This window comes from Cyprinus carpio, chromosome A1, assembly GCF_018340385.1.
Source record: "Cyprinus carpio isolate SPL01 chromosome A1, ASM1834038v1, whole genome shotgun sequence".
In the NCBI taxonomy this organism is placed as follows: Eukaryota; Metazoa; Chordata; class Actinopteri; order Cypriniformes; family Cyprinidae; genus Cyprinus; species Cyprinus carpio.
Window position 1 is genome coordinate 34,417,396 of NC_056572.1, and position 220,000 is coordinate 34,637,395.

A 220,000-nucleotide genomic window follows, 5' to 3' on the forward strand; every position below is an offset into this window, starting at 1 on the left:
AAAAGAAACAGAGCACACTGGCAAAAAAAAAAAAAACAGCAAACTGAGCAACCAACTTAAAACATGATTTATTATATTTATTAGAAGTTATTTTAAATGCTGATGGTGAAACTAGTAGTCGAGTATGAAAAATTTCCACAAGTCTAATTTGGGGGCAAGTAATCGAAGAGATGGACAGTCTGACCTACACAATCACATATAAAGCCATGAGAGTAAACAAGATCGTTGGATTGACTTCCCCCCACCTAGGCAAAACCACAGACTGGAAATTCCTAAGGAGACCTGTTAACCCCTCTGGTCTTCACAGGACATATCCTTACTCCCTAGAATGGCACAGAGAATGCCTTCCAATGCATATACAGCGATGCAAACCAAAATGAAATCCCTCCAAAAAGACTTCTAAATGGATATACTCCATATCATTTATGTAACCTACACATTTGATTTTAATGTTTCTAATCACTTATTGTGTATGTCTTTTTTAAATAACTCTTGAATAGCTTATGGGGATCATATTCATGCTTAGTATGTGTGTGTTCGAATATTCTTGCTTGAAACGCTTCTGACCATCAGTTATTTTGTCAAATGTATCATATTCTTGTTATAGAATCATGTCCAAATTATACCCCTGCAAGAGCGGGAAACCCGACCCTCGTTGCTTGATAAGATAACATATGATTTATGAATGGGTGGACAAACAATGGCAACACACCGAGAAAAGACAATATCTAATTGGTCAAGACAACATTTGAGGTGTGGCCAAAAGGCCAGTTTAAATACTCAGGACACCATCAAATTTTGCTTTTTGGCTTTTAGCTTTGAGCTTAGCTTTTTGCTATCAGTCATGCCGCTTTTAGCCTGCTCCTAGCTTTAGCTTTAGCTTTTTAGTCATGCTTTGTCATCACTTTTAGCGCTTCTTTGAGCGCCGTTCCAGCGTGCTTCGCCTGCACGCCTGCTGCTACTTAGCCACGATGAGAAGAAACACCACCTAGTCTCACAAACTTACTTCTTTTTACTTTTCTTTTTTCCGTTTGAGAGTTTCGTGTTCTGAGTTGTTTTGTAACGCCGTGTTCTCCGAAGTCTGACCTCAGGCGTGCCCCCTCTGAAACTACAACCAGCCCACAACTCTGCATCTTCAGCCACCGCCCAACCACGCGGCTTCCCAAGACGCCACTTCAACGACTACTGAACTTCCAGCCAATCAGCAACTTCGGAAACCCCCCTTTCAGCGACAACCAAAAGGGAACCCCTGCTAAACAGGCAACGCAAGTAAACCTCCAGACTCTGATCTGTACTGGTGTTATCTAATATAATTTTAACCTCATTGAGGAACCCAGTGGGAGGGTTAATTAAGTGATTAATGGTTGTTCATGTCTATGCAATTTCACATATAGCTGTAAACTTGGGAATTTCACATTTTCATTCTCTTAAACTCATTTCTTTCCTAAACTTTCTATCCTCCTGCAACTTGTGTGAATGTGTGAGTGCGTGTGCTTATGTGTTAGATTAGTTTATATGTCTTAGATTTATCTAATAAAGCCTTATTTATATTGAAAAGAGAAGTATCTTGGTGTTTTGTGCTCACAAGTTAATGTCTTAAACTGCCGATCTTGTTACTGTGCTAATTAATAGTGTTTTCACTATAATTTCTGATATTAATATCCAGCTGCGAGATTTGATGTTAAACGGCTCGCTCAGTGAATCGCTGGGTCGCTTTCAGTGTGATCAGTCGAAACAGTGATTCTGTTCAAATTCCCCTTTAAAATCTTAAATGATTCCCTTTGAGCTAGGTAGGCCTGCAAACATACAATACTCCACCCCGTAAACTCAGAAAGCTTTGTTAGATCTTTGGTTCATTAATAATCACACTTGACCTCTTCACGGTCAGAAATGACAGACATAGGAAATGGATGAAAAATATGAAAAAAATGTAAAGCTCAGTGAATCTTTGGTGGTGTACAAACTACAAATCCCCACCGTCGAAAAAAAAAAGTTTTCAGCAAACAAGGGGTGACTCTCTAGAATATCAGAGTTACGAAAATAGACACACACACACATATATAAATAAATAACTTAATTAATATATATATATATATATATATATATTAGATATATATATATATATAGTATATATATATATATATATATACTGTATAACATATACACAGAAGTAAACTGGTAAGACTGCAACAGAGCAAATTTTGAAAATATATATGAAATAAAAACATTTACTGGAATTACATTAAATAAAATATCACTTAATTACAAAATGTTTGTATAAAAAGTGTTTTGTGAATCACTATCCATTCCTTATTTTGTTAGATTTTTTTAAACTTTCAAATACTGAGTAACAAAAAATGCTTTCTATGTGTTCCCTTTCGAACAAGATTTTAATGTTTGACTGTAATCATAATGTAAACCTGATACTTATCTAACCAAAAAATATCTAAACCTTGACAAAAGGTAGTTTTTTACACAATGTCTAGATATATATCTAAAATGCAAAACCTAAAAAAAACAATTAAGAAATTGTCTAAAAAAAACAACGGAAATCCAAAAGCCTTATCTATACAGGGTGATAATACAAGAGGTTACACAAATTACCATTACACAAGTTTTTTATTTTTTAATGCCTCCAGATGGCCAAATTCTCACAAAATTTTTTATTTATGTGAGATGTGTGAAGGTTAGGGGTTTGGTGGTTGTTTTAAGGGTTGGGTAAGAGGTCAAAAGTGTAGAGGGGTCAGCTTGTTTACTATAAGGGAACATGGTTTTCAATCTGTTTATATATTACATTGTTTTTTGATAAATGAAGCATTTTCTTGAAAAAATAAAGATTAGTTTTCTCCCTGCTGATGTATGATCCAGGAATAGCCTATTTAATGATATAGTATAGTTAATATTAGTGTTGAGGCATAAAAACATGTGTTTCACCCAAATTACAATGTGTGTGTTACGCCTTAAGAAGCAATTACATAAACTGAACTAACTACCCTTTACACAAAAGTTGTTACAGCAGCTAAAAGTCCAATGACCATAAAGATACTGAAAGATTATTAAACGTTTGTAAACATTTACAAATGATGAATAGTTTCCACTTTAGTAATTGGTTTCTGCAAAAACATTAACAAATTATTAATAAATGATTTGTTAAGATGTGTAAATAGAAGAAGTCTACACAACAAACATAGACCAAATATATGAACTTTACAGACTGTGATTATGAGTTAATTAATAAAATGATAACATGAATACTTCAGTGAATAGTAAAAAGAGTTAAAAATGACTGATTAAACTATTTTTTCACAACATTTGTAAATGTAAAAAAGAGCATTAGGTGATATGAACTGAAGTTTAATGACATTTAGTTTAGTATTGGACAAGTGAATACAGTAACAAATAAGCTGTATCATAATTTCTGTTAAATCATTATTTTCAACAACATTGTAGATTTTTTTTGGAAAACAAGTTTAATGACAATTTGTTAGGGATATGATCATAACAATTGAAGTTTAATGACTTTTGTAAACATTTTAATTTACATTAAATGCATGATCTGTTAATCATTAGTATAATGACATTGTTAAATGATTATAATGAAAGCATATAAAAAGGAATACCCCATCGTTGCCTGTATACTATTTATATATTTAATTATATTTATAGGTATATATTCAAAAATAAAAGCCTTCATAATTATTAAAACTAAAATGGCTAATGTGTGAATGGATTATGGGTATCATAATTATATAAATCATATAATATAATTATAATAATCAATCATCAGTAAAAGCCAGACAATTTTTTTTTCTGGTATTATATGTTTTACATATATGTATATATGTAAAATAAAGCTTAATAATTAATAAACTAAAATGGTTAAAGTGGGAAGAGGATAAGGGTATTAAAATTATAGAAATCATATAAGATTAATTATAATCAATCATTAATAAAAATCCAGATAATTATTTTTTTCTTTAAAAAGTTTAAAAATTCGTGAAAAATTCACCTGTCAAGCTAAACCAGCTTCATGATACACACAGGCCCCTGATGCACACTCCTGTGATGTTAACACACACCTATAAACACATCGAAATGAACAGTACTTGTTTGTCAGAGTAATAAAACATGACAGAATTTTAATGTTCTTTTCTCATATTTTTCTGAATTTGTTCTTTAGAAGTGATCAACTTTCACCAAAACGTCTGAAGAACAATCAAACATAAAGGTGAATTTGTTTATGTGGCTTAATTAAAATAAAATTCATTAACTTTGAATTATTCTGCAAAACAATAAATGAACATGCTGTGCATTTATATGGTGTATTCAGTTCATTGTATTTTTATTATAAGATATATAAACTGTATAAAAAGTCTTCTTGGGTTTTGTTGGGCTTCAAGTGATGATTTCATTATTGATCGTAAAGATGAAGCCTTTATAACCTGTCATACTTCCTGTTTTTAGCTCTCACACATTCAAGAACACACAAGATTGAGTAAAAGGCATAATTGTTTATTTTAAATAAAGGCATTTTTCATGGCATAATTATTTATTTTAATATACATTATTTATAATAATTATTTATTTTATATTACTAAATAAAAGCAAGACAAAAAAATCAACACAAGGATTCAAAAAATGAACAACAAAATGACTCTCAGACAACAAACTAAAAAGCACATGAAGTGAAGCAGGAAAAAAATCAGAGACATTTCAGTCTATCAGTAATAGATAAGATGCCAAAATATGAAACATTATTGTTTGTAATATAATGTATTAAATGATAATGTATCTTTATTTTTGTTTTGTCTTGTAAGTTCTCATGATTCCTATAAAAAATAAGTAATTGTCTCTATTTCTGATATACTCATCTGTAAAGCAGATTTTTCTGTATTTTCCACAGTGAATGTGATTCTGGATGCTGATACGGCTCATCCACGTCTCATCATGTCTGATGATGGGAAACAAGTGAAAGATGGAAACAGAGAAACAGAAAGAGTGAATGGAGGAAAAAGACAGATTTGATAAATGTCTTGGTGTTCTTGGGAAAGGATGGATCTCCTCAGGGTGTTTTTACTTTGGAGTGCAGGTGAAGGGACAAACTGAGTGGTATTTAGGAGTGACCAGAGAATCTGTGAACAGGACGGGGCCGTTCCGTCTGAGTCCTGAGAATGGATACTGGGACTGTGAGTCAGGAAAATGGGAAGTATCGAGCTTATGAGTCTTCATATGTCTCTCGTGCTCTGAGGTGTGAATCCTCAGAGGGTCGGTGTGTTTGTGGATTATGATGAAGGGGTCTCGTCTCCTTTATGACGTGGAGTCCATGTCTCATATCTACTCTTACACTAATCAGTCTTTTAATAAGAAACTCTATCCATTTGTTAGTTTGGGGTATTATAATACAAACCTCACTCCACTGATTATCTGTGATGAATTACTAATGGAGATCAGTGACTGAATTTACCTGATCCACTGAAATACACCAAAATACATTTAAAAAGTGTAACAGCAATAATATTAAATATTATTTGCAACTTCCAGTCAAAAATATGGCCACACAAGGGTGATTTTATGTTTTCTGTGATCTTAAAATGTTTTGATTTTAAGACTTTTTTTTTAAATGTCTGAAATTACCTTTTTTTTAAAATAATAAATAATGTCTATATATTACATATGAATTTCTGAATAATAAGGCAGACAGCCACCGTGCCCTTGGCTTTACTTTATGATGTATAATGTTTTGATCTGTAGATGATGAATGAAAAGCATCATGAAGAGCTCATCGTGCAGTTAACTGTTCCTCCTTCAACACTGTTTGCTGTCGGTTGATCAATGTTCTTAATTTTCATTTTATTATTATTAACTTGATTTCTCAATTGATTTTGTATTTCATTGAATTTCTGTGTCTTTCCAACCCAGTTTAAAATCTTCAGTTATTTTTATGTTTGAGCTTCTCTGAACAAAGTGCCAAGTGCCAAGCTCCTAAAAGGACTGATACATTTACCCGGTTTTGTGCACCTTGTGTTTTTGTTATTTGGACTTTTAGGTTACATTCTGCCCTGTTTTGTTCCTGTTTCCTGTTCTGTTTGTAGTCCTTTTGTAGTTTTTACTTATTGAGTAGTTAGTATTAGTAGAAATATTGTTTCTGTAAAAAATACTACTCTCCTTCTCCTCCGAGTGTTCACCATCATTAACAGGATTAAATAAGTGTCATAACAGTAGTCCACAACAGCTCAAGTTCTGTAGTCCAAGCCTTCTGAAGCTAATCAGTGATCATCATCCTTTCTGGACAGAGTTCACAAATCTCTGAGTGTAATGCTTGATGTGAATGCACCACTGTAACATCTTTCATTCAGCACCTGTATATAAAAAATATTTTATTATGTGCTCAGTATGTGAGGTCTCTACCTAAACAACAAATTAATACACACCATTTAATCATATAAAGGGGGAAATAGTTAATAAACGTGCAAGTACAAAAAGTGGCAGTTATTACTATGAAAAATATTACAGATTGCAAGGAGAATATTTAAATTAGCTCTGCTTAATTTCTCTAAATTCATTATTGAGCTCATTTATGATCATTTTTTTTAAAGCGTATAGAAACTATCACTGGGTAAAATTATAAACCATCAAAAAAATTATATATTATTTTTTCTCTTTATTTACACTCAAAAAGTGCAACTGCCTTGTCGTTACTCTAAAGCACATTTTATACTTGATCTGACTTAATTTATTTAATTTTCTGTCTTGTTATTGAGCTAAAGTAGATTATGGACTTAATTGGAAGTAAATCCAAGTTTTGTTGGTTTAATTTAAACTATTTGGTACACATCAAATCAATAATTTTGCGTTCTGTGAAAACCACAGGTTCTGACACACAGTTCCACAATATCGCTGAGTAATTATACAAATAAGCTTTAATTTACTGTTACTACAGTTGATACATATGTATTTGATGATTTTGACTAAGTTAACTGTTTAATGGGTGTGTTTTGTCACATGTACATACACCCGCGCATCTTTCATTGGACGGAGTGATCAAAGAAACATGGATCAGTGAAAAATGAAGAGCTTGATATTTTAAAAGCGCCTTTAGCCGCGAAACAGAACTGAAATCGTTACTCGCGCAACGGCTTTCTGTGCTCGCGCACGAGACCCCGCGCGTCGCATTGTCTTCTTCCGTTTAAATAGTCAAATATACACAAAATATGTCAATATATATGTCACAAAGCTTTAACATAACACAGTGACTTATGACTTAAGAGAATGTAAACTTTTGGGAGTAATTAGATTTGAGTCAGTATACTGGATCCATGAATTCAGTTTTAAAGTTAAAGCGCTATCCTGCTGTCCCTGTCATTAATCAAACAACAAAAGAAAAATACATCTGTTTAATTAATCACCGAAAGAGATTTCTAATTTAAACAAACTTGTTTAGATTCAGTAGTATTTCTCATTACTGTTAAGCTCATATGTATCTTTGTTCTGTTGTATTTACTGATCCTGACTCCTGCTGCTTGCTCGAAATGTTCATTTTTATTCGTTTGCTTGTATATGATTTTATTTTCCTTTAATCCAGATGATGATGATGTCATTGTCTTTTTTAGGAAAGATGTTTTTAATGACTTTTCCCAACAGTGTGGAGATGTAATCGAGTCACAGGACCACTGTAAGTGCTGCTTTTTCTTAAGGCCAGTTTATATCTGTACTTTATCAATTTATGTCTAAGAGATTTTCCATTTGAACAATAATATTACAGACCCCATCCCAGCCAATACCAAAGAAACACATACATGCTTGAGGTAAGGTTCTTTAATATAATTATCATGAAGTGCATGAGATGATTTAATGACAACTGTGCTGTTGTTATTTAAGGTATTGATTAAAAAAAAGAAACTTTTATCTTCTTCTTTTTTTGTTTCTATAGATGGACACAGAGACTTGAGACTTAGTTGTGAAAAAATAAAAAATCTGTGGTTTACTCACCCTCATGTCGTTCCAAACCCATAAGACTTTCACCGTGTCTGCACCGGAGCAGTGCAACTGTCGCACTCGACCTTCATGACCTTTCTGGATCCTCTAACTTTTGGTTACATGGACTGTCACTGGAAGCAAGGAAAGCTTTCAGGTTTCATTATGAAATATCTTAATTTGTGTTTTGAAGATAACCAATGTCTGATGGATTAGATCTAAAAGAGGGGAAGTAAATGACAATTATGACTGATGATTTCCTTGAAAAATTTAAGCTACAGATGATGTTTTTCTGGGAATTGATGTTTTAAAAAAGCACCAAATTCAGAATTGTTGTAAAAGGTATTGAAATCTGTAAGAAGTTTACAATGTTGACCTTGCAATCGAATGTATTTTTTTCAAATTTGTCCAAATGTGAGAAACTGTCCTTCTTTTCTTTTTCTTTTCTTTTCTAATGTTAATGCAAGTTCATCTGGAATGTGAGTGGCTTTTTTCAATGGCACATGGATGTAACATTTCTTGGATGAACGTTCTATTCTGGAATGTTATGCTTTTTCGTTTTAAAGCAGTTTTCACTAACTGTTGTAAATTCTTCCTCAAATTCCAAAAGTGAGATTGTCAATGAGTGTTGAAGATTTCAATGTGATGTAATGAACATTTAAATATGTTTGACTCTCAAGAGTGTAAATTCAGTAATTCAGTGACATTTAACAGTAAAATCACATTCTGAAGGTGAAGAAATTGCTTAATATGTACAATGTAGATTTGTATTTATCTGGATATTTGATTTAAAAATAGGTAAAAAATTTAAGTCAATCCAAATAAATTTATACTGATAATTTGATGTATAATCATGTAAAAAAATATATTTGGTTGAAAGTGAATTTTTAGTTCCAGTTGACTATAAAAAATTATTATTATAATATGATTTTGTCAAACATAATTTTTTTCAGTTGAGAAGTAAATTGATTACATGTAAGAAGTTGACGTAATTTAAGTTGATCCAATGACATTTTTTTCAGTATATATTTATGTATTTTTTAAACATTATCATTGCAATAATCATATAATAAGGTCCAAAAGTAAAAATGTCACATTTTGAGTTACCAACAATTTGAGCAAAACATTCACTTCTTTGAGTCATCATTTAAGTTCAGTGATTCAGAAATGTAAAACTAAGCCAGTAATAACTTATTTACAATCGTCTTATGAATGCTCATATCAGCAGAATTTATTCAGACACAATTATATAACAGATTTATTTTTTTTTAAATGTCAGTAAATTCTGTCAACTACCTGAATTTACAGACATCTGTATCTGTTTGTGCATGTGTGACAGAGTATGGTGTGCATTTCAGTTTAACCAGTTTTCCTGGAACAGAAAATTATTGTAGATGTGTGTATGAAATGTGTTTGGTAAGTGTTTGTGTAAGTATTCTGAAGCAGAACATTTGCATGTTAACACCATTCTGTGAGTTTCTGATTATAAAACGTTTTCTCTTTTCATATTTCTATTTTAGCATCTGTGTATAAAATGTTTTCTCTTTTCATATTTCTATTCATTCAGAGATGAAGTTTATTTGTTAGACTCTGGTGAATATTAGTTCAATTATGGATTTAATATCAGGTAATGATTTACTCCTTTTGAAGAGCTGTGTTTTAAAGAGATGAAGTGTGTGCTTATAAAAGAAAGTGGGAGGAAGATATAATAATTATGCAAGGAATACAGTAAGTTATTTTGAAATGACATGCTCACTACATTATACCACTTATTACACATCTACTCACCAAATAAATAAATCATCATGATATTGATCTTGATTTTTTAATCTTGTAGATACTGCACAGGCAGAACCATGTAGAAGACTATACGCTTTCAGGATTAGCGGTCAGATATATAATGATGATATAAATATAAATTTTCAGTCTTTATATATCAAAATTATTGGAACCCTAGGTGGACAGCCACAAGAAGCCTGTGGAAATAAATTACACACTGTTAATAATTTTGATCCTTTATTAAAAAAAAGAAAGAAATCTCTCTCCTATAATCCTGATGATTTTGGAGAACACCTGAGAAGATCAGAGACCATTCTTCATTCAGAATCACTCCAGACCCTTCAGATTCACAGCTTCATGTTGATACTCTCTCCTCTTCAGTTTTCTAGGGTTCAGGTCAGGGAACTGATGGCCATGAACCTTTGTTTTGTGCTCAGTGAACCCAGTTTGTGTTGATTTTGACGGTCCTTTTAGATCATTGTTCTGTTGGAAGATTCAACCACGGTCCATTATAAGACTTTCTGACCCCAAGACTCTGCTATTTTCTGCAATTATGCAGCTGTGATCCTTATAAGACTTCTTGGCCACCTCAAAACTATCTTCCTCATGTTGCATTAAGACAGTACAGAAACAGACAATATTCTGTAGCAGATTTGTAATGTTTCCTGTTGATTGGAACTCCTTAATTATTGTCCTAATTGTGGAAATGTTCAATGCTTTAGCTCTTTTCTTACATTTTTTTTACTTTGTATTTTGTGATATTTTCTTGATAATATTCTGTAGGAAGCTCAACAATCTGTTGCTGCACATCAGAACTATATTTCTTGATTGTTTTTTTTCTCATTGTGATGGATGATAAAGAGAATTGGCCTTGTGTTCCCTCATATTTATATTCCTGTGAAAGAGGCAAATTCATGGCTGGATATTTCCATATTCCTAGTCACCCTTGTGTGCTAACAAATGTGAATATGAATGACAATATAGATCTTCAGAGTTTTTACTCATAATAATTTCTAGGACTACAAATAATTGTAGCCAATGTGTATTAAAGAAAATTTTAATAAATATGAAATATTAATCATTTTCGTAATGTGGTTTTTGTGGGAAAGTAAGATTTTTGTTATTTAAATATATATATATATATATATATAAAATTTGCTTTTTTAAAAAGACCAAAAGGATAAACAATATTATTATTTATTTTCATAACCTTCTTTGATCATATTTTCTTAGGGTGCTAAAATAATTCCATGACTCTCTATCTCTCTCTTTCTATAAAACAGCTACTTTATGTACAACATAATAAATAACAATAATAATAAAAATGTTGCAAAACTGAGAACAACAGCTGATTGCAAGAATTTATGCAAGAATTCATAACAAAGTGATTTCTAGGCATTCCTTTTCTTGTATTTGACACTGATGTGTGCGGTTTACTTTGGTTGTTTTAAAAGTTTTCTCTTGTTCAGTAATTTATTTTTTGATTGCAGTCTTTTTTTCCGCTGCTATTGTTTTTCTTAGATTTGCTTCTCAGTTCCATACAATTTTAAGCTTTTCTTGGTTCATTCCAGGCAACCTCTGTCATGCTAATTCAGATTAGCACAGTTGGTTTTAAATTAATCTAGTTAATTTTAGTTCAGGACTCCATAGTACAGGAGTTAGTAATCTGTACTTAATCTGTTTCAGAAAGACATTTTTTAAACCATGATTAACTATTCTAGATTAAGCTGCTCCTGGAAACCGCCCCAATATATTTTAATCAACCTGGGGTGCGTTTCCCAAAACCATAGTAAGTAACAGGTTAGCAACTATGGTTTTGGGAAACGCACCCCTGGGCTGGGTTTCCCAATAACGATTGATCTTAGCGCCTAAGAGCGTTTTCTACGAGTAATTTTACGAACATTCGTTATTGTTTTACGTGCGTTTTCCTACTTAGGAGTCGCTATCCGTTTGTCAAGTGCTGAAATGTCACCTTATAGAATGGCTCGTAATTGTAGTACTACACGCTCGTTTATTGAAATGTTAACCTAATGCTGCATTCCAGACAGCTCGAATATAATATAATAGTTATAAGTATATTTGTAGAGACTTTATTTCCAGGCCTAAGATGGCTGTACGTCAGTAAGTCATTGACAGTTTTTAATTTTTTTTTAGTTTATCCCTATTTTTCCCAGTCTTTGAAGCATGTTTCCTACATTACTTATTTTATTATTTTTTTTGTTCAGTCATTTAATTTAGATGTGTATTTGTATTTTTTCTGCTCTTTTCATTAGCCCTTTTTCATTATTTCATTAATAAATTCAAACTTATCACATGAATAAAGCACTTGAATAAAGGTAAAGGTGTAATCTCCTGATTGTCCTGCAGGTGACTGCATAAATCTGTCTTCTTACGATGCACCTAGGGCTACGCACTTAGGTCTCCAGAGCACTTGTAGATCTACGATGATTTTCAAGTGCTACTTAAGTTACGATGCTTTTGGGAAACAGACCGTAATATTAAGATCAGTCGTACGATCGTTTTTACGAACTTCTTAGTCTTATGAAGCTTTTTGGAAACTCAGCCCTGTACTTACACAATGTGTTTAATTACTGTTTTGTTTTGTTTACTGTGGTTTAAAGGTTCAGTTCTTGGAGGAATCAGTCATCCTGATTTCATTTGTAGCTGTGCTCACTGTGATTGCTGGAATACTGATAGCTGCGTTTGCTCATAAAAACAGAGGTGAAATTCTGCTTTTATACATTTTAAGTAAAATAAATAAGGTTTTGTGATAGTCATGTTTTCTAGACGTTTTTGCATCTCCGCTGGTTTCCCTCAGGTGACTTTTATAGAGCTTTGTCAGGTTAGTGCCATATTTAATTTATGATGGTAATGAAAACAAGGCTATGAGGGATAGAATTGCGCTCAATGGATTGCACTGTTGTGTACGTGTAAAGATGCACAATTTTACCCATGTTAAGACAGCAAATTTAAACACATATCTCAATACACGTACATTCTGGCCCATGTTTGAAAGTGTCATTCTTTTTAAAGCAGATTTTCCTCAGGATTTACCCAGATATTAATCCTCGCTTTAGTTTATTAAATTATTTAATGTTACAATGTAAATTAAGACTTTTCTACCTGAGAAAGAACGTTAAACTAAACAAATAAATAGAGCATGACGAATCATGACATTAGACTGACATCAAAATATAAATGTGTTTTTTTTGTGTTCTTTTCTTATCCTTTTTCAGAATTTTCTTTAGAAGATGATCAGAAGATAACAAAAGGTGAATTTGTTTTATATGGATTTATTAAAATATTAATTTGTTGTTTTGGAATTATTCTGAAAAACAATTAATGAATCTGCCGTCCATTCATATATGACCCTGGACCACAAAAACTAAAGTGTCAATTTTTCGAAGTTGAGGTTTATACATCATATGAAAGCTGAATAAATAAGCTTTCCATTGATGTATGGTTTGTTATGATATGATAGAGATGTGGTTTTCAAATGAAAGTTTGCTATTGAATAGCAGACCCAGATCCCTAACTGATGACAAAGACTTGACAGAGAAGTCATCAGTGTCAGAGAGTTTTCTAGAGCCGCTTTTTCCATCATCGGGCCGAACTGTTCTCGTTGCTTAACTGGTCTGTTCTGTGCCTATCGGCCCAGGCAGCACGGATATGGTTTTGCTTTTGCTTTCAAACGCTTTCAGAGCTCGCAATACTAATGTGTGTCAGTTGTTGCCCTTGTTAACGCAAGTGTTTACATACATTAAGAGATGTAAATAGTGATTGTGTTTTGAATGGTCAGATATTTATTTTTACTATCTACCAATCTTTTTCTACTATTTACCAATCATGTTAAATATTTATAATACTGACCAAAACAACTTTGATTATGATTTGTGCAATAATCGAGGTGCACTAAAAAAAAAGCACAAACTGTTATTAAATCCATCTGTCCTCTCATTTTTCTCACCCGTCTGAGGATCACTTGTATCCAGGAGCACTGGTTCTGCTGACTGAGAATAAACGTCCACTTTATCAGCCACCATGAAGAAGGAGTAAAAGCCCACACGAACTGACCGATGATGGAGCTGCTGGCCTCCACTTGATTCTGAAGAGCATCCAGAAAAGCCTGATGGAGGAAGAGCAAGAGGACATGAAATAAAACCCACTGTCAGAATGAGGAACATTAAACTGCTCTGTCGCTGCAGTGGATTTCCTTCAGGTGGACTGCAGAGGGGCCAAGTATAAGATCAGTGCAGATTAGGGTCAGAAAACTAAAAACAATTTAAAAAAAAAAGATTATATGCATAATGTTATTGTAATATATGCAAATATTAGATTTTTTAATTACTAGCATTTTTTTTTTTAATTAAGTACATACTGTTGAATTCAGATGTGTATAACCAGCCTGGTCTCATTGTTAATACGTAGTTATTAATACGTAACTTTAAAAGACACAAAAACTGTTGAATTCAACGTTTTGAAAGGTGCTAAATCGTACAATACTGACGTAATTATGGCACCAAAACGTAAAAATGCTTACATTTTTACAGCGAATAAAACGTAAAAAATGTACGAATCTTTCATGTCATAAAAATATATGTATATTTTCCCTTTTTATCATTTTTTTGATAAATGTAAGATCCCTAAACCCCACCCCAAACCTAAACTACCCATTTTATACAGAATGTTAAAAGACTAAAACATAATGGACAGAATAAGAAATGAAATGGCAATTTTAGTAAAAATATAGCATTAAAACGATATTTTGAGCCACTAATCCTACACCTACCCCTAAACCTACCCATAACCATTTCTTAAAACTACATACTGTTATAAATAAATGAAAATCACTTCTGCGAAAATGTCAAAAGTGGTACCAAAAGTAGTTCAAATGATGATGAGTTCCAGTCGCAGTCCTCTCTGGCGGTAATAGTTTTTATAGGGTACAGAGCAGAATTTAATTTATTAATCGAATCATAACGAGCGCGGGCTTTGACTGTGACGGTCGCTGTTGCTGAGAATCAAGATGAAGATCGATTGATAAAGGGCTGAATTTGGATCTGTTCCTTGCAAACATATGGATTCTAAAGATATGGAGTACAGCAAACTAATATAATGGATGTGATTTGTAATTTTATGTTGTGCTTTGGTGTATCTTATGGTTGTATTGTCAGTCACTGCATAGGAGAAAGTCACACAGCAAAATATTACAAAATGGTTAAACAATTACAGAAATTTTATTCATTTTAAGGTTTCAGAGTGTAGTCTCGTTTAACATTGTGTAATCCCCGAAACGAGTTTGCAGCATGAACAGAAATGTCATTTCCTTTAAGTAAAGTAAACTGCTTTCAATAAATTCAACTAAAACATGTATTGATATGACAATTGAATACAGCAGATTTAAATCATTAAAGCCACGATTTTAATATTAATACATGGGAACTCATATACATTCACACTTTACGTTAGATGATTTACGTTTTTTAGCTGCTAATACGTAAGTATTTGTACGTTTTAGTGCTATAAATACGTCAATGTTGTACATTTTACTGTGTATCAAAACGTAAGTAAATGTAAATTTATACTTAATACTTCATTTTTTATACGTGTGGAATTTTAAATTTAATGTGCAAATTATTTAAATTATGTAAAAAATTTGTGCTTTAAATGCATATTTCAGTTGTCATTTTGTAGTTAAATTGTTATACATTATGTTTAATAGATTATATTTAATAATAAGAAATATTTATCAAGTGAACCTGCAGAGATTGTAAACTTTATTATATTTATTGAAAGGGTAAATTATGTAAGTCACAGTGGTTCAGCTGCTTTAATGAATAAGACTGTAAGCTCAAGATACGAGGGCAAAAATAAATGCCGCCGAATAGTTAAACTAAATGCAAAGCCAAGATTAAAGTGAGATGTGAACATGGATGTCAATTGCAGCATTATATTTAAATCTGCTTTAAAGTTGCATCAAAAGATTTATTTTCATGCATTGCAATACAACCAATCACACGCCTTTGTATCTGCAATGACTGCTATACCCACACAGAGGCACATGTGCACTAGAAAGTTCTGTAGATGGTTGATTATTTTTATGACTAAAAAGTCTGAAAACAGCTTTGGAATCACATTAGCAATAGAAAAGCTATTCTTCATCTTTTTCCCTTTCAATGCTATTGGTCTTGATAATTTAATTAAAGTGACGGTAATGGAACATGAGTAGTCTGAAAAAAGTATCATTAACAGCTGTTTAATCTGATTCTGATGCATGATTCTGTTCTTGAGCCCCTCACAGAGCCGTGATGCAGGAGTTGTGTGTGTTGATGGATGGTGAAGGTGTCTTTGCAGCATCTGTCTGCAGGTGGATCTCCACTGGTGCTGGATCTCCTCCTGCTGTGATCATCTTGTGCTGCAGTTTCCCCAGCGCATCGCTGCTGTTTGAGATGAGCTCTCGGATGAACATCTAACAGAGCAGGTGTGTGCCAGAAAACACTGACCGTTAGACTGAGCTACAGACTGATCAATATATTTATATAGATATTTCTGGGGTGGTTTTCTTGTTATAAATCAGGATCCAATCTGTAAAATGTCATATTTATTAGTGTAAAACTTCTCCAATAAGACGATTGACAATATTTAGCCATATCAAGCTGATTAAATATGTTGTACTTATTTGATTCGTTTTTGATTAAATAAATCTACAGGGTGGACAATATATTGAAGATACGTAATACATCTTGAATGCATCAAGATACTGATCAAACATGACAGCATTACATCTGTTTATGTTCATGTATCACCTCTTTCTCAGAATACAGTGATCTGGACACAATATCCAGCAGTTTATTCGTCTCTGCTTGGAACTCATGTTTGGAGTTAGCATCCTTATTTGAACACAGAAACAAGAGTTTAAACATACTTGCAATTTTAATACACTATAGTATATACTGTAACTTAAGTTTCTGAAACTGTACCATTCAAATGGTTTGAACTATAGAATATTTGTTGGTTACGTATGTAACCACGGTTCCCTGAATAGGGAACGAGATGCTGCGGTGACGTCACCGTATGGGAACATCTTTCGGTGTGACGAATGTCTGAAGCCCTATACCATCCCGCCAATTTTATTGGCCAAATAGCGCTTGGCACCGCCTTACGCATGCGTACGCATGGTATACCTGAGTGCCGCGCGCTATTTCGCTCAGATTTCATGAACTGAAGAAATGCTATCAAGGTACGGAACGGCCGGGACCGCAGCATCTCGTTCCCTATTCAGGGAACCGTGGTTACATACGTAACCGAGATGTTCCCTTTCATAGGTCACTTCGATGCTGCGGTGACGTCACCGTATGGGAACCCTATACCATAACGCCTGACGTACCTGATAGTTGGGATCCAAGGAAAGCATCTGCTCAAGCGGATAGAACCCGGGAGCCAGGAGCCATCCTCACATCCAGACTGTAAAACTTGACAAAAGTGCTCGGAGAGGACCATCCTGCCGCAGCACAGACATCATATATAGAAGATCCACTGAGAAATGATTTCGATGAAACCACTGCTCTCGTGGAATGAGCTCCAATTTCTAAGGGCGAAGCGAGTCCGCGCGCCTCATAGGCTAAAGATATAGTCTCCACCAACCAATGGGACATGCGCTGCTTTGTGACAGCACAGCCTCTATTTTGTGTCCTAACAGACAACAGCTGGTCGGACTCACGCCATGGAGCTGTTCGATCAACATAAGTCTTCAGCACTCTGACAGGGAAAAGACTCAGATCTCCTAGCCCCGCCTCAGCAGGGAGTAAAGCTTCCAAGACCACTTGGTTTTAGTGAAAGGGGTTCGAGGCGACCTTAGGGACATAATTAGGTCTCGGTTGCAGCAGTGCTTCCACAAACCCTGGTGAAAAGTCCATGCACGAGGGCCAAACAGAAGAGCCTGCAAATCCCCAACTCTCATGAGGGAGGATAAAGCCAACAAGAAGAACTGTCTTTAAAGTAGGATTTATTTATTTATTTATTTTTCAAGGGCTCAAACGGATGTTCTGATAGGCCTTGCAACACAATGAATAAATTCCATGAAGGAACTTGTGCAGGGCGGGAAAGGCCTTAGCCGTCGCAAACCCTGTATAAGCAACAGACCAGCGGATGATGGCCACTGAAGTACCATCTATATATACGTGGTTAGCTGAAATGGCTGCCACGTAAACTTCAAGAGAGGCTGGTGTTACTTCATCAGAAAAACAGTCTTGAAGAAACTCCAGTACTGAAGCCACGGGGCAGTAAACTGGATCTAAATTATGAATTCCACATCAGGCAGTAAACAGTTTCCATTCGAAAGCATAAAGCGTCTCGTAGAAACTGCCCTAGAATTCATTATAGTCTCGGTGGTTCAAACTGAAAAACCGGGACATATTAACTCACTCCGCTCAGAGGCCACGCCCACAGCTTCCATAGATCTGGCCTTGGGTGCCAAGTCATCCCTCGTGCTTGCGATAGTAAGTCCTGTCTGAGGGGAATCTCCACGGAGAGCCCGCTACAGATTGACCAGATCCGCAAACCATGGGTGTGTGGCTCCACACTGTCCATTTGGGGGTGCAAGCTACAGATTGCCTTGCTCCAGGCTCTGTTCGGAGAACAAATTCGTTCCGAAGTTCAAGTGCCCGGGGACATGAACCACTCGGATCGACAGAAATCTGTTCTGAGACCAAAGAAGAATTATCCTCGCCAGCCTGCACAGGGGGTGAGAGCGTAAATCTCCTTGCTGATTCAGATACGACACAACCGCCATGTTGTCTGACCTGAGTAGTACATGACGGCCGATCAGCAGATTCAAGAAATACTGGAGAGCTATAAAAACTGCCAGCAATTCCAACCTGTTTATATGCCAGCCAGCCGCGTTGTGTCGCCGTCCATGCTCCGTGAGCTGGGCGTCCTTGACAAACAGTTCCCCAACTGGTCAAAGACACGTCCGTCGTGCCAGTCTTGCGGGAAGCACGAATCCCCAGCTGAACTCCAGTTGAAGGAATTTAGCTGACATCCATGGTTTTATCGACATAACACACCTCCGTGTAACCGAAATCGTACAATGCGGAAAACAACGGGGTAAAATGTTTTTGGCTTTTCATCCACCACTGAAAATGGGCGCATGTGAAGCAAGCCCAGACGGATTACAGGGGATGCTGCTATCATAGACCTAAAAGTCTGAGGCACAAACTCACCGTCACTGCGCGACCTGCTATGAAATGGCGCAGGCATGACGTGAGAGACTGAACACGCGGGAGAGATAGTCTTGTTGTCATCGCGCAAGAGTCCAAGTCTATTTCCAGAAGGTTATCCGCTGAGAGGGAATTAAAAACACACTTCTGGAAATTTGTGCATAAGCCAGGCTGTTTAGGTGATTCAGCACAAGATCCCAATGGGAGTGTGCTTGAGTCTGCGATTGTGCTAACACCAGCCAATCATCCAGGTAATTCAATACGCGAACGCCCTGGAGCCACAATAGGGCCAGAACTGCGTCCATGAATTTCAAAAATACTCGATGAGCCAAGGCTAAGCCGAAGGGAAGAACACGGTATTGATACTCTTTGCCCTCTAAAGTGAATCTGAGGAACTTCCTGTGTCTCTTGATGATCTGAATATGAAAATATGCATCCTTCAGATCGATCGTGACAAACCAACTCTTTGGTTGAATCTGAGACAGAATAGACTTTACCGTTAACATCTTGATTTTTCTTTCCTCATCCTGAGTGCAAGATTCAAACAGCGTAAATTTCCATTTTATTTTTTTTTTTTTTTTTTAGACACAAAATAGCGGCTGTAAAACCTGACTCCATCTGAGAGGGGTGTACTTTATAGCCCCTATTCCCAGCAGAGACGCTCCTGCCGCAGCACCACGATTTCCTTTGGTCGCTGCATTTCGTTGTGTATAATCCTGAAGCGTATCCACGGCAGGATTAAATCCAACAAAATTAACATCAGGCCACGCCGCTAGCGTGCTTACGGCAGCTGTGTGGGCCGTCATAAACGGGCCGTCTTAATCAGCCTCTTGTGCCGTCCCTCAAACTCTGAAGGCTAGATTGTGCAGAGCGTCTGAGGGGGCGCTCAAGTGATAGCTCGATCCAATGATGCAATGATACAGTGGGTACTGTAGTGAGAGGGTTGGATGTGCATTAGCAGTCCAACAGCGCTCTCCAGTGGAGGGCACAGTCCCTGACGAACAGGAAGGGAAGTGCATGTGTCAAAGTCGCTGCGTTTCGTTGTGTATAATCCTGAAGCGTATCCACGGCAGGATTTAATCCAACAAGATAAACATTGGGCCCCGCTGCTAGCGAGAATGCGGCAGCTGTGTGAGCCGTCATAAACGGGCTATCTTTGTCAGCCTCTTGTGCCGTCCCTCAAACTCTGAAGGCTGGATTGTGCAGAGTGTCTGAGGGGGGCGCTCAAGTGATAGCGCAATCCAATGATGCTCGAGGTGCCTTTGCTGCGAGACAGTCAATGTTAGAGCATGGGGACTGCAGTGAGAGGGTTGGATGTGCATTAGCAGTCCAACAGCGCTCTCCGGTGGAGGGCACAGTCTCTGACGAACAGGAAGGGAAGCGCATGCGTCAAAGTCGCTGTGTTTTGTTGTGTATAATCCTGAAGCGTATCCACGGCAGGATTTAATCCAACAAGATAAACATTGGGCCCCGCTGCTAGCGAGAACGCGGCAACTGTGTGAGCCGTCATAAACAGGCTGTCTTTGTCAGCTTCTTGTGCCTGTCCCTCAAACTCTGAAGGCTGGATTGTGCAGAGTGTCTGAGGGGGCGCTCAAGTGATATCTCAATCCAATGATGCTCGAGGTGCCTTTGCTGCGAGACGGTCAATGTTAGAGCGTGGGGACTGCAGTGAGAGGGTTGGATGTGCATTAGCAGTCCAACAGCGCTCTCTAGTGGAGGGAACAGTCCCTGATGAACAGCAGAAGTATCAGGAACTGCTGTAAGGGGATTGAGGACGAGAGGCTTTTGCCGTCCAACTCAGGTTTTCTGTAATGTCGGCGAGATTAGCCAAGGTGGCGCTCGACCGTTAACATCCCCATCATAGAACGGTTCACTGCTCGGGCAGTATGTTTGGTAGCACTTAGCGCCAAATCTGTTGCCCCCCGCAGCTTTTTCACAGCCTCGGTTGTGATATCTTTGTCGTTAGAACCGCCATCAAGTGAAGTAAATTTGCCGAGATTAGACGCGACTCGACACGCCTTTGAGAGGGGGCGAGACTTTAGGCCGCGGCCGAGTTCGGCGCGATACGTTCGGCAAGAGAGTTCGTCCACCGGCGGCATCGCTGTATAACCGCGGTCCGCCATGTCAGCAATGATGGCGAAACCCGCGGCGTTCGTGACGCGCGCTGATTAAGGCTGCTTCCAGGACCCGCAAAACCTCTTGGTGGAGATCCGTGAAGAAGGGTAGCGGCTCACGGTGGGGGGGGGTAGTTTATCCACCACGCGGGTAACCACACTCAACAGCTCACTGAGGAAGGGGAGGCGCGTTTCTCCTGTCTGCTCGGAGGGAGAGAACCGCATGTGCCGACCAGAGTGTACTCTGAGTCCGAAGCCGCGGTGGACAAACATAGTTAGTAAAGCAAATCTGCTGATTTAACACACTCGAGTGGGGGAGAGCGAGCGAAGTGGAAAAAACTCCAGCGCATCACTGTCCTCATAATCCAAGCCGCACACATCACCCCAAACCACCGCCTCGTGCGGCGCCTCGGCGACCGCAGAAGCGTAACGGCGGGGGTTAGACGCGGGGAGACCTAGAGAAAATACACTTCCGAGCGCAGAACTGTAGCCGCAGGCTATCACAGAGAGAACATGTAGAGAGGCTGCTAAACGAACCTCTCATGAGTGCCTCCCCGTGATAAACCCGTTATACGGCTCTTACCTTACGTTGACTCATCGCGTCCGCGAAGAGGAGTTGAACACTGCTCGAAGAAAAAAACCGCTGAGAACGCGAGATGGTTTCCTTAGGGCACAGATGATTCGCTTTCCTGAAGGAAATGAAATCTGAGCGAAATAGTGCGCGGCACTCAGGTATACCATGCATACGCATGCGTAAGGCGGTGCCAAGCGCGATTTGGCCAATAAAATTGGCGGGATGGTATAGGGCTTCAGACATTCGTCACACCGAAAGGTGTTCCCATACGGTGACGTCACCGCAGCATCGAAGTGACCTATGAAAGGGAACTGGATCGTCACACCGAACAGGCGTACAGTGACTGAAAGGACCATGCGGTCACTGACTGATGACTTCAGCGTGCAGTTCGATACATGCCCTCTATAAAATGTTGTAATGCAATTTCTCAAGCGGCTTTTGGAGAAGAAAAAAAAAGTTTTTTTTGTGTTTCGTTTTATTTCATTTGATTAATTACATTATAATATTGGCAAAATATTTTATACAAAAACATAGATTCCTTAAACCCCTCCTCTGTTTATTCAGAAATTAACTAAAAAAAAATATTAAGCCTTTAAAAAATTTTCATTTGTTTATTTTTTTTATGTCTTGATTTGATCTGGTTCTGTTGTTAACCCTTCACTTCATTCCTGAAAAGTGACTTTGAATTTGTGCCATTTTGTTGTAATAATATTTTTTATTAAATCAAATACGAAAATGTGAATGCTCTACATACTAGACAAACAGATTTAACTTGTAGTAAATGACTTTATCTGCTCTGAATGAAAACTGACTGTGATCTTGGAGTTTTGTAGTAAAGAGCTATTTAAAATCTATTGGCTTCCTTCAAACTGATTGTAAAGATCTCAGCGCTCTGCAGAATCCAGTAATAATCCTACAGTTAAAGCCTGAGACACTCCTCACGAACAGAGACTGGTTTCAACCATAGACCGTAAAAAAATTTTTTTTGGTGTCATTTTCATTAACATTGAAAGATAAACATTAAAAAACCTAAAGAAAAAAGAAGAGCCTTATATGTGGCCTATAAACAATTGATATTATGGGGGAGGGGTCAAGCAACAAGCAAGCAACGCGCAAACTGCGCAAGAGTTTACGCCGGTGAACGTCAGTCAATTGAAAGAGAAAGTGAAAGTAAAAAAAAGTAACGGAGCTTTCTCTGCATTAACGGCGCATTTTCTCTGAGACAACGCGAGACGAAACTACTTCAACATATGCTGAAAACGGTATATAACTGTCTTAAATTATTCCTTTAATATTTCTCTTGTGGCCCATATAGTGAAAAACATGAGAAGAAAAGTAATTCGCGTTATACAGGTTGTTTTTGAAAATTGGTGCACGAAATAAAGCTGCTCATCATTTTCATTGATGACTGCAGTGTTAATTCTTTTAATTATAGGCCAATAATTAATTGTATAAATTAATAGACCTTTTAAAAACTCGTCATGTAAGAAAGAATGTAACAGGCCTACATAGGAAATACTAAATCCTCTTAATATTGCCAATTTGTCAATATTCGTCACATGATACGACTCATCTCAGCACGGGCAGGTTACATTGCCTTTTTTGTAGATGATTTTTATAAAAAAGAATAAATGGTGGCTGAATTTGCATGATATTTAGAGAGCTGAAGCTTACAGACGTTCTGTACTTTCAAGCAATTTAATTAGTTTTTTTAGCAACCCCTGAACTGTTAAGCCCCTCCTTAGCACCCCTAATAAAAAATCCTGGAGCTGCCACTGCTTTTAGCTGTTTTTAAAATCAATCTGCAAAACGGTGATTGTAGAATAGGCCCTCTATATTTTAGTTATGGAAATGACATATTTAGAGTTTTGATAAGGGATACGAACATATCCTGCTCCCACTGTCCTCTTTTTTGAAAACTAAAAATATGGTCACCCTAATGTAAAATGTAATTGTAAATGTAAATGTGCAAGTATTCAGAGCGAACGCATGAATGTTAACACATGAGTTAACTGTTTCTTATAATGTTTTATTTTCCTTTGTGTCCTTTAGAGATGAAGTTCATTTGTTTGACTTTGCTGATTATTAGTGGAATTACAGATTCAAGATCAGGTAATTATTCACACCCAATGAAAAGAGCTGAAGTGTGTGTTCATGTTCATTCATTGTCCAGCTGAACTATATTTATAATTATAGTTTAGTTTATAGTTTATGTGATAATGACCAGGTCACTGTACATTATGCCATTTATTACATTCTTACCAAATAAATGGATGTGAAATTTTGATCTCAGGTGAAATTATTTTATCAGCTTAAGTGTAGAAACCACAGAACAGAAACTGTAGGTTTCCTGGATAAATTGTCAGTTATTTATCATTATTCAGAAATATTAACCAGTTAGAATAAAGTTTACAAAGAGCCATTTATTAATGCTAATGGTAAAATGCACAAAAGCAGTGTTTTCAAGCAGAGATGATCGGACGCAGAGCTGTGTGGAGAAGGACAGTCACTGCTTTACATGTGAACACTGTAGACCTTGAAGGATGACAGTTCAGCTGACAGGAGGTTCACATTTAATTAGACCTGCTCTCTTTCTCTTGTAACAGAGCGGTATGAAGTCGTGGGATCTGCAGATACTGTTTTTGCTGTAGCTGGTGAAGCTGTGATTCTGCCCTGTTCAGTCAAACCCAACATCAGTGTTGTGGACATGAGAGTGGAGTGGTTTAGATCTGATCTGAAAGACACACTAGTGCATCTTTATGATGATCATGTAGACAAAAATACAGATCAGAGTCAGTCCTACAGAGGGAGAACAAAACTGATCCATCAAAGAACTACAGAGCGGAGATGCATCACTCAAACTCTCATCAGTCCGAGTCTCTGATGAAGGACTTTATAAATGTTTTATTCAGTCCAAATCCTGGTCTGATGATGTCATTGTTGATGTCAAAGTTGAAGGTGAGTAAAACCATTGAAAACTAAAGGCTGGAATACACTACTTCTAAAATCTGAACAGATTTTTAAAACCATACACTTAATGAATTTGTAAATAATCACAAAGTAAAGCTGGCCATCACACACTAAACGACTGAGGATCACACACTACCAGACTTTCAAGTTGCTCCGATAACAATTTCATGCTCTGTAAGTCAGAGGAAAAACTGGCCATCATACACTAAACGAATGAGAATTACTTGTTCTAAAATCGACTGAAAATATCAAACATGTTTGATCTCCGACTGAATGGAATCAAAGTCTGAAGCTAAAAATTTGGAGCCTGTGACCTTCATACACTACGCAACTCAAGTCAGTTCAAATCTGCAGACTGGCTCTGACTTTCATTAACTAGCGTCAACTTCTCCAGACTGTAAACTGGGGAAAAATCGGGAAAATGTTGTGTAGTGTATTCCAGCATTAACATACTCTATCTAACTTAAAAAAGCCAGAACAACAACAGAATGCTCTTCTTGTTGGTCTGTAGCTGTAGGACGTCCTCCAGTGATCACTGTAGATGGGTTTGATCATTCAGGAGGGCTTCATCTTCAGTGTGAATCTGAAGGCTGGTATCCTGAACCTGATCTTTAGTGGCTGGACAGTGAAGGAGTCAGTTTGAGTTCAGAAACTACAGAGACACACAGAAACACAGACGGATTCAGTGTGAAACACACCACTACTGTACATCACCGTGATGACAAGATTCACTGCATAGTTAAACTGAGACATCACATGCTGGAGGCACTGATTATCAGCTCAAGTAAGGACTGACACTTTTGTTACTGTAATTTTGTCATCATCTTGTGGTATTTTTGATGCAGTAAAAAAAAGATTTAATGATTATCAGCTCAGTCAATTACATTATGTAAAGCTAAAACATTTTACTGTCTATGTACCATTCAAAACCAAACATTATATATTTAATAATCATCTCGTCAGAATGCTTAATTGCTGTTATGTTTTTACAGGTAATATGTTTAATTCTTGGAGGACATCAGTCATCATGATTGTTGTGCTCAGTGTGATTGCTGGAATACTGATAGCTGTGTTTGCTCATAAAAACAGAGGGAAAATACCTGTTGTTTTCTTGTTATTTTATATATTTTATGTAAAATAAGTCAGAATGGGGATACTTTTCAAGGCAAGGCAAGTTTATTTATATAGTACATTTCATACACAATGGTAATTCAAAGTGCTTTTACATAAAAAACGATTAAAATAATCACAACAATAAAAGCAAAGTATTACAATTTTAAAATGATTAAAAATGTATTTAAAATTAATTAAAACATTTGAGAACAATAATAATAAAATGAGGATTGTAAGGGTGATTTTCTCTGCAGTGGTTCAGAGTGTAGGATTGCAGAATGACTAAAGAAACGTTAACAGCAAGATGGTGTAAAATTATCTATTTTCTTGTCTATTACCCCCACCACTGCCACGTATACCAACCACAGAAATAAGACCAGTTAGAACAGCTAAATATGTGGGAGAGCACTGATATTATGTGACTATATTGTATTGCAATAGTTAGCACTTTAATGTTAATGTTGAATTGAGACTAGTTAGCAGCAAGCACATCATTTATAATGGGAATGGTTTAATAACAGTATTTCATTATGGTTACCCTTGAACTGTTTACAAAAATAGATGAAGGATGGTAAAACAAAAGGAATGATGGTAAAAAAGCATGTGTGTAAAATGTTATCTGAGAGAGAGAGAGAGAGAGAGAGAGAGAGAGAGAGAGAGAGATAGATGGGGAGATATGGTGAGTGAGGGAGTGTGATTGAAAGAGAGAGAGAGAGAGAAAGAGTGCAGAGTCCCAAGAGGAGGGCTTTATCCCTTCTTTGACCATGGGACTGGAACATCTGCTGCAGCTGGTTTTAGAGGTGTTTCCAGCAGGGGCGTGTCTAGAGCATTTTTAAATGGGGTGGCCAGTCTGGGGCACTGGCTGAAAAGAGGGCCAGGGGGTGGGGGGTGGGGGGGCTGGGGGTTGGGGGTTATGGTTTGCGGCACGATTTATGTTAAAATACATCGTGTATACACTCACTAAACAAAGAGTGACAGTTTTTTAGTGGTAATAAACACTCTTTGCAAGCTTTCTAGTCTATGATCCATTTAAAATGTAGAACTTTGTTTTTCAGCCACACACACATTGCAAAGTTTCGGGAATGACATCTGCATATTTATGTGGGATTCACTCTCGAAGTAGCATTGATTGACACAATGATGACCAAAGCAATAGATGGGAGAAAATATGTGAAAATGGGCATTAAGACTATAACTTTAATTAACTATATTTAATTTATAGATCTTATACAGATTTAAACTGCTGTTTCTGTCAATGCTCCAGTGAAAAATACCACAAACCATACCATAAATAAATCCATGTAAGATTTTATATGGTCACATTATGTAATTATGTATATATAAATGTTTAATGTTTTTAAACCTTTATATATTACATCATTTTAACACCTAAATGTTTCAGAAGAGTATAGGGTACATGTGATATTTAAATCAGAAATCAAAGGATTGCTTTGTTGCGTTTATATGTATATTAAAAAAAAGTTATCGATTTCCTGAACCTGTTCTGCACGTTGTAGAGACGTCCAAGAAAATCCTTAGCCCGACGGTCAAATTTTGAACCTCATATCGACGTCCATGGGACGTCGTAGTTTGACGTCCAGATATGTACCGGATTTGCATGTCGAGTAGACGTCCAGATATGGTCCAGACCGACCGACGCAATTTAGACTTGATCTGCACGACGTATAGACGTCTCATGTTTGTTGGGTGGAGCACCCTCGCTAATTTTAGAAACACCCTCAGTGATTATTTCTGGAACCTTGTTAATACGCTTTTATTGCAAAACTATATACAAATACAATACAAATGCACTTAATAAAACAATTGAATAAATGCATATTTATAAGTTAAGCACTTAACTAAAATAAGTAGGCTATTAATAAAATAAATAACTAGTGAAGGCTGACTATAATCAGCTTGCTTCCATTTAATGAGATAAGCCTACTCCTCATCTGAATTAGAAAAAAAACGCTAGTCTTCAGTGATGCAAGAACGTTTGATTTTTAGAGTAATCTCTGACCAAAAGCAGAGCCAATTCATAAAAGAACAATGTATATTTAAAAGCACACATCCAGTTTTGTGTGAGTGAAGGAAATCCACTTGCGAGTGGAGATTCGTGCTCGCGCATTACATGGATCACATAACATTATGCGCTCTCGATATGTCAAATATCATGCTATAGAAACAGCCTAAAATTAAGTTTAAAGAGGAGAAGAAAGCGGCCGTAGGCAGCTACACATGCCAGGATCCGCCACTGCCAGATGCAGTTACAAATTTACTAAAAAACAAGTCTATCGCAAGACATCTGGTGGGGGGGGGGCTCATGGGGTGGCAATGTATATTTAATGGTGGGAGGGTGATGTATATTTAAAACATGTAGACACGCCTCTGAATTAAAGAGTCTTCTGTAGAACTGAACCGGATGTGTGGTTTGTTAAAGTGTGTTTTCGTCCAGTCACCCCAGCGTTGTCTTGAACTGAGGGTCTTCATGATGCTGCAGGGCCTGTCTCCTCTCATGCCAGTGTTTGCTGTCCAGACAAGATTGAGATTCTGGATAAAAGCAGTGCAATACCTGTCAGATAATTTGAGAAGGGTCTGGCTGCAGACTTGCACTTGCATTCTCAGACTTGCATTCTCAGACACTTGGCTTCCATTCGTGACATCCGTCTTTTTTATTTTGTTCTATTTATTGATTACTTTTTGTTTGAATCTCTCATCATTTTACAACAGTAGCCAGGTGGTGAAGACAAGAAAAAAGAAACAAAATTACGAAGTCACTTGCAATCGTCACTTGCACTCTCAGCTACCTGGGACGTCACTTGCAATAGACACAAATCGTATGTGTTGCCAATGGAGACAAGAAGCTGTGGTGATTAAACGATTAAAACTAATTTAGTACCGTAACGTACAGGGTCCTGCAAGAAAAAGACAAGACCCGCAAATCCGCGGCCACAGAACAGCAGAATGTGAACGCAATGCACAAAGTCTCTCGTTAAGCGTTTCATTTCCTCCCGTAGAAAATCATTATAAATAAAACACATAGCTTAATGGACAAAGACAAAGAAATAAAAGAGCTGTAGACAGTTATTCTATATGGAAAAACGCTTAACGCGAAACTTTGCATGTTGCATTATTCTGGGCTCACCTGCTTGCCTGTACATATTATTTATGTATATTTTAATAATGAAGAGGAGCATATTGAGTTTCTTCTCTTTATCTTCTTAGTCTGATATTATGCCACATTATGCCATGTTTTTTTGCCATGTTTTATACATTATTCATTATATTAATATATTGAATTTTATATTTGAATAGCATCTTAATACATTAAGCCATATTAAGCGTTCATATTCTGCTGTTTTGTGGCCGCGGATTTGCGGGTCTTGTTTTTTTTTTTCTTGCAGGACCCCTGTACGTGATGGTACTAAATTAGTTTTAATCGTTTAATCACCACAGCGTCTTGTCTCCATTGGCAACATGCACGGTTTCTGTTGATTGCAAGTGACGTCGCAGGTAGCTGAGAGTGCAAGTGGTGATTGCAAGTGACTTCGTAATTTAGATTCTTTTTTTCTTGTCTTCAATACCTGGCTGCTGTTGTAAAATGTTGAGAGATTCAAACAAAAAATAATAAATAAATAGAACAAAATATAAAATAAAGACTGCAAGTAATGTCACTAGCGGAAGTGCAAGTGTCTGAGAGTGCAAGTCTGAGAATGCAAGTCTGAGAGTGCAAGTGCAAGTCTGCAGCCAGACCCTTTTTGGAAAATTTTGATGTCTTGCATGGCTTCATTCCAATGCTACCACAGACCTCTAAAGCTGTGCTGGAGTTTTATACTTAGGGATTTTAATAACTGTAAGCTCAACAAGTCATTGAGTAATTTTGATCAATATGTTACTTGTAATACACAGGGTGGCCGCGGGTCCTTAAAAAGTCTTAAAATGTCTTAAATAAAGTTTTCCTAATAAAAGTCTTAAAAGTCTTAACATATCTTAAATTCCGATTAGATGGATCTTAAATATTTTCAGTCACAATTCCACAAAAACGTTCTCCTGTCTCTGACGGACTCGGTGACTGTTTAAAATCATTAGACAGGCAGATTTCCCCAGCTGTAGTTACTGCTACAGTTAGCTGACCAGCCTCCTAGCTAGTTTAATACACAACACAGAATTTTTGAGGGGGAAAAAATCATAAGGCTTCATTAAATTAATTAAATTAATAAATTAAGTTGTTTTTTTGCGTTCAAATAATTAGACATGCTAAAACAGAATTTGGTAACAATAAAACATTTCATAGGGCCCTAAACGTAATTTTTGTTAAACTTTTATTAAATTGATGTGAAAATGTATAAGTTTCATGGTTTTAATTAATTAGATTTGCTTTTTGATTAAAAAACTTTAACTATTAAAACAGAGTGGAGAAAAATTAAAACGGAAAAAAACAGAATTCAGACAAATTCAAATGGAAATAACGGAATTTGGAAAAAATTTAAACGGAATTTAGGAAAAATAAAATGGATTTTGTGGTAATTTCAACATTTACTATTACTATTATTATTACTTTTATTATTATTACTACTACCAGTATGATTCAGTACTGTTTTATATATATATAAATAAAGCACTATTTTAGTTTTTGTTCTGTATCCATTTTAAAAACTATTGGTTAATTAATCGGTATCGGCCAGTGTGGTCCAACCTAGCTATCGGTATCGGCAAAATCCGCTATTGGTCGACCTCTAATATGTACCGAACAATGACTAACGCGATCAAATAGAGGCACGCACTAATGCAGCAACCATGTCAGCAGTGTGAAAACTTTTAAAACTATCAGAGAAAGATGCAAAAATCATTACAAGCTCGAAACACCGACAGCGAGAGACTGTTTAGTGCTGCATCACATGTCTCCGATGAGAAGAAGAGGTGGCTGATGCTGGGGGTTAGGCTACTGTATGATGATTGAAATCGCAAAATTACCTCAAACGATTAGTAAATAAACTGCAGTATGTTATATTTTATAATGCATGCATGAATTGCATGTATTCTGATTTCCGACAGCGCTGCACGAGCTTGCGGCGCCAGGGTTCAAAGTCCAAAGTGCACGAGCTTGCGGCGCCAGGGTTCAAAGTCCAAAGTATGTCAGTAACGTTTTTGTGAAGGCATGTGACAATGTGATAAGCACAACAAAACATCTTCCCAAATTCGTAATGAGAATCATGTATAAATCTGCATGCTGTTGTCAACAAAAAGAAGCACTGAGATCTTCCTCAAGCACATCATGCACATAATTTATAATGGGAATGGTTTAATAACAGTATTTCATTATACTGTTACATATTTCATTTACTGTTACATACATACATATAACAGTATTTCACTGCTCCGGGTGCTCCTGTGTGTGTGTGTGTGTGTGTGTGTGTGTACTTTGGATGGGTTAAATGCAGAGCACGATTTCTGAGTATGGGTCACAATACTTGGCTGTATGCCACGTCACTTTCACTTTCACTGTTAATTTCATTATGGTTACATTTGAACTGGTTACAAAATAGATGAAGGATGGTAAAAACACAAACAGTTAAATGTACCCCGCATGTGTGTAAACTGTTATCTGAAAGAGAGAGAGAGAGAGAGAGTGCAGAGCCCCAAGAGGGCCTTATCTCTTCCTTGACCATGTGACTGACACATCTGGCACATCTGCTGCAGCTGGTTTAAGAGGTGTTTCCAGACACATCTGTAGAACTGAACCAGATGGGTGGTTTGGTAAAGTGTGTTTTCTGTCAGTCACCCCAGCGTTGTCTTCAATTGAGGGCTTTCTTGATGCCGCAGGCCCTGTTCCTCCTCTCATGCCAGTGTTTGCTGTCCAGACAAGATGGGGATCCTGGATAAAAGCTGTGCAATACCTGGCAAAAAATATTGATGTCTTGAATGGCTTCATCCTAACGCTGCACAGACATCTAAAGCTGTGCTGGAGTTTTATATTTGGGGATTTTAATAACTGTAAGCTCAACAAGTCATTGAGTAATTTTTTATCAATATGTAACCTGTAGCTAATACACAGAGTGGCCGTGGGCTCTTAAAAAGTCTTAAATTCTGATTTTTTTCGGTCACAATTCCATGAAATGTTCTCCAGTCTCTGACGGACTCAGTGACTGTTTACAATCATTAGACATTAGATTTTCCCCAGCCGTAGTTACTGCTACAGTTAGCTGACCAGCCTCCTAGCTAGTTTAAAATGGGTTAATGCAAGTTATTGAAAAATGGCTCAAGAATGACAAATAGCCTATTAGACAAAAAAATAACCAGTGAAGCATCGAAACGTGAGAATGATTCTTCTGATTTTACTACACTTACCGTAAACAGAGATTGATAATGGATGGAGTATTTCTGGTATCAAGGCTTGCGCTTCATGTAAGAGACTTTTATGGAGAAATCAAAACAAATGAGTATGAAATTAGTAAAAGAGCTGAATGGTACACATAAAGAAACTCACAGAAGAAACATACTGAGGTAAAATTCTGAATGTTGAGTTTTTTATTTATAACATGATGTAGTCAAGCAACATACCATGACAATGGAGCTATTTGCCGAATATTCTCACGATTGCAAATGTTACATTGATTTTACGTAAAATAAACAAGTAGTTAAGCAGTCACATAAATTAGGTTACTTTCATTTAAGACACAATATTGACTGTTTTGTTCCGTTTCACCAACTAAAATAGTTCCAAACAAAGATCACAGCAGAAGTATTGCGCAATCTTCAAGCATCCACAGCAGTGTTTTGTTACTGAATGATTCAGCGAACGGTTGAATGAATGACTCAATGACTTACCACCACCTGCTAGCGGAGTTTCCCCCCTACCATTTCTTATTTGTATATATCATGTTCTTGTTATGTGGGTTTGTTCATAAAAACATCAGAGGAGAGCACTGTGACTGTTGATCAGCTTTAATACCGCCGCTAGAACACACACACTCTCAGGATGCCAACAACTTCTACACATCCCCAACATAACACTTCCCTCTAGCGGGACCTTAATGTAACTAGCATCAATACTCACAGACTTGAGTTCTTTTAATTACCTATATGCAGCCACATATACTACATCCCCCTTTTTTAGGAAATTTAAAAGGAAATGCAGAAAGAAAACAATACTTACTCACCAACATATAATAAACAAGTTTTACCCCTCACTTAATTTACAGCTTGAGGCAACTGAAATAATAAACAGCACCTGGATATATGTTTGTTATATCTTTTAACCAAAACACTCAGAACATAAGCATAACTTTCTTTTCTTCTTAGTGCATTTCAAAATCGCTGAATCTACTTGGCCTTTTCACAAGCCTCCCACTCCTAGTACGATTTTCCTTGCTCAGTGTTTTCAAATACTGCAGTTTGATCTTGCACATTGTCTTTCTGCACAGTCCCTTCTGTATCATCTCCTCCAACTTCCTCGACAACACCTGTTAGGTCTTGGTCTTTGATTGTAAGCAAGTGTCTCCTGTTTCTTCTGTATGTCTGACCTGAATCTGTCACAATGTTGTAGGAACGAGGCTCCGGCCTTTGTTCTGTAACAACTGCTGGCTTCCAACCCTGTGATGTTTCCACCCTGACGACCGATCCCGGCTGAATCACAGACAGAGGTTTGGCATGTTGGTTGTAATAATGTGCTTGCCTCTGCTGTTGCTGAACCAACTTTTTCTGTACATCTTTAGGGTGCTTAGGTTTCAGAGCCACACTGGCTATTGGAAGAGTGCTCCGTAACACCCGGCCCATGAGCAATTCAGCTGGTGAGTACCCAAGACCCGTCACCGGAGTGTTTCTCAGTGATAGAAGTGCGAGATGTGGATCCATCTTAGCTTGCTCAGCTTTCTTTAGCGTTAGCTTGATGTTTTGATGGACCGCTCTGCCATCCCGTTAGACTGTGGGTAACCTGGGCTTGAATATTTCCAGTTTATGCCCCAGTTTTTTGCAAACTGACGCACCTCTGCACTAGCAAATGGCACATGATCGCTTATGATCTCCTTGGGAATGCCATGCCTAGGGAATATAGCTTTCAGTTTTCCAATTACTGTAGACTCAGCTTTGTCAGGAATCTGTTGAACTTCTGGGTATTTTGAAAAGTAATAAAAGTAATCAACAGTAAGGAGAAATGACCGACCTTTGAGCTCGAATATATCCCACACCCAGCTTGTACCAGGGAAGCTCTGGCAGCTCATGGGGTTTCAATGGTTCTCTTTTGGTTCTTTGGCATTAGCTGCTGGCATACTGTACATCTTTCAACCATGCTCTGGATCTCTGTAGACATGCCTGGCCAGTACAGATATCTGCTTGCATGTTCATTGGTGCGTTGTACTCCTTGATGAGCTGCATGCAGTCTCTCCAGTATTAATGGCCTCATTCCTCTTGGGATGATGAATTTGTCATTCGTCATTATTAATCCATCACAGATTCTTATTGTTTTCTTTGATGGGCCAGTAACTCCTCAGATCTCTGTCGAGCTGTTTCTTGTGAACAGGACATCCTTGCTGATGCACCTTCTCTTAGCTTTGAAGATATTTCATCTGCTTTTGTCTCTGACTTGAGTCTCTCAAGCAATTCAGTGCCCATGGCCTCAGTTGCTTCCATTGCATACACTACTCTTTCTTCACCATCCATGTTTTTCATCATGCAGTTTGCCTTCAGACAGAAATGCCCTGGACAAAGTGTCGGCTATCAGCATGTCCTTTCCTGGGGTGTAAATCACTTGTAGGGTTGTAACGCTGCAGCTGCAGAAGCATTCTTTGCAGACGGGCTGGAGCCTGACTCAGGGGCTTCATGAAAATTGCCTCCAGCGGCTTGTGATCAGAATGTACAATCACAGATGCTCCAAAAACATACTGATGGAATTTATGTGCAGCAAAAACCACCGCCAACAACTCCTTCTCGATCTGCGCATAATTGCGCTCAGCATCTGTCAGAGCTCTTGACGCATATGCGACTGGTCGTTCTTGTTTTAATAAACATGCACCAAGGTTATCTTTTGAAGCGTTAGCCTGAAGCACTATTTGCTGGTTTGGGTCAAAAACCTTAGCACAGGAGCCTCAGTAAGAGCCTTTTTTAAGCTGTCCAATGCTGCATCATGCTCAGGCATCCATAGCCACTCTGAATCTTTTCTTAGCAGCTGTCTTAATGGGGCAGTCAGAACTGCTTCATTTCTTATGTACTGTGACAAGTATTTTGTCATGCCCAGCACTCTCTGGAGGCCCTTTTTGTCTTCTGGAGCAGGCATATTGACAATTGCTTTTACCTTGTCACTGTCCGGTGAACACCCTCTTCACTTATGACATGACCCATGTATTTCACTTTTGTGACTTTGTACTGTATTTTGTCTGCGTTGAACTTGATGTTTCAGTTTCTTTGGCTCTGTCCATTACTTTTTTCAGAATTTCCGTGTGTTCTACCTCATCAGCTGCTGCGATTATCATATAATCAGCAATCACATGCACACATCAGTTATGTCACCAAAGGCTTCACTGTTCTTTTGCTGGAACACCTCACTGGTGGATTTAAGGCCAAATGGAAGACGTTTGAACCTGAAGCGTCCCCAAGGTGTGTTAAAAGTGCACAGCAATGATGAAACTTTGTCTAGCTTGATCTGCCAGTAACCATCTTTTTCATCCAAAATTGTGAATACCTTGTTTCCAGCCAGTTTGCTTTGTACATCCTCAGGTGTTGGTATGGAGTAGTGCTGGCGTCTAATTGCCCTGTTTAGTTCACGAGGATCCAGACATAGTCTAAGCGAGCCATTTTTCTTTTCAGTTACAACCAGACTGTTGACCCATTTTGTTGGCTCTATAACAGGGCACAATGACATCAGTCAGCACTAACTGATCCAGGGTTTCTTTTAGTCTGTCCATTATGGCCAGGGGAATCTTTCTACATCCATGAACCACACCGGAGGAACCTCTGGATCAAGGTATATGTGATGCTCACCTGGGAATTCTCCTAGCCCTTGGAACACCTCTGGATATTGTTTGACCAGCTCATCTTTTGTAGAAGGCACGGTTGCACTCACAGGCTCCATACGCTTAACCAGATTCAGATGTTCACAGGCGGCTCTGCCAAGTATTGGTGGTGTTGACAGCTCCGTAACAAAAAAACAACAGCCTTGATTCATTTTGTCCCTTGTGGCACTTCAGGAATACATAACCAGCCGGTCTGATCCTTGCGCCGCCATATGCCACTAACATGGTCTCTGTGGGCTTCAGCATGACGTTACCTGGTAGCTTTCTGATTTGTTCAAGCGACAGGACGTTTGCATCAGCACCGGTGTCTAGTTTGAATTCAATAGGGATCCCTCTGACAGTCATGGTTGTGTGCCACGATTCTTCATTTTTACTGATTGCATTTATCTGTGTGCATTGCAGGGTCCCCATAAACAAACTATCAACGGCTTGGAGTGTCTGGACAGACTTCATCTTGCACATTTTTGCATAATGGTTGGCTTTGCCACATGCTCTGCATTTAACCCCATATGCTGGACACGATCTTGGTGGGTGTGTCTGTCCACATCTGGTACATGATCTTGCTGTGCCACTGACTTTCTCTTTTTGTTGTGTAACGGTGAGGCTTTGAAAGTCTTATTTTTGTGTTTTGCTCCTTTGATCATGTCAAATGCACGCACTTCACTTTCCTTTTTTCGCTGATGCCATTATGTTTATTCTTTCCTTGGCAATCTCAGATGCTCTGCATATGTCTATGGCCTTTTGTAGAGTCAGATTTGGTTCTCTCAGCAAGTTTTTTCTGTCACATTTTTGTCTGTCACACTAAAGACAATTTTGTCTATTATCATATCGTCCTCTGACGGTCCAAATTCACAATTTTTGCTTTTTTATATGAGTTCTGTAACAAACTTGTCAAAATTTTATCTACAGTCACTTCTTCTGGTGCTTCTTTTGCTATGTCAAAAGTGTTATAAATATCTAGTGCCTCCTCACCTAATGAGTGTAGTGTGTAGTAGAACTGCCACTTGAACTGTCGCACTCTTTTTAGAGAGCTCAGCTGCCGTCATGTACAACACAAACCTCTGCTCCCATTTACGCCAATTTTCGCTCAAGTTGCCAATGTCATCGCTGAGGGTGGCTTGAAGTGCTCCATTTTGTCTGATGTGCGCCACTTCTGCCTTAAGTCTTGTCTCAACTTTATATATTTTCGCCCTTCTTGCCGATGTCTTGACTATAACGTTGACGACAGCCCGCACTTCTGACACCATATCATGTTCTTGTTATGTGGGTTTGTTCATAAAAACATCAGAGGAGAGCACTGTGACTGTTGATCAGCTTTAATACCGCCGCTAGAACACACACTCTCAGGATGCAACAACTTCTACACATCCACAACATAACACTGCCCTCTAGCGGGACCTTAATGTAACTAGCATCAATACTCACAGACTTGAGTTCTTTTAATTACCTATATGCAGCCACATATACTACAGTATATTCAAAATAACAATTAAAACAATAATCACACAACATTATTTATTGCTGTTGTAATTGGGCAATGTAAATTAATTTGTTTGATTAAAGCCGTAGTGTAAATTGTCAATTTTAAGAATTTGACATGAATGATGCATACATTTAATAAGGTTTAAAAATGGACCTTTATACAAGTAAATAACATCCTGAGGTTAATATCAAAAATATGCAGATAAATGTCAAAGCTAATAGAACACAGATAAAATGTTGCCTCAGAATAAAATGTTTACACCACTAGAAATCTTAGTCATGAGGTGCTTTTGTGGAGATATTTTGTATGGGATATTATCTGCTGATATGAAAGTTTGTTGTATATCGTAATAATAAATAGCATTTTTTGACAGCTATATATAATATATATATATATTACATTTAACAAATTAAATATTACATTATATGTACGTAAAATAATGTGTGATTTAACTGTAGCAGAATTAACATTAATCTGTTTGTCCAGCGAACATTCAGTAAAATTTCATATCAACTCTAAGAAAGGATATTTTCGTGGCCACAGAAAGTAACTTTCTTACAGTAACGCATTAGAGCCTTTAGCTATTAGGGATGTGACGATATCCGATGGCTGCATCCAAAAAACTTAGGCAGGTGACTTGCTGCCTTGCTGCCATATAAGGCAATGACTTTGCAGGCAGCGTTTTTGCACGAAGGCACCTCATGAAACTGATTTTGGACAGGCTTCTGAGGCAGAGTAATGGTTTAATGATCTACAGCAAAATATAGAGAGCTTTGGTGATAACTAAGTAGATATTTCATTACTGCAATATTAATTTCTCGCTAGGAATGACATCAAAAGTGGAAAATGTTGAACAAAAACGTACATTTACACACAAACTAACCACCGACCGCAACTTTCAGACACCATCTTTATTTTTTGGCTTGACTGTCACAGAATGGAACGCACAGGATTGTGGCATATAAAACAAGCAGCGAAGGATAGATCTACAGGTCCTTCTCAAAAAAATTAGCATATTGTGAAAAAGTTCATTATTTTCCATAATGTAATGATAAAAATTAAACTTTCATATATTTTAGATTCATTGCACACCAACTGAAATATTTCAGGTCTTTTATTGTTTAATACTGATGATTTTGGCATACAGCTCATGAAAACCCCAAAATTCCTATCTCCAAAAAATTAGCATATTTCATCCGACCAATAAAAGAAAAGTGTTTTTAATACAAAAAAAGTCAACCTTCAAATAATTATGTTCAGTTATGCACTCAATACTTGGTCGGGAATCCTTTTGCAGAAATGACTGCTTCAATGCGGCGTGGCATGGAGGCAATCAGCCTGTGGCACTGCTGAGGTGTTATGGAGGCCCAGGATGCTTCGATAGCGGCCTTAAGCTCATCCAGAGTGTTGGGTCTTGCGTCTCTCAACTTTCTCTTCACAATATCCCACAGATTCTCTATGGGGTTCAGGTCAGGAGAGTTGGCAGGCGAATTGAGCACAGTAATACCATGGTCAGTAAACCATTTACCAGTGGTTTTGGCACTGTGAGCAGGTGCCAGGTCGTGCTGAAAAACGAAATATTCATCTCCATAAAGCTTTTCAGCAGATGGAAGCATGAAGTGCTCCAAAATCTCCTGATAGCTAGCTGCATTCGACCCCTGCCCTTGATAAAACACAGTGGACCAACACCAGCAGCTGACATGGCACCCCAGACCATCACTGACTGTGGGTACTTGACACTGGACTTCAGGCAGTTTTTGGCATTTCCTTCTCCCCAGTCTTCCTCCAGACTCTGGCACCTTGATTTTCCGAATGACATGCAAAATTTGCTTTCATCCGAAAAAAGTTACTTTGGACCACTGAGCAACAGTCCAGTGCTGCTTCTCTGTAGCCCAGGTCAGGCGCTTCTGCCGCTGTTTCTGGTTCAAAAGCACACGCCTGTGCACGGTGGCTCTGGATGTTTTCTACTCCAGACTCAGCTCCACTGCTTCCGCAGGTCCCCCAAGGTCTGGAATCGGTCCTTCTCCACAATCTTCCTCAGGGTCCGGTCACCTCTTCTTCTCGTTGTGCAGCGTTTTTTGCCACACTTTTTCCTTCCCACAGACTTTCCACTGAGGTGCCTTGATACAGCACTCTGGGAACAGCCTATTCGTTCAGAATTTTCTTTCTGTGTCTTACCCTCTCGCTTGAGGGTGTCAATGATGGCCTTCTGGACAGCAGTCAGGTCGGCAGTCTTACCCATGATTGCGGTTTTGAGTAATGAACCAGGCTGTTTTTAAAAGCCTCAGGAATCTTTTGCAGGTGTTTAGAGTTAATTAGTTGATTCAGATGATTAGGTTAATAGCTCGTTTAGAGAACCTTTTCATGATATGCTAATTTTTTGAGATAGGAATTTTGGGTTTTCATGAGCTGTATGCCAAAATCATCAGTATTAAAACAATAAAAGACCTGAAATATTTCAGTTGGTGTGCAATGAATCTAAAATATATGAAAGTTTAATTTTTATCATTACATTATGGAAAATAATGAACTTTTTCACAATATGCTAATTTTTTGAGAAGGACCTGTATGCTACATATAAAAATCGGCCAGATGAAGGCATCTCAGGAGACAGGAACTGAAGCTAACATTGAATTCAGACGTGTCTTAATGCCTTCCTACCTTGGAATTTGTCCTCCGAAGGCAGCATTTTTCAGTTTTCAGATGCAGCCATGATGTGTCTCGTGAGATCTGACTGGTCTGGGAGAATGTGACAATATCTCGCAAAACAATTTGCAGTGTTTAAATTAGAGCTACACATTAATCCTTTAAAGATCGCGATCTCGATTCAAACAACAACGTAATCTTATTCCTGAATGACAATGATTCAGCTATGTCTATTACAACTGTTTCACATCGCGAGCGTCAGTGGAGCGTGAGAAGCACGTTTTGTCGCCGCCCATGTTAATGAATCATTCATGCTGCTGCTGATCCAGAAAGAGCAATACAACATCATTTCTGTGTTACAGACATTTAAATAACAGAAGTACGGGGATAAATGTTTATAGTTTGGTTATAAACACTTATTCTCTACAATAGCAATCAAAATGAAAGTGTTGTAACACTTGTATGTATTATAACACGTATCCTCTTCTGCCAGCAGGTGGCGACAACTGCCCGTTTAATATAATATAATATTCATTAAAATAGAAGTTTAGGTTTCATAAAGTACAAGCTGATTTTAAAATGCATCTACATTTTTTTTTGAATTTTGTATTTTTCAGTTGAATAAAATAATATTTTTCCCTATATATTTAATCACTGAGGATTTTTTTTTAAAAAAGTATAAAAATCTCGTCTCGTCTCGTTCTTGTGAACCCAGTTTTGTGTGTCGTCTCGCCTTGTGGGATAAGCAGGGGGTGTAGCAGCCATTTTAAAAGTGTGTGTGTGTGTGTGGGGGGGGGGGGGGGGGGGCAGCTGTATGGTGATGTGACCCAAAGCTGATGTTCATAATAATAAATTCTAAATAGAATACCAATTGGCATTTTACAGCACCCTAGTGGCAATTTTGGGAACATACCATGATAGCTTACAGGAACCTATTTTTGTGAAATCATACTCAAAATTTAAAAATACTGCAGGACTTTGAGACCAATGTGAGACCATCTATACTTTATATTTATGAAATAAAGATATTTTATGATATTTAAAATATTTCAGTTACACTACATTTGAACAATAACTTTTCTTACTTCTTAATAGTTGGACAAAACAAGTGTAAAATGAGTATACAGTTTAAATCTACAGTAATTTTATACAACATACATTTTATGAAAATATATCAATAAAACCTAAATCAGTGTATTTACAAGTTTTTAATATTTTCAAGATCGAAGTGAGATTTTTTATCAAAACTTCCAAACTGAATTTTTCAGCTTTCCTTGCAGGCCACAAATTGTTGAGCAATTTTTTTTTCTCTATAATTGATCAAGTTTTTCCTTGTGTAAATGACACAGAGCAACACTATTCAGCCTTGTTTGTGTCATGGTACTACGAAGCCATGTTTTTAGCCTTCTGAGACCACTGAAACTTCTCTCAGCTTCTGCTGAGGACACGGGAGTGACAAGAAGCAGTAGGACAAGTGTTTCCACCTGATCAAAAAGACTTCGGACTTCTGGACACATCCCCTGAAGGATGCTAGCTGCTTCACTGCTGGACTGCATATTATGCTTTGATCTGAACATTGCCAGTTGTGTGTTAAGGGATATTTTGTCCAGTTCTGGGTACATCTGTACAACATTATCGACCACCCTTGTTAAGAGGATGTTTTCCAGATTCCTTAGCATCAGCAACCCTTCCTGCTCAAAACGTTCTCTGAACTGCATATCCACAACATCAAGCACTTTGTAAAACTCCATTTTGTAATATTCAGATGGAGATGAATGCACATGTGCACAAGCCTGACCAGTTAGACGTTTAGGAGGATTACGAGTACGGGGCAGTGCAATGGGAGAGAGATCAGGGATTTGGCACTTTTCCGATGCTTTGGTGTAGACAATTTGAAACCTCTCTGAATTTCTTTTATTTGCAAAAGCATCCTTCACATAGGCAACAGCAGAAAGCATACCATTGATGGTCTGTGTTCGACTTTGGAGAGATGTGTTGAGATTCTCCAATTCTTCTATAGTCTCTAAGGCAAGCAGAAGACCAAGAACTACATTACCCTGCTGGAATCTGTCATGTAGTCCATTTGCCCTGTTAGCCGTGTCTGTGCTGCCAGCTGCCATATCACTGAGAGCAAGCATTACAGACTCATACTGCTTCAGCACAGCATGGATAGCACTGGAGCAAACTGTCCATCTTGTGGGACAAAGGGGCCTTATAGTTTGAAAGGACCCTTGAACAGATTTTGCAACTTCCTTGAACAAAGATTTAAAATTTACCTGACTGCCCAAACAAAAATACCTAACTCATGAACCCATTGTAAAGCACTGTGGATAACACGTGAGGCAGTACAAGCATGCTGTGTAATGAGATTTACACAGTGGGCACCACAGTGGATGTATGGGGCAAGAGGTTGTTCCTTTTTAATGATGGCCTGTGCTCCAGAATACCTGCCAGCCATATTTGCTGCACCATCATATGCCTGCCCTATGCATAATCCAGAAATGGGCAAATTTAAACAAACCAACACATCTTTCACCACCTTTGCAAGATTCTCTCCTGTACCCACAGATACCTCATAAAGGCCAATAAACTCTTCATGAATCATCAAATCATTATCTACACATCGGAGACAAATTGCTTCTTGCTCTTTGCCTGGAACATCTTGGGTTCCTTCCATCATTACAGAAAACTGCAACTGAGGGAGTGATCTTATATTTTCTGCGATACCGCTGATGATAGAACTGCTCAACAAACTAAGGAGCTCATTCTGAACTTGAGCAGAAGTGTAGTCCTTTCTACCTGACAACCACTTACTAAGACATAGATCTTCTGCCTTGTATTTCAGCACCTGATGAAGATTTCCCTCACTATCATCATGCCCTCTTAGGGCCAAGCCCTGCCTTGTCAACAGCTGCACAGCACCAATGTTTTTTAACAGATTTGCTCTCGCTTCCTCTTGTTGTGATGCCTGAACACTACACAGCTGTGCCTTAACTGATCAGTCTTCATATACATATGTTGTTACTGCTGTCTTGTGACAATCTGATTTTTCATGTGAACCGAATCTTTCAAGAGCTTTCTTCCAATTCTTGAAACCAGATGAAACAAATGCTGGTTCTGTATTTTTCGCAAGGGAAGATACTTGTGTTTTAAAAGCTTTACTACAATAAAAACACAAAACGCCTTCAACATTTGGATCGAAATGGAGCCATTTAAATTTGCTGTACCACTGTGTCTGAAATGAAAGGGTACGGTCTGACAGTGTCTGATTTATGATAAATTTGGGATCGGGGTGGTTTGGTTTTGTTGCCGAGAAATGTTGATCATGCAGTCTGTAGATTCTTCCCTGTTCATCAAATCAGTTCCCTCTTCTCTTTGGTTCTCACATGCTTCCTCACTTTTTCCCTCATCTCGCTCTCTCTCTTCCTCTTTTTCCCTCCCTTCCTGACACATGACTGACACTTCCTCCCAAACATCCTAAAAACAACAGATATAAATAGCATATAGGGGGCAGGGATCACTCATTTATTGACTCATTTACCATTTCCATAGTTAACCCTCTGAAGTCGATTAACGCGTATACACATTTTGGTGTATTTTCTCCTGATAACCCCGAAAAGAACTTAAATTACACTTTCAGTTTTGATCATACAGATAAGAGCAATACATCAATCGAATCTGTAAAGGGTCTACTTTTTTTGTATACAGACATAATAACAACAAAACTTTGTGCATAAAATAAAGATAACAAACAAGGAGTGCTGTCTGCAGCTTTTGTCTGCGCTGATCTTCATTTACAAACGCGTCATTAAAATGAACTGTAACTCAGTGAATACTCAACGAAGGAGAGACATGAGAGAGATATCTATAGAAAGACTGACATGTCTACTTTTAAACTAAACAAGTGCTGCCGAAAACAAATATTCTGTGATAAAGTAATCCAGATGTCCGTTTTTCATGTCTGCCTTCATTATCTTCTAATGCGACCACGCCCCCGCGCTGAACGCGCTTTTGAGATAATGTTTCACTGAAGCGAGCGGCTTTTGAATACGCCCACACAACAGAAGACAACACAGCGAGACTGTTCTTCAAGTTTTTTTTTTTTATTTACTGTTTGCTTCGCGATGAGAGGATATACGACATAATTCACCCCAAAAAGATGTGATGTGGTTGAGGATTTGAGATTTTGGATTTCCTCAGAAAAAAAGAATGCCAAGCACTTTATTCAGCAGAGATCATAAACATGAGTAAGTCTCTTTTTTTATTTATTTATTTACTTGTACTAGTTTTCACATAATGTGTAAACATTTTACTAGTTAGACTTTTTCCAAAGACTTCTTCCAAACTATAATTCCTGACTAAATGTATAATCAATTGAAATATTATGAAGTTTCAATAACCATATACACTACTATACCATTCAAAAGCTTGATGTAAATAATATAAATGTACCACATAAATGTAACCTGTAACAAATGTAACAAAGAATGCTGTTCTTTCAATGTATCCCCCCTAAAAAACCTGGAAAAAAAAAATATTCTCAACTCTTTTTCAACATTAATAATAATAATAATAATAATAATAATAATAATAATAATAATAATAACATAAATACGTTTTTTTGTAGAAAATAAGATTGTTAAAAGGATTTCTGAAGGATAGTGTGACTGGAGTAATGATGCAAAAATTCAGTTTGAAAGTCAGCTTTGATTTTTCCTAATAAACTGTTTAACTGCACTCACAAGTGAATATTAAATTATGTTGTGGGATAATTAAATATATTCTAAATAAATAAACCACAAACATAAAATTATATACATTTATTTTGTCCTCACATTCTTTCTTGTAACTCATCCCTCTCAGTGACACAGCTGACTGAATGGCTCATTATACAGCTCATTATGCAGGCCTTTGTCTTCTCAGGTGTGAATTCATGATAGTTGACGCCTACTCGCATATGACTTTTACCAACAAAAAGTGTCTTAGAAAATTTAAATCAATATATTGTTTTCTGTAAGTGAGTAAACAAGATGATTTTCACATCATTTAGAAAAAAAAAATTCTAGGCTACAAGCTCCAATTCTCAAAAGTCCCGGGAACCAATTTTCTGTATGTGTTTTATTGCCTTTATTCAAGTGATTTAACATTTTTAGTTTTTCACTAACCACGCATATAACATTTTTTTTTTCTCAAAAACACAATCATGTACATACATGCTGCTCACATATTATTATAGCCTTGTTTGTGCTGATTACAGTGAGATTAGACTTTAGCCATTTAGATATTTATAAGAAACTGAAAAAAGCACAAATGTCAGGGCATGACAAAACTTCTCCAGGCCCCAAAAATACCCTTAGACTCCAGGTGGTTAAAATGGGTTAATGCAAGTTTACAAAAAAATGGCTCGAGAATTTTGTTTGCCTATTTATAAGCCTGTTAGACAAAAAATAACCAGTGAAGCATCGAAACGTGAGAATGATTCTTCTGATTTTACTACATTCACCGTAAACAGTGATTGATAATGGATAACATTAGTGTATTTCTGGTATCAAGGTCGCGCTATTTAGGCTTGTGCTGCATGTAAGAGATTTTTTATGAAGAAATCAAATCAAATGAGTATGAAATGAGTAAAAGAGCTGAATGGTACACATAAAGAAACTCACAGAAGAAACATACTGAGGTAAAATTCTGAATGTTGAGTTTTTTCTTTATAACATTATGTAGTCAAGCAACATACCATGACAATGGAGCTATTTGCCGAATATTCTCACGATTGCAAATGTTACATTGATTTTTATGTAAAATAAACAAGTAGTTTTAAGCAGTCACATAATTAGGTTACTTACATTTAAGACACAATATTGACTGTTTTGTTCTGTTTCACCAACTAAAATAGTTCCAAACAAAGATCACAGCAGAAGTATTGTGCAATCTTCAAGCATCCACAGCGGTGTTTTGTTACTGAATGATCAGCGAATGGTTGTTGAATGAATGACTCAATGACTTACCGCCACCTGCTAGTGGAGTTTAAAATGTTTAAAAGTGTGTTTTTCTTTTCCCCCCACCATTTCTGATTTGTATATTCAAAATTGCAATTAAAACAACAATCACATAACATTATTTATTGCTGTTGTAATTGGGCAATGTAAATTAATTTGTTTGATTAAAGCCGTAATGTAAATTGTCAATTTTAAGAATTTGACATGAAATATAATGCATACATTTAATAAGGTTTAAAAATGGACCTTTATACAAGTAAGTAGCCTAACATCCTGAGATTAATATCAAAAATATGCAGATAAATGTCAAAGCTAATAGAACACAGATAAAATATTGCTTCAGAATAAATTGTTTACACCACCAGAAATCTCAGTCATGAGGTGCTTTTGTGGGGTTATTTTGTATAGGATATTATCTGCTGATATGAAATGTTTGTTGTATATCGTAATAATAAATAGCATTTTTTGACAGCTATATATATATATATATATATATATATATATATATATATTTTACATTTAACAAATTAAATATTACATTATACATACGTAAAATAATGTGTTTTTCCATCAGACGTTTGGTATTAAATTTCATATCAGGTGGTATTATAAAGGTCGTTAAAAGTCTTAAATTTAACTTGTTCCTACTTGTAGACACCCTGAATACAAGACTGAATAAGACAATTCACCTCTGTTATGACTCCATTTAGAGGGAGATGAAATCTATTGCTGGTGAAGAAAATTAGCTCAAAAGGGAAATGTATATAAATAATTGCAATTAATTATAATTAATTACAATTATTCACCTCAGCTGCCAGTAGTAACTGTAGCAGAATTAACATTACAGTTAACTAATCTGGTTGTCCAGTGAACATTCAGTATAATTTCATATCAACTCTAAGAAAGGATATTTTCGTCGCCACAGAAAGTAACTTTTTTACAGTAACGCATTAGAGCCTTTAGCTATTAGGGGTGTGACGAGATCCTATGTGTCTCGCGTGATCTGACTGGTCTGGAGAGAACGTGACGATATCCTCGCAAAACATTATGCATTTGCAGTGTTTACATTAGAGCTCCAAATTAATCCTTTAAAGATCGTGATCTCGATTCAAACACCAACATAATCTTATTCCTGAATGACAACGATTCAGCTGTGTCTACTATAACTGTTTCACATCGCGAGTGTTAGTGGAGTGTGAGAAGCACGTTTTGTCGCTGCCCATGTTAATGAATCATTCATGCTGCTGCTGATCCATGAAGAGCAACACAACATCATTATTTCTGTGTTACAGACATTTAAATAACAGAAGTACTGGGATAAATGTTTATAGTTTGGTTATAAACACTTATTCTCTACAATAGCGATCAAAATGAAAGTATTGTAACACTTGTAAGTAATGTAACGCTTATCCTCTTCCACCAGCAGGTGGCGACAACTGCCCGTTTAATATAATATAATATTCATTAAAATAGAAGTTTAGTTTCATAAAGTACAAGTTGATTTCAAAATGCACCTACTTTTTTTGCATTTTGTGTTTTTCAGTTGAATAAGATACTATTTTTCCGTATATATTTCATCATTGATGATTTCTTTTAAAAAGTCTAAAAATCTTGTCTCGTCTCATTCTCGTGAACCCAGTCTCATGTCTCGTCTCGTCTTGTGGGATAAGTGTCTCGTCACACCCCTAGTAGCTATAGATCGGATCAGTACAAGCGGTGACAGAGCCAGAAACTCATGTAATTTGTGCACAAAAGTTTTAACTAAACACTAACACATAACTAATCTAGACAAACAAGTCGTGGTCTTTGGGAAGTCGTGGCCTAGTGGTTAGAGAGTTTGACTCCTAACCCTAAGGTTGTGGGTTCAAGTCTCGGACAGCAATACCACGACTGAGGTGCCCTTGAGCAAGGCACCGAACCCCCAACTGTTCCCCGGGCGCCGCAGCATAAATGTCTGCCCACTGCTCCGGGTGTGTGTTCACGGTGTGTGTGTGTTCACTGCTGTGTGTGTGCAATTGGATGGGTTAAATGCAGAGCACGAATTCTGAGTATGGGTCACCATACTTGGATGTATGTCACGTCACTTTTTCACTTTCAAACGAAGATACCAATCACTCATTCATGGGGAGGTTGGAAGTGGAGGACTGAAACCATTAGAAAACCAGAGAGTGCAGTTATGGAAAATGAGTCAGCGCCTTTTTATAACGGGGTCTACAGCTTATCCTAAACCTCTGTTTCATTTAGTTAAATGTACGATACTTGCATTGGCTTGGCTTGGAACGAGCGTCTGGATCCAGTCTCGGATCAAAGTCTTGATGGTTTGGAGGTTCAGTGGTGTAGGAGTCATATCATGTTCTTCCAGGGTTAAAGAGTGATGAACTCCAAAAAGATGTTATTCTGACTCTGTTGTGGTGGGGAGAGTTTTCTCCCAGATGAAGGTGATGAAGAGCTAAGAGAGACATTGGCTGAGATCCAAGGATCGTTGGTGAATGTAAAGACAAGGCTGAAGCCTGGCGCAGACTTAAGGGTTACAGAAGTGTTCTAGCTGACATCCTCATCTTCTCGGAATCTAATAGAACTGCAGACTGAAGGCGGGTCACTGATGTGAGGCCTTTATCTTCTATCGAGGTCACACCTCTTGGGGGTCAAAAAGCCAATGGTGACTTGCACTTCTGAAGGGAATGTTTACGACTCTTTGTCTCTAGTATGGTGTTTTGCATATGAAACTCGATTGGGTGTTCAAGAGAAGAATCTTCAAGATTCTTATAATACTAATGTGTTGCATAGGTATCAACATATAATATACACAATTGTCTATGAATTAATGTAAAAAGTCATTTCATATAGCAGTATGTGTCTGTTTGAGAGAATTAAGAAGGAGGGAAGATTCTCTCTACATACTTTAAGGTCTTAAGTTTATCTGAGTCAGAGTCACAGAGTCTGGTGTTGGGCGAGGGGTTTGTGATTGTTTGTTAATCTAATGAATAATTGATTTGTTAAATCTAATGAACAATTGTCTGATTGGTCCAAATGCTACACTGGTTTTCTGATCATAACACAGTTTATTTGTTACCTCTGTATAAATCAGTGTAAAAGGAAAAAAAAGTCCAAGTTTGGACAGAGGACAGTTTATTGACTTTACAGGGGTGCTTTGATTGAACAGACTGGACTGTTTTTGAGGAAGACTCAAGCAATATTGACAGTGTGTGTGTATATTTCTTTCTGCACTGATTGTATTGTTCCTTCTTATAAGTCGTTTAGAGTATTCCCCAATAATAAGCCTTGGATTTCAAAAATAACAAAAGATCTTCTGCACAAAAAGAAAATAACTTTTCAGATGGGAGCATTGCATAAAAGAGAGATTAATAAGATGTTGATAGCAGAAATACAGAAGGATAGGTTCAAATTTAATGATAAGGTAGAAGAGCAGCTGAATGGAAAAAAATGTAAGATCAGAAGAGGCAGGGGCTCAAAACCTTGGCAGGTATTGAGAAGAAGGATACCAAAATAATCAGACTGGATGCTTTTAACTCCGATATAAATTTAGCGGATAAATTAAATGAGTATTATTTAAGGTTTGACAATCATGATTTTAGTGCAGAAATTAATTAAAACCAAGAACACTATCTAGTAATTGTGGAAATACTGAAGTTCATAAGGTTAAACGTCTTTTTCAAAATGTAGATGTCAAGAAGGGTAGGGGGCCTGATAACATAGAAGTAAGGTGTTAAGGTAAGGCAGTGATCACTTCTTGGTTATAGAAGTTTAAAAAACATTAAACAACATCGAAAGATCTTTGATGTCAGTAAGTTACGTCAGCCAGACATTGCAAAATCCTTTTTCATCAAAAACACTTACAGATAAAGAGGGCCAAGAGCAAGAGAATGTTGAAGATACATGGGGCAAGATCAAGGAGGTTTTCATAGAGACTGCTAAAGAAGTGATTGGCTACAGGAAAAGAAGAACAAGGCATGGATAACACCTAGTACTTAGAAAAAGATTAATGAAAGAAGAGTAGCCAAGGAAAAACGATTGAGTGCCAGATCACCCAGACTCATAGAGAAAGCTCAAGAAGAGTATAAGACCAAAGATAGAGAAGTAAAGAAGAGTGCCCGAATTGACAAGAGAACCTTTGTAGAGAAACTGGCATATGAAGCCGATAATGCTGCATTACAGGGAAAACTGAATACGGTTTACAAGATTACCAAGCAGCTTACTGGTCATAAAAGCAGCACCATACCAGTAAAGGACAAAAAAGGCAAGCTAATAGCAACAGAAAAAAGGACAGGCTGCCAGGTCGGTACAATACTTTGAAGAAGTACTAAAACCACCCGGAACCAGATGAGCCAGCCAATCCCATCCCAACCAATAATACTAAAGGAATAGACGTTCACCCTCCTACCAAAAGAAAGGTAGTGGATGCTATTAAGGCCATGAAATCTGGTAAAGCACCAGGGATTGATAGAGCTAATAGAGCTACTGAAGGTGGATATTTATATATCAGCCAACATGTTAACAGACCTTTTCCAAAAGATTTGGGACACTATCCCAACGGATTGGAGTAGAGGCCTCATATTCAAACTGCAGAAGAAAGGAGACCTCAGCAATTGTAACAACTGGAGGGGTATTACACTTCTTTCTATTCCCAGCAAGGTTTTCTGTAGGATCCTGTTGAAGAGGGTCGACAGAGCCATAGACCACAAATTGAGAGAAGAAGAAGCAGGTCTTCGAAGTGGGAGAGGTGCATAGACCAGATTTTTGCACTTCACAACATCATAGAGCAATGTTTGGAATGGAATGCACCCACTTTACATGAATTTCATAGACTTCACAAAAGCATTTGACAATGTCCACCGAGAGAGCATATAGAAGATAATAAGAGCGTATGGAATACCACCTAAGATGGTAAAACTTATTAAGAAGTTTGAGAAAAACTTTAAAAACTTAATTGAGAAGTTCTGTGAACACTTTGAGTGCTCCATTGTTCTCGATAATAAAATGACAGAATTCTTTGAAGTCAGATCTGGCTTGTGTTGTGTTTTTGTTCTCTCACCTCTTCTATTCCTGATCACCCTTGACTGGGTTATGTGTCAAACTTCTCTCACCTCTTCTATTCCTGATCACCCTTGACTGGGTTATGTGTTTGGAATGTCTTGACTTCGCCGATGATCTGGTGGTAATCTCAGCCACATACACTCACATTAAGGAAAAAAAACAAATAGGCTGAGCAGATATGCTAAACAAGTTGGCTTTCATATAAACAAACAGAAGACGCAGACTATGCGTATTAATTCTCTTGTTTCTGACCCAATTTAACATTAGCCGCATTTCCACTGTCGGGCCAGTGCGAGCCAGGGCTTAAAACGGGCCGGGCAGGGTTAATAGCCTCGGGCCAGTAGTAGCACCGAGGCCAGAATAGCGCAGCGTTTCCACCGTCGGGCCAGAAGCTCCGCTGCGCGTCACTAAAACCCGCCCTTTACACGCCTCTCGGGAACAACGTCGATCAACCCCATCATTTCACCAACAAAGAGAAGTTATCAGAAAACTAAGAAATAAATCACTGGAACATGCGCGATCACAAAACGAACAAGATAACAGCGGCCCTTTGTTTGCATGCTTTGTTAAATATTCAAATTCAAAAGCATCAATGTTTTACTATAGAATAAGTGATACATTGATCGTAATGAATCAATTTATCAGGACTCAAAATTAATCACACAGAAATAAATGTATTTCTATTTTATTTTTTTATTTTTAACGCTTATGAAAATAGCCTGCTTATTCAGTTGAGTCTGTTTCTGTTTATATTTGTAGCCACAGTAGCCTGTATACGTCACATTTAGAATGAATGATAATAGCTCTATTTTTATAAAAGCTCCCGAACAAAAATCATTATTATATTTTGATGACATGCTATGCGGAGCTAAACTCTCGAGATGAGACTTATGACAGATAAAATATGTTACTAAATAAATACACAATTGTGATAGAGAATAAGAAGCTGACGTCTGATTTCTCCAAGTGGTTGCATTTACCATGTTTATTGTTTAGCATGCATAGTCTTTTACATCGCTTATAAATATTTCTGCCTTTTATGATGACTGCGACTGGCACGCACTAGCACGCCCGCTTTAAGCCCGACAGTGGAAACGCAGCTATTGAGGGAGAGCCAGCCGAGGATGTGAAGGATTTCACTTATCTTGGTTGTTATTAGCACTGATAACAGAGCCCAAAAACATATCAAGGCTTTGAATAATTAAAGCAAGAGGAGTTTTTAGCAGACTCAGAAGCATCTGGAAGTCCAAACATCTAAGCCTCAAAACAAAGATCAAGCTCTATAACAGCAGTGTTAAATCAGTGCTTTTGTATGGCTCTGAATGTTGGAAAGTAGTGAAAGAATACATGACAAGATAGATGCCTTCCATAATAGTTTGCCTTAGAAAGATCTGTAACATATACTGGCCCAATACCATCTCCAATACCAATCTGTACATAAAGACAAGATCAAATAACATATCTCAGGAGATCAAGATACGTCGATTAAGATGGCTCGGTCATGTATTTAGGATGCCCTGTGAAAGGATACCTAAAGTGGCACTGCGTTGGACACCACCTGGCAAACGCATACGTGGTAGGCCAAGAATAAACATGGGGACGTACAGTGGAGACAGAGCTGGAAGAAATGGGGCTCTCATGGGGGGGAGCACAGTACAAAGCCCAGGACAGACCCAGATGGAGAGAGTTAGTTGCGGCCTTATGTCCCACGTGGGATGAAGAGGATTAAACTTAAACTAAGGTGTTAAGGACCTGCGCAGATCAATTATGTGGAATTTTTCATTATATTTTTTTTAGAGTCTCTTAAGTACAAAAAGTCCCCCAAAATATGGAAAAAAAATCTAACATAATCCCTGTGCCAAATGTAAAGTTACCAAGAATTTAAATGATTTTAAACCAGTTGCACTAACTTCATTAATTATGAAATGGTTTGAAAAAAATAGTAAAGGAATTGATTTTACAGAAGACAGAGACCAGCTTTAACTCATTACAGTTTATCCACAGAGAAGATAGAGGTGTGGAGGTTGCTATTCTTTATATTTTAAATCTGGTGAAACAAACATTTAGAAAAACCAAAAACATGTGCCAGGCTGTTGTTCATCAATTTTTTTCTTCTGCTTTTAACACCATAAAGCCACATTTGTTAATAGAGAAAATAATATCTCAGTTTAATATTGATTTAAATGTTGCTGGATGGATTTAGATTTTTTTAACAGAAAGGCCACAGTGTGTTAAAGTCCACAATGTATTTTCTAAGCAGTTGTTTTGTTCCATGGGCTCTCCTCAAGGTTGTTGTTGGTCACCCTTGTTATATATTTGTACATTTACATTTAATCATTTAGCAGACGCTTTTATCCAAAGCGACTTTGAGAACAATAGAAGCAATCCGATCAACAAGAGAACAACAACAGTATACATAAGTGCCATGACAAGTGCCATTAGTCGTTATTAGTCGTATGCCATTTTAGAGTTTAGAGCGATGTTCACGGAGAACATCGGACAGCCAGGGGGCAGATGGGGTGGTGCGTGCTGGTCTAGACGACAGTGGGCAAAAGTTGTCCAAGCAAGAGGTCAGAGTGGAGCAAAAAGTGTCCGTAGCACTGTTTGTGTCCAGAGCTGAAAACTGAGAGTGTGAAGGAAGTGAGGATGAAACCACAGAGGATAGGCGAGATGGAGAGTGTCAGCGTAGGTTACATCGAAAGGTGACCTGCGTTGGAGTGTGTGCCGCTTCAGGAGTAAGGTGCTTGGTTAGCAGTAATGAGGAAGTGGTCTGAGGTGTGCAGTGGAGCAACTAAAGAGTTGTCCATGGAGCAACAGCGTGTGTAGATGAGATCCAGTTGGTTGCCTGATTTGTGAGTCGCTGTAGTAGACACTCGCTTGAGATCAAATGAGGCGAGCAGTGTTGAAGTCAGCAGCCTGGGGTTTATATAGGTGGATGTTGAAGTCACCAAGCAGTACCAGAGGAGTACCATCTTCAGGATAGTTTGATAGCAGCACGTCCAACTCCTCCAAGAAGTTTCCCAATTGACCTGGGGGACGATAAATGACCACAAAGTGGACTTTAACAGGGGTGGGGTACAGTAACAGCATGTGATTCAAATGAACCGTTACCTGTAGGTGATGGTTGAAGATCAAATTTCCAATCTTTCGATATAAGGAGACCAGTACCTCCACCCCTCCCAGTCGAACGAGGGATGTGGTAACAAGTGTAACCAGTGGAGAGGGCTGCGGGAGTGGCAGTGTCCTCAGGTTTGATCCAAGTCTCAGTCAGTGCCATGAGGTTGAGACCAGAATGAGTAGCAATAGAAGAAATGAAGTCTCCTTTGTTAACAGCAGACTGGCAGTTCCAGAGACCAACTGGAATAGAGAGCATAGTAGTAGAGGTCAGAGGGACAGGCCTTCCTTCGACGTACATAGCATGCTCTCCGAGTGTTAGTAGTGATAGTAGAGATCTGAAAGCACATAGTGAGTACAAGTGACCGAAATAAGTATTTGAGGACAAGCTATACAAAAATTAAAGGGGAGAAAAGCAATACTCAAGTGCCCTGTCGGTGTCCTTGCTTGGGGGGAGTCGCGCAGGTAGAGTCGATGGTCTTTACACTCATCGGTCTTCACACAAGGAGGCTTCACACGAGGGCTGCCGCGGTGAAACCTACCTGTAAAAAAGGCCCCCTTTGTGGCTGCTAAGCATCAGACACTTTACTGTGACTCTCTCTCTTGTGGTTGGAAGATGCCTCGCTTCACCTGGACTCTTAGCCAATCACAAGTTGACTCAGGATCGCTGCACGCTGGTAGCATTCTGTCTGAGACTTTTGGCCAGTAGTGTACGCTAACTGCACGGGCTAACAACCCGCCTTGATTCAACTGCTTTATTCTGTGTGCGTCTTTACAAGTAAGAATCGGTATTTTGTTGTTCTTTTACTGTCATTGCTAAGGCTATATTGGTAGTGTTTTGTATGTTTAGTGTTGCTAAATGTAAGCTCAGGCTTTTCTGCCCAGTTGGGCCTCGTATCGTGATGCTTCTTTCTATCGATGTATAGGTTGCCACTTTGGCATTGTTCTTTGGTTACACATTGTAGAATACCATTTAAGCACCCTCTGCACATAGTTTGTAAGCTATCGCAATGATATTCACCTTCAATCCAGTTAATCGGTTATAGGGCACGCACCTCCCGCATGAACACTGGTTGTCACGTGACATCTCTCGGAGCGGCCTGGTGTAGTTATTTATGCAACCAGCAGAGGGAGCCATTGTATTGCGAATTGTTTTATCCTTTCTCATTGTTATAGTTGTAGCTGCTTAGACACAGCACAGCCGTTTTCATTCTTTAATGCCAGTTTCGGCCATGTTAAAATATCATTGCATTTTATTTCTGCTGTATTGTTAGAAATAGGGTACAGTTAATACAAAATAGAGATTTGTTGCATGATAATCAATTCATTTGCATTCAAATAATTGTTTGTTTTATTCCTTTATTTGTTTCAGAACCACACCCATCACTGTACATATTCAATCATGCAGTTGTAAATTCAATAAATACTGCCAATGAAGAAATCTTGCGTGATTCTGACCGATCACCCTCTGTGAGCTCTACCTAGCGATCCACAAACTATCTAAATCAAAGAAGCCAGTCCTTCCCCTGACACCGACTGTTCTGCTAACTAAAAACCATTTGTTGTGTTCTGTTTTATAGAGATGTTATCAGCCCATCGTGCTGGTAAGGAACTTTAATGCCATGTCGGAATTCAAATTCAGATACAAATTTAATTCCAAATTTAAATTCCAGTTACTTGGAAGTGTAGTCAGACTTTACACACAATGTCACATGTGTAATTTTCTATCAGTGCACTGTAAAACCCGACAAGAATACTTACTCAAACCTTTTTGTGTAAACAAATATCCCTTAAAAACCTGACAATTGGGTTTTACTACTCAAACCGTTTGCGGAAACCGATTGCCCTTAAACCATTTAATTTTTAAAACTAATAGTTGTGAGTACTCTGAACTTAATTCAGTTGAGTTCACTGAAAGAAGATATAATTGGCAATTAAATAATTACGTGATTTAACTGAGTGATAATTGTGAATTAGTGATGAACAGCTGCTGTTAACAAACAGAATTACTGAAGAAAAGAGAAACACAAGAACTACACTGACATTCAGACCACAGCCTTAGATTATAACTAAACTGAAAATAAAATACATTAAATCTCTCAAGATCTGATTAACAACCCACAAACAGCATCACACCAGCTCCACTTATTAATAACCAGACTGACTTTATTTCTGTCAGACGTCTACAGAAGATCTGACTTGTAGAATTAACTAACGGTTAGCAGATGTTGAATTATATGTTTTCAATTTAAAGTAACCATGTTAGAGATCATGTGTTGCTATAGTTGGGCCTCTTGACCCTTTGAATATTTCTGTCTTAGTTTTTTCTGTTTCTGGCTGTTTGTAACCATTTGTTGATAACTCAAAGACCCAGGAAAAATATCATCAGGTGTTTTACAACACCTCACCCTCTTAGAAGCTGCGTTTATCCAGAGCAACTTACAGTGCATTCAGGTTAGCTTTTTAATTTTATCTACACCATGTACCTAGATATTGGTTGTTATACTGTATATTGAATGATGATAATCATTGATTTAGTTAACTGTTTGGAGTCTAATCTCTGATGAAATAGGTGCTTGTTGCAATTGGTTGGATCGATCAGTATAAAAGTGATTCTCAAGAGCCAGTGCGGTTCTGTGAAATCAGTTAATATAAAGATTTTCCAAACAGTTTAGTTTTTTATGAGTGTCACTTAGTCCCACACAGACAATCATGAATCAGCATATGAACCTCAACAATAGGTGACCTAGACCATAAAAAAAAAAAAACAATGCCTTGCAGGCGAGCATGCTGGAGCCATGGATGACCGTTTTTGTACTACAATAGTACACAGCATGCATTGCAGCATGTTTTTTTTTTTTGTTTTCGTAACCATTTGTTGAGGTTCAGATGCTGATTAATTGCTGATGTGCCTGTGTGTGACTAATTGACACCATAGAAGACCAAACTGTTTGGAAAGTTCTTTATATTATTAACTGACTATGAAAGAACCACTGACTTTTTGAATGGATTTTCATTGTAATCAATTGAACTAACTATATAACGTCTATTTAGTCTAGATTTGCACTCTGAACAGCTCCATAATTTGATGATTATCACCACCATATGGCTGGATAAACAACCAATACCTGATCAGTATTTAACCTCTGGGTTTTTGAGTATATAACAAACATGTTTTAAAAAATCCACATCGTTAGTCAACAATGGTCCAAGGAAAAAATATTAAAAACATACTCTAAGACCGAAATCAAGGGTCATAATGGGAAAGCCCAACTAAATGCAAAACACTTGAATCTCTAACTATGGTGTACTTCTAAATGAAACAATAAAATCAACATCTAAACCTTAGTTATTCTCAATAAGAACTTCTGTAGACGTCTGACAGAAATAAAGTCAGTCTGGTTTGTACTAAAAGTGGAGCTGGTGATGCTGTTTGTTAACAGCAGCTGTTCATCACTAATGCTCAATCCCCAGCACTTAATAATCACTTGATTACATAATTGCAAAGTCTTTAAAACTTACATGGTTTAAGTAAAGGCAATCTGTTTACTCAAACGGTTTTTGAGTTTACTGTGACTTGTCAGGTTTTACAGTGTGTTTGTCAGTTTTAACCCACATTGGCAGCTGCTTTTAATTGAGCATTAGGTTTTTTTACTGTGATTTGACCACAACCAGGCAATTGATTAATCAGAACATTCCCTTCTTACAGATATATTGCAGAAAGATGTGTTGTTTTAAATTTTGTTGCATATTTCAAACTATAATTCTCTTCTCAAATTAAAATCAGTCTATTATCCCACCAGTATTTTTTTCCATTTGTCAATGTTTACATGTTGCGACGTACCTTTCCGGTCTCATCCTCTTTCCAGCTATTTTTCGCTGTACAAAACAGCTTGTTTTGGCGCATGATATTGCAAACTTTGTGTCTCACCATACACACCACATCCTTAATACATTATCTTAATTATTGAACACAGTTGGTTTGTAGTGCAATACAGTTTTTTTACCATATACTGCACTTTGTCTTGCTTCTTCTTCGCTATTTCCATACCAGGGCGAATGAACAGGAGAAGTCTCTCACAGTCATCTAAAGCGGCTTACATCTGTCTTTGAAAAATAAGATGGACTATGGATGGTTTTTTCTAGTTTTTGTTTTTTTTTTGAATGTACAAAAAAAAAAAAGTTCAAAAATTAGACATAAACAAGAAGCATGTAATCATCATCATTCACAATTTTAATACAAAAAGACAGAAAGTGAAGACACAACTGTATATTTAGAATACATTGTAATCTCTCTTAAATGATGACGACAACCCTAGAATTTTTTCTGCCTTTCTTGACTGGTGACTAAGCGTATAGGGATGTTACCGTTATGGAGACCCCCTGCTCAAACTCAGAGGCCCTAAGCAATTGCCTGCTCTGCCTATAGGTCGTCCTGGCCCTGTGTGAATGATAAACGGCACACTCTTTTGTGTCATTTTATTTTGTGGACAAACTAACAGTTTGTTTCAAGCATTCAGTTTAATAACATTAAGTTAAAGATAAAGCCTGTCCACAGCGAATCAGGATGCTGTTCAAAATCCTGCAGCACCACAGACAGAAACAGATAATTTTCCATAAAATCACATTATATTTTGTGCCCAATTATTGTTAATGTGTAGGCCTACATAATGACTTAATCCTGGCTGGAAGATTTGTGAATTGTGTATCTTTTAGCACGTTTGCCTGTCTGTATGCTTTATTATAAGCCATAGGATTCACACCTTTCTCTTTCTGTTTTGCTCTGTTTCACAACCTGTACCTCAAACTCAACGCAACTTTAGAGACCTGCTGTCTTGATCTGGCTGAAAAAATGTGGTAGCTGCGCTTCTTGTCTGGAGTGTTGACAAATTACATGTTTCCCTATTGAATGGTCTCTCCCGTTGTGTCAGTTGTTTGACGCTAGCGGAAACTCCTGAAGGTAAGATTGGCCGCCTGCTATAATAAGGCTGAGCTGCAGGAAGAAGCTCAGTCAGGCTGCTCGCCAGACCGTGGAAAGTAGCCCCAGCAGAAGATTAATAATCCATACACAATAATTACAAATCGTCTGCCATTTTCACACTAAATATTTTTTGCAAATAATAGAAGGCAATTAAAGGAAACGATAGATCCACTTGAGGGGTCCTGAAGTACAATAAAAATCACACATGGGTTCTAAAATATTCCAACAAGAAAAAAAGAAACCAAGTTCAAAGAAGTTAATATATTTACATCGAAATGATGGATGGCATATAAACTATGGAAGACTTGTAAATTGCTCATTTACAAATAAAAGCAGAGACTGTCATGTAACCATGTAAAGGCATTGATTCTGTCATAGTAGTGTATTTTACTGCTATGACAATGTGACTTCTTCTGCATTTCCAGAACCTGATGCTGTATCCTCCATGTTTTTGCGTCCTACAGCAAAGACATCTGCACGAAGTTTCCTGTACTGCGGCCTGACCCTGAACGAGAACGAGACGAGAGGAGCTGAGTAGACTTCAATGAGATTCAAATTAAACCGCTGAATTCATGAACCAGAATGAGTTTTGCTTAGATAAACAGAGGAGAAAAGAGGCTTTAGAGACTAGATTTGCACTTTCAGAAGCCAAATGTTTTACTTTCCTTTCATATACTGTCCCTCTGGAGACACTGAAAATGTTTTGGTACTGCTTTTATATCTAGGTGGCACTTACTATACTTACATTTAAATGAAATCATTTGATACAGGGCACTTATTGGTGCCTCATATGTTTTTTAAATTAGTTCTTATATTTTAACAAATTACCTGCATGTAATTTAACATCTGAACCTGTCCCTAACCCCCCTCACCTGTATCCCACCGCAATAGCGCAAAAGGTTTTACGATACAGCAGAGGTGGGACTTTCAAGTCAAAAGTCAAGGTCTTCCAAGTCATATCCCCCAGGTCCCCAACAACGAGTTAGGCTAGTTAATGAGATAATTAAGTGACTAATTAATGAGGATTGTGCAATAAGTTGATGCTCACCGGGCTGGTTATTGAAAATTAACGATGATAAGAAGATTTAAGTTTTAATTGGTTAAAATGATGCCACCATCATGGAGATCAGTGTTTGATTTAGATTTTAGTGCTCTTAGACTCCTGCTAGATTTGTATCTCTGTATGTGGTGTTTGTAGAGCAGAGAGTGTCCAGTGATATACAAATAAATGTCATAGTCCACAAATGAGCATGGGGTGGATTTAGATTGGAAATCATGTTTTTTTTTTCAGCACTTTTAGTGTTAAAACATACATTCCAGTGAAAATTATAACATGCATAAAAGGTACTGCTCTAATATTTACAGAGAACAAATTTTAAGTCTGTATAGCACATACAGATATTTGAACTCCACTGCTTTTAGACACACAGATATCAAGAACCAGCATATGAATCTCTACAATGGTGACAGACAACAAAGCTTCATGTTGCAATACATGAAAAACTCCCATAATGCACTGAAGTATGAATAATTATTTGTCACTACTGTTGAGGATCATATGATAAATGTTCATGGCTAAATGTCTAATTCTAAACAAGTTTTTTTTTCTGCTGAAGAAAAAAAAAAAAAAAAAAAAAAAAAAAAAAAAAAAAAAAAAAAAAAAAAAAAAAAACTAAAATTGAAGTATTATGGTGGGCCATTTGCATAATGAGTATCACTTTTTTTTTAAGAATCAAAAAATAAATTGAAATCAAGTTCAACAGTCATCAAAAGCATCAAGTTATCTGCTAGTTCCAAGATTGTTCAGCATTGCACAAATGTTTGCTATGAAAACAGTAATGCATTTGTTTAGAAACCAATTTATCTAAACTGTTAAAAGGCTCAAGTGCCCAACTGAAGGCAAATACTGACCACATTATATAACTGATTAATATACTGACCAGCCTGAGGGTGGCGCTCTAATGTTGACTGGCAGGCTCAACATACATAGAATATTATCTTTTATTGTGTTTTTATTGTGTTTTGGTATGTTACGAGTTGTGGGAAAATTCAGGAGAGGAAAACAAAGAGCGCTGCATTTCCATTTTTCACCACTGATTTATATTGGAATAACGAGAGGCACTGTTGAGCTCGGGAGGGAAGTGCCAAAATAAGAACAGGACCTCCATAAAGCAGGAATATTATTTAATATCCAGATTTCAGATGAAAATTTAGTAATGTCTGACCTCATTATTGAGGACACAGTAGATCAGGAAGATGAAGGTTCCCTGCTGGGAGCTCAAGACCAGGAAGAGGATCTCCAGCAGCATTACTGCCATTAGTGAAGAAACCCATGAATCCAGGAGCAACCGAGAACCACACACACTTGAGCCAGTGTTTTTAAATGCCCAGAAGAAATATCCTGCAGAGAAACAGAGAAGAAAGTGTGAATGTCTTTATTGACTATATGTTTTTGTTAAGAGTGGTAGAACTACAAAACATGCATGTACTTGGTTTGTTTCATCTGTGAAACTTCAGCGTTGAGATTTTTGAGAGTTGACGTACAGAGTTGATGACAATCCTTATGAAGAAATAATTATGTTTAACTGCAGAAAAAGAAGAAACTTAAATCTAGGATCTCTTTAGTATTTTGGTTTCACAGCCCAAGTGAAAAATGTCTTAACTAGAACTTACGGTTAGTATGACACCAAACAGGACCCAGAAAACTCCAGATAAAACCTTTATCCATTTTAATCCAGCAACTGTTCAGAAGAAAACACAATATAACCAACTGAATGAATTGATCCAAATACTATTTCATGTGCTGCCTGTGGTGGTTACTACTGGGAAAAACGGTGTAAAATAAACTGGCAAATGTATTTGTAATCTTCTGGGTGATTTGAAACTGTATAAAATGTATTTTATCAGAGAGCAGTGTTGTTCCAAAATATCCAAGCTGTCAGTCATAAACTAAAAAGTGTGTTTGACTTCCATGTGGCACTGCACAGACCGATCTGTGTCTGACATGAAGCAATTAATGCATGCCAGTTAGATATTTTGTGTGACTTGAGATGAAAAACATTTATTTTGCTATGTAAAAATGTCTATAATATCTGTGAAATTGACAAATATTGCATCTAATCTACTTCATCTGTGACAAAGAACGCAAACACAACATGAGCATCACTACGGGAAGCAGAATGTGTCCGACTTCACGTCTCTGTTACAGTTCCTCTGTAAACCCGACAAGTAACTTAACTCAAACGTTTTGAGATTAAACAGATATCCCTAAAAAACCTGACAAGTTAGGTGTTACTCAAACCGTTTTGATTGAGGAAACCGATTTGCCTTAAACCATTTAAGTTTAAAACTAACAGTTATGAGACCCTGAACTTAATTCAGTTGAGTTCAGAAAAAGAAGCTATACATTGCAATTGTAGTAATTAAGTGATTAACTAAATGATCATTGAGCATTAGTAATGACAGCTGCCTGTTTTAACAAACAGAATCACTGAAGAAAGAGAAACACAAAAGACTACACTGACTTCAGGCACAGCCTTAATATGAAAATCAACTGGAAATAAAATACATTAAATCTCTCAAGATCTGATTAAAACAACCCCACAAACAGCATCACCAGCTCCACTTATGAATAACCAGACTGACTTTATTTCTGTCAGACGCCTAACAGAAGATCTTACTGAGAATTACTCAAGGTTTAGATGGTTGATTTATTGTTTCATTTGAAGTAAAAAACCATGTTAGAAGATCAGTGTTGCGTTTAGTTTGGGCTCTTGACTCTTGATTTCTGGTTCAGTTTATTTTTTTCTCTGGTTGTTGTAGCCATATATTTTTGAAACATGTTTGTTGTAACTGAAAAACCCAGTGAAAATATTATAAGGTATTGTTTGTTACACTACATATTGGTGATGACAATCATCAATTATGGAATTGTTTAGAGTCCCAAATCTGAATAAATAGGTGTTGTATAATTGTTTTTATGATTACAATGACAATCATTCAAAGAACCAGTGGTTTTGTGATAATCAGTTAATAGAAAGGGTTTGCCAAACACTTTGTGCACATACATTTTTCTTTTATTGCAGCAATTAGTCACACACAGACATCAATAATCAGAATATGAATCTCAACCAATGGTGACGAAAAAAAAAAATGCTGCCCTTGCATGCCTGGGTACTTTTTTTTATGGTTCACCATTTTGTTGAGGGGTTCATATGCTGGATTATTGATTTCCTGTGTGTGACTAAATTGACATAAATAGAAAACCAAACTGTTTGGAAAGTCATTTATATTAACTGATTATTACAGAACCACTGAATCTTAAAATCACATTCACTACAAACAATGCAACTAATTACATTACACATATTTCATCAGAAATTGAACTCCAAACAGTTAAATAATTATGATTATCATCAATGTGTATGTAACAACAAACACCTAAGTACAGGTTAAGTAAAAAAAAATGTTATTCTGAGGCAGTTTTGTGTTACTTTGGATAAAGCAGCTTCTAAATGTGTGCATAATATATATATATATATATATAATATATTATATATATATATATATATATATATATATATATATATATATATATATATCGTAACACCTGATGTGTTTTTTGTTCTGGGGGCTTTTGTGTTACAACAAATATGTTTAAAAAACATATTGTTACAACAGCCAGAAAAAAACTAAGACAGAAATCAAGGGTCAAGAGCCCAACTAAAGCAAACACTGATCTCTAACATGATTACTTTAAATGAAACAATAAATCAACATCTAAACCTTAGTTAATATTCAATAAGATCTTCTGTAGACATTTGACAGAAATAAAATCAGTCTGGTTATTAATAAGTGGAACTGGTGATGCTGTTTGTGGGGTTGTTTAATCAGATCTTGAGAGATTTAATGTATTTTATTTGTTTATTTTTTCTAAGGGTGTTTCTGAAGTCAGTTGTAGTAGTTCTTGTGTTTCTCTTTTCTTCAGTGATTCTGTTTGTTAACAGCAGCTGTTCATCACTAATGCTCAATCAGCACTTAGTTAATCACTTAATTGCTTTAATTGCAAAGCTTTAAAACTTACATGGTTTAAATCAAGGCAATCTGTTTACTCAAATGGTTTGAGTTAAGTTACGCGTCGGGTTTTACAGTGTACAAGTGGCAAGTCTCGCTGATCAGTTACATCCAGCTGCAGCTGAAGTTGATCACACCTACTGTCTTTATATCATCTAATCAAATCCAGTTTTAAAAAAGCAACTCACTCTTCGCTGCCGTAGCCTTCAGGAACCAGACCGACAGACACACAGACCACAACCAGAGCAACCAGATATCCAATCACACACAGGAATCCACTGCTAAGCACCTCCCTCTTTTTGGAGCTGATCTGTGATAGGTTCTTCACACAGATGAAGAGCAGCACAGCTTCAATGAACATCCACACAAAGCCGGAGAGAAAGAGGAAGTGCAGAAGGCCTGATTCAAGCACAGCACACAACACCTAGAGACCATGAGAGACAGTTATGATGATTCTCAGTGAGGCTGTGCTGAGCTGTAGGGCTCCTTCATCATTCTCACCTGCAGAGGCCGTATGAGGCTCAGGAACTGCTGTGTGAGCAGAAACAGAAGGTGAGCCAACAGAAGACTGATGCAGATGTTGATTCGAGCCACATTATTCACTCCAGGACTCCACTGAAGGGCAAAGGTCAACAGGGCCAAACCGAAGAACACCAGCCCCACGATCACACACACACCAAATTCAACAGCTCCATCAGTGAGTCGCTCTGAGAAAACGTGAGAGAACATGAAGTGTCAAATCTGGTGCTGCTCTTCAGTGTTCACTAGAATGTTCTGTGTACCTCTGACTGGACGGCGGCTGGTTTTGCATGATGATAGCAGCGAATGTGGACAGATGATCACAGGGAACACACAGTGTAGCTGCTGGTGGTCTTTAAAACAGAACAACCATCTACAATCCACTCACTGATATTCCAGTACACACAGAACAGAGAACCGTTGGGATCAAACTCCTGCAAAAACAAGAAGAAAATATCAGAACAGTGAATATTAGATTTGTTTTCAGATGTTCATCAGTGCTCTGATAAAACAAAAGCACATTTCAGTCTCTCACTCTGATGTGTTTGAGGGTGAAGTTGACTGGTTTAGTTAGTTTAGTGTTGGTGGTTTTGGGAAGAGTAGCTGAGATTACAGTGGACATCATGGTTTTAATCGTGTCATTGGATGTGTTGAAGAAGTCTGGCTTCAGTAGATCTCCCATCGTGTTGTAGCTCATGAAAGCCACAGCAGCTGATTCTGTGTGACAGAAACAGACAAAGCAATACTATGTTAAAACAATCAAAAAAGTAATTAAATGTGGTTTAGCGGTGATGGAATGATTTCACTTTCTATGATTTTTTTTAATCACGCTGAAATATTTAGACATACTTTCATTGTTGTTCTTGGCGATCCCAATGAGATCAATGTCCACAGAAGAATTTGTCGTGTCGAGTCGAGGGATGTTCTCTAAGGTGACCTGAGGTCCAACCATGAAGACTTGACCCTCTGAATAAATGCAAACAAGCATATGCTATAGTAATTTATTTACAATATTTATCTTTTTTATTGTTATTAAAGTGTTACGTCCCAGGACATATAAGTGGAAGTGTTTTTTTTTTTGTGTGTCTGTGCATTTGCTCTGTTTGTTTTGCTTTCTCTCTCTCTCTCAAATGCTGATAAGGACTAACAGGTGGAATAAGTGTATGGCATTATTTTTTAGTCAAAAGTTATGAGCGTGTAAGACATGCTCACGAGCACATTATGTTATTTCACACGCGCAAAAATGAACCTTCAGCTGGCATGATAAAAGTATTCGCACATGTAGCTGCGAGTGAGCGCCTGGCATACTCTCATAGGTTAACTCTGCTTGTACAGTGGAATCCTGCTTGCGCAGTGAGCTTCTGCTCACGGAGTGCTGTTTTGCTCGCGCAGTGGATTTCTGCTCGCTCGAGTCTACATGACTTTTGACAATTTGGGGGCGGAAACCAAGGAGGGCACTGACCCTCTTATGATTGGTCACTTTCACACAGGGACATCCTTAAACCTTGATTGACAGCTCTCATTACAGGAAGCACGGAGTCAAAGCATCTGACGGAGTTCAGTCATTCAGTTAACACTGCATTACACAGTTATGGAAGCAGATTAGTCTCAAATATAATTCACGACAAAACACACACGTGGGACGGAATGGCGGCGACACCTACTTAACAAAACGTAGGCTTCATCGTTCGCAAATATATACATCGATGGTAATTGATTTATCTACTGATTTATTAATTGATTTATTAACTATTATCTGCGCAGAATTTTATACGTGCAGAGACATTTTATGTATATTAGAAAACTCGTTCTAATTCATTCCCACTCTTCTTCGGTGGTAACTTAACCCAACTCCGTGCTTCCCTGTAATGAGAGCTGTCAATCAAGGTACAAGATGTCCCTGTGTGAAAGTGACCAATCAAGAGGGTCAGTGCCCTCCTTGGTTTCCGCCCCCAAATTGTCAAAAGTCATGTAGACTCGAGGGAGCAGAAATCAGCTGAGCGAGCAGAAATCCACTGCGCAAGCAAAACAGCAACAGCTACATGTACACCTCTCGGTTGTTGAATTTGTGCGCGAGTACTTTTATCATGCCAGCTAAAGGTTCATTTTTGCGCGTGTGAAATAACATAATGTGCTCGTGAGTATTTCTTACACGCTCATAACTTTTGACTAAAAAATAACGGCATATAAGTGGATCATTCCAAGTACACCCGGCTGCAGCCTGCAGATCGAGGTGGGGCTACACCTGGGGCGGGGCTGCATGTGTCGCTCCGCCCCATACCTTCTCTGATTGGTTTGATCGTCTTTCATAGACATACACAGTAAAACCCCCAGTGTTAAATTAACACTCACAGTGTTTATATAATCCACACTCAGAGTGTTAAAAAAGTAACACTAAAGCAGTGCTAAAGTTACAGAGATATTAGTTTAGTAATTGAGTGATGATTGACCATTATTGAAGAACATCTGCTGTTAACAAACTGAATCACTGACAGAAAGAGAAACAAGAACAGAGCAGAAATACTACAGAAAGAACTACAATTGACTTCAGCCACAGCCTTAGATGAAAACATTAAATCTCTCAAGATCTCAGCAGAGGATGATTAAACAAATCCACAAACAGCACCACCAGCTTCACGCATCACTAACAGGATTGATTTTAGATGTTGTTTTAGTTTTGTTATCAATTAAGTTACCATTATCGAGGTCAGTGTTTGCTTAAGTTGAGCTCTTGACACTTGACTTTAGAACACTAGAATATCTTTGGTTGCAGTAACTGTGTGCTTGTTTGCACATGTTTGTTATGGTGCGAAAAAAGGGTTGATTAGGAGTTGTTTATGTTTCAGAAATATATTTTCAGCATAAAATGGCAACGATGGTAACAATCAACAAAAAGCTCCATGTTGCAGTGCATTCTGGGAGCACCAATCAAATATGTTTTATTGTCACCATTGTTTGAGCTTCATACACTGATGATACTGATGTGTGTGTATGATAATGCAGTTTTAATTAAAACTTTTTGGACTGATTTACTTTTAAAAGTTTTTCAGATTAATCAAACTGTTTGATCAAGCTTTGTATTTCATGTGATCACTTAATAAAAAAGAACAAACAAACAAAAAACCTTAAACCAGTCAATAATTATGCTATGGACAAAACTAGGGAATGCTAATAAATGCTGATGATTTTTCTTATTGAAACATAAACAAACTACTTGAAACATAAACAGCAACACCCAACTTCCATAAGAAACACGTTCAAACAAGCACACAGTTATGGCAAGCCAAATTATCTAATGTTTTAAAGTCAAGGGTCAAGAGCCCAACTAGATAATGGTAACTTCAAACAAAACTAAAAAATCAACATCTAAAGTCAATCTTGTTAACAATGCGTGAAGCTGGTGATGCTGTTTGTGGAGTTGTTTAATCATCCTCTGCCAAGTTGATTTCATCTATGGCTGTGGCTGAAGTCAGTTGTAGTTCTTGTATTACTGCTCGTCCGCTTACCACAGCAGGTGTTCTTCAATAATGCTCAATCATCACTCAATTACTAAACTAATTATCTCATTAACTTTAACACTGCTTCAGTGTTACTTTTTTAACACTCTGAGTGTGGATTATATAAACACTGTGAGTGTTAATTTAACACTGGGGGTTTTACTGTGTAGCTACATGATAGGAAATGTGTGTAGTTGGTGTAGAATGGAGTATGTTGTTTAAAAAGCTAAAAATACTGTGCAGTTTTACAAAGCCTTCATTACAATGCACAGATGTTTATTCTTAACTGACTCACTATGTCCTGATTTTTTGAATCACAAGATGTTAGCTGCTGCAAGTTTAATCTTCTGGACAGGTGAATTCACAAATGAATCATTGGGACATTCTAAAACACTTAACGTGAAAGTACGTGGCTTTATGCATTAAAACTGTGTTTTAAAAAGACCAAACTCAGTAAACAAACTTTTAATAAAGCATTCTATTCACAGGAAAGCATATATGAGCCCAGAATACGAACACAACATGTTAATTATGCATTAAGCATTTTCCTCCCATAACCTGCTTGTCTGTAAATAGAATGCTTTATTAAAAATGTTTACTGAGTTTGGTCTTTTTAAAACACGTTTTAATGCATTTCGCCACGTTGAGCGTTTTCCTTTTTAGGCCAATTGTTTTCTATGGGAGGAAAAAATGTTAACTGAGTTTGGTCTTTTTAAAACATGTTTTAATGCATTTCGCCTGAGTAAAAAACATAAAAAGTGTCTAAAATGTGTGCACATCACTGAAAGATATATTAAAGTTTTAACTGTTTAAAATGTATGAAAACTCTTTGCTGTGAAATAACCACAATCTTAACAACTGCACTAAAATAAAGATCACGATGCGCATGACATTGGTTCGTTACTACAGCAAACAGATTTCAGAATCCTTTCAGAATCATTCACTGGCTGGTAGAAAATAAAATTTTCTCGATTTCTTCACTTTAAAATAATGAGGAGCAGCATATTTTCCTGAAATAAAGGGGAGGAAAAGTCTATGCTTTGCAATGTAATAAAGAAAATTAAAGTTTCATAAAATTTAAATGGCACACAGCAGACACACACTGTAAAACCCGACAAGTAACTTAACTCAAACCGTTTGAGTAAACAGATTGGCCTTGAACCATTTAAGTTTTAAAACTAACACACTGTAAAACCCGACAAGTAACGTAAACTCAAACCTTTTGTGTAAACAAATATCCTTAAAAACATGACAAGTTGGGTTTACTCAAACCGTTTGAGGAAACCGATTGCCTTAAACCCATTTAAGTTTTAAAAACTTAACAGTTATGAGTACTCTGAACCTTAATTCTAGTTGAGTTCACTGAAAGAAGATATACATTGCAATTAAGTAATTAATTGATTAATTGAGTGAATAATTGAGCATTAGTGATGAACACCTGCTGTTAACAAACAGAATTACTGAAGAAAAGATAGAAAGGACCTACAACTGACTTCAGACACAGCCTCACTAAAAACTTGACAAAGTTATGGTTAAATCTCAAACCGTTTGAGGAAACCGATTGCCTTAAACCATTTAAGTTTTAAAACTAATAGTTGTGAGTACTCTGAACTTAATTCAGTTGAGTTCACTGAAAGAAGATATACATTGCAATTAAATAATTAAGTGATTAATTGAGTGATAATTGTGAATTAGTGATGAACAGCTGCTGTTAACAAACAAAATTACTGAAGAAAAGAGAAATACAAGAACTACAACTGACTTCAGACACAGCCTTAGATAAAATAAACTGAAATAAAATACATTAAATCTCTCAAGATCTGATTAAACAACTCCACAAACAGCATCACCAGCTCCACTTATTAATAACCAGACTGACTTTATTTCTGTCAGACGTGTACAGAAGATCTAAGGTTTAGATGTTGATTTATGTTTTCATTTAAAGTAACCACACTGTAAAACCTGACAAGTCACAGTAACTCAAACCGTTTGAGTAAACAGATTGCCTTTACTTAAACCATGTAAGTTTTAAAACTTTGCAATTATGTAATCAAGTGATTAATTAAGTGCTGATTGAGCTTTAGTGATGAACAGCTGCTGTTAACAAACAGAATCACCAGCTCCACTTATTAGTAACCAGACTGACTTTATTTCTGTCAGACGTCTAAAGAAGATCTTATTGAGAATTAACTAAGGTTTAGATGTTGATTTATGTTTTCATTTGAAGTAACCATGTTAGAGATCAGTGTTTGCTTTAGTTGGGCTATGACCCTTGACTTCTGTCTTACATTATTTATTTTTTTTGGACGTTGTAACCATGTGTTTTTGAAACATGTTTGTTATAACTCAAAAAACCCAGAGGAAATATGATCAGGTATTGGTTGTTATACAGCATATTGGTGATGATAGTCATCAATTACGGAGATGTGCTGAGTTCAAAATCTTACTAAATAGGTGTTCTATAGTTAGTTCAGTTAATTACAATGGAAGCCATTCTAAAACTCAGTGGTTCTTGTTTAGTCAGTTAATATAAAGAACTTTCCAAACAGTTTGGTTTTCCATGGTGTCAATTAGTCACACACAGACATCAATAATCAGAATATGAACCTCAACAATGGTTACAAAAAAAAAAAAAAATGCTGCAATGCATGCTGGGTACTATTGTAGTACAAAAACTCATCCATGGCTCCCAGCATGCTCTGCTGGAATTTTTTTTTTTTTTTTTTTTATGGTCACCATTGTTGAGGTTCATATGCTGATTATTGATGTCTGTGTGTGACTAAGCAACACCACAGAAAACCAAACTGTTTGGAAAGTTCTTTATATTAACTGATTATCACAGAACCATTAGCTCTTATAATCAATTTTACTGTGATCAATCCAACTAATTACATAACACCTATTTCATCAGAGATTAGACTCCAAACAGTTCAATAATCAATGATTATCATCAACAATATACAGTATAACAACCAACATCTAGGTACAGGTTAGATATAAAAAAAGATGCTAACCTGAATGCACTATAAGTTGCTTTGGATAAAAGCAGCTTCTAAAAGTGTGAGTATAACACCTGATGATATTTTCTCTGGGCTTTTGAGTTACAACAAATGGTTACAACAACCAAAGAAAAAACTAAGACAGAAATCATGGGTCAAGAGCCCAACTAAAGCAAACACTGATCTCTAACATGGTTACTTCAAATGAAACAATAAACCAACATCTAAACCTTAGTTAATTCTCAATCAGATCTTCTGTAGACGTCTGACAGAAATAAAGTCAGTCTGGTTATTAATAAGTTGAGCTGGTGATGCTGTTTGTGGGGTTGTTTAATCAGATCTTGAGAGATTTAATGTATTTTATTTCAGTTTATTCTATCTAAGGCTGTGTCTGAAGTCAGTTGTAGTTCTTGTGTTCTCTTTTTCTTCAGTAATTCTGTTTGTTAACAGCAGCTGTTCATCACTAATTTACAATTATCACTCAATTAATCACTTAATTATTTAATTGCAATGTATATCTTTGTAGAAAAAATGGTTTGGATGTTTTTTGAATTGGGTGTATAGCTTTTGAAATTTTTTAAAAACTGCCAGGGCCGAGCATACCAATGACCAAACAACACGAGAACAAGTAAGTGATAAAACAATCTTTATTTAAATATTTAAAAATAGCTTGGGGAATAGGGAAAGGGCAATTAAAACTAAACTCTGACTCGGCCCTCCAGATGGGCTATGGCCGGGAAGAGGTCAGGGAGCAAGGGGGCCACGGGGATCCGGGGCGTGGGACTCGGGCCCCGGCCTGAGTCTTAGGTATCCGTAGCGCCCTCCTTCTTCCTCCTCTTCGCTGAATACAGCTCACGGTAAGTACTGGTTCACACAGTTCATTCCTTGGGTGCTCACTCGCTTGCTCTTTCTCCACAGGTAGCGGCGTAAGTACAGGTTTCCTCGGTCTCTCCTCGTGTTACCCACTCTCTCTCCTTTTCTCTCCACAGGTATCAACTTAGGCACAATAGCACAGTTAGTTTGCTTTGAATGGCTCTCACCTCTGGGCTGGACACAGCGTACTGTAAGTACAGGGTCGCTCTATTCCTCCTCGTGTTATTCACTCTCTCTCCTTTTCTCTCCACAGGTATCAACTTGGGCACAATAACACAGTTAGTTTGCTTTGAATGGCTCTCACCTCTGGGCTGAACACAGCGTACTGTAAGTACAGGTTTCCTCTGTTTCTCCTTGTGTTACTCACTCTCTCTTTCCTTTTCTCTCCACAGGTATCAACTTGGGCACAATAGCACAGTTAGTTTGCTTTGAATGGCTCTCACCTCTGGGCTGGACACAGCGTACTGTAAGTACAGGGTTCGCTCTATTCCTCCTCGTGTTATTCCCTCTCTCTCCTTTTCTCTCCACAGATATCAACTTGGGCACAATAGCACAGTTAGTTTACTTTGAATGGCTCTCACCTCTGGGCTGAACACAGCGTACTGTAAGTACAGGGTTCCCTCTGGTTCTCCTTGTGTTACTCACTCTCTCTTTCCTTTCCTCTCCACAGGTATCAACTTGGACACAAAGCACAGTTACTCTGCTTTGGATGGCTTTCACCTCTGGGCTGGACACAGCGTACCGTGCTATCTCCGGAGATCTGAAGCACGCTCACAACATATACTGTACTGAACTAGGCTAGGTCCAGCAGTCTCCTTGTCCTCCCGCGACGAAGTGCGTGAAGGCGGGGGGTTTATCTGACAGGACACACGGCAATACACAGCAGCCCACAGCAATATACAACACCACGTCAAAAGTTATAGGTTTTCACAGCACGAAGACTCACCCACCACACTCAGTGTACGAAAAGGACACCCGTCTTCCTTCACTTCGCTTGGTTCGGATCTGGCGATGGAATATGCGGCCTAGCTAGTGATGTCGTCGTTGTGACTACTTCAATAAGTATTCCTTCGGCTCTCCCACCACGCTATATTAGGGGTAGGGCCGCCCTCCTCCTCCTGGAGAGATCTACACAACGCCAGGTCAATATACAGGGCACTTTCGACTGGCTCTTAGTACTCACATCAATGCCGCTTCCAATCCCCTTTTTTCACGTCGTCTCAGTTCGCCGTATAATCCGTTCACTTCTCAACCTTTAAGGTTCGCGATGTCTTCACAATCATACAATTCCAGCCTGAGGGAGAGAGAGAGTTAGACAGCCACCAGCAGCGCACCAAGACGGGCACAACACAGTGCTTCACACACACCAGAAAAAGCCCCCAGACTGTGAAATAACTTGGCCTTAAGTACTGCCTTGTCCAGCGTATCCTCCAATCACCAACCGCTGTCCCTAACTAGGCACAGGTGCATCGAATTCCCTGATTTTCCTTCTTACGGCGCTACCGGAAGTTCCGGTGTTCTGTTTTTTCCGGTCCGGGCGGAAACACTTCCGGGCGGAACCAAACTTCCCGAATTTTGGTTCCGCCCCTAAAGATCGTCACCTTGTGACATCCTCCCCCGCCAATCCGTTCTAGTCCCCTAGAACGTCCTCGGACTGTCCACTCCCCATAGCGGGCAGGGGGTCGGCCTCGGTTCTCTCGCTGGGATCGTCTCACTGGTGAATCGGGCTCAGCTTGTTCAGGGGCTGCTTCTGGTTCTCTCGGGGCGATCGGGGGTGGTGCCACCACGGGTCTCCCTGGTACCACAGCCCAACCTTCAATCCAGGGGGCCGCTGGTACAGGTTCCGTGGGGACTTCTTCCACGGCTTCAGGGTAGTTAGGGCATGGGCGAATCATGTTCCGGTGCACCACACGGTCGGGGCCTGACTTCCCTTCTGGCCGGATGGTATAGACCGGCTGTCCCGGCCTCTGCTGCCGGCAGACTACATAAGGGGTGGCCTCCCAACGGTCACTCAGTTTCCCCTTCCCCTGCCGCCGATTATCTCTCACCAACACCCTCTCTCCTGGCAGTAGAGGGGCTTCTCTAGCAGTCCCGATCATACAACCGCTTACTTTTCTCTCCTGCCGTCTGTATCCTTTTCGACACCTGCTCATAGGCGAAATGCAAGCGCTGGTGATGGCGCCCCACCCACTCCGTTACACTTGCTTCCTCTTGGTCGGCTGTCACTCCTAGGACCAGGTCAGTAGGCATTCGTATGTGTCTGCCAAACATCAGGTAAGTGGGGGCGTAACCCGTAGTACTATGTATACTGTTGTTATAGGCCCTGTTGGAGGTTTGGCAAGGCACTCACCCAATCGTCCTGCCGTTGTTGGTCCAAGGTCCCCAGCAGCCCCCATTAGGGTCTGATTGAATCTCTCACAGCCGCCGTTCCCCTGAGGATGATACGAAGTGGTGTGAGTTTTCGTGCAACCGTACAACTGGCATAGTTCTCTAATTACCCTGGACTCAAAGTTGGCTCCTTGATCGGAGTGCAGAAACTCCGGGCATCCGAACGTCTGGAAGACGGCCCGCCATAAAACTGTAGCGGTGGTGGTTGCAGTCTGGTCGAGGGTGGGGGATAGCCCAAGCGTACTTTGTGAACAAATCCGTTATTACCAAGATGTTCTGGTAGCGATCTCGTGGTCAGCCCAGTGTCAAGAAGTCCATAGCCATGATATGAAGGGGGGCCTTCGCATGGATGGGTACCATTGGCGCTCGGACCTCCCGTCTGGACTTAAACAATATGCATCTCGGGCAAGCTTGAATTAGGGCGTGCACCGATGCCTCTAGCCCGGGCCAAAAGAAGAATCTCCTAAGCAGGGACACGGTCCTCTCCTGTCCCTGGTGCCCCAACTGGTTGTGGTACGCCGAAACTAAAGCCGTTACCTCATCTGCGGGTACCACGATCTGGCGTACTTCTTCGCCCAAAACTTCGGGTCACTGACCCTTCTGCACAGAACGCCATCTCTCAGCTCCAGCCTGTCCCATTGCCCCAGCAGCCTCCTCCCAGTATCCGTCTGGGCTAACCTCTCCGCTGGCGTCAGCCGTCGGCCCTGTTCCAGCCATTCTCTTCCCAGCCGCACATCTTGATCCCTGGCCTGTCTCTCCCTCCACCGACGGGGATCCCATCCCCAGTTCTCAGGCACGGCCTCTTGTCTGCTGCCTGGTGCCTCTACTGCTCCTACCATATAGCCCTCCTCCGGGCTGGCCCCTCCGGGGCTTTCCGCTTCGGGCAGCCTTGAGAGGACGTCCGCGTTCGTGTGTTCACGCCCTGGTCGGTACTGTAGTTGATAGTCAAAGTTGGCCAGTTGGGCCACCCACCGCTGCTCCACGGCTCCCAGCTTCGCCGTCTGTAAGTGTACTAATGGGTTATTGTCTGTAATGATCGTCACCTTGGCACCCCAGAGGTAGTCTTTAAATTTCTCACTTAGGGCCCACTTCAACGCCAGCAGCTCCAATTTGAAAGAACTATAGTTCGCATCGTTCCTCTCGGCTGGGTGGAGGCTCCGGCTGGCATACGCGATGACCCTCTCGACTCCGTCCTGCCGTTGAGCCAACACCGCTCCCAGCCCGAGATTGCTGGCATCTGTATACAAAAGGAATGGTTTTGTGAAATCTGCGTATGCCAAGATAGGGGCCTGTAGCAGCTCCTGCTTCAATGTCTGGAACGCCGACTCACAATTTGCATCCCAGTCTACGTTGGGCGACCCCCGGCCCCGGTTACGACCTGTGCCAACCAGCAACTGATTAAGGGGTTTAGCAATTTTTGAAAAGTCCTTTATGAAACGCCTATAGTATCCCACAAATCCTAAAAAGGATCGCACTTGCCTCACTGTCTTCGGGGCCTTCCAGTCCTTCACGGCCGATACCTTTCCAGGATCTACGGACACTCCAGCCGCACTGACCACGTGGCCCAGAAAGTTGACTTCTCTCCGTAGTAAGTGACACTTATTGGGCTGTAGTTTCAATCCGTACTTCTCCATGGCCCGAAAGACTTCCTCGAGGTGCCTCAGGTGTGAATCAAAATCTGGGGAGTAGACAATCACATCATCCAGGTAAACTAATACTGACTCCATTAACTGACCTCCCAAGCACCGCTGCATCAGCCGCTGGAAGGTGGCCGGAGCGTTACAGAGCCCGAAAGGCATCCGGTCCCATTCAAATAGTCCAAACGGGGTTGTAAAGGCAGTCTTCTCCCGGTCTGCTTCGGCCACCTGCACCTGCCAGTAGCCACTGGCCAAATCTAAGGGTAGAGTACCATGCCGACTGCGTGAGGCTGGCAAGCGAATCTTTGATCCGTGGCAAAGGGAAAGCGTCTTTCTTAGTCACGAGGTTCAGCTTACGGTAGTCCATGCAGAATCTCCAAGCCCCCGTCTTCTTTTGCACCAGCACTATGGGGGCCGCCCACGGGCTGCTGCTTTCCCTGACAACTCCTTGCTTCAGCATGCCTTGCAGGAGTGTACGTACCTCGGTATACAAAGTGGGCGGAATTGGGCGATACCTCTCCCGGCTGGGCCCTGCATCCCCGGTAGGTATATGATGTTGTACCACCTGGGTGCATCCGTAGTCTTCATCGTGGGTGGCGAACACATGCTGCCATCTCCGAAGGAGGGCCTGTAACTTCTGTGTCTGTGCTTGCTCTAAATCCTCCCCTTGTAATGACTCACCCGCCAGGTGGCTCGGCACACTCCTCTCCATACCACCCCATGGGGTGTCTACTTGTGTCAGGGCCACCTCGATGACAGTGGGGCACACCTGACGAAAACTAATATCCCTCTCTTCCCTTACTTGGTGGGGTGTAACCGTTGTCAGACGGGCTAATCGTTGGTGCCGATGTAGTTGCACCGCGTATGGATGTACATTCCGTATCCTCACGGGGACTCTCCCCCGCCGGACCGTCGCTAGTCCTCGTGCCACTTCCACTTGTGGACAATCCACATGGGGCTCCACCAGCACCCACTCTTCTGGGCCCGCTCTTCGGGGCGGTACTCGCGCCCCACACAACAGCCTCACTTTTTGCGGGGACAGACAAAGCAAAACGACACATCACTCTTCCTACCTCTTCCTGTTCTCTGCGGACTTGGCTCATTTGCACCCTTTGACAGTCAGCTACCACACACTCCCACTTGGGCCTCTCTGCAGGTGGTATCTTCGATACGGGCCTAGCCCGAAATAGCTCTTCCCAGCAATCAGCGAGGACATTCATGCCCAACAGGGCTCGATGTGCACCCAGACAATGGTCTTGCACGATAATCACACCTTTCTGGGGGACCATCACTCCGTGAACCTCTAGGTCCGTCAATCGGTAGTCAATATATGGGATGTCGAGGCCGTTTGCGCCCTTCAGAGTAAGCCAGGGGGCCTCCGCCCCTGGTGCCCCTTGTTTCCCAAACACTTCTTCGGATAAACTCTCAGCAAATAACGTCACTTGGGAGCCTGTGTCTACCAGGCATTGAATCTCCTTGCCGCACACTCTCACCTTCGCCACGGGGCTACGCCCAATCATCTGGCTCCTAGAGCCATATCCTCTTCCAGGGTCTTCTCGAGGGGTCCCGGCCACACGACCCACAGTGGCCGGCCGACCTAAAAAACCCCCTTCTGACGCCCTGCGGGGCCCACACTGGCGGCTATAGTGACCTGGTTTGCCACAGCGGTTGCAGATGGGTCGCCCTTGCTCGTCCCATTCAAAACGGGGCCGGTTAAAGTGGTTCGGGCGCCTGAACGGCTCTCGGCCTCCCTCTGAGTACACTCGGTCTCGGGGCGCCGGCCGTGGTTCCTCCCGCGCCCGTCCTTGGCGCAATTCTCCTACGAGGGCTTTAGACAGTTCAGACATCTGATCGCGGACATCTTTCAAAAGTTCAGCCTTCAGTGCTTGCTTCCAGTCAGGGCCTCCGGGTTGTGCTGGTGCTACTTCACTGACGGCCGCACACACTGGGGGACCACTCACCTCAGTCTCATCACCTTCCAGGGCCAGTGCCTCTTTCTTCAGATCTTCGAACGTAAGACCCGGGTCCCTTCGAAACTGGATACGTAGGCTCTGTCTCACCGGACCCTCCTTCAACCCCAGAAGAAACTGGTCCCGCAATAGAGTCTCTCCATCTCCCAACCCGTGGTCCCGACGGGTCTGTAGTCGGGCGAATTGCTCTCGCAACCTCAGGGCGAAAGCTCTAATCGGTTGGCGGGGGGCCCTGCTTACAATTGAAGAACTGGGAGCGAAGGACAGCTACGGGGGGGTGTGGTCACCATACTGTTCAGTGAGGAACTGGAACACGGTTTGGGCGTTGGCTCTAACGGCTTCGGGGGCGGCATGCACCTCTCGCCGCGCTTCTCCATCCAGGGAGTTTAACACAAATTGAAGCCGCTGGGCTGCACTAAGGCCCTGTAGGTCGGCCAGGTACTCTAGTTGAGCCTTCCATTCAGACAATCGTACCTCGGATTCTGTCCCCCCATATTTTTGGATCCAGGGGCTCCCCATAAAAACGGGCATGGCACGGGGTTGGGCTGAAGGCCCCGCGTTGTCGGTCATTGGACGACCTTGGTTACTCAACTCGAGGTGGAAACCCTGCCGACTACGCCAAATCTGTCACACCCAGGGGCTGGCTATGCTTTGACTAAGCCACACCCCTTCTCAACTTCCACCTCGAGGAGGTCCCCAAAGCCAACCCAATGGCCAAACAACACGAGAACAAGTAAGTGATAAAACAATCTTTATTTAAATATTTAAAAATAGCTTGGGGAATAGGGAAAGGGCAATTAAAACTAAACTCTGACTCGGCCCTCCAGATGGGCTATGGCCGGGAAGAGGTCAGGGAGCAAGGGGGCCACGGGGATCCGGGGCGTGGGACTCGGGCCCCGGCCTGAGTCTTAGGTATCCGTAGCGCCCTCCTTCTTCCTCCTCTTCGCTGAATACAGCTCACGGTAAGTACTGGTTCACACAGTTCGTCTCATTCCTTGGGTGCTCACTCGCTTGCTCTTTCTCCACAGGTAGGCAGCGGCGTAAGTACAGGTTTCCTCGGTCTCTCCTCGTGTTACCCACTCTCTCTCCTTTTCTCTCCACAGGTATCAACTTAGGCACAATAGCACAGTTAGTTTGCTTTGAATGGCTCTCACCTCTGGGCTGGACACAGCGTACTGTAAGTACAGGGGTTCGCTCTATTCCTCCTCGTGTTATTCACTCTCTCTCCTTTTCTCTCCACAGGTATCAACTTGGGCACAATAACACAGTTAGTTTGCTTTGAATGGCTCTCACCTCTGGGCTGAACACAGCGTACTGTAAGTACAGGTTTCCTCTGTTTCTCCTTGTGTTACTCACTCTCTCTTTCCTTTTCTCTCCACAGGTATCAACTTGGGCACAATAGCAAAGTTAGTTTGCTTTGAATGGCTCTCACCTCTGGGCTGGACACAGCGTACTGTAAGTACACAGGGTTCGCTCTATTCCTCCTCGTGTTATTCCCTCTCTCTCCTTTTCTCTCCACAGATATCAACTTGGGCACAATAGCTCAGTTAGTTTGCTTTGAATGGCTCTCACCTCTGGGCTGAACACAGCGTACTGTAAGTACAGGTTCCCTCTGGTTCTCCTTGTGTTACTCACTCTCTCTTTCCTTTCCTCTCCACAGGTATCAACTTGGACACAAAGCACAGTTACTCTGCTTTGGATGGCTTTCACCTCTGGGCTGAACACAGCGTACCGTGCTATCTCCGGAGATCTGAAGCACGCTCACAACATATACTGTACTGAACTAGGCTAGGACCAGCAGTCTCCTTGTCCTCCCGCGACGAAGTGCGTGAAGGCGGGGGTTTATCTGACAGGACACACGGCAATACACAGCAGCCCACAGCAATATACAACACCACGTCAAAATTATAGGTTTTCACAGCACGAAGACTCACCCACCACACTCAGTGTACGAAAAGGACACCCGTCTTCCTTCACTTCGCTTGGTTCGGATCTGGCGATGGAGTATGCGGCCTAGCTAGTGATGTCGTCGTTGTGACTACTTCAATAAGTATTCCTTCGGCTCTCCCACCACGCTATATTAGGGGTAGGGCCGCCCTCCTCCTCCTGGAGAGATCTACACAACGCCAGGTCAATATACAGGGCACTTTCGACTGGCTCTTAGTACTCACATCAATGCCGCTTCCAATCCCTTTTTTCACGTCGTCTCAGTTCGCCGTATAATCCGTTCACTTCTCAACCTTTAAGGTTCGCGATGTCTTCACAATCATACAATTCCAGCCTGAGGGAGAGAGAGAGTTAGACAAGCCACCAGAAGCGCACCAAGACGGGCACAACACAGTGCTTCACACACACCAGAAAAAGCCCCCAGACTTTGAAATAACTTGGCCTTAAGTACTGCCTTGTCCAGCGTATCCTCCAATCACCAAACCGCTGTCCCTAACTAGGCACAGGTGCATCGAATTCCCTGATTTTCCTTCTTACGGCGCTACCGGAAGTTCCGTTGTTCTGTTTTTCCGGTCCGGGCGGAAACACTTCCGGGCGGAACCAAACTTCCCGAATTTTGGTTCCGCCCCTAAAGATCGTCACCTTGTGACATCTTCTTTCAGTGAACTCAACTGAATTAAGTTCAGAGTACTCACAACTATTAGTTTTAAAACTTAAATGGTTTAAGGCAATCGGTTTCCTCAAAGGGTTTGAGTTAACATAACTTGTCAGGTTTTAGTGAGGCTGTGTCTGAAGTCAGTTGTAATTCCTTTTCTCTCTTTTCTTCAGTAATTCTGTTTGTTAACAGCAGGTGTTCATCACTAATGCTCAATTATCACTCAATTAATCACTTAATTACTTAATTGCAATGTATATCTTCTTTCAGTGAACTCAACTGAATTAAGTTCAGAGTACTCATAACTGTTAAGTTTTAAAACTTAAATGGTTTAAGGCCAGGGGTGCCCAACCCTGCTCCTGGCGATCGACTGTCCTACAAAGTTTAGCTCCAACCCTAATCAAACACACCTGAAGCAACTAATTAAGGTCTTCAGGCTCACTTAAATTAAAGGCAGGTGTGTTTGATTAGGGTTGAAGCTAAACAATGCAGGACAGTCGATCGCCAGGAGCAGGGTTGGGCACCCCGGGTTTAAGGCAATCGGTTTCCTCAAACGGTTTGAGTAAACCCAACTTGTCATGTTTTTAAGGATATTTGTTTACACAAAAGGTTTGAGTTACGTTACTTGTCGGGTTTTACAGTATGTTAGTTTTAAAACTTAAATGGTTTAACTTAAATGGTTTAAGGCAATCGGTTTCCTCAAACTGTTTGAGTAAACCTAACTTGTCAGGTTTTTAAGGATATCTGTTTACTCAAACGGTTTGAGTTAAGTTACTTGGCGGGTTTTACAGTGTGTTAGAGATCAGTGTTTGCTTTAGTTGGGCTCTTGACCCTTGATTTCTGTCTTAGTTTTTTCTTTGGCTGTTGTAACCATTTGTTGTAACTCAAAAGCCCAGAGAAAATATCAACATGTGTTTTACACACACTCACACTCTTAGAAGCTGCTTTTATCCAAAGCAACTTACAGTGCATTCAGGTTAGCATTTTTTTTTTTTATCTAACCTGTACCTAGATGTTGGTTGTTATACTGTATATTGGTGATGATAATCATTGATTATTGAACTGTTTGGAGTCTAATCTCTGATGAAATAGGTGTTGTGTAATTAGTTGGATTGATTACAGTAAAAGTGATTCTAAGAACCAATGGTTCTGTGATAATCAGTTAATATAAAGAAATTACCAAACAGTTTGGTCTTTTATGGTGTCATTTAGTCACACACAGACATCAATAATCAGCATATGAACCTCAACAATGGTGACCAGAAAACAAACAAACAAACAAAAAAAACAATGCAGCAGAGCATGCTGGGAGCCATGGATGAGGTTTTGTACTACAATAGTACCCAGCATGCATTGCAGCATGTTCTTTTTTTTTTTTTTTTGTAACCATTGTTGAGGTTCATATTCTGATTATTGATGTCTGTGTGTGACTAATTGACACCATAGAAGACCAAACTGTTTGGAAAGGCCTTTATATTAATTGATTATGAAAGAACTACTGACTTTTTGAATGGTTTTCATTGTAATCAACTGAACTAACTATAGAACACCTATTTAGTAAGATTTTGAAGTATAAGCAGTTCCATAATTGATGATTATCATCACCACCAATATGCTGTAAAACAACCAATACCTGATCATATTTTCTCTGGGTTTTTTGAGTTATAACAAAGGTGTTTCAAAAACACATGGTTACAACGTCCAAAAAAAATAATCTAAGACAGAAATCAAGGGTCAAGAGCCCAACTAAAGCAAACGCTGATCTCTAACATGGTTACTTCAAATGTAAACAATAAATCAACATCTAAACCTTAGTTAATTCTCAATAAGATCTTCTGTAGACGTCTGACAGAAATAAAGTCAGTCTGGTTACTAATAAGTGGAGCTGATGATGCTGTTTGTAAACAGCAGCTGTTCATCACTAAAGCTCAATCAGCACTTAATTAATCACTTGATTACATAATTGCAAAGTTTTAAAACTTACATGGTTTAAGTAAAGGCAATCTGTTTACTCAAACGGTTTGAGTTACTGTGACTTGTCAGGTTTTACAGTGCATTAGCCTGTTGCAGATAATTATACTTAACAATAATTGTCTTGTCATGCTATATAAATTAAAACAATACTGATACATCCTTTTCATTTCCTTTCTTATATTCTGATGATATGAAATAATCAAATTTTCAAAAATTATTTAATTCATAATTAAATCTGAAGACCTGATCCTTCCTCTGTGGATAATCAACCCAATTAACTGACTAAATGTAGTGGTTGTTCGTCTGTTAGCCTAAAGACAGTGTTGTAGTCGAGACCAGCTCATTCGAGTCCGAGTCAAGACCGAGTTCAGAGAGGGTTGAGTCCGAGTCAAGACTGAGACCAGAGAGATTAAGTCTGAGACAAGACCTAAAGAAATCTTCAAGAGTATGTAAAATGTTTGGTGGAAACAATAAAATTGGTACCATACTCAAACAGTATGTAAAATATAACATGGCATGTACACTGTATTTTATTTACTTGATAGAGGTTTAAAAAATATTATCAGTTAAGGGTAAAAAGGCCACATATCACAGAATGTTTCTTTTTTAGAGTCTCTTATATGCAAACTGAATAATAGATGATGTAACAGACGTTTTAAAAAGTTAATGTGTTAAGTTCATGAGACATCCTGACCTGAGTCCTGCTGCCTAACATCTCACGTTACAAGAAAATCACCAATCATTGAACGTGTCAATCATAGGGCCCTATGAAATCCATTTTATTTTTTCCCAAATTCCGTTTTATTTTTTTTTCCAAATTCCGTTTTTTCTGGTTTAATTTTTCTGGATTACATTTTTTTTTTCTGGTTTAATTTTTCTCAACTCCTTTTTAATGGTTACATTTAATTTTATTAATCAAAAAGCATGTCTAATTAATTAAAATCACAACATATACATTTTCACAACAATTTATTAAAAGTTTAACAAATATTACATGTTTAGGGCCCTATGAAATGTTTTTTTTTATTTTTTCACCGTATGTTTTATTGTTACCTAATTCTGTGTTTTAGCATGTCTAATTATTTAAATGCATAAAAACAACTTAATTTATTCTTTTTTTTTTCTTAAAATAGTCTTATGAAATTTTTTTTTTTTTTTTTTTCTCAGAAATTCTGTTGTGCATTTAAATTTTTCTGGTTATCAAATGAAGGCATAAGACATTTCATTTAATTTTTCTTTTTAATTATTGAAAATTAAGCAAACTTTTATTTTTTTGTAAACAAATGGGATTTACTATTAAAAATAAAACATGGAAGAAATGTTGTGTGATTATTCCTTAAAAAAATAATGTTTGTTTGATTTTATTAGTAGTAGTAGTAGCAGCCTAGGCTATGTACATTCTGCTGAACAATAGTAATATATTTCTGGCAAATATTGTCTTTAAATTAAACTGGACTTTTATTTTGACAGGTTACCATGAATACCTTTACAGTTCTGTGTATGTGATATGACACTAGTTTTACTCAAATCAAACGGTCAAAATCACGCTGAAATCACCGTGAGCGTCACGCATGCTTCAGTGTGTGTAATAAATGAAGTCGCGCTTCTGCTCCATTCATTAACACAGACACGCAGAACATGCAGGATACATATTTAAATAGACTTTTCCGGCTTAATATTTACAGGTACTAGTCCATATCGTGATTTGATGTAAGTGCAATGACCTACTTTTGATTAATTCATTCAAAATTGGACAAATTCTGTGAAATTCCGCGTTAAACTGCAAATTCCGTTTTTATTTCTGAAATCATAGAGCCCTACAATCATATATCAATTTAAAGAAATATTAACATACAGTAATAATCATGAAATATTTTGATTGGGACTCAAGTGGACTCGGGATTAAGTCCAATTCCTAATATGTCAATACCAAGTCAAAATGCACACAAGTCCATGACAAGACCAAGACCATTAAAATACGGTCTTGAGTACTCAACACTGCCTAAAGATCATCTTAATTTAACAAAACAATCATTTCAGGGACAGTGAGGGTTACAGGCTAATGTTTTTCTTCTTCTTCTGTGCATTATAATGAAGGCTTTGTAAGGACGGAGTATGTTGTTTAAAAAGCTAAAAACGCTGTGCAGTTTACAAAGCCTTCATTATAATGCACAGTTGTTTATTGTTAACTTGACTCTCTATGTCTGATTTTTGAATCATGAGATGTTAGCTGCTGCAAGTTTAATCTTCTGGACCAGTCGAATACACAAATGAATCACTGGGACATTCTAAAGCGCTTAATGTGAAAGTACGTGGCTTTATGCATTAAAACAGTGTTTTAAAAAGACCAAACTCAGTAAACAAATTATTAATAAAGCATTATATTCACAGACAAGCAGATATGAGCCCAGAATATGAACACAATGTGTTTAATTACGTGTTAAGCATTTTCCTCTCATAACCTGCTTGTCTGTAAATAGAATGCTTTATTAAAAATGTTTACTGAGTTTGTTCTTTTTAAAACACGTTTTAAATTACGCCACGTTAAGCATTTTCTTTTAGTCTAATGGTTTTCTATGGAAGGAAAATGCTTTACACGTAGGCTAATTAAACGCATTGCATTCTTATTCTGGACTCATCTGCTTGTCTGTGAGTAGAATACTCTATTAGTAATGTGTTTACAGAGTTTGGTCTTAAAAAAAAAAAAAAAAAAAAAAAAAAAACTTTTAATGCATTAAGGCACGTTAAGCATTCCAGCTGAATGAAAAGAATCGGCTCAGTAATGGTCACAAAATGGCTATCGGAAAAGATACCAATTTAATATATTAATTTAATATAAATAGATGATACTTTATAAAGTTTATCTTAATATTTGCCCGCAGTGGCTGTGAGACAACTGCACTAAAATACTACTATAGCAACATATTACATGTATGTCCTTTCAGAATCATCACGACCGTTAGAAATAAACGTTTCTCGATTTCTTCACTTTAAAAGAATGAGGAGCAGCATATTTTCCTGAAATTAAGGGGAGGAAAAGTCTATGCTTTGCAATGTAGTAAAGAAAATTAAAGTTTTATAAAAATTGAAATGGCACACAGCAGACATTAGCCTGTTTCAGATAATTATACGTAACAATAACTGTCTTGTCATCCTATATAAATTAAAACAATACTTTCTCATACTCATGATATGAAAATCAAATTTACAAAAATGATTTAATTCATAATTCATTCTTCTATCTGAAGACCTGATCCTCCCACTGTGGATAATAAACCCAATTCATTTATTAAATGTAGTGAGGTGTTCATCTGTTAGCCTAAAGATCAGTTTAATTTAACAAAACAATCATTTCAGGGACATGGCGAGTTACAGGCTAATGTTTTATTTTTTTCTTCTGTGCATTATAATGAAGGCTTTGTAAAACTGCACAGTTTTTAGCTTTTTAAACAACATACTCCATCCTACACTAACTACACACACATTTCCTATCATGTATGTCTATGAAAGACTGTCGAACCAATCAGAGTAGGTATGGGGCGGGTGACACGTGCAGCCCAGCCCCAGGTGCAGCCCCGCCTTGATCTGCAGGCTGCAGCCGGGTGCTTCTCGGTGTATTTAGAAGGGTGTAACTGCAGCCTGGAGATCTCCAAATTGGGCAGGCAACTCAAAAACGGGGTGGGAGCTCCAAAATAGGGCGTGGCTTCCTCTCATTGACAGACAGGCACATGACACAGCAAGCGCAATTTTTCCCCCCAATCAACTTAAGTGCAAACGCCGCCCCATAACTGATTCTAAAGATTTTATTGGTTGTGTCAGTTAAAGTGTTGTTTCCTACACTATGCGATATGAGATCATTCCATAACTCCCCAACTGGACCTCGCCGGACAATGGCACCTTTTTTCCATAACTCCCCAACTGGTACTCGTTTGTAAATTGCAAATTTCGAGCCCCAGGATGGCCCGTTGCTGAGAAAAAAGCATTAGAGCTGCGCTGGGATGGCTCGCGGGAGACCTCGTGGGTGATTCACGTTTATATCATTAAGCAGAGGTTCAAACTCCAGTCTGAACATCACTGGCCACAAGCTTTGGGGTTGGTCTCACAGAGAATATTTATTTATATAGCATATTTTATTTTATGAAAATAAAATGAACTAGAAACAATGTTTAATTTAGAAAATTTTATTTTGAAATGTAAGTCAATAACAATTGGCTGGAGCCAGAGCCAATGGTGAAAGTGTTTGCGCGAGGAGACCCCACCCCATTTTGGAGGTTCTGCCCAATTTTGGAGTTCACGCCCCATTTTGGAGATCTCCGGCCTGCAGTTATATCTACTTGGGTGTACTTGGATCATTCTGCTGATGACTGCACTATCCTGATTGGCCCACCAGAGGAAATGTTTTGGAGTTAAAAGGCAGATCTGAGATGTCTGGAGTGTGGAGGCTTGGCGCAAGAGTGTCTTCTGTTGACTGTGTTTGTGTTTAACATGTTGTTGACAAGAGTGTGTTGAAAGATCCTCTCGTGGGAGGATTAATTTAACCCAAAAATGTGAGTTCTTTTCTTTTTTGTTAAGACCAACACTTATTTTGTTTCTTTTTTTTTATTTTTATTTTTTTGTGGGAAGCTATTGGGAGGTGTGTTGGCATTTATTTTGACTACACTTCTTAAGGAAAGCAAGGGAGTTATTGTAATATTTCTTACATTTGTTGTTGTTGTTTTGTTTTTTTATTTGTTAGAATTAGGTAGCTTTGCTTTTGGGAATTAGTATGTTCTGTTTATTATGTTGGCCTTGACCCCTCCTGAAGCTCTGTTTGCTGCCTTGTGTTCAATAAATTTTATACTGTTTTGTATCGATTACGGTGTTGTGTGTGAGTCAGTAGAAGGGGAAAGCTCCCTCCATTCCTCCACCACTTTCTTTATTACTCCTTCCCAACTCTAGACTGGGGATGTATGTAAAAAGTCAAGTTCAATCATTGATTTTGCACAAAAGACAAAACAACTATTCACTATTGTTGGGTTTTCATCTCTGATGTAGTTTGAATCCTTCAGGTCAACTTTAAAACAGTGTTTCCTTTAATCTGCTATATGAATAAATGCATTTAACTCTTACATCTCAAAGTCAATGAATTTGTACAAAATACTGACCTTTGACATCAACAAAATATACTATTCACTTGCTTATAATAAAAAGTTCATAACTCTAGCCTGCACAGTCATATAGTAATGCTGCTTTCAGCATGGCTGCTGTCTGACTCATTGCTGCTCTCTAGACTGAATGAAGTCCATTGCATCATATATAATCTCAGTTTTATCATCAATAATGATTGTGTCTCCACTTACCTACAGAAGCAAGAGTAAAACTGACATTGGCACTTGTGTCTGTCGGCTTCACTAATGTAGAAATGAGTTTCTCACTGGTTTTTAACACACGGTTTCCAAAAGAGGCTAGTTCAGCTGGGTTTGATGATGATGACTCGGAGATCTTCTCTGAAGCGTTGAAGGTCATAGTCAAAAGGCTTGACACAGTCTAATTTATTGATCAGAAAAACAGTTACTCTACATGTAAATATCAACAGAGCCAAAAAGACAGCACTGGTATGTCAGTCATCGCGTCCCCTTGGAATTATAAGGTTCTATCTGACATTTTTGTCAAAATTGAGTTATTCACATATTCTTATTCTGTGTCAACGTATTTACATTATGTGATAGATTTTTTAATGTTGTGTACATTATGGGACTTTTTATTTGAAAAACAATAAGGTTCTATCTACACAGTCAAATGGAACACAAAAACTTTGAAGCTCAATATCTCAAAACTACTCAGAATGCAGATAAAACCTTATAATTCCAAGGGGACAATCTATTATCGAGATTTGATTTGTTCATTTATTTTCCCTTGAAGACTTACAGTCACAGGGAGCTCTTGAGCTGTAATGTTCTCAATTTGATCAAGAACATTTTGAAGACACCCTTCTGAGGCCTGACTCTGAAATCACAATTGAGCTATATAAATAAAAACTAAAAGACTTTGTGCGCTGGGTAAATTGAAATATTCATCTTACCTCGCATTGATCTGGTGGTGTGATATTCGGAACTAAAATGAGGGAATTAATCAATACAACATGAATATAGAAAAAAATTAAACAGAAACATGCTCACCTGCAGTAGTTGGACTGATTGTGGTTGGGATGGAGATGTTATACTCGCAGAAGCAGGAAGACAAAGTGCTACTAGAGCATGTACAGGTGTCCTTATTACCAACACAGTTACAGTTATTATTCCAGCATTGTAATACATATTGGTTTTGGTTCTGATATCTCCGGTAATAGAAATCATGCATTCTTGTGTTGCAGTACATGCGGTACTGAGCACCAGTGCAGATGTATGTATCGTTATAAAGCTCACATTGAGAGCCTCTTAATGGAATAACAGCTGTAGGGATAGTGATGTTATTGCTGTAAGTCTCACAAAAGCAGGAGGACAAAGTGCTACTAGAGCATGTACAAGTGTCCATGTTTCCACGGCAGTTACAGTTATTATTCCAGCATTGTAATTCATATTGAGTTTGGTAGTGGTATTTCCGATAGTAGAATTCTTGCATTCTTGTGTCGCAGTACATGCGGTACTGAGCACCAGTGCAGATGTATGTGTCGTTATAAAGCCCACAGTCATAAGCAGGAGTAACTGCTGCGAAAGCAATGCTATTGCTGTAAGTCTCACAGAAGCAGGAAGACAAAGTGCTACTAGAGCATGTACAGGTGTCCTTATTACCAACACAGTTACAATTATTATTCCAGCATTGGTATTGGTCCTGGTTTTGGTTTCTATATCTCTGGTAGCTGAAACTGTGCATTCTTGTGTTGCAGTACATGCGGTACTGAGCACCAGTGCAGATGTACGTGTCATTATAAAGCCCACAGGCATAGACAGGACTACCTGCTGCAGGGATGGTATAGCCATAATTTGTACAGAAGCAGGAGGATGATGTACTATAGTAGCACGTACAGGTGTTTTTATTTCCACGGCAGTCGCAGATATTGCTTACACAGCGGTGCTCATTTCTATTGTAATAGAAATCATGTACAGTTGTGTTGCAGTACATTTGGTACTGAGCACCAGTGCAGATGTATGATGTGTCATTATAAAGCACACAGTCATAGACTGGACTAACTGCTGTAGTGAGAGCAATGCTATTGCTGTAGGTCTCACAGAAGCAGGAGGACAAAGTGTTACTGTAGCATGTACAGGTTTCTTTATTACCAACACAGTTACAGTTATTATTTACACACTGGTACTGGTTTTGGTACTGAAATCTCCGCAAGGAGAAATCATGCATTCTTGTGTTACAGTACATGCGATACTGAGCACCAGTGCAGATGTACATGTCATTATGAAGCACACAGTCAGGGTCTGTGACTGGACTAACTGCTGCAGGGATGGTGATAGTATTGTTATAATTTGTACAGAAGCAGGAGGACAAAGCGCTACTGTAGCATGTACAGGTATCCTTATTTCCACGGCAGTCACAATTATTCCAGCATTGGTACGGGTTTTGGTTTTGGGTTCTGAGATCTCCAGTAGCTAAAATAATGCACTGTTGTGTTGCAGTACATGCGGTACTGAGCACCAGTGCAGATGTATGTATCGTTATAAAGCACACAGCCATAACCTGGAGTAGCTACTGTAAAGAGAGCAATGATATTGCCGTAAATCTCACAAAAGCAGGAAGACAAAGTGCTACTAGAGCATGTACAAGTGTCCATGTTTCCACGGCAGTTACAGTTATTATTCCAGCACTGTAATTCATATTGGTTTTGGTTCTGATATCTCCGGTAGTAGAAATCATGCATTCTTGTGTTGCAGTACATGCGGTACTGAGCACCAGTGCAGATGTATGTATCGTTATAAAGCTCACATTGAGAGCCTCTTAATGGAATAACAGCTGTAGGGATAGTGATGTTATTGCTGTAAGTCTCACAAAAGCAGGAGGACAAAGTGCTACTAGAGCATGTACAAGTGTCCATGTTTCCACGGCAGTTACAGTTATTATTCCTGCATTGTAATTCATATTGAGTTTGGTAGAGGTATTTCTGATAGTAGAATTCTTGCATTCTTGTGTTGCAGTACATGCGGTACTGAGCACCAGTGCAGATGTATGTGTCGTTATAAAGCCCACAGTCATAAGCAGGAGTAACTGCTGCGAAAGCAATGCTATTGCTGTGAGTCTCACAGAAGCAGGAAGACAAAGTGCTACTAGAGCATGTACAGGTGTCCTTATTACCAACACAGTTACAGTTATTATTCCAGCATTGGTATTGGTCCTGGTTTTGGTTTCTATATCTCTGGTAGCTGAAACTGTGCATTCTTGTGTTGCAGTGCATGCGGTACTGAGCACCAGTGCAGATGTACGTGTCGTTATAAAGCACACAGTCATAGACGGGACTACCTGCTGCAGGGATGGTATAGCCATAATTTGTACAGAAGCAGGATGATGATGTACTATAGTAGCACGTACAGGTTTTTTATTTCCACGGCAGTCGCAGATATTGCTTACACAGCGGGGTGCTCATTTCTATTGTAATAGAAATCATGTACAGTTGTGTTGCAGTACATGAGATACTGAGCACCAGTGCAGATGTATGACGTGTCATTATAAAGCACACAGTCATAGACTGGACTAACTGCTGAAGTCAGAGCAATGATATTGCCGTAAATCTCACAGAAGCAGGAGGACAAAATGCTAGTAGAGCATGTACAGGTGTCTTTATTACCAATGCAGTTACAGTTATTATTCACACACTGGTACTGGTTTTATTACCAATGCAGTTACAGTTATTATTCACAATTCTTGTATTGCAGTACATGCGGTACTGAGCACCAGTGCAGATGTACAAGTCGTTATGAAGCACACAGTCAGGGTCTGTGACTGGACTAACTGCTGTAGTGAGAGCAATGCTATTGCCGTAAGTCTCACAAAAGCAGGAAGACAAAGTGCTACTGGAGCATGTACAGGTGTCCTTATTACCGACACAGTTACAATTATTACTCCAGCATTGGTATTGGTATTGATTTCTCTGGTAGGAGAAATTATGCAATCTTGTACTGCAGTACATGCGGTGCTGTGCATGAGTGCAGGTGTAGGTGTAGTTGTAGTTATGAATATGAAGGTCTGTGACTGTGATTGGGTTATGTGGTGAGGGTGGTGTTATTGTATTAATTTTTACAGAAGCAGGAGGATGAAGTTTGACTGTAGCATGAACAGGAGTCCTTATTAAAACGGCAGTCACAGTTATTAGTCCAGCAATTGTACTGATATTGGTTTTGGTTCTGATATTTGTAGTAGCTAAAATAATGCACTGCGGTGTTGCAATACATGTGGTACTGAGCACCAATGCAAATGTATGTGTCATTATTAAGCTCACAGTCCAAAACTGGCCTGACTGTTGTAAGGACAGTGGTGTTATTGCTAAAAGTCTCACAGAAGCAGGATGAAGTGTTATAGTAGCATGCACAGGTATCCTTATTACCAACACAGATACAGTCATTGCTCATGCACTGGTATTGGTATTGGTTTTGATTTTGGTTTTGGTATCTCTGGTAGTAGAAATGATGCATTGTTGTATTGCAGTACATGAGGTATTGAGCACCGGTGCAGATGTACATGTCGTTATCAAGATCACAGTCCAAAACTGGACCAACTGCTGATTTTGGTTCAGCAGCAGCAGTGGATATGAAACCTGTGGACAAGAAAAATGTGATCAAAGTCAGAATATACAAATACCAAACCAGGTGAATTTGAAACACATGAGTTTGTGTTTATTTTTTTTTTTTTTTTTTCTCTCTCTCAGCAGTTTGTAAAACTGCAGGCTCTGTGGACTGTACTGTTAATTTTTTGAAACATTGTAATTCTTCTTTTAAAATGTATTAAATATTTTCTAAATCCATTCTGAAAGTGAGAATAACTGACATTGACTAAGTATTGAGAAATAAAAGCAACCAACTATATTTAAAATAAAAAAATAAAATAATTAATCAAACACTACTAGCTTATACTTACACAGGAATAAAGAGATGATAGTCAACAGTGACCACACAACTCCTGCCATAAAAAAGAAGACAAATATTATATTAATCCCTGCCATTAATGAGACTCGAACCCGCAACTTTTGGATTACAAGTCTGACTCTCTAACCAACAGGCCATAACTTCAAGATGGTCCTCACTGCAGAACACAAGATCCAGGGGGTGTGGTGTGGTTGGATTCAGATTCCAATTCCTCCCATCTTACATATACCTAAACCTACCCGTCTCCACCCCCTGATCCCTAAACCCACCCATCTCCATCCCTAAACCAACCCATCTTCACCTCCTAGATGTGGATCCAACCACGCCCCCTGGATCTTGTGTTCTGCAGTGAGGGGCTACTGACGACTGCCCCAAAAGAGCTTAGACTTTCCCATCATCAATACAAGATCCTCAGGCAAAAATGAATGCAACTCTGGATGGAAGTAAATGCTGTGGCTTTGCACATGGTTTTCAAAACAATGCCACAATGAATGTACACCATAATCAAAGTTAAAGACTCTGTCCTGACATTTCATCCTAACAGGGCTTACTGCTCATGCACACAACAGTATTGCATCATTTTTGTCACACTGAACAACACACACATAATTTTTCACCACTTGCGCGTGGACTTCTTCATGTAAGGTAAGTTTTGACTATTTTATTATACCAAGACAACTAGCAGAAATGAGAACTGTTTACGGTCACATAATGAAGCTTAGGATTTTTCATGGAAAAGTTATATGGGGCATGTGTCACTGATTAGTGAGCCATTTCAAAATGATTAGATTGTGTTGTGTAAAAAAAAAAAAAAAAAAAAAAAAATTATATATATATATATATATATATATATATCTATATATATATATATATATAAAATGTATGGCACTATATAATCTCCTGTCAGTGGGATCATTCCCATCAGGGTAGCATAAGTCCAAAAAAACAGAACATTTTGTATTCAAATTTGTAGTTATTCTAACTTTAAATTTAAATTATATATTATTTTATTATTCATTTGTTGCCATCTTGATCTTTCTTTTCCAACAATGACCAGAAATTGAAATTGTCTATACCAAGCAGCTTCACTCTAGTTGAAAATGGTGATCTAAAAACATTTCTTAATCTTATTGATAAAAAAAAAGAAAGAAAGAAAAAAAAAACAACAACACTCTGATCGACCCAGTGGGAAATGATGGTTCTTGTGGACATAAAATTCTGTGGAACTGGAGGTAACATTGTTAGAACTATGTTTCATCTTTGTTTAATTTTTTTTTTTTTTTTTTTTTTTTTGATGCTATTCAATTGTAAACAATACAAATGTCTCGACCACATCTAGGAATTTTTGAACACTTAGAAGATGTGATGTCCAAACAGCCCAGTGGTTATTATAGACCCTGAATCAAGTTGTGGAGTTTTGGTATTGAATAATATGTGTTCAAATATTTTCAAAAGTGGCTAATAAATTGGATTAATTTCGCCTGTCAATTATTGTTTCAGTTTGCTTTACAAGAGGAACGATCAGCAACGTTCAGACCATGTTTGAAGCCATCAGCTCAGCATGCATGAAAATAGCCTGCACACTTAGATGTGTGATTGTATAATACCGTTGTAATGTATGTATTGTAATGTATGTCATGTAGTAAACCTCTTAAGAGCTCTCTACACTCTGAAAAAATGTTTATAGAAGTAAAACACATTCAAAGCCACAGAGGGGATAGAGGAGAAATTCATAGAAAATAACCTGAAGGCCACAAAAAGCAATATAAGAATTTAAAGTTATTTTATTTTATTTTTAGAACACATCTGAGATGCTATTTTTTTAATGATAAGTGTACTATATTTTGACATGTAATACAGTATGATTGCCCAATTAAATAATTTAACAATTTAATGTTAACAAATTTATTTATAGGTAATGCAGGGGACTACTGTATGGTTTGCAGTATGTTGGAAGATGATACTAACAAAAGCATGATTGAAATTCTATACAAACAACATATATAACACATACTAAAAAACAAAAAAAAAAAAAAAAACCAATAGTTTTATGTGTAATTTTACTATTAAATAAACTATACATTACTTATTATTATTATTATTATTATTGTAGAATTGTGTTGTTTAAATAAAAAGTTAATTTAAACCAGTAAGTATAAGTATATTTTATTAAAGTTTTAAATAAGTTTTAGATATTTGTACATGTTTTAGATGACCTAATTTACTAATATTTTCATCCATTTTCTTTTCAGGTACAGTGTAAGAGCTGCAATAGATGAGCACATTTTGAATGTTGCAACTTAAAAAAAAATGCCTAAATGTGTTTATGTTTGGGGAACAAATAATTTATTAAAAATAGTTAATGAGTGTATTTCCCTGTATCATTTGAACTGATTACAATCTGTAGCACTGTGTCGTCTTATTAGGCCATTTTTCTATTAATAATACAAAACATGCAAAACAACAAAATGAGATTTTATGTACACTGAATTATTTTACGTAGTCAAATAATGTGGTCAAAAAAAAAAAAAAAAAAAAAAAAAAAAAAAAAAAAAACACGAAGCAGAAACCCGCAGCAGGATTTGTTGCTATAATTAATTAGACTGTCAACAGACTGTTTATTATATTATATTATATTATATTATATTATATTATATTATATTATATTATATTATATTTATTATATTATATTATATTATATTATATTATATTAATAATCCTGACCTTCTAGACATCTATCAAAAGTTGTATGTCCTTCATAACATACAGTACTGGAAGTCCTCGAAGACCGCGTTACTACCGTCGTAACCATTTAGAGACACAAGGTGGCGCTTGTGCAATGAGAAAAGGGAGTTCAGTTTTTGTGTTTATAATTTCAGGAAATCTTCTGGAGCTGGTGAACATTATCTACACTAATAACAGTAGAGTTTGGCTTGCTGAGAATAATGGAAAGGTAATGTTCTGCAATGCTGTTGTTGATACTGATTGTGCATGACATTTAGATCAAACTGTTATGAACTATAATAATAATAATATGTTTTTTTTTTAAAAATCCACTGATCTATGTGCACATAAAATAGACCCAAATTTCCATTAAAGAAAATAAATAATGTATGGTTTTAGCAAAAGCTTAGTCAATTGTCATATTTAATTATCAGTCAATACTTAATGCAATACATTTTTTCTAATTTAAAATGGGAAAAAAATACTTACTTTTAAAATCAATGAACATCATAATGGGGTCTGATAGTCCACTTTGTTTTGATCAGGTATTGATTTCTGACATAAATTAAGAGACAAAACAAAAAGTAGCTGTGATGAGCATAAGGGTGAAACACTGTCAGTTTAACCAATTAGAAATGAGTTACAGGGGTGTAAATACTACTAATACTACTAATAATAATAATAAAATATTGTACATAACCAGCACCCTTCTGAGGTGACAGAAAAAGTAAAGTCTGTTTGTTGCTTCTTGCTTATTAAAAATCTTTAATCACTGAGCCAGCCATTCTCATGCTTGGGAATATTTGGGTATTTCAACACAGTCTGAAAAATGTGCCAACCATCTCTGGACTGCATGATTTACACATTTGACTCAATCGTGGGATTGATCAAAACACCTACGCTTGCTTTTGTGAGCCTACATTTATAGATTTGTTTGCTATGCAAAAAAAAAAAAAAAAAAAATTTTCACTTGCAGTAAATTACAAAGAAATAGGAAGTAACACTGGATTCAGTTGTCTTCCCTCCCTTTTCTTCTGTAAACTCTTTAACTATCTCTCGCATTCTTGAACAGCCCTTGAATTTTGTTAATGCCTTTATTACACATAAATCACATCTCAGGACACATTATGAAGTATATCATAGATTTAGATGACTTTAAAATCAAGCTTATTCAATGTTTAAAATAGCATGAAACATACAGTATTGCAAATAAATATTCTTATTTAAACATGTAAATAGGGTCTCACCTTATATGACTTTACATGTAGTGATCTTCACCCAACTAGACTGACTACACAGACACATTATTGTCAGATGTTTATGACAGTTATCTGCTCATCTAACGAGGAAACTAATGTATTTCGTCAGTCCTTCCTGCTGAAATTCAAATTCATATCCGAAGATAGAATATTATTCGAACTCACCAAGATGCACTTACAAAAACATTTCATATACAAAGATCACATGTCAGTATTTATACAATCACAATCATGATTTGTTTTTTTATTGTTATATTTGAATTTTATATTTGGTATGTTTTTTTTTTTTTGTTGAGAAAAAAAGAGCTCCACATCCATCTTCAATGCCAGAGACCCAGAAGCAAATTGACCAAAAGCTCATAGAACTACTCTTTGTTAAAACTCCAACCTGTCAAATATTCATGTTTCGTGCAAATAGATAGGAATCCATTGTTTCTATATTGTAAAATGTTATGAATATTCTATCTTACTTTGAATAGGCCCAGAGAGTTTGTTTCTGTGCAGATTATACTGTTTGGGATCTGCATGAAGAATTCTACAGAAACATTCAGAGACTTTAAAGAAGTACATAAACTAACTAACCATATCAACAAAACAATCTCTCAAATTCTGAATACATTTTAAAACAGATTACCCAACACACTACAACATGAAGCTCTTTTGCGACCCGGTACCGGGTCCAAAACCACGTGAATAATGTTCGTGCCTAAATTTCAAAGCCTTCCTTATATGGTATCAGCCCATATATGGTATCATTTGAAAGCTTAGATTGTCTTCTTTACAAAGAACACCATTAATTTGGGTTTTATGATTCATAAAGTAGTGAAATTAAGCTTAGAAATATATTTGTCCCACACACAAATTTCCGCCTAAGAATAGCGAATAATTTTTGCGAAGAATGTGTATTTTATATATTTTTCACAAAACAGTCAAGTCATATATCACAAGAAAGCTCTCATTCTCAGAAATTCGACGATGTAAATCATTTTATTGTGTGACAATCACAGATCGAATGATCTTCAATAAAATCGCGATGTGAAATTTCTCACCTCAGAGCAAATTTTTATTTATACTCGAAGCACCGCTTCAGTCAGCCGCAAACAATCACATATATCTATATACTCTATATTATCTTTTAGATTAGAATCTTTTTTTCAAACAAGACCATTTTTTTACGTTTCTGCGTGCTTCCATCGGTGAGATATAAAGCGTTTTGTCCAGTACGCGCATCAAGGAAAAAAAAAGGCGCACGCTCGTCGAAAGACGCGCTTCCTATATCAAAAGCCATATTCGCTCTCGGGTTGAAGAGAATTTTGTTCTGTGATTGTTTGTGAAGCGCTATTAGTCAGATCAGATGTCAGTCAGCAGTGGGCTGTGGAATTTGACACCTCTGCGTCATCAGCGGGGAAGGGTGGGGGCAGTGAGTGACATATTTCTTGTCCGCCGGGGATGACTGCGGTGGACCCTGGGATATGTAGTTTTCGGCTTATTATATACAACGCTCGCACGCGGAAAAGCTTTGGCATATGCTTCTAGGAAAATACCAATTTATAATAATCATATTACAAGTTATGGATGATCACCGGCGCCGTGGAGAGGAATGGACGCGCGTCTGGTGAGGCTATAAGCGTGTTAGGTACTTTTTTTTATCTTTGAATCTTTATTTTGAAACGTGAAAGCACAGTTGACAATCTGATAAACTGTTTATTGACAGAAGGTACAGTACATGATGCATTTCAGTAAATATACAGTAAATACAGATGGATTATTACAGTGCTGTGTGGATGAACATATATTTGTTTTCTTTGACGCTCTGAAGGCCATATAGCAGCTCCGGTTAGCGGATAGCCCGCAGCTCGCGACCAAACAGACAGAGAGGGTGCTGAAGATGCTGAAGTGATACAGGGAAGCTGAGGTCAGATGCTCTGAATCAGTATACCAATACAGAATGCACATGAATGAAATGATATAAAGCTGGAGAATGTGGATTCTATTTTAGATTGTGATAGACCAGATATATTTTATAAAGTAATGCAGTTTGCTAGAGCACACAGGGCCTGAGTTATCTACTTTCAAAGAAAGTGTTTAGAACACACAAAAAAAGCGCCTTGTATTGAGGTGGTTCATCATGTGAAAAACAACACAAATAATAATATTTGTCACAAACAGCAGCTTTTTATGTCACTTCAAAGGGTTTTCTGTAAAAGGATATAAAGATATTGCATCTATTCTACTATATGTGGGTATTTGGAGTCCTCAAATGTGGGTAGGCGGAAAAATGTATACAAAAAGGGTATTATTCCTCCCTTTAGATGGAATAGAATAACTTTTGCATAGATTATGATAGAAACAAATTTCCTTTTTCCTCTATTAGCTGACATGTGCTGGAAATTTCCTTTTTCCTCTATTAGCTGACATGTGCTCTCAGAACCTGAGCTATACAATTTCAAACTTCAGTTTATAAAAAAAAAAATCAAATTTTGAAAATCAAAAAGCGCCTTTATTATAACACAGACAAACATATTAAACCATTTTTATCAATTTCAACACTGTTTTTTATGTAATTTCAAAGGATTTCCTGTAAAATGATACCAAACTTTTGTATGTACACCTCTGCATGTGGGTATGGTAAGCTTTTGAATTTGGGTAGGAAAAATGCCAGGCGGAAATCCCCAAAATAGCCCTGTGCTTAAGAGGTTAAAAACTTTTGAAACCAGTAGGACAAAAAACAACTGAAAGCCTTGTTCAAGTCATAAAGGTTTGACATAAGGTTGAGTAATTTTTCAGTGAAATATAATTTTAATATAATGTCATTTGACGTTGTTTTGAAAGCATGGATAAAAACTTATTCGAATTTTATGTTGTTTTTGTATCATCTCACTACTTTAGACTATGTTGTATCTCAGATGCAAATTTGTCTTTGTTTTAAATTTTTTTGTTTGTAAGATGTATATTCTTTTTTTTATATTATGTTGTATCTCAGATGCAAATCGTGTTTATTAATGTAGATGATTTTTTTATTTAGATTCTTGTGTGGTGTGTGTTAGTGGTTTTTTTTTAAATCGAGAGAGAGAGAGAGAGGAGAGAGGAGAGGGGGGAGAGAGAGAGAGAGGAGAGAGAGGAGAGGGGGACCAATCATCAAGGGAGATCGAAATAGGAGGAGTGTACTAACAGAAACCAATGGAGCAATAATGAAGAGGAGTTTTAGAAGGAAAGAAAAAACTGAAAGGAAGCATTCATCAATATTTTTTTTTTTGTAGATTTTTTTTTCCTTATTGATTATTATTATGAAGAAAAAATTATTAATAATAATAATTAATATTATTCTTGTTGTATTATTATAAATTATTTTATCTCTTCTAAGAAGAAATAATTGATGATAGTAGTAGAAGACTATAAAAAATTGAGTAACTTCGAAAATTGGATGGAAAGTCTCAATATATCACTAATAAACCCCTCTCTACTGCGTGAACAAATCAGTCTGGAAAGTACATGTGAAACAATTGGTGTAATGGCAAGCATGACCTGACTTCTGGATTCAGCACAGACCACGATAAGGATGACACATTTCCACTGTACCTCTTCTAGCTTATATAACGATAGTTATCATTTATCTTTATAATCAAGAATAATTAGACCCACACACAAACATACAACTTTGTCCCTCACAGACAAGAGATCATCACCATTTTCAGTGGGTTGCTGTAGTCAGGGGTACTGGGCCCAGTGTCATCCACGAGGTTCCTCAGCGTTAGACCACAGCAAATCAGACATCTGAAGCCAGAAGTTTTCCTGTACTGCAATGGCCCAAAGTAAAACTCTAGATTTCTGGAGCAAGAAACTAAACCAGAGATAGATTACAATGAGCGGTGACATCAAGACGAGCCCCAGAAATTAAGGGTTCTTGAAGTAACCAAGGAGTGAGGAAAAGTTCTCAGTATTTTGAACTCGAAAAAAGGACCCCACAATTTAAGATGCTTCTGATAGAAGGCAGGCAAGTCCTGATAAATCCACATTGGTTGTCTTCATTAAAAACAGAGGTTGTCCCGTCCAAAGCTGCCCACGTGCGCAAAATGGTGTGCAACAAACGCACGCCAACAATATGCACAGGTCCATCAAGAAAATCTCGTCAGAAACTGCAACGAAAAGCAGCACACCTACTTTGTAGATGACAATCAGTCTGGCCACCCTCTTCTTAGGAAGAAACAAAATACTTTTTGAAGTCCAATGTAGCTTTGTCCCAAAAAAATTACCAGAAGAGCTTGAGCTTCCGTTTAAAAAATTCTGGGGAGGGATCAACACATGCCAGTCGGTGCCAAAGTGGAGGCGGCTATTAATGTTAGCAATGAGAGCCCGTCCTCGTAAGACTATTTTGGCAACACCACTGCCACATTGTCAAAACGGCTTGATGAAAAACTTACCTACTATTGAAGACACAGTAGATCAGGAAGATGAAGGTTCCCTGCTAGCAGGGAGTTCAAGATCAGGAAGAGGATAACTCCAGACAAACACCTCACTGCCCATTACCGAAAGGAACAAGTGAAGAAGAAACCCAGATTTGCAGGCCACTCTCAACATCACAGCTAACCAAGAACCACACACTGAAGAGCCAGTGCCTTTCTTTCCCAAACAAAGTAGGCCACAGTTTTCATAAATTAGGAAACCAGTAAAAAAATATCACGCAAAAAGAAATATTATCAAAAAGGGAACTACCCGGTACAACAGGGTACGTTTGATCCGGATGGATGACCTGATCTAAAAACACCAGCCAGTCGTAGCCAAAGACCTTAGATAAAGTTTATATTCATGCCGAGGAGTGAACCGGACGCCAGTTCTTATGTCCGTCAGGTCCACTTTTTTGGGAGTAGGGTTGATTACTGCTCTCGCAGCTCACGGCAATATCGCCCTTTGACAAAACCGTCATCAATTAAATTACAATGTGCATAAATATTAAGAGCAACATCAACTCACTATAAATGTGTAAAAAACAAATCACCCTCAGATACAGAACACAAAGCCTCGTTGCAACACCAAATACCTTCAAAGGTTATGAGATCATCCATTTGCTTGTAATAAGCAAAAATCAATCATTATTCTTGCTTTCACCATGTTTGAAAACATTGCTACTACATTCTGTCCCAAATTTTGCTCAACTTTCTTTTTTCTACTTATATAAATGGCCAATTTTGCTTGGCCTAACACACAATTCAACAACTGACATACAAATCTGTTTTTCAACACATATTTAAAACCTAAAATAAAAACCACAGTAGAAAAAAATTCATTACAGCTCTGAAAATGGCTCCTAAAAGCAAAAATAAAGGCTCTAATCTTGCACATTTTACAAAAGCATGAAAGATGGTTTCTCTCTCAGTGCAAAAAGGACATTGAGCATCAACCTCAGGATTTAAAACCGAAATAAAAGCATTCACGGCGACAGCGCCATGAAGAATTCTCCACTGTAAGTCACCTGTCTTTTTGCGTCAACGGTGGTTTATAAAAGTGCTCTCCACTCAGGTTTTCTATCATATATTCAATTTAAAAAAATCACGCCATGGAGTATCAATTTTCTTAACACCTTTTTGTTAAAAATAACAACACAATACTTATACAAACTTCTCCCAGAACAAGAAAAGAAATCTACACACAGGGATTGAACAGTTTTTAAAAACACTCCAGAAACCTCTTCTAGATTCGGTGAAAAAGACAGACAAGGAAAAGAGTCTTCAGGATCTGGTTCACAGCGACCATCACCATACTCAGCCAACAAAAGTCTTTCTGTTGCATTGAGGAGCATCTGCCACTTCACCAATAGTTGTGCAACTAGACGGGTTGATCGAATGCCCAGATGTTGAGCCGTTGCTTCATCATTCATGAAATCCATTCCTGATACTTCCAAGTAACTGTCCCAAAGTGATGACTTTACTGTCAGTGAGTGTCTTGTTAAGTCCTGGGTGCAGTCCACTGGCAGACAAATCCAGGCGTGCTCCACGGATTAAAGGCTCTTCTAACAGCCAATGAAGTGACTCTGAATCCTCTGTTTTTTTAAAAACAAAAAGACTCCACACTTTAAAGAGGTTCCTATAAAAAACTGGTAATCCTGAAGTGTTCAATTTCAGTGGGTCGAGTAAAAAAAGAGTTTTATCTAGTCCCAGATTCTCAAGATTACGTAAAATCACATATGCAACAGCACACCATCTAAATTCAACTGAACCAATAAGAAGTTTTTGAATGAATTGCAACCGAAAAGTTGCTACTCTACTTTGAAGATGTATTAAGCCCTGTCCACCCTCCTCCTTAGGCAAGAATAACACATTCTGTGGGATCCAATGCAATTTATCCCAGAAGAAGTCTACTAAAATTGCCTGGATTTTTACTAACAGTTGCGATGGAGGATCAATACATGCAACCCTATGCCATATTGAAGAAGCAACTAAATTATTTATAATTAATATACGCCCTCTATACGACATTTTTGGAATTAACCATCTCCATTTATCTAGGCGGCCTTTCACTCTTTCAATGACTCCTTCCCAATTCTTTTGCACTGTTAACTCATCCCCAATATACACCCCTAAGTATTTAAAACCTGATTTTCCCCAAACTAACCCTTTAGGGAGATCTGGTTTCCCACCTGCCCACTCACCTAAAAGTAAGGTTTCACTTTTACTCCAGTTTACACTGGCAGAAGATAACCCTTTAAAAGTTTTAAGTAAACCTGACAAAACTTGGATGTCACTTTGCCTACTAATCATAATTATAAACATCGTCAGCATAAGCTGACAATGTAAGATTCTTTACACAGTTTGGCAAACATAAACCATAAAGTTTGACCCGTATTTGCTGTAAAAGTGGCTCTATTGCCAAAGAGTAGAGCATACCAGACAATGAACACCCCTGCCGGACACCTCTCTGAACTTTAAAAGGAGCACATAAACCACAGTTCACTTTCAGAATACTCTCAACGCCACTGTAAAGAACTTTAATACAATTTATAAAATTTTGACAAAACCCAAAAGCCTCTAAAAACTCTCCACAAATAGCGATGTTCAACACGGTCAAATGCTTTCTCCTGGTCTAACGAGATTAACCCACAGTCTAGATTCACCATCTTGGAGACCTCTAAAATATCCCGAATCAAAGAAACATTGTCAAATATTGACCTACCAGGAACACAGTAGGTCTGGTCAGGATGGATGACACCATCCATCGCTCCTGCCAGCCTGTTAGCCAGGGTTTTTGAGAGCAGTTTGTAATCGCTACAGAGTAGCGAAACGGGCCGCCAGCACTTTATGTCCGTAAGGTCTCCTTTCTTGGGCAGGAGGGTTAGCACTGCTCTACGGCAGCTCAGAGGCAGCTGGCCTTCGGCCAAGCTTTCATTCAATACCTCCAGAAGGTCTTCACCCAGTTCTGACCAGAAGGACTTATAAAAGTCTACTGGCAGGCCGTCAATGCCCGGCGCCTTTCCAGACTCCATTCCTTGTAGAGCCTTGTACATTTCACCCATGCTCAAAGCACCAGAAATCTCAGCATTGACTTCCTCAGACACCTGGGGTAAGTCGCTGAAAAAAATTCACTGTCACTCCTGTATTCTGGCCCAAGTTCATTTTTATACAGGTTTTCATAGAACACAACTGCTCTCTTGCGAATGTCCGCAAAGTCTGTCAATAAACCTCCAGACTCAGAGCGCAGAGCATGGATGACTCTGCTCTGACCGTTCTTTTTCTCCAGGTTAAAAAAGAACTTGGATGGAGCATCCATTTGGTCCGCACTCTGGAACCTTGACCTGACCAGAGCCCCCTGTGTTTTGATGTTCAATAAATCAGCCAACTGTGTCCTTTTCTTTGCCAATGAATCTAAATACCTCCGGCCATCAGTTGACTCAGCTAATTCTAGAAGTTTTAAAATGTCAGTCTCCAAGGTGTTCATAATCAAACTTGTCTCTCTAGTGACGTTTTGAGTATACTGCAAACAAAATTGTTTTATTTGGGCTTTCCCAAAATCCCACCACTGTCGTAGAGACTTAAAAGAACCCTTTGTGGTTCTGAACTCATCCCAGAACAGTTTAAAGATGTTCTTAAAGTACCTGTCACTTAACAAAGTAGTGTTAAGCTGCCAGTATGCACTTCTTGGTTTAATGGAGTTTAAAAACACAGAACACAGCACCATACTGTGATCAGAAAACTCACTGGGGTAATTAAACATTTCTTTACAATATTACAGTGATGCTTAAAAACATAAAACCGATCCAATCTTGCCAGCGAAATCACACTGTCACGAACATGAGTCCAAGTATACTGTTTTTGTGCCCCATTAAATTGTCTCCAAACATCACATAGCTCATGGGTTTTGACAAAAACTGGATCAAACGATTACGAGACGGCAAGTGAGGTTCAATATGGTTTCTGTCCAAGTTTGACTGTGTACAGTTAAAGTCACCACCCACGAATAAATATTCTTCTACACAGCATTTTTGTAAGACCGAACACAAAGTATTTAAAAATAGCATTCTTTCTATTGGTGCAGTTGGAATATACACGCAAATAAAAACAAAAATAAAATTCTCAAAAATAGCTCTTACTTTTAAAAGCCTACCCTTAACTACTTCATCCACCTGATAAGAAGTTGGATTGAAAGCTTTAGAAAAAAGAATAGCCACCCCTCCACTGACGGAGGTGTTGTGGCTCAACACAGAGACCCCGTCCCACACCTCAGTCCAATCAGCAGCATTCCTCAAGTCACTATGAGTTTCTTGCAACATAAGAACATCTATTCTTTTTTGTTTAACTACTTCAAACATAGCTGTTCTTTTTCTAATTTCTCTTACTCCATTTATATTTAAAGTCGCAATGTTCACTTCACTCATGCTTGGAGAAATGAAAGAGACTAAGACACAAATTAGCACTCCATACACACACCCCACATTACTAGCCAGGCTGCTATACTTTCTCACTACCATCATTGGCCTTGTCAGAAGTGAGTTTTCTCACAATCTTTTTTAGTCGATATAACTCCTTGTTTGTAAACAAACTCTCCGACATAAAAAACCTGGTTTTATCAACGAACTGCTTCGTGTCCGAAAAATAATCAGCTACACAGACCCCTCTCTTGTTTTTAGTAGCTTTTTTAAAAACAGTTTAATGTCTTCCACTTCACAACCTCGACTAGAGAAGTCACTCTGAGAGAGACTGACGCTAGAATCAGAAGATTCACTGTCACTTTCACCACAACAAGCATCCACGTCAGCTTTCTTAGCTCTAACCGTCTGAAACTCGTCAGATGTTTTCCTTTTCGATGGAACTTTGAAATCAATCTGCTCTGTCTCCATTTCAATGCCATCACCAAACGAATCGAGCAGTAAAACGTTAGGTAAATTGACACTTTTTGGCGTATTCGATGTTTTAAACATCACCCGGTCTATTTTCCTCAACCACATTTTCAGGTTCATTTACCTGGATCGCCGCACTCTCGGCCGCGGGCAGATTCAATGCAGCCCTGTCCTCCACCGCACCTGTCTCCGCCGCACCTGTGCCCGCTGCACCCGTCCCTGTCGCACCTGTCTCCGCCGCACCTGTGCCCGCTGCACCCGTCCCTGTCGCACCTGTCTCCGCCGCACCTGTGCCCGCTGCACCCGTCTCTGTCGCCGGCCGAACCGCGTCTGACGGACCAGCCTCGACCGGCTCACTAATATTAACGTCATCAGCCGCTGCGCCGTTTTTCATATTTTTACCAGGACAGGCACGGATCAAGTGCCCCGCTAATCCGCACTTAAAGCACTTCATCTTGTCCGTGGTAACATAAACGACATAATCAAACTCGTCCACTTTTATATGCAGAGAGAAAGATCTAAATCCTCATCATCTTTTAGGATCATGTAAACGAATCTCCTAAATGAAACCACATGTTTCAAAAGAGGAGATCCACTACCAATCGGTATCATTTTAATAGGTGAGACCAATTTTCCATATCGTGATAAAAATTCTTACCAAAGTTTCATCGCTAATGAAAGGCGGAACGTTCGACAACAAAACTTTTTTTGATGGCATAGAAAGTGGGAGAACATGAGTAAAAAGATTCTCAACCACTATACCATTCTCAACTAGGTCATTTGCCTTTTCAACAGAGCTAAGAAAGATGACAATGGAACTGTTCATTCTGGAGGCCGACATTATATGTTCATGCCCAACAACCTCTCCTGCAGCCAGGCAACAGTCTTCCACGCTCACCGCGGACGCCACTTTTACTCCATGGCGCCGCGTGAGTTTACTCAAACTTGCATACGTGGGGCCGTCATGCTGCCCGCGAAGAAAAAGCACGGTAGCACGCGGCCCAAACCAACAAATACCCCACCACTTCTTAACAAGAAACCATACAAGAAAGAAAGAAAAGAAAGAAAGAAAGAAAAAAAGAATTCACTCACGAGATCCAATTCACACGCAAACGCTCCTCTCACACTCAGCAGTCACACGGTCACACCGGAAATGAGAGAGAGAGAGAGAGAGAGAGAGAGAGAGAGAGAGAACAAACAATATAGCTGAATGAATTTGTCACAAATTCTATTTCAAGTGTTGACTGGTGAAATACTGCAGATTTTAATTTTGTGCATGACATTGATACAGGCTGTGTCACAGTTTTTATCTGATAGTAAAAATGTCACAAAACCCCAGATCAGCTTTATTTCCTTCTAATCAAATTAACTTCATCAACAACAACAACAACTCACTGTTCACTGCCGTAGCCTTCAGGAACCAGACCGACAGACACACACACCACAATCAGAGCAACCAGATATCCAATCACACACAGGAATCCACTGCTAAGCACCTCCCTCTTTTTGGAGCTGATCTGTGATAGGTTCTTCACACAGATGAAGAGCAGCACAGCTTCAATGAACATCCACACAAAGCCGGAGAGAAAGAGGAAGTGCAGAAGGCCTGAGATCACGGCACACAACACCTGGAGACCATGAGAGACAGTTATGATGATTCTCAGAGAGAATCATGGTTTTAATCGTGTCATTGGATGTGTTGAAGAAGTCTGGCTTCAGTAGATTCTCCATCATGTTGTAGCTCAGGAAAGCCCAAGTACACCCGGCTGCAGCCTGCAGATCGAGGCGGGGTTGCACGTGCCCCATACCTACTTTGATTGGTTTGATCGTCTTTCATAGACATACATGATAAAAAATATGTGTGTGTAGTTGGTGTAGGACAGAGTATGTTGATTAAAAAGCTAAAAATGCTGTGCAGTTTTACAAAGCCTTTACTATAATGCAGTTGTTTATTGTTAATTTGACTCACTATAATTGAATCAAGAGATGTTTACTGCAAGTTTAATCTGGACAAGTCAAATTCACAAATTAATCATTGGGACATTCAAAAGCATTTAACGTGAAAGTACGTGGACTTATGCATTAAAACAGTGTTTTAAAAAGACCAAACTCAGTAAACAAATTATAAATAAAGCATTATATTCACAGACAAGCAGTTATGAGCCCAGAATACGAACGCAACGCGATTAATTAGGCGTTAAGCATTTTCCTCCCATAACCTGCTTGTCTGTAAATAGAATGCTTTGTTAAAAATGTTTACTGAGTTAGGTCAGCTTTTTAAAACACGTTTTAATGCATTACGCCACGTTAAGCATTTTCCTTTTAGGCTATGGTTTTCTATGGGAGGAAAACACTTAACGCGTGAACACGTTAAACTTACAAACTCGATTCCAAAAAAGTTGGGACACTGTACAAATTGTGAGTAAAAAAGTAATGGAATAATTTACAAATTTCATAAACTTATATTTTATTCACAATGGAATAAAAGATAACATATCAAATGTTGAAAGTGAGAAATTTTGAAATGTCATGCCAAATATTGGCTCATTTTGGATTTCATGAGAGCTACACATTCCAAAAAAGTTGGGACAGGTAGGATTAAGAGGCCGGAAAAGTTAAATGTACATATAAGGAACAGCTGGAGGACCAATTTGCAGCTTATTAGGTCAACTGGCAACATGATTGGGTATAAAAAGAGCCTCTCAGAGTGGCAGTGTCTCTCAGAAGTCAAGATGGGCAAAGAATCACCAATTCCCCCAATGCTGAGGCGAAAAATAGTGGAGCAATATCAGAAAGGAGTTTCTCAGATAAAAATTTCAAAGAGCTTGATGTTATCATCATCTACAGTGCATAATATCATCCAAAGATTCAGAGAATCTGGAACAATCTCTGTGCGTAAGGGTCAAGGCCGGAAAACCATACTGGATGCCCGTGATCTTCGGGCCCTTAGACGGCACTGCATCACATACAGGTAATGCTACTGTAATGGAAATCACAACATGGGCTCAGGAATACTTCCAGAAAACATTGTCAGTGAACACAATCCACCGTGCCATTCACCGTTTCTGGCTAAAACTCTATAGGTCAAAAAAAGAAGCCATATCTAAACATGATCCAGAAGCGCAGGCGTTTTTCTCTGGGGCCAAGGCTCATTTAAAATGGACTGTGGCAAAGTGGAAAACTGTTGTGTGGTCAGACGAATCAAAATTTGAAGTTCCTTTTGGAAAACTGGGACGTCATGTCATCCGGACTAAAGAGGACAAGGACAACCAAAGTTGTTATCAGCACTCAGTTCAGAAGCCTGCATCTCTGATGGTATGGGGTTGCATGAGTGCGTGTGACATGGGCAGCTTACACATCTGGAAAGGCACCATCAATGCTGAAAGGTATATCTAAGTTCTAGAACAACACATGCTCCCATCCAGACGTCGTCTCTTTCAGGGAAGACCTTGCATTTTCCAACATGACAATGGCAGATCACATACTGCATCAATTACAACATCATGGCTGTGTAGAAGAAGGATCCGGGTACTGAAATGGGCAGCCTGCAGTCCAGATCTTTCACCCATAGAAAACATTTGGTGCATCATAAAGAGGAAGATGCGAGAAAGAAGACCTAAGACAGTTGAGCACCTAGAAGCCTGTATTAGACAAGAATGGGACAACATTCCTATTCCTAAACTTGAGCCACTTGTCTCCTCAGTCCCCAGACGTTTGCAGACTGTTATAAAAAGAAGAGGGGATGCCACACAGTGGTAAACATGGCCTTGTCCCAACTTTTTTGAGATGTGTTGATGCCATGAAATTTAAAATCGACTTATTTTTCCCTTAAAATGATACATTTTCTCAGTTTAAACATTTAATGTCATCTATGTTGTATTCTGAATAAAATATTAAAATTTGAAACTTCCACATCATTGCTTTCTGTTTTTATTCACAATTTGTACAGTGTCCCAGCTTTTTTGGAATCGGGTTTGTAGAATGTTCCGAATCATTCCAGCTGATTGAAAAGAATCGGCTCAATAATGGTTGTAAAATGGGTATCGGAGAAGATACCAATTTAATATATTAATTTAATATAAATAGATGATACTTTATAAAGTTTATCTCAATATTTGACTGCAATGGCTGTGACACAAATGCACTAAAATAAGAGCATGATGATCATGAAATTACGTTCATTAATAGCAACAGATTACAGGTATGTCCTTTCAGAATCCTCACGACCGGTAGAAATAAAAGTTTCTCGATTTCTTCACTTTAAAATAATGAGGAGCAGCATATTTTCCTGAAATAAAGGGGAGGAAAATTGCAATATAGAAAATTCAAGTTTTATAAAAATTGAAATGGCACACAGACACATTATTGCAGTGTCATTTATCAACTGCATTACAGATTATTATATGTAACAATATGTCATGTTATATAAATTAAAACAATACTGATACATCATTTTCATTTCCTTTCTCATACTCTGATGATATGAAAAATTAAAACTTTCAAAAATTATTTAATTCATAATTCATTTTTCTATCTAAAGGCCTGATCCTCCCACTGTGGATAATAAACCGAATTAATTTACTAAATGTGGTGGGTTGTTCGTCTGTTAGCCTTAAAATCAGCTTAATTTAACAAAACAATCATTTCACAGACATGGAGAGGTACAGACTAATGTTTTTTTTTCTTCTGTGCATTATAATGAAGGCTTTATAAAACTGCACAGCATTTTTAGCTTTTTAATCAACATACTCTGTCCTACACCAACTACACACACATTTCTTATCATGTATGTCTATGATAGACGATCGAACCAATCAGAGTAGGTATGGGGCAGGGCTGCACGTGCAACCCCGCCCCAGGTGCAGCCCCGCCTCGATCTGCAGGCTGCAGCAGGGTGCTTCTCGCAGCCATACTGCTGCGGCCTTACCCCCAGTTGTGGGTTCAGTGCCTTGCTCAAGGGTCTCACCTCAGTCGTGGTATTGAGGGTGGGATAACGCTTTAGATAACAACCCAGAAAGAACTATGTAAGTATACTGAATTTACGATGTATGTTTCTGTAATTATAGTGTACCTATAATGTACGTGTAGGTATAAGTGAACAATGTGTTACGTTTGGGTAATAAGGGGTTAACAACCAGATACACAACCTGCAAAGAACTGTGTAAGTAAACTGAAGTTACAACGTAACCTTTTTTCTTTTGTACCTATTCAGTACCTATATTTAGGTATAAGGGAATAATATGTGATGTTTGGGGAATAAAGGGGTAACAATCTGTAAAATTATAAATCATTTATACTGTAAGTATTTTGAGACTAAGTGGTACCTATTCTAATATCATGTGGCATGAATGGCCTAAACAACAATCTCATGTTTGGGAGTGATTTTGAAAGACGATACTTTTTTATTATTTTATATTGGTAGACCTATTTTATTATAGGCCTAGGTATTTTTTTTTTTTTTTTTTTTTAACCATTCTATTATTAAAGGATACATGACGGAGATTACTGAACAACAAAACTGGACATCTAGTGAAATGAATTTCTGCTATAATTTATAATTCACGAGCCTACTTACCTCATGAAAGCTTATTCGTCGATCTCAGCTGAGTCACACCAGCAACTTTCCAACACCACTATCACCAAATAACTTTGCATATACCATCAAATTTCAATGCAGCTAAAAACAAGTTAACCTCTTTCCAGCTGTTCACAGAAACAATACACAATACAACATTTGTATTTCAGTGGATGTTTTTATAGAGGGTTTAATTTGGCCATCAAACAATATTTTTCTCTGTAATTACTGTGCAAATATACATTTGTTCTGTGTTTAAGTCTTTCTACGTGCTTGTGCTTCTAAGTGGCTACAACAAATTGCTCTGAAATGTTTTTTTTATATATATATATATATATATATATATATATATATATATACACAGTAGGTCATACATTATATATCTGGTAATACATCAATAAACATATCTAATTCAAATATTGATTTGAAATTAGGCCTACTGCTAGGTTAAATTAACCCAAAATGTATTTTTTATTTTTTATTTTTTTAATCACACAATATGACAACAGTAACAATGCAGCCAACAGATAATAAAAGATAAACATTTATTAGGCCAGTTCAGAAACAAAGCAAAGCAACTCTATATTTATACCACTTATACAGTTAAACCAAATTCTTTTGAAAAGCTTGTTTAAAAACAAATGTAAGATTTTCTTCAATTTGTTCATGTTTTTCACCCACTGATAGCAAAAATCATCTGGCCCAGACCCATTGGAAATCCGTTTTTTCTGCATGTGGACCAGATGAGGATTCCTGTTATGGTGATTTGGGCCAAATGTGGGCTGGATTTGGGCCAGCTCAAATAAAGAGAGTAATGTCCATATGCCACAGTATTTGTGCAGTTCCTGGATAATACAAATCATACAAGTAGATAATGACTGTATTTAAGCAGAAATTATGAATACCATTAAAGCAATGATTGCAAGCATCTTACATAGTACATAATTAAATATCTTACTGTCTCATGCCACTGATACTTTTTTTTTTTAAGTTGTAATAGCTCATTGACAACAAATGTTTAAAGTACTGATTTAGATGTATAGAAAATTACTGTACTGAACACTATTAAGAAAATATTTGTATTAAAACAATTGAAGTACTACACAAAACAATGCAGAAGCTGTGCCACTGTGCATATATATATATGCACTGGAGAGAACTCAAGGAGCGGAAGGCCTTCGATCAGAAGCCAGGGTTGCTTTGTTTCTTCTCGATAGGTGAGTAACAGCATGTCTGCACTGCAACAGCTAAAGTCTGTCTAGTACACTGGTCGCCGTGATTTTGCCAAGTAAGGCATGTTCCTGGATCAACATCTTTTGATGATCCTGGATCAACATTATTGACTTAACCCAATCCCTACCCCTAAACCTAACCCTACCCATAATTTATTACTAAAATCAATGTGAAATGATAGCTGATTAACACGAGTGTAGAAGCACCTAACCCTGATTGTAAGCCTAAAACAGATATTTCCTGAAAAGTTATATCTCAGTTCTGATTGGTTGATTGGAATGTTGTTCCAGGATCAACAAGGATGTTGATCCAGGAACATGTTGTACTCGGTGAAATCACGCTCACCCTAGTACACTGGATGCAACAAAGCGACCGTTGTAAATCATTTGAAATTAGTGTCAATACGTCATGAATAGAATGGAGCAGCAGTTTTCTGTCGGGGATTTGTCGTGTCCGTGCCACATCCAGTGTAGATATGTATATACATCTACACTGTAAAAAGTGATACTCTATATTTACTCAATAAAATTGTGGCAACAGATTACAAGCAATATTATTAATTAAATTTAACACATTAGAATTAATTAGAATTAATCAAATGAGATGCTTACAAGCAATCATTCAAAATGAGTAAAATAACATGAAAAAAATAAGTAAAATGTATACAAAAATATTGGTTTTGTTGGATAAAAACGAGAAGCACCGGCTGCAGCCTGCATATAGAGGCGGGGTTGCACATGTTAACCCGCCCCATACCTACTCTGATTGGTTCGATCGTCTTTCATAGGCATACATGATAGGAGATGTGTGCGTAGTTGGTGTACACTGTTAAAAATAATACACTATATTTACTTAATAAAATTGTGGCAAACAGATTACAAGCAATATTATTAATTAAATTTAACACATAAGAATTCATTAGAATTAATCAAGTGAGATGCTTAAAAATTAACCATTCAAAATGAGGTCAAATAGCACAAAAAAATAAGTAAAGTTTTTAAAACAAAACACAAAAAAAAAACCAAAAAAACATTTCTTTGAGAAAGAAAAAACAAATCACTATGCTAAGGAATACTATGTTATGCATACCAGGCCAGTAGTTAGTGATAAGAAACACACAGCGCAAAAATGTAATTCACAAATTCATGTTTTTGTTGCTTACATGGAGATGATACAGGCATAGTGTTCAAAAGCTTGTGTTTTCAAGCCCCCAAAACAGAGTTATTGAAGACACCTGATGTTAACAAACAGAATCACTGAAGGAGCATAATCTACATTTTGGTTACCATTACGGTGGTCAGTGTTTGCTTTAGTTGGGCTCTTGGGCCCTTAAACTTTTAAACAATTTTTTTGATTGCTGTAATTGTGATACAGCAGTTAGACAAGCCAATAAAGAATAAGATCATCTGGTGTTGTTTGTTTTGACATCGTTTGATATGGATTTCTGAGTTGGTTGTGTCTTATCAACAACAGACCTTTGTCTGTACAGTATAAGGTCTGGTATTTTCTGGTTTTTTTTGTTTTTTCTTAGTTTGATATGTTTTTATAAATTTAAAAAAAAGAAAATGTATTTCATTTAGGCAACAGAGATCAAGAATCAGGCTGAGAACCTCAACAATGGTGACCATCAAAAAGCATGTTGCACTGCATTCTGGATTCCACCAATCAAAAATCATTTATGGCTCCCATCATGCTTTGCGGCATGAATAAATTATGAGATTATGAGATGTCTTAAGATTTATTCTTAATATTTTCTTTTATTTTTACTTTTTTATGCAATTTTTAGTAGCTTGTTTTGTGATGCTTACAGTTCATCTGTTAATCTGAATATGCTGTTCGTCACCATTCTTGAGATTCATACGCTGGTTCTTGATGTCACTGTGTGTCTAAAAGAAGGTTTCCCTTCCCCACTACAATTTTTTTTTTTCTTAATCAGAATTCTTAAACTCTGGATTGAACAGGAGATTTCAGGTTTTCTATTGTTGAATTACAGGGGCTGCTACATTGAATGTTAATTTAACTCAGAGAACAGGCTCTATTTATAACACTCAGGCCAAACAATGATTACGTAAAATCTTAACCAACACCACCTGAACAGCTTTACTCTTGGCATATCTAGCTGTTATAATCAGTTACAACAACCATACAAAATGTAATATTAAAAAGTCCAGAGCCCAACTAAAGCAAACACTGACCACTATAATGGTAACCCTATACCATTTACCCTTTTCTCGTTCAGTGATTCTGTTTGTGAACTTTAGGTGTCTTCAATAACTATGTTTTGAGGGACTGAAGGACACAAACTTCTGAACATTATGCCTGTATCATATCTATGTAAGCAACAAAAATGTGAATTTGTAAAAAAGTTGACATCATGTGCATACATATAATGTTTTCAAAGGGTGTTTCATGATCGCCAACTACTGGCCTGGCATGTATAACATAGTATTCTTTAGCATAGTGTTTTTTTCCCGTTTTTTTTTCTCAATGAAATCAATATTTTTGTGTAAATTTTACTTAATTTTTTCATGTTCCTCTAATCATTTTGAATGGTTGCTTGTAAGCATCTAATTTGATTATTTCCAATTAATTCTAATGTGTTAAATTTACTTAATAATATAGGATATACAATTTTAAACAATTTTATTGAGTAAATAAAGTGAATCATTTTTTACAGTGTATATGGTGTAGACAGCATCACTGATTATATAGAGTTCTATAGTATTGTGTCATGCCGTGCCACTCACATCCGGTGTAGACACGGTGTAACATTCGTTTTGCTTTGTTTCACAGAACTAATCATTGCCTGGGTTGCATACTTGTGAGGCAGAGCTATCAAAATGGGGGCAAGACCCTTTTGGGGTAGGGGCATGTTTGTTGTAAATGTGAACCGGTGGATCGACAAGAAGATAATGAATTATAAAAATCTATAAAGCCTACAATATGATTTATATGTTACCAGTTAATATAATTGTTTGATAATAATTAATGTTAAGAATTCATTAAAAAATATATTTTATTTAATTCTGACATAACATTCAACCACGGCTGGTTTCATGACTTTCCCTCTGTAAAATTAGGTGTCGGCAACAGTTAACAAATGATAACTAATTTTAAGGTAATGACATCGTTAAATTGAACTAATCTGGGCAGTCACGCTAAACGTGTGTTGTTTTAGTAAGGGGAATTTAAGGCATTGTGTCAGAGTTAAAGAAATTAAGTGTGTAACAACGACTGCAGTCTTATGTTATTCCTGACTCTGTTTTGATGTAAAGTAAATGGACACAAGGAGTTTGCCTCTAATACAAACAGTGGTTGGGGGAGTTCTGTTATCACTCTAATATCGCACTCTTATCAGCCAATTCTAGGACCAGAAAGAACTGGTTGGGGAAAGTTACTTTTAAAAGGAATTCATTACAATATTGTGTTACTTCCTAAAAAAGTAACTAATTACGTTACTTAGTTACTTTTTAGTGAAAGTGATGCATTACGTTACTTTTGCATTACTTTTTAAATCTGGGCTGGACTTGCTTGTTTGATTTTAATATAAAAAGTTCTATTTTGGCAAATGTAAAAGCCCTTTCACACCAAAAGCCTCAGGTTGAAGAAAATGTAAATTTACATCTGTAAAGCAGAACGCAGAAGAAGACAGTTCAATACTCTTCAGCAATAAAAAAATAAGAAGAAATTATTATTTATCTTGTGTTTTTTGCTTATTAGTATTGGATCATCGAAGGTCAGTAGCAAATTGGTTAATAAAATGGGATTAAATACATAAAGGATATTTGTATTATTTAACATATTTAATTATTGCAGCTTTGAGTCATATTCTGAGTTGTTTTTAACTGTTTTTATTAATTTAGAGAAAAACTTAATCAGATTTTTTTTTCTTTTTTTTTGTGAGTGAGATGAATTAATGCATGTTCACATTTATTCTAGAACTACAGTAACACCTTACTCCTGATTTCTCTCAACATGGGGACAGGAAAGCTTTCAATCAATAAATAGGAAATAAATAACTGGCGTTACTTATTTGAAAAAGTAACTTGGATATTTTCTTGTAAATTAAAAAGTAATGCATTACTTTACTAGTTACTTGAAAAAAGTAATTTGATTATGTAACTTGCATTACTTGTAGTGCGTTACCCCCAACAGTGTGTGTGTGTGTGTGTGTGTGTGTGTGTGTGTGTGTGTGTGTGTGTGTGTGTGTATATGCATACATAATGTGTTAGATAACTTAGACTTGCAAAAGCACTTATATATTGTCCTTTTGTTGGTTTAATTGCTTCTATTGTCCTTCTCATTTTTAAGTCACTTACATCATAAACAATCAAGTGGAAGCTTATTTAAATATATAAATAAATAACTGTAATAATTGTGCAAGTTTAACAATTTTATTTTTTGAGATAATACATAACATAATATTAATCTAAAATTTTCTTTAATGATGATCCCACACAATGTAAAGGAGACTGTGAACACAGATTTTTTGCCCTCTACCAATGAAAACCTTGAGTAAAGAGAGATCATCAAAAGAACATCAATAGTACATTAGTACAGCTCTAATATTGGGACACTGGTAAAGTTTTTTTTTTTCTCTCTAACAAACAAAAAAGAGGTGAGACTAATATTGAAAAACATTGATTCTGTTGTGTATTTTACTGTAAGCTTAACAACCTGAAATAATAATGGCAGTATTTTTTTCTCTCTCTCTCTCTCTCTGAAGATGATTCTGTGGTCCTCAGTGTTGTTTGTGTCCACAGCAAAGACATCTGAAGAAGTTCCTGTACTGCTGCCTGACCTGAACGAGAATGAGAAGAGAGGAGCTGAGTGACTTCACCTTCAACTTCTGAAAACTCATGAACCAGAATGTTTGCTTATGATAAACTGCTATGAAAAGGTGTTTAAAGGGGTGTGCATTTTCAGACGTGAACACTGAGGTTATTTTTTTCTTCTTCTTCTTATACTGTCTCCGGAGGTTTATTGATGTATTTATAGAGTAGGACGGAAAAATATCTGACCTCATTATTGAGGACACAATAGATCAGGAAGATGAAGGTTCCCTGCTGGGAGTTCAAGATCAGGAAGAGGATCTCCAGCACCTTACTGCCATTAGTGAAGAAACCCAGAATCCAGGAGCAACCAAGAACCACACACTGAGCCAGTGTTTTAAACGCCATGATCCTGCAGAGAAACAGAGAAAGAGAGTTAATGTGTCTTTATTGACTACATGTTCTTTTTTATAGACTGATTAAATCACGTGAGTCATAATGTTTGTTACTTGGTTTGTTTTATCTGTGAAACATCAGAGTTGAGATTTTTGAGAGTTGAGTTCAGAGTGATGATGATCTTGATGAAGAGAATCGTGTTTGTCTGCAAAGTAAAAAAAAAAAGTAAAAAAACCTAATTAATTCCATTGTTTTCCTTTTAATAAAAGAAAAATTAAATTGTTTTTTTACTGTTAGTATCATGCAAACAGGTCCCAGAAAACTTGAGATGAAGCCTTTATCTATTTTTATCCAGCACCTGTTTGGAGGAAGATACAGTAAAATAACAAATATACAAACATGGATGAAGTTGTTTAGCAAAGAGTTACTCCAACTGAACTCACATTTCACTTCCATAGCCTTTAGGATCCACCACAACAGACACAGCCACCACAACCAGAGCAACCACATATCCCATTACACACAGGAATCCACTGCTAAGCACCGCCCTATTAATGGAGCGGATCTGTGATAGGTTCTCCACACAGATGAAGAGCAGCACAGCTTCAATGAACATCCACACAAATCCGGAGAGAAAGAGGAAGTGCAGAAGTCCTGAGATCATGGCACACAACACCTGGAGACCATGAGAGACAGTTATGATGATTCTCAGACAGACTGTGCTGAGCTGTAGGGCTCCTTCATCATTCTCACCTGCAGAGGCTGTATGAGGCTCAGGAACCGCTGTGTGAGCAGAAACAGAAGGTGAGCCAACAGAAGACTGATGCAGATGTTGATTCGTGCCACATTATTCACTCCAGGACTCCACTGACAAAGGGCAAAGGTCAACAGGGCCAAACTGAAGAACACCAGCCCCACGATCACACACACCAAATTCAACAGATCCATCAGTGAGTCGCTCTGAGAAAACATGTGAGAGAACATGAGTGCCAAATCTGTGCTGCTCTTCAGTGTTCACTAGAAATGTTCTGTACCTTTGGTGGGCGGCTGGTTTGCATGATGAGAGCGAATGTGGACAGATGATCACAGGAACACACAGTGTAGCTGCTGTTGGTCTTTAAAACAGAACAACCATCTACAATCCACTCGCTGATATTCCAGTACACACAGACCAGAGAACCGCTGGGATCAAACTCCTGCAAAAAACAAGAAGAATATCTTAGAACACTGAATATTAGATGTTTTCAGATGTTCATCAGTGCTCTGATAAAACAAAAGCACATTTCAGTCTCTCACTCTGATGTGTTTGAGGGTGAAGTTGACTGGTTTGGTTAGTTTAGTGTTGGTGGTTTTGGGAAGAGTAGCTGAGATCACAGTGGACATCATGGTTTTAATCGTGTCATTGGATGTGTTGAAGAAGTCTGGCTTCAGTAGATTCTCCATTGTGTTGTAGCTCATGAAAGCCACAGCAGCTGATCCTGTGTGACAGAAACTCATAAATAAATGTCCATTCAACAAAACAACAACAACAACAACAATAATAATAATAATAATAATATAAGACCCTAAGTAAATGTGGTTTAGTGGTATTAAGTCTCTTTCTTCAATTTTATTTATTTTTTTTGATAAAATCACATCAAGACATTTAATGTACTTGTTTCATTGTTGTTCTTGGCGATCCCAATGAGATCAATATCCACAGAAGAATTTGTCGTGTCGAGTCGAGGGATTTTATCTAAGGTGACCTGTGGTCCAACCATGAAGACTTGTCCCTCTGATTAAAAAATACAGTCATGTGAATGAAACCGTATTAACAATAAGGTCATGTAAAAAGGTCAAAAGTTATTTCACAGCTCTTCTAGACTTGAGCACATTAAGTCAGTCTGTTCATAGTTTGGTTTTCACTTACCCACAGTGTCAAGAGTAAAATTTACATATTCACTTGTGTTTGTCTGTTTCACCACCATGGACACGAGTTTCTCGCTGGCTTTTAACAGACGGTTTCCATGTGACACAAGTTTTTTTGGGTCAGCTGACGATGAGGTTACAACCTCCTCTGTAGCGTTGAGGACCACATCCAAAATTTTTGTCACATCCTATTTTTAGTGATCATATAAATAGGATTATTTGTAAAATTGGAACAAAAGAATGAAAGTATCGCTACAGAATCGTCTATATATGTGACAAATAATGATGGTTTTTGTCCTTTTTCTCTTACATTCAAAGGAAGCACTTGAGCTGTTGAGTTCTCTATCAGGCCAAGAAGATTTTCTACACATTTTCCTGTGGTCTGAAATCACAAATAAGCTTTATAAGTAAAAGGTATTTTCTTTCTTTCTTTCTTTCTTTCTTTCTTTCTTTGGTTAATTGTTGGTATTCTCCAAGTAAAAGAAAAAAAAATCATCATATACATATTATATATATACAGAATGTACATAACCAACGAAATTGACAAAAACACAAAACTGTGTACTCTGCATTATTGTGTTGTTGTTTCAAGTTGGTATGAGTCCGACCCCCTACTCACAATATCAGAAACTCATCTCAACTTACCTAACAATCTTCTAGTTTTGTGGTATTCAGATCTAGAATGAGAAAACTCAACATGAGATAAATAAGTTCATTTCAAAAGTCAAACATTAATGATATTAGACAGCCTGTGACTATGATCAGACTGTTGAATTTGTGGTCATGAGATCTGTAACAATGGCTGGATTAATGTGTCAGGGTTCTGAGTGAGAGAGAAGACCCAAACACTGGTTAAATGGTGACCAGAGGTGGGTAGTAACGAGTTACATTTAATTCATTACATTTACTTGGGTAATTTTTTTGGGTAACTAATACTTTTGGAGTATATTTAGTTACTAACTACTTGAGAAGTTTTTTATCTGATACTTTTTTACTCTTACTGAAGTAACTATTCAGAATATTACTTTTACTTTTACTTGAGTAAATATTTCTATAAGCACTTTTACTTTTACTTGAGTACAGTTTTTGTGGAAAATAACCAGTTGAGCTAGTTCGCAAAGTGAACTGAATCGAACTTTAGTTCCAGGATGATGATGTAAGATGCACAGCTGAAGCAGAGTGCTCAATTTAAAAACTAAATAAAACTAATGAGCCAGTTCAACCAGCTGTTGAAGTTTGCAGAGGATTACCAAAGATTATAACTAGTGAGCTGTTGACATTATGCACGTGTGTGTATGACCAAGGACTTGACGAACAGTAGAAGTTTATTTAATAACAAACAAAATGTAAGGGAAATATGCTTATGGCTAGTTTATTAAATAACCTGGGAGAAAAACTAAACATGTGTATGTGTCAGTGACTGTTTCTAAATAAACTGCAACTTTAACAAGAAATTGTCACCAAAACAGAAAGGGATGAAAGGAAGTCCGGCATCATCCTCACCTGCAAATGTAGATGTTGTAGAAGTGACTGATTGTAGAGGAAATGGAACAGTGACAGGTGGAAACAGATGTTAAATCAAACTCAGGTGATGAAGTTAAGTGTTCTTCATGAAGAAGATCATTATGAACGGTTTCTTTAAAAAGGCCACATCCAGTCCACTCACCTGTAGAAGTAAATGACTGTAGGTAAATGACCAGTGATATTTACAAGATGGAATAAGGTGCCAATTCAGATTCATGAAGGCACTAATAATTATGGAGGGTTGTGTTTCAATATTACAGTCCTGTGAAACACTGTCCTTACCTGTAGATGTTGAAAGTGTAGATGTGGAAGTGACCGGCTGTAAAGAGACTATAACAAAAACAATTGGAATCATGTTAAATCAGAATCAGATGTTGAATCAATGTGTTCTTCATGAAGACAATTATAACTATGGACAGCTATGCTTTAATATTACAGTGCAGTCCAGCATCATCCTCACCTGTAGTAGTAGAAATGGTAGATGTTGTGGAAGAGATCAGCTGTAAAGAGACTGAAAAAATAACAAATAAAAACAGATGGTAAATTGGAATCAGATGCTGAATTAATTCTTCATGAAAAAAATAAACAAACAAATAAACAACAACAAAAAAAAAACATTGAGTGGTTTCTTTTAAAAGGTTACATTCAGTCTAGCATCATGCTAACCCGTAGTAGCGGGACTGGTAGATTTTGTAGAAGTGACTGGCTGTAGAGGAACTGAACCAATAACAGATCGAAACAGATGTTAAATGAGAAGCAAAGGATGAACTAATAAATTCCCCTTCCAGGGAACTTCACGCTGCGTCCTTTAGCGGACACAATTGGGAATGCTGCCAGCATGACCGGTGTCTAAGGCACGTGTGAAACAATGCCAATCCTATTGGTCCACGTGGCCCGACATCATAGGTGGATGCCCGAAAGCATATAAGAGCCCCTGCTGAATACGTCACCAACTTTTGTTGTCTTCAGGACAATGGTTCTGGTTCCAGTTCTGGTTGAAGTGCGTGTGAGAGACCATGGGAGGTGAGCGTTGTAGAAAGTGTGTGCCTCTGTGCCCGAGGACACTTGAAGACACACAATATCTATATGCGTCATGTGTCTTGGTCAGGGGCTTGTGCATTTGGTGCTTGAGGGCTTTGTATGCACTCATTGTGAGTGTTTCCAATGAGAAAACTCAGTTCGCGCTTGTCCCTCTTCTCAAGAGATGACAAGTAACAAGTTTTTATAAGTTTGTTCCTATTCCCGGGGGATGCGGGACAAAGTGTTTGTGTCTCACGGCCCGGTTCTGCCGTTACCATGGCACAGTTGACCTCAGCTCACGGTTATTGCTTTTATCTGGGGGATCCACACACCCTCTCTTAATGGGTTGTCAGATGCCCGCAGACAGCATTTGGGATGTTATGATGATGAAGTGTGAGTACAGAGTCATTTCAGCCCTGATCTTGTGAGATCACAGGCGGAGCTATATTCAGCTCAGCTGTGCCTCTCTAATATGCATGCTATTGTGTGTGGAGAGTCTCGCTAGGTGTGGATATATTTAAATACCCTGTTGAGAGATGCTTGCGAGCTTTCTCTCCCAGGGTGTTTCAGCACATAGAGTGGTTATGGGGAATGTTCCTTCCTGTGCTGGGCCAGATGGTTTTAGGAGTGGGCTGCCTCCCAAGGCTTCTGGGTATTTTTAAGTCGGTGGTCCCTCTGAATCCTGCTTAGTAAGTTTGAGATGAGTAGAATGCTCCCCCCTCTTCATGAACAGCCTTCAGTGAACAGCCTCTGCTCAAAGTGTAGCTGTCTGTGGATGGTTATGCTCCAGCTCAAGCTTGCTTTGCTCTGGAGTATAGTGGTCTGAGGGCAGCTATGTTCTACCCTGGCTTCTATAACTAAGTAGGGTTCCCCCTTGGCACAAGCTCTCTCAAGTGAGCACTAAAGTCTTCTTCAGGAATCTGCTATTCAAGGATAGCTGTGTTCCAGCTTGGAGATTGCTCCCCTTTAAGGGTTTTTAAGTAGTGGTCTCCTTGAGCCCCTTGCCTAGACTGTGCTGTCTCCCCTTATGGGTCTTAAGTAGATGGCCCACTCTGTGGTCTGGGCAAACTTCAGCCTCATCTGAGGGAACTGCTTTTCGAGGATAGCTGTGTCCAGCCCTCTAGTGTTATGGCCACTGCTTAAATCAGGCTGTGATCTTGGACTAATGCTGTTAACGTGTTCGTTCTTTAACAAATCATTTACTGATGGTCTGGATCTCCCTCTTGTGATCTCCTGGTTGATAACACAGTGATTATGTTTATTTGTTTGGTATTTAAAATGTTTTTTGATGTTGTTACAGATCTCAATAGCAGGTGGTTATATTCCAGCCACTGTTATGGCAGGATGGACTTACTTGATACAGCTTTCTGAGGCTAGCCATGTTTAAACTGGCAAGTTTCAGTGAGCCCTCTCATGGAAACATAGCTATCTGAGGATAGCTATGTGCTAGCTGTTCCTAGAGCTTAGCTATCTGAGGATCTGTGGTTTGGGTAGTTTCGGTCCCCCTTTTGGTAGCTCCTTCCTAGGTATATAGCTACTGTATCTGAGGATAGCTATGTGCTAGCTCAGTGACTGCTCCCCTTCTTAGGGTCTTTAAGTAGTGGTCTCCTTGAGCCCTTGCCTAGACAGTGCCATTTCCCCTGCTAGGGTTTTAAGTAGATAACCCACTCTTTTTGGTCTGGGCAGCTTTGCAGGAAGGCATTACCTGGCTATTTGGGCTAGCTACGAGCCTCATAAGACCCTTAGGATATAGCTATCTGAGGAAAGCTGTGTTTTAGCTCAACAGCTACTTTCCTTAATTAAGTAGTGATCTCTTTGAGCTCCCCAAGAGGCTTTATGGTTTAGCGTACCCTCGCCATGCCTTTGGCCTGCCTGTTTACGTCTCCTTCAGACAACTAAGTTAGTGACGTATTCAGCAGGTGCCCTTTTATGCTTCCCGGCATCTGCCTTTGACGTCACGGGCCACATGGACCAATAGGATTGGCGTTGTTTTACACGTGCTTCAGACACCGTCATGCTGGCAGCATTCCCTATTGTGTCCGCTAGAGGACGCTGTGTCTCGTTCCCTCTTGGGGAACCATGGTTACATGCGTAACCCAAGACTTTCTTCATGAAAAAGATTATTATGAGGGATTTCTTTTGAAATGCCACATTCAGTCTAGCATCATGCTTACCTGCAGTTGTGGGACTGGTAGATGTTGTGGAAGTGACTGTAGATAAATTAACTGTAATATTTACAAGATGGAATAAGATGACAATATGGACAGTTGTACTTCAATATTACAGTGCAGTCCAGCATCATCCTCACCTGTGGATGTTGAACTAGTAGATGTTGTGGAAGTGACTGGCTGTAAAGAAACTGAAATGATAACAGATGGAAACAGCTATTAAATCAGACTCAAATGCTGAATTACTGTGTTATTCATAATTATAATAGTAATAATAATAATAATAATAAAACATTAAGAGGGTTTTCTTTTTTAAAAGGTTACATTCAGTCCAGAATCATCCTCACCTGTAGGAGTAGAACGTGTAGATGATGTGGAAGTGACCGGCTGTAAAGAGGCTGAAAAAATAATGAAAACAGATAAATCAGAATTAGATGTTGAATTATTGTGTTATTCAAATTAAAATTGAGGGGTTTCTTTAAAAAGGTTACATTCAGTCCATAATCATCCTCACCTGTAGATGTTGAACTAGTAGATGTTGTGGAAGTGACCGGCTGTAAAGAAACTGAAATGATGACAGATGGAAAAAGCTGTTAAATCAGACTCAAATGCTAAATGACTATGTTATTTATGAAAAACAAAAAACAACAAACAAACAAAAAAAAACATTAAGAGGGGTTTCTTTTTAAAAGGTCACATTTAGTCCAGAAATCATCCTCACCTGTAGAAGTTGAACTGGTAGATGTTGTGGAAGTGACCGGCTGTAAAGAGGCTGAAACAAAAACAAATGCAAAACATATGTTAAATCGACTCAGATGCTGAATTACTGTGTTCTTCACGAAAAAAAAAAAAAAAATCATTATGAGGGGTTTCTTTTAAAAGGTTGTATTTATTCCAGAATTATCCTCACCTGTAGATGTTGAACTAGTAGATGCTGTGGAAGTGACTGGCTGTAAAAAGACTGAAACAAAAACAAATACAAACAGATGTTAAATCAGAATCTGATGCTGAATTACTGTGTTCTTCATGGGAAAAAAAATCATTATGAGGGGTTTCTTTTAAAAGGTTGTATTCATTCCAGAATCATCCTCACCTGTAGATGTTGAACTCGTAGATGTTGTGGAAGTGACTGGCTGTAAAGAGACTGAAACAAAAACAAATACAAACAGATGTTAAATCAGAATCAGAATATCAATTACTGTGCTCTTCATGAAGACAATATTAATTATGGACAGTTGTAATTCAATATTACAGTGCAGTCCAGCATCATCCTCACCTGTAGAAGTTGAACTGGTAGATGTTGTGGAAGTGACCGGCTGTAAAGAAACTGAAATGATGACAGATGGAAAAAGCTGTTAAATCAGACTCAAATGCTAAATGACTATGTTATTTATGAAAAACAAAAAACAAACAAACAAACAAAAAACATTAAGAGGGGTTTCTTTTAAAAGGTCACATTTAGTCCAGAATCATCCTCACCTGTAGAAGTTGAACTGGTAGATGTTGTGGAAGTGACCGGCTGTAAAGAGGCTGAAACAAAAACAAATGCAAACATATGTTAAATCAGACTCAGATGCTGAATTACTGTGTTCTTCACGAAAAAAAAAAAAAAATCATTATGAGGGGTTTCTTTTAAAAGGTTGTATTTATTCCAGAATTATCCTCACCTGTAGATGTTGAACTAGTAGATGCTGTGGAAGTGACTGGCTGTAAAAAGACTGAAACAAAAACAAATACAAACAGATGTTAAATCAGAATCTGATGCTGAATTACTGTGTTATTCATGGGAAAAAAAATCATTATGAGGGGTTTCTTTTAAAAGGTTGTATTCATTCCAGAATCATCCTCACCTGTAGATGTTGAACTCGTAGATGTTGTGGAAGAGTGACTGGCTGTAAAGAGACTGAAACAAAAAACAAATACAAACAGATGTTTAAATCAGAATCAGAATATCAATTACTGTGCTCTTTCATGAAGACAATATTAATTATGGACAGTTGTAATTCAATATTACAGTGCAGTCCAGCATCATCCTCACCTGTAGAAGTTGAACTGGTAGATGTTGTGGAAGTGACCGGCTGTAAAGAGGCTGAAAAAATTATGAAAACAAATGATAAATCAGAATTAGATGTTGAATTACAGTGTTATTCAAATTAAAATTGAGGGGTTTCTTTAAAAAGGTTACATTCAGTCAAAAATCATCCTCACCTGTAGAAGTAGAACTGGTAGATGTTGTGGAAATGACCGGCTGTGAAGAGACTGAAACAAAAACAAACGCAAACATATGTTAAATCAGACTCAGATGTTGATTTACTGTGCTCTTCATAAAAATAAAAAAATAAAAACATTATAAGGGGTTCCTTTTAAAATGTTACATTCAGTCCAGAATCATCCTCACCTGTAGAAGTAGAAGTGGTAGATGTTGTGGAAGTGACTGGCTGTAAAGAGACTGAAACAAAAACAGAGAAATCATGCTAAATCAGAAACAGATAGTGCATTACTGTGCTCTTCAAGACGACATTAATAATTATGAACATTTGTGCTTCAGTATTACAGTCCAGTCTAGTATCATCCGCACCTGTAGAAGTAAAACTGGTAGATGTTCTGGAAGTGACCGGCTGTAGAGAAACTGAAACAAAAACAAATGCAAACAGATGTTAAATCAGAATCAGATGCTGAATTACTGTGTTATTCATTTAAAAAAATTAAAATAATAAAAAAAAACATTAAGAAGGGTTTCTTTTAAAAGATTACATTCAGTCTAGAATCATACACCTGTAGAAGTAATAATGAGTTCTTCATGAAGAAGATTATTATGATGGGTGTCTTATGAAAGCCCAAGTTCAATCTAGCATCATGCTCACCTGCAGTTGTGGGACTGGTAGATGTTGTGGAAGTGACTGTAGGTAAATGACCTGTAATATTTACAAGATGGAACAAGATGACAATTCAGATTTAGATGAAGTACTGTGTTCTTCATAAAGAACAGAAAATCACCATGAGGGAGTTCCTATAAAAGGCCACATTAAGTTTCGCATCACCCTCACCTGTAGAAGAAGAACTGGTAGATGTTGTGGATGTGACCGGCTGTAAAGAGGCTGAAAAAATAACAAATGAAAACAGATAATAAATCAGAATCAGATGTTGAATTACTGTATTCTTCATGAGGACAAGAATAGTTATGGTCAGCTATGCTTCAATATCACAGTGCAGTCCAGCATCATCCTCCAGTGTAGTAGGAGAAGTTGTAGATGTTGTGGAAGTGTCGGTAAGTAAAAGACCAGTAATATTTACAAGATGGAATAAGATGACAATTCAGATTTAGATGATGTACTGTGTTCTATAAGGAGGCACTAATGATGAAGGGATGCATTTCAATATTACAGTCCAGTGCATCATCTCCGTCAACTGTGGAAGTGGAACTGGTAGATGTTGAGGAAGTGACTGGTTGTAAAGAGACTGAAAAAAAAAACTGTGACATTTACGGTAAAATACCGGCAGCTGTGGTTGCCAGAATTTCACCGTTAAAAATATGGTAGCAACATTTTAGGCTTTACAGACTTAACTTAAATTCACAATAAAATACCATATTTCATTAACTGATGTAATGTTAATAAACCAGCATACTGAAATACTAATATCTGTTTTGAACCATTGTAATGCATTGATAACCACCAAAAACAGGTGGTGATGAGAAAGCCACATGATGAATCAAAGCTCATCACAAACAGCTCTTCCACAAGTTGAGAAGGGATATTGAAGGAGCACAGTGTCATTCACACAAACACTAATCACCATCATGGTAACATACATGATACTGAAATAATGCAATAAACATTAATTTAACAACATTATATGTAAGATAAAACCCCAATGTACACAACTGATAAGAAAAAAACTAAGAAGAAAGTTATTTCAACTAAAAAAACATAAAATATGAAGTGTCATGCAGGGAATTCTGGGAGTGTCAATTTACAGTTTTTCACTGTAAATTGTACAATGACTTTTTCTTTTTCACTTCCAAAAACCATGATTTTAACAGTGTTTTACTGTAAAATGACATTAAATGTAATTACAATTATTCTCCGTATAGGGAAACTTACTGATAACCAATTTTTTACTGTAGCATTTTTACAGTCTTTTACTGTTAAAATCACAATCATTTTTTACAGTAATTCCTCATGAAGACACTAGTTATGGAGAAGCTTCTTTTGAAAGCCACATTCGGTCCAGAAACATGCTTACCTGTAGTAGTTGGACTGACAGATGTTATGGAAATGACTGTCAAGAAACAATGTGTAATATTATTTATTGTTATCACAGTAACAAACTGACCTGTGGAAGTAAGACTGGGAGATGTTTTGGTAGTGACGTTATTTGTGTAATTAGTGCAAAAGCATTAGAAATAGCAAGTACAGGTGTAACGTCACTGAAAAGACTCAGATTCATACTTACATTAATACAAATATTCATACTTATATTAAATTAGATATATTATATTACCAGTTGAGATGTTTGTTGTGATGGCTGTAGAACTGGTGGTAACGCTGCTAACATCTGAAAGTTTGGATGAACAGTAATTAATAAGCAAATTTCTCTTAATATATCTGGTACACGGGCATTAAAAATGCAAAGTCCTGCAAGAAAAAAAAATCTGCCATGATCTACAACTGTACATTTCACATTCTCTTTTATTCCTCGTCTCTATTTAGAGAAACAAACACTCACACACCTGTTCATTTCTACAGATCCACAAACATTGAAAACACACTCAACAGAGGAAACATCAGACTACATTACCAGCTGAGCTCGTCTCTGGTCTGACTGTCTTATCGGTGCTGCTGATGTTAGTAACAGCTGAAAAAAAAAACATGATGACTGAAGAACATTAATGAAAAGAGACACAAGTAATACAAAGAACACATGGAAATCTAATTACCTGCACAGTACCATAAATAATGGTGAGTTATAGCTAACCAACTCATAGACATGCACACAGATATGATCATGTGAAAGGAGAAGCATTTATTTAATGCATGAATTAGATTTGTGATTTATCCAATGGATTCAAAACGAATTGAAATACTGAAATCAAATGATTCTTATCCAGTAATCGATTACAGTTCGATGTGTAACTGTTCCTGACATTGGCATTAACAGCTACAGGTCAGAAAATAAGTCAACAGTCACAGTGTGTCATTACCAGTTGATAAGGTCTCTGTTGTGACGGCTGTAGAGCTGGTGGTAATGCTCCTAATAACTGAAAGTTTTGATGAACAGCAGAGGTGGGACTTTCAAGTCACAAGCAAGTCTTCAAGTCATATCCCAAGTCCTCAAAGGGTTAAAGTTAATGAGATAATTAAGTGACTAATTAAATGATGATTGTACATTAGTGATGAACACCTGTTGTTATTGAATATTACAGAGGATCAGATGTTGATGATGTTTATTGGTTTAAAATGATGCCACCATCATGGAGATCAGTGTTTGCTTCAGTTGTGCTCTTGACCCTTGACTTACTGTGCTTGATCTTTCTCTGTAGCTATGTATGTAGTGTTGTGGAAGAGAGAACAGTGATATACAAAGGACATATAGTCACAATGAGCTGGTATGATTATATTTAAAATAATAATTTTTTGTTTGTTTGTTTTCATATGGTTTTAGTTTTTGAATAACAGTGATATTGAAACTACAGCCAACAGAAAGTACTGCAATAATATTTACAGAGAATTAATTTTAAATCTGTGTGTAACACATATAGAAATTGGAACTTTGTGCTTTTTCAGACACACACAGATATCAAGAACCAGCATATGAATCTCTACAATGGTGACAATCAACAGAAATGCTTCATGTTGCAATACATGAAAAACTCCCATAATGCAACTGCCGTATGAATAATTATATTCACCACTGTTGAGGATCATATGATAAATGTTCATGGCTAAATGCCTAATCCTAACGTGTTTTTTTTCTTAATAATGAAGCATTATGCTGGCATTTGTGTAATGAGAGTTCTCTCTTTTTTTTAAAGAATAATCAAGAAATTTAAATCAAGATCACACAATCATCAAAAGCATAAGTTACCTGCTAGTTCAAGATTTGTTTCTGCATTGCACAAATGTTTGCTGTAAACAATAATGCAATTGTTTAGAAGGAAATTTAGCAAAACTGCTAAAAGGCTCAAGACCCAACTGAAGCAAATACTGACCACAATTATGGTGGCAATTTTTTATATTTTTTCCCTTCCAGATGATTTCATCCAAGGCTGTGCTTAAAGTCAGCGGTAGTTCTTGTGTTTCTCTTTTCTTCAGTGATGTTGATTGTTAACAGCAGTGTGTCATCACCAATGCACAATCTTCATTTAATTAGTCACTTAATTATCTCATTAACTTTAACCCTTTGAGGACTTGGGATTTGAACTTGAAGACTTTGCTTGTGCCACTGAAAGTCCCACCTCTGGTGCACACATTATAAGTGTTCATTTAAAACTGAGGATTTTGCTTTGTGTTTTGGTTTAAAGGGTTTAAAGATTTAAGATGAAGAAAAAACATAATTTAACAGTAATAAACTGTAATTAATTTACAGGAAACAAACTGTAGAAAAAACTGTTTTTCTGCAGTTTGTTGTCGTTAAGTCAAGGAAAAAACAGCAATATACTGTAAAACGTAAAAGTCAGATTTACCAAATGAAAGAAAGTTAATTTGACTAAAATATTTGTGAACATCCATAGAAAAAAAGTTATGCAAAGTCATACTCTGATAAGGAGAGTAAATACAGAACTCAACTGTATTAATGTGTTTTTGCACAAGAGAGATCTGTTAGTTTAATGTAGTTTTGTGGTTTACCATTGTGCTGGAGAGTAGAGTCTGTGCTTCAGTCAATGATGAGGCACAAACACTGATGTTTTGCTGCTTTATATAAAGACAGTAAATGTGAAGTCGCTGATACAGTGATGATCTCTGTGCATGTGTGCTATAGCTGACAATGAACTGCAGTGATTTGAGTAAAAATCATGCATTTAGTTACTTTATTATTACACATTAAGTGTTTGGAGTTTTTAAGTAAGAAATATTCCTTTTATGTTGAGTAATTTTAAATTTGTTAGCAGTGGACTCAAATGAAAGAAGTTCACAGTACTAACATCGTATGAAGCAGTTGGAGTGGAGTTAATTTCCATGGTAGAATTATGGTAAAACACTGTAAAAAATTAAGAGTTGTAAATTAACGGCTGAGAGCTGTAAATTAACAGTACCTTACTGGCACCCCTGCTGCCAGTAAATTACTGTTATTTAACGGCAACATTTTTTACAGCGTACATTCATGCCGCAGTGCATGCTGGGAGTCATGGATGAGTTTTATCCTGTGCTGGTACCCAGCATTCATTGCATCATGAACCTTTTGATTGTCACCATTGTTGAGATTCACATGCTGATTGTTGATGTCTTTTTCTGACACTGAAACTAAAAATATTTCAAACCCAAACTGTTCTCATACCCATCTGTTCTGGTTGTCACATTATTGTTCAATCTTATAAAGTTTAAAAAAATATATATATGTTTAATTCACACATATGTTTCAACACCAAATCATTCTAGCAATATTTTAACTCAGTCTAGTTAATAATGGTTGACAAAAACAGCCATAATCAATTGACCACCCAAATAATTATAGCTATAATAAATGTATCACTAAAACACAAATATACCAATCAAACAATGTGCAAAGTTCACAAGTGCAAGTGTTCACTAAAGCAAACACTGATCTCCACAATGGTAACGTCAAACGAAATAGTAAAACATCATCATCTAAATCTCTGTTACTCTCAATAAGATCTTTTGATCTCTGATCTGACAGAAATAAAGTCAGTCTGGTTAGTAATGCGTGAAGCTGGTAAAGCTGTTTGTTGATTGTTTAAATCTTCAGTTGATTTCATCTGAAGGCTGGGCTGAAGTCAGTTGTAGTTCTTGTGTGTGTCTTGTTTCTCTTTTCTTCAGTGATTCTGCTTGTTAACAGCAGCTGTTAGTTTTCATTCTCTCTGTCAGGGTGGGACTATATTAGTAAACTCATGTAGGGAATAGTGAATAAGGGTGTAGGGTGTGATTTGAAACACAGCCTCTGAGTGTCGACTTTGAACGTTGTTAATTTACGATATAATAGCAGCAGGCCACTTTCTCGAAAATGATTGAATATTACCCAGAATGCAGTGTTTTACATGAAAAACAGTATGTTACTGGTCAAAATTTGGCAGTTTTTTTACAGCGATTTTTAACAGTGTAGTTTTGTCAACTATTAAATTGGTTAGCAACTGTAAGGCTATCAGTAGCACCCATTATTATCTAATCATGTTAATGTCAAAATACTGTATGCTAAAGGACATCATCTTATTATCTACTGTAAAATTACATTAATACAGCTTTATGTAGGATATATACTATATTTTAATAATTCTCAAAAAGTCTCGCACTCGGAGTCTGCAATACAGAACGCGCTGATGACGTAGTCTATCATATCTGCTGATGGTGCTACGGTTGTTCAAACCGATATCTTTAGTTCTGACTGTTTAAGTTTTCAAACAATATTTATCTGGGTGCAGTATAGTAGACTCATAAAGCCACGAGAGCTTTCATATACAGATTTGTGTAGCCTGCTAATGGTGACTCGGCACAGACGTAGTGGGTAAACACGTAAGGAAAAAAATTTAACTCACAGATTTATTGTGAAAATATAAATTACAGAAGCATTCTGTTGTTAGTTTTTTCTCCACTCTTCCATTCAAAAACTGTGTCATTTACACCCAAACTTTTATATTTCGTTTGTATAAAAATATAAAATAATATACAGATATGTATGAAAAGCATATCAATGTAATTTGTGTGTAATATATCTACTTATATGTAATCTGTATATCTATTTGACATGAGATTTGATTCAAATGTAAATATGATCTTAAATATTCCTGTTTTATTTTTCATTACAACAAAATTTGTTCATTACAACATAGAAAAATAATCGACCTAGACTGCAACAATAGAGCCGGGCCGAATATTATTTTATATTATTATATTAACCCTGAACTTCTAGACATCTATCAAAAGTTTTATGTCCACCATCACATCCAGTACAGGTAAAGTCTTCAAAGCATTTTACTATCGTCGTTACCATTTAGAGATAAAAGGTGGCACCATTTAACTGTATTGTAACTTGCTTTTGCTTGTTGAAAGAGAGAAACAGTGTAGGTTTTTGTGCTCATAGTTTCACGAAATCTTTTTCTGGAATTGGTGAACATTGTCACTGATAACTGTTGAGTTTGGCTTGCTGAGAATAATGGAAAGGTAATGACATATATTTATACACATTTATAGAAGCATTTTAAAGCATCATTGCAATTTCTCCTTGTTATCTTTTTCAATGTTATGCTCAAAACGTGGGCTGTGCAGCTCTACATTCATCTGTAATGCCAGAAAACCAGGAAAAGTGATCAACAAATCATAAAAACGTTATGCTCAATGGCATAGGATAGATAAGGTTGTTGTTTCTAGATTGTTAAATGCTACGAGTATTCTGTTTAGTTTGAATAGGCTCAGCTAGATTGTTTCTGCATAATGATACTATTCAGGATCTGCATAATGATACTATTCAGATGTGGCATTTTGCAGAGGTGGGACTTTCATGTTAAAGTCATGTCTTAAGTCCTCAAAGGGTTAAAGTTAATGAGATAATTAAGTGACTAATTAAATGATGATTGTGCATTAGTGATGAACACCTGTTGTTATTGAATATTACAGAGGATCAGATGTTGATGTTTTATTGGTTAAAATGATGCCACCATCATGGAGATCAGTGTTTGATTTAGTTGTGCTCTTGACCCTTGACTTACTGTGCTAGATCTCCCTCTGTAGCTATGTATATAGTCTTGTGGAAGAGAGAACAGTGATATATCATCCAGGTGAAACTACAGCCAACAAAAAGTACTGCAGTAATATTTACAGAGAATTAATTTTAAATCTGTGTAACACATATAGAAATTGGAACTTTGTGCTTTTTAGACACACACAGATATCAAGACCCAGCATTGAATCTCTTACAATGGTGACAATCAACAGAATGCTTCATGTTGCAATACATGAAAAACTCCCCATAATGCACTGCAGTATATGAATAATTATATTCACCACTGTTGAGGATCATATGATAAATGTTCATGGGCTAAAAATGCCTAATCCTAACGTGTCTTTTTTTCTTAATAATGAAGCATTATGCTGGCATTTGTGTAATGAGAGTTCTCTCTTTTTTTTAAAGAATATCAAGAAATTTAAATCAAGATCACACAATCATCAAAAGCAGAAGTTACCTGCTAGTTCAAGATTTGTTTCGTTCTGCATTGCACAAATGTTTGCTGTGAAACAATAATGCAATTGTTTAGAAAGAAATTTAGCAAAACTGCTAAAAGGCTCAAGACCAAACTGAAGCAAATACTGACCACAATTATGGTGGCAATTTTTTATTTTTTTTTTTCTTCCAGATGTGTTTCATCCAAGGCTGTGCTTAAAGTCAGCGGTAGTTCTTGTGTCTTCTCTTTTCTTCAGTGATGTTGATTGTTAACAGCAGGGGTTCATCACTAATGCACAATCTTCATTTAATTAGTCCTCAATTAATTATCTCATTAACTTCTCCCTTTAACCCTTTGAGGACTTGGGATTTGACTTGAAGACTTGCTTGTGACTTGAAAGTCCCACCTCTGCTATTCAGGATCTGCATGAAGAATTCCAGAGAAATATTTAGAGAGCAGAACATATAAACTAACAAACCGTAGACTGAACCAGAAAGAAGAACATAAACTAACCAACCAGCCAACCAAAATAGGGCTGAACCTTAATTACATTTAATTATGTAAACCAAATCTTTTTTTTTTTTTCAAATTCAAATTCCAAACAACACACACACACCACACACACACACACACACATAAAAAGACAGATTTTGTTTATGTGTGTGTGTGTGTGTATGTGTGTGTTATATATATATATATATATATATATATATATATATATATATATATAGATATATATATATATATATAATAGAATAGAATAAAAACAGTTTCCCAAACACACTACAACATGAAGCTCTTGTTGTCAGTGATCTGATTTATAGCATGAATAACTGCTTGACCAGTTTTTGGACCCAGTTGGACAAAAACAACAAAAAGTTTTGTTCAAATTTAATGAGTTTAGAATGACATGAGATTGAGTAGCCTAAATGATGACACAAATTTTCATTTTTTCTGTGAACTTAACTATCACTACTACTGTTATGTCATTTGAAAGCATGTTTTTGAAAGCAAAAACCTTGAATTACAGAATCAAAATAATGTTATTTTTAGCAGCATCATATGACCCCTTTAACATCAACAAGTAGCCAACATCACCTGATCACACTTTTCTCTCATTGTTTTTGTTTACAACAACCAAGTAAAATCTAACATTGAAAAGTCTGAGTCATACTGCCTAACTACTGATCACCATAATGGTGATGTCAAAACCAAACTATTATTTTCAATAAACCATCAACATATTAAACCTATGTTAATCTCAATAAGAACTTTTTTAAATGTATGAGAGAAATAAATCAGTCTTATTTATAATAAGTGTAGCTGGTAATGCTGTTTTTGGAGTTATTTATGCTGGAGCTTGACATCAAACAAAGGTTGGCCTTTCACTTCCAACCAAAATTTGACTTCTGAGCAATAGACGTCCACATCTAGTGTTATGGGAAGCTTTATTAGAATGTTAGAGGATATCGTTCTAACAATGTTATCAATACACATTTTTAGAATGTTTTTAGAGAATGTTATCCTACCTTTTAGCAGAACATTCTGGGAACTAAAATAAAACTTGCATAAATAAAACATTCCCAGAACATGAAAAATTCCTAGTGGGTGGCCAGCAAAACAACAACAACAACAACACCAACAACAACAACAACAACAACAACAACAACAACAAAAAACAATGAATGAAATTTTTTTTTTTTTTTTTATAATTATTGTGGTGGTTTGAAATGCAATTCTAATCAGATTTTTGCAGATGCATCTCAGTTTGGATGCTCTGGTTGCTCAAGTTGGATTTCAAACTGACTTTTGCATCACTATTAATGTGACACACAACAATAACATCAAAACTAATAGTGTGGAGAATCTGCCTAAAAAGATCTGATTTGAGAAACAAACTGATTTGCCTGCAGACTGAACACAGCCTTAGATGAACTCAACTGAAATTAAAGAAGACACTAAATCTCTGACGATCTCAGCAGAGGAAGATTAAACAACTCCACAAACAGCAGCAACAGCTTCACTCATTACTAACCAGACTGACTTTCTTTCTGTAAGATGACTAGAGAAGCTTAGTTTTAGATATTGATGTTTTATTGAAAATAATATTCATTTGAAGTCACCAATTAAAATGAAAGTAAACATTCATGTTGAAGTTATTTACTGATTAATATTAATAAGAAAACTATTTAAAGAAACCATCTACCATCTTACACTAAATATTCTTGTACCCAAATAAGAGATAACTAATGACTTATGACATAATGTTAGGACTAATCACTAATATTTATAGAAAGGAGCAGAAAGAGGCATGTAATATCTAAAATCATTGTTACTGCTGTAGTGGTGTTTTACAATATAATAATGGCACTTCTCTCATTTTCTACTGATGCTGTAGTCCTCGGTGTTGTTTACCACAGCAAAGACACCTGAAGAACTTCCTGTACTGCTGCCTGACCTGGACAAGAATGAGACGAGAGGCATGTAAGAATGAGACATGCAAGAAAAGGTATTTTATCCCTCTATGGAAATGCAAAAAGTGTCCCACTGGGGGTCCATTTTGTTTCCACTTTCAAGACATGCATGTCACATGACTTCACTGTTAAGTTAAGAAGTATTTTTCAAAAACGTTACATAATAGGTATATGATATTTGTAAGGAAAAAAGCTAGAACTATCTAAATTTATTTGCAGCTTTGCTTGATTTTGTTATGCATTTATAAGAATAGTACATCACATATATCTGCATATATTATGTGATTGCTTCCTCAACTTTCACAAGCAGAGAGGGGTCATGTGCTTGTGCACATTCAGGTTCCCTGTTGTGTGTGTATTCATGCTTGTAAGGATAAGGTGCATATTAAAATAATTTATGGTGATTTGAATGTTTTACCTTGAAAACAACACTAGTTGTAATGTTTTAACATCACAATTAAAAACATCACAAATATATATACATTTTTCTTCCTCATTGAAACCACATTGTATACCACAACAGGGTTAAGAGAAAGAAATTAGTAAATACCGATGCTTTACTTTTCTACCATGCACTGTCTCTAACTTGACTAAGTCTGTCCTGAAAGTTTGAAGTAGCTTTAAAAGTCTGGAGTTTGAAGGTTTTAGTACTGTGCAATCAGATAAGTTACAATGATAGAACGACAGAGATAGAATGATAGAATGACAGAGACAGAGAGATGGAACATGGTGGAAAACTGAGTGTAGTCTGACCTCATTATTGAAGACAGAGTAGATCAGGAAGATGAAGGTTTCCCTTCTGGGAGTTCCAAGATCAGGAAGAGGATCTCCAGCACCTCACTGCATTAGTGAAGAAACCCAGAATGCAGCAGCAACCAAGAACCACACACTGAGCCAGTGTTTTAAATACTATAATCCTGCAGAGAAAGAAGAGAGTAAATATGTCTAAATTGACTAAATGTGGTTGTCTATATAACAATAAAACTGAATGTTTGTTACTTGGTTTGTTTCATCTGTGAAAACTTCAGCGTTGAGATTTTTAAGAGTTGAGTTCAGAGCGATGATGATCTTGATGAAGAGAATCATGTTCAACTGCAGAAAAAGTAGAGCGACCTTAAATTTATCGCTGTTTCCCTTTTAATACAAATCAAAAGTCATGAAAAATGAGAAATGTGTTTACTGCTAGTATGACGCAAACAGGACCCAAAAAACTCCAGATGAAGCCTTTGTCCATTTTAATCCAGCAGCTGTTTCATAGAATATACAGTAAAGTATAAATAAACAAACATGGATGAATGTATTGACCACTGAGTCAAATTACTTGTAATTTAAATATATTTAAATTTAAAATAATTAAAAATAAGATGAACTAGAGTCTTATTCATTAAAATACAATTTAGCTTTCCAAGAAAAACCCCAACTCACTCTTCGCTGCCGTAGCCCTTCAGGAACCAGACCGACAGACACACACACACACACCACAACAAGAGCAACCAGATATCCAATCACACACAGGAATCCACTGCTAAGCACCTCCCTCTTTCTGGAGCTGATCTGTGATAGGTTCTTCACACAGATGAAGAGCAGCACAGCTTCAATGAACATCCACACAAAGCCGGAGAGAAAGAGGAAGTGCAGAAGGCCTGAGATCACGGCACACAACACCTGGAGACCATGAGAGACAGTTATGATGATTCTCAGTGAGGCTGTGCTGAGCTGTAGAGCTCCTTCATCATTCTCACCTGCAGAGGCCGTATGAGGCTCAGGAACTGCTGTGTGAGCAGAAACAGAAGGTGAGCCAACAGAAGACTGATGCAGATGTTGATTCGAGCCACATTATTCACTCCAGGACTCCGCTGACAAAGGACAAAGGTCAACAGGGCCAAACTGAAGAACACCAGCCCCACGATCACACACACCAAATTCACCAGCTCCATCAGTGAGTCGCTCTGAGAAAACATGTGAGAGAACATGAGTGCCAAGTCTGTGCTGCTCTTCAGTGTTCACTAGAAATGTTCTGTACCTTGGTCGCGCCGCTTTGGTGGGCGGCTGGTTTGCATGATGAGAGCGAATGTGGACAGATGATCACAGGAACACACAGTGTAGCTGCTGTTGGTCTTTAAAACAGAACAACCATCTACAATCCACTCGCTGATATTCCAGTACACACAGAACAGAGAACCGTTGGCATCAAACTCCTGCAAAAGGAAGAAGAAACAGGTAGAAAATATCAGAACACTGAATATTAGATGTTTAAAACAAAAACACATTTCAGTCTCTCACTCTGATGTGTTTGAGGGTGAAGTTGACTGGTTTAGTTAGTTTAGTGTTGGTGGTTTTGGGAAGAGTAGCTGAGATCACAGTGGACATCATGGTTTTAATCATGTCATTGGATGTGTTGAAGAAGTCTGGCTTCAGTAGATTCTCCATCGTGTTGTAGCTCATGAAAGCCACAGCAGCTGATCCTGTGTGACAGAAACAGACATTTTCATGAAATACTATGTAAAAACAATAACTCTCAAAAAAAGAAAGTAAATATGGTTTAGTGGTGATGGTATAATGTGTCCTTTTACTTTTTTTTGTTTTTGTTTTTTTAATCTCACAGAAATATTTGACATACTTTCACTGTTGTTCTTGGCGATCCCAATGAGATCAATATCCACAGAAGAATTTGTTGTGTCGAGTCGAGGGATTTTATCTAAGGTGATCTGTGGTCCAACAATGAAGACTTGACCCTCTAAACACAAGTACAGTAGGTGTTATAGTCATTTATTTACAATATTTATTTTCATTAAAGTCCAATTTGATCATTGAATTTGCACAAAAGACAAACAAATGAAACAACTCTTGTTGGGTTTTCATTTCTGATGTAGTTTGAACTTTTCTGGTTTCAGTACATTCAGTTAATTCAGTACACTATATACTCAAGTATTCAAATGCTTGAATTCCCAACTTGTTTTGCTTCCAAAACCAAATGTTTAAAATGTACTTAATTTTTTTATTTTTTATTTTTCAAGAATGATGATTCAGCAAATATTTACAAAGCACAGTGTGGTCACAACAAACCACTGTAACTGGGAGAAACGAATCATTTTCAAAGCTTCGAATCAATTGAACCAATTGCTTCACAAAATGATTCACTGATTTGAAGTGTTCGAAGCACCATACGCTGGTGACGCTGGTCACCAGCTATAATAATAGTGTATCCACTTACCTGCAGCAGCAAGAGTAAAACTGACATTGTCACTTGTGTTTGTCGGCTTCACTAATGTAGAAATGAGTTTCTCACTGGTTTTTAACACACGGTTTCCATAGGAGGCTAGTTCAGCTGGGTTAGATGATGATGATGACTCTAAAATCTTCTCTGAAGTGTTGAAGACCATATTCAAAATGATGGTCACAGTCTAAATCATAGAGTATTAAAAAAATAGAGTATTGTACATGTGAATATCATAAGAGTGAATAAGACAGCACTTCTATGTCAATATTGCTGTAAGACTTACATCAAAAGGCAGCACTTGAGCTGTAATGTTCTCTATCTTCTCAAGAAGATTTTGAAAACATCCTCCAGAGAGCTGACTCTAAAATCACAATTGATCTTTATACGGTAAATAAAGCAGACTCTGTGATTTATTAATCATGTTTTGTAACACCATTTGTGCACAAATCAGCTAGAAAAGTACATTCTCATATCAAATATATGCCAATGCATATCTTATTGCGCTTTGGACTTAATTGATAGAATCTGTTAGAACTGCTAGAAGCTGTGAGTCCAACTCTAAAACTTCAATTTCAGAAACTCAACTTACGGTGCATCCTTCCCACAGTGTTATATTTATAACTGCAATGACAAAAATCAGCATGAACAACAAAAAAACAGAACAGCAAATGAAAATTCAGCAAAGTCAGACAAAACTTTGGAGAGTAATCTCAGTCCAATATAACCATTTGCACTGTATCTTTCGAAATATTTTTAATATTTTTGAAATACTGTAAAAGCAAAGTATAATAATGAACGTTTATTTTTTCTGTTTTTTTTTTATAAATGGACATAAAATCTAAACCTATCTCCTCTTATTGGTCACTCGACAATCACACAAATCATCAAACACATAAATAATACTAAGGGCACACAAAAATGTATGCAAATGTCTAAAACGGCAAATTTAATTTTTATTTTTTATTTTTTTTTTTATTTTTTTTTTACAGAGACACAAGCACACTCACACATCTGTTCAATTTTACAGATCCACAAACATTTAGTCAAAACACACTCAATAGAGGTAAACAACAGACTACATTACCAGCTGAGCTCGTCTCTTGTGTGACTGTTGTAGCAGTGCTGCTGATGTTAGTAACAGCTGAAAAAATAATTACTGATGAATAACAATAAACAATGACACAAATAATATGAAGGACTCATGTAAATATATAATTATATATGTGCACATTATGCTGAATTACAGAAAGTAGGTCTCATAGACATGATAATTCCTTGGACAACCTCTGATGTTAATGGAAAGACATTGCAATCAACAAAATAGCCAACCTTGGTTTATACAATGAACATCACTAGCAGCCGTTCACATACAATTTTTTTTCAGAAAAAAAATATTATATTACTAGAATCATCAGAAACATGTTGATTTATATTCTAATATGGGTACAAATACCATTTTTACATTACGTGCAGATATGAGGGGAAAAATGTTGCAATAGAGCCTTTCGCACCGCTTTAATTACAGAACTAAATGTACGGTACTAAATTACTTGGACGATTTTGTGGCGAACTATTTCCCAGTACCATTTAAAGGGTTGCATTCGCACCCACAGTGTGTACTAGTAAGTGACGTAAGCCGGTCGACAGCGACGTCATTTGTGCGCGGTGTTCAATAACGGAAACAAAGAAGAACAACGTTAATGACGGGAGGATGGAGAACGCTGTGATCGGAGCTGTGTTTTTGTTGTGTCTCACGGGTTTCACAATAATGGACATGGAATGACGACGTATACATAAAGCAATTGAAAGAACGGAAAGGAAGACTGAGAATCTCCAACAACAACTGGCAGTGCTATATTTGCTACAAGTGCCTGCACTTCAATGATTGTCCATCTATCGCTGTTCATCATATACTTGTGAAATAAGTTGACACCATGTTTACACGCATGGTGGGTGAGGGCACTTTCGAACACGTTTGGCCAATCAATGTCTACTTACGTCATGGGTAGTACTAGTTGTGCTGGTTAGACCCTGCTCCGGAGTAGGAGCTAATTTGTTTCTCGAAAAAGGCAGTCCAGTACTAAAATCGCACCCAGTTCCAGCGGTGCAAAAACGCCAAAAAGTGGGTAGTTCCACAATTAGTTCTGGTACTATGAAAAAGTTCCCGCAGTGTGAAAGCCCCTAGTATAGGCTCATTCAAAATACATAATTGTACATAGTTATTGATACAGCCTTCTTCAGTTGAAAAAAAAAAAAACACTAGGCAATAAAACTCCAACAACTTCCTTTTCAGAGGTGGAAAGTCCAGGGGCCAAAGAGTAAAAGTCCTGCCATATTTTTGTTCCACTCATGAACTCAGCAGCTGATTTCACCAGAGGAGGAACCAAATAATTCCTTCCAAGTCACAAATGAGTCTGAAGTCAAATCCCAAGTCCTCAAAGAGTTAAATGTTAATGAGATAATTAAGTGACTAATTAAATGAAGATTGTGCATTAGTGATGAATACCTGCTGTTAACAATCAACATTACTGAAGAAAAGAGAAACACAAGAACTACAACTGACTTTAAGCACAGCCTTGTATGAAATCAATTGGAAGAAGAAAAAAAAACATTTGCCACCATAATTGTGGTCAGTATTTGTTTCAGTTGGGCTCTTGAGCCTTTTAATAGTTTTGATAAAATTGCTTCTAAGCAAATGCATTATTGTTTCACAGCAAATATTTGTGCAATGCTGAAACAAATCTTGAACTAGCAGGTGCCTTATATTTTTAATGACTGTGTGATCTTGATTTGACTTTCTTGATTATTCTTTAAAAAAAGAGAGAAATCTCATTGCACAAATACCACCATAATGCTTCAATATTAAGAAAAGAAAAAAAAAAACACTGTTTAGGATTAGGCATTTAACCATGAACATTTATCATATGATCCTCAAAAACCCTAAAAAGCACTGGAGTTCAAATTTCTATATGTGTTACACAGATTTAAAATACATTCCCTGTTAATATTTTATTGTTTTGTATGTTTTTTTTTTTTTTTTTTTTTTTTTTTTGCATGCTATAGTTTCACTGGGACAATTATTGAAAATCTAAAGTTATGAAAAAAATAATGAAATTAAAAAAAAAAACATTATTTTGGATATAATCACACCAGAATTATTTTTAAATATTTGAACTGTTTTTTTTATTAATAAACTAAAATTCACTGTAAATATTAGAGCAGTACTGATTATTTAGTACAACAAGTCAAGGGTCAAGAGCACAACTCAATCAAACACTGATCTCCATGATGGTGGCATCATTTTAACCAATAAAACATCAACATCTGATCCTCTGTAATTTTCAGTAACAGCAGGTGTTCATCACTAGTGCACAATCATCATTTAATTAGTCACTTAATTATCTCATTAACTTTAACTCTTTGAGGACTTGAGATTTAACTCCAGACTCCTTTGGACTTGGAAGGGAATACTTGGTTCATCTCTGCTGAACTGAAATCAGCTGCTGAGTTCATGAGTGGAGTAAAAATATGGCAGGACTTTTACTCTTTGGCCCCTGGACTTCCCACCTCTGTTCCTTTTCACACAAGGTATGATTTACAGGTCCACAGTTTCAATTAACAAAGCCAAATTTTCGCACAATTACTTGAGGAATATTATGTATATATTCAAAATCATTTTAACATGCTGCGCGAGATTTCAAAACTGATACTTTTGAACGTTAGCGTCACATATCCAGCTTCATTTATTTATGGGTTTTCATATTCAGTAGGTTTGTTTGTTTTTTCAGTAGGTATAGGGTTTATATTGTTTAGTTTGGGTATTGGGTAGGTCTGGTACTTTTGAATTTTTTGGTAGCTCACCAATTCACACCTGCATAAGGAACTTTAAATGGCACGGTTGTGACAACAAATGCATTTTTATATCTGTTTTGCATTTGTTAATACCATCAGGTAGATTTAAGGTTGGGTTTAATGTAGGGGATTTTTCCAACACCATAGATCATAAACTTTTAGCAACACTCCCCGGATATTTGAATTATGAACCGCCGCAATATGTACCTAAAGCAACGTAATAAAAACACAGCAATACGTGCCTATTATGTAAAGAATTATTCACTTTATTTACTCAATAAAATTGTTTAAAATTTTATGTGCCTATATTGTAAAAAAAAAATTGTATTGAATAGAATTAATTAGAAATAATCAAATTAGATGCTTACAAGCAACCATTCAAAATGAGTAGAAGAAACATGAAAAAAATAAGTAAAATTTACACAAAAAATATTGATTTCATTGAAAAAACAAAAAAAAAAACAAGTCACACAAAAAACAAACAAACAAACACTGTGCTAAAGAATACTATGTTCCTATACATGCCAGGCCAGTAGTTGGCGATCATGAAACACCCTGTGAGAAACATTATATGCATGCACATGACGTCAACTTTTTTACAAATTCACATTTTTGTTGCTTACATAGATATGATACAGTCATCATGTTCGAGACAGGGGTAACTGCAGCCTGGAGCAATGGGCGTGCCGAAAAGGTAGGGGCGTGCCAAAAAGGTAGGGGTGTGCCTCAAAAAGGTTTTCTCATTGGTCAAAGGAGTTTTACTGTGTTGGCCAATCAGCGGTAAATATACATGTACGTAATTTCCTTTAGACAAGAGAAGGTGTTGCGGCGATAAGACGTGATGGGGGTAATTATTCATCATACGTTTATCTATACTCTTATATACCACAAATATGTATATTAAGATAGCTCTTGTTACAATACGATCATAATTTTCCCTTGCACGTTATATCTTGCAGCTTTAGTAATTGGTTTATTGTTGTTGATAGACATACTGTATGTACAGTGAGACAAAACGATGACCCCATCTGCATCGAAGCTCTCAGACCTGGTAGTTTGTATCCTTTTTGTGCAATACAGTACAGAATACATCCTGTAAGTATAATAATTATTACCACTTCTGCTATTACAACTGTACTAAGATCAATGCACAATCTATGAAGACGATTAGACAAAATCAAAAAAACTAATTCAGAGTTTGTTTCTACCTTTCTGCTAGGTATCCAACTAATGCAGAGTATATTCAAGTTGCCAACACACTGGTTTGTGAAGAAACCTTTCCAGAGATGTTGTTAAAAAATATAAAATGACTGACTGTTGTAAGTGACATTGTTTTTTAATCCATTTGTTTATCTCTCTCAAAATAATCACAACACAATATTGTAGTAACAAATATATTGTAATCTTTATTTGCTGGAAAATGACAATCAGTCAAATTTGTGTTTTTAGCACACCTGACACATCCCTAAACCGGAAAATTTTAAAGCAGAACGTGCACCACAGCAGGTATTGTAAGCATATGTAGCACACTTCCATTATGCATAATTTATTGATGGTGTTAATCAATTTTACATTTTCACTTCAATATAAGGAAGATACTGTACTAAAGATATTTTGAATCTTTTTTTGTATTACTACACCACTTTTTCACTGCCTGACATCATCTTAATGTTTATGAAGTTCAATGTTTTTATTATTTTTTATATCCTAAAAGTACCTTGTTCAATAAGTATTAGATGTTTCGCATATCTGTCAGGGGTCTAAGCATGATCTGCTTCTGTTGTTCTGATGAAGGAAACTTGTGTTGGGGAGGATTCAATGTCTTTTGAGAACCATGTGAATGTGCTACAAAGTGAGTATCAGAAAACACCTCCAGACACCTGGACTGTCAAAGACCACAAGGCAGGAACATTCTCCTGGAGACGCTGAGAAAGTTGACATTGGTTATTATAGTTTTTGTTTATGTTTTGTGGGGGTAAATGTGAGAAATCAATAGTGAGTTTGAATGTGCTGAAAATAGGAGTGTTAAATTAACACTGAATCAGAGTTAAAGTAATGAGATTAAATTAAGTGATTAATTGAGTGATGATTGACCATTATTGACGAGGACCTGATGTTAACGAGCAGAATCAACAAAGACGAAAATCACTATTTTAATGTCACCATGTATAGTGGCCAATTGTTTGCTTTAGTTGGGCTCTTGACCCTTAACATTTTAAAGTTAGATTCTGTTTGGCTGTTGTAAGTGTTTGCTTAAATGCCGGGCAATCCTATGCTGAAGAATCATTCCGCTGCAATAATCAACAATGAAACTTTAACTCAGTGATTCAGGAAAACCAATATTTTTTTGTTTGCCCGTCTGTTTTATAAATCCATTAAAACAGCCAAACCAAATCTAATTTTAGAAATGTAAGGGGTACGTAAGGGACAAGAGCCCAACTAAAGCAAACACTGACCACTATAATGGAGAAATTTGATTTTTGTCTTTGTTGATTCTGCTCGTTAACATCAGGTTTCGTCAATAATGGTCAATCACACTCAGTTAATCACTTAATTATCTCACTTTTAACTTTAACTCCGCTTCAGTGTTAATTTAACACTCCTATTTTTAACACTTTCACACTCTTGAGTTGTGGCTCACATGTACTCCCAGCAGAGTTGATTTCACTCTGGATTTTTTGCTGTGTACAGAGTGAGTTTGAGCTCAGCAGGTGTGATGGCTGTGGACACATCTACAGAAACACCACTGGATACTGTAGCCATGGAAAGAAGGGGGTCTTCACTTTTCAGACAAGAGAGTTGCTGGATTTGTTCTATGGACTGCTACTACAGAATGAATGAATGAATGACGATTGGTAATTAATCTATCTATCTATCTATCTATTCTATATATTTATTTTTTTACTTGAATTGGCGACTGAAACTGAAAGCTAAAAATAAATGTTTTAGTGGATAAAGCTGTGTCTGTTTGCTTATGCAACGTTAACATAAGGTTACTAAAACTCTTCTGACTAATTTTTAAATTTATAATTTAGTGGTTTTGTCAAACTCTATATTTTCTTTCTCTATCAGGCAAAACATTTTTCAAGGGTAACACTTTACAATAAGGTTTCATTTGTTGACACTGATGTATTAACTAACATTAACTATGAGCAATACATTTGATACAGTGTTTATTAAACGTTGTAAGTTAATAAAAATACAGCTGGTCGTTTATTTTTGTTAGTTCACTTCACAGTGCATTAACTAATGTTAACAAATACAACTTTTGACTTTAATTTAAGAACAGCTAGTGTGACTAACCGTGTTAAGAGACGTTTGTATTCTCAAAAATAATTGTAACTTGTTTTTGATTATTGATAAATCAAGACCTAAATTTGCGGTGGTGATGACGTCAGTAAACCGCGCCATGCAGAAGTTTTTTGAAGGTACTTTCAAAAGTAATTTAAAAAAATATTCTTAATATCATTAACGCCATTTTTACATTGGAAGAATTAAATTTGGTTTATAGGATTATGTTAAATTTATGGTTTCCTTTTAATCTGCGATTAAGAGTATATGGCTCGCCTCTTTGTTTTTTTTTTTTTTTTTTTACAGCCATCTTTCGCATTACCTTTTAGCACGCCCCCTACCTTTCGTTTCACCAATGAGAAACCTTTTGGCACGCCCAACACCTTTCGGCACGCCCCCACCTTTTGGCACGCCCATTGCTCCAGGCTGCAGTTACCCCTACTTGTCATGTTCAGAAGTTTGTGTCTTCAGTCCCACAAAATAGAGTTATTGAAGACACCTAAAGTTCACAAACAGAATCACTGAAGGAGAAAAGGGTAACTGTATATGGTTACCATTATAGTGATCAGTGTTTGCTTTAGTTGGGCTCTTGACCCTTGACTTTTTAATATTTCATTTTGTATGGTTGTTGTAACTGAATTATAACAGCTAGATATGCTAAGAGTAAAGATGTTCAGGGGGCATTGGTTATGATTTTACATAACCATTGTTTGGCCTGAGTGTTATAAATAGACCAATATAGCAGCCCCTGTAATTCAACAATAGAAGAACCCAAATTTTCTGTAAAATCCAGAGTTTAAGAATATTCTGATTAAAAAAAATGTTAGTAGTGGGGAAAGGAAACCTTCTTTTAGGCACACAGTGACATCAAGAACCAGCGGTATGAATCTCAAGAATGGTGACAAAGAGCATATTCAGATAAACAGATGAACTGTAAGCATCGCAAAACAAGCTACTAAAAAATTGCATAAAAAAAGTAAAAATAAAAGAAAATATGTAAGAATAAATCTAAGACAATTTATCTCATAAATTATTCATGCCGCAAAGCAATGATGGGAACCATAAATGAGTTTTGATTGGTGGCACCCAGAATGAAGTGCAACATGCTTTTTGATGGTCACCACTGTTGAGGTTCTCTGCCTGATGATTATTGATGTCTGTGTGCCTAAATGAAAGATTTTTATTTTTATTTTTATGTTTTGATCAGAAATGCTTCTAATAATCAGACCTTATACTTTACAACTACAGGACACCTGTTGTTGATAAGACACTACCAACTCATAAATCCAGATCAAATGATGTCAAAACAAACAACACCAGCTGATCTTATTCTTTATTTCTAAGCATGTCATTTGATTAATTCTAATGAATTCTTATGTGTTAAATTTAATTAATAATATTGCTTGTAATCTGTTGCCACAATTTTATTAAGGAAATATAGTGTATTATTATTTTAACAGTGTACCCACCAACTATGTTTGCACACATCTCAGTATCATGTATATGCTATGAAAAGACGATCGAATACAATCAGAGTAGGTATGGGGCGGGTTAACATGTGCAACCCCTCCTCTATATGCAGGCTGCAGCCAGGTGCTTCTCGTTTTCTGTCCAACAAAACCAATATTTTTGTATACATTTTACTTATTTTTTTTCATGTTATTTTACTCATTTTGAATGATTGCTTGTAAATTAATTAATAATATTGCTTGTAATCTGTTGCCACAATTTTATTGAGTAAATATAGAGTATCACTTTTTACAGTGTATAACGTAAAAAAAAAAAATTGTATTGAACCTGTGTTTTAGCGCTACTCACTGGATATTTCACTTTGAAACTGCCGCGAAACGTGCAGGTACGTAATAACAGTGTTGCAGAAAAATGTATTTAGGGCAGTATTTCGAATGAGCCTGGGTTGAAATATTCGCTTGCACAGAAGTTTAACAGAGAAGCTCAAATCTTAATCTACAGGTCTGTTCATTTACAGCCAAAACATCACAGCACAATACATGACTGACCAAACATCAGACTACATTACCAGCTGAGCTCATCTCTGGTCTGACTGTTGTAATAGTGCTGCTGATGTTAGTAACAGCTGAAAAAAAAAAAGAAAAAAAAAAAAAAAGAAAAAAAAAAAGAAAAAAAAAAAAAAACCCTGTTGAATATCAATGAATCAACAAACGCAAATAATGCAAATGGCTCATGTGAATATAATTACCTGCACAGTATGCTAAGGGGCATCTAGTTGGACTGACCAGCTCATAGACATAATAATTGCCTGGACAGGCTTTGACTTTAATCGGAAAGGACACAAAAAAGCAGCAGTAATTTTCCCAGTAACCACAGAGATCTCGAGTGACGACTCCATCCTCAACTGTTGGGTGTCCACCACGAATCCACAGTGGGGAATCAGTACCGCAGCTATAGATTTCAACACACGTGTCTGGGATATGAGCGTTTAGACCGCTAATGAAGAGACGATACCAGCCGCTCCAGGTGACCGAGTCATCACACTTTTTGACTGAAGCATTTGTGTTATTAATGGCTCTCCATGGCTCGTCCAGCACAGTTTAGTTATAGCAGGGGTCAACAGAGTGATACACTGTTATGAAGGCAAAAAAATGTAAAGCAAAGTGTAGTTATCCAACACACACACACACACACACACATTTTATACACACACATACACACACATACATTATTATATATATATATATATAATATATTTATATATATGGCTGTACAGATCGGTCGGATTGGGAAAAACATTTGTAGTACTATATAGGCTGCCAAAAGTTAAAACAAATCAAAGAGAAGTGTGCAAAAATCTGTCTGAGGAAAGAAGGCATTTGTGGCTGGCCAAACTGAACCAGGAGTTCCAGGGCAAGAATCTTTACAACATTTGTGTTTATTTCTTGTCAGATAGGTGAAATATAAGGCTAATATTTTAACCAGTCCTGGCGATCCCCCACTCAGCATATTTTGCATGTCTCTTGTTTAACACACCTGATTCAGATAACTAGCTCCTTGCATGAAATGTGTTCCGATTGACATGGTCCCTGCACAGTCTTCATTGCTCCCTACCCCCTGAGCACTGGAAATCCATTCACTTTGGAGCATTCATTCACCTGATTTGATGCCCAGTGATGGCCCTACACCGGGACTGGGGGGGGGGCTATAGCCATGTCAGAATTTTTAATAGCCCCGGTTTAGCCCCATTTCTTTATGAAGTAACTCTGATGTCATCAATATAATTTATTTTCTTAGCACCCCCAAATATTGGCCTAGCCCCCCCTTAGCACCGGTAGAGAAAAAATCCTGGCGCCGTGCCTGTTGATGCCTGCAGCGTCTTCATACACAGATGAAACATACTTGAGAAGTGTGAATTGACATAATATACCTCTGTAAATAAATACAATTTAAATTCACGTCTCACACATTTTAATGCCCTTTGAATGGAACATATATGCTCCCTTTGAACTGGAATCATGGCAAAAATCACATCCTGTGTTGTCCACTTTGTACAACATTTGTGGTCGAACAGAACAAACTTCTGAAGTGAAAGAAAAACATACAAAATGTGCAGAGGGGGGTTGTGAGGACTGCAACTGAGAACCACTGGCTTAACTAATACAGCTCGTAAGGATCTTTACCACCTATTAACTTTAGTTACTCAAAATATTGTGCCCTTTCCTGCTTACTAAGTCCTTCTCTATATATTTTAGCAGATTCCACATGCTTTTTTCATGATTTAGACATCATAATTTAGTAGAACAACATCTTCAGTAGTACATTAACTGTGCAATCCATCCTGTTGTTTACATATGGCCGCGCATCCAACACTCTATGTCAGTGGTTCCCAACCCTGGTCCTGGAGAACCCCCAGCACTGCATGTTTTTGGTGTCTCTCTTATCTGACACACATTTGAGGTCTTGGAGTTAGTGATGGCGAGATGAAGCCTCATGAAATTTTAAGCTTTTCAGCGAAGTAGTTGACAAAAGGGTTAATTTCTGGAGGCTTCATTTGCTCACTATACCACCTGGTGGCCAAAGACTGCAAAAAAAAGCAGATATATTACAGGCAGAAGTGTGAAGTCCAGGGGTCAGAAAGTAAAAGTCCTGCCATATGTTTATTCCACCCATTCAAGCTGATTTCAGCAGAGGAGGAATCAAGTCATTCCTTTCAAGTCACAAGCGAGTCAATCTCAAGTCCTCAAAGAGTTAATGAGATAATTAAGTGACTAATTGAATGATGATTGTGCATTAGTGATAAACACCTGCTGTTATTGAGAATTACAGAGGGTCTGATGATTTATTGGTTAAAATGATGCCACCATCATGGACATCAGTGTTTGCTTTAGTTGGGCTCTTGACCCTTTTAATAATTCAAAGTAATTTGCTTTTAAGCCATTGCAGTTGTGTTACATAGTAAATGTTAACACATTGCTGAATTAAAAGCTTGAGATAGCAAATTAAATTACACTTTTTTGCTTTGAAATGAACCTCATGAAGGGGTCTCTCTTTGGTTTGTTAACTGATATTCAGCTATTACTGAACTACAAAATAGTTATATTAAACAAATACTACTGTAATTCTTAAATATTGGGAAAAAAAAAAGAAAAGTTGTACAGGCTCAGGCTTTTAAACAAGAGCACTTATCATATGATTCTCAACAGTGGTGACAATAATTACTCATGCTGCAGTGCATGATGGGAGTTTTTACTATGGTGTTACCCAGCATGCACTTCAGCATGAAGCATTTTGTTGATTGTCACCATTGTTGAGATTCATATGCTGGGTCATGATGTCTGTGTGTTTTATAAGAACTAGAGTTCTAATATTTATATTCATTATAACTATTAAACCAACAGTTCATTTGCAAGTTGCAGTTCCACAAGGTTGGTTATTTAAATACTGAACACATAAATGAAATAAAGTTGTTTAGGAAATAACCAGGGTGGTACCTAATAATTATTTCATCATGTAAAAGCAGCTAATAGCTGTTTTCTGCACAGCACTGATTTCACTGCTTTATAACAGCATATTCAGTTTTACAGAAATATATCTAACACAAAAAGTCAAGGGTCAAGTGCCCAACTGAAGCAAACACTTATCTCCATGATGGTGGCATCATTTTAACCAATAAAACATCAGCATCCGATCCTCTGTAATGCTCAATAACAGCAGGTGTTCATCACTAATGCACAATCATTATTTAATTGGTCTCTTAATTATCTCATTGACTTTAACTCTTTGAGGACTTGTGATTTGACTTAAGACAAGTTTGTGACTTGAAAGGAATGAGTTGGTTCCTACTCTGGTGAAATCAGCTGCTGAGTTCATGGGTGGAATAAACATATTGCAGGACTTTTACTTTCTGACCCCTGGACTTTACACCTCTGCCTTTAATATATCTGCTTTTTTTTTGCACTCTTTGGCCACTAGGTGGTATTGTGAGCAAATGAAGCCTCCAGAAATGAACCCTTTTGTCAACCACTTCGCTGAAAAGCTTAAAGCTTCATGAGTCTTCATCTCGCCATCTCTACTTGGAGTATTTGATGCCTCCAGAAATGAACGAATCAGGTGTGTTTGAATAGGGAGACATCTAAAATGTGCAATGTTGGGGGTTTCCAGGACCAGGATTGGGAACCATGCTCTATTCAGTGGTTCTCAACCACTGCTCAAAATGTGACATTTTTGCATGTTTCCTAAGTTCTCCAGGACCAGGATTGGGAACCACTGCTCAAAATGTGCAGTTGTGGGGGTCCTCCAGGAATGTGGTTGAAAACCACTGCCCTATGTAATGTGTGGTGGCTGCTCTCGGTCTTTTTGGATGGTTTGAATCTTTTCCCGAAACAGTCAGAGAAAAGTCTCACCCTGTGTCTCAATGTTCATACTATCCATCCTAAATAGTATGTGAGATTAGAATAAGTGTGTCCCAAAGCGTAGTATGTTGAAAAGAGTATACCAAAAGTCCACGGATGGTCTTCTATTTCAGGTCGATTTTTGAAGTGTGGATCCATGCACACTCTAATGGCTAAAACTGCCCACAATCCATTGGTTTTGGTGAAGGATTCGGTCCAGAACTACAAACACGAATAAAACTTATAAGAAAAACTACAAATGTGGTGGATGCGCACGATCGACGGTCAGGTAGAGAGGTTTACAAGTTTACAGGGGTTTGAGTTACTAATAATCAACATTTAACCTAGTAAAAAATATTTATTTATTGTTATCCGTTTTATATTTCATCTGCAACAGCAATGTGAACTTTTATAAACATCCATTTGGTTGTAACTTTAAAATGCATTATGCAGAAAATATGAGCAAAGTTCTCAGCATGAAAGACCCGCGATTGGCAGATCAACAACCTACTTATTTTCTCTCCAGTGCGGTAGGAAGTTAAATGAAATGAAATGTGAAGGATGTTAACTGTTACAAGATGATTGACAGGCCAGTGACAGGGTGCGTGTAACAGACACGACAGAGCGGTCCTTTAAAGACGCAAATGTGTGACGTAATAGTATGTCCCAAAGCTTGCCTACTCTTCTACTACACACTCAAACGTGTGTACTTTTTCTTCACTAAAAGAGAACATACTTTAAAGGCGTAGTATAAGGAGGCATATTGAGGCGCAGGGTATGTGCTTCATCAGGCTTCATTTGCCCATCACTATTGCTGTGACACAATGTGCCTACTTATACTACACCCTTAAAGTATGTACTCTTTTGGTGAGGAAGTCATTTTGTCAATCATCCTGTCACAATTTACATCCTCTACATGGTGGGATGTTATTAAAACGTTTACATGGTTTTGGTTGCATATGTAGTTAAATTTGACTTCCTATATTATACTACCATATACTATTTTAAAAAAGACTTCCTACCTACCATATTGGATGTTTATAAAAGTTTACATGGTTGTTGCACATGAAATATAACACAGAAAATATTGAAATATATATATATACCAGGCTAAATGCTGATTATTAGTAATACAAACCCCTTTATCTAAACCTCCCTACTTACAGTAACTGTTGGTCGTGCACACCCGCCATGTTTGTAAGATTTTTCAAACGATTTTTATTCGTGTTTGTAGTTCTGAACCGAATCCTTCACCAAAGTGCATTGGATTGTGAGTATTATTAGCCATTACAGTGTGCACAGATCCACACTTTAAAAATCTACCTGAAATATACACCAGTGGCAATAAGGTCTGATTGAAACACCTAAATTCAATAATTAAGAGGTGTGCCCCTATATATATATATATAGCCGGCAATAGGTCTGATTGAAACACCTAAATTCAATAATTAAGAGGTGTTCCCCAATATATATATATATAGCCTGTTTTATCATTGCTCTTAAAAGTTTGAAAGCTTAGAAAAGCAATTTTGACAACTTTTTTGACAAGTTGTTTTGTGGATTATATTCTATATTAATGCAACTATGCTGCCTGGGTGAGTAGAAATTAATTTCTCATAAATATCAGATGGATATCAGACAAAAAAGGACCACAGTTTCCTGCTTTCAGTCTGCTCTCATTAACTGAATACAAGAGTATTTTAAACAGTAGTAAAGTTACAAACAAAAATGGCACAAATATCATCACAAATTCTGCCATTTTAGGCCTCAAAATCCCAAAAGAGGCTGTTATATTTTTCTGGTAAATTGGCCACTTCAGGTGCAGCTTCTGTGCAAATAAAACACACTGACCTAGTGAATATCAGTGTTTTAACACCTGTCCTGCATTTACTTATTGCAAAATGATCATATCACACAGTGTTTATGTGGAGTCAGAGATGGTGGTTTGGAAATAAAGTAAGCCCTTAACTACCTTTCTAAAGTCTTAACCTACTGACACAAACACACTCACTCACACATTCATTCAGTGGTACAAATCTGCATCAGGCCAGAAAATAAGCCAATAGAGTCACAGTTACATTACCAGTTAAGTTGGTCACAGGTGTGACGGCTGTAGAGCTGGTGTTTATGCTGCTAACATCTGAAAGTTTAAATGAATAAATAAATTAAAAAAAAAAAGAATAAAAAAGAATAAAATTTAATTAAAGAAAATTAAAATAGTGATTAATGAACAGAGAAACAAATATCATGAATGTATAGAAAGAGCTCATGTAAATATAATCACCTGCACAGTATGCTGCACTGCATTTAGTTGGACTAACCAGCTCATAGACGTAATAATTTCCTGGACAGGCTTTGACTTTAATGGGAAAAGACCCATAATAGCAGCAGTAATTGTCCCAGTGACCACAGACATCTCGAGTGACAACTCCATCCTCAACTGCTGGGTGTCCAGCAGGTATCCACAGGGGAATATGGGTGCTACATCTATAGACTTCAACACATGTGTCTGGGATCTGAGCATTTAAACTGTTAATAAAGAGACGATACCAGCCGCTCCAGGTGACTAAGAAATCACACTTAATGACTGATGTATCATTATTAGTGGTGGCTCTCCATGATTCATTCAGCACAGTGTAGTTGTCACAGGGGTCAGACAGATTAACTGTTATAAAAAATAAAAATAATAATTAAAAAAATAACTTTTTAAGAAATTAACATATTTCTTAAAAACGTTCAGCTGAAGACATTTCTATCTCTTTTTATTTAGCATTAGTAAAATATTAACACCATGAAAGGTAGGCAGAACTGCCAATCCTGAGTTATACAAATGAACATTACTAGCAGCCGTTATTAATATTACTAGAATCACAAGAAACATGTTGATTTACCAAGATTTATATTCTAATACAGGTCCAACTCCAATTCTCTGAGAACAGAAGTAATGCAAAACTTGCCATCACAATAGTTCAGTTCAATTTAAAGTTCCAGACACATCAAGGCCAAATTTCAGCCAACATATCAAGACAGACAATAATATCATCGTTTTAATCATACGCTAGATTTAATTATATCGCATGGAATCGATCTTACTGACATAGATATCGTACCTCAAAGTGATGATGTTACTGACCATTTCTTTGTATCGTGCATTCTGCGTATTGATGATAATAATTATATAGCTTCGCGTTATCGTCCGGGCAGAACTATTGTTCCAGACACCAAAGACAGATTCACAAATAACCTGCCTGATTTATCTCAACTGCTCTGTGTACCCATAAATACACACTAACTAGACAAAATGACTGCCAACATGGGCACAAGCTGTTGCCCCCATCAAATTGAAAAAGGTTAGAGAAAAACATACTGTGCCATGGTACAACAGTAATACCCACGCTCTCGAGAAAGAAACTCGTAGTCTTGATCGCAAATGGAGAAAAACTAACTTGGAAGTTTTTAGAATTGCGTGGAAAAACAGTATGTCTGTTATAGACAGGCTCTAAAAACTGCCAGGGCCGAGCATATCCACAAACTCATAGAAAACAACCAAAACAATCCAAGGTTTTTATTTAGCACAGTGGCTAGATAAACAAATAACCAGACGCCACCCGATCTAAATATTCCCTCACAGTTAAATAGTAATGACTTTATGAATTTCTTCACTGATAAAATAGATAACATCAGAAATACAATAACAAATGTAGATTCTAGAGCGTCTAACACTTTAGTTTTATCCATCGCACCCAAAGATAAACTGCAGTGCTTAACAACTATAGGACAGGAAGAGTTAAAAAAAACTTATCACTGCATCTAAACCAACAACATGTTTATTAGATCCTGTACCCATTAATTACTGAAAGAGTTGTTACCTGTAGCAGAAAAAACGCTTCTCAATATTATTAACTCGTCGTTATCTTTAGGTCACGTTCCAAAACCATTCAAGCTGGCGGTTATTAAGCCTCTTATTAAGAAACCACAACTAAATCCTAATGAACTGGCAAATTACAGACCCATTTCAAATCTTCTGTTTATGTCTAAAACTTTAGAAAAACTTGTGTCTGCTCAATTGTGCTCCTACCTGCAAAAAAAATGATCTCTATGAAGAATTTCAGTCGGGTTTCAGGCCCCATCATAGCACAGAAACTGCACTTGTTAAAATTACAAATGACTTGCTTCTTGCATCAGATCAAGGCTGCATCTCATTGCTAGTTTTACTTGATCTTAGTGCTGCGTTCGACACCATAGATCACGACATACTCATAGATAGATTACAAAACTATACAGGTATTCAAGGGCAGGCTTTAAGATGGTTTAGATCCTACCTATCCGATTGCTACCAATTTGTTTATTTAAATGGGGTGTCATCTCATTTATCACCAGTAAATTATGGAGTGCCACAAGGATCTGTCCTAGATCCTCTGCCATTTTCAATATACACGTTGCCCCTTGGTAATATCATTAGAAATTACGATATTAGTTTCCACTGTTATGCTGATGATACTCAACTATATATCTCAACAAGACCAGTTGAAACTTCAAAATTATCTAAGCTAACAGAGTGTGTTAAAAATGTAAAAGATTGGATGACCAATAATTTTTCTCCTATTAAATTCAGATAAGACAGAGATATTACTTATTGGACCAAAAAACATTACAGAGAATCTTGTAGATTACAATTTGCTATTAGACGGATGTACTGTTACTTTCTCTACTAACAAAAATCTGGGTGTTATATTAGACAGTAACTTGTCTTTTGAAAATCATATTTACCATGTTACAAAAACAGCAGTCTTCCATCTTAGAAACATTGACAAGCTACGAAACATGTTACCTGTTTCTGATGCAGAAAAGCTAGTTCATGCGTTCATGACCTCTAGATTGGACTATTGTAATGCACTGCTAGGTGGTTGTCCCGCATCCTCAATAAACAAGCTACAGGTAGTCCAAAATGTATCGGCTAGTGTCCTTACCAGGTCAAGAAAATATGATAATATTACCCCAATTTTACAGTCTCTGCACTGGCTACCTATTAAAGTTCCGTATCAGTTACAAAATATTATTACTTACTTATAAGGCCCTTAATGGCTTAGCTCCTGCGTACCTAACTAGTCTTCTACCACGCTACAACCCATCACGCTCCCTAAGGTCACAAAACGCTGGACTTTGAATAGTACCTAGGATAGCAAATCCACTAAAGGAGGTAGAGCTTTTTCGCATTTGGCTCCCAAACTCTGGAATAGCCTTCCTGATAATGTTCGGGGTTCAGACACACTACCTCTGTTTAAATCTAGATTAAAAACACACCTCTTTGGCCAAGCATTCAAATAATGCATCTCATAATTTTGGACTACAGTTATATCTGATCAAATGCGCATTATTATTCTTTAGCTTGGGTTAAACTAATTAATTTTACTTGGCTGGAACAGCAGCTACGCTAATTATGTCTCTTCTCTGTTTTGCCACAGGATTTACATCCCGTGGTAACTAGGATTTACACAAGCTCCAGTCTGGATCCAGAAACACCTGAGAAGAGATGATGCCAACCCCTCAGAGGACCTCAGATGATGGTAACCCAGAGACAACATACAGAACTACCACATTTTGCTATAAGTTTGATTGCATAATTGCTGTTAATAGTGTTAATCGTTAATCGTTTGTTTACCTCTTTTAAAGATTTTTCCGAACATTTCTGCCGTATGCACATAAACTGACAGTCATCACTGATAAGCTACTACTAAATATTGTAGAAACTTAATTTTCTGTAAAGTTGCTTTGCAATGATTTGTATCGTAAAAAGCGATATACAAATAAACTTGAATTAAATTGAATGCCTGTTGTAGTCATCTCTGGTGTGACAGTTGTAAACACCAAATTAAATGCTAAGACACTTAAAAAAAATACTATTAAAAACAAATGAATCAATTAATCAGCAAATTACAAAGGGCACAGTCAAATAACAGTCAACTGGCCTAACAAACTGAAACTTAAATCTGAAGACCAAACACTTTCAGATACTTTAACAAACATGCAAATCAAACATGTAACACACACAAATTAACTCCTTCCAAACAGGATTGTGTCGGCATACGGATGTTTGTGGGATTGATCAACACACATGAAGTGATGTGAAGTGGAACCAGTCATTACATCAGTGAGAAGGCACAAAAGCAAAAAAAAAAAGTTTATACTTACACGGCATGAAAGATATGATAGTCAGAGCTCTTATAAGACCTGTCATAAAACATAAAGAAAAGATTTTATTTTGAATCTGCACTAACTACATTCATTATTTAAAAGTTCATAAGGACACTGTAAACTAGTCTTAACATGCTGATCATGACAAGAAAAATCACCTTTATGAAGAGAGGAAGCCATTGACAATTTTGACAGTCTGGTGTATTTCTCTTTATCCAAAAACCAGACCAGAGGAGGAGTTTCCTTTACAGTTCAAAAGGGGTGTGGTTTATTTTTTTTTATCGATGAATGAGTTCTGTTTATTTTTTCTTTGTTTCAAACACGCACAGAAAATTCCATTGAATTTATAAATTTACAAGTGAGGGGGAGTTTTCTTTAGAGATTAATGTGTTAAAAAGATTAAAAAGTTGACAAGGATATTTATTTTCATGGTGGGCAATTAAATACGGAATAAAAAATAATCCAAAAACGCAGTAGGCCTAAACAGATCATAAACAAATCATCTTATAATCTCAAAAAACATAAAAATAAAAATAAAAAAAAAATAACTCCAAGTGCACTACAAACTTTGACATCCGAAAACCGAAAGACTGACATCTATAACTTATTTACAACATTTTACAGTATTCTTAATAGTAACTGTAGAGTGCATTGATAATATAAGGGTAGGCATGTATTTCAATTTCAACCAGTTTTCATAATTTCATAATTTTTTAAAGTGTAAAAGGGTTTAAGAGCCCTGACATTGTCAGAACATGAATCTAATTACTCAAATGACACTACACACAAATCACACATCAACGCATACTGCAGTATGTTTGATTTACAGTGACTGATGAAGAACATTATGAGCAGAAAGATCTTACCTGATGTGAGCTGATATACAATGATCCTCACTGACACAAATGACCGATTAACTGAGACAATATTGTGTGTTTAGATGTTTATAGAGACGTTTTATTTGTTTACCATCCTGATAAGGAAACCACAAATTCAAATTCATATACAAATGTATATATGAAAATAGCTCACAGGTCCAGTTCCTTTGTAATGTATTTTAAAAAACCTTCTACACAATGAATTTTTGTTTAATTTCCTATAAGTGTTTGTCAGTTTTAGCCCACATTGGCAGCTGCTAATAATTGATCATTAGGTTTGGTCTCAGCTCAATGCAACCCATCACGATAATTGCAACATTATTTGCTTAACTTTCTCAATAAGATGGACATTTAAGTCAGACGCACGCTTTAAACCTTGATTATTTGCTCATGTTGTAAAATGAATGGAAAGTGTGCACATACAAAGTTGAAATAAAATTATTATATTACTGTTTATTGTTTTAAGATATTTTGTAACAAAACTTCAAATGATAAAAAAAAAAAAAAGAATGTGACCTGAACAAAAGTAAAGTGCAATCTAGTCATTCACACGTTTTAATAGAAAATTCAAGCCACATGACAATACAGACTCATTTTGAATGTTAGACATTATCTGATTATGTAGTTATTTTTATAGTTTTAAATGTATCACAATACCTTTAAAACCTGCGGCCCTCCCTCCTGAAAATACATTTTGCATTTATATGACATATTTTGTATGAGGCATATTAATATTTAAAGTAATATAGTCTAAAAGAGGTCCATGCAGAGGAAACATTTTAGTTACTTATGTAGACAGCACTTACATGAAAATGTTTAAGTTAGGTATTTTGAGGAATCTCTAAAAATATGTTTGTTGACCCTTCACCAAGAAAATCCTGAATGAATGAATAACATGTTTTTCTATCATTTGCAGGAAGGAGCAGCAACTATTATATATAATAATCTGTATAACATTGGCACTTGATCAGTATGTTTTACTCTCTGAACATGATTCTGTAGTTCTCAGTGTTGTTTTTGTCCACTCCAAAGACATCTGACGAACTTCCTGTACTGCTGCCTGACCTGGACAAGAATGAGACGAGAGGAGCTGAGTTACTTAATGAGATCAATGTAACCTCTGAACTCATGAACCGACACCAAGAGAAGGACAGGCAATGTGTTTGAAGAAAACTATCTATCTATCTATCTATCTATCTATCTATCTATCTGTTTTTTTGTGTGTGTGTTTTGTTTTGGTTATATTTACCTTGAATCCGGTATTAATCTGGCAGATCTATTCTGGAATGAAACAAACACCACAGTGTTGCTCAAGAAACAACGGTTCTGCTGTGGTTTTGTTTGGAACTATTTTAGTTGTTGAAATAGCAAAAACAGACAATATTGTGTCTAAAATGAATGACACTTTAAATTATGTTTTTGTTAATTTTACTTTTCAATATCACATTTGAAATTATGATGATATTCGGGAAAAGTGTCTGTCTTTGACCAGCAATGCAAAATAATCCACTACGTCAAACGGCAGTCATAAAGCTGTTGGTGAAAGTGCTAAGCAATAGTTGGACATTACCAATTTGTGCAATAGAGGGGGACTTTAGCATTTTTGTCTGATTCATTATGACTCAAATGACTCAAAAACTCACATTCGATTCAGAACAATAACAACAAAAAATGTACAAATTAGCATCTTATTTTTTAATACCTATAATTGTCACAGGTGTCTGGGAGTGATATAGGCACATGGCAATTCACAAGCTCCAAACCCCATGTGTATAATATAAAATAATATAAACATTAGGTAATGAGTCAGTGGAGCCCTCAAAACTGCCACGGCATCTTGAAACTAAACACCCAGCACTGAAAGGAAAAAAAAAGTGAACAAATGGGGCAACAGCAAATAATAAAAGCAACCACATCTGATGGCTGACTGTATCGCTAAAGCTAAGAAGCCCTTCACACCATCGGGTAAGAACTAATTTTGCTGTGACATTTTCCATGAAATGATCGGCGAAGCTGCAACTAATAAGATAGGATCAGATTCCTCTTTCGGCTACAACTGTCACACGAAGAATGGATGATATAATAATAATAATAATAATAATAATAATACTTTTTATTGCTTTATGTGCAATATATATTTCAAGACTATGTGCAGAGGATATATTATGTGTGTGCTCCATCAAAGCAAATACCCTCAACTCCCATCTTTTCGAACAGCTTTGAGAAGAAATGGAAGCAATCAAAGCAAATACCCTCAACTCCCGTCTTTTCGAACAGCTTGGGGGGGCAACTACTGTCAGTGACGAGTAATGGATTGGTACACTTGCGTACCTTTGTGACACGTTCAACCTGCTGAATGAACCTAATTTGTCACTGCAGGGGAGAATGACAACAAATTGGCAGACAAAGTGTCTGCATTCAAAGCCAAGTTGCAATTGTGGGGACAACAAGTGCCAAAGGGCACATTTGATGTTTCCAACATTGTCTGGACATTTTGGAAAGAAAGAACCTGGGCCTTATGTTTCAATTGTGGTGTGGAATCATATAGCTTTGCTGTGAGCTGAGTTTGAGCACTATTTCCCAAAGCAAATGTTCCAAGAATTGATAAGGAATGGCTCCGTGACCCATTTGCAGATGTACCCTGTGAAGAGTTGAAATGACGGTGGGCTTAAAAGTATGTTTCAGACATCCTCTCTTGTAGGCTTCTGGAGTAAAACAAAGACAGACTATCCAGAGATCGCTGCGAAGGCTCTGAAATTTTCACTTCTTTTTCCAACTTCATACCTTTGCGAAGTGGGTTTTTCTGTGCTCACAGCCACTAAAACAAAGTTACGGAGCAGACTGGACATCTGCAACACCCTTCGAGTCTCACTGTCACCCATCCCTCCTCGTTGGGATCGTATCATTGCAGGGAAACAAGCCCAGTGCTCCCACTGATAATTATGGTGAGTTTTGTTTATTTATAATGCTTTGTTTTAGTTTATTGTTGAATACAGATGATATGGAGATGTAATTAAATGGTTTCACGTAACCACATAATGTGATCCCCCCAAATCCCCCCACTCCACCCCAAAGACGCCCGTTGTCACGGTCTTTCGACCAAAGATAGCCTACGATCATTGTCTGGCAGTGTCAGAAATTCAGCATGATCATCGCAATGTGTGTTTGCTTCTACGTCTCACTTTTACTGAGCAGCCAATAAGAATGCGAAATAAAATCAACACAACATGGCACTGAAACGTAAAACTGCTTACCTCAAGCTCTTATCCCTTCCTCTTTCGCCACTTCCACTTTTTCAGCACACATGAAAACTACAGCTTTCAAACTTTGACTCATCATGCTCTTTTTGTTTACCACTAGCGCATACTGATGAAGTTTTATTCTTCTATATTAATGTGCGTCATTAATATATGAGCCTATGAGTCAATAGGTGTCATCATTGTAAAGTCTGCATACAAGTTTATCAAATCCATGTCGCACAGTGTGATTTGCAAAGATCTTAAAGGATTGCTAAAATCATGCATTGTGTAGAAGCCTTAAGGTCACATCCACACTAAGCCAGAGCTTTCCGTATCCAATCTTTTTTTTTTTCTTTGTTCAAAAAAATAAAATCTGTAAACACAGCATCATAAATATTCCGTAAATATTTGCATAGACACAAAACCACTGAAACCGACTTGATGTAGTATACGTACATTAGGGTTGCACGGTTTACCAGTACGATGGTAGAATCGCGATACTAAGGATCCAAAACACTGCCACAGTATTTTTTTAAACGGAAGAATTGTCATTACAGTTCAACCGTAAGTAATGTATGTGGAGCAGTCGCTAAAATGTTCGAACACTTGTGCCTTCAAATAAAAATACAAAAGCGTCTTTTTTTGTCCTGTCGCCCTTCTGTGGTGCCCTTAAATGTCACAAAATGCTGTGTAGAATTCACACCTTACGCCTGTTTCACATTGGATGGGCAAGCAGAGCGGAGGCAGCGCAGAAGCTGTGCATATGCAAAGCGGAGCCAAACATGCTCATTGTGCTTCCACACTGGCATATAACATCCTGTATAGTGTAGTTCGTATCATGAAAGTAATCTTAATGTTAAGATATACATATACAGTAAACTATAGTTTTAATCATTGAAACGAGTCTTAGAAATTTGGGCAAAAACTCCCAAACATTGTTTCCCAAACATTAATTTATTTGTGGCGGCCTGCCACAATATCAACACTAAACGCCACAAATAGATTTTCCAAAATTCTTTGACTTTGTTGAATAAACATGAGAACAGATTGTCTTCAGAAAAGTTTTGATTTCATTTCCATTTCATCTTTCCTATAATGCCTGATAAAGTAGCGTTCATGAGCGCAGTGCTGTTTTGATTACAGCCGTTATTGGGGAAACTGCTATTTCTGCCACTCCTAAAGCGCCTCCTGCTGGCAGAGAATTGATTTGCATTTTCAATAAGCCCGTCTCCTGTTTTATATTTACATCACATACATATATATTTTTCCCCCGGGGGAGGTGCCGCCACACTTAGGGCCATATTTTAATGATCTAAGTGCATGGTCTAAAGCAATTGGCGAATCCACTTTTGCTAGTTTAACGATGGTCCAAAAGGGTTGTACCTATTCTCTTAAGGAGTCATGGGTGTGTTTTGGGTGTAACGTGCACCATGGCGGATTCGCCATTTACATGGTGGAATTTGCAAGAGCAAAGACTGAATGCTTTTCCAGAGAGGAAAGGTTCTGCTCGTGCACAGACAATCTACAGGGCACAATAATAACCGTTAACATTGTAATCTTTTCATTTTTAATATTTGGCATGTTTGTGCACTGCTGCGTGTCCCTGTGTGTTTAAATAAGCAGAGTGTACGCATGTTGTTCACCCGCCTATAGGCACATATTACTAATTACTCTTTAATTAACAAAAAAAAAAAAAATTGTGCCATTGACTTTAGTTTAGGTTTGGTTTGGTTTGGTGAGAGGTGTATTCTTTTTGTGTTCTATTTCACAATGGGCCTGAACACACCTTGTTTTCAGACCAGCACGCCCATGGGTGCACAAATGGGAACAAATGTATTTGCTATTTAAACAACCTGGCATAGGACGTGAAAATAATAACTGCGTTGGGCTGAAACTAGCAAAAAACACTTGCTTTGCGCCTGACAACGCATTGCGCATGGTATATGATAGGGCTCATAGAGTGTAAGGCTGATGATACACGGGGCAACTTTTTAAGCAATTTTGCTGGGCAACTTTTTTTGAGCAATGTTGCTTGGGCACTAACCCAGTGAGGATGATCAGCAAATTTCTATCTGGATACTTTAGATCGGTTGTGGGCCCTGTGTCTCACCCGATTGCCTGTTAATGGCAACATTGCCCAAAAAGATGCTCCGTGTATCATCAGCCTAAGTCTGTGAGAAACACTGGATGTGTTTTCATGCATTTACAAAAGTCTATTTTTTCACAGTTTGAATCACGGAACTTCCTCTGCGTGTGGTGTGAATACTACAAACCTGGTTAACCTAAGCACCAAAAAAAAAAAAGTTTTTTGGTGTTTATGTCCTGCTTACACGTGTGGTGTGAAACCGGCCTTAAATTATCTCTCAGTTCGCATGGTATCGCGATACTACTTCAGTTGATATAGTATCGTAATATGTATTTATGGTATCGTGACAACCCTATGCCAGACCAGTATGTGGTGCTGTAATTCTGCCACAGAGATACACGAAAAACGGAGAAGAAGAGTTGGAGCTTATGGTATCGTGACAACCCTATGCCAGACCAGTATGTGGTGCTGTAATTCTGCCAGCAGCAGGGTGTCATATTCAGATTCATCCACTCTGGCACCTGGTTTAAAAAAAATAGTGGTTTCAACCATTTCAAGCATTTTTAATACCGGATCCGTCTGTACAAAACGTTGATTTGATACAAAACTTTTTACATATACAGCTAAACACATCTCTGTGTGGATGGGCTCTAAAACACAACAAAAGGTCCATAACTGTGACAATAATTACAGTATAGTATATAATTGTAATTACCCCCCCCCATCCCCCATCCTGTCAAACTATCCCTCTGGACAGCAATACATCTCTACTTTATTTACATGTGTGCTTCAGACACTGATCTGTTATTATTGTCAGAGGCATAAGTTTAAATAAATTTCAGAGGTATTACTGTTTATCTCAGAGATGGATGGAGTTTATAAGGAGCACAAGGATCAGGTAATGTTGAAAATTATGCCTGACCTCATTATTGAAGACACAATGGATCAGGAAGATGAAGGTTCCCTGCTGGGAGTTTAAGATCAGGAAGAGGATCTCCAGCACCTTACTGCCATTAGTGAAGAAACCCAGAATCCAGGAGCAACCAAGAACCACACACTGAGCCAGTGTTTTAAACACCATGATCCTGCAGAGAAACAGAGAAAGAAAGACTTTGTGTGTCTTCATTGTTTCATGTTACTTTATTAAGAGTGGTAGAATACATTATAATGCATAATACTTGGTTTGTTTCATCTGTGAAACTTCAGCATTTAGACTTTTGAGAGTTGAGCTCAGACTGATGATGACTCTAAAGAAGAGGATCGTGTTTATCTGCAGAAATAAGGAGAAAGGTTCACTTTAATTATCTTTGCTTCAACAGCCCAAGTGAAAAATGTCTGTACCTAGAACTTACGGCTAGTATGACACAAACAGGACCCAGAAAACTCCAGAAAAAACCTTTATCCATTTTAATCCAGCAGCTGTTGGAAAAGGCATTAAAAAAATCTAAATTTATTTTAATCTTCTGAGTGACTTTGAAATACATAAAATTGTATATATCAGAGAGCAGCATTGTTTCAAAAGATCTGTCAGCTGACAGTCCAACTAAAGTCTTTATTTCATCTAATCAATTTTTAAATATCCCAAACTCACTGTTTGCTGCCGTAGCCTTCAGGAACCAGACCGACAGACACACACACCACAACCAGAGCAACCAGATATCCAATCACACACAGGAATCCACTGCTAAGCACTTCCCTCTTTTTGGAGCGGATCTGTGATAGGTTCTTCACACAGATGAAGAGCAGCACAGCTTCAATGAACATCCACACAAAGCCGGAGAGAAAGAGGAAGTGCAGAAGGCCTGAGATCACGGCACACAACACCTGGAGACCATGAGAGACGGTTATGATGATTCTCAGTGAGGCTGTGCTGAGATGTTGGGCTCCTTCATCATTCTCACCTTCTTATGCTGTATGAGGCTCAGGAACCGCTGTGTGAGCAGAAACAGAAGGTGAGCCAACAGAAGACTGATGCAGATGTTGATTCGAGCCACATTATTCACTCCAGGACTCCACTGACAAAGAGCAAAGGTCAACAGGGCCAAACTGAAGAACACCAGCCCCACGATCACACACACCAAATTCAACAGCGCCATCAGTGGGTCGCTCTGAGAAAACATGTGAGAGAACATGAGTGTCAAATCTGTGCTGTTCTTCAGTGTTCACTAGAAATGTTCTGTACCTCTGACTGACGGCGGCTGGTTTGCATGATGAGAGCGAATGTGGACAGATGATCACAGGAACACACAGTGTAGCTGCTGGTGGTCTTTAAAACAGAACAACCATCTACAATCCACTCGCTGATATTCCAGTACACACAGAACAGAGAACCGCTGGGATCAAACTCCTGCAAAAAAAAAAGAAGAATATCTTAGAACACTGAATATTAGATGTGTTCAGATGTTCATCAGTGCTCTGATAAAACAAAAACACATTTCAGTCTCTCACTCTGATGTGTCTGAGGGTGAAGTTGACTGGTTTAGTTAGTTTAGTGTTGGTGGTTTTGGGAAGAGTAGCTGAGATCACAGTGGACATCATGGTTTTAATCATGTCATTGGATGTGTTGAAGAAGTCTGGCTTCAGTAGATTCTCCATCGTGTTGTAGCTCATGAAAGCCACAGCAGCTGATTCTGTGTGACAGAAACAGACAGCAATACTATGTTAAAACAACAACAACAAAAAAGAAAGTATATGTGACCCATGCTGACAAAATGAGTCAGAACGCACATGTGCTACAGGGAAAAAAAAAGTGAAAAATTTTAGTCGATTTTGAGGGTTTCGAAAAAAAAAGTTGATCATTAAGCACTCGTCTAGTGACGCCAATGCTCCAAATAATAATTTTAGATGTTTAATTACTTTTATTTGTACGTTTTATGAGAGGAGCACCTCTTCTCCGCTTCTCACGCTGACTGTCATCCGAAACACGCAATCCCGATAAATATACACATATATACAAAATTACAGTATTCTGTATCCAAGCAAACATATCTATGTCCTGTCTTAAATGAAGGTTTGGGGAACTGTTAGGGAAAGTCATCTGATGTGTAACATTATATTAGATCCGTGCTTTACGGTCTGTCTTAATATATCAGCCGTCTGTCTCATTAATATTAATCTAACAATAAAAGAAAACAGGGAATCAATCGCTGCTTTAGATGTAATTGCTTTTGTAGTTTTAATAATCAATTTATTTGTAATAAATACAGTAAAGGGATTTTTACATTTGATTATTTGTTTTGCTTTTGTAGTTTTAATAATCTATATGTAAAATGAAAAAGGTAATGCATTTATTTGTTTCTTATATTTTTTTCTACTGTTTTTTTTTCTTATAATAACAAAAATAAATAAAAGTAATTACTTATATTATAACATAGTAATTATTATTAAGAAAAAGAACTGAAGAAAAAGATGCTTTGGTTTTCAAAATCTGTGATTTTGATTTGTTAACTTCAGAAAACTTTAACTCCATTTTTCTCGAAATTGACTTTGCTGACTCTGTCGACATCAAAAATATGTAGCTCAGTCATTTTTATCTGATTCCAACAAATCATACATCATTCTTTTTAATTTCTTTTAATAGAGAATGAGAACATATAAACTACATGCAACAATTTTTTTTTTTTTTAGAAAATTTGATCATTGTGATTCATTTTGCCAGCACAGGTCACATATATGGTTTAGTGGTAATGGCATGTTGTCAATTTTCATGATTTTCTTTTGATCGCGATGAAACATTTCTCATACTTGTTTCATTGTTGTTCTTGGCGATTCCTATGAGATCGATGTCCAAAGAAGAATTTGTCGTTTCAAGTCGAGGGATTTTCTCTAAGGTGACCAGAGGTCCAACCATAAAGACTTGACCCTCTGATTAAAAATAAACAAGCAGTTATACACTATATTAATTTATATATATATATATATATATATATATATATATATATATATATAAATATATAAAATCCCCCTCCCCCGCCCCCAGTTAAGTCAAATTCATTCATTGAATTTACAAACAGATAAAATGACTATTCATCAGTTTGGTTTTTCATCCCTGATGAAGTTTGAACTCTTTCTTTTTTTAACCTGCTACATTAAAAGTAACATGTACATGAATGTTGGCCAACATAATAATTGTGTCTACTCTTACCTACAGTGGGAAGAGTAAAGTTGACATTGTCACTTGTTTCTGTCGGCTTCACCAATGTAGAAATGAGTTTCTCACTGGTTTTTAACATACGGTTTCCATAGGAGGCAAGTTTATCTGGTTGGCTGATGATTGATGATGATGATGATGATATGATGATGATAATGATGGTATGAGTCTCTAAAATGTTCTCTGATGTGTTGAAGGCCATAGACAAAATGTTGGTCACAGTCTAATTATTGATCAGAAAAATATTGTTTATCTCTAACATGTAAACCTGAAGAGAACCAATAAGACAACCTGCTGCCTGTCAATCATTATATTAACTGACACCGATTAGATTATTTTAGCATTTTATGAGTAACACTTACATCTAAAGGAAGCACTTGAAGCTGGTAATATTCTCGATCTGTGCAAAAAGATTATCAAAACATCCTCCAGAGGTCTGACTCTGAAATCACAATTGAGCTTTATATGACAAATCAAACAGACTCTGTGGTGTTAATCATGTTTTTGGCAACATTAATAGCAAGGCAAAACTGGGTTTGTTTACGTGGAATTTCATTTTTCCAATATCCACAATGTTACATCTTACTTTTCTTATGGCTTATATCTTTGGACTATTATTGATAGAAGCTATGAATCCAACTCAATAAACTTCAATTTCAGAAACTCAACTTACGGTGCATCCTTCCTGCAGCGTTATATGTATAAACTGCAATGGCAGAAAATCAAACATGAAGACAATAACAAAAACAAAGCAAGGCAAAGAGAAAGATCTTTGGGTGCTTCTGGTATGACCACTTTTAATCTAAAAGGCATGTAAAAAAAATTGTAACAAATAACAACTTGGAACAGACATTCATAAAAAGGTGTCTGAAATAATTCTGCAACTGCACATTTAACACTTTCATTTTTCATTCCTCATCTTTACCTGGAGCCAAAAAAAAACAGCTGTTCAAATTCTTCAGATCCACAAACATTAATTCAAAAACACAATCAGCAGAGGAAACAACAGACTACATTACCAGCTAAGGTTGTTTTTTGCTGTGACTGTGTGTATCGGTGTGCGATGATGTTAGTAACAGCTGAACAAACAACAACATGGATGATATGATACAAGACAACAAACAAACAGTAAGTGAAAGTGACGTGACGTGTGGCCAAGTATGGTGACCCATACTCAACAAGACAACAAACAAACAGGTTAGTGAAAAAGTGACGGGTGACGGTTGGCCAAGTATGGGGACCCATACTCAGAATTTTTTGTTTTTCTGCTGTCATGTTACTCTTTGGTTTCTTACTGTCTCAAGCGTAAAGAGTCTTGCACCCTCATATTTCTGAGCAGTGTTATTTTTTTTTTTTTTGCTGTCATTTTATCATTTATAATTCCTTATTTTATAATTCCATTTTCATAAATGCACATTAAAACATTATTTTGGAATGAATAATGAAATTGCAAAAAAAAAAAATAATAATAATAATTAAAAAAAAAATGATAATAATACAAAAAACAAACAAACAACAAAAAAAAAACAAATATTCATCTCAGAAAAGAAAGTGTTTAATATATTTCAATTTCCTATGATGGTGTGCATCAATAGCGAGGCCCACCCACTTTCAGCTGTGGCCCAACCAATAATTTATAAAACATTAATAATAATAAATGTCTTATTTCATTATAACTTTACATATTTAGTTTAAAAATATTAAATGCAAGTTTTCATGGTCAATTACAGGCAGTTTCTTCATTTTCCCTCTTCCTATAGGTGCATGCCATATGCTTGTCAAAAGGATGAACAGTCTTTCTGTTAGTCCCACCCAGTTCCGACATAAGGACATAATAGCAAAATATGCGCATTTGTGGAGTTAAATTTAAAAATAGTGAAACAAATAGGCAATCAGATAAATTCTTTAAAAAGTATATATTGAGTCTAAGTCTAAGTCTTAGCACTGAATCATAACCGTGTAACTTACAAATGAAGTCAGAGCACCTGTGGGTGATGGATTTATCGATCTGAAACTTCTGAGCCAAGTGTGCTTGAAGCATCATATTACCATAGGTAGTGTTTGATTCACTAAATAGATACATCTTTGAGGAAAGAAATGTATAAACATTGTGCTAGATCCTGTTCGCCACAACAAACTTTATAATTTGCAGCTGCACGCATTTCTGTGGTCCTCGATGTGCACAAATTGACAGAGACTCTCTTATAATGGAAATCATCTATGAAGCCGTTGTCTCAGACTGAGTTTTATTATGGTTTTTGTGGATTCATTAGAATCAGTCTCCATTTTAATATTTGCATATTTCAAATGGAAAGACATGCCCACTGGTTGTGAGTATGCGCATTGTCATTGATCACACCTGGTGGTCAATCATTGAGGTGCGTTCTAGTCGAAGCCTAGTGGCTTTATAAGAAGCAAGTCTAACTGTGGTATAGTGATTCTGCTCTGTGTTCCTGTTTTTGTGGGCGTAAAGGTCCAGGGGTTTATTACATTGCTATTCCACTGGGATGTGTGTGTGTGTCCGAAGGTGATGAGTGCAGGTAGCGTATAGCTTACTGTTGTCTAAGAATGAGGTGAGGCCAGAGCGCACTAGATGTTGTTTCATAACCCTGTACCTGTGGCTGTTTCTTCCACTGGCTTCATCTATGGCTGTTCTTACGGCTGTTTTTGTATACTGTCTGATCCTACGGTTTCATTGTCCTGTTCATGCAGCTGAACAGGCCATCACGGTGCTGGACTGCTGCTCCTCTGAGTTTTTTTTGTATTTTTTTCTACAGGTGAATGTTTGACGAGCTGTGATACTGAAGCTTAACAGAAGGGGAGAGTGTATTTGTTTCTTTTGCTGTAGTTTCTTTTTGGTTTGTCAGTTGCTTTATGAATTTGTATGCACTGATTTGCTGTGGGGCTTGTCCCTTCTGTTAAAATAAGCTTTATTGCGGTCTCTTTGTAACTGTGGGTTTTTAAATGGTAAATGAGACCATTCTTTATAATGTATTAGGATTAATGACTTCGGTGTAAAATAAATGTTTTATTTTGGTAAGTCACGTCTCTTGCTCTTTTAGTAGTATCGAACGTGTTTCCTAGAGTAGCACCTGAGGGTGCATGGTATTTCCCTGGGTGCAAGTCCTAGGGTGGCATAGTCATAGTTAACGATGGGTAATAAAAATAAAATTTTTCATTGTTGTTTTTAATGTATTAGTAAATGTTGAAATTAAAATATATGTTTATCAATGCTTTTATTAGCATTCGTGTTGACCTTTGGGCTGTATTTTGTGGGCAATTTTGCTGCAGTTTTCATACCCTAACAGCTTTGCCCCACCAGTTTTATGTAACCACCACGCCCACTTAAAACATTCTGGCCTTGCGCTCTGGTGTGCGTGTTGGGTGATGTATTACCAACAACCTATTAATACACCTTTTAATGACATCGAATGAGGTTTGCACTTAGAACGCTAAGTTAAACGAACTGTAAATCATCGACTACAAATACGTCTGCGTGAAAAAACGGCACACTCTCTGTGTACTAAATGCATGTACCAGGTGTAATTTGGCCACCAATGCAAAGCTGTTAATATTCCCATACATTTACGGTACTTACGTTTGTGTAGCATCAGGGCCTACGTGTTCAGGGGGCTTCTGTTTAGTGTTTTTTGATATTTTTTTATTAATAATTTTTTGGTATTGTGTTTTTTGTTGCATATTGTTATTAGTGTTAGGGGGGCTTCTTTTTAGTTTTTTATTGAGTTTATTTTCGCACAACGTGTTGCATGGACAGATTAATGATACAATAATGTCAATTTCAGTTGTACAAACCTCCATGTCACGGTCAGATGCCAGTATAAAGCGCGCTCGTTTTTCTAAACGTTTTTGGCTTTGCGATGCAGAAGTTTTTTTTATTAAATAATAAATAAATTTAAATTAAAATAAATAATTTTTGCATTTAGCAACGCTGTTTTTTATCCAAAGCGACTTACAGTGCATTCAGACTATCAATTTTTACCTATCATGTGTTCCCGGGGAATCGAACCCCCAACCTTGCGCTTGGTAACGCAATGCTCTACCACTTGAGCTACAGGAGCACTATTTATTTTTTAATTTTTAAACAAGAGTAGAGACCACAGACCAGATCTCTGTTGGCGTTCTTGGCATGTAAACAACTCAATGTGTATGTTTGAAATTGCCCTGGTCAAAAAGAGTTAAAAATCTGATTGCTTTTGTATGACTCATGGTGGGGGGTGTGGAGCCAGAACCACTTCAAACACCATTGGTGAGTACCATTTTGGCCACTTGACCAGTATCGGGCAGACGAGTGTGGTGGATCCGCCATCAAGCCCCATGGCCTTAGCGCTCTCTAGCCCAGCAGCCTCAGCACTCTCATGGGTCTAAGAGGTCCTTCCACCATTTTCTGCTCTTCCAGTGATGGTATTTGTAATTTTGTTTGTCTGGGCTATACATACTTCCCCCGAGACAGAGGTGACCAATACAGAATTCCCAGAGTCGGTGGCGACCGCTACAGAAGTTCCAAAGGAGGTAGAGACCGTTCCTGAACTCTCAGTCTGCCCTGTCACAGCCAAGAAGGCCATCCCAAAACCCTTTGCCTGGCATGTCTGCCACGTCTTGACCATGAAGGTCGCCCCTAAACTCTCTGCCTGTCCTCTCACAGCCATGGAGGCCATCTCTAAACAAAATGTCATGACCATCGGTGGCCAAAGTAGATGGCCTGCATTCTTTTGTTCTTTGTGCTTCTAGTTCTTTGTTTATTTTTTTTGTTTGTTAACTCCAATAAACCCTGCACTTAGATCTGCCTGCCATATCTTTTGTTTCTGGCCCCATTACAAAAATAATGCAAAAACTGACACTTCGAATTAACTTAATAAATTAAAAGAAAAAACAAACTTAATGTCAACTTTGATGTAATCTTTAAAGGTTTCTAAATATATATCCAAATGCAAAACCTAATATAAGTAAATTATGTCTGAAAACAAAGTTCCCTGAAATCCCTGAGCCTAGAGGCCTGGGTAGACCTTAATCCGCCCCATCCCCATGTCACAACTTTTTCACGTTGAGGTAGAGCCATTGACAACAAACTAAACATGCAATCACACTTTATTAACTTAGGTAAGGAGAGTGTAATATTAAATATAATATGAAGAGATGAAAAACATCAAATCAAACTCAGATGCATTTCATGCAGACATGTTAGTGACTGTTTCTAAATAAAATGTAACAAAAACAAGACAGAATTGTCACCAAAAAGAGTCTTGGATGAAGAAAAGTACAGTGTCACACTCACCTGTAGATGTAGAACTGGTAGATGTTGTGGAAGTGACTATAAGATGACATAACAATTACAAGATAAAAGAGATGCTTATTTAGATTTAGATGAACTATTGTGTTCTTCATGAGGACATTAATTATGGAGGGCAGTACAGTTTAGCATTACAATACCACAGTCCAGTCTAACACCATCCTCACCTGTAGAAGTAGAACTGGTAGATGTTGTGGAAGTGATTGGTTGTAAAACAACTGAAAAAATGACAAATGGAATCATATGATATATCAGACTTGGATGCCAAATTACTCTGTTACTCATGAACATACTATTGTGGAGGAGCCACTTTTGAAAGCCACATTCAGTCCAGAAACATGCTCACCTGCAGTAGTGGAACTGGCTGATGTTGTGGAAGTGACTGTCAATATATGACATTTAACATTTACAAGATGGAAAAAGATACCATGTAAGATTTAGATGAACTACTGTATTCTTAATAAAGACTAATTTTGTGGGATAAGCGTTTCAATACCAAAGTCCAGTCTAACATCATCCTTACCTGTAGATGTGGTAGATGTTGTGGAAGTGACTGTAAGTATATGACATGTAACATTTACAAAATAAAAGAGATACTAAGCAACATTTAGATTAACTACTGTGTTCTTTGTGAGGACAATACTTATAGAAGGTTAGTGTTGCAATACCACAGTCCAGTCAAACATCATGCTCACCTGCTGCAGTGGAACTGGCTGATGTTCTTGAAGTGACTGTCAGTATATGACATGTAACATTTACAAAATAGAAGAGATACTAAGCAAGATTTAGATGAACTACTGTGTTCGTTGTGAGGATAATTATAGAAGGTTAGCATTGCAATACCACAGTCCAGTCAAACATCATCCTTACCTGCAGTAGTGGAACTGGCTGATGTTGTTGAAGTGACTGTCAATGTATTTACAAGATAAAAAGATATACCAGACTTTAACTACTGTGTTTTAAACAAGATAGGGGCATTTCAATACCACAATCCAGTCTAACATCATTCTCACCTGTAGTAGATGGCTGATGTTGTGGAAGTGACGGTCAATATATGACATTTAACATTTACAAGTGGAAAGAGATATCAAGTAAGATTTAGATGAACTACTGTATTCTTATAAAGTTTTGTAGGATAAACGTTTCAATACCACAGTCCAGTCTAACATCATCCTCACCTGTAGATGTGGTAGATGTTGTGGAAGTGACTGTAAGTATATGACATGTAACATTTACAAAATAAAAGCGATACTAAGCAAGATTTAGATGAACTACTGTGTTTGTGAGGACAATAATTATGGAAGGTAAGCATTGCAATACCACAGTCCAGTCTAACATCATCCTTACCTGCAGTAGCGGAACTGGCTGATGTTGTTGAAGTGACTGTCAGTATATGACATGTAAATTTACAAGATAAAAGATATACCACGTAAGATTTAGTTTAATTAAGAAGAAATTATTTTGCTGTCAATACCACAATCCAGTCTAACATCATTCTCTAGATGTTGTAAAGACTGTAAGTATATGACATTTAACATTTACAAAATAGAAGAGATACTAAGCAAGATTTTTCACTACTGTGTTCTTTGTGAGGACAATAATTATAGAAGGTAGCATTAATACCAAAGTAGTCTAACATTTGCAATACCACAGTCCAGTCAAACATCATCCTTACCTGCAGTAGTGGAACTGGCTGATGTTGTTGAAGTATGGAAAAAGATACCATGTAAGATTTAGATGAACTACTGTATTCTTAATAAAGACTAATTTTGTAGGATAAACGTTTCAATACCACAGTCCAGTCTAACATCATCCTCACCTGTAGATGTGGTAGATGTTGTGGAAGTGACTGTAAGTATATGACATGTAACATTTACAAAATAAAAGAGATAAAGCAACATTTAGATTAACTACTGTGTTCTTTGTGAGGACAATACTTATAGAAGGTTAGTGTTGCAACAGTCCAGTCAAACATCATGCTCACCTGCAGCAGTGGAACTGGCTGATGTTGTGGAAGTGACTGTCAGTATATGACATGTAACATTTACAAAATAGAAGAGATACTAAGCAAGATTTAGATGAACTACTGTGTTCGTTGTGAGGATAATTATAGAAGGTTAGCATTGCAATACCACAGTCCAGTCAAACATCATCCTTACCTGCAGTAGTGGAACTGGCTGATGTTGTTGAAGTGACTGTCAGTATATGACATGTAAATTTACAAGATAAAAGATATACCACGTAAGATTTAGATGAACTACTGTGTTCTTAATAAAGAAATTAATTTTGCAGGGTTAGCATTTCAATACCACAATCCAGTCTAACATCATTCTCACCTGTAGTAGTGGAACTGGCTGATGTTGTGGAAGTGACGGTCAATATATGACATTTAACATTTACAAGATGGAAAGAGATATCAAGTAAGATTTAGATGAACTACTGTATTCTTAATGAAGACATTAATTTTGTAGGATAAACATTTCAATACCACAGTCCAGTCTAACATCATCCTCACCTGTAGATGTGGTAGATGTTGTGGAAGTGACTAAGTATATGAAATGTAACATTTACAAAATAAAAGAGATACTAAGCAAGATTTAGATGAACTACTGTGTTCTTTGTGAGGACAATAATTATATAAGGTTAGCATTGCAATACCAAAGTCCAGTCTAACATCATGCTCACCTGCAGCAGTGGAACTGGCTGATGTTGTGGAAGTGACTGTCAGTATATGACATGTAAATTTACAAGATAAAAGAAATACCATGTAAGATTTAGTTTACCTACTGTGTTCTTAATGAAGAAATTAACTATGTAGGGTTAGCATTTCAATACCACAATCCAGTCTAACATCATTCTCACCTGTAGATGTAGAACTGGTAAATGTTGTGGAAGTGATTGGTTGTAAAACAACTGAAAAAAATAACACATTGAATCAGATGATAAATTGGACTCAGATGCCAAATTACTCTGTTCCCCATCAAAAGCTACTCTCACTGCTGCGTTTCAATAACGCATATGAGAACATTTTTTGTTCGACCGGTTGTGAAGCATATGTGTCAAACATGGCAAGAATTGGCTTAAATAACCTCGGTGGGTGACGCCATTTTATTACTTGCACCTGCAGGGTTATAAATAGACGTGAAAATGACACACCTTCAGGTTTCTTTGTCTTCAGAGAATGCATTGTGTGTACGAGAGAAGGACAGAGGAGTAGGAATTGTGCTGTAAAGCAAATAAATAATATATATATATATATATATATATATATATATATATATATATATATATATATATATATATATATATATATATATATATATATATATCTGGGAACAATGTAATTTCGATGCAAAGCGAACAATGTATTATCTTTATTTATTATCTTTAGCTGGGATGTTCCCATGACAATGCAGCACAGTGTCTGTCAGCAGATTCGCTGATGGACACTGGCATACAATAAATATTAGATGGAGAGTTAATGTCCATGGTAGAATTACAGTAAAACACTGTACAAATTAAGAGTTGTAAATTAACGTTTGAGAGCTGTAAATTAACAGTACCTTACTGACAACCCTGTATAAAATGAATGTTTATTTGCAACAGTTATGCTAACAACAATAAATACAGTGACATCTGCTGACAGACACCGTGCTGTGTTGTCACGGGAACATCCCAGCTGAAGATAATGAGGAGATTACATCATTCCCTTTGCCAAGTGCATTCCAAACGACAACATAATGGCACGCATGTGCCCTGCTTACTCCAAAGTCCCCACTCCAAGGGGATAGGAATGATCACTTCCTTTTTGGAATTTGCCAGTGAACCGTTCGGTACACGATACGCGTACCGTTCCACCCCTACTATATATGTCTATATATAAACAGGAATCATGTTGCAGTAGTGAGACTGTCAAGAAGTGCTTGCTGCCATGTGATAAACTAACTGCAACTTACTACCTATCGGAATTCTCCTCTCCAGGCTCGCTTTCTTTCAGGAGGGGCGAGCCTCTGCATCCTCATTACGATTATGGGTCCTGCGTGTTGAACTGGTGGAGAGACGAGAGGTTCCCATCTTTCGTGCTCTTGCCAGAGTGCAGTGTTCTCATGTCAGCTGCTGATGTGCACCCTGGTGCTTCTTCAGAGCGGGCTGAGGAAGCGATTTCTCTTGCCTCCGGCAATATGGATATCGAGAGTACCACCTCTGAGTGTTCCTCACGCGATGATAAATCTTTTGGGGAGCTACTCGAGGTGGTTACTTACGCAGTGGCCAGGCTTAAGTTAAACTGGCCACAGGAGCAGTAGAACCCCAGGCACTCCAAGCTTGATGACAGATTCCTGTCGTGTGGCCAAGGGGAGGGGCCTCAACGTGGGTCTCTCCCCTTTTCCCCTGATCTTCATGAGGAGTTATCTCATTGGGGCTCTTTGCTGGCACCCTGAGGGGATCGCTGTACAATCTCTGCAGCCACTGGTGTTTCGGGGAGCAGCCGAAATGTTACATGTTCGGTTGCCTCCTCCCACATTTCAGGACACTGATCAAGTTGTTTGAACTGAAATGTGTGTTGGCAGTGTGTACAAAACCACACTATAATGATAAAATCCAACCAGTGGTTTGCTTAAATCTCTTTAAATAATTTCCCCTTTCTCAAATCAAGCCGATCTCAGATGCCTGTATTTGTGATGTCACATAGATAGGCCCCTCCCACAATAGTTTGATTGACAGTGGTGTTTCAGCACAGATTGGACTGGCGTCTTACCTTAGGCCCGCCCTGAGTGAGCCGTCATCAGCCTGCCATTGTTTTATGGCCGGAGCTAAGCTGATGTAGACAAGAATGTCTCTTAAGTGACTGAATGTTCTGTTGTTGGATGTAATAATGAACATAGCAGTCGTCATTTACTCCCGACATCTAAGCCACTGAAGACGCAGTGGATTAAATTTTTTTCTGAAGGGAATGCGCCCCGATCTACCTAAATGCGTCTATGTTCACACGAATCATTCGTGATCCAGCTTCACCAACAGGAGAAGTGAAATATAAAAATTTTTAATGAATCTTTGCAAACTGCCTTTCCCAATAATGTGCTAATTAGCAAGTTTCACAATGAATTTTAATTACAGCTCGGAAGAGAGGGATGGGGTCAGCAGAGCTCATTTGCATTTAAAGGAAAATACTACAAAAAGGCTTGCTCTGAAAAGAGCTGTTTTTGACAGGGTAAAAAGGGTGGTGTTTTACACTACCATTGAGAAACGTTAACCAAACTACGTTACAAACTTTTTATTACGATCCATAGAATCATATCAACTTGTGGAAAATGGGCACCCGATTACCCCTTTAAAACAATTGTGCTATAGGATATCTATAAGTTGGTGCTCACAAAGCTTTAGGTCATTTGATATAAATTACTGTAGTTCTGTTTGATCTCACAGTTCGGGGGAAAATTTTCTCAACTCTGTTTAACCCTGGGCCAATATGGACAAGGACTGCCTACGGAATGCTTTAAAATACAATGTCCTATATGCCTGTTTTGTCAGACTTTTGATGACTGCAGCGGCACACAGCAAGTTCTCTATAAAGAATCCTGCTGAAGATACTCCAGAGTCTTCTGGTCTTCACTTCTGAGTTTCAAGCAACAATTAAATATGAAGAGGAGCAGTGTTGGGTGTAATGCATTACTAAGTTAAATTACTTATTAAATTACTTATCCACTGAAAAAGTAAAGTAAGGGATTACTGCTCATTTTTAGGTAATTTAATTACAGTTACTTATAAAGTATATGCGTTACATACAGTAAATCATTCCAGCAGTTCTAAAATCAATATCGAATTTGAAATCTAAATTTACCGTCTAAAGATAAAATTGAATGCAGCGTTTTTAACCCTCTGCATGCCAGCGCATTCACTTTCAGTTTTTCCTAATTCACAGAGAAACCTTAAATACTCAGATACAGATAAGACTAAAATCAATCGAATCTACTAAGGGCCTACTTTTATTTGTGTACACTGACAATAACAACAAGACGTTGTGCTTTTCCAAAATAAACAAAACAAACAGGGTGCAATTTCTGCCATCTATGTCTCCGTGAGCAACCTTCTACATGTCACAAACTCAGGGAATATTTGGCACAGAGACATGAGAAATATGTCTATAGAAAGCTTTTGTCTACTTTTAAATGAATGAATTCAAATCGAAAACGAATATTGTCTGATTATGTAATCCGTATGAAACTAAAGCATGGCACATTCTTTCCCGTGGGCCTATCTGAAAGCTTGACGTGTCTACTTTTAAATTAATAAAATAAATAATAAAAAATAAATAAATAAATGAATAAATAAATCAATCAAGATTCGTCTAATTTTCATTGTTTTTTTAAAGAAATCCTGCTATGAGGCATTTACTTCAGAAGAACAGTGCGATCTGACACAGCTTTATTCAGCAGAGAAGATAATTTATGTAATTTATACTTACCTACATTAGTTAACGTGTTATTTTTACATAAACCTGTACTAGGGCTGTGCAATTAATAGCATTCGATTGTCATGCGCATCTCAGTAAAGCCGATCCCGTGATTAGTATTAGGTTAAATCAGCATCACCTGCTTTCAGATTGAGCGGCTTTTACTACACAGAGACATAATTCACTGACAAATGATATCGCGCTCGAAATCGAATGCGATTCATCTGCGATTATGGGAGATTTGCCTAATTGTCAGTGAACTACGGCTCTGTGTAGTGAAAGCCGCTCAATCTGAAAGCAGGTGATGCTGATTTACTACCAATCACGGGTCCGGCTTTACTGACCAGATGCACACGACACTTGAATGCGATTAATTGCACAGCCCTAACCTGTATGGATTTTACTAGTTGAGCTTTTCCTGAACATTTTGCCAAACTGAAATGTATTGTTTAACTTTTCTTAAGCTTTTTGGTTATTCAAATATGTTATTATTCAGAGTATTTCTAATTGTTAACCAAAGAGGGTTACTTTTTTTATATGTACATGAAAATGTTTCAGTATTACAGTTGTTTTAAAGCTAAAAGGCTAAACTATTCTATGTTTGACTCAAACTGAAAGAATAAAGAGTTTAATTTCTATTAAGGTTTATAGGAATTTTAAGACATAGCCTAATTAGCAATTTGAATAATTAAGTTGCTTTATTGAGTAACTAAGTCACTTTTCAAGACAGCATAATTAGTAAAGTAATTTAAATACAATATTGATGATGTAATTAGTAATAGTAATTAATTACTTTTTGAAAGTAACTTACCCAAATATTGATGATGTAATTAGTATTTGTAATTAATTAATTTTTTTTTAGTGCATTGCTGTTTTTTTTTCTTGCTGGTCTAATAGAAGAGTCCAGAACCCTTGAGTCTGTGATATTCGGCTCTCTAGCTATCTTTTTTTTTCCTTTCTTTTTTTATGATTTGTTTTTGGCTTTTTTTGCCTTTACTGTGATAGGACAGTACGATGACAGGAAGTAAAGTGGGAGGTAAAGAGGGGAATGGGATCAGGAAAATTCCGCAAGCCAGAACTTAAACTTGGGATGCCCAAAGCACAGCAGCGCTATATGTCAGCACGCTGCCCATGAGGCTATCGGCATCAACACTTTTACCTGCTAACACAAGCACACTAACTCACACATTTAACGGTACAGATCATCATATTCATCAGACCGCTTACAGACTGCTATTCATAATGCTGCTAACATCTGAAAGTTTGGATGAATAGTGATTAATGAACAGATACACAAATATTATGAATATGTAGAAAGAGCTCATGTAAATATAATCACCTGCACAGTATACTGCATTGCAGACAGTTGGACTAACCAGCTCGTAGATGTAATAATTTCCTGGACAGGCTTTGACTTTAATGGGAAATGACCCGTAATAGCAGCAGTAATTGACAGCATGACCGCAGACATCTCGAGTGACGACCCCATCTGTTACTTTTGGGTGTCCCTCAGGTATCCACAGTGTGACATCAGTACCACAGCTATACTGAGCAACACACGTGTCTGGGATCTGAGTGCTCGCACCGTTAATGAAGAGACGATACCAGCCGCTCCAGATGACAGACCTGTCACAATTTCTAACTGAAGCATATGTATTATTGGTGCCTCTCCATGGATCATCCAGTACAGTGTAGTTGTAACAGGGGTCAGACAGAATAGCTGTAATGAAACAAATTTAAGAAATTGTTGATTCTTGCTTAACAGTTACAGAGTAACTGAATTTTATTTTTATTTTTTGATAATCTCAACAATCAGCATATGAGAGACAATTAAACCAACCCAGCACTCTTTCCCTAGCTCTATCTTTCAGTGGATCACCAACTTTCTGACAGAAAGGCAGCAGCTAGTGAGACAAATTCCCTAGCTCTATCTTTCAGTGGATCACCTAGTACAGAACTCATCTATGGCTCCCAGCATGCTGTAACGGTAGCTCTGCTAATATGAAGCACACAATGTAAAGGTGATCCAAAGTCTTTAATCAAAAACCACAGGAGAACAAACAAGGAAACCAACAACACACCAGAACAGCAAAGCATGTGCAAATAATGACTGGCAACTAAAAGAGTATAACGGGGAATATTTATACAAACGCAAGAAATGGACTAATGACTAGTTAGGTGAACAGAATGAACTAATCAAGGGACGTAAGGAAAACTAGATCAAACAGGGCAGACAGAAAACAAACAGACAAAGCTTATATGTAACACATGCATTGCGATAAATTATGCAGCTGAATTGTCCTATTCTTTTTTTCTTTAATTCTTTCTATTTGCTCATATTTTTCCTGTTGTTCTTTTTTGCTTTTAGTAGCTTGTTTTGTGATGATCAGAATCGATCTGTATAAATCAATCTGTTTCATATGTTGATTGTTGACGTCTGTGTGTGTCCATGTTATGCAGTTGTTTAAAAACTTGTTTTGTGTACAATGTGTGTATAAATCTTTCAGAATATCTGATCTTCAGAACACTGGTGAATAACTTGCTGTTAAAGCACAGCAAAACTCAAATGTGTCAACGAAACAACACTCTTTTGTTCAGTCTGTAACTCAGGAATCTCTAACTCTTCACCAGGAGAGCTCCTGTTCTGCAGACTCCAGTTCCAACCCTTTTCCCAACACACCTGCCTGTAATTAGCAAATAACCCTGAGCACCTTGATTAGCTAGTTCAGGTGTGTTTGATTGGGTTTGGAGCTGAAATCTGCAGGAAAGTAGCTCTCCAGGAGCAGGACTGAAAACCCCCTGCTCTAGATGAGATCAGGTCACTACATGACGATTGTCAACATCAAGTGTTTTCTTGTCTTCCTTTGACTATGCAAACATGCCTTATAAACACACAGTAACAGCAGCAAACTAACATTATAAAGTCAAGGCTTAAGAGCCCAGTTAAAGTAGAATGACCAAATGTGCCATTTACCCAGGCCACGTCTAGGCCCGGATTTCTATATTGCCTAAAATATCCAGGTTTTGGCTTTGTTTGCAATGCATAGACCAACTGTTGTATGACAAAGTACCGTGAGAGCGCTAGAGACCAGACTGCTTCTTGTGCTTTTGAATCGCTCTCACAGGACTTTGATGTCATTAACGATCGGTCTACTCAGTACTGCTTCAAGTCAAACACTAATATGTACACGTATTTGCATCGCTTTGACTGTTCTCTGTAGATCCCACCTTCTCATGCACCACGAATGGCCGATTACGTACAATGTCTGCATGTTATTGGTCAAACGAACATTACCTTCATTAAGTATGAAAACAAGAAACCAAAGTCAAAACCTGGATATTTTAGGCAATATAGAAATCCTGGCCAGGACGCGTCCTGGGAAAATGGCACGTTTGGTCACCCTAAGTTAAAGTTCACACAGTGATTAAAGAGACATAGTCTGTTACTTTACCAGTGGAGATGGTCGCTGCTGTGACGGCTGTAGAGCTGGTGTTAATGCTGCGAACATCTGAAAGTTTAGAAGAATAGTGATTAATGAACAGAGATACAAATATCATGATATGTAGAAAGAGCTCATGTAAATATAATCACCTGTACAGTATGCTGACCAGTACACAGTTGGACTAACCAGCTCGTAGACATAATAATTTCCTGGACAGGCTTTGACTTTAATGGGGTAAGACCTGTGATAGCAGCAGTAATTGTTCCAGTTACCGCAGACATCTCGAGTGACGACTCCATCCTCAACTGTTGGGTGTCCCTCAGGTATCCACAGGGTGACATGAGTGCCACAGCCATATGTTGTAATACATGTCTCTGGGATGTGAGCACTCAGACCATTAATGAAGAGACGATACCAGCCGCTCCAGGTGACGTTGGTGTCACACTTGTGATATTGATGCATGTAATGTGTATTATTGATGTCTCTCCATGGTTCATCCAGCACAGTGTAGTTGTAGCAGGGGTCAGACAGATTAGCTGTTATGAAAATATTTTAAGACAGTAACATGCTTCTTATCATCTGTTGTTTTCATAAAATGTATCCAGTATTGCAACTGAAGAAATGTATACCTCTATTTATTTATGATTAGCAAATTATTACACTAAAAAGCAAAACTGCCTTGAGTTCTACAATATATGAATATGAATAGCGGCCATTCAAATTCAGAATCCTTCAAATCCTTCAGAAAATGTCTAAAAATGTTACTGCAATTACCAGAAACACATTGGTTTCCCAAGATTTATATTCTAATACAGGTCAAAACAGACAGAAGCAAAAACACATAAACCCAGCCAGCAAACTTATTTGGGGCCCAGATGGGGTGTCACGTGGGCTATCTAACTGGGGCTCAGCCAGTTAGTATGTAGTATGCATACTAAGCAGTGTTCATTTCATTCTCTCATCTGGGCTGACCCATGTGGGGCCATCATAGAAACCGAGGACAAAACTGGCTGGACCCCAGTTAGATAGCCCACGTGACACCCATCTGGCCCCCAAATAAGTTTGCTGGCTGGGAATCTACAGATCTACATTCAGATCATCATATTCATCCGACCAGAAAATAATCTGATAGTAACATAATATGTTACATTACCAGTGGAGATGGTCGCTGGTGTGGTGGCTGTAGAGCTGGTGTTAATGCTGCTAACATCTGAAAGTTTAGATGAATAGTGATTAATGAACAGAGACACAAATATCATGAATCTGTAGAAAGAACTCATGAAAATATAATCACCTGTACAGTATGCTGCATTGCAGACAGTTGGACTAACCAGTTCATAGACGTAATAATTGCCTGGACAAGCTTTGACTTTAATGGGAAAAGACCCGTAATAGCAGCAGTAATTGACAGCATGACCGCAGACATCTCGAGCGACGACCCCATCTAGTACTTTTGGGTGTCCCTCAGGTATCCACAGTGTGACATCAGTACCACAGCTATACTGAGCAACACACGTGTCTGGGATCTGAGTGCTCACACGGTTAATGAAGAGACGATACCAGCCGCTCCAGATGACAGACCTGTCACAATTTCTAACTGAAGCATATGTATTATTGGTGGCTCTCCATGGATCATCCAGTACAGTGTAGTTGTAACAGGGGTCAGACAGAATAGCTGTAATGGAGAGAAAAAAAAATGTAAGAAATTGTTAATTCTTGCTTGACAGTTACAGAGGCCAAGACATCTGATTTTTTTTTTTTTTTTTTTTTTTTGATAATCTCTTACAGTCAACAATCAGCATATGAAAACACAACAATAGAGACAATCAAACCAACCCAGCACTCTTTCCCTAGCTCTATCTATCAGTGGATCACCAACTTTCTGACAGACAGGCAGCAGCTAGTGAGACTGGGAAAATTCACATCCAACACCCGCACAATCAGCACTAGCCCCAGAGACATCAGACATCAAGAATAGGCATATGGTTCTCAACGATGCTGGCAATATATACAAAAAACTTGATGCTGCATTGCATGCTGGGTGGTGCCACCATAGTACAGAACTCATCCATGGCTCCCAGCATGCTGTAACGGTAGCTCTGCTAATATGAAGCGCACAATGCAAGGGTGATCCAAAGCACAGTCTTTAATCAAAAAACCACAGGAGAACAAACAAGGAAACCAAGAACAGACCAGAACAGCAAAGCATGTGCAAATAATAACTGGCAACTAAAAGAGTATAACGGGGAATATTTATACAAATGCAAGAAATGGACTAATGACTAGTTAGGTGAACAGAATGAACTAATCAAGGGACGTAAGGAAAACTAGATCAAACAGGGCAGACAGAAAACAAACAGACAAAGCTTATATGTAACACATGCATTGCGATAAATTATGCAGCTGAATTGTCCGGTTCTTTTTTCTTAAATTCTTTCTATTTGCTCATATTTTTCCTGTTGTTCTTTTTGACTTTTAGTAGCTTGTTTTGTGATGATCAGAATCAATCTGTATATATGAATATTTGGCTGAATGTCACCATTGTTGAGTTTCATATGTTGATTGTTGATGTCGGTGTGTGTCCATATTATGCAATTGTTTAAAAACTTTTGTGTACAATTTGTGTATAAATCTTTCAGAATATCTGATTTTCACAACACTTGGTGGATCTCTTGCTGTAAAAGCAAAACTCAAATGTGTCAACGACACCACACACTTTTGTTCAGTCTGTAACTCAGAAATCTCCTGTCCTGCAGACTCCAGTTTCAATACTTTTCCCAACACACCTGCCTGTAATTAGCAAATAACCTTGAGCACCTTGATTAGCTAGCAGCGCTTAAGACCACCTGCTCTAGATGAGATCAGGTCACTTTTTCAACATCAACATCAAGTGTTTTCTTGTCTTCCTTTGCCTATGCAAACATGCCTTATAAATAAAGTCAAGGCTCAAGAGCCCAGTTAAAGTAGGGTGACCAAACGTGCCATTTTCCCAGGCCACGTCTAGGCCCGGATTTCTATATTGCCTAAAATATCCAAGTTTTGGCTTTGTTTGCGCTGCAAAGACCAATTGTTGTATGACAAAGTACTGTGAGAGCTCTAGAGAGCAGACGGCTTCTTGTGCTTTTGAATCGCTCTCACGGTACTTTGATGTCATACACCGATCGGTCTACTCAGTTCTGCTTCAAGTCAAACACTAATATGTACACGTATTTGCATCGCTTTAACTGTTCTCTGTAGATCCCACCTTCTCATGCACCACGAATGGCCGATTACGTACAATGTCTGCATGTTATTGGTCAAACGATCATTACCTTCATTAAGTATGAAAACAGGAAAACAAAGCCAAAACCTGGATATTTTAGGCAATATAGAAATCCTGGCCAGGACGCGTCCTGGGAAAATGGCACGTTTGGTCACCCTAAGTTAAAGTTCACACAGTGATTAAAGAGACATAGTCTGTTACTTTACCAGTGGAGATGGTCGCTGCTGTGACGGCTGTAGAGCTGGTGTTAATGCTGCGAATATCTGAAAGTTTAGAAGAATAGTGATTAATGAACAGAGACACAAATATCATGATATGTAGAAAGAGCTCATGTAAATATAATCACCTGCACAGTATGCTGACCAGTACACAGTTGGACTAACCAGCTCGTAGACATAATAATTTCCTGGACAGGCTTTGACTTTAATGGGGTAAGACCTGTGATAGCAGCAGTAATTGTTCCAGTTACCACAGACATCTCGAGTGACGACTCCATCCTCAACTGTTGGGTGTCCTTCAGGTATCCACAGGGTGACATGAGTGCCACAGCCATATGTTGTAATACATGTCTCTGGGATGTGAGCACTCAGACCATTAATGAAGAGACGATACCAGCCGCTCCAGGTGACGTTGGTGTCACACTTGTGATATTGATGCATGTAATGTGTATTATTGATGTCTCTCCATGGTTCATCCAGCACAGTGTAGTTGTAGCAGGGGTCAGACAGATTAGCTGTTATGAAAATATTTTAAAGACAGTAACATGCTTCTTATCATCTGTTGTTTTCATAAAATGTATCCAGTATTGCAACTGAAGATATTTATACCTCTATTTATTTATGATTAGCAAATTATTACACTAAAAAGCAAAACTGCCTTGAGTTCTACAATATATGAATATGACTAGCGGCCATTCAAATTCAGAATCCTTCAAATCCTTCAGAAAATGTCTAAAAATGTTACTGCAATTACCAGAAACACATTGGTTTCCCAAGATTTATATTCTAATACAGGTCAAAACAGACAGAAGCAAAACACATAAACACAGCCAGCAAACTTATTTGGGGCCCAGATGGGTGTCACGTGGGCTATCTAACTGGGGCTCAGCCAGTTAGTATGTAGTATGCATACTAAGCAGTGTTCATTTCATTCTCTCATCTGGGCTGACCCATGTGGGGCCATCATAGAAACCGAGGACAAAAACTGGCTGGACCCCAGTTAGATAGCCCACGTGACACCCATCTGGCCCCCAAATAAGTTTGCTGGCTGGGAATCTACAGATCTACATTCAGATCATCATATTCATCCGACCAGAAAATAATCTGATAGTAACATAATATGTTACTTTACCAGTGGAGATGGTTGCTGGTGTGGTGGCTGTAGAGCTGGTGTTAATGCTGCTAACATCTGAAAGTTTAGATGAATAGTGATTAATGAACAGAGACACAAATATTATAAACATGTAGAAAGAACTCATGTAAATATAATCACCTGCACAGTATGCTGCATTGCAGACAGTTGGACTAACCAGTTCATAGACGTAATAATTGCCTGGACAAGCTTTGACTTTAATGGGAAAAGACCCGTAATAGCAGCAGTAATTGACAGCATGACCGCACACATCTCGAGCGACGACCCCATCTGTTACTTTTGGGTGTCCCTCAGGTATCCACAGTGTGACATCAGTACCACAGCTATACTGAGCAACACACGTGTCTGGGATCTGAGTGCTCACACCGTTAAATGAAGAGACGATACCAGCCGCTCCAGATGACAGACCTGTCACAATTTCTAACTGAAGCATATGTATTATTGGTGGCCCTCCATGGATCATCCAGTACAGTGTAGTTGTAACAGGGGTCAGACAGAATAGCTGTAATGGAGAGAAAAAAAAAATGTAAGAAATTGTTAATTCTTGCTTGACAGTTACAGAGGCCAAGACGTCTGAATTTTTTTTTTTTTTTTTTTTTTTTTGATAATCTCTTACAGTCAACAATCAGCATATGAAACACAACAATAGAGACAATCAAACCAACCCAGCACTCTTTCCCTAGCTCTATCTATCAGTGGATCACCAACTTTCTGACAGACAGGCAGCAGCTAGTGAGACTGGGAAAATTCACATCCAACACCTGCACAATCAGCACTAGCCCCAGACATCAGACATCAAGAATAAGCATATGGTTCCCTTTCAAGGGAACTTCGAACTGCGTCCTCTAGCGACCCCTAGAGGACGCAGCGTCTCGTTCCCTACTCAGGGAACCATGGTTACATTCGTAACCTGAAACGTTCTCAACGATGCTGGCAATATATACAAAAAACTTCATGCTGCATTGCATGCTGGGTGGTGCCACCATAGGACTGAACTCATCTATGGCTCCCAGCATGCTGTAACGGTAGCTCTGCTAATATGAAGCGCACAATGCAAGGGTGATCCAAAGCACAGTCTTTAATCAAAAAACCACAGGAGAACAAACAAGGAAACCAAGAACAGACCAGAACCAGCAAAGCATGTGCAAATAATAACTGGCAACTAAAAGAGTATAAACGGGGAATATTTATACAAATGCAAGAGAAATGGACTAATGACTAGTTAGGTGAACAGAATGAACTAATCAAGGGACGTAAGGAAAACTAGATCAAACAGGGCAGACAGAAAACAAACAGACAAAGCTTATATGTAACACATGCATTGTGATAAATTATGCAGCTGAATTGTCCTATTCTTTTTTTCTTTAATTCTTTCTATTTGCTCATATTTTTCCTGTTGTTCTTTTTGACTTTTAGTAGCTTGTTTTGTGATGATCAGAATCAATCTGTATATATGAATATTTGGCTGAATGTCACCATTGTTGAGTTTCATATGTTGATTGTTGATGTCGGTGTGTGTCCATATTATGCAGTTGTTTAAAAACTTGTTTTGTGTACAATGTGTGTATAAATCTTTCAGAATATCTGATCTTCACAACACTTGGTGAATCTCTTGCTGTAAAAGCACAGCAAAACTCAAATGTGTCAACGACACCACACACTTTTGTTCAGTCTGTAACTCAGAAAGCTCCTGTCTTGCAGACTTCAGTTTCAATACTTTTCCCAACACACCTGCCTGTAATTAGCAAATAACCTTGAGCACCTTGATTAGCTAGCAGCGCTTAAGACCCCCTGCTCTAGATGAGATCAGGTCACTTTTTCAACATCAAGTTTTTTCTTGTCTTCCTTTGCCTATGCAAACATGCCTTATAAACACAGAGTTACAGCAGCAAACTAACATTATAAAGTCAAGGCTCAAGAGCCCAGTTAAAGTAGGGTGACCAAACGTGCCATTTTCCCAGGCCACATCCTGGCCCGGATTTCTATATTGCCTAAAATATCCAAGTTTTGGCTTTGTTTGCGCTGCAAAGACCAATTGTTGTATGACAAAGTACCGTGAGAGCTCTAGAGAGCAGACGGCTTCTTGTGCTTTTGAATGGCTCTCACGGTACTTTGATGTCATTAACGATCGGTCTACTCAGTACTGCTTCAAGTCAAACACTAATATGTACACGTATTTGCATCGCTTTAACCGTTCTCTGTAGATCCCACCTTCTCATGCACCACGAATGGCCGATTACGTACAATGTCTGCATGTTATTGGTCAAACGATCATTACCTTCATTAAGTATGAAAACAGGAAACCAAAGCCAAAACCTGGATATTTTAGGCAATATAGAAATCCTGGCCAGGACGCGTCCTGGGAAAATGGCACGTTTGGTCACCCTAAGTTAAAGTTCACACAGTGATTAAAGAGACATAGTCTGTTACTTTACCAGTGGAGATGGTCGCTGCTGTGACGGCTGTAGAGCTGGTGTCAATGCTGCGAGCATCTGAAAGTTTAGATGAATAGTGATTAATGAACAGAGACACAAATATCATGATATGTAGAAAGAGCTCATGGAAATATAATCACCTGTACAGTATGCTGACCAGTACACAGTTGGACTAACCAGCTCGTAGACATAATAATTTCCTGGACAGGCTTTGACTTTAATGGGGTAAGACCTGTGATAGCAGCAGTAATTGTTCCAGTTACCGCAGACATCTCGAGTGACGACTCCATCCTCAACTGTTGGGTGTCCCTCAGGTATCCACAGGGTGACATGAGTTCCACAGCTATATGTTGTAATACATGTCTCTGGGATGTGAGCACTCAGACCATTAATGAAGAGACGATACCAGCCGCTCCAGGTGACGTTAGTGTCACACTTGTGATATTGATGCATGTAATGTGTATTATTGATGTCTCTCCATGGTTCATCCAGCACAGTGTAGTTGTAGCAGGGGTCAGACAGATTAGCTGTTATGAAAATATTTTAAGAAGTCTTATGCAATACAAATTAACATTACTGTTCACATACAGAATCATTCATATCCTTCAGAAGTGTCTAAAGATATTATTACAATCACCAAAAACATGATTTCTCAAGATTTATGCTAATATGGGTCCAAAAGGACAGAAGCAAAATACACCAATACAGATCTGCTCATTTACAGCCAAAACACCTCAGCACAATATATTACCAACTGCGGTTGACTTTTGCGGGACAATTACAGAGGCCAAGATATCTGAAAAAAGAAAAAAAAATATATATATATAAATACAAATTTAAACCATTACAAAGACTGCAGTGTTTTAATAGCAGACAACTGACAAAGAAAGGCATTTGTTAAAGGCATCCATTCTCCATATGTTAAAAATTAATTAAAACAATCGATTTTCAAAAATGAAAAAAAAAAAAAAAAAATCAGTTCAAAAATGGTTAGAGTCATCTTATTTAGCATCTTCTGTATTGATTTTTATGAGTACTGTAGATATTATTTAAATATGGTCAATTTTTTTAATTACAGTATATACCACACTGCTTAAAGAGTAATCAGATTGGTCAAAATATGTATTAAACAAATTGTGAGTCTGCTTATGTGTATGATGTTTTAACAATAGAAATCCAAAGGAAAAATCACAGTTTATACTTACACAGCATAACAGAGATCAATGCCCTTATAAAACCTGTCATTAAATATTGGGTGATAAAAAAAACAAAACAAATTAATATAGGACTGAATTCAATTCATTTTTTTATTAAATGGTTTTTGGTCAGTGTGAACCAACCTTTAAATGCTAATCATTACCAAAAATACTCGCCTTTATGAAGGAAGGAAGCCATTAACAATTTCAAAAGTTGAATGTATATCTCTTTATCTAAAATGCAGTTCAGAGGACGTGTTTCCTCTGCCTTTGGGAATAGAGATTTATAAATGAAAGTTTTAATCATTTATTGTCGACAAATGATTCAATAAAGGATGAAAAGATTCTCTTAGAGATTTTAAATGTTTTTGGGTTCATTATAAAGTACAGTTGATTTAAAAATGTTGCAGAAATTATAACACATGAATCATATTAGAATTACATGCACAAACAGTAGGTCTACAAATGCTCTGGATTAATTCATAAAAACTGATCTCTAAATACTGTAAAACTACACACAAATCACACATCACACATTAACACATGCTGCAGGTTGTTTGAATTACAGAGACTGATGAGAATCATTATGAGCAGAAATAAGATCTTACCTGATGTAAGCTGAGTGATCCTCAGTGACACAAATGACTGAATAAAATATTTGTATGCGCTGCTTATGGATATGTTATCTGTTCATCATCCTGGTAAAGAAATATGAGCTCACTGTTTTCTTTTCATATTCAAATTCAAATACAAATGTATACCTGAAAATAGTTCATGTCCAGTTCCCAAGAAGTGTATTATCAGTGACTTTAACTACATTCTGTGTTACTGTATTCAACATCAGTTATAGTTTATTATTTTGCAACAAGTAATTCTTGTGCTTTAATGCAAAATTCAAGCCACATGACAATACACTTTGACTTTGAGAAATTATCTGTTCATTTAGTTTTCACAGTGTAATTTTAAATGTATATCACAATACCCATAAAACCTGTGGCCATCCCATCCTGGAAATACACTTTGCCCTTAATATTACATATTTTTACAAAAATATATTATTTTCCTTAAAGAGATAAATAATAATAAAATAATGAATGATAAGTATTGATTTCAATTCTATTATAGTAGAAATTACATTGAAAAATTCAGTTTTATCCATTTTAATACAGCAGCCGTTTAGAGAAAAACAATATAAAAACTGAATGATTTTTTCCACAAATACAGGTGTTGACAGTTGAAATATTATATTCTTGTGAGTGACTAGATCACAAAAGCTTCTAAGCTGCATTATTTCCTTATAATCAAATTAACTTAAAACAACAACAACTCATTGTTCGCTGCCATTGTTTTCAGGAACCAGCCTGACAGACACGCCCACCAGAGAAAATGAAGTGCAGAAGGCCAGAATTTATGGCACACAATGTGTGTGCCACATATTTAATTTAATGTCATATTTAACAAGCGGCACTTGAGCTGTAATGTTCTTTATTTGCTCAAGAAGATTTCAAAGGCATTCTGTAGAATTCAGACTCAGATTGTTTTTTTTTTTTTTTTAGTATTAAATACAATATGAAATTTATTGATGTTCTCCTACAGCAGTGGTTCTCAAACCTGTCCTGGAGTACCCCCAGCCCTGCACATTTTGTATGTCTCTCTCATCTATCACACCTAATTTAACTCATCAGCTCATGAGTGGAGACTGCAAGACCTGAAGTGGGTGTGTCAGCTGTAGGGAGACATACAAAATGTGCAGTGCTGGGGGTAGTTCATGGAGAGGTTTGAGAACCACTGCGCTATAGTGTATAAAGAAAGACTAAAAGATAGTCCATTCAAGTTGCAAATACAGAAAATTATAACAGCTTATTCTGTATTCACATTGTGTGTGTTTATGTGTATACAGTTATGTAATATAAAAATTCTGAATATACTGCATGTTATTTGAAAGGAGCTGCCTAGCATTTCCACTCTAAATTTAAATATTCAGCTTACCTTGTATTGATCTCATGGTGTGATCTCCTGCAGATTTAAAATGTCATTATGTAAGGGATGATGTACATCCAGCCAGTTGATCTCGCAGAATAAACCCTGACAGGGTGATCAGGACCACTTTTTGAAAAAAGTCATGTTTATGATTGATTAAACTAATCAATTTTCATGAACTGCTAAATTAGAAAGATTGTATTTGGGGTAAACAGTCTTTGTGTGGAAGTGTCACTGGTCACTGCTACTGTGGAGGAGACGAAGGAGCGCGGAGACAAAGGAGATGAACGATCAACAGTCTTTATTTAACCAAATAAGGAAGTACATGGAACAGGCAGGAACAATTCCAGACAAAGTCAAACCGCACAGACTCTAACTTAAATACACAAGGAAACAAGGATAATACACACCTGGAACAAATTGGAAAAATTAGGACAGGAACGGAAAGGACCAAATAAGGGCATGGAAACACACACAAAACAAGGAACAGAGTCTGACACTTTTGCCGAAATCACTCTTTTTCCTTTTTTTCATCACATATCACATCTGATGCTATTTACACTACTTGAAAATAGATGCTGTTTACACTAAGTGAAATAAATGATATATTCTACACTAAGGGACAACAGCAGCATTTTTAGCTAAGTGCTATTTACACTAAGTGAAAATAGCAATTCTATTTACACTATACAAAAGTAGCAGATCTTTGCAATAAGTGTAAATAGTAATGAGATGCTATTTATGCTTATAAATAGTGACAGATACTATTTCCACCTCAGTATTGTTGTACATTAACATGATGCAATAATAACAGATTAAAAAAAATATATATATTATAATTATTTAATAGACGCTGCCTTATTAGTACACAACAAAAGCCCTCTCTATAACCTACCTATGTGATATATGATGAAAAAAGAAGAAGAGCGAGTTCGACAAAAGTCGACAAAAGATTCAAACTCTCAACTTCATCATATGCTTCATCCACAAGCATTGCTTTCTACAACCTGCACCATTGCAGACGTTGATTAGCACTGTCCAAGGAGATCAAATGAACATGACACAAATGTGGTTATTCTCAGCATTTTATTTCAACTTTATTCTCATAATTTAATGAGTTAATTCTCAACATTTTATTTTGACATTTTTTTCGAAATTTAATGAGTTTAATCTCGCATTATAGTGACTTTACTCTCAAGTTTTTTTTTTTATTTTATTTTTATTATTGCTTGGCCCTTATCCTCTTCCGTTGAAAGTGTGAGAATCCTGCCAATCAGCTTCAGATGTTAAAAGTTTACATTACCAAATACAGTAACTATATCATGGGTAAGGCAGGGTTTCACAAAAATTTATGTGGACTAAACATAAAAGTATGTCGTGGGTCATTATAAAACATTCTGCAGTTAGCACTTGTAGTTGTGCTTGTTTGTGATCTTTTACATAATTTAGCTGATGTGAATAATATCTTGAAGAACATAACGTTTATGTTTAAATCTTTGATTACATAATAACGTTACCATCTTAAAAATAATTAATCTTTAAATATATCTGAAGTTTCTAGTAGTGCATATGAAGATACATGGATAAAACATCTGTACATAAATAAAAATATTATGTACTGATATGATGCGATTTCAAGTTTTCCTTTCTCTTTGGAGTGTTACAAGCTCTTGGTGCATAAAGAAGATCTGTAAAGTTGACTTAAGTATCAAACCCAAAGAGATATTCTTTATAAAAGTTAAGACTTGTCCACGCCCCCCTAAAACGCCTCGTTTAAACACACCCCCACATGTCTACGTCAGGATGTGGGAAGATTTGCATAACGATGCCCAAATGTTCACGCAAAGAAAGAAGGCGTATCCTTTGATTGTCGCTGTTGCCGCTGGCGCCATATTGTGGAGACGCCGTTTCGTTGTGTAAGCGAAAATACTTTGTTTGACCTTCCAAAAGAGGACACAACTAGAAATCAGTGGTTAAGTTGTATTTACAACACTGTTCCAGAACAGTTCAACCCAAATATTCAGATGTGTGCAGCACATTTTATGGAGGACTGTTTCCTGGTCCTGGGAGAGAAAACTACAATGCCGGTGCCTCTGACTCACAGTCTGTAAGTACGTTTACAGATGTAAAGGATTTGCCACTGATGATTCAAACGCGAGTTTTGACCAGTGGTTCTCAATTCCAGTCTTACGCACCCCTGCTCTGCACATTTTGTATGTTTCTCTTATGGCTTCAGACGTTTGTTCAATTCGAATATAAGTGCCCTGCGAAGTGGACATCACAGGATATTCCGCCATGATTCCAGGTCGAAGCGGACGTATATGTTCCATTCCAAGTGCATTGAAGGATGCGAGATATCAGTTTAAATTGTATTTATTTACAGAGGTATATGATGTCACACTTGTGTACAGTAGTGCTTGTTGTTTGTCATTTCTCCGATCACAAATGCAGACATGGTTTTATGTTTACGCGGCGCTATGCATTGCAACGCAACGCGTAAGAAGACAGTATAACTCATTATAATCCGTAATTATATCCCCACTGGATGCAACAAATGGCTCATTTGTAATGGGTTTTATTGTTTTTGTCTTGTAGAGCTGGTGTTCTGACCGGGACACGCATCACAATATGTTAAGGGGCGTAATATTTCTGTCACACGCTTGAGACATTCAGCCAATCACAATACACTGAATAGCTCGCCAATCAGAGCAAACCTCACTTTTCAGACCGATGAGCTTTGTAAAAAAAAAAACAACGTGTTTCAGAAGGCAGGGCATAGAGGAGAAACAATAATGTACAGTATGTGGAAAATAATGTGTTTTTTTTATCCTTAAACCGCATAAACACAATTCATTACACCAATTACACAAAATAATGTTCTTTTTAGCAACATCATATGACCCCTTTAATATCAATCATCTACTATCTTTATCACAATAAATATTCCTGTATGATAATAGAGATAATTAAAGGAAACATATAGATCACCTGAAGTGTCTAAAGTAAAATAAAGCACACAAGGGGTCTAAGTAAATGCGGCAGCAAACACTCCATCAAGAGAGAAAAAAAAAAAAAAACTAATCCAAAAAGTTAGTAAGTAGATTACATCGAAATGAATGACAGATATAAAATGAGACATGTAATGTGGTGTAAATGCTAATATATAGATAAAATTTTAGTATAGAATATATATAAAAGCACTGATTTTCTTGTAGTGATATTTTACTGTAATGTGGTGTAAATGCTAATATATAGATAAAATAGAAATGATAAATCACTGTTTTTTATGGGCTTTACTTGGGTTTGCATTCAAAGACATCTAAGAATCCTGTACTGCTGCTTGAACGAGAATGAGACGAGAGGAGCTGAGTGACTTCATGAGATCAATTTAACCTTTAGTTTATTTATAATAAACAGGTAAGAAAAATGGCTTTAAGAGATTAGAATTGCATTTTCAGAAATAAATACTGATGCTTTACTTATATGTTTCTGAGGACACCAAACTATGGATGGGGTGTTAAAATGCAAAACTTTATTACTGAGGACAAAACAGAAAAACAACAACAACAACAGCAACAAAAGATTCTAAACTCTGATGTTGCCTTGAAAGCCGGGCCTAAAAGTTTAAAGTACCTTTTAAAAGCTTGGGAGATCAAAAGCATTCTTTGTCTGTTTAAATTTTAATTTTTGACAGTTGGCATTTGAATAGATTTGGCTCAATTGAACATTCCATCATAGGAAGGAAATGGAAGAGTAACATTTTAAACAACTGCCTCTGACATTCCTCTCTAAAAGTCACAAGCTGTGTCGGAAATCGCTCACTCGTTCACTAATCCCTATATATATGGCAGCTGAGTGCACTATATCAGAAAAGAGTGAACGAAATGAAGAGAACGAATTCAGACGATGACGTATACACATGTGCATTCAGAGTGCTGGAGCTGTCGCAGAAACATCTTCACATACATTATGTACATTTATATTATTTTAGAAAATAAATTAATAGCAATAACACTCACAATTACTTTATATTGTAATTATATATATTTCCGCACCAGCTTTGTGGTTTCATAGTAATTACATACTATTACAATACTGGCAACAAAAATAAACACATATTACACAGTGGTCGCAGAGTTCCCTCAGGCAACCCTTAGTTTTACATTAGGAGGAATACGCCACATTCAGGTGATTAACGAATATGTTTTAAATCATCCACCAAATCATCATCACATTTCTATCATCTCTTGTAAATTAACAACGCCACCTCAGTAAATTAATAAAACCGTAATCTGAATTAATGCCAAAATAATATATTTTATTTTAATAATGCATGAAATAACCATTAAAGCAGAAATAATACTAAACGACATCTCTCATTTAAACTCGCTCCCTACCGCTCTCTCAGAATCAGAATGAGTTTTATTGCCAGGTATGTTTACACATACAAGGAATTTGTTTTCGTGACGAAGCTCCGCAGTGCAACAGAATGACGGTGACAGAACAAAAAAACACATAATAAAAGAATAAAAAATACGAATAAGTAGGTAAGGAATGACAATATACAAATTGACAATTTATGTGCAGGTATATTACTACAATAGGCAGTTATGTATGTACAGGTATATTATGTGCAAAAATGTAAATGTACACAAAGTATGTGTGTTAGATAAATAAGTGTAGGTGTATATAAATATAAATAGTGTTGTGTGTTCCACAGTTATTAGCATGTGTTCATTAGATGGATTGCCTGAGGGAAGAAACTGTTCCTGTGTCTGGTCGTTCTGGTGCTCAGAGCTCTGTAGCGTCGACCAGATGGCAACAGTTCAGAGAGGTAGTGTGCTGGATGGGAGGGGTCCAGAGTGATTTTGCCAGCCCTTTTGCTCACTCTGAATAAGTACAGTTTCTTGAATAGAAGGGAGGGTTGTACCGGACTACCCTCTGTAGTCTTCTGAGGTCAGATTTAGAAGCTGAGGTGAACCAGACAGTTACTGAAGTGCAGAGGACGGATTCAATGATGGCGGAGTAGAACTGTTCCAGCAGCTCCTGTGGCAGGTTAAACTTCCTCAGCTGGCGAAGGAAGTACAACCTCTGCTGGGCCTTTTTCACAATGAAGTCATTGTGAATGTCCCACTTCAGGTCCTGAGAGATAGTGGTGCCCAGGAACCTGAATGACTCCACTGCAGTCACAGTGCTGTTCATGGTGGTGAGTGGGGGGAGAGCAGGGGGGTTTCTCCTGAAGTCCACGATCATCTCCACTGTTTTGAGCGTGTTCAGCTCCAGGTTGTTGAGAGTGCACCAGACAGCCAGCTCTTTAACCTCCTGTCTGTAAGCAGACTCGTCACTGTCCTGAATGAGGCCGATGAGTGTGGTGTTGTCTGCAAACGTCAGGAGCTTGACAGAGGGGTCTTTAGATGTGCAGTCGTTGGTGTACAGGGAGAAGAGCAGTGGGGAGAGAACACAGCCCTGAGGCGCTCCGGTGCTGATTATACAGGTGCTGGATGTGTATTTTCCCAGCCTCACTAGCTGCTGCCTGTCTCTCAGGAAGCTGGTGATCCACTGACAGACGGAGATGGGCACAGAGAGCTGAGTTAGTTTGGGCAGGAGGAGGTTTGGAATGATAGTGTTAAAGGCCGAGAAAACTGAAGAGGATCCAGCTAGGGTCCAGTAATGTCCTTCAGGTGGGTCAGCACCAGTTTTTCAAATGACTTCATGACCAAAGACGTTAAAGCCACATGCCTGTAGTCATTTAGTCCTGTAATTTTGGATTTCTTTGGGATGGGGATGATGAGCTTCCAGCTCATCAGTCCTCTCCACATTGGATTATGGGGAATAGTACTTCAGCAAGTGTACATCAGTTGTACACTCGAAATCAGAGAGGATTGTGGGTAAAATGTAGTACAAATGTAGGGAATGAACTCGTTCACTTATATAGGGGATAGGGAGCGTTTTCAGACACAGCTAAAGATTACCAAAATAAGAACAGGACCTCAGAGAAAAGAACATGCTGGTAAATTGAGTAAAAGTCTGACCTCATTATTGAAGACACAATAGATCAGGAAGATGAAGGTTCCCTGCTGGGAGTTCAAGATCAGGAAGAGGATCTCCAGCACCTTACTGCCATTAGTGAAGAAACCCAGAATCCAGGAGCAACCAAGAACCACAAACTGAGCCAGTGTTTTAAACACCATGATCCTGCAGAGAAACAGAGAAAGACATAGTTAATGTGTCTTCACGGTTTTTATGTCCCTGTATTATTAGTGTTAACAGCAATGCTAAATACTTGGTTTGTTTCATCTGTGAAACTTCAGCATTTAGACTTCTGAGAGTTGAGCTCAGACTGATGATGACTCTGATGAAGAGGATCGTGTTTATCTGCAGAAATAAGGAGAAAGGTTCACCTTCATTTTTTTTTTTTACTTCAACAGCCCAAGTGAAAAATGTCTGTAAGTAGAACTTACGGCTAGTATGACACAAACAGGACCCAGAAAACTCCAGAAAAAACCTTTATCCATTTTAATCCAGCAGCTGTTTAGTGGAAAACACAATATAAGAACTGAATTAATTTATCCAAAATACTATTTCAGGGCTGACTTGTGAAATATTACTGAAAAAAGTTATAATAAATTCCAAATTTATTGTAATCTTCTGGGTGACTTTTATTGAAATACATAAAAATGTTTCTATCAGAAAGCAAAATTTTTCCAAAAGATCTGTGAGCTGACAGTCCAACTAAAGTCTTTATTTCATCTAATCATTTTTTAAACATCCCAACTCACTCTTCGCTGCCGTAGCCTTCAGGAACCAGACCGACAGACACACACACCACAACCAGAGCAACCAGATATCCAATCACACACAGGAATCCACTGCTAAGCACCTCCCTCTTTTTGGAGCTGATCTGTGATAGGTTCTTCACACAGATGAAGAGCAGCACAGCTTCAATGAACATCCACACAAAGCCGGAGAGAAAGAGGAAGTGTAGAAGTCCTGAGATCACGGCACACAACACCTGGAGACCATGAGAGACAGTTATGATGATTCTCAGACAGACTGTGCTGAGCTGTAGGGCTCCTTCATCATTCTCACCTGCAGAGGCCGTATGAGGCTCAGGAACTGCTGTGTGAGCAGAAACAGAAGGTGAGCCAACAGAAGACTGATGCAGATGTTGATTCTAGCCACATTATTCACTCCAGGACTCCACTCACAAAGGGCAAAGGTCAACAAGGCCAAACTGAAGAACACCAGCCCCACGATCACACACACCAAATTCACCAGCTCCATCAGTGAGTCGCTCTGAGAAAACGTGAGAGAACATGAGTGCCAAATCTGTGCTGTTCTTCAGCGTTCACTAGAAATGTTCTGTACCTTTGGTGGGCGACTGGTTTGCATGAGGAGAGCGAATGTGGACAGATGATCACAGGAACACACAGTGTAGCTGCTGTTGGTCTTTAAAACAGAACAACCATCTACAATCCACTCACTGATATTCCAGTACACACAGAACAGAGAACCGCTGGGATCAAACTCCTGCAAAAAGAAGAAAGTATCAGAACACTGAATATTAGATGTTTTCAGATGTTCATCAGTGCTCTGATAAAACAAAAACACATTTCAGTCTCCTCACTCTGATGTGTCTGAGGGTGAAGTTGACTGGTTTAGTTAGTTTAGTGTTGGTGGTTTTTGGGAAGAGTAGCTGAGATCACAGTGGACATCATGGTTTTAATCATGTCATTGGATGTGTTGAAGAAGTCTGGCTTCAGTAGATTCTCCATCGTGTTGTAGCTCATGAAAGCCACAGCAGCTGATTCTGTGAGATAGAAACAGAAATGCAATACTATGTTAAAACAACAACAACAACAAAGAAAATAAGTAAATGTGGTTTAGTGGTTATATTATGTTGTCAATTTTTATTTATTTATTTTTTTAATCACACCATAACATTTCTCATACTTGTTTCATTGTTGTTCCTGGCGATCCCAATAAGATCGATGTCCACAAAAGAATTTGTCGTGTCGAGTCGAGGGATTTTCTCTAAGGTGACATTTGGTCCAACCATGAAGACTTGACCCTCTGATTAAATACAAACAAGTAGTTATGTGCTGTATTAATTTATTTAAATATTACAGAATTACAGAAGTTCAATTCAATCACTTAATTTACAAACAAACAATTAAAATGACTATTCATTGTTGGTTTTTTCTTCTCTGATGTAGACTATTCAGGTCTTTAAAAAAAAATAGTATTTTATTAACCTGCTACATTAAAAGTAACATGTACATGAATGTTGGCCAACATAATAATTGTGTCTCCTCTTACCTACAGTGGGAAGAGTAAAACTGACATTGTCACTTGTGCTTGTCGGCTTCACTAATGTAGAAATTAGTTTCTCACTGGTTTTTAACACACGGTTTCCATTGGAGGCTAGTTCAGCTGGGTTTGATGATGATGACTCAGAGATCTTCTCTGATGTGTTGAAGGCCATAGACAAAATGTTGGTCACAGTCTAATTTATTGATCAGAAAAAATATTGTTACTCTACATGTAAACCTGAAGAGAACCAATAAGACAGCACTGCTGTCAGTCTTTTTGTAACTTACACAGATTAGGTTATTTTTTTCTTTTTTGGCAGACTTACATTCAAAGGAAGCACTTGAGCTGTAATATTCTCGATCTGCTCAAGAAGATTTTGAAAACATCCTCCAGAGGTCTGACTCTGAAACCACAATTGAGCTATATGCATTAAGTAAAACAGACTCTGTGATGTTAATTATGTTTTGCAATGTAAATAGCAAACAAAAGTAAGCTTGTTTAAAAAATAAATTAAAAAAAAAAAAAAAAATAAATAGAAAAGCACAATCATATTTCAAACAATCCACAATGCACATCTTGTTTTCTTATCTCATATTATATCTATGGACTATTATTGATAGAAGTTGTGAGTCCAACAACAAATCTTCAATTTTAGAAATTTGACTTACAGTGCATCCTTCCTGCAGCGTTATAACTGTAATGACAGAAATCAACATGAAGACAATAATAAAACAAAACAAAGCAAATGAAAAAAGATCTTTGGGATACCCAGGTTTGTGTGTGTGTGTGTGTGTGTGTGTGTGTGTGTGTGTGTGTGTGTGTGTGTGTGTGTGTGTGTGTGTGTGTGTGTGTGTGTGTGTGTGTGTGTGTGTGTGTGTGAAAATTAACCAAAGACCTTTGGGTTACAAATCAGACTCTCCTAACCATTAGGCCAAAATTGCCACATCTGACCTAAAAGAGCTCAAATATAATAATCCCAGTTGTGCCTCTCTAACAGACTATTTAGGGAAGAGTTTTCGCAAACATGAGTATTCTGTCATGTGCTCTTTGGTTTCTTATTGTCCTGCACCCTCATGTCTCTGAGCAGTGTACAATTTTATTGCTGTCATTTTATCATTTGATATTTCATATTTTATGATTCCATATTCATAAATGCATTTTATAAGTGAAAGTGAATGTTGTGACATTTGCCAAGTATGGTAACCCATACTCGGAATTGGTGCGCTGTGTTTAACCCATCCAAGTGCACACACACAGCAGTGAGAAGTGAACACATCTCCGGAGCAGTGGGCAGCTATATCCAGCACCCGGGGAGCAACTGGGGGTTCAGTGCCTTGCTCAAGAACACTTCAGCCATGGGTATTGAGGATGGAAGAGAGCGCTGTTCATTCACGCCCCCCCACCTACAACTCCTGTTGGCACCGAGACTCGAACCTGCGACCTTCTGGTTACAAGTCCAATTCTCTAACCATTAGGCCACAGCAACCCCTAAAAAGAATTGTATGAATAATGTAATAATAAAAAAAACAAATAAATAAAAAATATCATACACCTTTAGAATGATGGGAATATAAAAAAAAAAAAGATGCAGGACATTATTTCACTAAAACTCGAGTTAACAAGAGTACTGTAAATCACCAACTGTACTGTAAAGACAACACACTTCTGTATATAATAGCATGCACATTGTAATTTGCACCATTACAAAGACCCAGTTAATATTCATACATTTATGGTGAAAATTTGTATAATCTCATATTGCAGTAAAGGCAGTACTAAGCAACGGTAATGTGAGAATATTTAGATGCAAACTTTATCTTTTATTTATTACTCATAAAACTGGTAAAATACATTGCTTGGCAAATACAAGTGGGCTTATTATGGATTCTTCTGAAATCATTACCTCCAGTATTCAGAATTTGTGACTATGAGATCTGCAAAATGGCTGTCATTATGGCATTAAATTAATAAATATAATCTGTGAGTAGCAGACTTAGACCTAGTAATAGTCAGATAACTAAATTATGATTTATTTTATGGTCTGTCACAAATTTGTTTGTTTGTTTGTTTGTTTTACTGATTAAGTTGTTTTCTATTTATTATATATTTACTTATGGTGTCATTTGTTAAAAAAAATAAATAAATAAATACATAAAAATCAATTTAATCCCTTAAATATGCCTTTGAGTTAATGAACCGTACTGAAGTCTGATAAAATGTAATTACATGTAATATTAATGAGACGTTTTCCAGAAGCTTGAGAAAATATACAAATGATTCTATTGTTGGGCAAAAGTTAAGTTTGTACAATTACATTTTCCTGTCATAACAACAAAATTACACTTCAAAATTTTAACATCAACATCTAGTAAAATTATCTTAACTGTGCCCACTGTTGGGGCAGTTGTGGCTAATGTTTAGAGAGTCAGACTTGGAACCTGAAGGCTGCAGTACCCGCAGGAATTGTAGCTGGGGGGATGAAAGAACAGTGCTGTCTTCCACCTTCAATACCCATCACTGAGGTGCTCTTGAGCAAAACGCAGAGCCCCCAAACATGGCTGCCCACTGCTCTGTGTGTCTGTTGAAGGGGTGGTGTGTGTGTGTGTGTGTGTGCACTTGGATGGGATACATGCAGAGCAGAACTTCCAAGTATGAGTTAACATTCTTGGTCATGTAACTTTCACTTTGACTTTTATCAAATCCCATATTTAAAGGACCATAACAAAAATGTTACATTAAGAATTCCTAATACTAAGGATCATGAGACTTTTACTTCTCATGTCATATATTTATAATTCTGAGGTTGAGCCATTGAAAATGAGCAAAAGACATGATGACACTACTATTTATTTAGATTAGGCAAGTTTAATATTATATATAAGATGAAGAGATGAAAAATGTCAAATCAACCTCAGATGCATGACATGCATACATACATGTTAGTGACTTTTTATAAATTAACTGTAACAAACAAGATAAAAATTTTCACCAAAACAGACTTGGATGAAAGGAAGTGCAGCGTCACACTCACCCGTAGTAGTGGGACTGGTAGATGTTGTGGAAGTGACCGGCTGTGAAGAGACTGAAACAAAAACAGAGGAATCATGCTAAATCAGATACAGATGGTGCATTACTGTGCTATTCAAGAAGACATTAATAATTATGAACATCTGTGCTTCAGTATTACAGTCCAGTCCAGTATCATCCGCACCTGTAGTAGTGGGACTGGTAGATGTTGTGGAAGTGATCGGCTGTGGAGGAACTGAAATGATAACAGATGGAAACAGAAGTTGAATTAGAATCAGATGCTCAATTACTTTGCTCTTCACGAAGACAATATTAATTATGAACAGTTGTGCTTCAGTATTACAGTCCAGTCCAGCATCATCCACACCTGTAGTAGTGGGACTGGTAAATGTTGTGGAAGTGACCGGCTGTGAAGAGACTGAAACAAAATCAGAGGAATCATGCTAAATCAGAAACAGATGGTGCATTACTGTGCTATTCATGAAGACAATATTAATTATGAACAGTTGTGCTTCAATATTACAGTCCAGTCCAGCATCATCCACACCTGTAGTAGTGGGACTGGTAGATGTTGTGGAAGTGACCGGCTGTGAAGAGACTGAAACAAAAACAGAGGAATCATGCTAAATCAGATACAGATGGTGCATTACTGTGCTATTCAAGAAGACATTAATAATTATGAACATTTGTGCTTCAGTATTACAGTCCAGTATCACCCGCACCTGTAGTAGTGGGACTGGTAGATGTTGTGGAAGTGACCGGCTGTGGAGGAACTGAAATGATAACAGATGGAAACACATTTTCAGAGTATTTTGTATGTGATTGCAGAATAGTCACAAATTTACTAGGGTTCCTGGGGAGAAGGCAAACTTTTACATATTGCTTCCATATCTGCCATTTTCACTGGTTTCACCCCTATGTCTCATCCTCCCTCAGCGCCACCACCATCACAAAAAAATAGTCCTGTTATTACAAAATTGGTCACACTCAAAGAGAAACAGGAAGCTAATAAAACTGAGGGGGGAATTTCAAACTCTGAATTACTTTATTCCTCATGAACATACTAATGTAAGGCCAGTCTGATCTACCTATGAAACCAAAGTTCAGGCACTCTCACAAAACAGATGCCATGCAACAAAACAATAAACCTCACTTATCTGGAGAGCAAAGGACAATGCTTTGCCCAAATGTCTGTCCTTGTTTATTTATGACCCCTCCTCTCCCCGACCAAGCTTAAATAAGAAGGTCTATATACTACATATAATGTATCTTGTGAATCTATCGTTTTTCCCCTTTCACGTTTGGTGTCATTTAAAATGTCTCACCCACAGTTTCACAAACAAGGCATAAGCCTATAGTCCCAGACTAAAATTTAATTCTGAGCTGTTGGGAAATTCTGAACTTAAAATATGTCAGTGCCCTAGTTTTGTCTCAAGATGCACACCAGTAATGTTTTTTTTTTTTTTTTTTGTGCATGTTTATAGAAATTACTTAAAGGGTTACTCCACTGCAAAATGAAAATTGTGTCATTAATCATTTATCCCATGTCGTTCCAAACCCATTAAAAGCTTTGTTCGTCTTCGGAACACAATTTAAGATATTTTGGATGGAAACCGGTAGGCTTGAGACTGTGCAAGTAAATAACAGTGTCAAGGTCCAGGAAAGCATGAAATGCATCGTCAGAATACTCCATCTGCCATCAGTGATTCAACAGCAATGTTATGAAGTGACGAGAATACTTTTTGTACATGAAGAAACCAAAAATAATGACTTTTTTTTAACAATTTCTCTCCTCTGTGTCTCTCCAAATCAGAGTAGCATCATTTTGGCAATTCTGAGCTGTACGCAGGCGGCGTATGCTCTTCTGTGCCAGCAGCGCTGCGCCTATGCGCTGTTTTCATTCAAACCAAAACGGTAAATACACGTAAAAAACATATCCTTGTGGTGCAGCTGATACAGAAGAGCATAAGCCGCATGCGTACTGCTCAGATTTGTCAAAATGGCGTTACGCTGATTTGGAGAGACACAGAGGAGAGGAATTGTTTAATAAAGTCGTTATTTTGTTTTCTTCGTGTACAAAAAGTATTCTCGTCACTTCATAACGTTGCGGTTGAATCACTGATGGCAGATGGAGTATTCTGACGATGCTTTTCATACTTTCCCGGACCTTGACACTGTTATTTACTTGGCAGTCTATGGGACAGTCGCAAGCCTACCGGTTTTCATCCAAAATATCTTAAACTGGGATCCAAAGCTGAATGAAGCTTTTAAGGGTTTGGAACGACATGGGGGTAAGGGATTAATGACAAAATTTTTGCGGTGGAGTATCCCTTTAAATGTCATAGTTGAACTATGGCCTATCCTGGCTTAGTCTAAGCCCTGTCTGTGAACAGGCCTCAGTGTGATTGGTAAAATGGTCTCAATTTCACAGCACTTCACTTATATTTTATATTATCTTTCTCCTAATATAAGAATTTTTGAAGAATTCTGTTCTGCTGCTGAGGTGCATGTTTTCCTCAGGATCTCTGCTGAGAACATTTTCCAATCTCCGGCCAGGTGTGACTTATGGGAGTGGCACTGTGGCAAAACACAGCAACAGTTTGGTAGCGTGTAGTGCAGTTTTTTTACAATCTTGTGCTTTGTTTGTTTGTTTGTTGTTTTACCTTGTCATTTATTGGTTTATAACAATGACTAACTTTAATATGACGGGCGGGTTTTTTTTCCCTTTTGATGGTTCTTTGCCACTTTTTCAGTGCTTTTTGTGAGTGCTGTGAACCTCTACAGTATAGCCACGAGCTTCTCCTACTATTGCAGTCAGATTAAACACAGAGCTAGACTAAAATTGAAACTAAATCCTGATAAATTAAGTGAACTTTGCAGCAGCACAAGTAAAAGACCTAAACTTTCACCCATCCCATTAGAATCTGTCGTTGGGCCAATGTGTGGTACAATAACTCTGGATATAGCACACTAACATAAACAATACCTGACAGGGAAGAAAGGAAAAATCAGCTGTGTTGGAAAAGTGTACAAAAGAATCCTCAGAGATGACATTCTGGAGGAAACAGTCACCAAGAAAATAGACATTCATGCTGTTTTTTTTCTTTTGTTGTTGTTGATTTTGCTCGAGCTTTTGACAAAATTGGGTATTGTCAGTTACTTAGTGTTTCACTTGCCATTATATTAGGGGAGTTCCACCCTGATGCACACACACAGACACATGCTTGCACACACAGGTGAGCACACTCCCACCAGCGGACAGAGAGTGCATGTCAGAAAATATGTCGTGTCAGCCACCTGAAAAGCAGTCAAAAATATCAGCATTTTTTATCAGCATTCACCCAGGGTGGTGAAGATGGTAACACTCTATGTCCTGTGAATAGCAGCCGGAGTAGCTCTCCTGTTCCAAGTCCATGTTCCAACATTTAGTTCAATGTACAGTTCAAATATTTGTTGTGTTGTTGTTTTACATCCGTGCTGCGTCATCCACCGGAATGGCTTCCGCAGCATATCTCAGTGGTGCACAACTCCTATCCAATTTCAGCCGGTGTTCCCCAAGGGGACTTTTGTGCACTCTTCTTTTTGTAAGCTGTATAAAGGGCTTGGATTTACATCTTCCCCCTTCAATAATTCCTGTGAAATATGTTGATGATTTAACAATCACTGAGCTTCCAATGGGATCCTTACCTGACCTATCTCAGAAGGCCTTGGACTCAGTGGCAGAGTGGGGACAGGAATTCTCACTGGCAATGAGTGGAGCTCCTCTTTCTCCAGTAATTTCAGGACACGTAATCAGCAGAGTTTCCACTTTTAAACTGCTTGGAGTTCAAATAATATCTGATGTGTCATGGGATGCACATATCAAGTATATGATTTCAAAGTCACGGCCAAGAATTTATTATCTTAGTGATGCAAAGAGAGCGTGTCTCCAATGCAATGATTTAATGCAAATATACTTGACTTTCATATGGCCAGCTCTTGAGTACATGAAACGATACCATACAATATACTTTATTGTCCCCTTAAAGGAAATTTTTCTTGGGCTTAGTGTATGCTGCATATACAAAAATTCATTTAGATAACCAAATCACATATCACACTTAAAACATACTATACAGGGGGGCAAACATAAAAAACGTCACAATGCACAGCGGAACAGCCACTATTACACAATTATCCAACCCATAAAACCATCAATAAATAATACCAGCAAAAAATAAATAAATAATATAAAACAATGCATGAAGTTAAATGATTAATGTTAACCAGTACCTTTGTCCTTACCATTCAAAATTCTAATGGAAAACAGGCACAAAAGAGTTTTTGAACCGATTGAATCGACATTTGGGCACTCTATACCTTCTTCCTGAAGGCAGAAGCACATACACAGGGTGTAAGACATGAGAAGGATCAACCAGTATCTTATAAGCCCCTCTGTGCACAGACTGCTCAAATAATGTTTGGAAAGTCTTTGAGGTCTACAATTTTCGTGGCCATCCAGACAATGTGGGAAAGTCTGTTTTTTAATTGTACAGAGAGGTTGCCATATGAGGCTTGGATCCCATACCTTATTAGACTCTAAAGAACAGCCGTGATTTGACAACATACTTTCTGAGGAGACTCAGACTGTACAATCTTTGTTGAAGTTTGGTACATAAGTTGTCAACATGAGTCTGCCATGTAAACATGTTATCAATATGAATGCCTAGGTACACACCTGTTTGATCAACAGGACATTGTTGTTGTGAATGACAACAGGACTGTGAACACCGACTGCTTTGTGGTCAAATACAATCTTTTCTGTTTTTTTTTGACATTTAGAATCAATTTATTTGCATCGCACCACTGTTCAAATTTCTTGTCTGTGTGTAAGTTTTGTGTTTTTAAAAATACTATGTTTATGTGTATGGAAGCAAAATAATGCCAAATGTTTTTGAATTAAAAAAGCTTGTTGAATTACAATAATTGAAAAAAATATGCATTGCATTAACCGTACTTGCATATTAATGCATTGAATTTTTAAGTCTTGCATTATTATGGGCTGATATCCAACATGGTTGTAAATTTAAGCCATGAATATTTCAATTAAAAACATTTCAAACAGATTTTTATAATCAAAAATTCAAGAATCCATATTCACCTTTCAGATTTCACTTCCAAAATATTCGATCTGTTTAAAAATACAACCTATAATATTGAACAAACAAGTTTCAGTCCATTTTATTTCGCTTTACAAATTCGCTTCCACAAATTCAGTGGTTCAAATTCGACAGTAAATTCAACGTTTCACATCCGGGAACAGCAGGAAAATCAGTAGATTACAGAGCATAATCTCATCTGCTGTAAATCGTCTTCACCAGCAGAAGGTGTAAGCGCGTCTTGACAAGCATCAAAGTAATAGAGACGAGAGGCCTTCATAAAACGTCATTTGTCGAAATGGACCGAGCGGTGAGTACAAGTTATGATTTTATTGATCAGTATACTGTATTTATATGCGGAATATTAAGATTAAGACCCAAATCATTGTTTACTCAAGTGTCTAAGTGATTCATCTTTACCCCGAGTACAGAAGCTGTGTTTTTTTACTGCAAAGGTGATGTGATCAATATAAATCCAGAAATCTCTTGGCTTTTTTTTTTTTTTTTTTTTTTTTTTTTTTTTAGTAAAACCACTATAATACGCTGAAATAGAGAGTGTATTGTTTGATTATGCCACTAATGACAAGATACTAAATAGCACCATTTTTATATAGCACCATTAAATACAACCCAATCGCAATTCTAAAGTAAATCTGCCACTTGTAAATTAAAAAAGTTACATTTCTACCACTATATCAGTTATTCTCCGTCTTTTAATTAAATAGGACTTGTCTCTGCTATGTCCAGGTAAGGGCTTCGTTTCTCAAAAGCATCGTAGGTCTAAGTAGATCGTAGAACCAATGTCCCAGTGTTTCCCGCAGCCTTACACTCTATTCGTGGCGGCAGGACGCACTTTAATAGCGGGAGAGGTAGCGGTTTCTCCGGTGCTGAGCTCAGAAAACGCTGCCTTATTATGAAGCATTACATGCAAAATGAAATAAAAATGAAATCGAACATTTTCTAAACATAGTCGGTTTCCTTCTGAAATACAGTGATGAAAAACACCCGCTCTGGTTTGATTTTGAGAAACGAAGCCCTTACCTGGACATAGCAGAGACAAGTCCTATAAAGATATTTATAAAGACGGAGATTAACTGATATAGTGGTAGAAATGTAACTTTTTTAATTTACAAGTGGCAGATTTACTTTAGAATTGCGATTGGGTTGTATTTAATGGTGCTATATAAAAATGGTGCTATTTAGTATCTTGTCATTAGTGGCATAATCAAACAATAGGCCTACACTCTCTATTTCAGCGTATTATAGTGGTTTTACTAAAAAACAAACAAAAAAAAAATTAACCAAAGGCAATAGATTTCTGGATTTATATTGATCACATAACCTTTGCAGTAAAAAAAAAACACAGCTTGTGTACTCGGGGTAAAGATGAATCACTTAGACACTTGAGTAAACAATGATTTGGGTCTTAATCTTAATATTCCGCATATAAATACAGTATACTGATCAATAAAATCATAAATTGTACTCACCGGTCGGTCCATTTCGACAAATGACGTTTTATGAAGGCCTCTCGTCTCTATTGCTTTGATGCTTGTCAAGACGCGCTTACACCTTCTGCTGGTGAAGACGATTTACAGCAGATGATATTATGCTCTGTAATCTACTGATTTTCCTGCTGTTCCCGGATGTGAAACGTTGAATTTACTGTCGAATTTGAACCGCTGAATTTGTGGAAGCGAATTTTGTAAAGCGAAATAAAATGGACTGAAACTTGTTTGTTGAATATTATAGGTTGTATTTTTAAACAGATCGAATATTTTGGAAGTGAAATCTGAAAGGTGAATATGGATTCTTGAATTTTTGATTATAAAAATCTGTTTGAAATGTTTTTAATTGAAATATTCATGGCTTAAATTTACAACCATGTTGGATATCAGCCCATAATAATGCAAGACTTAAAATTCAATGCATTAATATGCAAGTACGGTTAATGCAATGCATATTTTTTCAATTATTGTAATTCAACAAGCTTTTTAAATTCAAAAACATTTGGCATTATTTTGCTTCCATATATGTGGAGAGGGCCTAATTAAAAAAAAATAAAAAATCAGGAAACAAAATAGAGCAACAAACACAGGTATGGCAGATGGGAACAGAGAGAAAGTGAATACATGTGACAGTTGTGCAACTGGAAATGTAAACAGAATGAAATACTATAATTATAAACTGGTGTTTTCAAGTAATGTAATTTAAAACATGAAAAACTGATGCATTGTTAATAAGAAAAATTTACTGTACAACACAGCTATACATCAGTTGTATAAATGTGTTTGACTCACCTTGGCAGATGACTCCAGCATCTTCACCATGCACACAGTTATGTGATCCCCATCCTATTGACGAACAGTTTTTCAGTGTAGATTCATTCCCATAGCACTGGACATCATCCAACCATATTTGTTCAGAACCTTGTCCAAAATAAGCTGAACTCTTTGCCTCTATAACACTTCCACAGCCCAGTTCTCTACAGACCACTGCCGCGTCTGTAGAATCCCACAGATCATCACACACTGTTCCCCATGTTTCATTGTAGAAAATCTCCACTCTTCCAGAACAGAAGTTGGATCCATTCACCAACCTGACAGCTATTAATCACAAACCATATAAGGATTTAAGCCTCCAGCAGTCTAGCTGTTTAGTTACAGCAATGAAAGGCTTACTCTAGAACAGGGATCTCCAACACTGCTCCTGGAGAGCTACTGTACCATCCTGCAGACTTCAGTTCCAACCCTGCTCCAACACAACTGTCTGTAATTATCAAGTAGCCTTGAGCACCTTGATGGTTCAGGTGTGTTTGATTGGGGTTGGAGCTAAAATCTGCAGGACAGTAGCTCTCCAGGAGCAGGGTTAGAGACCCCTGCTCTAGAATATATAGAGTGTGAAACAGATCCACACACACACACACACACAGAGAGACACACACAGACACAGACACACACTCGCACAGACAGACAGAGAGGGATCAAAGGTTACATTTGAGACTGTTACTAATGAGTTGAGCCCGAAGATTAAAATAAGAGAATGAAATCAGATCATAGCCAGAAAGATACAGCTCTGATAAAGGTTTTAACATTTGAAACATCAAGAAATCAACAAGAAATTCTCTCTCTCTCTCTCTCTCTCTCTCTCTATATATATATATATATATAAAGAAATAATGTATAAAATATATATATACAGTATCTCTCCAAATGCAATATAACCAGTAATAAAAATATTAATAGGACTATACAGCCATGCATTGGTTAATCAGTGGTATTACATTTGATATTACTTATTTCAGCGGTTCTTAATCCTGTTCCTCGCAACCCCCCCCCCCCCCCCCCAACTCTGCACATTTTATATGTTACTCTTATCGCTTCAGAGGTTTATTCTATTCGACCTTATGTGTCCTGTGAAGTGGACTTCATGGAATATTCCGCCATGATTACAGTTTGAAAGGAGTGTATATGTTCCATTCAAAGGGCATTTGTGAGACATGACTACTATGCAGATCTCATGATTATGGTTAAATAACCCTTCACACTTCTGTGGTAAATTTTATCTATGTGTGAAGATACTGCAGGCAGTGGTGTAGAACAAATCCATGTTCTTAAGTGAAGTAAACTTTCAGCATATTTCCCGTTTGCAGAGAGTAGAGAGCAGTGAACACTGTGTAGGGACCCTATCAATCGGAACACAGTTCATTCAAAGAGTTCTCTTCCAGTGAGCTGGTGATTTGAATCAGGTGTGTTAAACAAGAGAGACATGCAAAATATGCAGAGCTGGGGGTCACAGGGATCAGGATTAAGAACCCCTGACTTATACCTTTCCATCCAATAGCACAATTGTCAACATTTTAGAAAATAAAACATATTAGAAATATTAAATATATCAAACAATTCTGGGCTGTGCTTGCTTTTGAGCTGGTGTGAGGTTAAATGAGATTGTGCTGTCTGTATGATTTAATTATATTAAATCTTATATGGTGTCAGGTCCGGCCTAAGCCTTTATGGGGCCCTAAGCAGAATTTTATTTGGAGGACTGTCAGTTCTTCATGTCAGGTTATTGTCAGTGCTTGATTATACGCACACTATAAATCTAAAACCACCATTATCAGTTTTATTTGTTGTAACTGTGTTGCTTACATCATACCAATGTCTGCCTGACATGTTATTACTAGTGGTGGGCCGTTATCGGCGTTAACGTGAGACTCTTATCGGGCGATAAAAAAAAAAAAATATCGCCGTTAATCTATTCTCAAAGTTGGGCTGGGAGCTGGGTCTATACTACACAAGCTATGATGACCTTCACCGTGATAGTTTAGCGCAGATGTATACCTAGACCAATTGCACTGTAGGGGGAGAGAACGAGTCTTCGAACCTGTGTGTATGCCTACGGTGAAATTACCAAGCTTCCCAAAAAAACCTCGACAAGACTCACGCCTGTTTCACACATACTCCGTCTGCAGCGCGTATGCAGTCCGTGTGCGTTACGTATGTGGTGCAGAAGCAGCACGGAATCATTGTGCTTTCACACAGGACGCGTTTGCAGTCCGCTACTGATCCGCGGCTGTTTAGTCCACAAACACAACATTTGTTCATTATTCTATATTTCAAACCATGTTAAAAAAAAAAAAAATTGTGACTCTTATCACAGAACAGTAACAGTCTTTCATAATCATAGACATTAGTTTAAACTTAATAAATATAAACAACATATTATTCATACATTAGACTTCTAGGTTTGTATAATAAGCTGCTCAAGCAAGCGACAAAACATTTTAACACAACAATTAGTCTACTTTTCTTGTTGGGATATCGCAAATATTTAAAATGAAAGCACCGCTGACAGAAACAGTCGACTCTCGTGCCTTTTGCATATAAATCTTTATTACAAGCAATCGCACGGTTCTTAATGAACTTTGTTTTTCTGCTTCCATAAAAGTGCATAGGCCTATATCATGTTGCCTCGTTTATCTAAAGGTGCTCTTTTTTTTTCTTGTTTTAAACCTAGCCAAAAACCCATGTGTTGCGTGTATAACACAGAAGCCTTTAATTAGTATTCATTTATTGTGAAATTACTGCATTTCCATGTCAATCCATGTTAATTTTTACCGCGAACAATGCGCTGTTATTTTAATTCAGTGCATGCAGCACAGCAAACATAGACTCGGTACGTAAACGATTGCTGCACTGCTGCAGTCGCACCGCTCCTGGAACGCACTGACGGACCACAACCGCGTGAACGCTGGAATCTGTTAACATGGGTGCGTAAGGTTGTTTGCAACTTGTGCAACGTGGAATTAGTTTACTGTAGGAGTTCTTCCAGTCTCAAGTACCACCTAAATGCAAAGCATCCCTTAGCTAATGCGGAAGATGCCGGGCCAAGCAATGTAGCGCAGGGCAAGAGTCGTCGTTAATTTACTATATTTGAGTGCAGCACAGCTCTATCAGTACTAACAAGTACATCTTATTGAACATAATTTGAATGCCTTCGGCAGAATTCAAATGAGCTATTTTAATCTAGATTAATTCCAAGATTACAGTGAGATTAATCTAGATTAAAAAAAGTTTTTACCCTTCTACAATTGTTAATTGTAACAGTAGCAAACCTACAAGAGTGGTCAGCTGTTCATTTGCACTTTAACTTTCAAAGTCTTGCAGTACTAAGTGGCATACTTAATGTGGTGTACTGAAAAGTAGCTAAATAAACCAGCAGACAATGCATTTACGGAACATAATTTTATATTAACAACGTAAACATTTAACACAACAACTCTTAATATATAACTAGCTAAATGGGGCAAAAAGATATTGGAATATAATAACAAAGACCCTATAAAGCAGGGGTGCCCAACCCTGCTCCTGGCGAGCGACTGTCCTGCAAAGTTTAGCTCCAACCCAAATCAAGGATTAGGATTGATTAGGATTGGATTAGGATTTGCAGGACAGTCGATCACCAGGAGCAGGGTTGGGCACTCCTGCTATAAGGTATGGTAAATAAATGTTAAGGTGTTATCAGTACCATGTTTATGAAACAGAAGCTTATTTTTATTACAAAAAAATATATATACCTAGGAAAATTTTACAAAAGACAAAAACTTTAATCTAAATCTATCTTAGTGAAATGTTATATTATAACTGATTTTAACCCTTTGACGTGCCGGGGTTTGGCTGGTGCTGAGCCAGAGAAAGACACACTCAGTCCTTTATATCACAACTGTTCAGTGTTTTCACCCACAGAGTTTATTTTAGGATTCAGACATTTAAATAAACATTTCAATTAAGTACTAGCTCTGTAAAAAGTAACTGTAGTCTGATTCTGAGTATTTCAAAATGTAATTTACTCTAATTACAAGTACTTATTTCTGGAATCTGATTACATAATCCGGATTACATGTAAACTGTTACTCGCCAGCTCTGGATTGCAGGTGTTTCTCAGAGACAGCATTGCCGCTGACGAGCAGAATCACACACTTATTTTTCTATCATGTGACATAGTTGAGCAATATCACAACAGATAAAAGTGCTGCTTTTAACCAATATCTGGCGAGCTCATGCAGCCCTGAGGATGCACCTGTGTACGTAATTTTTTTTGGATCTGATAGTGTGTTATTGATCTTCACAACCTGGGTACGGCTGGTTAAGAGAGTAATACCATTTGATCAGGAAAGGGTTAACATTCAACTGACTAATTTTCTGGATCATGAGATGGGGTTGAACCGTGTTTAAAGCTGAGGTAAAATCTACAAAAAGCAAACGAGCATAGGCACTGATGGGCAGTAACGCATTAGAAGTAACGTGTTACTGTAATCCGATTACTTTTTTCAAGTAACGAGTAAAGTAAGGGATTACAATTGCAAAAACAGTAATTCGATTACTGTTGCTTCCCCGTAAGCAGGCTGTGTTACTGCGTTAATTAACCTTGATTTTGTTTCGTGAGACTGTCTCGTGTCGTGACGTGAGTCGTAATTCACAATGACGTATAAGCGCCGCGCCGTCAATCAGTGTAGTGTTGAACAAGAAGAGACAACATGGAGCGCGGAAGAGAGCAAGACCATGCAGCGTTTAATGCTTGGAAGTACCGACATTACTTTTACGGTTTAAGGTGACAAAAACATCAGCGTCCGCTGTACACTCTGCGTGGGAAGAAAACTTTTATCTACAGCGAAAAATTCCACCTCAAATCTGAGGAAACACCTAGCAAGCCGGCACAGGAATGTGAAACTTACTGAAAAAAACCCTGAACCCCCAGCTGACATGACTGCTGCGGCTACATCCAATTCCACTGAGCGAACCTCCGTGGGCCCCTCTCCTGCTAAACAGGTGAAAATAGACTTAAAAGCAAGTGCGACAGCACTTAGTGCCGCTGAACTGAATAAGCTCGTCGCTGGCTATATTGTCGAGGACATGCTGCCAATTTCCACTGTTGACTCAGAATCGTTCTGACGCATCGTAGAAAAAATACAGACCAAACACGGTGTCAAGCTGCTGCAGAAAAAGTCATTTGCAGGATACCTTGAGAGAGAATATGACATAATGGACACTAATTTGAAGGCTGCACTCGGAGATGTAGACTTTGTTGCAACCACTGGTGACATCTGGACGGTGAATAACAAAAGTTTTATGGGTGTAACAGTTCACTGGATTAATTCCATTTTACAGCGCAACAAGGCCGCCCTAGCATGTAAGAGAATTAGAGGCAGGCACACCTATGATGTAATTGGAGCAGAGATTGAAGAAATCCATTCATCATATGGACTGCATGGCAAAGTTGTTGCCACTGTAACTGATAATGCATCTAATTTGGCCAAAACATTCAGAGTGTGTCAGCCCTGTAATTTGGAGTCTGAATCTGAAGAAGAATGTTATGATGAGGAACCGACTTTTACAGATGTCATAGAAGCTCTTTCAACCGCATCTGGTGATGGACAGTTTAGCCTCCCTCCATACTACAGGTGT

At 37.6% G+C, this 220,000-nt stretch overlaps 4 protein-coding genes and 3 pseudogenes across 4 annotated transcripts; 1 reads left to right on the forward strand and 6 right to left on the reverse strand.

The window, feature by feature from the left end:
* The first annotated feature begins 22,806 nt into the window (after positions 1-22,806).
* LOC109059670 lies at positions 22,807-25,770 on the forward strand (annotated as a pseudogene).
* Positions 25,771-35,640: 9,870 nt separating this feature from the next.
* Positions 35,641-88,079, reverse strand: LOC122146481 (annotated as a pseudogene).
* Positions 88,080-88,368: 289 nt separating this feature from the next.
* On the reverse strand, positions 88,369-90,106 carry LOC122146490. The gene is made up of 4 exons (XM_042765578.1): positions 88,718-90,106; positions 88,621-88,652; positions 88,467-88,544; positions 88,369-88,374 (listed from the first exon to the last, which is right to left on the reverse strand). The coding sequence occupies exons 1-4, from the start codon at positions 89,940-89,942 to the stop codon at positions 88,369-88,371; spliced, it is 1,341 nt and encodes a 446-aa protein (XP_042621512.1). The 5' UTR covers positions 89,943-90,106.
* A 17,219-nt stretch (positions 90,107-107,325) lies between these two features.
* LOC109070419 (adhesion G protein-coupled receptor E3-like) lies at positions 107,326-126,562 on the reverse strand. The gene is made up of 17 exons (XM_042765744.1): positions 126,545-126,562; positions 126,381-126,433; positions 126,010-126,060; positions 125,807-125,857; positions 125,624-125,674; positions 125,252-125,302; positions 124,878-124,928; positions 122,009-122,059; positions 121,803-121,853; positions 121,625-121,672; positions 121,485-121,500; positions 119,820-120,006; positions 119,565-119,684; positions 119,207-119,388; positions 118,945-119,106; positions 118,664-118,870; positions 107,326-107,562 (listed from the first exon to the last, which is right to left on the reverse strand). The coding sequence occupies exons 1-17, from the start codon at positions 126,560-126,562 to the stop codon at positions 107,326-107,328; spliced, it is 1,587 nt and encodes a 528-aa protein (XP_042621678.1).
* A 2-nt stretch (positions 126,563-126,564) lies between these two features.
* Positions 126,565-153,595, reverse strand: LOC109083643 (annotated as a pseudogene).
* Positions 153,596-161,176: 7,581 nt separating this feature from the next.
* On the reverse strand, positions 161,177-174,788 carry LOC122146566 (putative adhesion G protein-coupled receptor E4P). The gene is made up of 11 exons (XM_042765912.1): positions 174,597-174,788; positions 170,107-170,335; positions 169,707-169,826; positions 168,411-168,592; positions 168,145-168,309; positions 167,864-168,070; positions 167,554-167,786; positions 167,315-167,381; positions 167,141-167,232; positions 166,885-167,047; positions 161,177-161,702 (listed from the first exon to the last, which is right to left on the reverse strand). The coding sequence occupies exons 1-11, from the start codon at positions 174,786-174,788 to the stop codon at positions 161,643-161,645; spliced, it is 1,710 nt and encodes a 569-aa protein (XP_042621846.1). The 3' UTR covers positions 161,177-161,642.
* Positions 174,789-201,451: 26,663 nt separating this feature from the next.
* Positions 201,452-202,842, reverse strand: LOC109072804 (putative adhesion G protein-coupled receptor E4P). The gene is made up of 5 exons (XM_042766011.1): positions 202,648-202,842; positions 202,338-202,570; positions 202,020-202,086; positions 201,842-201,933; positions 201,452-201,753 (listed from the first exon to the last, which is right to left on the reverse strand). The coding sequence occupies exons 1-5, from the start codon at positions 202,840-202,842 to the stop codon at positions 201,549-201,551; spliced, it is 792 nt and encodes a 263-aa protein (XP_042621945.1). The 3' UTR covers positions 201,452-201,548.
* Positions 202,843-220,000: the final 17,158 nt, after the last annotated feature.

Excerpts from the sequence above, each read along its gene's own strand:
- LOC122146490 (XM_042765578.1), bottom strand. The coding sequence starts at position 89,942 with ATGTACATCTGCACTGGTGCTCAGTATCGCATGTACTGTAACACAAGA. Across the intron at positions 88,653-88,717 it reads AATCAGTCCAACTACTGCAG|TTCCGAATATCACACCACCA; the intron begins GTGAGCATGTTT and ends CCCTCATTTTAG. Across the intron at positions 88,545-88,620 it reads CACCACCAGATCAATGCGAG|AGTCAGGCCTCAGAAGGGTG; the intron begins GTAAGATGAATA and ends TTGTGATTTCAG.
- LOC109070419 (XM_042765744.1), bottom strand. Across the intron at positions 122,060-124,877 it reads TACACGTTCTACTCCTACAG|TTCCTCTACAGCCAGTCACT; the intron begins GTGAGGATGATT and ends TTATTGGTTCAG. Across the intron at positions 118,871-118,944 it reads AAACCAGCCGCCCACCAAAG|AGCGACTCACTGATGGATCT; the intron begins GTACAGAACATT and ends ATGTTTTCTCAG.
- LOC122146566 (XM_042765912.1), bottom strand. The coding sequence starts at position 174,788 with ATGGCCTCCATGGCTGTGAGAGGACAGGCAGAGAGTTTAGGGGCGACC. Across the intron at positions 169,827-170,106 it reads CTTTACTCTTCCCACTGTAG|AGGGTCAAGTCTTTATGGTT; the intron begins GTAAGAGTAGAC and ends ATTTTTAATCAG. Across the intron at positions 168,593-169,706 it reads CAAGAACAACAATGAAACAA|AATCAGCTGCTGTGGCTTTC; the intron begins GTATGAGAAATG and ends TCTGTCACACAG.
- LOC109072804 (XM_042766011.1), bottom strand. The coding sequence starts at position 202,842 with ATGGAGCTGGTGAATTTGGTGTGTGTGATCGTGGGGCTGGTGTTCTTC. Across the intron at positions 202,571-202,647 it reads GCCTCATACGGCCTCTGCAG|GTGTTGTGTGCCGTGATCTC; the intron begins GTGAGAATGATG and ends CATGGTCTCCAG. Across the intron at positions 201,754-201,841 it reads TCACAGATGAAACAAACCAA|GATCATGGTGTTTAAAACAC; the intron begins GTATTTAGCATT and ends GTTTCTCTGCAG.